The sequence below is a fragment of the Talpa europaea genome (assembly GCF_964194135.1).
Source record: "Talpa europaea genome assembly, chromosome: 15".
In the NCBI taxonomy this organism is placed as follows: domain Eukaryota; kingdom Metazoa; phylum Chordata; class Mammalia; order Eulipotyphla; family Talpidae; genus Talpa; species Talpa europaea.
In genome coordinates this window covers 50,193,043-50,481,400 of record NC_140083.1, presented here as the reverse complement: position 1 = coordinate 50,481,400, position 288,358 = coordinate 50,193,043, and the positions used below count along the sequence as shown (strand labels likewise).

The following is a 288,358-nucleotide window of genomic DNA, read 5'->3' as shown; positions in this document are numbered from 1 at the left end:
TTCAGTACATCTGCCTGTTCTGTTCCCTACTCTGTCTCTGGTGAAGCCTCTCCCCCCTCCACACCTCTGGCCTGTACGCCAGTTCTTGTATGCATAAATAAATCTTTTTCTAAAAAAGAAATTACCAAAGTCATTTTAAAATGATCAATAGTTCTAAACAAATAGGTCACTAAAGAAGATGTACAGAAGGTAAATAAATACATGTAAAGTAAAACAAAATGATGTTAGGAAATGGCAAATTAAACAATTGAGAAGCTGTTACAGGGCAAACCCCGATATAAAATGGGGTTGCCTGACTTGGGTCCTCACTGGCACGCTTAAAGAGGACTTATGAATGCTAAACTGCAGACATACACAAAAGGTTGATAAAAAGTTTATTTACAAGGGGGGCCTCCCCTGGTGGCGCAGCGGTTGAGCGCTGGGTTGCGAGGCTGCCTGCAGCCTCTGCAGCACCAGCTCTATCCCCGGCCACCGGCAAGGGTCCCACAGGAAAAAAAAAAAAAGTTTATTTACAAGGGTAGGGAAAATGGGGAAATGAATTACTCAGGGAGAAAAAGAGGAAGATGAGTTTGTAAATGCGCCCTACCGTCCGTCCCCCTGACCTGGAATCCCTATGATCCACCGAGCTGGCGAAAAACCTAGCACGCTGCGTGGCGAAGAGCATTGTTTACAACTCTTACGCTCTGCTCCTCACCTGTTCCCTCTTACCCCACTTTTGGGCATTTCAATTTAACAATCTGAGATCACTTTAACAAACTGAGATTTCAGTTTCATGGCACCTGCATGGGATGGGGATGGGGCATTCCAAAAAACAAACTTGCAGGAGGGGAGGAAAACACTAATAATTGATTCTATTTCCACGAAAAGCATGATGTCTCTAATCACCTCCATCATGAATGTGCTGTCCCTGTAGTTTAAGCAGAAATTCTGCTGTTTTGCCTTTGGTGGCCTGACATTATTAGGAGTTTAGACATGAAGGTTGGCGGTCTGGAGGGTACCCTTACTGTTCCTAAGAGTAGACTACAGAGCTTGCTAGCTTCTTCCAAACTTGCTCTTCCTTGATAGAGATTCTCTAAAATATTTTATCCAACCCACATATCCTAAACACCACTGGTTCATCAATGGGAGTCAATTTATAACATCCATGATGGTAATCAACAACTCCCTAATTATAACTATGAAAATTCTTTTATAACATTCATTTTATTGATTAGCGAAGTCTCAGGTAATGACAGCAGAAGCTCAAACCGTGGCACATTTGGGATGTAGCCTTTTTGATTAAATACCAGCTGGATACAGGTTTGTTTTTTTTTAAATTTTTGGTATGCTATAATTTTTATTTAGGTATGAAGAAATCTAGTTCAAATTGTACTTGAATAGTTGCATTCATCAGTTCAAATTCCTTTCTTTTTTCCTCTGTTTTCTTATTTATTTTTTATTTTTTTATTTTTATATTCCCCATACAATTGCACCCCCCTTATTTTGGCCCCCATCCCCCCTTTCCCCACCCCCTCTTTTTTTTTTAGCTAAAAACGTCTATGTTAAGATTTCTAGATTGTGGCAACTGACAATCAGTGGGGAAGCGCATACATTTATATTACATTGCGGAAAGTACTTTGAGGTAAAACGTAACAATAACAAATTCAAACTGACTTCAACAATATTTAACACCAGTGAGGATCAGTGGCAGAAAAACCAAACTCAGTGTCGATTTAATTTGAAGGCTCACATGACGGAACAATCCAGCATAGAAAAGGAAGGGTCCAGAAAGGCACTTACCTAACACTTCCAGTTTGTTCTTTATATCATTTGGCTTAAAGACATTGTTATAAATCTTTATTTGGTCAGGCTTCCAGCTCCTTGTCTATCTTGTTTTCTGGGTCACAAAATGAGTCTTTTCAGCAGCAAGAATTACGTTTCCTCTGTCACATCCACACCACACTATTTTGAGGCAAAATCTTATGACTGTGGCTCAGTCCTAAGCCACTTCTTGTGCCCAAGGGAACACTACAGGCTGGTATTGGGTATTGTAGAGGCAGGAATAGACACGGTGCAGGTTTTCTGATCCCATGCAGACCGGCTAAAGGAGGAGTCAGAGTCCTCAGTGGCTTTTTTGCAGGTCTTTTATTGGGGTTCACCAGGCATATGGCAGGCAGGGGTGCTGGCCGGGAGGCTGGGAGGCTGGCAGGCCTCCCAGCCCCCAGCAAGTCTTCACTCTATCTGGACTCTCTGGCGTTCGTTCTGCTGCTTCTCGGCTTCTGCTTCAGCTTCTCCTGGCATCCCCGTGACACCGCCCTTAAAAAAAAGCACAGTCTTAGCTCAGCTGAATCCCATCTACCTATGCCCACACCCTATTCCAGGTGCCCGCCATCAGGCATGCATTCAGGACAAGGATCCATCATCTATCCTGATGGTGGAAGGGCAGAAAAGCCTGATATTTTCTTTACCCTACAGGTATCCTGATTGGATTGGATTTTGGGGATACTCAAACTTCTCAGGGGTGTATGCTACATAATGTGGGAAGCATGGAATAAATGTTGGGAGGGTAAATGTTTTCACTACAGTTATTTTCAAAGCATATAAATATATAACAACTATCTGATCTTATCTGTGGGAGTTTTAAAACCCCAAGTAAACTTAAGCATATCTAATAAAGACTCCAACTCTGTTTTTGATGTTTGATTGTTGACAACTCTTAAGCCCTACGCCTCACCTCTTCCCTCTTACCCTACATCTGGGTATCTTTTTGTTTCCTCTTATCACACAATGGGGAATTCAAGTCACACAGGAATTTGCTCCGCCCCTATGTGAGCATTTTCACACTGACTCCATGCCTTAGGCACCATAAAACTTCCAAAAGTCAGTTTCCTCCTCCCACATTCTCACATCATGTTAGGCTTGTTGGGGAGGCAGGACCTACTCTTCCTAGAAAGCCTGGTTATGTGAGTAATAAACCTGCTTGTACCCTAGTGGTGCATGTGTGGCTTCGTAGGTCTTGAAATCTGAACCAAACTTTGGGGAGATGTCCATTTCATTTCTATGGTGAGTTCAACAGCACATAAACTGCAGCAGTAGTAAGTTGTAGAGCTCCATTTTTTTTTTAAAGATTTATTTATTTATTCATACAAGCACTGGGTACAGTCAGACTTGCAAGAGGGCGAGAGAATTCACCAGAGCCAGAGCAGAGAGTAGAACAGCAGAGTGAGGCAGTACACTGCTGAGGGGAGCAGCGGGCGGCAGGAGAGGTCTGCGCACCATGTGGGACCCTTACCTGGTGGCCGGGGATCGAACCGGGGTTGCAGAGGCTGCGGGCAGCTTCGCAACCCAGTGCTCAACCGCTGCGCCACCGGGGAGGCCCCACCTCCATTATTCTTATCAGCCAGTGCACCATCTTTCTTCTGAGTCTGCTGCATTGTGAGTAGCATCAGATACTTGGAATGTATCTTTAGTCCTTTCATCTTTCTTTTTTCAGCCACATGTCTTTTGAATTCTTTTGGCCAATTTAATGGCTACCAAGGCTTTCATAATTTTTCATTCTTGTTATTTTGTCAGTCTTCTAATTGGCTTCTCTGTTTTTCCAGTCTTGACTACCTCTTTCCTATCTAATAATCCATCTTCACACTGCTGCTGAAGTAATTCTCTTTTAATCCATCTTCCACACTGCTGCTGAAGTAATTTTAAGTGATTCAGTTGTTTTCCATTACCTTCAGGATGGATTTCAAATACCTTCACAGTTTACAAAACTCATCATCTTACTTTTCTCCTTTGTTCTACCACATTCCACACAGTACCACCTTACTTTCCACTATACTTACCTACACACTATACTTAACTTCCATACTTCATAAGCAAGGAAACACAGGGAAGGCACGTGATCCTTTGTCTTTAATACACTTTGTCTCTCCTCTGCTTGGCCAAATCCTACTTTTTCTTCACTACTTACCTGAGCTTCACATTTTATGAGAAGTGCTTTCTATTTTATGATAGTTGAGAGAGCTGCTACTCCTCCACATTTTTTTAAAAAAGATTTATTTATTTATTTATACAAGCACTGGGTACAGTCAGAAGCGCGGGAGGGTGAGAGAATTCATCAGAGCCAAAGCGGGGAGCAGAACAGGTAGACCGATGAAACAAACTGATGAGGGGAGCAGCGGGCGCCAGGAAAGGTCTGTCGCGCCATGTGTGACCCTTGCCGGTGACCGGCAGCGGATCGAACTGGCGCTATAGAGGCTGCGGGCAGCTTCGCAGCCCAGCGCTCAACTACTGTGCCACCAGGGGAGGCCCTCCTCCACATTTTAACAGTAAGTTTGATTTCCATGCTTCTGAGACACAGGGCAAGCTAGAAATTAGGCAGTTTTAGGGACAGTGTAGGAGGGGACCTCTGAAGAATTTAGGGAGGCTTCAGAGATAAGGACAACCAAGGGAATGTAACCAATTCCACTAGGAAAAACAAACATCTCAGGACCAAGGACAACATTGTTAATGCTGGTCCTGGTTTCCTTCAGGTGGTAAAGTGAGGCAGAGATTGGAGAAATGGAGAGTGGTTTAATTTATGGACAACTTAGAAGGGCAGCTGTTTAACTTCAATGCAGGGATGCCCATCTAGAGGACTGGGCCATAAAGATGTAACAAATGGGGAAAGAGAAAGCTATTAGATAAGGAATGTGAATATCCCTCACTCAGTAGCAAATTAAGTGAGACAGCCAAGAACTAACCAATCACAAAGAGACTGGTGGAGCTTTAGAATAATGAGGGAAAGAAGGTATATATTCCCTGAGACACAACTCCACTTTGGCTTCCTTGTCCCTCCCAGGCCTGGTTTCCTGGCCTGGGATATAAAGCCCCACTTTATTTCTGCTCTTTTTCTCCTCAATAAACTTTTTCTTTCTATAAACCAACCTGCCTCTTCTCGCTTGCTTGCCTGAGCGTCTGCGAAGTTCCTGCTGCGGTTTCGTGAGACACCAACCCGTGGGGGTCTAGCAGCTGGGCCTCAGCATTGCCCCTGCAGCCTGGGATCTGTTCCTGGCTGGGAGACTAGGCCTGACAATTCCGGTATCACTTCTGATCTAGATCTGTCTCCAAATTTGATCTTTCTCAGGGTGAATGTCATATTATCCACCTTAGAAGGTCACAATCTATGAGAATGTTGGGCCTGGAGAAAAATGCACAAAACATTTACGAACAGCACCCTAAAAAGTCATAGAGTCACATATTGTACAGGAACTCTGAAGAGGCACTGTAGAGAAGTTAAGTCCCGCAGAGCTAGCTGGTGGGAATGCGAAATGGCACAGCCACTGGGAAGAGCCTGGCAGTTTCACAAAAGGTTAAATAGTTATCATATAACCCCAAAATTGCATTCTTATGTCAATTTCCAAGAGAAATGAGAACATATCATTGACATAAAATCTTGCATATGACTGTCCATGGAGGCATAGTCATGATAGCTCAAAAGTGGAAACAACTCAAATGTCCATCAACAGATGATGGATGAACACATGTTGAAAACATAATGTGAAGAGGCAGAGCCAGTCAAGAGACTACTTATTGCATGATTCCATTCATGTGGAATGTACAATGCAGAGAAATCTGTGTGGACATGAAAATCATTGGTGTTCCTGAGGACTGAAGTGGGGAATGGATGGAGTGGGGGGGTGACAGGGGGATGAGGTTTCTTTTTAGGGTGGTGAAATGTTGTAAAATTGATTGTGGTGATGGTTGCACAGCTTATGAATAAACTAAAAGTCATCGAAAAGGGAAATTGTGTACTTAATGAGGAAAGAATAATAAGATTATTGTGGGGAGTGGAGAAAGACTTCATGGAGGTAGCAGGATTTGGGTTCCTGTAAACAAGTGATGTGAAAAGCAGAGGTACTATGAACAAGCAAATCCTTGTGTTGGGCAGACCTGGCTTTGAATCCTATTGGGCTACTTGGTCAGGGTGCCCTCCCTAAATCTGTAGCCTCATCTAAAAAGTGAATATTTTAGTGTTTTCACTCTGGACGATTCTTGTGATGGCAGATTAGGTAATGGAGTTAAAATTTCCAACCCAATGCCAGGCACATAGCCATTATTATTAGATATATAATACTTATTGGATTAGATGCGAGGGAGCCCACATATCAATGGAAACTCCCCAAAACTCTCATCTGAAGTTACCTGCAGAAAGAGGTATGAAATACAACATGATATAAAGATAATTATACTTGGTTTAGGAAACATTTATTGAATCTGTTTCTCTTATCATTGGACACTGCTAGATTGCTGAGTAGACTGAGGATATACAGACGAGAAATGGTCCTTGACTTGGTGGTCTAATAAGACAGGCCAACGTGTGTAAGAAAGCATTCTGTTTTCTCCATTAGAAATCTGTTTGCTGTGTACATGAGGAGAAAACATAGAGGTGGTGATGTGTCATTTTAACACTGAAACTGCTAACCATTTAAGCCTGCATTTACTGAAGAATGGCAGAGCAGGTACAGAGCAGAAGTCCAGATTTGAGACCATGTGGTTCACTAGAAAGATGAGACAATCATGTCAACCAAATATTAAAAAATGCCTGTTAAACAATTCTAGAGACTTATGTTCTAAGTTCCTAGGTCACTCGTCTTTCTTTCTCAGTAGATGATACACTTCTGGAGGCAGAGACCTTGGGTTGGTGCAACGTGGCCTGGTACTGGGCTGAGGGTATACACTCAAAAAATTGTTCTATGAATATTCTGCAAATCCCTCCTGTGTCAGAAATGGAAAACTCTTCAACCAACGGCCTGCTAGTTGACCGCTTCTCTGTCAACAGCTATCGACAGTCTGCAGTCAACAAGACACAGCTAGCTAACAGTCCTTCCTTTCAAATTAAATGCGCTCAGTTATGTCGTGCCCTTTTCTTTTTCTCCAGAAGCAGCCACTTGAAGACTGGACATCAGTGCGTGGCTTGGCTGCTGAAAAGCGACGGTGTTCGAAATCTAGACAACACCCGTGTATCGCTGTCACCGCAGCTGAGGTCAAGCTCCGAGGCGCGTCTGGAGCGCGACCTCTGTGGGCACACAGCAGTGGCTGTGGTGGCTCTCGCTGGGGCAGAAGAGACGCGCCAAGACCGGCAAGAGGGCGGCCAGAACCCGTGCTTCTGCAGCTGCAGCACCGGGTCAGGCCCTTGGCCAGGCCGCCGCGTGTGGACACGGAGCTCGCAGGTGGTGCAGGCGCAGGCCGGGCCCTTCCCAGGAACAGTCGCAGCCAGGCCCCGCCGGGTGTCCCTTGGGGCTGGCCTTGGTGCCGTGACTAGGGTGGGCCGCAGGGCCTAGGCCCCCCAAGACAAGGGCAGTTGTCGCGGGGGCGGCCGCGCGCAGGGGCGGGGCGGGCCACCCAGGTGGGGCCGGGGCCGCGTGACGCGCGCCGAGTGACAGCGCCGAGGGGCGGGTCCTGGCGGCATCAACTTCCGGGGGCAGAGGTGCAGCGCGGCGGGAGCGCGGGCGCCCCTCACCTGGGCGGCGGGGCGGCGGCGCCGGGGGCGCGCATGCGGGCGCGTGCGTGCGCGCGGGCGGCGGCGAGCGCGGCGAGCAGGTAAATGGCGCTCGCCTTCCGGGAGGGCCGCGGCTGGGCTGCGCAAGGTGGGCGGTGCGCCCTGAGGCGGCCGGGCCGGGCTGGGCAGAGCTGGGGCCCCGGCCGGGAGCGCGGCTTCCGCCGGGAGTTGGGGCGTGACCACCCCCCTCCCCTCCGGGGGCCGCGGCGCCGCGCGCCGACCTCGCCTCCTGGGCCTGGCCGGCTTGTGTGGGCCCCGCTCGTCCCGGCAGCCAGTGCTTCCCAGAGCCTCCGCGCGAGCCCACGTGATGGGGTGTCTCCCAAGTTCTCGCCGAGCCCGCGCGCCCGTTTTCTGGCTCCTTTTCTCCCGGGCCAAGCACGCCGGGGGGCCGGCGCCACGACTCCCCCACTCCTCGGTCACTTGTCCCTTTGCGCTGCTGCTGGCCAGCCAAGAGGCGTGCTGGGGTTCAGGCGGGAGCCAAGAACTTTGCTCAGGGGCGCGGGGTCCGCCTTTCCCGTCCTGCGCCCCTTAATCCCCCAATAAAGATGTGTCTTGTGGCGGTCCCTGTGGAGTCCTGCGGAGGCGAGCTTCGCACCGAAGCGTATTTGTGACTTCGCTTTGAGGAGTGGCACAGAGTTGCCTTAAAGGCAGCGCAGAGGCTGTGTCTGGTAGGACGCTGGTGCGCCTTCTCTCATTTCCTTCCCTGAGGAGAGCTGCGCAGAGCCTGCTTTCTTGGAGGGTGAAGTCCCGGCGCAGCTGTAGGTGACTCAGAGGCGCCTTAAGAGTGGACGCTTTCCCTGCCCTCCCCCTCTGCGCTGTGCAGATGCTCAGACCACCCTCCTCTCCACATGTTTATCTGCGTGGCCGTTGGATGATGGCTTTTGGAAATCGTTTGCATGTTGCGTGGCTCAGTGATTGGCATCATCCCACAATTTCAGGCAAAGCATTCAGTTTCTCCTCCGGTGAGGTGACAGGGACTGATAAGGAACTCACTGTACTCTGCTGCGACTCAGTTGTCTGCTGGTCTGCATCCCGTTTACCCTCTGCTATAATTTTGCAGGATGTAGGGTACCTGCCAGGGAGCAAGGGGCAAGGCAGGGACAGCGTACCTAGGCAGGTGCTGGCTAGCCAGAAAATTGTGCGGTAGAGAAATTACCCTGGTTACAAAGTTTGGTATCCTTCAGGCTGACTAGGAGGTTGCTCTGTGGGCTGGGAAATCTTATTAACTGGTTTCCTAGCAACAGTATAAGCCAAATGGAATAAACATAAAGAAAACAAAGCAAAGAAAGTTACAACTTACCTCTTAAATTTTATGAAATGGAAAAATGTATCTTCTTATTGGAGTGATCAGCTTACGGCTTCTTAGAGCTTTTTGTTTCTTTTAATCTTAATACCAGACAAAAAGAAACTGCAGAAAATCATCAGAGGGACAGCACCTTTTTTGTTTGCTTTTTTTGATGGCAGTTAAAAAAAAAAAAAAAGGTTTCCAGTTAGTGGTCTTGGGCTTAAATCGATAAATAGGAATTTACTTAGTTGGAGGTATTTTATCTTGTACATTTAGTTTTAGATGTAAGATTTGCAACATATATACACCATTGTTATGGATAAAAGAGGGTGTTTGAATGTTTATTATCTTTCTCTTGATAGCAAACATTGGGGGTGGGGGGAGTACATTGGGGTCTATGAGACCCTTTTCCATTTAGTAGATGTTAATTAAGGTATGTTCACAAACTTGAGCTCATAAATCACAGTGCTCCTTTATCAACTTGTTCCTTGTGACTTGTGTCTATCTTGGAAGCTCATCAAATTTTGTTAGTTTCTGTCCAAACAGTAAGATCTTAATTAAAAAAGGCAACTCTCTTTATATTCACTTCTTGTACCAATGTCTGTTTCTTATTTACTAATTAGAAATCAGTTTTTTAGATTTGCAATATTTCTAGGCATTTTTCATCTTTCCACTGCCCCATCTCCCCTCCCACCATAACCTAGTCAACCAGACTTAGTTCATTTAATATCATGAATATTTTTCAAAAGGCTGTTTACTCTTTCTTTTAATATTTAGGTTTATTGGGCCTCCCCGGTGGCACAGCGGTTGAGCACTGGGTTGCGAAGCTGCCCGCAGCCTCTGCAGTGCCGGTTCGATCCCCGGCTGCTCACCGGCCACCGGTGGAGGGTCCCACATGGCGTGCAGACCTCTCCTGCCTCCCGCTGCTCCCCTCAGCAGTGTACTTCGGTCCTTCTGCCTGCTCTGCTCCCCGCTCTGGTGAATTCTCTCACCCTCCCGCACTTTTGACTGTATCCAGTGCTTGTACAAATAAATAAATAAATCTTTAAAAAAAAGTTTATTGAGGTACAATTTATAAGTTAAAAGTCTTTTTTTTTCATAGCTCATTCTCTAAATTCTGGCAAACGCATGTAGGTATGTAATTACCACAGCTATCTAGACAAAGAAACATTCTGTTCTCTCGGAAAGTTGCCTCCCCTCACCTACCACTGATAATGTACTCTGCCCAATAGATTTGTGTTTTCTGGAGTGCCATATAAATGCAGTCATGTAGTATATAGAATTTGTTTTTCATTTCTTTCATTTAACATTTTTGTGATTTGTTTTGATGCGCATATCAGTATTTTGTGCTTTTTTAAAAAAATTGCTCAGTACTGTTTTGTTGAATATAATCACAATTTATTCACCTGTTGAATAAATTTCGGCATTTAGGAATGACGCTGCTATAAACAGTTATTTGTGTGTTCACGTACAAGTCTCTGTACAGACATATTTTTGTTTCTTTTAAATATTTAGAAGTGGGATCCTTGGGTCATGTGGCAGATGTTTGTTTAACTTTCTAAAAAAATTACCAAACTTTTCCCAAGTTAGCTGTTCATTTGTGTTCTTCCAACAATGTTTGATCATTCCAGTTGCCCACATCCTAGTCAGTATTTGTCATTTTGAATTTAGCTACTCTAATAGATATTCAGTGGTATTTCATGTAACATTATTTGCTATCTGTATATCTTTGGCAAGGTGTTCAAATCTTTTGTCTGTTTTTTACTTGGTTATTTTGTTACTGAGTTGTGAGAGTTTTAGATAGTTTGGATATAAATCCTTTATTATGTATATTTTTATGATTCTTCCCTTTTAGTCTGTTTTGCTCTTTTTGTTAACAGTGTCTTTTTTTTTTTTTTTTTTTTTTTTTGTGGGACCCTCGGTGGCGGCCGGGGATTGAACCGGTGCTGCAGAGGCTGCAGGCAGTCGCAGCCCAGCGCTCAACTGCTGTGCCACCAGAGGAGGCCCTACAGTGTCTTTTTTTTTTTTTAAACATTTATTTATGCATAGAAGAGCTGGGGTACAAGTCTGAAGCGTGGGGTTTGAGAGGATTCACCAGAGACAGAGTGGGGAACAGAACAGGCAGATTGACTGAAGTACACTACTGAGGGGAGCAGCAGGTGAGTCAGGAGAGGTCTGCTGTGCCATGTGGGTTGCTCCTTGGCTGGCTAGAGGACCGAACTCCTGCTGCAGTGGCTAAGGACAGCTTCATAGGTTGCATCTTAACACCTTGCACCACCAGGGAGACCCAACAATGTCTTTCAAAGAGCAAAAGTTTAAAATTTTGATGAAGTCAATTTGTCAAGTTTTTTCTTTTATGTTCTACCAAATTTTGGCTAACCCAAAGATGGCAATGGTTTTGTTTTCTTGTAGAACATTATAGTTTTAGATTTTACACATAGGTCTGTGCTTTATTTTGATCAATTTGTAATTTTTTTTTAATCTGGTACAAAACTTGGGTCAAAATTCTCAGTCCCCTCTTTGCTTCCCTCCCTCTGTATATGGATGCCCATGTCCAGCACTGTTTATTGAAAAGATTATCCTTGCTGTCCTTCAATAAATTTTCTTGGCACCTTTGTCAAAAATCAGTTGAGTGCTTATATGTGGCTCTATTTTTGGTCTTTCAGTTCTGTTCCATTATTCTGTGTGGCTCTCCTATGGCCAAACCACATTGTCTTATTACTATAGCTTTATAATAATGTCTTGAAATGTGGAAATCTGGTTCTTCCAACTTCCTTTTAAAAAAAAAAATTGTTTCAGAGCCTACCTGGTGGCGCAAGGGTTAAGACACAACACTGTGAAGCTATCGCCAGCCACTGAAGCACCAGTTCGATCCCCTGCCACGGAGCTAACCCACATGGCACAGCAGACCTCTCGTGTCTGGCCCACTGCTCCCCTCAGCAGTGTATTTCAGTCACTCTGCCTGTTCTGCTCCCCACTCTGTCTCTGATGAATCCTCTCACCCCCCCCACACCTCTGACCTACACCCCAGCTCTTGTATGCATAAATAAATAAAGTAAATCTTAAAAAAAATTGCTTCAGGTATTATAGCTCCTTTTTGTCCCCCAATGTAAATTCTTAGAATCACTTTCTCTATTTCTATAAAAAGTATTATGGGATTTTGATTGGCGATGTTATAAAGAAGAAAAAATGTCACTTAACATTGTTTTCTAATCCACTAATAAAATATCTATTATTTAGTTTTTCAATTTTTTTATTAATTTTATGAAGCTTTCAACATAAAAATCTTGCACATATTTTGTTATATTTTTGTCTAAGTGTCGTATTGTTTGCTGTTATATATGGTAATCTTTTAAAAATTTTATCTTTTGATGATTTATATAAATAAATTCATATTTTACACTGACCTTGAATTCTTGATTCTGTTAAATTCATTTTTTTTCTAGTAGCTTTTGTAGATTCATTGAGATTTTCTACATAGATAGTTTTGCTGTCTGCCAATAGAGACAGTTGTATCTCCTAGTTTTCCATCCATTTACATTAGTCTCTTGTTTCATTGCACTGGGAGGACCTCAAGTTTCATGTTGGGCAGGATAAGTTCGAGCATGCATCCTTGCTGTGTTCCTCATTTTAGCAAGGAAGCCCTGTAGTCTTTTACCATTAAGTAGTTAGCTGTAGTTTTTTTGTGTAAATAACTCAGATTGTGAAGAGTTTCTGTAGCTTTTAGTTTTCTGAGGGCTTCTTCAAATTTATGAATGAATATTGTATTGCTTTTTTTTAAAGATCTATTTATGTATACAAGAGCTGGGGTAGCCAGAGATGTGGGGGTGAGAGGATTCACCGGAAACAGAGTGGGGAACAGAACAGGCAGACTGACTGAAATACATTGCTGAGGGAAGCAGCGGGCGAGAAAGGAGAGGTCTGCTTCGCCATGTGGGTTTCTCTCTGGCCGGCCGGGGATCGAACTCGTGCTGCAGAGGCTGTGGATTGCTTCATAGTGTGGTGCTTAACCCCTTGCGCCACCAGGGAGGCCCACTTTTTTTGATTATAGAAATTATAGTTCACTTTAGTGGAATATCAGGGAACAAAGAATCTTATAAATAAAAAAGTTAACCCATTTCCATTATGAGATAACTCCGGCTAACATTTGTTGGCTCTTCTTTTTTTTTTCTCCTTTTTTTTTTTTTTTTCTGTTTGGCCAGCCTTGCTGACAGAGACTGTGAATCCTTTACCAAAAGTAGGCCTGGTAATGAGAGGCCAGCAAATGGCCTTTATGCTGCAGCCAATTTGTGGTAAAAAATGGTCTTCATGATCATTTCAAGATGCTTTACTTTTATGCTATAAGAATTGAGAGCTTCTGTAGTTGTAGGAGAGACAGTGCTGCCATGTGATGCAGGAAGTATTAATCTATGATTTGCTTCACTGATAGATGGGCTTACTTGACTATTACTGAAACTGCTTGGACATCAATAAAAGATCATGATTAAAGGTGAGATTAAGTATCATTATTTTAATTATGAATTTAATGAAGACATTATAACATGAGGTTATACCATTTACTCAAAGTTTGCCCAAATTGGGCATGAAAAATTGAAAATAAGCCTATGAGTGTTGAATGGCATCCAGTGGGCCACCCGGATTTAGAAGACAAGTTGAAATGGATACGTCTATTCTGCTGAGTGGGAAAAGTATGTATATATATATATATTAGTAATTGGTGATAGTTTTCATAAAGTATTTAGATATTTTAAGTTTTTTCCTTTTTTGTACTATATAGAAGAAAATTATTTTAGAGAATTACTGATTTTTTTTGAGGACTAGCTGCTGCTTAAGTGGGTGGCATTTTCATTTGTCACTTGCTCATTTAGAGTGTGTGATTTTTTTCAGTTGACATGTTAAGGATACTTGTACAGTTGCAAACTGAGTTGATTTCTGTATTTCCAAAGTTGGGTTCTGTTGATCTTTTTATTAACAAGAGAAGAAAAGAATGCAACAAGGTTATTATTTTCAGTGTCATAGAGATGAATATAAAAGGTGACCCTCCCTCCCCCATGCCCACATATGATTGCTGCGAAATTGTCTGGCTACTCAGAGTCTTGCAGATTGTGAAGTGTTTTGTTGTATGATTCCCACAAAATCCTTAGGAGCAGAAAATCTTATGAGCAAGTAAATTAACATATACATGATTTTTTGGATGACTTTTTTTTTCCTCACACAAAGAAGGACCATGCCCATTATTATCATAGTTACTTTCATCTCAGCAAAATAATTTAGCATGTAATTCATGATGGTGAACTGGGACTCATAAGGCTGGACCAGATTCTTTAATCAACGTGTACTCCTCCCCTATTTTACAAAGCATTCTAGAGTGTATCTCTTGATATAGTTTGTGTGTGTGTGTGCGTGTGTGCATGCTTGTATATATTTGTCTACTGTGGGGAACTTTTGGTCATATATTCTTTCAAGTATTTCAGTTTTCAAATATTCCAAATTCCTTCCTCTGTCTTCTCTGGGCCTCCCAAATACTTCATTGTTTTCTACTGTTCTCTGAGACTCTGGTTATTTTTCTTCAGTTCCTCAGTTTGATTAATATCAATTGAGGAAGTCCAGAAATTGGTAGGTTTGTTTGTGTGTGTCTTTTCCTACCTCTCATTGATATGACACCCCATATTGGACATATGGAAAATGAACAGACATTTAGAAGTGCAAAGAGCAATCAAAGGAAAATATAGAATCATAAGACAAAGACTTTGACATAGTAACAGAACTTATGGGTTAGCAAGGAGGGTTTTTGATGGCCTGAGAAAGTAAAGAGGGATTGAGAGACTACAAACTTCTTTCAGGGTGAATGAGCATTCAGTGGGAATGATAGACTAGTGTGTGCAGAAGGATATAAAGTTGTAGTAAGAAAGTGAAATTTCAGAGGTTAAGACCCTGAAATTTAAGCACATATTGTAAATATTCCAATGAGTACCTGTGTCAATCAATGATAAAGTGAATGGAAATATGGGTAGTGATGTATACCAGTGGCTGTAGTTGTAGCTGCTGCCTTTAGGTATCTGGGAATGTACTAAGCACTGCACTGGACACTCTTCAAAATTTTTTTAAAATGTGTCTTTTTTATTAAATTTTAAAAATTGAGGTGTAATTCACATTAGGTAAAATTAGAATTTAATTTATTTTTCACTGACAGCATTTTACTAATGCCTCTGATTCTATCAAAACTGGATTTGGTTGAGAGATACGATGACTGTTTTAATTATTTACTTTAATTAATTATTTTTAAATGTAGTGATTTTAAAGTGTGCAGTTAGAGGCTCTTTATACATTCACCATGTTAAGGAACTCTATTTCCTCATCTTTCATGACCTTGGAAGAAACCCTGCAGCCACTGAGTGGTGGTTCCCTCTTTCCCCTTTCCCTGGCTCCTGCCAGTCACCAGTCTGCTTTCTGTCTCTCCTGATTCACCTCTTGATATTTCACATAAATGGAATCCTACCATGTGTAACCCTGTGTCTGACCTCATTCAGACAATACTTTGTTCTTTTTTATGACTAATAGCCCATTGTGTGTTTGTGTCATACTCATCATACTTTGCCCATTCATCTTGGATGGACATTTGGGTTTTCCCATCTTTTTGCTATTGTGAATAGTGCTACTGTGAACATTTATGTACAAAGGTTTGAGTATGTGTATTCAGCTTTCTTGGGCATATATCCAGGTGTGTATTTGCTATATCATTGGGTAATTCTATGTTAACCTCTTTGAGGGGTTACCAAACTGTTTTCCAGAGTGCCTGTGCGATTTTGCACTTTTGTTAGCAATGTATGAGGGTTTCAGTTTTTCCACATTGTCACCAAATCTTGGTATTTTGCATTTATTTGAAGATAGCCAGAACTATCAAGATAGCAGGTGTGAATTGCCACTTCAGTTGTGACTTTGATTTGTATTTTTTCTAATGATGGCACAGAGCATCATTTTATGTGTTTTTAATTTTTTTTTATCTTGCTTGAAGAAATGTCTATTACAGTTTTTTGATTCCATTTTAAATTGGGATGTTTGTCTTTTTGTTGTTGAGCTCTAAGAATTTATAAACTCTGGTTACAGACTCTTATTAGATATGTGATTTGCATATACTTTCTCCTTTTTTGCCTTTCTTGATAATGTCCCATGAGGCACAAAAGATTTTAACTTTGATTGATTTCAGTTTATCTGTTATCTTTCTTTTGTTTTCTATCCATTGGGTGTCATATTTAAGAATCCATTGCCAAATCCATGTCATAAAGATTTGCTCTTATGTTTTCTTCTAGAAGTTTTATAGTTTTAGTTTCTTATAGTAGGTCTTTTCATCCATTCTGAGTTGTTTTGTTTATTGTGTGAGGTAGGGGCTTTGTGAAAATTATTAGTTGAATATTGCAGACATTTAGATAATAAATATATTTAGCACCCACTTATATAGTGCTTATATATTCCAAGTGCTTTCTAAGGGCTTTATGAATATTAACTCATTTAATTAACATACAGTGGACTTAGCGGTATTTGAAAAATAATGTTAACATTGGTCTTTGCTTTTTTTTTTTTTTAAAGATTTATTTATTTTTGTATAAGAGCTGGGGTGTAGGCCAGAGGCACAGGAGGGTGAGAGGATTCACCAGAAACAGAGTGGGGAGCAGAACAGGCAGAAGGACCGAAGACACTGCAGAGGGCTGCTGTGCCAATTGGGAATCTCCCTGGCTGGCCAGGAATCGAACCCTTGCTGAGAGGCTGCAGACAGCTTCACAGCGGGGCACTCAATCCGCTGCCCCACCAAGGAGGCCCTTCATATTTTTTTCAAAGAAATAGTCACAGTTGGTAGAATTTAAATCTTTGAACTCATCTTCCTCTTCTCCAGAGAGTAGCTCTGTTCTGAAGTGGAAGTTATTGTTTTCTGACATGTCTTTTAAACATTACTGTGGATTTGTATCCATAAACATTATGTGGTGAGGTCTTACTGCTAAAACTTCATGATAATGGTGTCATATTTTATGTATTTTGTTGCAACTTCACTTTGTTCATTCAATTATGGATACTAATGAAATGACCCATGTTGATACATAAACACTAGTTTGTTGATGTTCATTGTTTTCTTTATTTTTTTAACCTCTTTTGTTTTCTTATTTTATGTGACTTATAGTCATTACTAATCAGCTTTCTTTCTTAATGGACCTTTAGTTTATTTCTACATTTTTGCTATTTTAAATAACGTGACATTGCATTTTCTTCTTTTCTCTGATACATGAGGAAATTTCTTGAGGGCCTGCCATAGAATTTGCTCTCTTAAGGTGTGAACATCTTTAAATTACTTTTTTCTAAATTCCTATCTAATTTTACTTTCCCCACTAGTATCTGAGGGTGTGGTTCTTTGACCTTGCCAGTTCTTGGTATAATTACTTGCTAATCTGATACAGATCTCACTGTTACTAACATGTTTAATAGTGGAATTTTACATTTCCCCACATTTTATTGTTTACATGAATAACTCTGTGACTTGCCTATTCATGTATTTGTAATTTTAATGGGGTTTCAAAGAGAGTGGTAGTAAACATGGATGTTTATTACTCCATGTTTCACTGGAAGTGTCTCTTACTCATTCTTTAGATTTAAACTCAAGGCTTAAATCTGTGGAGAACCTTTCTTGACTTTCCATGGAATGTTAGATTCCTCCCCCACTCTCTCTTGATCTCTGTAACACCTCTGTGGTTGCATGTATTTTTACAGCTTTTCTTTTTCATTGCCAGACTGTAAATTCAAGGAGGACATATAATTTGTGATTATATCCTTTGCGTCTGGCAGGTACCTTGAACATCATACATGTTAGTAATCTTTATTGAATTAATGAGTAAATGGGGAAATGGATGATTTGTAAGGGGAACTGGTATAAGATATTTCAAGTAAGAAGCTAATGCATTTGAGGAAATGAGAACTTGAGAACAAGGGAACATATAAACTTTTTTTGTCGTTTACATTGTATATAGGTATTTTCTTCTCTAAGACAATGGCTTTATTGATCATTGTGTTTTCCAGTGACACATAGTTGGTTTTCGTTAAATAAAAAATAACAATTACATAAAAAATAAATTTTTGGATGAGAGAGAATCACATCTTTGACTTAAACGAAATTTTAGAAATTAATGTCTGTTGTTCATCGTAGTCTCTTATGAAATTTTTTATTTCTTGGTATCAGTTGTACTAGCTCCTCTTTCACTTGTATTTTATTTGTTAAGTCTAGCTAAAGGTTGTTGATTTGATCTTTTAAAAGAATAAGGTCTTAGTTTCATTGATATTTTCTATTGTCATTTTTGTCTCTTTTATTTTGACTTGGATATTTGTTATTCCATTCTTCTTACCAGTTTTGGGCTTTGGTTTTCTAGTTCCTTGAAGTTTAAACTTACACTGTTTATTTGGTATTTTTCTTATGCCTTGAAACAATTATTGCTATGTACTATCTTGCTCTATCTCATAATTTTTGATATGTTGTACTTATTTGTCTTAAGGTTTGATTTCTTCTGTTGATTTCTTCATAGATCCAAAGATTGTTTAGTAATAAGTTGTTTAATCTCCAAATACTTGTTAATTTTCTACAGATTGAAAAATATGCTTGAGTTTATAACTTCTTAAGTTTTCTTAAGTTTCAATCCTTAGATTTATTAAGACTTGTTTTATTGTCTAATGAGTGATCTATCCTGTAGACTGTCTCAGGTACATTTGAGAAGAATGTAGGTTCTGTTGCTTTTAGATAGGATATTCTTTATGTATCTGTTAGTATCACCTGGAGCTGAGAACTGAGATATATTGAGAAGCAAATTTTTTTTCAATAGAAATCTTTATTGAGCCCTGACTATATTTCAGCTATGTACTAGGCATTGGAGGATAGAGAAATAAATGCTACTCTCAGTCTTCAAGGACCTCATAATCAGGAGATGAGAGCAATATAAACATACGGTATAGTGGCGTCGATGTTTGGGAAGGAGTGAGGTCCTAAAAGTTGGATTAAAGGTGTATGGGAAGAACCTGATGAACTTGGGGATATTAAGCCCCTTGTTTTTTAAATGTTCTTGGCCAATCAGGGGAGAGGGGAGTCGTTTCTACCCTCAGCTGCCTTACCCTTTCTAGTGGGAATGGCGTTGCTACTCCTGTCTGAGGGAACCAACACTGCACTGTTCCCGGAAACGCTAATGGTCTTCCCTGAGGTAGCTGTTATGCAAGTCATTGCTGATCTACCAAGCCTTGTCCCCAGCACCCCTCTTTACTTCTGGACCTATAGACTCAAGCCCTACAAGTTCCTGAAGGTGAGGTGTAAAGTATGACCCATGAGGGAATGTGTTGCATTCTATAAGAACTGCTTGACGACTTTTCTAATCCCTAGAAATCTGGGGAACATGTGTGGAATGGATGCTAAGGGTACGGGATAAAAGTGTAAGGAAAATACAATTAGAGCAGGCAGAATTTATTGATATGTGCTCACAAAGCAGAGATTCTGCATTTAATATTACAGTTTGGTCTGACTGGTTAGTTGTTTTGATAGGCTGAAATATTGACCAAAACGTTGCCTAGAGTGAGCAAATTGAAGTGGGGAACTGCTTTCAGTTTAGTATACAGGAAGGGATTGAAAGGCTTAGGGAAGTTGGAATATTAGTATGGATTTGTTGTTTAAATTCTATTTGCACACATTTGGAGTGCCAGAAGGCATGCCACTTATCAGTATTATGAGAAGTATATTTGTAAGGGGAGCCCAAGCATACTTGAAAAGCTCTGCGATTGCTCGTCTCTGTAGGCTAGACCTTGCAGTGAAAACTCTAGTTACTGAATTGGGAAAACTAAATGTAGTGGGAATAATTGAATGCTAGGGGGCAGTGTCAAGAGCACTTAATTGCCAAAGGCCAGATGAGCATGGTTCAGACAGCAGAGTCAAAGCAGCAATTAGAAGTATCAGAATCACACAGACCAGTGGTGCTGGTTAGTTGATCATGGTGTTCCGATAGGCAAGATTTAGGTTCAGGAATCAAGGTGAGAATGGGAGTGGTACTCCTCACTATTATCCCTAGTGACCCACTAGCAAAATTTGATTCCTATTTCCATGATCCTGTGCTCTGCTGGCCTAGAGGTCTTAGTTCCAAAGGGAGGAATGCACTTCCACCAGGAGTCACTACAGTGATTCTCTTGAACTGAAAGTTAAGACTGCTGCTCTGTGCTGTTATCCTCTACCCACGTTGGACTCTTTTTGCCTCTGAACCAGTAGACAAAGAAGGGTTACTGTGCTCACTGGGGTGATTGATCTGAATACATAGAGAAATTGGACTACTCCTCTGCCATAGAGTTAAGTACAAGCAAGTCTGAAGTACAGGAGACCCCTTACATCTTCTCTTGCTATTAGCAGGCCCTGTGATCATTGGAAAACCATGGCAGCCCAGTCCAGGGAGAAGTGCTGATGGTTCAGACCCTTTGGAATGAAGGTTTGGGCCCCTTCCAGGTCAAGAACCATGACCCATGGGGTGTGTAAGGTCAGGAACGGGCACAGTGCAGGTTTTCTGATCCAGCAGACCGGGTAAAGGAGGAGTCAGAGTCCTCAGTGGCTTTAGTAGGTCTTTTATTGGGGTTACCAGGTACATGGCAGGCAGGGGTGCTGGGGGGCTGGGAAGCTGGCAGGCCTCCCAGCCCCCAGCAGGTCTTCACTCTGGGCTCTCAGGCCTTCTCCCGGCTTCCTCTTCTCTTGCTTCTCTCTCGGCTTCTCTTTCGGCTTCTCATGGCTTCTACTGGCGTCCCTGTGGCACCACCCTTAAAAAGCACAGTCTTAGCGCAGGTGTACCCACTTCAGGTGCCTGCCATCAGGCATGCATTCAGGATCACAGGGTTCCCTCATCTATCCTGATGGTGGGAAGGCAGAAAAGCCTGACATTTTTCCTTACCCTATAGGGTGCTTGTTGAGAGCAAAGGGAATATAGACCAGGAAGGGGGAAGGTCATTGTAACTACCAGGGACAACCATATGACCAGTTCTAGAAACAAGGACTGTAATTGCCGTGAGCATTTCCTCCTTGTTTTGTTATGTGTATTCATATGTGCCATATATATTCCATATGTATTGCCATATAGGGCAATATTTATGAAAAGTATCTTTAGTTTTAAATTTTTTTAAAGATTTATTTATTATGCATACAAGAGCTGGGGTACAGGCCAGAGGTGTGGGCGGAGGGGTGAGAGGATTCACCAGAGACAGAGTGGGGAACAGAACAGGCAGATCAACCGAAGTACACTGCTGAAGGGAGCAGTGGGCGAGTCAGGAGAGGTCTGCTGTGCCATGTGGGTAGCTGCCTGGCCGGTGATTGAACTCGTGCTGCAGAGGCTGCGACAGCTTCACAGTCTGCGTCTTAACCCTTGCGCCACCAGGGAGGCCCTAATTTAAATTTTTTTTTTTCTTATTCCCTTATCATGTAATGTAAGATGTAGTGAGTATAGATATATGGTGTTGCTAATCTTATGTCATGGTATTTCAATTACAGGATCAGGGAAACTAAACATCAGTTTAGTCCTTCTGGGGAAGGAGTTAGTATATTTCTGATTGTACACATGATGGTTGTACCATATTAGCTAGAATTATGACCCTGTTATTGTCCTCATTTTAAGATTAATGAGTTGCTTATGGGTATCAAGTTGATGAGGATTGGATGTTAATGGTTGATTTTATGTAACTAGACTGGTCCACAGAATGCCTAGATAATTGATCAGATTTTACTCTGGGTGTGTCTGTGAGGGTGTTTCCCAGTAAGAGTAACATTTGAGTTAGCAGGTTGAGCCGGGCAGATTGTTCTCTACAGTGTGAGTGGTCCTCAGCTAAAGAGTAGAATATCTGAGTAGGGCGGGGGGAAGGCTGAGGTAGAGAGATCTGTCTCTTCCTGATTGTAGGGGACAGGAATGGACACAGGGCAGGTTTGCTGATCCAGCAGACTGGGTAAAGGAGGAGTCCTGGAGCCCTCGGTGGCTTTGCAGGTTTTATTGGGATTTACGGGGTACATGGCAGGTAGGGTACATGGCAGGCCTCCCAGCCCTCAGCAAATCTTCACTCTTTCAGGGCTCTCCAGCATTCTCTCTGCTTCTCTGCTCTTGGCTTCTTTGCTTCTGCTGGCATCCTTGTGATGCCGCCTCTAAAAGCCCAGTCTTAGCCTAGGTGAATCCCATCTACCTATGCCCACACCCTACTCCAGGTGCCCGCCATCAGGCATGCATTCAGGACCTCAGGGTTCTGTCATCCATCCTAATGGTGGGAGGGCAGAAAAGCCTGATACTTTTTACCTTACCCTACACTGATTGCTTGAGCTGGAACGTTGGTCTTCTGTACCATATATGGAACTTGTACCTCCTGGTTCTCAGGCTTTTGTCTACAGACTAGAAATATACCAGTGATACTCCTGCATTTTCTACTTGCCAGCTGCAGATCTTGGGACTTTTCCATCATCTCATGAGTTAATTTCTTATAATCTAGCTTATGTCATATGTATTGATAATGCAGATCTTGTCCTAAGACTGGCCACCTGCATCTGAGCAGGCATGTCTTTTTATTTCCTTTTTTTTTAAAAAAAAAGATTTATTTATTTATTTATACAAGCACTGGGTATAGTCAGAAGCGCGGGAGGGTGAGAGAATTCACCAGAGCGGGGAGCAGAACAGGCAGACTGTAGGGTAAGGAAAAATGTCAGGCTTTTCTGCCCTCCCGCCATCAGGATAGATGATGGATCCCTGTGGTCCTGAATGCATGCCTGATGGCGGGCACCTGGAATAGGGTGTGGGCATAGGTAGATGGGATTCACCTGGGCTGAGACTGTGCTTTTTTAAGGGCGGCGTCACGGGGATGCCAGCAGAAGCCAAGAAGCAGCAGAACGAACGGAAGAGCAGAGAAGCAGAAAGATCGCCTGAGAGCCCAGATAGAGTGAAGACTTGCTGGGGGCTGGGAGGACTGCCAGCCTCCCGGCCCCCCAGCACCCTTGCTTGCTGTGTACCTGGTAATCCCAATAAAAGACCTGCTAAAGCCACTGAGGACTCTGACTCCTCCTTTACCCGGTCTGCTGGCTCCTAGAAAACCTGCTCAGTGGTCATTCCTGCCCTTACACAGACTGACGAAACACACTGCAGAGGGGAGCAGTGGGCACGGCAGGAGAGGCCTGCGCGCCATGTGGGACCCTCGCTGGTGGCTGGGGATCGAACTGGCACTGCAGAGGCTGCAGGCAGCTTTGCAGCCCACTGCTCAACTGCTGCGCCACCGGGGAGGCCCCATCTCTTTTTCTTAACTTACTGGCCCTTTCCAACTGTAGCTTTAGTGTCTGCACAGTTATCTTTTTCCTTAATAAACTCACTGCATGCCACTAGACAGGAAAATGTTGAACTCTTTCTCAGTGGGAACCCAAGAACCCCATTCATTGAACCCCATCACCTACATTACCAATTACCAATATATGTACATACCAAGTATACTGACCTTTCGTAACAGTCTGTAATGATTACTGGCAGATATCTGCTTTTGGCTTAGTTGTATTTAGCAACATTGTGGTACTATTAAAACAATTGTTTTTGCATTTTTGTTTTTACTACAGTCTCATTTTAGACAAGAGGAAATAACCATTATGCTCTTATTGTCCCTGTTGAAAGCTAAGACCTTTAATCAGATGTTCTGGGGAAAGATTTAATGAATAGAGTAAAGTGGAATCATCCTATGCTGAATGAAGTACTGCTTAAAGAAAAAAAGGAGAGAGAAACCCTTGAATAACAGTTCTCAGTACTTTGTTTTCATTTACTTTTTAAAAGTAAAGTCAGCTTAAGGAGTGGCGTAATCATGAAGACTATAGGATTTCCCCTTTTATAAAACGATTTTAGGGAAAAAGAATGATTGTTTGGATACTTCCAGCATTTAAAGCTTGTTAATTACCACACATTCTTTCCATTGTGATTGTGTAGCAATGTTGAGGTCTGGAATCATGGAAATCATTTCAGAGGTTTTTTGTTTTTTGTTTTTTTTTTCATCAACTCTCAGTAGACTTATTTCTCTGTGAATGCTGGATCATATAGCAAACTTCTTTTGCTTCTCAGACTTAGGGAAACAGTGATTTTCTAAACAGATCTACATTTCTCTGCAATTTGGTTACTTTAGCATGGTGTCAATAATTAAAATAAAATTTATATTGTGTCTCAAAAATGTTAGATAGCTCAGTTACTCTAATCAAGAAAGATATCCCATCTTTTGGGGAACTTATGTATAATGAATTGGTGGACTTTGTCAGCTCTCTAGAAAGAAGGCAACCATAACAACTCAATAAAACACTAATTAATAAACTGTGGGGAACCAGGGGCATGTGTTTGTAAATGTAGGAACTGCAGCATGATACCGAACTGAAATTTATTGACTATTTTGAGGTGCATATGTGTGTTGACAAAGTCATTGCAAGTATAGAATGCTACTTTCATTTCAAGAGATTGTGTTAGCCTTTCAGAATATCATGATGCTAGTAACCCTAAGCATCAGGGAATCTGGTATAATGATGGTGATGGAACCAGCACTTGGGCAAAATTTACTTTGCTTCTGTAGGGTAAATAAAAATTATCAGGATTTTCTCCCCTCCTGCAATTAGTATTAATGATAGATCCCTGTGGTCCTACATGTATGCCTGATAGCGGGCACCTGGAGTAGGGTGTGGGCATGCATAGGCTGAGACCAGGCTTATAAGGGTGGCGTCACGGGGACGCCAGCAGAGCAGCAGAATGAGAATGAGGAGGCAGCAAAGAATGAGAGCAGAACTAGCAGAGCAGCAAATGAGAAGCAGAGAAGCAGAGACCATGAGAGAATGCCAGATAGCCCAGAAAGAGTGAAGACTCACGGGGAACTGGGAGGCCTGCCAGCCTCCTGATCCCCTGACCCCCCTGCCTGCAGTGTACCTGGGTGCCACACTACAAATGGCTTAGAAAGCTCAATAAAAGCCTGAAAAGCCACGGAGGGCTCCAGGACTCTCCTTTACCCGTCTATTCTGTGCCTTGCATGTACCTTTCTCTCTTGAGCAGGACATATGACTAGATCACATTTGTATATATTACCAGGGCATATGCAAAAATGAGCTAGACGGTAGTGCCATACTGATAGCCGATATGCTAACAGGGAATAGAACACGTAATTAAATGTGTGTGTAAACATCTGTACATATGTATATGCTAAATTGCCTGGGAAATGTCCTAGTGGAGTAGCAGTTTTCATATAAACCAGGTTTGGTGGTGTATATTTGAATTGTATGTAGCCCTGGGAGATGTTCTAAGAAATTTTCTGAAATAGCAATTTTGAAATCAGTGAGTCAATCAAAAACAATGTATTTATTATTAATGACTTAGTGTTCTGCACAGAAAACGAATGTCACACTTTTCAGAATATCTGGAAGATACAGAAGATGAGAATGGAAGGTTAGTTTCGAGCCAAATTGTTAAGGGACTTAGGATCTATAGGGTTAGATTCCCAACAGCAGAGTGGGTAAGAAATGAAAGCTTGGGCGTGAGGAATCAACCCTGGGTAGGCTGGGGTAATGGCCATACTTGGCCATAGTTTGGGGAAAAAAATCAAAACTGTATATAATCATTATGTTATGTAATAATCTAATAAGATTTTTTTTGGGATATAGGGTAGTAGTATGATAGAACTGTAAAATGAGACAGAAACTTTTACTAAGCAGAAAGATGATGTAATTTGAATATGCCTGATATTGTCCCCAGTCTCATGTAGCCTTGCTGGGAAAGAACTGCCAATACTGGAATAATAGCATTTTCAGTTTTTTTTTTTTTTTTTTAAGGGAAACCTTAAATAGATCACTTATGAAATTTTTTTTTTTTTAAGATCATCTCTGAGTTTGTTTTGTTTTCCAATAAGCGTATGTTGTTTATGAATTTCTCTGAAAGCACTGTTATACTGAACATTCCACAAACTCTAATATGTTGTATTTTCAGTTACATTCACTTCAAAATACTCAGTTTCTCTTGTGACTTATAATGATTTATTTAGAAATGTGTTATTTGTCAGATATTTGGGGATTTTCCAGGATTTTTTTCATTGAGTTTTAGTTTATTTCTATGGTAGAACAGATACTTTGTATCACCTCATTTTAAAAATTGATATTTGTTTTATGCTTTGGAATAGCATGTATCATTAAATTTTATTTTTTCAAAGATTAATTTTTATTTATACATACAAGAACTTGGGTGTGGGCCAGATGTGCAGGGGGTGATAGGACTCACCAGAGACAGAGTGGGGAGCAGAACAGGTGGATCTACTGAAATACACTGCTGAGGGGAGCAGCGGGCAACACAGGAGAGGTCTACTGTGCCATGTGGGTTAACTCCCTGGCGGGGGATTGAACTCATGCTGTAATGGCTGGCTATAGCTTGATAGTGCTCAGACTTTAACCCTTGTGCCACCAGGGAGGCCCATATCTTTAAATTTTATACGTGCTCTTGAAAAGAAAGCCTAATCTGAACCTGACAGTTTATACCTCAGCAATTTTAATTATAGTAAGTTTGATATTTTTTTCCAAGTATATTTACTGATGCTTTTTCTACTTATCAGTTATATAGAGAGAAGTGTTGAAATTCTAGCTATGGTTATTGATTTATCTGTTTATCATTTAACTTCCATCATTCTTTGCTTTGTATATTTGAAGTTCTGTTATTAGATGCATATAAAGAATTATCATGTCTTATTGATGAATTGGCTTCATTTTCATTGTGAAGTTTTTTCTTTTTGTCTGGTTATCTTCTAATTTTTCTTGATACTATTATAGCGCTCTTCATCTTTTTTTGATTTGTGTTTGTGTATTTTAGGCATATCTCATCTTACTGCAGCATGCTTTTTGGTGCTTGGCAGATATGCAGTTTTTACAATTTGAAGGTTTGTAGCAACCCTGCATCCAGCAAGTGTAAGGCTACCAATTTTCCAACACCTTGTGCTCACTTGCTGTCTCTGTGTAACATTTATTTAAAGAATGTACATTTTTTCTTTAAGACATAATGCTATTTCATGCTTAATAGACTATTTTAGTGTGTAAGGATAACTTCTGTATGTACTGGGAAACTAAAAAATTTGTGTGACCACTTTATTGCCATTTTTGCCTTATTGGGGTGGTGTCAAAAAGAACCTGTAATATCTGTGAGGTGTGGTTATGTATTTTTTTTAGCTGTTTATTTTTGTATTTGTAGCCAAAGTGAATTTCATATATATATATATAAAAGACATCTCTCATTCATATATATATATTTGAGAGATTAGGAATTAGGAGCAGCAGAAATAGTAAATATGTATTTTATTCAGTTAGACAATCTCCTTTTTAATTTAGTTGTTTATGTGATCTATATTTAATATAATTATTAATATGGTTGAGTTTAAATATATCATTGTTGCTCTGTTTCTCTTTTCCTGTTTTATCCCCTTTCCTTCATATTCCTAACTTAGGTTGGATTAGAGAAATTTTAAAAATGATCTCATTTTATGTCCCCTATTGGCTTCTTCAGTGTATTTTGCTAGTTAATTAATTGTTCTAGAGTCTATAATATAAATCTTTAACTTAAAGTCTACTTTCAAATAATAAAATTCTATTTCATGTACAGGGTAATAACTTTGCTGCAGTATGCTTCTCTTGTCATTTGTGATATTGATATTTTTCAGTTTACTTTATAATTCCATAAGCCAACAGTGCATTTTTATTACTTTTGATTTATGTAAAGTTGTCTTTCAAATTTTTATATTTATACACATATTAACTATTTCTGCTGCTTCTAATTCATAATCCAAATTTCACTTAGGTTTCTTTTTTCTTCTCTATGAAGAACTTTAATATTTCTTTTAGTGCAGGTCTGCTGGCAAAAATATCTTTTAGCTTTTGTTTGTGTGAAAGATAAAATCTTTGTTTCCCCTTCAATTTGTAAAGATTTTTTTTTCTGGTCAAAGAAACTCTATGCTGCCGTATTTTTTTCCCCGTCAGTACTTCAAAGATATCTCTTATATGATTTCTGACAAAATTGCTTTTATTCTTATTTATCTCAAATGTAATATTTCCTTTATACTTGCTTATTTAAAAATTTGCTGTTGAAAAAAAAATTGCTGTTGCTAGATTTCTGTAATTATAATGTGACGTGTATTGGCATGATTTCTTTATGTTTATTTCCTGCATCACTGTTTAGCTTTTTGGGTATCTTGGTTTATATTTTTCATGAAATTCAGAAAATTTTCAACTGTACTTATTCAAATATTTTGTTCCACATCCATCTTTATTTTTATGGGCTTACAATTACACATGTTTTGACTACTTTATGTTACCTCATATTTTTTCTCAGTATTTTTTCTTGGGCTTCATTTTGAATAATTGCTATGGTGACGTAGTTTTAACTTCATAATCCTGTTTCTCTGCAGTATTTAACCTGCTGTTATTGTCATCCTATGCACTTTTTATTTCAGGAATTCACCTCTCTAGGTTCCATTTGAGTTTTTCCATGTCTTCCATATTTCTCTTCATCAAGATCAAGGCCATTTTTTCTTCTACAACATATGAAATATGTTTATAATAGCTGTTTTCATGTCTGTGTCTGCTAGTTCCATCATCTCTTCCATTTCTACATTTTCCTCCTGGTTATGGGTCATATTTTCCTGATTTTTTTTTTAAATGCCTGCTGATTCTTGATTGGTTTAAGACATTCTGAATTTTGTTGATTGCTGAATTTTGTTGTATTATTTCAAAGAGAGCTGTATTTTATTCTGTCTCTTATTTGTGTTGCTTGGGATCATTTGGCTTATTTTGAGGTATATCTTAAATATTTGTTGTGTGTCCAGAACAACTTGTTGTTTAGGTCTAACTCAGCCCTCGGGATATTTCACTGGAACACTGTAGGCATTGAGAGGTTTATCCACACTGTGTAGTAGACGCCTAGGAACAGACTTGTCAACTGTGTGCACTCCAAGTGTTGTTGTGTCTGCTCACTTTTGTTTTTGCTCTCCTGGTCTTGTGTAACTGTCTTTCATGGGTACGGGCGAGTATTCAGCCCAAGACTTGAGCAGGCCTTTATGTCTCTGGAATTCTTACTCTGTAGTCCTCTCCTCTCAAGGTCTTGGCCCTGCCAGTTCCCATTGCTTTGTAAACTTCTAGCTCTGTCCCCTCAACTCATTGAGAGGGGGCTTTGGTTGGAGGTTCCCCTACTATGCACTCTGGCTTGGCAGCTGACTCCAGACTGAAAGCTGGGCAATTACATTGCTTTCCATATTTGTTTCCTTTCTCTCAGGAATCATAATTCTATGCTACCTATTGTACAATAGGTTTTACATACTTCATTCAGATTTGTAATTGTTTTAGTTGGGAGATTAAATCTGGTCTCCATGTCTCCATTTTGACTGGAAGTAGAATATTCTCTGTATACAGTAGCTTAAACATTCCTCTTAGATTGGTAAGAGTGGGTTGTAGTGAAGATGATTGTGAATATACTAATGGTGATATGTAGGAAATTGTTACTTTTCATTTATTCCTTTTATCTTATTTATACTTTATGAATATATATCAATGCATACATGTACATCTATATGCACAAAATGTATATATAAATCTGTATGTTTTATAATGCATCTACCTTATAAAAAGTAAAGTTTCTACTTTTAAGCTGTTACTAAATATTTGCATGAAACTTAATATTCCTTGAATATGCAACCTATTGTTAGTAGTTTCCTGTATCCTGCACAAGCCACTTCTTACCCTCAGTCAACCTTGAGAAGCCTAACACTTCTCATTTTTCTATCTTTATAGATCATTGTACTCAGCAGCTGTTTAGAAAAGTTATTTTTCCATAATGTGGAGGATTTTGGTGTATAAATTCTGCTGTTTGCTTAATTAGAGATTCCTAGTATAGTTACACGGTTTCCCTGTTTATTCAAGAAAACTAATCTGATCCTTTTTCTGATCTGTATTTTTTCAGACGAGGTAACAGTCTCAGAGCTTTACATCCTTGACATTTTCCTTTTCATTGTGTCGAGACAATATTTTATCAGATAGATATAATTGTAGTTGATGGCTCTTAATGTTCTGATCTTTAGGATTCATGCATGTTATACCAAGTACCATCATTAACATAAACTCGGTCTCTGAAGGAGCAGGACTATAGATATGTGCAATTTAAAATGTTTCTTTTGGAAACTATCTATTTTTCCATTCTTTCTTTATTTCTTCTGGAAATTGTATGTGTTCTTCAGTGTTATGGAAGCTTTGACAAGCTGAGCTTTGCCAGTCTATCCAAGGGAAAAGTCAGCACCTTATCCAGAGCCAAAGTAGAGGGGAAAAAAGCCCCAATTTTGATGGCATTGTGTCAGGAAATTGAAAGCATGGTGAAGAATATGTATGCAGAGAAATGCAAACTTGTAGCCCTTGTATGCTGCTGGGTTTTTATTGTGTGTTTTACAAAAATGTCTTTGTAGGGACAATATAATGTAGTCCCTGACTAAAAATGAAAATGTTTTCCCCCTTACTTATTTAAAGGAATGGGAGGAGTTCTTGTGATGTGGACAGGCAAGATGAACCTTGTATTTTCTATTACTATATCTGGTCCCTATCTGATATTTCTTCCTGTACAGTCTTTACCCTAGGTGATGCTGTGTGCTACACCATGTGGGTGTTGGTGTCACTTGACTTCCTGCATTGAGGCAGCACAACCTCCAGTGTCAGCTGCTGCTACATGCCACTCATCTTATCCCGTGCTATCCTGGCTTCATTTTTATGCTTTCCTTTTTCGAAATTTACTTCTCTGGTACACCATTTTCCTAAGGTATTACTATGTAATTTGATAAGTTAATTTAGCCTTATGTATTAATGATGGTGCTACTGACAGTGGGGGGAGTTTTGACATTTAAATTGATAATTCCTGGAGTGCATTTCAATAATATTGTGGTGTTAAACTCTTTGAACTAGAGTTTTTAATTTTGAGAGTCAATTTTTAAGCTTCATCTAGATTTTTACTGTCAGTAAAGAAATGTCTTCTTAGAAAAATCAAGTAGTCTCTTAAAATTGTAAAGCTCTGCTTGAAGAAAATGATTTCTCTTGAAACTCAGGCCAGGGAGGCTGCCTCTTCTTGGCACTCCAGATCAGGTATGTTTGTGGATGGTCTTCTGGTCCCAGAAGGAGAGCCTGGAACTGGGGCCTTCACTTGGGGAGTCCTTATGTGCCTCACAAATTAGTGACCAGAACCGCTTCATTTTGTGCCTATGTGGTTTCCGCGGGTGGTTTGTTGTTTTAAAAACTGTTTCGAAGAAGTGCATTTTTTTCCTGGCAATCATGTGTATCCTGTGTAAGTATTTTTCATTATTAATAATTTTGAGAAGAACCAACTCCAGGTCATAATGCAGTTGGCTAGAGTCATGGGGTTTTATCCAGAGTCATCCCATATGATTTGTGTCTGCTTTGCCAAAATCTACTAATTTGAGGTTCCCAAAGGGCAGAGTAATGGTTTCCTCTCCTGTTTCTCACTGTCACCAACCTGTTTTTAGAAATTATTTCTATCAGTTTTGTGTGAGTCAGCAGTCTTTAAGAGAAACCCATGAAACATTTCGATTGCATTTCTTCTAGCCCTGAGTCCTGGTTTTCCTTCTAGGGTGTATTTCCCCCTCTCCTACTCTGTGTAGAAGCTGCCATTTCTGATGGATACTTGAGTTCCAAAGTTCTCCTTGTACTTTGATCCATCGTCTTCCTCATTTTAGGTTTAGTGGTTAGAACTCTTGTTTTTAATTGAATTTCAAAGTGGTGACGTTCCTGTCATTTTTCCGTGCCCTTGTCCAATGCTGAGGGTTTGCTTCTGTAGGTACACTGCAGCCTTTTAATAGTGAATTTGGGTTTAAAGAGGAATTAAATTCTTGAGTTATTTCAGAATTCTAGCTTTATGCTACTTATATTTCTGACCACATTGAAGTTTGTTGAAATGAAGTTTTTTTTTGTTTTAATTAATTTATTTTCTGAAAGTGAAGATTTGTAGGGAAGCTTCATGTGTCATCAGCTTGTAGTCTTGGAAGGTATCTTTAGGATCTTACTAGCCCAGAGTCACAACTTCATCTTGTTAACAGTGAATATAATTTACAATGAGGAGTTAACCAGAGAGAAGTCTTCCAGATCTCTGGTCTGAACTTTCTAATTTACAGAGGAGGAAACTGAAGCCTAGATAGGTGAGGGGACACTGTGATAATAGTAATTTAGTGGAAGAGGTAGAACTGGAGTCCAGTGTTCTTTCTACTGCCTTGGAAATCCCCAACAAAGGTACATTTTAAGCAGAGAATATATTAAGGTTCTGGTTTTAAAGTACCCAAAATAAATTTCATTTTTGTGATATAAATTTGAGTGATAGGAGAGAGCTTAAAAATTCATTCTGTATTTTCTCTTTTGATCCATAAGACAGTACAGGTCTTCTCTCGAGTTAGCATTTGGTTATTTGGAAATTGGTCCTTCCTTTGCTCATACCCATTCTTCATTGTATTAAAGTAATTCTAAGTTATGTCCCCAAAGCTAGGAAAGCTTGCAAACAAGAGCCTCTTCTGTTGGCTACTGTTGGTGGCCTATTAAGCATCACTAACCCATGTGATTGACCATCTGTCCTTACAGTCTCTTAATTTCTTCTTCCACCAGTGACCTAATCCCAGTGCTTTCTCTGACATGAATAACATTTTATCTGTTCGCACCCTTGTGTACTTTTTTGTTATGATCTTTAAGACATCGTTCTCTATATTTATAATCATTCTTTTTAAATTTATTTTACTATTTTTCCCCACCTGTCCCCTGAATAATAATGGTTTCCTATATAGTCTTCCTGGTCTAATTAAAACAACAACAACACTTCAATATTTAGAATAGTTCTAAGTTTACAGAACGATTGTGAATCTAATAGAGAGTTCTTTCATATCCCACACTCAGTTTTTCTTATTAGTATCTTATGTTAGTAGGGTATGTTTGCTAAGCTGTATGAACCTACATTCATACCAAACTATTGACTAGAGCCCTTGCTTTGCTCAGATTTCAGTTTTTATTGATTGTCCTTTTTCTCTTCTAGCCTCCACGGAGACCACAATATGTTTAGGGCCATTTGCCCTTAGGCCACTGGAAGTGACTTGTAGTCCTCCAGGGTGACTTTGCTTACTTGGCTGAGATGGTTCTCCCGCCCTTCCTTCCCCATTGTACTCTTTAGAAGAAAGGCTCTCGCTGCAGCCCGCATGTGGGGCTGTGAGCTCCATCCTTCTGAGTGTAGATTATCTGCATACATTATTTGGAATCTACCCATATCTTCCCCATTTGTTTATGTATACAATCATTTATTATTAGTATGGTGTGTGGTTATTTTTTTCTACTTTATTTGGCCAAATTTTTAAATTGCTATGTGTATATTGATGATTTCTAAATATGTTTATTCTAGCAAGTCTATCCCACATCTCTTTTAGAAAGGACTCTTTCTACTCACTCTCCTGTTAGACACTTTCTCTTTGGTTTTCTTTCGTTGAAACCTGGAACTAAATGTATTATAATGTCTAAGTTCAAACTAATCATGACTAATCTCCTTCATTTTATGCCTCATTTCTTCTGTCCAAACTTGCCTTTCACCTGGCTCAAGCTAGAAACCAGTGAAATCCTTTAGTTTTCCCTTTCCTTTTTCCTGCCAACTCAGTAGCTCTCATTTGGGTTACATTTGTTTGCTGCATTAATTTCCCTTTAACTAGCTTCTTTTACTTTTGCGTCATGGCCCACATTGCCATAAAGCCCTCTTTCTGAAATGCATGTCACTTCTTCAAAATATTCCTTGTCTCATATCCCTTCTCACAATCCTTCAGTGAGTTCTGTCTCTGATGTAATTTGATTTGGATTTTTGGCAAGTTGATTAGGATCTCTTGACATATGATAAGGATCTTTTCTGGGTGAAAGTGACTATACCCAAGCAGGCATCCAAGGCCGGGGCAGGCCACGCTCACAGAAAGTGCATCTCCGACTCTCCATTTTAGAACAGGGACCTTCCTTTAATAAAGACTGCTTGAAACTGGTAGAATGCTCCCTGCACAGCCAGAGGTGAACAGAAGGCCCCCACAAGCCTGGTCCCGCCTGGCAGGGGGTTGGAGCCCAGAGGGGAATCCAGTGATTTGGAGCCCAGAGTGCAATCCAGCCGCCCCACCTCCAGGGAAGTCTATGGGATTTCAAGACACACCTTTGGAATTAAACAAACACAAAAGAAGGAGATATTCTGTGACAGCGATCATTAATATACTCCAAGTACCACTGCCTTACTGGACTTCTGGCATAACAGTATTTGACTCGATTGAACCACCGGTTTCTGAAATCCCAGAAAGAGCACACCAAAAAGATGCTGGTACCAGTACCAGCGACACAGTGTCCCAACGCATAGGGCAAATTAGAAAACAGGCAGCAGGGAGAAGAAAAACTACATATAACCTAGCAACTCCTCAGGAAGAAGACATACCACAAAAAGAAAACCACCCACCAGATTGCAATGACAGTGACTTGGAAGATCTTCTGAGCCTTCCAGAAAGATAATTTAAAATTGCTGTGGACCTCCCCTGGTGGTGCAGCGGTTGAGCACTGGGCTGCGAAGCTGCCCACAGCCTCTGCAGTGCCGGTTCGATCCCCGGCTGCCAGCGAGGGTCCCTCATGGCGCAACAGACGTCTCCTGCCATGCCCACTGCTCCCCTCAGCAGTGTATCTGTTCTGTTCCCTGCTCTGCTCTCATGAATTCTCTCACCCTCCCATGCTTCTGACTGTACCCAGTGCTTGTATAAATAAATAAATAATTTTTTAAAAAAAAATAGTCATTTGCCTTGATATCAACCTTCATATCTAATCCATTAACAAAGTCTATTAATTCTATTAAAAAAATTGCCATGATGAAAAAACTGACAGAAGTCATTAAGGAAAACAATGCTCAGAAGAATGAAATTGAGTCCCTAAAGAGGGAAAGGAAGGAAATGCAGGAGATCAAAGGATTAACGGAATAGCTAAAGAATGCTGGGAAAAGCAGTGATAGCAGAATAGAAGAACGAATAAGCACTGTCGAAGACACAAAAATAAAAAGAACCAAAACAGAAAAGGAAAGAGAAGTACGAATGAAAAAGACTGAAGAAAGACTTGGGGAACTATCTGACTCCATGAGGAAAGGAAATATAAGAGTTATAGGGATCCCAGAAGGAGCGGAGAGAGACTTAGGAATAGAGAAAATATTCAAGGAAATAATTGAAGAGAACTTCCCAACCGTGAAGAAGGAGCTGAAAATAGACATACAAGAAGCAAGAAGAACACCAAACTTCAATGATGAAAGGAACAATACAGCAAGACACATAATAGTAAAGCTCCCAAGAATCCAAGACAAGGAAAAAATAATGAAGCTGACAAGAGGGAAGAAACAGATAGCATACAAAGGAAAACCAATCAGACTGATATCAGACTTCTCCGAAGAAACACTACGGGCAAGGAGAGAGTGGAGAGACATAGTCAACAGACTCCAAGACAACAAATGCCAACCAAGAATACTCTATCCTGCAAAGCTTTCCTCCCTCTCTGTGAAAGAATAAGGACCTTCCCAGACAAACAGAAACTCTGGAATTTCATTACAACTAAACCCCCACTACAAAAAACACTACAAGGAGTCCTAAAGCCAGAACCAACAGAGGGATGAATAACAGTGAAACAAGGCCAAAAAAGAGAAGTTATTGAAAGAATAAATAAATAAAATCAGAGGAAAGACAAACACAATGGCAAATACAGACGCTAGCATGTCAATATTAACTGTAAATGTAAATGTACTAAACTCTTCAATAAAAAGACAGAGTTGCAGGCTGGATTAAGAAACAAAACCCAACCTTTTGCTGTCTCCAGGAAACACATTTAACTACAAAAGACAAAAATAGACTCAAAGTTAAAGGATGAAAAACAATTCTATAAGCAAATGGACCAAAAAAGAAGGCAGGAACAGCTATACTTATATTAGATAAAACAGATTTCAAACTCAAAAATGTAAAAAGAGACCCCAAAGGTCACTACATTATGATCAAAGGGACAATACTTCAAGAATAATACTCATTAACATATACTCACCAAATGAAGGAGCACCAAAATATATCAGACAACTGTTATCATCTCTGAAAACAGACATCAGAGAAAACACATATGTAGTAGGAGACTTCAACACACCACTATCAACAATGGATAGATCAATGCGACAAAAAATAAGTAAGGACACTAAAGCTCTAAATAAGGATCTAGAGCTCTTGGGCTTAACAGACATCTATAGAACACTAAACCCCCCCAAAAATCTGAGTACACATTTTTCTCAAGCGCACATGTATCATTCTCCAGGATCGATCACATACTGAGACACAAGACAAACATCAACAGATACATCAAGATTGAAATCATTCCAACCATCTTCTCTGACCATGAAGGCATCAAACTAGAAATAAACCATAAAAAGAAACAAGGAACTCTCCTACCTCATGGAGATCGAAACCCACACTATTAGAAAACCACTGGGCTAATGAGAAGATCAAGGAAGAAATTAAAAAATACTTTGAGTTGAATGACAAGGAGGACGCCAATTTCCCAAAGGTATGGGGCGTAGCAAAAGCAGTAATAAGAGGATAATATATAGCAATAGAGGCTCACATCAAGAAACAAGTAAGAACTCAAAGAAACAACCTAATCTCAAAGCTCAACAAACTAGAAAAAGAACAACAAAAAAACCCCAAAACCAGAAGAAGAAAAGAAAGAATAAAAATCAAAGCAGAAATAAATGAAATTGAAACTAAAAAAACAATCCAAAAGATCAATGAAATAAAAAGCTGGTTCTTCGAAAAAATAAATAGACAAGCCCCTAGCCAGGCTCACAAAGGAAAAACGGGAGAAAGCACAAAAAAATAGGATCACAAATGAAAGATGAGAAATCATAACAGACACAGAAGAAATCAAAAGAATAATCAGAAACTACTATGAACAGTTATATGCAAACAAGTTCAACAATCTAGAAGAGTTAGACAAATTCCTACAACTCTACAATCACCCAAAGCTAGATAAGAAGAAATAGAACACCTAAATAGACCAATTACAAGCAGCAAAATTGAAATGGTAATCTAAAACCTCCTCCAAAACAAAAGCCCAGGACCAGATGGATTTACAGATGAATTATACCAAACATTCAGAGAAGAATTAGTGCCTATCCTTCACAAACTCTTTCAAAAATTTGAGAAGGAAGGGATAATACCAAACACATTCTATGAAGCCAACGTTACACTAATACCAAAACTGAACAAGGACTACACAAAAAGACTACAGGCCAATCTCTCTAATGAACATGGATGCAAAAATCCTCAATAAAATTTTAGCTATCAGAATCCAACAAAGTATCCATAGGATAATTCACCATGACCAAGTAGGATTTATTCCAGGAACACAAGGATGGTTCAACATCCGAAAATCAATCCATGTTATCCAACACATCAGCAAAAAGAAATATAAAGACCATATGATAATACCAATAGATGCTGAGAAAGTTTTAGACAAAGTACAACACCCATTTATGATAAAGACCCTTGAAATTCTTGGTATACAAGGAACATACCTCAACATCACAAAGGCCATATTTGACAAGCCCATAGCCAGTATCATTCTCAATGACAAAAAGCTGAAAGCATTTCCATTAAGATCTGGAACAAGAAAAGGATGTCCACTCTCACCACTGCTTTTCAATATCCTGGAAGTCTTAGCCAGAGCAATAAGACAAGAGAAAGACATACAAGGAATCCAAATAGGGAAGGAAGAAGTTAAACTATCACTATTTGTAGATGATATGATAATATACATAGATAACCCCAAAAACTCCACAGAAAAACTAATTAAACTAATAAATCAGTTTACTAAAGTGGCAAGATCCAAAATCAACACGCAAAAATCAGTAGCCTTCCTATATACAAACAATAAATCTGAAGAAGAAGAAATAAAAAAAAAAATCCCTTTTTGTTATGGAAACAAAAAAAATCAAATACTTAGGAATAAACCTAACAAAAGAGATAAAGTACCTATACAAAGAAAACTATAAAACACTGTTAAAAGAAATAGAAGAAGACAGAAAGAAAAGGAAAGACATCTCCTGCTTATGGATTGGAAGAATTAATATTATTAAAATGGCCATCCTACCAAAAGTAATTTACAGATTCAATGCTATTCCAATAAAAAATTCAATGACATTCTTCAAAGAAATAGAACATTTATTGATGAAATTCATATGGAATCAACAAAAATCCCAAATAGCCAAAGCTCTCCTGAAAAAAAAAGAAGGGAATGGAGGCATCACACTCCCAGACTTCAAACTATACTACAAAGCCATAATCATCAAAACTGCATGGTATTGGAACAAGAACAGACGGATCAATGGAACCGAATAGAAAATCCAGAAATAAACCCACAGATTTATGGTCAACTAATATTTGACAAAGGAGCAAAGAATATGCAATGGAGCAAAAAATGTTTGTTCAATAAGTGGTGCTGGGAAACCTGGTCGCTACATGCAAAAGAATGAAGCTTGACTACTACCTCACACCATGCACAAAAACCAATTCAAAATGGATTAAAGAATTAGACATGAGACCTTAAACCATGAAATATATAGAAGGAAATATAGGTGAAACACTACATGACATGCACCTCAAAGATATCTTTACAGACACATCACCCAAAGCAGTGATAGTGAAGGCAAAGATAAACAGCTGGGGCTATATCAAATTAAAGAGTTTCTGCACAGCAAAAGAGACAATAACCAAAAAGAAAGAGAAACCTCACCGACTGGGAGAACATTTTTGCACACAACACTAATGATAAAGGACTGATCACAAAAATCTACAAAGAGCTGATGAGACTCAACAAAGACAAAGAAAATAGTCCTGTCAAAAAATGGGCAGAAGAGCTAAAAAGAAACTTCTCCAAAGAGGAAATGCAAATAGCCAACAGGCATATGAAAAAATGTTCAACATCACTTGTAATCAGGGAAATGCAAATCAATACTACAATGAAATCCCATCTTACACCAGTGGGAATGGCACATATTAAAAAAACTAGCAACAACAAATGTTGGCGAGGTTGTGGAGAAAAAGGAACTCTCCTGCATTGCTGGTGGTAGTGCAAACTATTCCAACCACTATGGAGAGCTGTGTGGAGATTTCTTGACCTACTAAAAATAGAGCTTCCATATGATCCAGCCATTGCACTCCTAGGTATTTACCCAAATGACACAGAAACATTAATTCCAAAGGGCATCCCTATGTTTATAGCAACACTATTTACTATAGCTAAGCTATGGAAACAACCCAAATGCCCAAAAATAAATGACTGGATCAAGAAGATGTGGTGCATATACACAATGGAATATTACTCAGCAATCAAAAAATAAACACATGCAATTTGCAGCAACATGGAAGGAGCTAGAAGGGATCATGCTCAGCAAAATAAGTCAGAAAGAAAAAGAAAAATACCGGATGATCTCACTCTTAGCAGGAATATAGAAAACCTAAATAAGGGACCAGGAAAAAGACTATTAATACAAAGTAAAAATCAAAATCAACAAGCAACTATAAACCAGAGACACATTACGGGGTGAGGGCCAGGGTAGGGTCAGGGAGAGGAAGGACTAGGGTCAAAATAAGGGGGGGGGTGCAATTGTATGGGGAATATAACCAAAATGAAAATGCATACATTGTGCAAAAATGAAAAATGATGTAAGATTTATATAAAATATTAAAAAAAGTGACTATATCTAAAGAGTTCAAGTATTTGTCTTGACAGAGTAGGACTTGGCAAAACGTAATTTTAAATTATGACTCTTCACACTTTCCAATCTCCTTAGTGTGACCCTTCCTACTGTGGCTCCTAGCGACTTAGCCAGCAGCTTCAGTAGTGGCTGTTTCCACTGCATTGTCCAGTTATTGTCCACATTATCTATTGTATTCCATTGAGTGGGCATAATATTGACTCTTAGTTTTATTCACTATTAGGACAAAACTGGGTACTAGATTTTGATGTTTTTGAAGTGTTACTGTTATAGCACATCAGTGTTGCTGTGTGACAGTCGTTTCTTGAAGTCAGAAGGAATAAATAGCTGCCTACAAAGAAGCATGTGGCTCATTTCTATAGAGAATTGCATATGAGCTATACTGTTGATAATGGTAGTATTTGATGTTATATTCTTTTTGAGAAACTTATGCCATTATTTATTCAATTTGTAGTACCTAGGACTAGGTTAGGTTTGAATCCTAACCTAGAAAGAACTCTTACATTAGAGTTCCAAGGTGAGCCTGTGTGAGTACTTAATTTAATGTTGAAAAGTACATCATGGATACTAGGGACTTTGAAAAATTCTCAAGAATTGGAACTCTCCGGTGAACTACTTCACTTTACTAGTGTAGAAGAATTTTTTTTTTAAAGATTTATTTATTTATACAAGTACTGGGTACAGTCAGAAGCACGGGAGGGTAAGAGAATTCACCAGAGCCAGAGCGGCGAGCAGAACAGGCAGACTGACGAAGTACACTGCTGAGGGGAGCAGCGGGCGCAGCATGAGAGGTCTGTCCCACCATGTGGGACCCTTGCCGGTGGCCGGGGATCGAACTGGCTCTGCAGAGGCTGCGGGCAGCTTTGCAGCCTAGCGCTCAACTGCTGTGCCACGGGGACGCTCAGTGCAGAAGAATTTTAATAATACTTTTCTATGTCATAATTTTGGGTTTTGGACGTATGAATTGTGAGAAAGAAATCCTGTCATTGTGTATTGGAATACAGTGGGGCTTCAAAATGCAAATAAAATATTTTAGCATGTATATGCCAGGTAAAATTTTCAATGGACTTTCCATTGGGTACAAACTTGTGAGGCCAAATAATGTAATTTTATAGTTGCAGACAAGCTCCTTATGACTTACATTTGGTATAGGTAACTTAAAGTGGGAAATCAGTAGCTGATTAAACAAATAGGTAAAGAAATATTTTTGTACATCTTTAGAACAGTTTGTTCCTGTTCACCCATGACAGATTGTTTTGGGAGTAGAGTTCTAAGATGATACCAGCTTTGCTGAAAATCTAGTGGATTTTTAAAAATATATTTTTCATTGACATGTATTTCAAGATCTAGGATGTCTTCATTTTTAAAAAGATTTCCCAAGAAAAATTGAATGAGTAATTTCATATTGTTAATTGTATTTAAATACAGGTTATGTTTTCTTGTTTTTGTTCTTCTAATTAATCTGAGAATTCTGGGAAAGGAACATTACAAAACTGTTAGGGTAATCAAGTTTAGAAAGGTCTAGGTGAAGTTATTGTCTCTTTTTTTGCTTTTAGTGGTATTTTTCATATTTTTTGAATATATTATCTTTCAGCGTGCATTATTCTTATTTATATGAGTGGCTGGAAGATGTCACATGTAATTTGAGGTCTACATCTGTTTTTTTTTGTTAAGTGACTCTGATCCAGGCTCAGCTATCTTCAATGGTGATTTTCCCAGCTGTAAATTGGGAACTTGGCATTGAAAACCATGTGGTTTATGTAAGTAGAACTCAGATTGTGATGTTTTCTGTCACTTCATAATTCTAATTTTAGAGTTTTAATTTTTAAAGCAGAATAATTCACTCCAGGAAAGTGCAAAATCTGTGATTTTCCATACATTGCCAGGAATATTGATGGGCAATGGTTTGACTCAAACAGAATATTCATTAGAAGTATGTTTGGTGGAGCCTTTTACTCACCCACTCATAGAATTGTAACCATGAATTTTCTGTCATTTATAACACTACAGGAGATCCTTTCTACCTTCATTCCCAAATTTCCTGGAAAGAGATGTTTATGGAGTTTTCCTGCACTGGTAATCAAAAGGGAAGAGTGGGGGATAAGAATAAAGTATGAGCCACTTACCGCTCTCTGCCTTGAAAACGTTATTTACTTTTCAGGATGAATATTGGTCTGATTTGCACAGGCATTTCAATTTGAATTGTAGATACCAGAAGTCTTTTCTCGTATTATTTTCTTTTCCTTTTTTTTTTTTTTTTTAAAGATTGATTTATTTATTTGTACAAGCACTGGGTACAGTCAGAAGCATGGGAAGGTGAGAGAATTCACCAGAGACAGAGCGGGGAGCAGAACAGGCAGAAGGACCGAAGTACACTGCTGAGGGGAGCAGCTGGCAGCAGGAGAGGTCTGCGTGCCATGTGAGACCCTCACTGGTGGCCGGGGATCTAACTGGTGCTGCAGAGGTTGCGGGCATCTTCGCAACCCAGCGCTCAACTGCTGCGCCACCAGGGGAGGCCCTCGTATTCTTTTCTTATATAATACCATCTACAGGGTTGTAAATGCCTTGTGAGTAAAGGTCACTATATTCATCTTTGTATTTTGTTATTCTTAGCTCCTCACATTATAACGTCCATAGAGGAAGGATAATGGGTTTGTTGTATTAAATTGGCTTGACTTGAATTACACAGGAGAAATTAGGCATATGAAAGAACAGGGCTAAACTGAGAGAGGTTAAGTCTTGTGGACACTCTTAATATCTTGTTTAAGTAACTAAGAATGACAATATTTTGTTGACATTTAAAATCCTAGTCAGAAATTTTAGCATGTCCTTATTCCACTACCAGCTAGTAATTCCAGTTTCAGTAAGCTGCTCTGTGTAATAATTCTGGTTGTTAAAAAAGTACTATTATTTTGTTTCTGGGGATAACTCTCATGAATTAATCTTAGAGTAACAGTTTTTCCCTCATCATTCTGTCCCCTCAATAAAAAAATTAATGTGTAACTGCATGTGTTGTGAAATGTGCAGGTCAGAGGCACATAGCTTGTTGAGTATGATTATAACTGTATTCCAATCAAAATATAGGACTTTTCCATTCACTCCAGAAACTTTTGTAGTTCATCTTGTAGTAACTATCACTTCCTATCACCCTCCCCACCCTGATCCAAATTCTTTGATTTTTACTACACAGATTAATTTCACCTGCTTTGAACTTCCTGTAAATGGAACTATGTAGTATGCATTTTCTGTGAGTAGCTTAATTTGCCAAAAATAATGTCTTGGATTTATTATATTATTGTGGAATCTCTTTACTGAAGTCTTTTTGACACATAACATACAATTTGTACCTTTACCATGTTCAAGTATAGACTTCATGGCATGAGGGTGATGACATCATTGTGCTGCCATCACTACCAGCCACAGAACACTCTTCATCTGGCAAAACTGAAATTTCATCTTTACTTCTTAAGAAATATTTTTTAAAATGAGCTTATTTAGCAATTCAGTTGGGCCTGGTAATTGTGAAGATTATGAAAAAGTATTTGGCCAGGGTGGGTAATCATAAAATGATGTGAACATAGCTCAGGAGATAACGTGTGTTTATCAACCAGTCCTTTGGTCATGGGCTCACAATTTTTCTATGTGCCTATGTTTTCCGATTGGAACTCCTAATGGACTTCCTAAAATCCTACCTTAAGCCATTACTTTCCATTTCTGGTTTCAGTTTCTTTTTAAGTGTAGTGAAACAGTAGGAAAAGATGCACTAAGTTTTTATGAATAGTTTTGTCTCTTGAAAGTATTTTTTTTCTTAAAGATTTATTTATTTATACAAGCACTGGGTACAGTCAGAAGCGCGGGGGTGTGTGTGAGAGAATTCACCAGAGCCAGAGCAGGGAGCAGAACAGGCAGAAGGACCGAAGAACACTGCTGAGGGGAGCAGCGGGCAGAAGGAGAGGTCTGCGTGCCATGTGGGACTCTCACCCGACAGCCGGGGATCGAACCGGCACTGCAGAGGCTGCGGGCAGCTTCACAGCCCAGCGCTCAACCGCTGCGCCACCAGGGGAGGCCCTTGGTAGTGTTTTTTTTAAAGCAGCTGGTTTATCAAGTTTATATACTCAGTATATTCATGGAAATAGCTACTTTAAGCTTATACAGATTTTTAGAAATATCTCATCAAACTATTATTATATTAACACATAAAACTAAGGTAAAGATATTTGGGACCAAAAATGGCTGAAACTTGATAGTGTCCAGTTCATCACTATGCAGATGGAAGAGCAAGTGCTGGTCATGACCCATAACTTCCACTTTGTGATCCTTCCCACAGTGAGAATCAAGGTTATGAGGAGGAGATCGATATAGGGCACAGCTGGGCTCATCTCTTCTGCATCCTCACAGCTAGATTGCAGCAGAGCAGAGTGAAAATCATCTGACAGAAGAGCAGGTGACTGCAGTACACACTAGGAATAATGTCCAGAGGAGAGGGACCGTGGTGAGCAGCAGAACAGACCCAACAAATGGCCTACTTGGCTGGGTTCCAAGGCCTGGGAGGCACAGAAAGCTATAGAATCGAAATGCCCAACTTCCAGGTGCAGCACCCTTCACAGACCTGGGTGCACCCCAAGTGAAATAAATCAGAAGGAAAAAGACAAACACTGGATGGTGTCAATTCTTCGTGGAAAATATGGAGAGACCAAACTAAGGGTCACATAAACTAGTCACAAACCCTAAAATACTGACTGTAGAACTGAGGTTACCATGGGGTGTGGGGTTGGAATGGTGCTGTAGTGGACAGTGGTGGACAATGGGTGTCTTGGTGGTGGGGTGAGGTGTGGTATCAATACCTGAAAGGGGGGATCCCGTACCTCTAAAACCAATGTTATCTCAACAGCAACAATGAATTCATGGGCTTGCTGGCTTATTTCATAGTTTAACTCATCAGTTAGTTACATGGAAGGCACTTATAAGAATTGCCACAAAAATTGATGATTTGGAAGTTTTAAAGTGTTTCATTACCTTGCAGCTAAATGCAATGAGCAGGCTATTTTCTGTTGTCATATATAGTGAGTTTATTCATGCCGTAAAATGAAATAATGTATTGTTTGGGTTGTCTGTCATGTGGGTCAGGAATTGTGAAGGGCTTCTCTGGTCTTCCCTGGATATTGTCAGGTAGTGACTCTGTGCTGCAGTCCTCTTCTCTCACTTGTCTAGATCGAGGCTACCTTACTAGAGGTGTGGGCAATGTCTCAGGTGTCTGTCCAGTGGCTGCTGTTGTGTTCCTCACAGCAGCACAGTGTTCTCAGGGGAGTCGTGTTTCTTCGCTGGTCGGTGGCTTCATTCAGAGCAGATGTCCCAGAAGACCTGGAATTGGACTTTGTCAGTTTCTTAAGGCCAAGGCCAGAAAATGCCTGAGAGCGTGCCATTCCTACCACCTGACATCCATCCACACTTAAGCAATGAGATACAGATTCTGCCTTTTGGCAAGAGGTCTGCCAAAGACTTTGTGGCCATCATTAATCTAACAGATCTAATTGGTCTGTGATTAATGACTTTTTTTTTTTAATTTTAAAAAGCCTGAGAGTATTTCTGGTGGATGTCATCATTGAAGTCTATGGAAGAATATGCGGATCTGTATTTAACTGCTTTGAATTATAAACGAGTATGAAATATCTGGAGAGAGTAAAATTGATGAAGGATAGAACACCTGTGGCACCTTTGTTATCATAATGGGCACAGTAATTATCAGTGCAGTCAGCACCTGTTCTACCATTAGGTTTGACTTACAGAACCTCATAGCATTAAAAGTAAAAAGGGGAGGGAAACATTGTAACATGTATAGAGGGACTTCAGTTTTGTCCTTTGTATAGGTTGCAGGTTATTTAAGCATGGACTTATAGATGTTTACTTTGTACTTTGATTTTTATCTTCCAGTAGTACTTGGTTTTGTTGTCCAAATTAGTTTCTTTTTCACTAATGGGTGTTCTTCCAGTTTCCTCTCTTTAACTTTTTCCTCTCATGTGTGATGTGTGTGTTTTTTAGTGTGTGTGTTTTAGTGCTCACCAGACCAGAGAAGCCCTTCACAGTTCCTGACCCACATGACAGACAACCCAAACAATACATTATTTCATTTTACAGCATGAATAAACTCACTATATATGACAACAGAAAACAGCCTGCTCATTGCATTTAGCTGCAAGGTAATGAAACACTTTAAAACTTCCAAATCATCAGAAGTTGCTTACTTTCTAACACTACTTATTCCAGTCTCATCTTCATGTTTCCTGCCAAAGTCCTAGAATCAGCCATTTTCCCAAATAGGTCTAGTTCTTTTTACTGAAGAATGCTGTTAGAAAACAAGATTGGGGCCTCCCTAGTGGCACAAGGGGTTAAGCCGCAACCTATGAAGCTATCTGCAGCCACAGCAGTATAAGTTCGATCCCCGGCCTGCCAGAAAGCAACCCACATGGCGCAGCAGAGGTCTCCTGACTCGCCTGCTGCTCCCCTCAGCAGTGTACTTCAATCTGCCTGTTCTGTTCCCCACTCTGTCTCTGGTGAATCCTCTCACCACCCGCATCTCTGGCCTGTACCCCATTCTTGTATGCATAAATAAATAAATAAATAAATAATTTAGAATAGAGTTAGTACTTACCCAAGTAGATTGGATTCAGTAGTATTTGGGTATATCCTTTAACTATTAATAAATAACCTCAGCATTATAAATAATATAATTTGCAGGTAATACTTACATGGTAACATGGTGATCAGACACCATTAAGCCTAAGGAAAATACTCACTTGAACTCTGCGGATTCAACGATATTAATGAATACTAGAAAACAAAGTAATTTCCAAAAGTGCAATCAGAATAAATTTTTTAATTATTTGCTTAAATATGAAATATTTCTGTGAATAGAAGTGGTAGGAATAGAAGTGGTAGGAAATAAATGGGAGCTAAACATACACTTAGGAAGAAAATAAACTAGGTACTGCTACCAAGTAAATACAAATAAAAGGACTTATAATAAAGTTCATTCATTTTTAACAAATAGTGACTGAGCAGCCACAGTTTATCAGCCATTGGGCTTGAAGGTGGAGGCACAGCAATGCCAAGAGAAGGATGTTTGAGGAGTAGTATTGAAAATCTTTGTATTAAAATAAGTCAGACGAATAAAATCTAGGATGTTGGAATAGGGCCCCATAGATTCAAGAATGTTACATGAAAATTCAGTTGAGGAGAATAAAGGTGTAGATTATTTAATAAAAATTTCTGACACATCTAGCTGTTCATTTGCAGGAAAATAAAGTCAGTTCCCATTTTATACAATTCTAAATTAAATAAATTCTACCTGGAAAGACTTAATAATAAGATTTCTGCAACAACATTAGGTGATTACACCTACTTCCTTGTAATGAGGAAGCCCCCCTAACCACCATAGAAATCTACAAACTATGAAGAAAGAAGGAGGCACATAACTGAATGAAGCTTAGCTTTTTTTTTTTTTTTAAATTTTTTTTTTTTATAGAGGCATGCTTTTATTTATTTGTTTGTTTGTTTTTGTTTATACATGCACTGGGTACAGTCAGAAGCACAGGAGGGTGAGAGAATTCACCAGAGCCAGAGCGGGGAGCAGAGCAGGCAGAAGGACCGAAGTACACTGCTGAGGGGAGCAGCGGGCGGCAGGAGAGGTCTGCGCGCCATGTGGGACCCTCCTCCTGTGGCCGGGGAGCAGCCGGGGATCGAACCGGCGCCGCAGAGGCCGCAGGCAGCTTCGCAACCCAGCGCTCAACCGCTGCGCCACCGGGGAGGCCCGAAGCTTAGCTTTTGAAAGAAAAAATATACCATACAAACACTGGGTTTGTAGGTATTTGCAGTGTAGAGGAAGGACAAAGTTGGTATTTGTTACGTGAAATAATTGCTTAGCTATTAACAAAAAAGGAACAAGCAGCAATGCAGGTCTTCAACCATATCAACATATGTTGGTATTATTCCCAATAAACCCATCCCAAATTGAAAATTTTGTGAGTAAAAAATGTTGATTGGAAGCTGCAGCTTGCTGCTGTTGCCCAAAATTAAAACAGAGTATTTGTGGTTTCTACTGAATGCTTGTCGCTTTCACACTGTTGTATAGTTGAAAAACCTTAAATTGAGTCATTGTAAGTTGGGGACCATCTGTACGGAGAATGAGCAAAGGCTATGAAGATGTGAAATCAAATGGTCAGCAACTTGACTATATGGTGAATGATTTTTGACAGGTGTGCCAAGGCCATTCAATGAGGAAAAGACAGTCTTTTCAACAACTGTTGCTAAGGAAGTGGATATCCACATGCAAAAGAATGAAGTTGGATTCTCGCCTAATACTGCATGCAAAAGTGAACTCAAAATGGACCCATGACCTAAGTGTTAGAACTAAAACTGCAAGGTATTTAGGAGAAAACATAGATCAAAACCTGTATGACATTAGTTTGGACAATGGTATCTTGCATGAGACAGCAAACACATAAGCAACAAAAGAAAAAAAGTAGACAAATTTGACTTAATAAAAAATTAAGACATAGTCTGTCAACAGAGTGAAATGGCTTCCCAAAGAAGGGAGTAAACCATATGTCTGATAAAGAATTAATATGCAGGATATGTAGAGAGCTCCTAAAACTCAACAATAACAACAAAAAAACAGATTAAAAGTGAATTAAACACTTGAATAGACATTTCTCCAAGAAGATGTTACAAATGGCCTGGAAGCACGTGAAAAGATGCTAATCATCATTAATCATTAGGGAAATAAAGTCAAAGTTGTCATGACATGTACCTCATATCTGTTAGGATGGCTGCTATTAAGAAACCAGAATATAGTGTTAATGAGGGGAAGAAGTTGGAACCCTTTGCACTATTGTTAGGAATGCAGATAGTACAGCTGTTTTAGAAATAGTATGGTAGTTCCTTGAAAAATTAAAATTATAATCATTATATGTACCCGGCACTTCCATTTCAGGGTATATACTGAAAAGCAGGCTTGAAGAGTTATTTGTAATCCCTGGATCATAGCAGTGTTATTCATAAATAAACCAAAATAACCCTCGTGTCTATTGACAGATGGATGAATAAACAAAATGTGATACACACACACATATTGAAATATTACTCAGCCTTAAAAAGGAAGGACATTCTGAGATATAGTGCAACATGGAAGCACTTCCAGGGACATCATGAGCTATGTGAAATAAGTCAGTCACAAAAAGACAAATACTATGCTTTTCCATGTAAGTGAGGCACTTAGAGTATTCAGAATCATAGAGACAGAAAGTAGAATGGTGGTTGTCAGGTCTGGGGGAGGAAAGACTGGGGAGTTACTGTTTAATGGGTACAGAGTTGTCATTTTCATACGATGAAAATAGTTCTGGAGGTAGAGGTTTTGATTAACTGACTTCATGTCACTGAACTGAACACTTTAAAGTGGTAAAGAAAGTAAATTTTATGTAGTATATATTTTACCACAGTTTTAAAAAAAGGCAATGACAGTACTGTTAGCAACTGTGCCAGCTATTTTTTCTAAACTTTGAAGAAATATACACATTTCTAAAAAATATTACTTAGAAAAAATTGAGGTGGAAATTAAAAGTCTGAATCATCTTATGATTATAAGAAATTGAATCTTCCCATAAAGAAAGCAATAAGCCAGATGATTTGCTAAGCAGGTTTCTGCCAAAAATTTAAGAAACAGATTATTCTAATCTGATGCAATCTCTTTTAATTAATAGAAACATAGTTCGGAAAGCTCTGCAAAACCCTGACATACAAACCAGATAAAGACATTACAAAAAATAAAAATTACAGATGTATTTCACTCATGAATATAGATGTAGATATTTCAGTCAAGATATTAGCAAATTGAAATCAACATTGTCAAAGAAGATAAACACTATTACCAAGTTGGTTTATTTCAAGTATACAAGAATATAAGTTTACTATTACATGATCCTTAGATATAAAGGATGACATTACTATAAAAATAAAAATCATAGTTTCAATAGATACCAAAAAACCATTTGATAATCAGAGTAAAGTCTTGATAAGAATACCTGGTAAATTAAGAAAGGGGAAATTCCTTAACCTGTTTGAACTTTATATATTTTTTAAGATTTATATTTTTATGCATACAAGAACTGGGGTACAGGCCAGAGGTACGGGAGGGGGGTGAGAGAACTTACTAGAGACAGAGTGGGGAGCAGAACAGGCAGACTGACTGAAATATAGTACTAAAAGGAGCAATGGGAGAGACAGGAGAGGTCTGTTGTGCCATGTGGGTAAGCTCCCTGGTGGAGGATCAAACTCATGCTGAAGTGGCTGCGGATAGCTTCACAGTGCTGTGCTCAACCCCTTGAACCACCAGGGAGGCCCCTGTTGGAACTTTAAAAAAGCAACAGTCTTCAGCAGATATCCTTTTACATGGGAAGATACTGTTTTACATGGGAGGAGTGATGTGAACCGTTCTGGTATTATTGCTAAATAGCAACTCATCCCAGCTGTGTTAGCATAAAACATCTATTTGAATATGCTTTTGGATTCTCAGATCAGGTACTTGGATGGTGTGAAACTGCTCCACTCTTTCTGGGCCCTCAGTGGGATGACTTGAACACTGGGATGACTTGAGGGCCAGGGGCTGGACTCGCGTGGAGGTATCTTTATTCATCTGTCTGGTGGTTTAATTCTGGCTGTTGGCTGGGAAATCAGACTGTCAGTTGGGAAACTTACGTGTGGTTTTTCCTGGTGATAGTTCCAGTGGGCTGGTTTGGACTTTCTCACATCATGGCATCTAGGTTCCAAGTGCAGACAATACAGGAGCACGAGGCCAGTGAGTACTGCATTTTATGACCTATCTGGGGAGATCATACAGTGTTAATTATGCTGTCCTGCACTCATGGGGAAGTTGCAGAAGTTAACATTGGTCAAGGGGAGAGGGTTGTGACCCTCTCACTCCCTGAGAGTCTGTTAATTGTTAGAATATAGATAAATTATTAGATATGAGTTTAGCAAAGATGAATGTATAAAAGATTAATAAATGGAACTCAATCACATTCTTAACAGCAACAAGCAACTAGAATATATCGTTTAAAAGAAGGTACTACTTGGGCCTCCCTGGTGGCACAGTGGTTGAGCGCCATGCTGCAAAGCTGTCCGCAGCCTCTGCAGCAACGGTTCGATTCCCCGCCAGCCAGGGAGAACCCCACATGGCGCAGCAGACCTCTCCTGCCTCTCCTGCTGCTCCCCTCAGCAGTGTCTTCGCTCCGTCTGCCTGTTCTGCTCCCAGCTCTGGCTCTGGTGAATTCTCTCACCCTCCTGTGCTTCTGACCTGTACCCCAGTTCTTGTATAAAGTAAATAAATCTTTAAAAAAAAAAAGAAGATACTAAAATAGTATAGACTATCACTATATAGGAGTAAACTTAATAGAGATATGTAAGACTTCTTTAGGGAAATTTATAAGACTTTATTAATAGACATTTAAAAAAGATTTAACCATAATGTGTTGTAATCATAGATACATACCCTGATTACAGACAGGAAGACTAAATATTATAGATATTTCATTTCTAGTAAGGTAATTCTATATCTAGAAACAGACCCACACATTTATGGAAATTTGGTATATGAAAAAAAAAGGCATATAATATTAGTGAGGAAAGAAGTTGCTATTCCATAAATGAAATCAGAAAAATTATCCACATTCACAAAATAGAAAAATAAATTGGATCTCTGCATCCACATACTAAAAATTAAACTGTAGATGGGTTAAATACTTCAATATCAAAAATAAAATTTAACTTTGTAGAAAATAAAGTATCTTTTAAATCTAGATATGGAAAATGATTTTGAAACTAAGGCTAAAAATTGATAATTATAAAATAATTCATTGATATATTTGGCAAATTAATAGTATTTGTTTGCCAAAAGCTACCTTTAAAGAAAATACAAAAAAGAAAAACAGGTTATAAGCTAGTTGGTGTTTGCAGTATACACACACTGTTGATAATGATTAATATCAAGAATATTTGTAAAGTCATAACTAATGAAAAAAGCACAGAGAACATCAGAAAAGTAACAAAATATATAAACATGTATTTCATAGAAGAGGAACCATATATGAGTAGTAATCACATGAAGAGATTTCAACTTTATTAGTGATTGGGGAAATTAAATTAAGAACACAATGAGATATATTTTAAGAACATAATGAGATATATTCAAAGCCAAGTTGAATAGAATGAAGATTGGAAAGAATGAAGATTCACAGTACTTTTAAGAGTTGTCTCTACAAGTACAATTTATTCAACCATTTTGGTCATTCTATGAAGCTAAACACAGACAAACTTCACAACGCTGTAATCTTTTTTTTTCCTTGTAGGCATACATCCAAGAGAAATTTTATGAGTAGACAAAAGTTGGTATGTTGGAGAACTTTCATAGCACTGCTGTATTCAATAACAAAATACTGTAAACCAGCCAAATGTCTACTCACAGGAAAGTGATTGATTACTGGTAACTTATAGTAGTCAAAGAATGAATGATAGCTAAGATGAGGTTAGCAATATATGATGTGAAAAAGTTCATTGATTCCCCCAAGTTTATATGTCACTGGATACCTTCTAAAAATAACTAAAATTATAATTTTTTAAATAAAATTATTTTTTTAAAGATTTATTTTTTGTTTATATAAGCACAGGGTACAGTCAGAAGCGCAGGAGGGTGAGAGAATTCACCAGAGCCAGAGCGGGGAGCAGAGCAGGCAGAAGGACCGAGGTACACTGCTGAGGGGAGCAGTGGGCGGCAGGAGAGGTGTGAGCGTCATGTGGGACCCTCCTCCAGTGGCCGGGGAGCAGCTGGAGATTGAACCAGTGCTGCAGAGGCTGCAGGCAACCCAGAGCTCAACTGCTGCACCACCAGGGAGGCCCCTAAAATTATAATTTTGATCGTAGATATCAATAAGATGAAACTTCATTAATTTGAAAGCCAGGGAATGATGAAAAATAAATTCAGGGAGATACAGGGAGACTTTATGTGTAACTTATTGTCAGGATATTCAGTTTTATGCTGGGGTGATAGGCTTCTGTATGCTAATTTCATTAAAAAAAACTGAGTAGTTTTTGGGGAGGTTTTTGATTACCATTTCAATTTCGCTGCTTGTAATTGGTCTGTTTAGGTGTTCTATTTCTTCTTTATCTAGCTTTGGATGATTGTAGAGTTGTAGGAATTTGTCCATCTCCTCTAGATTGTTAAAATTGTTTCCATATAACTGTTCATAGTAGTTACTGATTATTCTTTTGATTTCTGCTGTGTCCATTGTGATTTCTCCTCTTTCATTGATGATCCTGTTTATTTGTGCTTTCTCCCTTTTTTCCTTTGTGAGCCTGGCTAGGGGTTTGTCTATTGATTTTTTCAAAGAACCAGCTCTTGGTTTCATTGATCTTTTGGATTGTTTTTTTAGTTTCAATTTCATTTATTTCTGCTTTGGTTTTTATTATTTCTTTTCTTCGACTGGTTTTGGGTTTTTTTTGTTGTTCTTTTTCTAGATCTTTGAGCTTCGAGATTAGGTTGTTTCTTTGAGTTCTTTCTTGTTTCTTGATGTGAGCTTCTATTGCTATATATTTTCCTCTTATTACTGCTTTTGCTGCATCCCATACATTTAGGATATTGGTGTCCTCCTTGTCGTTCAATTCAAAGAATTTTTTAATTTCTTCTTTGATCTCCTCATTAGTCCAGTGGTCTTCCAGTAGTGTGGTTTTTAATCTCCATGAGGTAGGAAAGTTCCTTTCCTTCTTTTTATGGTTTATTTCTAGTTTGATGCCTTCATGGTCAGAAAAGATGGTTGATATGATTTCAATCTTGGTGTATCTGTTGATGTTTGTCTTATGCCCCAGTATGTGATCGATCCTGGAGAATGATGTGTGTGCGCTTGAGAAAAATGTGTACTCCGTTTTTTTTGGGATTAGTGTTCTATAGATGTCTGTTAAGCCCAATTGCTCTAGGTCCTTATTTAGAGCTTTGGTTTCTTTACTTATTTTTTGTCTTGTTGATCTATCCATTGTTGATAGTGGTGTGTTGAAGTCTCCCACTACGTATGTGTTTTCTCTGATGTCTGTTTTCAGAGAGGACAACAGTTGTCTGATATATTTTGGTGCTCCTTCGTTTACCCAAAGGACACAGAAACATCAATTCCAAAGAACACTGGCACCCCTATGTTTATAGCAGCACTGTTTACAATAGCTAAGCTTTGGAAACAACCCAAATGCCCAAAAATAGATGACTGGATCAAGAAGATGTGGTACATATATACCATGGAATATTACTCAGCAATCAAAAGATAAACACATGCAATTTGCAGCAACATGGATGGCGCTGGAAGGGATCATGCTCAGCGAAATAAGCCAAAAAAGAAAAAGAAAAATACCGGATGGTCTCACTCATAGCAGGAATCTAGAAAACTTAAATAAGGGACCAGGAAAATGAATAACTATAAGAAAGTGAAAATCAAAATCAACAAAAAACTATGAACCAGAGACACTTTTAGGGGGGCGGGGGCGGGAGGTGAGGGATTGGGGTCAGAATGGGGGCGCTGCAATTGTATGGGGAATATAAAAATAAAATTTATTATTTAAAAAAAAAAACTGAGTAGTAAACAAGCAAATGAACAAAAAACAACCAATGCCTTGAGGCAGGAGTGTGATTGGCAGGGAGGTCATATAACTAGAACAAAGTGAACTGCCATGAGGCAGAGGGGCCTAGATCACATTTAATAGAAGAGAAGAGGAGTCTTAAGAAGGGGTTTTAAATCTGTCCAAAAATAAAGTATTTGAACTATGGGACATTGCTTTTATGATTTCATTCTTGTCTAGTCTTGTGCTGATTCTGTTAGAATATCCATGTCTCCCTGGTAGGTGATATTATTAGGTAGATCCGTCTAGAAAAATGGGACGTCACTATAAATAGAAAAAAGTATAGATAAGGACCGTGAAAGATATGACACACTTTCTTATTAGAACATTAAATTTGTGACCTACACTTTATAATGCCAACATTGATTTTACTATGTTGTTACCTCCCATTTTTCTCTTGTTTGTTATATATACTACCCTTTGTGAGCTTATATTGTAATATATTTGTACTTTTAAACAACATATTTTATTTTTAATATATTTTTCAGAACTTTGGAGAGAGCCACTTTTAAACATTGGTGTCAGTGCAGTTCATAGCATTGTCTTCACGCTTGTTTTGTTTATCTGTGAAGCACCTAAGTTCATGTCCAAGAAGTGCATGGATTTGTCTTCTTTTGAAAAATTTGGGATTGAAGTGGACATAATAGTTTTAGAGTTTAAAAGTTGGTTGCTTCAGAGGTATTCAGTGTGATGAGTGGATTGGGGAACAGAGTGACTGAAAGTAAGTTCAGTAATTTTCAGGAATTATGAGCATGGCCATTAGTGGAGAAAGAAAGGGAAGAGTGGGAAAAATAGGAGTGAATGACATGCCTAACTTCGGTGTTAGGCAAGGAGTAATAGCGTCTGCTTTGTAGATGGATGAAAGAATGCTGATGATACTGACTGAAAATAAGAGATTCAGAATAGAAAGCAGCTTATGAGGGAGAAAGGAATTTGATTTTAATCATAGAACAATGTATTTAGATGATTTTTAATGCAATATTTTAGAAGTCTTTTAATGAACTCATTTATTTTATTGATACATGGGAGGACACTGTGATTTGACCTGAATCATGTGGTTAAAATACAAATTCCTATAGAATTATAGGGTATGTTTGTGCTAGAGAGGAATATTATAGAAGAAACTATGTAACAGTGGCCTATTAGATAATGTGAAGGGGGCTTCCCGGTGGCGCAGTGGTTGAGCGCTGGGCTGCGAAGCTGCCCGCAGCCTCTGCAGCGCCTGTTCGATCCCTGGCCACCTGCGAGGGTCCCACATGGCGCACAGACCTCTCCTGCCGTGCCCGCTGCTCCCCTCAGCAGTGTACTTCGGTCCTTCTGCCTGTTCTGCTCCCCGCTCTGGCTCTGGTGAATTCTCTCACCCTTCCATGCTTCTGACTGTACCCAGTGCTTGTATAAATAAATCTTAAAAAAAAAAAATCGTGAAGGATTTTGACTTCATTGTAAAGTGACGATAAGCCACAGAAAGGTTTTAGCAAGGTGTTTAGAAGGATCACTTGGGTAGCAAGCAGAAACATTAGAGTAGAAAGGAATGGACTGGAAGCAGAGAACTATTTTGAAACTGTAAGCTAAGTGAAAGTTAATGCTGACCATAACTACTGTGAAGGAGTTGGGGAGTGAGTTGGAGCCACTAGGCTCTAACGGTATTAGGTATATAGGATTTGGTGATTGGATGAAGTGAGAGAGAGAAAAAAGAGGGAAGCTTTAGGGTAGCAGCCAATGGCTTTGTAGATAGTACTTAATAGCAATTGCTGCGAGAAGGGAGAAGGAATCCTGGATGAGGAGTTAAGTGTAAGGTTGAGGGGAGAGCTCTTGAGTTCAGTTTTGATTGTGTTGAATTTGAGGTGCTGTTTAGATTTAAAGAGAAACCCAGTTTTCTGTTGGGATCTATGGCCCAGGAGATGGAGCTGAACTAAAGATTACCTAACTCAAATTTGGTAATAACTGAAGGAATAACTGAATAACTGGAATAACTGAAGAGGCCAGGGGGTATGTTTGAAGTGAGAAAAGAAGAGCTAGACTGTTTGTTTAGGAACATCAGCCTGTAAAGGGAAGGCAGAAGATGAACCTGTAAGGGAGACTGGAAAGAAGCAAGAAATAGGAAGAAAGTGGGGAGTAGTGTGGTTATCTTGCAAACCGGGGGTGAGAGTGTTTGGAGAAGGAAAGACTGGTCAAATGCTGTTAGTGTTTAAATAAGACAAGGAATTGAAAGTGTCTCTTTGCATTTGGTGAAAAGGAGGTAATTGGTTGCAGGCATGGGTGGTAAGAATAGAGCATCTATGAAGCTGAGTTGTGAAAAAGAGAGTCCTGTGGTTGGAGAAGAATGTGTAGTTGAGGAGGGTTTTGCTTTTGTTTTTTGTTTTGTTTCATTTTTTGAAATGTAGAACTTGGAGCATGTTTCACTATTAGTAAGAAAAAAAACAAATAAGAAGGGGAAGTTAAGTCTTTAAGAGAAGGAACTATGGGGAGAGCCATATTTCTGAAAGCAAAGATGGAGGGATTAGCCTTAATTAGATGGAGAGAATTTTTTTTTTTTTTTGTGATTGGAACAAAGTGGGGGATAGCTGGATACAGATGCTAGTATCTACAGTCTTGGTGGGAAGAAGTTACAGGATTTCTCTTAAAATACCTTCTAGTTCCTCTGTTTATCTGGAGGTTCAGTCATTTGCTTTCATTACTTAAAAAGAATAGAAATGTATGAAATTGGAATGGAGTTGAGAATGTTAGTGCTTAGCTAGAGACCAAGTGGGTGTGGTCAGTGGCACTGAGAATGCAGTTGAAGATGGGAGATGAATTTTATCATGAATTCCGTCATCATTCTTCTTAAAAGAAAACAGGTAATTGGATATTGTTAGTGATTCTGGAAAGGAAGTTGTCTGGTTACCACTCCAGATTCTGAAATCAGTAGAGAAACAGCAAAGAGTGATAGAAATCAAAAAGCAACTCTCTTGTTATAAGTTTTGTGTAAATGTCGCTTGAACTAAAGCTGAAATAAAGTCTTCTATAAGTTATCTTCTGAGTTACAATTTATTTGGCCAGTCACTGACTAAAAATCCTATCTCTTTATTAGGAAAATGCAGCCCCACCCACTGTGCACCCTTCCCAAAGGAAGACTGTTTATGGGCACACAGTCCGCAGTGAGGAATAGAGCTGGTCCTGTACAGACACGCTCTCCCTGTCCACTAATCTGGACCAACAAGTTCTTGTGGATGTTCTGCTTTCACCATTACTTTCTCTTGAAGAGAAGGGAAGTGGGTAGAGAAAGGACACAGTGTTCAGTGTTCTTGTCCTTCCAAGCAGAGAAGGCCTTGTCTTCTTATGAAAGGTTGCGAAGAAGAGGTAATAGCTTTATCCCTTAACATTCATTGAGGGCCGAGATTTTGTCACAAGTATAATTTATACAATGAGAATTTTGAGATGACAGTGGGATATTGTGGAAAAAATATTCATTATTTGGTAGGGAATATATGAGTGGCCACAGTGAAGGGGTTAATTCTGAAAAATTTGGATGTCATTAGAGTGAATTATGGCACTCTTAGTAAGTGAATGCACGCTTAGAAGGAGAGGTAGGATCAGAGGGCCTCAGAGAAGGGAAAGATTGCTAATAAGGAGTGTGTGAAGGCAGAAAAATTAACCTAAGAAGTTGAAAAGTAGATGAGGGTTGGGAAGAAGACATGTGGGAACTATTCTCAGCTCATTTGCCTTTATTCCATCATTTACTCCAAAAGCACTGATTTACAAATATTCTTTGAGACTACAGAATAAAATGTTGTAAGAGACTAAGACAGATTTTTTTTCTTATCTGTTGGAATTTGAAAATTTTCTGCATAAAGTCTAGTAAAGACAAAAACTTCTAGAATTTTCGCAGAGATGAAAATTATACAAAGGAAACATTTTGGTTACTAGAATTATTAGTGCTTGGAATGCTTTCCTATCTTACTTATGGATAGAAAATTTTTCAGGGAGAGAATATATAGCTCAGTAATTTTTTTGACTTAGTGATAATATTTTACTTTTGACAAAGGTTCATTGTTAGTATTTATTGTATAGCAGTCTTTCTTTAACTCAACCTTATGTATGAAGTTTCAAAATTATCTTTAGCTCCAATAATATTGGATACTTAAGAGAGTAGAGCATGTCACAATGTAATTTTTTAAAACGTAGACCTTCAAACTCATTCCTTCATGTGGTGTATCTGTTTTAGTGCTAGCAACTTGATCTTCTGCCTAAGCTCCAAGGTATTTTTCTTGGAGAAATAAGAGGTAAAAGGAAGTCATGTGGGAACTATTAGCAACTCATTTCATTTACTCATTTGTTCCAAAAGCATTGATTCACAAATAGTCTTTGAGGCCTTACTGTGTGCTGAGAACAACTTAGTTCAAGGTGAGGGAGTAGACAGAAATGATGTAATGGCTCTACACTACCTCAGAAGGACTTAGAGAACAATAGGTAAGTAGATATAAGTAGATAATTTCCTTGCACAAATAAGTCTGAAATCGAGGTCTTTTGTGATTGTTCTTATCAGCTCAGTCTTAATGGGTTTTCATTTTTATTTATTTTTTTTTTTAAAGATTTATTTATTTATTTGTTTGTTTTGTTTATACAAGCACTGGGTACAGTCAGAAGCGTGGGAGGGTGAGAGAATTCACCAGAGCCAGAGCGGGGAGCAGAGCAGGCAGACTGACGAAGTACACTGCTGAGGGGAGCAGCGGGCGGCAGGAGAGGTCTGCGCGCCATGTGGGACCCTCCTCCTGTGGCCGGGGAGCAGCCGGGGATCGAACCGGCGCCGCAGAGGCCGCGGGCAGCTTCGCAACCCAGCGCTCAATCGCTGCACCACTGGGGAGGCCCAGGGTTTTCATTTTTAAACATCACTAAAGGGGTCTGTGTATGTGTATCTGTTTATGTATTTTCTTTGTTCTCTTTTCTTCCCATTAGTTCATGTTTGCCCAGCATTTGAAAAAGAAAATCACTGGTCTCTATTGCTTCTCAGAAACATGGCATGAAATTGGATCAAATGGAAAAATACTATTGTGATTAGGAGAATGTTGGTTAGCCAGTTGTTTTCCAGATGGGATAGAGATTCACTTCAATGCTAAGTGGACTGTATTAATTTTGTCGGGTACTTTGGGGTAATTGAATAATCTGGATCATCTCTGGAGATTGTATTTTTTGAAGTCAGTTAGCTAAAGTGTCTTTTTCCGTGTTAGGGTTGTTAGGTTTTGCTTTTTTTTTTTTTTTTTTTTTTTTGAGCAACTTTGGTGTCTAGAGAATGTTGACATTTCATTTCCATATTTGTAACATGGGAACATGTTATAAAGGAGACTAACATGAGAAATTCTAACTTACTCAACTGTGAAATGTCAATATAGAGCCTCCTCTTATAGTTAGCCTTATAAAGAAGATTTTTTCTTGAGCATTCTTTCAAAGCATGTGGATGGAAATAATAGGTAGTTGGCTTATTAGATTATAATTTAAGAGAACATCAAAGCTGTATGTACCAGCAGCTTCAAGCTGTGGAAGACTTCTTAGGAAGCATACCATGTTCCAGAGCCTTCTCTTCCACCTTCCTCATTCCTTGCTTTCTAGAGGCAAGATGTTTAGCACATCTAGCATTTTATCTCTAAATAACATGTTTATTTTGTTTCTTCTTGATTTCCCCATCTCTCACCCCTCAGCTCTCCACTATGGAGGAAGAGGTTTTCTTTAAACAATTTTTATTTATTTATTTATTTATTTATTTTTAAGGAGAGAAAGTACATTGAACTTTATTTATTTATTTTTACAAGCACTGGGTATAGTCAGAAGCGCAGGGGGGTGAGAGAATTCACCAGAGCCAGAGCAGGGAGCAGAGCAGGCAGAAGGACCGAAGTACACTGCTGAGGGGAGCAGCGGGCGCCAGAAGAGGTCTGCGCGCCATGTGGGACCCTCCTCCGGTGGCTGGGGAGCAGCCGGGGATCGAACCGGCGCTGCAGAGGCTGCGGGCAGCTTCGCAACCCAGCGCTCAACCGCTGCGCCACCGGGGAGGCCCGAGGAAGAGGTTTTCACTCCCTTTACCCCAGATTCTGCACCTCATCCTCTTCCTCCTGCTGTCCAATATTGTATGTTAGCATTTCTGTGCAATGACTAGTCATTGTTTATATTATTATAATGACTATAAACACTATTCACAGCTGAATAACAAATAATAAACTATGTATTTTATGTTTTCTGTCCAATATATTGTTTTCATTTGATTAATTTTCCAGTCATTAATTCAATCCTAAAATTTCTCCCTGTTGTTTAAAACTAGTCTGGCTATGGGAAGACACGAGGCAGTTATTAATTTCACTTACTTGAATGTGTTTCCCAGGAGCTTCCTGATCTGTCCCTGTGGAGACTCCACGCCTGCTGGGTAGACTCTATTCTTGCTGAACCCCTTCACCATTATTCTGGGAGAATTCCCTTTGTTTTTCACTTCAGTTGGCTCTCTCCATTTCCCAATTCCCTGCTCTTGTCTTATTCCTATGGTTTTCTCCATGCTTTTTAAGAAAGTGTTTGGGAAATAGTTTTTTACAGTTGTATGAATTTATTCTTCCCTCAGCTTAATTATTTGTTGGCTTGGCTGATTATAGAATTCAATGTTGTAAAGAATTTCCCCTCACAATTTTAAAAGCATTGTTTTCCATTCCAGTGATGTTGCAAATCCCAAGGCATCATATTCTTTATCCTCTTTATCAAACCAATTTCATCTCTCTGGATGCTGGTAGGGTCTTTGTCTCTTCTTTTGTTGTGCCTTGGGTGTGAGGTTTTCTATTTTCTTGGCTAGTTCTCCTATCAAATCTGGAAATCATATCCATTAGTTTTAGAACATTTTCCTGAATTATTTTGTTAATGCCTTCTCTTGTTTTTGCTGTTCTTTCTACTTTTCTAATAATTAGATCTTATAATTTTCCTATGTTCTGACTCTGATTTTTCATTTTTTTTCTTTTATATGCTTTTCTTTAAAGATTTCCTCCACTTATTTTCTACCCTGCAATTTTTCATTTATGTAATTGCTTTTATTTTTAAGTCCTTAGTCTTGTACAGTCTTCTCTCACCCTATGAGAAACCCCCTTATTCTTATTTAATGGATGCACTATTGTAACGGCAGGAAGGGCACGGAGCTGGATCTCTATGATCGGGCAGACGGGGGAAAGGAGGGTCCTGGAGCCCTCAGTGATTTTTTTCAGGCTTTTATTGAGATTACCAGGTACACGGCAGGCAGGGGTGCCAGGGGACCTGGAGGCTGGCAGACCTCCCAGCTTCCTGCGAATCTTTACTCTTCCCGGTCTCTCCAGCATTCTTGTGCTTCTATTCTGGTTACGTTCCTTCTCTTGCTTGTTCTCCTACTTGTCCTTCTCTTTCGCTCTGCTGGCGTCCCCATGACGCTGCCCTTATAAGCCCAGTCTAAGCCCAGTGTACCCACCTATGTAGGCCCACACCCTGCTCCAGTTGCCTGCCATCAGACATGCACTTAATCTAATGATGGGAGGGCGGAAAAGCCTGATACTTTACTTACCCTACAACTATCTTTTGTTAATTCTGTGAAGGTATTACTGTTTTTACCCTTTCAAAGTTTTTTCTTCTGGTGTTGTCTATTTCGTCCATCTTTTTTCTTTCTTTCCTTTTTGGTTAGGTCTCTTTTTCATTTAGATACTTGAGTCTTGTCTTTGATTGTCCTTGGCAATCTGCTACTAAGTAAAAGTAGGCACCAATAACAAAGTAGCAAGCAGAATGCCCAGAATGTTTTAGGCATTTTTCTAAGGCCTTCATTTATTTTAACTATCCTCATGACACTATTTTGAATTGGTTACATTGTTGTTGTTATCATCATTCCTATTTGACAGATGAAGAAACTACAACACAAAATGTTTAAGTAACTTGCCCAGTGTAACAGAGTTGGTGAGTGGCAGAGCTAGAATCTATAGTCTGAATCCATAGTCCCTTCTAATCTTTATAGTGTCCTGCCTTTTCTTGAAATCAGGAACAAACTGGAAATTCCGTGCTTGTGGGTGGGCTTTGTCAAAGTGGTTTTATCAGAGTGAGATGTATCTTGGTGAAGCCTCTTTATGAGCTCCTCCTGGGTTAATTACATTCTTCAGAGAAAAATCGTCTAGTACCTGGACTAAAGGTTAAGCCCAGCCACTGGCTCTTTGGTTGCTGATGGTGCAAGAGGATTCCGCACATGGGCCTCAGCCTTTAATACTCAGTCCAGCTGCTTCAGAAGCGTCCATTGTAGAAACACCCTAGTTTGCCCCTCATGGCTTAAACCTTCACACTTCTGCTGTGAGAGGAACTGTAAGTTGCCCAACCATGTAGATTCTGGAAGGGAAACTTGAGGCCCTTGTTTTGAGTCTCATCTTTACCCACCAGTGCTGCTCATTCCTGAAACTTTTGTGGATTCTGTGATGTACGCATGATAGATTCTTATTTCTTCACTGGCTGTTTAAGCTGTGTCTTCCTTGTATTTGCTTGCTTTCTTTTTTATTGCAATTTTCTCATTCTCTTTGACTCCACGTTTACGTGGAAGCGAACAATAAAAATAAATCTTGGCTACTTTTTAAGGGAAAGACTTAAATACAGTTCATGTGTCATTTAAAAGTCTGTTAGGTCTGTTGAAATGGTTTTCAGGTGTGTACTCCTTCCTGAAGCTTTTTTTTTTTTTGATGCTTCCGACTAGAATTATCACCATCTGAAAGTCTTTCCTTTATAGGGTAGGTAAAAGGTATCAGGCTTTTCTGCCCTCCTGCCATTAGGATTGATGATGGAACCCTCCGGTCCTGAGTGTATGCCTGATGGCGGGCACCTGGAGTAGGGTGTGGGCATGCATAGGTGGGTACACCTGAGCTAAGAGACTGATTTATAAGGGTGGTGCAGCAGAGTGCGGTGTGGTGGTAGTGCAGTGTCGAAGGTGGAGGAGTGGAGTATACGAAGGAGTACAGCGACTACAAACAACGGCGAAGATGATGTGGCTGCTAGAACCGTTCATAAACCTACCTGGAATGGGTTGGTTGCTTTACAACTGGCGTAGACGGCAGGACGGTTCGAAGCAGGACGGCTCTACACAGACGAAACCCTTTGGAACCTGGGGAGGGATTGCTGGGTGCCCAGCCACGAGCAGATGGTACTCGGTGGCCGACCTCCTCGCCCAGTGGGCACCTCCCCAGTTATGGCCAGAGGTAGATGGATCCCCAGGTGTAGGCTAAGGTAAAAGGTATCAGGCTTTTCTGCCCTCCCGCCATCAGGATAGATGAGGGAACCCTGTGATCCTGAATGCATGCCTGATGGCGGGCACCTGAAGTGGGTACACCTGCGCTAAGACTGTGCTTTTAAGGGCGGCGTCACAGGGACGCCAGAAGCCGAGAAAGCAGCAGCAGAGGCCGAAGAGAAGCCGAGATCGCCAGAGAGCCCAGATAGAGTGAAGATTGGCTGGGGGCGGGGAGGCTGGCAGTCCTCCCAGCCCCCCAGTGCCCCTGCCTGCCACATACCCGCTGAACCCCAATAAAAACCTGCAAAACCACTGAGGACTCTGACTCCTCCTTTACCCGGTCTGCATGGGATCAGAAAACCCACACTGTGTCCTGTTCCTGACCTTTACACCAGGACAGGACAGAGCAGCCAATGGGCTGAACTGCGAGCAGTATGGATGGTGGTGGCCCATGAGCCTTCCCCTCTAGTAATCTGTACTGACAGTTGGGCTGTGTACAGGGGTCTGACACTGTGGATTTCCACATGGAATGTAAATGACTGGACAGTTATGCATCGCCCATTGTGGGGCCAGGCCTTATGGAAAGATCTATGGGATCTGGGGCATCAGAAGCAGGTGACTGTTTATCATGTCACAGGACATGCCCCATTAGCCTTACCAGGCAATGATGAGGCAGATACCCTAGCCCGGGTTCGATGGCTTGAAACTGCTCCAGGGCGGGATGTTGCGCAGTGGCTACACAGATGCTTGCTCCACGCAGGGCAGAAGACAATGTGGGCCACTGTGCGTGCCTGGGGTCTACCTGTAACTTTAAAAGAAATTCAGACTGTTTGTGAAACATGTGTAGTATGTTCCAGGACTTACCCCTGGAGACCTTTTGCATCTACAGGCCAGGTGTTGCGGGGGCAGGTACCCCTGACATGCTGGTAGATTGAAATCATTGAACCACTACCTCGCTCCGATGGACAACAATATGCGGTCACCTGTGTGGACACTGCTACCGGGTTATTGGCAGCTTACCCTGCTCCACATGCGGACCAAAAGGCAGTTTTGGCAGCACTGGCACACCTATGTGCTGCATCTGGACATCTGCTGGTAGTGGAGAGCGACCAAGGGACTCATTTTATAGAAGCCCGGGTGAAACAGTGAGCCAAGAACATGGGTGTTGAATGGAAGTTTCACACTCCCTATAATCCCAAAGCTGCAGGGATTATAGAGAGGTATAATGGCCTGCTGAAGCAAGGACTAAGAGCCACTGCCCCCACTCAGACGCTGGCCGGGTGGAGCCGACGTCTATGGGAGGTGTTGCAGACATTGAATGAGAGGAGCAGGAGAGGCGGCCTGGCTCCAGTGGAGGCATTGCTGCATCGTGCCGCTGCTCCCATCCAATTACAAATAAAGAGTTCAGACATCTTATTAAAACCGGGACTTGGATAGCAGGGCAACATCCTATTGCCAGCCACAACTGGAGTGGACCCAGGGCAGATGTGTACTGGGAATGGCCCTGGACAGTGAAGGCTCCACACATGTGCTGGGTGGCTCTGATAGCCCCTTGGTGTTGTGGCCTGGAGGCCGATTTACAGATAATACCATGGGTGACTGCGCAGTGGCCGCCACGGGTACATGTTACCCACCCTGGTGTGGCAGGTCAGCGGGCAATCCTCAAGGGGACATTTGTAATAACTCTGTGGCCCATTATGAGCTCTCTACTCCTGCTGCATGTAGAACCCACTGATGCCTCTTCACTGGCAAAGAGAGTGTGGTACTCATGACCTGGAAGGCCACTGATGCCAGCGACAATATTGTCCTCAGATACCAAATTAGCATGTATATTGCCAGATGGGAGGGATCTCCCATTGCTGGTACCAATAACTTCTCTGTCTTTCCGCCCCTAGGAAAATTGAGTTTAGTCATTTTGTTATGTATTTCATTTGCTTTTGTGGGCCATGGTTGCAGTGTTCATAAAGACTAAAAGAACCATAAGGACTGTAGGGCAGGAAACCCTGAGGGGGTGGAATGTAGGGTAAGGTAAAAGGTATCAGACTTTTCTGCCCTCCCGCCATTAGGATGGATGACGGAACCCTGCGGTCCTGAGTGCATGCCTGATGGCGGGCACCTGGAGTAGGGTGTGGGCATGCATAGGTGGGTACACCTGAGCTAAGAGACTGATTTATAAGGGTGGTGCAGCAGAGTGCGGTGTGGTGGTAGTGCGGTGTTAAGGGTGGAGGAGTGGAGTGTATGGAGGAGTACAGCGACTACAAACAACGGCGAAGAGCATGTGGCTGCAAGAACTGTTCATAAACCTACCCGGAATGGGTTGATTGCTTTACACCTTCCACTTTGGAAATTTTTCCTAAGACTCTTTGCTATCTCATTTTTATATTTGCATGCTTTTCTTGCTCTCTGCCCTGTGCCCTCCCTCACCAGCCCATAACTCATTGAAGACCTGCTGTGATGTCTTCTACAGAGATGCTCAATGCAATTTGTTGCACTAAGTGCTTTTCTTGTGAAATGACAGCAATGTATTAAATACTGAGTATAGTAAAGGAGGGATTTAATACAATAGTGCAAAAGAAGATTAAATTCAGATATAAAGATGTCTGATAATCTTTAAGCCTGGTGTAGGGTAAGGTAAAAAGTATCAGGCTTTTCTGCCCTCCCGCCATTAGGATAGATGACGGAACCCTGCGGTCCTGAACGCATGCCTGATGGCGGGCACCTGGAGTAGGGTGTGGGCATAGGTAGATGGGATTCGACTGGACTTTTAAGCGGCGTCATGGGGATGCCAGCAGAAGCCGAGAGAAAGAGAAGCTGAGAGAAGAAGAAGAGAAGCAAACAGAATGCCAGAGAGCCCAGATAGAGTGAGGATTTGCTGGGGGCTGGGAGGACTGCCAGCCTCCCGGCCCCCCAGCCTGCCATATGCCTGGTAAATCTAAATAAAAGACCTGCAAAAGCCACTGAGGACTCTGACTCCTCCTTTACCCGGTCTGCTGGATCAGAAAACCTGCACTGTGGTTTTCCTGCCCCTACAATTGGCGTAAGTCGGCAAGATTATTCATGCAGACGGGTATTGGAGCCCTCTGAAGACCTGGAGGGACTAAGGAGTAGCAAACTGTGTTTGCCTGTGACAACACTGGACGTATCATGGCGGCACAGGAGATGGACAAGGTCCGGGAGCTGCGGGACGAGACCTCAGCTGGAGGAGGAGATGCCGGAGAGGACCAGCCAAAGACCCCTGAGGCAGCAAGAATCACCAGGGAAGATAAGACCATGATTCAGAGCTCGCCAGTGCTGATGCAGGGAGAGGCCTAATGGACTTGGACTGACAATCCCGCCAGAAGGCGGAGGAACCTTGGCAGGTTAAGTTTTGGGATCCTGGGGGAGGATGCTATCATTTGTAAAACCCAGAAGATGGGAATCTGGGGGTGGCTAGTAGGCCTCGATGGCCAAAAGCAGCCTGTGTATGCCCAGCAGCTAGGCAGAGGAAAAAAGCCAATTTTGAGAAGGCAAAAGCTGGTGCTAAGTTGGGAAGCCCTGAGCGCCTGTTAAGCAGCTGAAGACCAGTGAGTCTCTTAAAATCACCTGTGGGTGATGCCCTGCTCGTTGTAGAGAGAGGGTGAGGAGCTGAGGAACCCGTCCTTGGGGGACAGGTGGGGACCGTGGCTTGGGGTGGAGCCCAAGCCAAATGTAGAGTTTGTATCCAAGGATCCCTGATGCATGTGCTTCGTGCAATGGGTTGGCCTGAGTGCAGGGGTCTGTGAGTCCCACTAGTGGCTATGAAAGCCGAATGTTGGAATGACCGCAGACAGAAACCCTGAGGGTTGGCGATTACCCCCAACAGAATAGAATCACCAGTCTCAGTGAGTGCATCCTGGCGGTGGATGCAGTGTGTAGCTTGTGACTGAGACCACAGCCAGAGAAGGCCAGGAAGCCTGATGGCTCCTGGCATGTGACAGTAGATACTGTGAGTGGTTCCCCTCCCTTGAATGAGCAGTGCCTTCGGTGGCAGAAGTGGTAGATCATCTGCTGGTACCAATAATTGTCTTTTGCCACTAGGTTGGTGCCCTGCCTGGACTTATTTGTGTTGTATTTTGTGATGTATATTATTGGTTTTTGTGGGCCATGGCTGCAGTGTTCTATTGCCAAGAGAAACATATAGACTGTCTGGCAGAAAACCCTGAGGGGGTGGATTGTAGGGTAAGGTAAAAAGTATCAGGCTTTTTCTGTCTAGGATAGATGATGGAACCCTGCGTTCCTGAATGCATGCCTCATGGCAGGCACCTGGAGTAGGGTGTGGGCATAGGTAGATGCCCAGGGATTCACCTGGGCTAAGACTAGGCTTTTAAGGGCAGCATCATGGGGACCCCAGTAGAAGCAGCTGAGAGAAAGAGAAGCCAAGAGAAGAGAAGCAGAGAGAATCCCAGAGAGCCCAGATAGAGTGAGGCTTTGCTGGGGGCTGGGAGGACTGCCAGCCTCCCGGCCCCCAGCACCCCTGCTTGCCATATGCCTGGTAAATTTAAATAAAAGACCTGCAAAGGCCACTGAGGACTCTGACTCCTCCTTTACCCAGTCTGCTGGATCCTGCACTGTGGTCTTCCTGTCCACTACACCTGGCTATTATGAAGTCTTTGAAAGTAGATACCTAAAATAACAAAGCATACATTTCTCCTTCTGCCAGGACAGGAAAGAATCAGGAGCTGACAGTTTTCCCAACAAGCTCGTGATTCTAGAATAGAGAACACAGGAATACTTAGTGTTGCCATATTATAGTATTTGTTTTATGGAATATTAAGTGTTAGAAATAGTCTAAAATGTTAGTAAAAGCACCTGAGATAAAATAATGTTTTAAATTTTTTTTAGTAACTAAACCCATGCAGAAGTTCGTACTTACAATATTTCCTCTTAAAAACTAAATATTAGTTTTTGTATATTGTAAAATTGGTTGCAAATTTTTATTATTAATTTTTCTTCCTCCTGCTCTTTATAATTTTCAGAAGGAAACTGTTGCAGGGTTTGAAATTATTCAGAGAAAGATGATTATTTTAAAATAAGACAATTTCTCTAGCACTATTTGGTAGGAACCCCAGGTTACATTTATTTTTAAAATATATTAATATTTCTTTGAAAAATCGCTTAGAGGAAGACTCAGTCTGCATGTTAATCCATAAAAGCCGCTGCTATATGAAAATCCTCAGTGGCCACCACTATGTTCTTTTGGACCTAAGTCAGTACCCAGGAGACTGATGGTAGTTGACTCATTGCCACAGGTGGGCAAACTGCAATGATTGTGAGACATGGGTATTTATTTTATTTTCAAATTTTCGGGCATCTTACACATAATTTGTTGGGATGTGACTTATGAAAACACATAAAAGCATTACTCTAAAAATTCCATTCTTTTGAAACCATGTTTTTGGGTGTAGTGTTTATAAATGCTAAAAATATTTTTAATGGTCTCCTGAGATTCATGGGATCCATGTGGAGAAGACAAAAGTGGTGTTTACAGTTCGACTTGGTTAATTTTCCGTATCCATATCACTCTTCTTTCATAATTTCTTCAGGAAAAATATAATCACATACAGATTTCTATTCACTTGCAACACAAAATTAATGCAAATTCCATTTCAAACTAACCACTATCAAAAGTCTCTGAAAGTCTGGTTTATATTTTTTGAGTGTTGTATGTGGGTGACTCGCTTAGATTTGAATTTTTCATCAAATGGTAAAGTTATGGGTATGGGTAACAATACCAGTATCATATTCTGTTTAGTTTAATGTCTTTTCTTTTTATCATGTCTTTTCTGTCTTTTCTTGTTATTACCTGCATTTCTGTGAAACTAATTTTTCTTGACTTATTAAAAAAGCAATCCTCGATTGTTTTTTACAGCTTATTTTTCTTTGACCATTTTTAGAGTTTTATTTTTGAAGGCATTAGTATAAATTTCAGTGAGAAGGGAAAATATGGCTGTCCATCACTGTTGTTTCATCACTCAAAGCAAAATGCCTTAGAAAATGCTTCTTGAATTCTAAACCTATGCTTTAATTTGTTCCACTATTTTCCTAGACATTGTGGAAGATTGTTTTCCTGTAATCAAATTTGTCTTGTATTACTGGGTCAAGAAGGCTATACTCAATAGTTGGCTATGCTCACTTTTGAAAGTCAGAAAAGGAAATTAGTTATTATTGACCAGAGCATCACTAGATTTTTCATTTTAATATAGGTCACCTACTTATTACATGTTTCACCTTTCCAAACTTCTTAGTTCTTTCATGGCATTTTAGATAAAATCTTCTCCTTTTTAACATCTAGAAAACCAACTCATGGCATTCTTTTATTTTTGTGATACACAAAGAGGACAGAAATCAATGTATTATCCTGCTGTTTGTCTCTTACTTTAAGGGTAAAGAAGAGGGGAACTCTGGTTATTTCCTTGTGTTTTTCTCTTCCCTGCTCTCCCATGAATACATGACTTGATTTATCTTGATCAGCCTAGTAACTTGCTCCACATTTTTCCAAAAGTGCAAAGCAGTTTCAGCTAAAAATACACATATCAAAATGCTCCAGAAGTTGTGGCCGCAGCTCAAAAATGCTGATCAATTTTGAAAATCTAAATCAACCTCGGCCATGAAACCGAGGGAAGAACCTTTGTGGTGGGGGACAGATTTCCAAAAATTCACCACAGTCCTGTTCTTAGCTGGAGTTTGTGCTGATGTTGCCAGACAACTGAGGAATAGATGCAAAAAGCAGGAAGCATTATTGAATTGAGCCCTAGTGCCAATTTGGGAAAAGCAAATTAAAATGTAAAAGAATATTTTTCCACTCCTGGCGTCTCCAGATAAAATGGTCAAATACATAGTTGCTGAAAAAGTCAGAGAAATTGCTAATTTTGCCAGAATGGCTAATTTTGTCAAAAAAACTGGTCCTTTTTTTATGTTAAAAAATGCCTACACATGTAGTTAAATTTTTTTTTTCTGAACCCAGATGAAATAGTTTTAATTTACAAATCTAACCGTATATACATTTAGGTCATGGAAGTATTTTGACAAAAATTACTTGTGTGGGGTCTTGTTTCAGTGTCTTTTGATTTTTTTTTCAGGTGCTGCTAGAAGAATGGATGATGATGATTTTGGTGGATTTGAGGTAATATGCTATGATTTACCTTTTCTTGATTCCTTACTTATTTTAACATTGTAGGATTAAATTGGTGTGTACTATTTTGAAAGTTTATTATTTGCTGTTAGCATTCATATTTTTTTCTTGGTCATTTTTAATGTTACACTGGAATAAAAAATGAAATAAAGGAAAAATAAAATACATCCATTCTAAAAGTGAAAACTGATGTATTATTATGGTACTACTTGGTTCAGCCTCTGGAATGGGTCTAAATGAAGGTAGTTGAGTACTACTACTAGATACCCTGAAGAGGACGTTTTAACCCCTGACCACCAATGGGCAGTGTCTGGGAGATGAGGGATGCTTGCTGATCATCTTTCACATGTTGGTGTGTTGACACCTGTAAATAACTAATTTAGTGCACTAACTTCATGGCCTTTTGGTGGCTCAGAGAGCTAATTAATATTAGTATTGTCACATTATTCTCTCAGGTTGGATTTGGATGCTTTGTAAGTGGAACTTGTTAGCTGAAGAAGCACTGTCTTTTCCTTAATCCATTTCAATGTGTGTTCATTTTATTGCAATATTTTATAACCCAGTTATTTTTATGGAGCCAGGATAGTCTTGCAGGAAAATCTCTGGATTAGGAGTCAGGGCGCCTGAGCTCACGTCCTGGAACTAACATCAAGTGAGCATGAGTGCTGCGGGGGTGGGGATGGGTGTGTGTGTGTGTGTGCATGAGTGCTGGGTGTGTGTGTGTGTATGTGTGTGTGTAGACTTTTACCTAGTTTGGTTTGGTAAAATGAGACTGTCCAAAAGAGTGAGTGTAATATATGACATTAATAGGAGGAATAAAATATTAAGTATTATTTTCAGTGTTTTAAAAATCATGAAAGAATAATGTGCATTTTTAATGTTAGGATCATTTTCTCTTTTGTTGATCTTTATCATCTGTTTCTGTGGAGCAATTTAGAGTACAAGCCTATTTGTTTTCTGCATTTCATTTAAAACTGGATTGTGTTTGGCTCATACATATATTTTCTATGTTTTCTTTAATATGTTAGTTTTGATGGGTGGTTAAGTTTTATTTACACTACTGAAATTAACAAAATTTTGCTAAAATTCCTTACATTTGGAGGACAACATGTTTTAGGTATCATCTTAGTTTGTTTTAGGAGCTATTAGTAATTTGAAGGTTAAAACTTAGCATAGTCTCCTTTATGTAAACCATGCCTGACTTAGACTTACTATATCAGGAAAAATACAGTGGGTAACATTCCTTAGGGTAACCACTATACTTCAGTGTTAATATTCAATTGATCTATACCTTTTTAATATTACATAGATACAGTGCTAACCAACTGTTTCAATTTAGTTGTGGTTAAGTTTCTTCCTTTTAAGTATCATCTTAGTTTGTTTTAGGAGCTATTAGTAATTTGAAAGTTAAAACTTAGCATAGTGTCCTTTACTTCAACCATGCCTGACTTAGACTTATTATATCAGGAAAAATACAATGGGTAACATTCCTTAGGGTAACCACTATACTTCAGTGTTAATATTCAATTGATCTATACCTTTTTTTTTTTTTAAATATAACTGATCTATACCTTTTTAATGTTACATAGATACAATGCTAACCAACTGTTTCACTTTAGTTGTGGTTAAGTTTCGCCCTTTCCACATCCTGTTATAGATATATAGAAGGTCTCTGGCCGGACCCTATAAACCACGTTCATTGTACATAGTTTACAGAGTAGCTACTGTATCCTGTGCCGCTCAGTTCAGTGGTAGATTGCCCTAATTGGCTGACAACTCAATGTAAACTCCATATTGAAGCTGTGACTCTTATTTTCAATAGTCATTTTGCTGCAGCCTCGACACTTAAGAGACAGAAAACTCTGTTCTCTGACCTACAATCTCAGCATTCAGTAATTGACTGCCCCTTAGTTTTAGAACTGTTTAATGAGAAGGCTTATTTACTTAAAATGTCAGCTTTAGGAACTCTCTAAATATTGAATACTTTTAAGTCCATCTAGTAGATTATTTAAGGGTTGAAATTAATCCTATTTTTTTAGATTGATCTCTAGGTTAGTATTTTGCTAATTTATGGAAAAGGACTTGGTCTCTAGACTATTAGAGAAAAGAGATTTTTTTAATATACATGAGTAAATGTATATGTGTAGGAACACGAAGATAAAAAGTTTACAAGTGAAAATGATTAAGGATATAGAAAATAAAAATTTCATTGGCAGGAGATAGATTTTAGTAAAGAGGGAATTCTTCAAGATAATGGAGCTCGAGGCTTGGGGGTGCTGTGAGTATTGGGCTGTGGCAGCAGCGAGGAAGGCACTGGGAGCCTTGATTGCTTAAACAGCATTTGTGCTTTTCAGATTTTCTAAAATCATTTTGCCTTTGTTTTCTAGGCTGCAGAGATTTTTGACAGTGGGAATGGTGAAACCCAGGCTACATCTCCTGCCATTCCTTGGGCTGCCTTTCCTGCAGGTACTGCTAGACAAGATGGGGTGTTTTCCTTCTGTAACTTTTTTTTAAAGATTTATTTATTTATTTATACAAGCACTGGGTACAGTCAGAAGCGCGGGAGGGCGAGAGAATTCACCAGAGCCAGAGCGGGGAGCAGAACAGGCAGAAGGACCGAAGTACACTGCTGAGGGGAGCAGTGGGCGTGGCAGGAGAGGTCTGTGTGCCATGTGGGACCCTCGCCGTGGCCGGGGATCGAACTGGTGCTGCAGAGGCTGCCGGCAGCTTCGCAGCCCAGCGGTCAACCACTGCACCACCGGGGAGGCCCTTCTGTAACTTTTTTGGCCTTTTTACTGCGAGCCGCTCTCTTCCTATCTGACGGAGGGCGTGTTCCAGATTTCATCTAGGAGTTTTTCATAGTGAGCTAGGAATTGCATAACAAGTGCTGCAAGGTGGACTGAGGTATACTTCCCAAAATGATACCAGGAACACTGTGGAATTAAAATACAGTTTACATTTCCTAATTTGTCTTAGTTTTAGGAAGGTGAGGTGCCAAATTATCTTTTAGGTTGTCTTGTTCATTAAAGGTGTCTTTTACATTCTAAAACTAATTTATCATCTCTGCCATTATTTTGAGAAGGTTTTTTTTTTTTAAAAAACAAAGTCATTGGAGGTATTAAAATTAACGTATTCAAGAACTTAAATACAAAAATAAATTCTTTTGTGAGATATATGTATTTTGATATATGGAGCAGATTTGTGATTTGGGAAGAATGATGATCTCATCATCCACTCATTTAGCAAATGTTTTTTGCATGCCTAATAGAAAATGTTCTTGAGGCTGTGTATGTACTGTTCAGTAGACTTTGAAGGTTGCTTGTGATTTCAATAGCCAGAGATGGGAAAGTGGAGAAAGATATTGAAGGGACAAATAAAAATGGACCACTGATATAAATGAGGGAATTGGATGTCACTAGTAGGATGGTTGTTATTGTTTGGGGCCTGATAGATGTTCCTTTGCCTGGAATTTTCTTGTTACCACTGCTGTCCTCTCCCACTGCCTTATCAGGCTAACTTATGTATGCATTATGCGTTTTCTCTTGCTTTCGCATTTCTTTTTCTGAGGCACCTTCCCTCAAAACCCCTTTTTATCCCTCTCCTACCCACATACATGTATGCACTATTTGGACTTTCACGTTAGGCATTAATTTTGAGGGGAGTTAGTCTCTCTGATCTATTGTCATGTCTTAAATGCTAAATGTAGTTCTTGGCTTATAGTCTGCCCTCAGTGTTTGTAGAATGAAAAATTAAAGAAAGACAAATGAATAACTGGATGAATGACCAGACTAGGGTGTAACTGACAGGAGAGCTGGGGTAATTAATATTTATAAATGCCTTAGGCATTTCATTTGCTGTCAGAGTTGTTTGTTATAAATTAGATGGGGCAACTCTACTATTTCCATTGTACAGATGACAAAAAGATTGCCTATGAAAGTTTTATGGAATATGCAGATAAATCTGTTTAGAAATGAAATTCATCTGCAAGATTGTCTCAGTTCTTCATCAGCAGGGCTATCTGATAGGATGGAAGGGTGAAGGAGCAGTGAAATTTGTTTTGAGGTTTGAAGCCTCAGTTCTGAAAGAATGTTACTAGAAAAGAAATAGAGAATTTAGAATGAACTGGTTTGTGACAGCATGGGGTCTTAATCAACTATCTTAGGCAAGTGTATCTAGTTTAGGAGAAAGACAGGGGTTAGGATTCTTGGTTTGGGAGATTTCCCACTGATAATGACAATTGAACTGGGGGATATCCCTGCTGCTTTGTAGGTATAGGATTAAGTAGAGAAACTGACTTGTCCATATGGAGAGAGCTGGAGGAAGGAAGAAATAGAAGACTTGAGAGGTCAGTCGAGTGTGGCTAGGACTGTAGCACATAATAGGGAGAAGAAAGCTTCAGTGGAGTAGTGGCCACTGCTGTTAGAGGCTATACAGATCAGTGAGATGTGAGACAGAAAGGTCAGTCATAAGTGATTTGGAAGGAAATGGTTTCAGCCAATTGGAAGTTGAAGCCAAAGTATACTTTATTTGTATGAAAGCAGGAATAGGGTCTCTTTTTCCATAATCTTTGTCTGTGCATTAAAGAATTGTATGTTGTATATTTTATGTATATATGTGTGTATGTGTCATACAGATGTATATAATATCTATCATCTGTTATCTATTATTTGTCTGTCAATCTATTATCTGTCTGTCCATTCATCCATCCACCCATCCGTTCATCCTTTGTTTCTACTTCCTCTTCTGAGTGAATATGATATCATATCTACATGTACCTATGTAGGTTAGTTCCTCAAAGCCTAATGAAATTAGAATTAAAAAACAACCCCACTAGTGTACACACACACACACACACACACACACTCTTGCTTTTTTGTCCTCATTCTCTTAAAATAAATCAAACCTGAAGAAAGGCCTCTTTGTGGGTTTCCTCAGTGACTTGCAGAAGTGGAGGACAGCAAACCTGGCCAAGAATTGAAGTTTAAGGGGAATTGTTTAGACCAGAATGTCTAAATAACGTCATAAGCATAACAATTTAATCATTTCCACACTAAGGACCAAAAAGATGGGAACCTTTAAGAGATCTAAAGCAGACTCTTTTCTGTGTAAGAAAAGACTAATTTTCATTTTGTCTGCTTCTCTGTTTACATTCCAAATGCTTGTAATCTATAGGAAAAATGTTTTTAAAAGAGGTGACTATTAGCCAAGTTTTACCACAACTTAAAATCTAAGAAGAGTACTCAGATGTAGTTTAAGTTTGAAAGTACCTGGAGGAGAATTCTTCAGGTGAGGATGAAAGATTTTGTTAAGGACCAGAGTAGTGGGCTTAGCCTTCCTTGTGATTTTCCAGATTTCATGCTCGTGGTCCCTCAGAAGCTATTCACAGAAGCAGTGAGTACATCAGCATCTCAAAGTATCTATTTATAGCCTGCAATACTGTTCATGAATCCAGATAACTGCATACATGCATCTGACTGGAATATCAGCATCAGTTATATAGTAGGACCTTTTAAAATACTAATTTATGCAATGCAATGCTGCTGATAAAGATGCTAGTCAGTAAGTAAAGTGCACTAGTGCATTCTTTCCACAAACTATTTATAATAAAATTTCAGTAACTTTTCAAAATTAATGTGCTTTAATACACACGTGTACATTTGTACATGTAAATATGTGTATATGTATATCAGAATAGACATAGGTAGATATTTTGATTTCTTCCTATTTCCACACTTTTATCTTCCATTGCAATTTCTCATCCCTACCATGCCCTTTTGAAACTTCATTTTTACCTAAGTACATTAGGCTGTTAGTAGTAGTTTGGCTTTAGTATACCTAAAGATTGAGAATCCTTGGGACTTATTTAAATAAATTCTTTTGTTCATTCGTCCATTCAATCATCTACTCAGTTATCATATATTTGAGAATGTATACTATATATCAGACATTTATGTGCTAGTGACTATGGACCTTACTCCATTTTCAGTGACGCCTTGTGAGAATTCAGGATGTTTGGTGAAATGTGGTGTTACTGCTGGCACATGCTTCTGTCAGTAACTTCAGCTTCCCTTCTCTGATAGCACTTGTGTGGGGTGCATTATGCTGCCATTGTACACAGTGTGGGTGGCACTGTGTTAGAGGCAGTGGCTGCTCACTCTTTACTTTCAGCAGTACAAATATAAATTGTCTAGAAGGCGAGGTGGGAGGCAAAACCTTGAATACTGTCCCTTCCAATATGTTTCTCAGTTCCTTCTAGCACTGCACAGACCACATTAGAATGCATTGACCATCAAAGGGAAAAACAAGTGGTCCAGATAGATACTTTAATCCAAATTAGCTCCTTCAAAACAGCTTATAGAGAGGGCAAACTAAACTGTCTGTCACAAGCCAGCCCTGTAGAAGGAAGAATGGGAATCAGACCAGCAGATGTTGAACCAAATAACTTAGATGTGGTTTGCTTTGCATCTGGAGCTATTTGCATACAAAGCCAACAGGAAAGTTCAAACATTTTTCTCAAGACATTGGCAGAGAGAAACCTGGAAGACAGATGCCTTTTTGATTTCATGGTTCAGTTTTTCCATTCTCCATTCTTCTGGCCAGGAAAACCTAGGACAACAAATCGGTCATTTTATTAATATCCCATTACTCTCCTTGCTAACCCTGTTTTTCCAGCAGAATCTGTGTTATACATTGACAGGAGCTCAGAACCTGAGTGCACAAATTGTTGTTTGAGGAAAAAAATTGTGATTTTTCTCCCCCCAAATTAATCTGTTATTTGCACATAGTAATAATAAACCTGGACTGAATTCATTGGTTTGAACTCTCTTTGTAGTGGAATCTGAAGGTGACTTATATGGTCACATACCTGCATTTTAATAGTTGAGATGGATAACGTTTAAAAGCATTCTGTTCCTTTTATTTTCTATTCACCTTAGTTTTTTTTTTTTTTTTTTTGGTCATGACATACATAGTGGATTTCCATTGTAGCATAATCATTTTATAATATTGATATAGATTATGTGAATGGATGATTGCTAGATGAATGCTGTTTGTTTCTTCATTTATGTGTGTGTTGTGTTTGTGTGTGTGTTTTTCCTCCCGGTTACTAACTCACCTTTCATTCTGGAGATACTTTTGTTAAGTGACTACTAAAATAGCTTATAAAGCTGCAACTTGCTACTCTGTATCTGTTAGTTTTTACATGGATTTTCAATAATTTACGGCCAAGCCTGTCTTCATTCAATACATATAATAGGGAATATGTCAGTGATACTTGTTATGACTTCAGAGATTAGGTTTATAGTGTGGTTTAGAGTCGAATGTCTTTGACCTTGGCATAGGAGTTCTGGCTTTGCTTGCTGTGAACTAATACTGTAAAATCTCTGAAACAGCTTTTCTATAAGTTGAAGCGCTAAATGATAGCCAATTATGTTTCCAGCTTTTGAGTTATGAGTTAATATTTTAATTTTTTCCTGGGTATAGTGTCTGTAATAGGAGTTACCTCCACTAGGTGAGTCTTGGTGCTCAATTTTCACCTCCTGGTCCAGCCTGTACAGTGCTAATCTAATGCATTGCATTTGCTCAATTGAGAACATAGCTGTAAGCATAGAACACATGTAATGGGAACAACTTTAGTACTTAAATATGATACTTTTCTATATATTTTTGTTATTATTGGTTACCATATTTTTTTTGTCTTATATTTTATGGTACAGTATTTGTTCTATGTGGTTATGAATGCCTTTTTAAAAAGATGGTGGTTAGATTTTTAGGAATTCATAGATTACAGTAAAAATATTTAAGAATAACTCTTTATAGGGATTTTTTCTTATTACTAGAAAATAAACCTTTTTTCCGTAAGATAGAACTTGTGCTCAGACTCTATCATTATTAACCTGAATTAGAAAAAGCAACAAAAGAAGAAAAAAATAATAAATAAGTAATTATTGCTGAGACAGAGTCTCAGCAATATTAGGAATCATTGCCTAGGGTATTGATAGCAATTTGTGAATTTCTGCTAAGCTGTTTTTCTGAGTTATGTTTTCCTGGCTTAAGAAAATATACTTTTTATTGTTTCCAACAAGTAGGCAGACATACATATGTAGTGCATGGGTGAAAGAAAGAAAGGCCAATAATATTCAAGGTAGGTAGTGAAGACTTTTTTTTTGATTGAGGCACATTGGTCATAATACTGTATATGATTTAGTGGAATAGATTTGGCTTCTTTTTTATTCTTATCCCCTCATCTTTTCATTGTGTTTGCTCATTGCAAATACCCATTAAAACTATTTTTTCAGATTAAGAAGAATCTAATATGGCAGAACCACACATTAAGCTTCTCTGCATTTGTCTGTTAAAATATAGTGTATATTTTTATAAGTTAATTAAGTAATTATCGCATGTATAACTTAGAGAAATTTCAGCTTTTTGTTTTTCAAGTTTTAATCTTATAATTATGTTTTACTTACCTGCTAAGGTTTACTGGAAAATTAAATTTTAAAGATACCCTATTAGTTTTCCGAAAGGCTAATGAAACCTTGTTTCTTAAGTGCATAACTTACAGCAAGACATATGCAGGTTTGGTCAATGATATAAACATTGCCGCGTGAGGCCATGCAAAGTAGACATTAAAATTAGTAAATGTTTTGGAACTAAAAAGCCTATATTCAAACATTTTCTGTAAGGAAGAGCTTACCTTCATGTAATTTTTTCATAAAAGTAATTTCTTCTGTTAATCATGAGTTCTATAAATTTTAAAATTTATAGAATTTAAAATTCTATAAAATTTCAGATTTTTTTTAATTGGGTGTTCATCTTTGGTATGTTAGATACTCTTTCTTTTAGCTTTGTCTTGAAATGACATTTCCTTTTAGGCAGTAGAGTTATACAACTTTACTAAATGCAGAATACAATTGCATTGCTCAGTAGGATTGGCCAAATTATTCCTGTCAAGCTTCCACCCCTCCTTGTTTTCACTTGCAGTAAATTAGTTAAGGTTTACATTTCATTTCATCTAAGCTTCATAAACACCATCTTAACTGGTCTTTTGGCTTCTAATTCATGCTGTACATGGGTTCCAGAATAGTTTTTATGTAGTGGAGTCCAAAACTTCTAGGTTCTTTTGTATAACTTGCAGGATCTAGTGTTAACTGATAATGGTCTAATACTGTTGATGTTTCCCTCACTTCTGCACTGTGCTCCTGCTATGGTTCTTTGTTCTGATTCTGCTGTCCTGCTGGGCTATTTTTCCCCATCTGTGCATGTTCAAATCACATCCTTCTGTTTAAATGTCTCTTCTCCATTGAGCTTTCCTCTGCCACTTCTCCAACCTTCCCTTCCCCCCACAGTCCCTGTCAAGTCTAGAAGTGACCTTTCATTTCCATTAATATTGTTTCATTTCATGTTTTATTTTATGGCATTGACATTTCTCTTTCAGGTTGACAGTTGACACCATGGACCCATGGCTCATTCTTGCTTCCTCCAATCCTTTTTTATTATTCATTCTCTCATCCTTTTAAATAGTACTGTTTTCTAGGGCTCTGTCCATGACTCTTTTATTTTGTTCACTGATGAAATCTTTATGTTGAGGATATCTAGGTCTGTGCCTTTACTTTTGCTTTTCTTCAGAGGTTCAGATTCTTTCTACCTACCTGGTTCTGTTGGTGCCTCAGTTAGCATGTCTGGAACATAACACATCCTTTCTTTTTCTGCTTTCAGCTGCACACATATTTCTTTTCTTTCTTTTTTTTTCTTTTTTGAAGATTTTTATTTATTTATACAAGAACTGGGCTACAGGCCGGATGCACGGGAGGGTGAGAGGATTCACCAGAGACAGAGTGGGGAACAGAATAGGCAGACTGACGAAATACACTGCTGAGGGGAGCAGCGGGCGGGACAGGAGAGATCTGCTGCACCATGTGGGGCCCTCACCAGCAGGCTGGGATTGAACCTGCGCTGCAGAGGCTGCGGACAGCTTCACAGTGTGGCGCTCAACCACCTGTGCCACCAGGGAGGCCCTACACACATATTTCTTTACTTAATGAATAAAATCACAGTTCCCTCATGTGCATAAGCCAGCTAGCTCAATCACTGTTCTTCCGCTTCATTGGTGACCCTGGGACCTCTGTTCACCATGTTTCTTCATTGTAAGCACTTGTTCCCTAAGCATGTTCTGTGGCTTTTGGCTCATGTGCCTTATTATGCTTATGCTGTCCTGTTTGTCCTAAAAAGTCCTAGTAAGACTTACACCATCTTGGGAAGGAATCCCAGCTTCTCCATTAAATGCTTTGTAACCTTGGCTGAGTCATTTAGTCTTTCAAGTATGTGTTTCCTTACCTGCTGAGAGGAAGTGCTTGTGGAGTCAAGTATGAGCACACACATATAATTATATACTCTCTACAGCTATGTATTCATCTGCTTGATAGGTAGTGTACACATTAAAATGATAATATCGATGTAAAAAATCACATATCTCTGTCTGAGTTGGTACTATTTAGATATTAATTTTCCTCTTTCTCTTGTTTTTTCCTTTATCTGGCAAGGTTTGCTACATTTTAAGTCTACCTAGGGATCTTGTCCTTTGTGAAGTCTTGCATAAAGATAGTTGCCATCCCTTTCTCCTTTGTATTTAATTTTCTGTGTCTTCTATTATGAGTTATAATAATTTCTTTGTATGTTATGGGAAACCTTTTATCTTTTTTTTTAAAGCCTTCTAGATTTGACATCCAGCAGCCCCTCATGTTGTACACAGAATTCAGTATGCATTAGTATATGTACTTTGCCACCAAGAAAAATTCATAGCTGCTTTATACTTTCAGAAGAATCTGTTAGAAGGTGAAGACTCATTCACCTAGCACATATTATTCACTCTTTCTCTCTCTTTACACACACACACACACACACACACACACACACACACGTTAGTCTGAGTAGTTCGACCTGACCTAAAATAGGATGACATATCTTCCTTTGTGGGACTTGCTTTTGTGTACTTTTATTAGCCTGTTTGGGAATATAAAAAGAATATGATTTTCCAAATAAGTGCTTTTTGAATCTAGTCAACCCTCCAAACATGTTAATTTATTCCTAAAAAAAGCTTTGTCTCAAAAAGCATTCTGATATGAGCAGCTTTTTGCCTTTGGAAATTCTATGTACAAACCAGAACAGAGAGTACATAACTCTTTCTGGTTTTATCTCCATTTATGCAAATAGTCATAGTAGTACAACACTTAAGTGGGCTTTTTTCCCCATAATATTGTAAAGTTGAGTGAAAATAAAGGGTCATAATTTCAGAGAAGTCCATTATAATTTCAGATAATTATAATTTATATGTCAAAACATTTAAAATGACTATACATTACTTGCCCATTTTTCTGCTCTCCCACTTTCCTCCCTTAATATACCTCTCATGTTTGAAAGGCAGCTGTGCTCACCACAATACCATCAACACTCACTTAACCTTCATGCTTAAAATGAACTCTGGTGTTACAGTTTAATTTAGACTGAAATATTGCATTCACAACCTGAGATTGTCTGTAAAAAAATTCTGTCTGTTAGGTAATAACTGGTCTTACTATATATAGCTGTGACTTACGTTGAGTGACTAAAAGATAATACAGGGATTCTTTTAAAAATTTATATGCAGGATTATGGGTGGCCTGTTGGGTAGAAGAACAGAAAAATAAACAATTTTTACCTCTATGAATATCTTTCAAATAAAGATAATAGGCAATTAATGATCAGAGAATCACAAAAACTAGTTTCTCCTTACAGGTTAGTACATTTTTATGTTCTCTTTTCTTTCAGAGCACTACTCATTTATTTTCTCATTTCATTTTTAAAATAGAATGTAGATTCTGATATATTTAGTAAATATTCATAATACAAAATTAAGTCTCTGAAAATTCCACTGGTTGTAAGTTAAAAATTCGCATGGGGAGCATGTGCACCTATGGTGGTGTGCCCCCAAGAGATATAATTACATACAGGACTGACAAATTAATACAATGAAGGAAAAACATACGTTCTAGACATTTTAGGTTCAGCTTTCCTCAGGAATGTGTTCATGTGATTAGCAGGATGTCAGAAAGGCTAATTTTGACATCTTCTCACAAAAGAATCACCTCTTTGAATAAACTATTTGGCCCTTAGTGCTGTCTAGTTTGAGTTAGTTTTTTTCCTATCTGATTGACACAGAGCAAGTTTTGAATGGTGGGATAGTGTAGCCCCCGGGATTCGAGGACTGCAACTAGAAAGAGCACTGCAACAAGAACTCTTCAAAATTATACTTTTAAACTTGTGTGATTATTTTTTCCTCATGTTTAAAATTAAACATATGAATCCACCACTTAACTGAAGAACTAGGTCACAGCTAGTTGTTTGTACTCTGCTACTGTCCTGTCCATGTGCTTGCACCCAGAGGGAAATTTTTATTACCATTTCTTTGCTTTTGTAAAAAAGTGAGTATATGTGCACATATATGTCTAAACAGTTTGCAAATAGGCGTTAAGCATTTTTGCCATGCAGGCTCTTCTGTGATTTTCTTTTTTTCACCCAGTTTTGATTCTCTCTTTCTTGGTTTATTCACAAGTTTGTGTGTGCACTTGTTTTTACTGAGGTTACACTGGTTTACAACCCTGTATATGTGTGGGGCATAGGTTCTCTCCCTTCAGCAGCATATGTGTGTTTCTGATGTTGCTGCCCTTTCCATGGTTGTTGTGCTTTTGCTGATATGAGATGCTCTAAAGTTTAATTAGGCTCCATTGCACTTAACCTTTGGACTCTCAATGGGTGTTTAGTCTGTTCTCACTGTAACATGCAGACTGATAGGAGTGCTCAGCAATGCCAAGTCTGTACTCAGCAGTTTTGTGTAGAAAAGTCGATTGTGGAGGCCAGTTATTTTTCCCTTTAAGAGTAGTTTTTTTTGTATTTCTTGTTTCTTTTTTATTAAATATTTTCCCTTTTTGCTCTTTAACCTTATTTTGACTTAACAAAAAACCTGCAAGATATGGAAAATTAATTCCAATAAACCTTTCATTCTCTTTGTTGTTATTACCATTTTATCACATTCACTTTACCTTCTCATTCTCTTCCTATTCCTCTTCTTCCTCTTAATATTTCTTTACTGTTCTCTTTGTTCTTATGCTGAGGCCACAGCTAAGTGATTTGTATACGTTATGTAATTTAAGTTGTATCACACTGTTTGTATTTTCTCGTTTTCAGAAGAGGTCACTGTGACTTAGGAGTTTGGGTAATTTGCCAGTCTATTTGATAAATAAATTACTATTGTTGAAATTTGAATCCATTTCTGACTCCACAGCTATGGCTTTTAGTGGGGAAGTAATATTATGAGGTCACAGAGGTTTTGAAGTGTATGGCATAATCAGAGAGCGCTTAACTGGCATGACTGGAATGAAGCAGGCACATAGTGGTGTCATTTCTGATTTGGGCAAAGAGTTCATTGTGATACTGTTAACTAAAATGGACAGCTTGAAGCCAAGCAGGTTTATATAAGATGATGGGTAAGTTTGCTTTACCGATTAGACAGGTAAATGGAACTGGCTGGTACTTAGCAGAGAATGTGGACATGGAGGTCTGCAGAGCAGTTTGTGTGAGATGTGAATTTAGGTGTCTTTAGTTTATAAGTGATCACGTAAATAATGGATTTTGAAGGCAGTGAGCTTGTTCTGAACATTGGAAGACCAGAGGATGTAGGAAGCAATGAGTTTTTACTTGGAGTAGGCAAAGAGAAGTGACGATGTTAGGAAGATGTCTAAGAGAGACTGGAGGTGAGGCACCAAGGTGAGTTTCAAGGAGAGGATTACTTTGTGTGGCATGTAGTGTCTTAAAGATACAGGAGCCACACAGTGAAAGTGTATTAAGCTAATGAGATGATCCCATAGGCTACCAATCATAAAATATTATTTTTTAGTTTATTAAATCCTAATGACCTTGTAAATGTCTTTCTTCAGGGAAAAATTCCTTTTCCATTGTGAACTGCCTTCCAGAATTTATAATAGGACTTCGCTGATGTTGCTACTGATGCCAATGTGGAATAAAGGTCTTTATCATTTAGAAAGTGAATATGTGTAAATGCTAAAAATGATTTAGTTATTACTCCTCTTAAACTTTTAAGACATATCATATGGACATTTTTAGAAAGAATGTTTGAAAATAATTATAAATATAGCCTGTTTATTTTGCCCTTATCCATATTTTTGTCTGATTTCTTGCCCGGCCATTGACTTTCCTTTCATGGACTTTGTAGTTGAACCCTCATCACATTCTGATACTGTGTTATACAGAAACATATTTCACTACTATGTTTTGTATAAGCAGTTCAGCAAACTAAAATGTATTTTAACATGGAAAATCTTTTGGGTTTGTTGCAAAAGAAGTGAATGAATAGACAGCTGGATTAGTTATTCAAGGTCATTGTTCTTTCCTATTAGCTCTTACTATTGTGATAATTTTTAGTGAGTTTGTCTTGACTCCTAGGTCAACGGCCTCTGAGTGTGTGCATTCATCTGCTCACTGCTCTCCCCTTAGTGCCCGGTGCCTGTGTGTGGCTCTTGCAGGCACAAGGTGCACTTTCTCCACTGAATGAATAGATAGGAGAGATCAGATCCCTTTTCTGAGTTGGAAATGTGCTTTAAGTGGCAGTGTTAGTGTATAAGCACTAAGACATTATTAAGTTGTTTTGTTTTATAAAATTGATTTCTTTGCCTGGATGTTTCCCAGAAATGTCATGTTAAATTTAGATTTTAGGTAATGGTCCCTGAGGAATAGTCCTAGAACCTTTATTTTCAGTATTACTGTTTTTTATGTCCCTTACCCTATTCCTGTTATCTCTCTGTCTTCTCTCTCCATCAACCTGTTCTGTTTTCTCATTAACAACCCTACCCTTGTTTGTTTATTTTCCTTTAGTCTCGGGTGTCCATCTCTCCCCAGTTTCTGAGATTGTCCTGGACCATGACCACACCTCTTCTCCAGTTGGCTGCCTCTCTGAGTCCATCTCATCACCAGAGAACACACATGCAGACAACAACATTGTCAGTCAGCCTGTCCCTGCAGCACAGGTAAAGACCAGTGCACTATTACAGGAAATTGCATACTTAAAAAAGGATTGCATGGATTTAATTGAAGCTTTTCTGACTTCTTTGTTTCCTTATTTTATGAAAGAAATGTTTCTATAGGTATTCTAACTCTGAGGCTTTATCTACGGTTCCAAAGCTGATAAATGTGTTTTATGGCACAGTTGCAAGTTATTTAAGTAGCTTTAATTATAAAAAATTAGTGTGAGTGTCTCATTTGTTAAAGTTGGCTTAGCTTTGCACTTCAGATCTTTAACTTCAAAAAGAAAAATAATTACAAAAATAGTAATAATTTCTCTTTTCAGGGAAACTTAGCAGGTTTTCAGGTATTAGATCATTCATTCCAATTTTGGATTAAAGTCCAAGGAGACAGGAGTGTTGAGATCTGTTGAGGCATTTACCTAGCCAAGTGTTGTGCTTGGCAACATAGTGCAGAGGAACAGGGGGTGGGTCTGCAGTCACCTGTTACCTGTCGTGGAGTAGGATGACGAGTCACAGCTTACTGAGACATTTCAAATTCTTGTTCATGATTTACAATATGAAAAAACCATGGTGGGGTTGTGTGTGTGTAAATTAGAGAACTGGTGAGCATCTGGTATACTTTCAAACATAAGATAAAGTTTTAAGCTTTTTAGTACTTGGCTTGCAAAATAAGAGTTAGACTTCAAACTTTAGGGGAAATTTTGTTTCTTACTGCAAAGATCAGGTTGTTGTAACAGCTTGAGGTCTTCAGTTGTTTTACTTAAAGGGGGAAATAATTCCGGAACCTTTGCTACAACCTAATTCCAAATGCGGTTTCTGGTGCTCTTTGGATGTTTTCATTATTGGTACAGTGTAAACTTTCCCCTCTTGTGTATTTTTTTTTATGTGGTCTAGATGCAGCAATCAACACATACTCATCTGGATATCTCACTTTTTCCATTGGGTTTAACCGATGAGAAAAGTAATGGAACAATTGCTCTTGTGGATGATTCTGAGCCTCTGGGAGCCAATGTGTCAAATAGACAGCTTCAGCAGAAAATTTCAAGCCTGGAGATGAAGCTCAAAGTTTCTGAAGAAGAAAAACAGAGAATTAAAAAGGTATATATACATTTGTCTTTAAGAAAAATAAGTTTTTGGATTATATGTACTGGAATTTTGATATGTTCCCAAATGGAATAAAAACTCATCAGTGGAAGGAGGTACTGTGTCCTCCTTGGTTGTGGGTTCAAATTAATCATATTAGCTTATCACCTAGGAAAGCCTTTGGGTTGTTAGTAAATGAATATCCTTCAGTAGATTTTTCCCTCTAGTGCTAATGCTTCCCTTCTGGTTTATTTTTATTTGCTTTGAAAGCAGGCATATCCTCAGCAGATTGAAAGTGTTACGGCAAGACTGACTAGTCCCTGTGGGAGTGAGGCATTGTGGGGTATGTGACAAGAAAGAGTACTTAACAGTAGTTTTAGTAAATTATTTATGTCTGCCTCTCCCTTCTGTGCAAATACACCTAATAAAAAGACCCTAAGAAATGTATGGAAATTATACGTAGAGATAGACTGTGTTGATTGCACTTAGTTGAGATATTTTACTCCTTTATTGGACTCAATAATTTTAGTGTTAGCTTTTGATACTGTCTTGGAAGTGAGAATATAACAATCTGTAACACTATTGCACTTTTAAAGTCCTAAGGTTGTTGCCCTACCAGATACTTTCTAGAATTAAAGCATTTTTGTGCCATTAAATATTATAAAATTTGTGCTGGGGCTTTTCTTCTAGGATGTGGAATCATTGATGGAAAAGCATAGTGTCTTAGAAAAAGATTTCCTTAAAGAAAAAGAGCAAGAGGCCATTTCTTTTCAAGATAGATACAAAGAACTTCAGGTAAGCCCAGCCATGTTACAATTTTATATGCAGATTTTTTGTCTAAACATGTACTATAATTTCAAAAATTGCTGTCAGTGAATCATAAATAACTTCATGAGTAAAAAGTGGATGCTAGCTTGATATTTCAGACACTTGCCAGCAGGGATGCCTTTGATAAAGACCATTGAAAAGTGTGAGTCTGTGAGAAGCCAGTAACATTAGTATCAATTTGGAGAGAAGTACTATTTCTGGTAAAATTTGGAAATTGTACATTCTAACTTTTCTTATTGTGATTTCATTTGAAAAGTTTAGAATCTTCTAAACCCGGGCTGAAATATTTAGCCTCTTTCATAAATTCTTGGTAATCAATGCCTTCTCTTTTCCTGAAATCTTTTTTTAAAAGTTATATATATTTTTTACATCAATGTTCATTTTTGTGCATTGCATACTTTCTCCTCTCAGGTGTAGTCCCCATGAAATTCCCACCACCAATTCACCTGTGTACCGTCACCGTAGTCCCTCGTGCTCTTTCCTCCCCTGTTTTGATCCCTCTGCCTCCCCCTCCCTTGCAAAATATCTCTGATTTATAGTTGCCTGCTAATTTTTAAAAAATTAATGTTATTATTTTTTTCCTTATCCCATATTTGGTTCTTCTATATTCCTCCTATAAGTGAAATCATCTGATTTTTTTTTTCTTCCAGCTTATTTTGCTGAAACTAATCCCTTCTAGCTCCATCCATGTTGCTGTGAATGGCATTAGTTTATCTTTTTTGATTACTGAATAATATTCCATTGTGTGTGTGTGTATGTGTGTGTGTGTATATATGTGTGTGTGTGTGTGTGTGTGTATATACATAAAACACATCGTCTTGATCCAGTCATTCTATTTTTGGGCATCTGGCTTGTTCCCATATCTTAGCTATTGAAATAGTGCTGCAATAAACACAGAGGTGCAGGTATCTTCTTATAAGCTTGTTTCTTCTGCTGTCTTGCCCACTCCAGTAGGTGGCAACTCAATCTTGTTGCTGAGACTGACCCCCACTTATCTTCTTTTTTGTAGCTACCCCACATCTGCTGCTTAGCAAAACCCGTTTGCTTGACCTTAGAAATGCCCAGGTTTAACTGGTGGTCGTCACCATCACTGCCACCCACCTACTCTAGGCCCTCATTGCTTTTCTCTGGAATACTGAAGTAAGCGCTAACTCATTTTTTCACTTCTGTCATTGCCTGCTTACAGACCATGCTCCACCTTGCAGCCACTGTGATCTGTTTAGTACTTTAAGCTGACCATGTCATTTTTCTGCTCTGAAACCTTCAGTGGTTTCTCACCTCGCCCAAACTAAAAACCAAGTAGGTCCTTAAAATAGTTTCACAGCCCTGTGTTCTCTCATAACCCTTCTCACTGACCTTTCCCTGCCTTTCTCCTCCATCATTTTCTTTATCCCCATGTCCGTAACACTTCCCTGATTTTCTGTGTTTGCCTGCGACCAGTGCCTTGTGAGAGAGACCCACGGATGTGGACATCCCCTCCGCCTTCCTGTGTCCTGCCCTGTTTTCCTCCTGAGCACTGTTTTCATCTGACAAGCTCTGTATTCCCCATCTGTGTATCTTGGTCATTGCACTGGCCTCCTAAGTAGTCTTCTAGCTTCCACCCTTATTCTTCTCCCTCATGAGTCTATGTCAGCAGGCAGAGTTGTGTTTTAAAAAGACAAATTAGACCATGACCTAACTTTGGTTCTCTTTCTCCCTGTGCATGTTTTCAAGTTTTTTGGCATTTCTAGCTCACCTGTAGCTGTGTCCTTACACCAGATGTGGCAGCTCATGTAGAGATAATGTTGAGAGTGTATTCCTTGGTTATTGTGGTGGAAAAAGGGTGAGAATGCTCTGTCTCCAAACACCTGTGTGAAAAAAAGAGTATGTAAAGCTTGAAAATAAGGAAAAGGGTGAGCTGTGTGTCCTTTCAGTGACCTATCGGGGACATTGTGCAGTTCCACCCAAGAATTTTTATCGCAGAATGTGCTTTATTGACTCACTGTTTATTGTTGATCAAATTTCTCAGATGTGTTGACATCACATGTTAATTAATTTCTATCCTAGAAGATAAGCAAATAATTATTGTTAGAAAAGATAATCTCTAAGGATCCTACTTACTGCTCTGTCAGACAGTCACTAGTCTATAGCCTAGCACTCTTCCCTATTCTAACACTGTTATTGAAATTTTCTCTTCAGATGGTCTTTGAACCGGTGTGCCCCTGTGATTTACTCAGTGTTAACATAAATGATCCATTTATCAATGAATGAGTAGAATAAAATTTTGTGTCTCTTCAGTTTATATGAGTCACATTTTATTTATTTATTGTTAAAGATTTATTTATGCGTTTAAGAACTGGGATGTAAGCTAGAAGGCGGGGGGGGGGGTGAGAGGATTCACCAGAAACAGAGTGGGGAGCAGAACAGGTGGATCTACTGAAATGACTACTCAGGGGAGCAGTGGGTAAGACAGGAGAGGTCTGCTGCACCATGTGGGTCAGCTTCTTGACCAGGGATCGGACTCTGCTGCAGTGGCTGGCAACTCTCAAGACAGCTTGAGAGTGCTGTCTTTAACCCTTGTGCCACAGGAAGGCACATTTTAACTTTGTATAAACAACTCTCTGAACCTTCTCCCCTCAGATACCTGCTCAGACGCCACCTTCTCATGAGGGCTTTCCTTGACCACGATATACAAAAAAACTTGGTTGCAAGCTCAGCATTCATTGGACACCACCCACCCCTTGTGCTTCTCCTTCCCCCTAGTACTTGTCTCTACCTGACTCATCAAGAGTTTAGAAAATCTTGAGCTTCGCTATTTGATCGTTTTTCTATAATCCATTTTCTTCTGGGTATGGAGCCTTTTTTCAACCTACTACAAAGTTAGTTTTATCAAATCATTTCTTAGGAATAGGAGAAATGATTAAATTTCTGAATGTTATAGGAGACCATTTAATAATAAATGTAGGATGAGACATTAACAAAAGCGAGAGTTTTTTTTTTTTTTAAATGGTGATTTATCCTTCAGATAATTGAAAGTCAATATAGTTATATGTTTTCTGTAGAATATGGCTAGGCATGCATCTTATATTTTAAGGTATGTATAACACATAGGTCTTCCAGATAATTATGGAGCTTAAAAAAATGTTGTCTTTTCTGCCATTTCTGTTGACAAGAATGTTGATGTCCACCTTTCTATGTTATTCTAGAAAACAAAATTTTAGGAATATGAAAGAGTACTGATAAAACTAGATTAAAATAGTTGAGAAACTACCTTAACAATGTTAGTATGCTTATGTATTTATAAGGATACTATATATTCATTGTGGAAAACATGGACAAACAGAAAAAGAAAAAAAGTCATGCATACGCATCCCCATGAAAAATCCAAGTAATCTAGTGATCTCAAAATAAAGGACTTTGAATTTTCACTTTTATAAAGAAATCGACCTACAAATAGGCCAATACTGGGTGTGCCTCTGTCTAGATTTTAGCCTGGCCCAAGAAAGAATAATTAACAAATGGAACATTTATAAAACCTTTAAACAAACTTAAAAAAAAATAGCATTCAGTGTCAGGGAGAATGCTAGCAGTATTGTTTTATGTGATCTCATCTGATTAGCAGGATAGGTGGAGGGTGTGAATGTGCCCTTAACAGGAGGAAATAGCGAATACTGTGAACCTCTAGCACAATAGGGCCGTGCACCTCCGCTCCTTTTCCTGTTCTGGGCAGGGTGTGTGGACTACCCAGAGGAAGAGAGGTGAGTCATGCCACTTGTAAGAGAGGCAGCTGTTGAAAGGACTTTCCGCAAAACCCGAATAGAGACCCCTATCCTTATTGCTGGCTTCCAGGCTCTTTTCTCCTTTCTCTGATCCCACACCACCTGTCACCAGCACTGAAGCAGCCAGCAGGGCAGCTGAGCAGACCCCACATCTCCTACTGCTGCTGTGAAGTCAAATTTAGTGAACAGACTCAGCGGTTACTTATCGCTCTCTGCTGGTTGTCGGTGTGGGATGATGTGACTAACTGGGGGAATTTTATCTCTAAACTTTTTAAGGACTAGACCTATTCTTCTGAATGCTATTTCTGATTGAACCACCTGTGGGTTATAATGTTTGGACTATTGTGTTGAGAATTTAATACAAACACTTGTGAAAATGTGAAGGACTTTGAAGTGGATTCATATGGCTTTAGGTTACTGCCTGTGTTCTGCTGCTGGTTTCACTGTGTAGTCTCCATATATGTGTGTGCTGGCTTTTTTTCCCCCTGCTTTGATAATTTATTTTTTAATAATTTTTAAATTTTTTACATCATTGTTCATTTTTAACAATATTTGCCTCCCCCATCCCCTCAGGTGTAGTCCCCATAGAGTTTCCTTCACCAATGCACCTGTGCACCATCACCTCAATCCCCTGTGAAATAAGCCAGAAGGAAAAAGAAAAATAACAGATGGTTTCACTTATAGCAGGAATATAGGGGAACCAAATAAGACATCAGTGTAAAAAAATAATAATAGTACAAAATGCAACAAAGCAAAAACAGACAATTATAAATCAGAGACATCCTGCAGAGGAGGAGGCGGAGGAGGGATCAGAGGGATGGAGGGAAGGAGGAGCACAGTGGACTGAGGTGTGTGCTGCTTTAAAGTGAATTCCTCTCAGGTTGGGTAGTAGGGTCCTTTGCTGGGGCTGCTGTGAGAATTGTGTGTTGTGGCCTTTGGTTAAGGATAGGTGTGGTCAGTGCCTTCCTGCCCTGGCATTGGTTTGATGACCTAGCCTGGGAGGAATTGGCCAGCTCTCACATCCTGGTGGTCCAAGACGTGGCTGCAGTCCTGCTCAGAAGAGAATGTGGAAGAAAATGCATAGAGAACATAGCTTGGTGATACCCTGCTGGTGCACCTGTCTTGAAGGGTGATTGATAACATTTAGATAAGAGAACATTTAGATAAGAGAAAAAGGAGAATAAGGACAGACCCCTATCAGCTGCTGTGCTGGTGGGGGCCTCTGACCTCACCGGTGACTGTGAGCCAACTCATGTCTGTCTGATATCCTGTTGCTTTTCTCTTTCCTCTTGCAGATTCAGTAGCCCCGACCTTTGGGACTGTTTGTGGTTTCTCTTGTTCATATTTTGGCTTTCCCAAGGATGCTGTGACATTTCTTTTTGTGATAGATATTGCAAATGAGTTTGAGTTCTGCTTTTTTTTTTTTAGTACTCCATGTATTTTTGTGGGGAAGTTTTGAGAGGTCTGAAAACTATATCTCTACTCTGCCATATCCCCAGTGTCCTCACTGTTAATTATTACTAAATGGGATTAACTGTAAGAGTAAGGGTTTAAATGTATGTTTTCCCTGAGGATACTTAGCTCTTTATGGAATTAGTAGGAAATGGGAGGTCTCAGTCTTGCTTAAGGAAATTTAAGGGATGGCTCTTTCGTTTTTGTGTAGCTCAGTACCTATAGGTACCCTTTGAGATGTTTGGAGATTGAAAAAACATGGAAAAATTACTGTTTTATTTTTTGTTTTCATCTTCAATTTTATAGGAAGTCAACTATTTTACATTTACAAGAGACTCTTAATTTCTTATGCTTCATTCCATTTTATTTAAGTATCTGAAAAACTTAGGCACTAATCTGAGCAGGAGGGTATTCATAAGCCTGCCTATGGGACTCATACTCATTTGAGTTTCTGTCTTATAATGTGTAACATATATTTATGCCTTTTTATCTGTGTCTGCAGATAACAAATCCGTTAAACTGTAATTCATGGTCCTAGTAAGGACCTAAGTCATCTCTTCCCCCAGAATACTGTCTTGACAACAGACATTTCAGTTTTGTACTATTTCTCCTCATTTACCATCTTTATTACCTAATGTAGTTAGCAACTTTTTAAAATGAGGATTATTTTTATAAAACAAAAATTACTTTTTTTTCAATATGAAAACTGCATAAACTACCTTGTTATAAAAACTCTAGCTTGTTGGATACAGTTTAAGTAATAACAGAATTATAAGCATATTAAGAAAGTATGCCTCAATTTTTATTATCCAAACAGGCAACTTTTAAAAGAAACATTAACAATTTCTTTACCATTTTTCTCACTAGTGGGAAAAATGTATAACTTAAAAATTTGATTATTTTTACTAAATTATAGTAGTAATGAGAAATTGACCCTTTAATGTAAAAAAAATCAGATATTTTTGAGAACAAACAATATAGATAAAGTTTTTTAAAAATTTCATAGTGGTCCATATTTTGAGGTCATTGTGATTTTTCTCATTCTGTTCTGGTAATTGAGAAAATCAAGTGCAGAAAAAAAATCAACTCAGAAAATTGAAACTAAATCTAACAATTTGAAATCATTTAAAGATACCATTTTCAATTTTCAGGCTAATATTGGCCAATATTTTTCCTTCCTCCCATAAAACAGGAGTTTAAAGCATTTGTTACTAGCTCTCCAATCTAGGACTTTCAACACATCATTGATTATATAGTGGAATTTAAGGGGACAGAAGCGATAACATTAAGAAATCTTGAAGTTTGATGAAGTACCCATCTTGGATTTGATTCAGTATGTAAATGATTTTTGTGCTTCGGATACTTTCCAACATATCTAGAATCTGTAAGCCCTTTATTTAGAAGTGTAAAATGTCTAAAAAGCAAAAGGCCAGGTAAACTGTTTTGACTAGCTTGAACTAAACTTGTTATTCCTATTTTTAAATTTTAAGGTCGTTCCTCAATTTAGATTGGCCTCACTAAAAGGAATATGTCCCATAGAAAATAAAAATTAATACCAAACAACACATTAAGAGTCCAGCTTAAATTTAGATACATAAGTATTCATGATGTGATTCATTTGGTCTTAAATTTCTTATTCATTTTTAATTTGAGTGATTCAAGATAGATGCTGATTTTTTTTTTCTTTTTAAGGTTTATTTATACAAGAACTGGGGTACAGGTCAGAGGCATGGGAGGGTGAGAGAATTCGCCAGAGACAGAGTGAGGAGCAGAACAGGCAGATGGACCAAAGACACTGCTGAGGGGAGGGCAGGGCAGGAGGGGTCTGCTGCACTATGTAGGTTTTTCCCTGGCTGGCCAGGAATCCAATCTGTGATGCAGAGGCTGTGGACAGCTTCACAGCGGGGTTCTCAACCCGTTGTGCCACAGGGGAGGCCCTAGATACTGATTTCATAGCCAATTTTTCCTTCAACATTAGATCACACATAACCACTCATGGACAATGTTGTATAAGGCTTATGTGATCATATTTCAGAAAGCTAGAGAATTGTTTTTAGGACACTTATTCTGGGTACAGAAGGGGAGGATTTCTAGAATGTATACAGATTTTTTTTTTGTACCAACAGCGTTTTTGAGAAATGCTTAGAGATAGTTTTGTTGTTGATTTTGTTTGGCACAGATTGGTATTGCCAAAAAAATAGGGACATGGGCTTCAAATTTGGCAGTCTCATTTTTACTCAGTGCTGGGGTGAGCTTGTTTTTGAATCCTCTCATTTAGTCTCCAAGGGATGTATTTATTGTATTTCCCTACTTATCCGAGGTCAGGCTCTGACCTCAGCCATTCACCAACAAAGCCACAGACCTCAGCACTAAATGACATAACTGGTTTGAAGTGAATTCTTCTAAAATCCACTTTCTTTTCAAGTGTACTTTATTAGGTAGGTATGTCATGGCTTCATAGTTTATCTCTCAGCTGGACAGTCCAGCGTAGGGCAGAGGAGAAAGTGTACAGTTACACTCAACAGTAGCCAGAAGTGAATGTTGAGTAAGACCCAGCCAAAGCCTCACAATCAGAGAATTTCTGGGGCACTGTTATGTGGCTCCCAGCGTTTGTGTCTCCTATGTATTTGTCTGATGGGGTTTCTGTTGTAGACTTTTTCAGGTGGAGACATTGAATGCGGGTAGAGGTGGCTGAGGGATGTTTGCTACTTCCTCTTTGAATGCTCATTAGTCAAGGGTATGTCTTCATATCTTCTCTCTGAGGGAAAAAAATACTGTGATTTTGAGAAGAATCTGTATCAGAAATGCTTTAACAATACAGAAAAGAGTAGTCTAAATACAAAACTGGCAATATGACTAGAGGAAATTGTGATTGACTCAGCCTTTTCACTGCTTCATCATCTGCATGATTTAGCTAAGGTGCTTTAAGTAAAGCCTGAATCCCCCTCCCCGAAACTTCTACTTTAACTCCATTTTATTTTCTTCAGAGCAGTTAGCGGAATCCCATTTCTTCATGTATGTATCGTTTGGCTCTTACTGCCTTCTCCAGAATGTCGGTCCTGGAGGGAGACCTTTCCTGTCTCATTTAATAACTACCAGCTTCCTAAAGAGTGCCCAGCTCATAGAAAGCAGGTGTGGTTTGGCTGACTTGAGATGAATGGCCTGTGGGTGCTAGGAATCCAATGTGTCCCTTCCCAAATGCCTGTCTTGAAGCTCTAATCCTCACTGTGATGGTATTTGGAATGGGCCTATGGGAAGTAATTAGATTTTGGGAGCTCAGGAACACCAGAGAGCTTGTTGGCTGTGCCATCTCCACCCTATGTGAGGACCAGTTGCAAGGTCCTCTTATGTAAGACAGAAAGTGAGGCCTCTCCAAACACCAAACACTGGGCACTTTGAATTTGAACTTCTGACTTCCAGAACTGTGTGAAAGTATAATACGTTTCTGTTTTTTAAGTCCCCCACCCCAATATTTTGTTATGGCAACCTGAGTGGACTAAGACTGAGAATATAGATATTTTGATTTATAGCTGTAGTGTATTTCATTACCTGTTGTGATCCATCTCCAAGCTAAAATTTAGTTGGTTCTGTTTTTAAAAAAGATGTAAAATACTTTTTAGTTCCTATTATAAAGCTACTGAAGGTACTTCTATGGTTTATATGATGTTTTTGTGATAAAAGTATTAGGAAATATGGATTTTCTTTCAAGTTATTACATGTATTATCTTTGTATCCTATTAAATAACCCCAAATAAAATTTTAGATTTGCTTTCAGCTGTAGATATAGTGTAGGAGAGCATCTTAATAATAAAAAAATAGATGTAAATATGCTACCTGCTCCATCTGCTTGTGAAATTATAGACTAGCTGCTGGGACTTGCATGAATTTCAGGAGTGTCTTCCACCTGGCCTGCAGCCTGAACAGGTCAGGAAGCGGCCCTCTTCCCACTCCTCACAGTGTAGCGTCCGTGAATGTGGCAGCAGCTGCTCTGCCTCTGCCTTCTAGATCATTGACCCTCCTCTGCTTCCCTCCATTTTACCATGACTCCCACATCTTCCCCAACTTTTTTATACATTTTTTATTCAAGCAATGTGTTTCCTAGACTGTTTTTTTTTTTCCCCCAGTATGAGTGTATTTGATATGGTCTGAATAGACTTTCTCTACCTCCTTTATTTTCTCTTTCTCTCTTTTTAAGATTTATTTATTTTATACAAGAACCGGGGTACAGGCCAGATGTGTGGGAGGGTGAGAGGATTCACCAGAGACAGAGAGGGGAATAGAACAGGCAGACTGATGAAATACACTGCCGAGGGGAGTAGCGGGCGAGACAGGAGAGAACTGCCACACCATGTGGGACCCTCGCCGGCCGGCCAGGATCGAACCTGTGCTGCAGAAGCTGCAGACAGCTTCACAGCTTCACAACTGCCGGCGCCACCAGGGGAGGCTCTATTTTCTCTTTTTCTTAAGACATACATAATTTTTTTTCAACATAGTCTGGTAGGCATTTCAAATGTTGTAGGAAACTGTAACAGTGAAATTCACCCCCACCAGGTGACAGCTTTAAGGCAGACACTATCAATTTGCCCTCTAGAATAATGTGCAGATCTACACTTTTCACTAAGAAATGGGCCTGTGTATTATATATCCTTGCCTACATGAGATATTCATAGGTTTTTAAAAATTTTTTGCCAACTGGAGAAGTAAAATATGTTATTAGTATATATGATTTTTTTCATATGAATAATTTCCATTTCATCCCTGAGTTTCCTATATTTCTCTTTTGCCCATCAAAACATTCTGTTCATCTTATTTTAATAATTTAGAGAAACCTTTGTATATGAGGGTTATTTAAACTTTGCCATATATTTTGAGGATTTGTTCTGGTTTATATTTTATGTTAACGATATCTTCTACAATAGCAAATAAAGTAATTTTGAATAAATTTTGAAGTTTTGTTTCATTTCACATATAACTTTTGATGCATCTGAATTTTTTATCAATGACAATTACCAAATATCTAGTCTGTTGCCCTGACAATATTTATAGATAATCCTTCTTTTTCTCTTTCTTATGTGGAATTTGCCTTTGCCTTAGACTACATTTTCATATATATTTAGGTATAGCCTAGATATATTTCTGTTGTTTGTCTATTCCTGCAGAAGTATCAGCTCCATTCTCAAAATTACTGTTGTTTTATTGAACATTTAGCTCTTCAACACATCTGCACTTCCTTTTCCTTGGCTGATCTCAACTGCTAATCTTCCAAGTGTATTCTAAAATCGTAAAACAAATTAACTTTAAATAGAAAAAATAAAAGGAAAAACTATTGGAATTTTGATAGATATTTTGTTAGTTAAAAGTATACATACTGTATACATGCATATATAGGCACACATGTATATGTACACATGGAGATGTACACACGAACATGTGCCCACATACCTATATGTACACACACATACATATAAAATGAGGTATGGTTCACTTAATACTTTCCCCAAATGTCCATAAATACTCCCCTGACCATATTTGTAGGATAACCCCTTTCCCCATATTTGACATATTGACATTTGTCCATAATTGACATTATTTATCACATTGAATCTCTTGAGTAGGCATAGTTTCAGTTTATTTCAGACTCTTCCTGTATACCTCAGTTAAGTTTTGTGGTTTTCTTCTATAGCATATAGACTTTTATTGTTACTAAAAAACTTATTTGTTTGTATCATACATAGTATACTCATTGCTTAGAAATCAGATATCCTTATTTAAAAATCATGGTAATTTTATCCTGGTTTTCAGTCTACCGATTAAAAACCCTTTGAGTCCATATAGGGCCTATCACTTTTGTGCATATATTTAGTATAAAAAATACACTTTCAGAAATGCTATGACACATGAAGATACAAACATGTAATCTCATTGGAGAAATGAATGAAAGAATAAGTATAAGCCATTTCTATATAGTCTGATGAGGTATAGATTGGAGACGTGTATAAGATGTAGCAGATCACTTGGAAGAAAGGTCTTTGAAGTTTAGACTCAGAAGTTGGACAGGTGTTTGTCATGTTGTCAGGTGGGCAGGGTGGATCTTGTCCATGAGCAGCATGTCAAAGTGATATATTTATGAAATAGCATGATGTATTTGAAAAATTGCTGGTACAAGAGTTTCAATAGTGAGGGTATCTGGGTTGGTATATCACTTAAGGATTGAAGGGGGAAGCATATTAGTAATTGTATCTAACAAGGTTTCTGAGAGCTGTTAAAAGTTTGCACTATCTGAATAACATAGAACATGGTTGTAGTCTGGAAAGCTATTTCTTGAAGTTGATAAATAGGAGTTGGAGTCAGAGGTACTGATTTAGAGTCTGCTTCTACTTTAGAAGAGATATGATGGAGATTTTAATGAAGTTGGGAATACAAAGAAATTTAGAGAGGAGAGAGATATTGGAAAGATATTTAGGCAGAAAAGTTTAGAAAATTTAACTGTTTGCTTCTGAAATTTTTTTTAATGCATGGTTTATAAACTATGGTTTATCCTACAGCAAATTAGTCACAACAATGAAGGAACTGATGTGGTAAGAGACCTCCAAAGGGAGACACATGGTTGCTGCTTGCATTTCATCTGTTTACCTTTCTTCCTCAACCTTCTGATGCTTTTTCCTTAGCAGTGACAATGCCCTGGCCTAGGCAGCTATTGTCTTTCACTGGGATTAGTATGTGTCATTTTGCTTTGCTCTAATCCAATATCAACACTGAAGCCAAAATCATTCTTCAAATCCAATCATTTCATCCTCTTCAAACTCTTCAGTGGCTGGCTGTATTCCTTGGGATTAAGGCCAATATTTCAAAATGTCTTATTTTTCTTGCTCAAAAAGTCTCATTCTCCTTACTCATAAAATAGGTGTAATGATAATAAGACTCTCAAATTCCTACAAATCTACAATCACCCAAAGCTAGATAAAGAGAAATAGAACACCTGAACAAACCAATTACAAGCAGTGAAATTGAAATGGTAATCAAAACCCTCCCCAAAAACAAAAGCCCAGGACCAGGTGGATTTACGAATGAATTCTACCAAACATTCAGAAAGGACTAATGCCTTATCCTTCACAAATTCTTTCAAAAAATTAAGAAGGAAGGAAAAATACTAAACACGTTCTATGAAGCCAACGTTACACTAATACCAAGACCGAACAAGGACAACACACAAAAAGAAAACTACAGGCCAATCTCTCTAATGAACATGGATGCAAAAATCCTCAATAAAATTTTAGCTATCAGAATCCAACAATGTATCCATAGGATAATTCACCACGACCAAGTAGGATTTATTCCAGGGACACTAGGATGGTTCAACATCCAAAAATCAATCAATGTAATCCAACATATCAACAAAAAGAAACATAAAAACCATATGATAATATCAATAGATGCTGAGAAAGCTTTCGACAAAGTACAACACCCATTTGTGATAAAGGCCCTTGAAATTCTCGGGATACAAGGAACATACCTCAACATCATAAAGGCCATATATGATAAGACAACAGCCAGTATCATTCTCAATGGTGAAAAGCTGAAAGCATTTCCATTAAGATCTGGAACAAGACAAGGATGTCCACTTTCACCACTGCTTTTTCAATATAATACTGGAAGTGCCAGCCAGAGCAGTAAGTCCTAGCCAGAGCAATATGACATACAAGGAATCTAAATAGGCATGGAAGAATTCAAACTATCACTATTCGCAGATGATATGATAATATACAGCGAACCCCAAAAACTCCACAGAGAAACTAATTAAACTAATCAGTTTAGTAAAGTGGCAGGATACAAAATCAAAACAAAAAAGTCAGTAGCCTTCCAATACACAAACATTAAATCTGAAGAAGAAGAAATAAAAAAAATCCCTTTTATTATCAAAACAAAAAAAAATCAAATACTTGGGAATAAATCTAACAAAAGAGGTAAAGGACCTATACAAAGAAAACTATAAAACACTGTTAAAAGAAATAGACGAAGACACAAAGAAATGGAAAGACATCCCCTGCTCGTGGATTAGAAGAATTAACATTATCAAAATGGCCATCCTATCTCTGGGTTTTTGGAAAGACTAGGTGAATTCACATTCTGAAGCATAGTAAGAACAGGGTCTGGCACCTATACCACAACATAAATGTGCAGTCAAATTACTTTCATGACTTTTTAGTATCTACTCATCTAGACAGTAAGAACCACTAGGTGATAAGTGTTTGTCTTTGGAATTAAGGTCTGTGTTTAGCACAGACTGTAGTAAAGTATCTGCTAGGTAGTTGTTCTACATATGAATGAATGAATGTCATCTGGAAACATAATGAAGCTTTTGAAAACATTAAAGCTGAGGTAGAGTTGTGCTATTTATTATAATGATAAAAGAATGAATGTTCTTTGTGTCCTATCTTGCTCAGGTAAGTACCAATTGCATTTATTTATTTATTTTATTTATTTTTTATTTATTTTTTTTAGAGGCATGTTTTTCTTTATTTGTTTGCTTGTTTTTGTTTTGTTTATACATGCACTGGGTACAGTCAGAGGGGCGGGAGGGTGAGAGAATTCACCAGAGCCAGAGCGGGGAGCAGAGCAGGCAGAAGGACCGAAGTACACTGCTGAGGGGAGCAGCGGGCGGCAGGAGAGGTCTGCGCACCATGTGGGACCCTCCTCCGGTGGCCGGGGAGCAGCCGGGGATCGAACCGGCGCCGCAGAGGCCGCGGGCAGCTTCGCAACCCAGCGCTCTACCGCTGCGCCACCGGGGAGGCCCAGTACCAATTGCATTTAATTCTGCTGTTACAAGATGGAAGCTTGGAATGCCTTTTTTTTTTTTTTTTTTTTTTTTTTAATTTGCTCAGGTGCCCACAGGAAAGGGGAAAAATAACAAACACTGGGTTACTAACTAAGATTAATTAAGTATATTAACATGGTTTTCATTATGTAAGAAAAAGTGGATTTATTGCAAAGTTTGAATATGCTTTTCTCCAGAAATGGTTTAGGAGGAAATTTGTTCTGGGTACATTTATCGAAGAGACATTAGTATGGTGCCTCCTTTGGGCCAGGTGTAATTTTGGATGTTTGGAGTACATTAATGCAAAAACAACAAAAGTAGCAAATTGCTGCTCATGGAACTTATATTTCAGTATGTGAGAGAGTATTTAATAAACATAAAAATAAGTTAATTGTGAAGTAGTACATATGAAAGTGCATAAGTGATGAAAAGAACAGATAAAAGGGGGGTGGGAGGACTAGGTCTGGGGACAGGTAGGTGACAATTTCAAATGCGGTCTTTGGGTTGCATTTAAAAAGTGGCTTTTAAGCTCTTTGAAGATAGAGATGGAGAAGATTTTATGCTCAGCAAATAGTCACTGAAAAGACTTGCCTGGAGGAAGATGCCAAAAGGCCAGTGTGGTAGAAGCAGGATGAGTGGTGGGCAATGCAAGCGATGAGATCACTTAATGGAGCAGAGCAGGGACAGAGCCGAATGGCTTCAGCTTTTTCCTAGGGAAAATTGCTGTCTTTTTATAATGGTGTGTTCAGTTTCACATTTAAAAATACACCGATGCAAGTTGTATTTAAAAGTGTACCTCTGTAAGAAGTAACACGCTCTGTTCTGCAGGGCTGGACCTCTGCTGGCCTTTGATGACGTGTATTCTTCCTTGCTGCTCAGCAGCGTGTAGTGACATGCTTGATTGTGTGCTGGGTGATGCAAACATGGCTCAGCATACTCTATTTCTGCTCACTCTGTCTAGAATTTTTTTTCTGTCAGTGTGTTTTTCCCACAGTCTGAGAGTCTGTGGATCTCTCATTTTTTTTTTTTCTCCATGCCATTAGGAACAAAATGTTTATATTCTGCTCAGAAGTAAAATTCAAGCATATCTTTGCCCCTCTGCCATTGTGAATCATGGTTACAGCTCTGGCTGGGATTCATTTTTTTTTTTTGAAGATTTATTTATTCATGTATACAAGAACTGGGGCACAGGCCAGATGTGCGGGAGGGTGAGAGGATTCACCAGAGACAGAGAGGGGAACAGAAAAGGCAGACCAACTGAAATACATTGATGAGGGGAGCAGCAGGGGAGACAGGAGAGATCTGCCACACCATGTGGGTATCTCCCTAGCCATGTGGGTATCTCCCCAACTGGCCAGGATCAAACTCATGCTGCAGAGGATGTGGACAGCTTCACAGCACTGCACTCAACCGCCTGCACCATTCGGGAGGCCCTAGGATTCATTTTTTAAGCTAAATTAAACCTGATGGACCATTTGGGCTGTTGCTCCTGTTATCCATGTCTTGAAGACTTTTAGCTGATTTAATATTATGATTTTTTTTATTTTACATAATTTTTACATAATTTTTCATTTTTGCACAATATATACATTTTCATCTTGGTTATATTCCCCATGCAATTCCCACCCCCCTTATTTTGACCCTAATCCTTCCTCCCCCCTCCCTCCCATAGTGTGTCTCTGTTTTATAGTTGCTTGTTGATTTTAATTTTCACTTTATTATAATTAGTCTTTTTTCCTGGTTCCTTATTTAGGTTTTCTAAATTCCTGCTATGAATGAGACCATCCGGTATTTTTCTTTTACTTTCTTAAAGCCATTTTAAGACCATTTAAAAATCTTCATTCTTTTACAGGGCAACCCTATACAAAACGGATTGCCTGACTGGGTCCTCACCTGCACGCTTAAAAGGGACTCAACTGCAGGCACACACAAAAGGTTAATAAAAGGTTTATTTACAAAAAAAAAGGGAAAATGAAGAAATGAATAACTCAGGGAGAAAAAGAGGGAGATAAACTCATGAATGCATCCTACCAGTTCCGCTGACATGGAATCCCAATGGCACGCCCAGAGCCGTGAGGTCAAGAGAGTGACCCAAGGCCCATCTGTCTGGTTTTATACCAAACCTGGCTGCTTAACCCCACCCTCAGGTCCCAGTGACCCTCCCTTTGGTGATGATGGGCTTTGTCATTCCCATTGTCTTGATAGCTTTGGTCTGGAGTGGGGGTGGAGTCCACAAAACCTGTATGGAGTTTGTTCAGGACATCCTTTCCCCCTAACAATTCTATTTATATTAGAAAATTTTACAACTAGTTGTTCCAAAAACAATCGAGGGTTGGTAAATGAAACAGATTTTATTGCATGTAGAATTCAAAGGATGTCTATTATACATCTTTAATAACAATCATCTGCTAATTTTAACACTACTGCAATTTTACTTTTAAATTTGTATGTCTTTCAAAGACACCACAAATTCAATGTCAGAATATGGGATAAATGAATCTTACAGGTATTTCCATCTATCTTACATCTTTATCTAGAGAAAGTTATCTTGATGAGATCTCAACTCAGATTTCCATTTCAGCTCTTTGCAGCTTTGGTTATTTGTATTCTGTGAGCATAGGATTTTTTACACTTATTTGCAACTTCTTTAAAAACTTTGAATGTCTTTTATGATTTTAAACATCAAAGTAGAAAACTATGAATTTTATAGTTCAGGGAACTTACAGATAGAATGGACTATTAAGGTCAAGAGAAATATTAGGATATATAGAGAGGGTTATTTGTAAACATTGAAAACAATGGAGCTATAAGTTTTATTTTCAGATTACTGATTTTACTAAGCAAAAAGGGCAACATGCTAATTTGTTAAGAGAAACTTACCACTTCCATAGTGTAGTTGTTTAGAAGTTGAGTAGAATTTGCAGCAGTGAGACCATAGGGTTTGGGTGAAGGACTGATACTTAAAGCAGTACAGTTATACTGAGTGAAAGGTATAGTGAGAGAATTAGGTCATCTGCTCTACCCAGAATGATGTCCTATTGTTCACTTGATGGATGAGGCATCACTTTTTTCACATGCCAGAGACTAACAAGAATTTCTGCTTTTGTTTTCATGAAGATACTAGATGTGAAGTAAACAGATGTCAAATTGTGTTTTTTTTTTTTTAACTTCCCCTTCTTTGTTAAATCAGGTATTGGAATTCTTGATGCAGAGTATCATAATAAACATATTCTTCATCTTCTTCTCTAAACCACTTAGCTGTGGGATTATTTAATTGAAAATAGATGCTCAAAATAGGAATCCCTTGGTGGCCTGAAGATATTGGAAAATGATAAACCTCAGACGTGGGAAAAGAAACAAAAGGTGATGATATTTAGGGGAAAATCTGTAATCCGTTTACTTTCCACTCACCTCATAAAATTGAGGTGAGTTTTTTTTTTCGAAAATAAAAATGCATTTTCATACCTGGACTCTACATATAGTTTTGAATGGAAAATGAAGAAATCTTCCTGAAATAATACTGAAGAAAGCAAGTTGAAATGTGAACCAGTTCCCTGTTATGCAAACAGTGATTCAGTTCAATGTTGGATTTCAAGGGCCAATAATTTTTATGAAAGTATTACTAAAGCAAGGTGTTTGAGTTGGATTTTAAAGTCCATGTCCTTTGGTTGACTTTCTTTCATTTTATCCATTTTAGAGTATGTGTTTATAGTATTGTGGCATTTCTTTTATTCCCTCTGAATTCTTCCTTTTGCATCCCTGGCACAAAGGTGGACACACAGCATCTAAAACCTTGATATAGTACATAGGCTAAGCTGGTTTACTGCATTATATCAACCCCTCTGCATATGCGTAAATAATTGTATTTTGTATCGTTGAGTTCACATATGCTTGTCATACTCTTTATCTGTATTGGAACTGAATCAGTAATTCATGACCAAGTGACAGAGGTAGTGTACATAGATAGTGTGGGGATGCAACGTAATTAAGAACATTTTGCCCAATGCTGCTGTAGTTGCTGAGACGTGACAGTGCGAGGGCAGGTGCTGCAGCTGGACTGGACTAGACAACCAGGGCTGTGGCTCTGGCGGTGCATGCTTTGTTTGAATGCTGCATATGTATTAAGTGGCGACCATGGCTTATGCCTCAAGACTTTTCCCTTAAAAAAAAAATAAATAAAACAGCGTGCTCATGAGAGAAAGTCTTGAAAAAAGATTATTAGTCAACACTAGTAAGGATCGTAAAATTGATTTTAGCCTGTTCTTTTTCATTTTGTTTTATTTCTGCTCATGTGTCCAGAATAGAACTTACTTTTGTCATTGCAATTAAGTATCCAAGTCAAAGGCATCTGTCAGAGTGGTGATCTGGTGGTTTTTAAATTTATTAAAAAGATCAGGAAATATTCTGAGGCAAAGACAGCCATTTGTAGATTTCTCCGTATATTTCTTTCCCCTTGGTCATATAAAAACTGAGGAACTACAGGCTAAATACTACTTTCTAACCCCAAAGGCATGTTTAAATACTATCTTAACTCCATGCTTGTGGCTTCTGAGTTGTCAGTAATCTCCAGGAGGAATGCTGTGGACGGCTTGTTTGCAGCCAGCACAGCTGTCCTCCTGACAGAGGTTCATGTGAGGAAAGCAGTCAGACTGGGCTAAAATACCAGGACAAAAGTGAAGCAGGAGTGTTGTGTCCTATGAAAATGGTGATGGCATTGTAGTTTCTGCCATATCCCCTTTTGGAATACCATTTTGAGAAAACGCCACAGGTTTTGATATATAATTTTTCCCCCTTGTTTTGAAGTCTAGGACGTTATGGAGATGATAGTCATAACAAATTAGTCTATTTCTGGAAAGATTACTCTCTGTGCTACAGTTCTTTACCCTGAGGTAGGAGACAGTTCACTGTTTTTATACAATTACATTCCCCCTTGATACATTTATTTAGTGCGTGTAAGAGAGGCAAAAATAGCACTAAATGTTCATTCTATTAAATCAGACACTAAATATTGTTCATTAATGTAATGTCTTCCAGGTCATTATTAAAAACCCTTTGAAGGAAGTTGTACATTTTTAGATTCTATAAAATCTGACTTTGGATATAAGACAAGCTGATAGTTGATACATTTTCTAACATGGGGTAGCATTTAGTAACTATGTGAATTGGAAATGGTTCCCATCCTTAATCATTAAAAGAATTATTTTTCTTGTAATCAGAAAACACTTTATGAAATTGAGTGTTTTATTTCACTTGTGCGCAATATTATATCAATTTATATCCATTCAGGAAGGATTCAGGGAGGCTAGTTATTCATATTAGGAAAATGTAGATACATGACATATAATTAACCGTGCAGATATTTTAAGTAAAATATTGACAGAGATATAGTCAAGAGCCAGATTAAGACTTATTCCTTCAGTAATGGCAAAACCGATGGGTAGATGAAAACTCTGGATTGCAACATGATCGTACATTACCTTGAGATATGATATATTTGACATCTCTGAACCATAGTCAGGGTGACTGCTAGTTTTCACAGGTCATATTTTGAGAAAGGCATTGCCAACTCTAGAATGGATTCAGAAAAGGGCTTCCTAAATACTGAAGAAGAAATTGTGACTTCAACACATGGCGAACTTTATCTTAAATTTTTTAGAATCTTTCTTTTTAATAATGATTTTTAAAGTACTGCTTTTGTATACCAGCATGTTTTCTTTCATAGGAATACATTAACAAATGTGGGAAGTCCTAGTTTAGCCTGTTTTTTCTTGATTTTTTTTTCATTTGGGAAATGTGTCCCATCACTTGTGAATGTTAATCGAGATTGGGGTATTAGTTGATGCCCGTTTCTCCCCTCTGCCCTTTTCAAGTGGTAGCTCCTCACATGGAATGGGAAGAGGTGGAAGGGTGATGACACTTTGGTACTTAATTGTTGGCTGTGTGATGCACGCCTGTTCTCCCTTAGGTTAGCTCAGATTTCCTGGGCTGGTGGAGGCATCTATGCATTTCTTGGTCCCCATGGTTGGGCTGATTTTCCTTAGGCAGTGCACTGTCCTCGGCAGTAGCATCACAGAGCACTTGGGTAGCTTGGCCCTCTGTTGGCTGTGCCAGGCTTGTGTCTAGGTGATTGACCAGTGCCCTTGGTGAGGCTGCTGCCCATGTGAGACTTAACTCCTTATGTGCTCCTAACACCAGTCAAGAGAATCCGCATCAGGAGAACCCCCTACGATGAAGAAAATGGTTGATTCCATCTGTTTCCCAAACACATTGCAAGGTAGCCATCTCCTGTCCTGTTGGCATGATCTCTTTGAGACTTCATGCCTTCGGATCATGAAGCTCCAGATCAAAACTGGGCGCTGGCTGTTGCCTCATGGGGTGTGCCTCTGCATCAACAAGGCAGAGGTAACTCTGCATATCTTAGAGCTCACCTAGAATGGGGAAGACCAGGATGCCAGTCTCTTTCTTCATATGCTTGTCCCTGTGAGTGATTCTCTTGTGGGCCCCACTGTGTCCCAACTTGAATTCAGAGAGGAGGAAACACACATAAAGAGAAGGGGAAGGAGGAGAACTGTCCTTTCCGGAGACTGAAAACTCCATATCCTGGCTTCCTCCTTTTCTATACCTAGACGCCTGGTGGCGGTGCTGGTGGCGTAGGTATTTGAAGGTGGCAAGGGCCAGTTCTGCCACCTTTTAGTAAGCTCTGGGAGTAAGAGACCACATCATGACTTGTCTCTTTTTTTAGTACTTACATGCAATTTGGAGAGAGTAGAAAAAGTCCTTAAAGGCTTGGCTCATTTCTGTGCTTGGTGTCCCTGTGTGCAGTGGAGGGAAGGGGTGGGCGTGTTGGCCAAGTTGCCACTTTTTTTTTGTTGCTCATGTTGGCTGGCTTCTGCCAGAGGCTTTATTTGCTATGATACAGACATTTGGTGGGTAACATCTTGATTGTCTTCCCACTGTATATGAGATCAGCTTCCTTTCCTCCATGAGGTACAATTTCCAGTCTGTTCACATTTCTGTCCCATGAGGTGATAATTTAAATCCAGGAGAGTTCAGGGAAGGAAGTGTTTAGATTTACTAGAATGCCAGGGCTCTCTCCTCTTGATGGATTTCATTAAGTGTTTTCTGTCAGGACACAGTGAACCTTGTTTCTTTCCTCTGGGTCTCATTTCCTTTTTTTTTTTTTTGGTCTAATTTCTTTTCCTCGTGATGGCAGGCTGTTCTGAAGACTATTTGCATCTACTTCATCTAGCAGATACTTTGTATTCAGATGAAGAAAGGAGTGCTGACTGCCAGGGACAGGCATCCAGAGACACTGGGAAGCAGAAGCCGGGACACTAGCGCTGTCTCCATTTGTTCACTCCATCCCCACCCCTTTGTGGCTTCCGTGAGTGAGTTCAGTTTAGGAATTCCAAGACTCTAGTGCTTGTAAACATTCTCTTAGATGGAAGCACACACATCATTAATGTACTTTCTTCCAGAATGGTAGCAAATAGCCTTGGATGTTCTCTCAGATCTGCCAGGACCTGGGACCTGGAGTAAGGGGACACTGTGATGCAACTGCTCCTCCTTTGACTGCTTTCCTCCCTGAATCAGACAGGTTTTCTTGAGTTATTGGGTCAGGAAATTGAAGTGGGCCTTCGCTTCTGGCCAGGCTATAATTGGCTGGAAATATTGTGAATAGTTGCCTGGGCTTTTTCCTCAAGAATATTAGTGAGAATTCTCAGGAATCCCCAGATGGGCTTAGGGGTAGGAGTTGTGCCACAGCTGTTGCTCCATGTGGAGTTTCTGTTCTGCTTATTTCTAAGCTGTTTTACACTATGTGGAAAGTAATCTCACTCGATGTTGGGAGAGGAAGGTCATGTGCTGTAGTTCCATCTAACTGGCTGTTCCATTTCATTTGCATCTGTAGCAGTTTGGTTTTGCTGAGAAACCAGGTACCTCATAACTTTGTGGAGAAGCAGTGATCAATGTTGTGTGAGCCCCTGGATCTGCTTGGTGGCTCTGTGGGTCTAGGCCCAATCCGCAGCTCTCTGGCCCACCAATTGGTCCTTTGGCCTCTCTGACATGTGTGGTGGTTCCCTGGCTGTTCACAGGGTAAAAGGGTTACAGGCCACATGTGTCTCATTTTCTAGTAACCTGGTGTGACTGTGTTCTTGTGGTGACGAAGGAAGTTTCCAAGAATAGCTCCAGTGTGCAAACTCTCTGAACTTCTGTTTGTACCATGTTTGCTAACAACCTCTGGCTCAAGTACATCTCTGGCTGTGTCTGGAGCCAGCGTGGACAGGCATTACCAAAGAAGCTTGGCTCCTAGGAGGCAGGAGCAGTTGAGACTGGTGCAAAAGCACATAACTGAATGTGTTATGAAACTCTGCATTAGTGAGTACTGAGTTAATGAAGCACTGTTGCTTTAAGGGGACATGCAGGGTTAGTTTCCTGAGGGCCGCTGGTCATATTTTCATCAACAAATTGACACATAACCTTGTTCTGTGTGCATTTCTGTTGCATTCACCTTATTTAATACATATTGTTCATTCAGTGGCATTGTCATCACAGCCAATGGAAGTATTTTCCCCATAAGTCATGTCAGTGTCATGAAACAGTGCTTGGGAACCCTTTAAACAGTGAAATCACCAACAATAAGCAGGAAGACACAAAACCGTGTCAATAAATAGACTGAGAAAAGGCCACTTGATTATACAGTGAAGACTGGAACAAGAAGGTCCAGCGCAATGCATGTGTCTTGCGACTTAAACACTCGCTCCACTCTGTCTGGCAATGATGAAGAGCTGAGAGTATTGATTTCAGGGTTTCAAGTAGACTAGTTAGTAGATGAATTCATGTAAATGGAATCTGCAAATTATGCATTTGACTGTATTTGGGTCTAGATGACTCTCAGTGTTTCAACCTCTGCTTGTCACTTTTAACTCTATTTCTGGAGGCATTCTTCAGGGAATATAAAATTTCACTTTTATTTCTCACATATTAGTCTTCATTGCCTCTGTTGCACCTATAAATTTGGGAATTGTTGGGGTGACTTTTATACAGCCTTTCCTTACCTAACAGTGCACAGTATAGTCATAAAATGCATGTATATTTCCCCCTTTCAAGTATTAACGAGAATGAGACATATTTTCCAGTTTTGATAGTATCATTTCTATAAAAGACATTTTCTTTAATTATTTTTTTTATAAAAATATACCTGAGGATTTACTTTCTTTGCCTTTTTTTTTTTTTTTTAAAGATGGGTTCCTATGCTTGTCTTTTATTTGGAGTTGAAATAGTTTCTGGTAGAATGTGTGTGTGCGCACACATTGGAAAGTCAGAACTCAGTCTGAAGAAAGTGAGGTGCTGAAGGTGGCAGGGAAGTTTTCTTGTCTATGGAGCTTTTCTATATTCAGCATGGTACTGAGTTTATTGGCATAGCTCTTTCTTTTAATAGCTTCAACTGCCTCAGGCAATTTAAATGATTGCTTTTTGAAGAGGAAAACAATTTTGATTTTAAGTACCTATAGCTCATCATTTTCTTGGCATTATAAACTAATAGTTCCTTATCTCTGAAGAGGTCAGTTGGCTTAAAATCCTCTTGTTCTTTCTTCCCTGTCCCTTGCCTCTTAATCTGCTAAAGACCAAGAAGGCAGGTAACTGGTAAAATAGCTAGAAGAGAGGTAGTGGCTTCTGTACTAGGATTTGGGGATGTTCTCCTTTATGAAAGGCACAACATTCTGAATTACAGATTTTTAACACCTGTATTTGCTACTTTGCATGCATGCATTTTGTTTTACCTAACAAGGTAAGGAAATCCAGTGGAGTGGCATTATATATATTTAGCATGTCAGAAATTTAACTCTGTATGTTAGTCACTTGGACTCTAAAGCAAGCAAACATAAAAACAAGCTGTCTCTCCAAGTAGACAAATAAAATGGGATGTTAACAGCATGGCTGCGCTTTCCCCTCAGTGGGGCTGTTGTTCGTGACTCCGTTGTCCTGTTAACATTCCACTGGAGTATGCAATTCTAAGGTTGAAGCGTTTTCTTAAGTGCAGGTCAGTTAGTTCATGTGATACTAGCAGAGATGGTGATGTGCTCTCAGTGTCTTGGACTCAGAGAACAGACACAGTATGCTGGGCTGCCCGGTGCCTTTGCACATGTTGATGGTGACCTGGTTGCCATATAAGGTATCTCTTCATTTCAGTATTTGATTGTCTAACAAATATTACTCATCTGATTTCCATCTAAGACAGTAGGATTGGCATTATTCATTCCATTTTCACAGTTGATGTAAGTGAAGGTGATATTAAATTGTTTGTGGTAGGTAACTTAGCCAGTAAAAATTGCATGCCTCAGATTTTAAGTTGGGTTGGTCTGACCATATGTGGCTCCATTGGGCTAGCAGGTGAAATTTTACTGTGATTATTTACTTAGAGGAGATTTCAAATATTAGTTACTGTTTGTTTCAGGGTTTAATTATTCAAGTATTTTTGGGAGATACTGGAATCATTGACTAGAACATAGGCAACTCCTTCCCCACCCCCATCTATTCCTCGTTGTGTTTGTTTATTTTTAGAAACTGACCATTTGATTGGTGGAGGATCACTTTACCAACCCCAGGCCCTAAATTTTGAGATACAAAGTGTTGCCCTCACGACCTGGAGATGAGTCAGGGCTATTTGTCCTGATGAGAAAACTAAGAGGAATCTGGCATAGATTTTAAAAAAATTTTCTCAGAAATGATTATTGGTTTATTTTCAGACAGTAAAATTTGAGCTACCTTGAGGGATCGATTAAAAACAAAAAGCAGTTCCCTTGCTTTTTTTCTTAGTCCAGGCCCCTTCCCAAAGAAACACAAAGAGATCATTTTATCTAATTTCTTAGTAATAAATGGAAAAAATAAACAGGCACCTCCCAAGCACTGGGGCCCTAATTCAAAAAAGCAGGATACTCCGAGGGTAGAATGGTTGGAATATTTTATTCTCGTCTAGTCTAGTTAGCTGTGAGCAGAAAATAATTAGTAAGTGATGGCAGGGCAGGAAGAGAAACCGATTCATAGATACACTAATCAGAGTAATAATTGTTGGAAAAATGGGATTTATCCATATTATGCTGCTAAATGTGATTTTTGAAAATCATTCTTAAGTCATATTGGAACAAACAAGATTCACAATGTATATTACACATATTGGAAATTTTAGCAGTGGTTACAATGTGGTGAATTTGGGAGTTGTGGTTGCAGTATCTCTTAAAGAAAACATGTAAAGGGATTAGTAATTCAACTTCAACTTTTTGTTTTATGCTAACAATTGGCATTGTCAGGTTTAGTCCATTGGTGACTAATTTAGTTTTTAAAGTTTGGAAGATTTTGTTCAAATCCCAATGAATTATTATTTCTATCATATATGCTATTTTTTATTCCTAGAAAATAAAGTTTTTGGTGGAAATGATTATAAAAAATATAAAAAGTTGACAGGAGACTGGGAAGTTGTACCATGTTTATCCTTTTGTTGAATCACCTCAGGAAAAAAAAAAAAAAACAGTAGAAGTTCTAATAAGAATACCCTGTGGGGATTTTTATTCCGTTAAACTAAAATTTATTCTACCATTGCCAATTTATGTGGATCATTGCATGTAAGTTTCAACTTTTTAAAAAAGATTGCTACTTACTGAAGATATTTTCTATTTTCAGTGTATTTATCAAAATTAATTCCTCTGTAAGTAAATCCATGTTTTAATAGTGCTGTGTTTTATCTGGATGATAAGCAAAATACTTTTCCAGCATCTTTGTTGGTTCTAATTTCTGAGTGCCAATTAAAGCCTCAGTATCAAGTAGCTTTTCCAGGCCAGTGGTCTCAATTTGAAATGGTTAATTTTATTCTGTTCCTTTCAATTTGTGACATAGTTTTGAAGGTAATTATTGTTTCTTGGAGATAAGTGTCTCTCATGCCAAGAATCAGTCATACAATTATCCATAATACTTCCATCAAATAACAACATGCATTAGATATGTTTTTCTTTTTAATGAGTATTTTGAATGTGGTCAAATCATGCTATTGATCTACCATTATATCCATCTAATATAACTTAAACATTTCCCATATTCTTCTAATCTCATTACAAATATAATCCCATAATATTCTATCTTGTGAATAACCATAATTTTCAAAATACCTCATTGTTTTACATCTACCTAGTTATAATTTTGTTCTCTTTACTATTTTGAAAACACATTACCCTAGGCTATCTTTAGTAAATCCTGCCATGATTTATGGCTTTCATTTTAGTGTTAATTATTACAGGAGGATCAGAGGATGAAAATGTAAAGAAAGTAAAATTGGTTTCCTGAAAGCTTGGGCCAGGTTACATTCCGACTGCTTATGTAGTCCTTACCTCATTGGTTAAGTTACATTTAAAAAGTATTTTGTTTTCTGAAAGTCAAAATAATAACATCTATAAATTTGAATTTTTTAAATTATTCATTGCGTTGGATTTAAAAATATTTCATCAAGTACTCTTTTGCTTGCTTTTTAACTTATTATCTGTTTTGAACATTTCCTTTTTTGGGTTTGCAATATTTCTTATAAACTTCTGTAGATTCTTTTTATGTTAGGGATATTGACTGTTTTTCATATGGTGAATTTCCTTTAGCTGTGTCGCTTAATGAATGGCCAATAAACAGTGAGCACCAATTCACCGTACATTGCTTGGAGAGAAAGTTTTTGCCCCCAAGAGGGAACATCCTGAATTTGTGGCACCCCCCTCAGTGGTGGTGATATAGATGTGGGGCAGATCCACTTGTAGTTGGTCAGGCTATGTTAAGGAATGTGAAGAAAAGTGGCACAGAATAGAGGAACTGGAAATGATAGGATAAGCTGTTTTTCAGAGTATGGAAGAGGAAATCCTCCCTGAAAAGAGACCCTTTAGAAGGAAAGCCAGGGGCCTTAAAGGTGTTCGGTGGTGGGACAGGGAAAGAGACGTTGTGTTTGGTTGATTTTAGAAAGACCAAGAGAGTCAGGTTGCTAGATAGAGGTATAATCATAGCAAATGAGATAGGGAGTTATTCAGAGCCAGATAGGAAGCTTTGTAGGCTAGGTTGTGACTTTTAGTTTTACTCTGTCATGGGAAGCTATTTTGATCAAAAGACTAATAGACCCTAATTTGAAAAAAAATACTACTCTGACTACTCTGGAGAAAATAGCATGTTGGTGAAAGAAAACCAGTAGGAGCTCTCACTGTTCTGGGAGAGAAGATGGCTTGCGGGTGGCAGTCTGGAATTGCTGAGTGGTTAAATTCTGGGAGATTTCTAAGGCAGAGCAGGGGGGGTTTCTGGTTACTAATGCAAAGCCTGAGGGAGAGTGTCCCTTTGCATCTTTAGTCCAAGAGGCTTGAATAGTGTCCCCATTTACTGACATGGAAATTCTAAGGAAGAAAAAAATGGGGAGGAGAGAGAATTAGTTCAGCTTGGGGAAGGCTTACTTTGAGTCATGCAGTTAGATGTGTTAAATAGGCAATTAGTAGGTGAGTCTGGAGTTAAGGGCTTGGAACTGAAACATTTGTTTTTTGTTTTTTAAATACTTATTTTGTAGAAGAACTGGTGTATAGGTCCAGGGTGGTGAGAGGATTCACCAGAGACAGAGTGGGGAGCAGAATACACTTACTGAAACACACTGTTAAGGGGAGCGAGACAGGAGAGGTCTGTTGCGTTCTATTATGGGTTAGCTCCCTGGCTGGGATTGAACTCAGGCTTTAGCGGTGGTGATAGTGCTGAGACTTAACCCCTAGGCCACCTGGGAGGCCTGGAGCTGAAACATTTGGACCCATGGCTGGGTGAGGTCTCCTTCAGAATCCATGTAAATAGAGAAGTCTGAATGCTGTGAGCCCCGTATACAACCACAACCTGAGTCAGGGGTTGAAATTTGAGTTTCACCTCATCACCTCATCCATTTAGTGTGGCTGTGGGTCATGTTGATGACTGCTAGTGCCCTTCAATTTTCTCATCTGTAAGATAAGGATAAACATTCAGTACTTGTCTCTCAGGATTATTGTGAGGATTACAGCTCTGCATTAATATATGTACTATTTAGAGCTATGTCTGGTACATAGTAAACTTTTTATTAGTGATTCTTAAACTTTTTTGGAATTAAGACCATTTTACACTCAATAATTATTATAGATCTCATGGAGCTTTTACTTGTGTGGGTTCTATTTATATATTAGAATATATAACAGAATTTTTTAATTCACTAATTTAAGAAATAGTAGTAATTCTATCACATTAAGTGACATTTTTAATGAAAACAGTATATTTCCTAAAATAACAAGTTTATGGAGAAGAATAGCATTATTATTTTTTGCCAGTCTCATTAATGTGTGGCTTTTTGGTGATATCACAGATCCTGTAACCTCTGGAAAAGTATATTAATGGTATCTTAATGTTCTAATGAGGCCTCTGAAGGGTCTGCAGGATCAGTCAATGAAGTAGTTCTTCTTCACTCATGGCCCCCTCCCATCTGCACAGCAGAGGGGTGGATTGTGGCTGTGACTTGTTCCTGCTCCATCTCCGTGACACTGGCCCTTCTGCCTCCCTCTCCATAGTCAAGGACCTTGGATGCAGGCTGATTAGCAGGGTGCTTCCATTTACTTCCTTCCTCCCCCTGTGCCCAATGATCTGGTATGTCCATGGGTTCCAGGATTCGGACTGTGGATGCCCTTGGGAGGCCATACCCTGACCATGGCACTGAGGGGTCCTTGACCACATGTTGGATACTACAGTTCTCTGTGGGTATTTCTTATTATTTCATCACCCTCACCTTATTGCTTTGAAATGTGAGGCACACCAATATTTAGAATAGGAGGAGGGACCCATCAAAGGATATTTGAGAATACATGGCCAGTGGGTAGGAGGACAGCTAAAACTCGGAAGACTGAGAAAGGAGAGAATGGCCAGCAGTGACGCGTGCTGCCAAAAGGGTACCAGAATGAGGACTGGGGAATGACGGTTGCATGGTGGTGTGGTCCCACCCCCACCCCAAGATGTCCACACCAATCCCTGGGACCTGTGGATGTGCTACCTGACATGACAAAAGGGAATTCACACACATGATTCAGGTTCTGGATTTTGAGGATGGAGTCCTGTATTATCCCACTGGGATAATCACACACATCCTTAAAAGCGGAAAAGCCTCTGCTCTGCTGGCTGTGTGTGTAAGAGAAGGACAGAAAGCATGAAGTGAGCTGACCCCTGTTGATGGTTCTCAGTTGGAGGAACTATGTGCAAGGACCTAAACTCTGCCCACAGCCTGAATGAGCCAGGGGAAGGGTCTCACCTGCCCCAGAGCCTCAGAAAGAGTACAATCCTGCCAGTACTTGGCTCCTTACCCAGTGAAACCTGTGTTGACAGCTCACTGCAGAGCTGAAAGCAAGTTTGTGTTGCTCAGAGCCATAAGGGAATCAACACAGTATGCCAGTCATTATCTCAATGGGCTGCTTTGGCACAGTGGTGGGGACAAAAACTTGTTAGAACTGATGTAAGAGAATAGGAGGAGAGGAAGGGAAACACACGGAGTAGAGATCACTATTCAGTGAATACAAATGTGGGGAAAGGAGATTGGTTGGTTGGTTTTTCTGAATGGAAAATATTGTAGTGGGTTTATAACACTACTGATGGATTTAGGTGAATTACAGAATTGATAAGCTGAGAGAGGTGCCTGTGGAGAGGAAAGACCCTGAGTGGATGAGAAGGTGTGGGATCCTGCAGTGGGGAGACCACACCTGTGGGTGCATGTGGGTTCCTAGAACTGGCTACTGGTTGGCCACTCATGGGCAACTGTGACCTATTTGCTATCTGGAAATCACAGAAGAACATTTCTTGACTACCTATGGAGTATAGCTCATATCACGAGGCAGGCCCAGGGATTCCTGGGCCGCTGCTGACCTGATTATGTGACTGTCTCCCTGGTGGTCTTGGGATAGTTCTGCCTGTGATTTCTTGACATTGGTCACAATGTCCCTCATAAAACTTTGGCCCCCATTCCTGTCCCACCCTCTGGACCTTATTCCTTATAACATTGTTACATAATCAGCTTTTTCTAGCCTGTATGATTTCAATAAGTGGCACAAGAACTGCTTCAGTAGCAGAGTCTTGCCTTGCAAACCTGCTCCATGACTGCTGTGTCCTTCATTGGCAGCAATGAAGTTCCTGCTGCAACAGGTACAGATACAGGCTGACATTTTATGAGAAAAGAGGCAGGAAGTTTGAGAAGAGACCAGAGCTTTGGGAGTAAAGATAAAGTGAAACAAAAGGCTTAGGACTGTGGACAGACAGGATCAATAAAACATTTTGACACGCTCAAAATTTTGACTTTTTTTTTTGCCTTTTGATTTAGTGTACTCGAAGACCCTTAGATGTTCCACTAGGAGCCTGGCACTGTAAATTTAAGGCACTGAAGAAAAGAAAATATGTGTCTCATATAGCCAGTTTAGCGAGAGAAAGGGACAAGACAGACAGAGATGGGCTGCACACATGCATAGACATATATGCAAAGCATATATCCCCCTCCTAAATCCTTATCAATGTCTCATATATAAGGTATAGCACATGGGTATATATATGTTCAGGTATGTCTGCTCCCATACACACTGACCTATCCATGGAGGTGGGGAAGGGAGAGATTGAAGGAAAGAGATTAAGAGGGGCGAGAGTTGGAGAGGATGCTGAGCCCAGCTCTTCTTTTCTTGCAAACTCGAGGATGTGGAAACTACTTCATCTGTGGAGGGAGGTTGGGAGGTGGCAGGGAGGAAACCATCATAGTTACTGACTTTCCTATCACGTGTTTGATTTCTTTATATCATTACCTATAGTTTCATCATTTGTAAAATAGAAAGGAGGATAAGGTATAGTTCTTTTTCATCTAGATTGTGTTTTCTGGGTTTGTAATATTAAAACTAAATAATTCCCTAAAAGCTAATAGGTACCAGTTTTTACAATATAGCAAAATTTTGTGGAACATTTTTCTCTTTATCAAGATTTTCTAGAAATGTGTTATTTGACCTTGTAATGCTTTGATTATTTCATAGTCCTGTCAAAACCGATGTCTCTGCTTTGTGACAGTATGCATTATTTTAACATTAATTAACATGACTTTTCTCGGTGAGGTAATGTTTTTGCTGGCTTGCCAGCTACTTTTGCAGAAAAGGAGAGAAAGAAAAACCATTTAGTGTCTAAGAGATGATGCACATTTTATAAGTCACAAATAATTTCTGGTATTTTAAGTTCATTTGTAAATTAATTATTGTTCTTTATTTCTTGAAGCCTGTAGATATTTAGACAAAAAGAAGTACTGTGAAACCTTATCAGTACAAATGCAGTAAGGTAGCATGTAAAAATTAAGTTTAGTGACTTTTGTAAATCTTAATGTCTTAATTTGGAGTTAATTAAAACACATGATAATCAGTACATGACTATTTTTATAAGAAAATGAGTTTTGGTGGTTGTGCCAGCAGCTATATTTATCTTTTTTATTTCCTCTTTGGTATTGAATGCCAATAAATGGATATGTATTAGAAGAATATCATCTTCATAGAGGCATAATATAGTGATAAATAGAGAGTAGAAGATAATTCCTGACAGTATAATCTTTCTCCCTATTCCTGAGTATTTTCTTCCTTCATTTGTGAAAAAATAGGTTTCTTTCATAGGCTCTCCTTATCAGTGTTCAATGTCAAACTTTGTAGATATTTATCATTTTCAATGTGAGACAGAAACTTTAAAATAAAATCTCTCTGATTTACCTTCCTCCCAGTTTTAAGGAAAGTGAAGGGAAGACCAGGACTGGCTGCAGTGTGTTTATGTGGATTATTTACTTCTCTTCTCATCCTGTGAGGCTATTGTCTCCTTTCTTTTTTTTTTTTAATTTAAATTTTATTTTATATTCCCCATACAATTACAACCCCCTTATTTTGACCCCAATTCCTCCTTTCCCCGCCCCCCCACTTCCCATAGAGGGTTTCTAGTTCATAGTTATTTGTTGATTTTGATATTTTCTTTCTTACAGTTATTCTTTTTCCTGGTCCCTTATTTAAGTTTTCTAGATTCCTGCTATAAGTGAGACCATCCGGTATTTTTCTTTTTCTTTCTGGCTTATTTTGCTGAGCATGATCCCTTCCAGATCCATCCATGTTGCTGCAAATTGCATGTGTTTATCTTTTTTGAATGCTAAGTAATAAATATTCCATGGTGTATATGTACCATATCTTCTTGATCCAGTCATCTATTTTTGGGCATTTGGGTTATTTCCAAAGCTTAGCTATTGTAAATAGTGCTGCTATAAACATGGGGGTTATTGTCTCCTTTCTACACATGAGCTGTTGTCATTTGAATGAGGTCTTTATTGCAGGCCTGTGTTCCTCCCATTCTTCTTTGCCACAAATGTTTAATAAATACTTGTTTCTCTACGTCCTTCGTTAATGCCAGCCAAATGTCCACAGACAGGGACAGTGGAGTTGTAGGGAGACTCGGTTTATTGTTTCCTCCCTCGGCTTTGGTATGAGAAATTGTATCTTCAGTAATTTATTTCACTGGGTTGGATTTTTTTTTTTTTAAGAGAAGACACTTCATGTTTTACTATTTTAAAGGTTAATAAATAACAATATATTCATATTAAAATTTTAAAAAGAACAAAAGGGTAGATATTATATGTCTCCTTTCCCAGTATCTTCTGCCCCATTCCCCTCCCTGGTGTCAGCCCACATGAGCTGTTTCTCATCTAGCTCTCTGAAGATATTTTGAGTCTATACAGATATATTGCATATGTTATTCTTCTGTATAAGCAAGCAAATATATACACGTGTGTGTGTACATGTATATACTTAAGTAATTTCTGACCTTTTACTTCTGTTGCCTTGCACATATATCCTCTTACAGTTAGATACTCTTACTAAATATGATGGTCTAGTTTTTTACAATAATTTATTCATTTACCATCTACAGTTATTGCAGAGCAGTGATATCTAAGCACAGGTAAGAATTTTTAAAATTCTTGTGAACATTGTAAGCAAACATAGTTTAAAGAGTCATCTGGTTCTGACAGGCTTATTAAATGAAAAATAACATCAACTGGCTCCTTCCTTGGTCCCGCCTCTTTTTTGCACCCCATACAGCAATCACTTTCAACTTGTTAAATTAATATTTGTGACCCTATTTCTGAATAACATACTGAGACTATCGCTGCTTCTTGATTTTTCAGATTATGGAAATTCCTATCCCCCACCCATACTTGCAGTCTGTCATTCCCCCAGTATAGTCATGCCATTAAACTGAAGAGTGTTAGTGTTTGCATCATAATACTGTGTGAACTCTGTCAACACCTGAATCACATAATGTATTATGATTATTTATCCTCTTCTGGGTGATGTTTTCTTCATCTTTAAGTGAATGTTGTATTTTGTGTGTTCTTTTTTTTTTAAAGATTTATTTTTTTATTTATACAATACCTGGGGTACAGGCCAGAGGGCATGGGAGGGTGAGAGGATTCACCAAAGGCAGAGTGGGGAGCAGAACAGGCAGATAGACCTAAAGCACTGCTGAGGGGAGCAGCGGGCAAGGCAGGAGAGGTCTGCTGCCCATGCGGGAATTTCCCTGGATGGCCAGGAATCGAACCCACGCTGCAGAGGCTGCAGACAGCTTCACAGTGCTGTGCTCAACCCGCTGTGCCACTGGGAGGCCCTTTTGTGTGTTCTTATTGAACTCCACACACTTTTTTTTTGGTTAATTTTTGTTGGAGACTCACGTGTGTGATCTTCAATTAAATTCTTGGGCTACAATTGAGAGTTGCCCCTCCTACACGTGTTCTGAGCTGCCTCTGGGAGTTGGGGTGTTGGTGGTTCTGCCACTGACCTGGTACACTTTCAGGATATCTGTTGTTACATAGTTGTTCAATGATAATCTGCATTTGTTGCCTCACCAGGGCTTGCTTTTTTGATTGAAAACCTATATAGTGTTCTTTAGATGATCTTGACTTTTCAGAATGCTTTACATATAAAAATCAGCTTCCAGTTCAGTTTACCTTCTCTTTTTCTTTTGAAATTTCCTTCCAAATCTTAGAGCAATACTGTAGACATAAGCTGTGTGAGTATGATCTTGTGTTTTAAGTACCATTTTTTAAGTGCCCTTTTAAATAGAGTATCACTGGAAATGAAGTCCTTGGTCCTGTATTTGTCTCCACTGTGGGAACCCAGGAATCCGTTCTGTGTTCAGTATTTAGATCTGGATTGTCTTTGAGTTATTATCATAATTTGGACAGTAGTGCCTGTTTTCTTCTCTCTGTGACACCTGTTATTTGCATCCTGAATGCACAAGTTTCCTTGTCTTATTGTATCTATTTCCTGTTGTTCCCCCCACCCATGCTGTTTGATTTTCTGTACTTCCCACCTCTTCTTTTGATCTTCTCAGATCTATTACTAGGTTTTGAACACCCAACAACAGCCTTCTGTTTGTTCTTTAAGTAATTTCTTTTTTATAATGTTTCTTTCTTGCTTTAGGGATGTTACATTTTATGTCTTTGATAATGTTAACATTGCTACCTTATGAAAATCCTTATATAGTTTAATTTTTACAGGTTCTGGACTTTACCTTCCATTTTGAGGCTCTCTTTAAATGTCTGGCACCATTATGCTCTTATTTAGGTGTGGGTTGGGAGTCCTGTGTGAGTGAATAGACTGGGTTGTGGGATTTTCTGACAAGGTGTTGATTGTCCATCCTTTCCACTGCCAGGTCTTTAGGCAGGACTGGGCATGGGAGTGCAGCTGTGTATTTGAATTAAGTCTGGTGATCATAATGAAGGCTTTGTTTTATGGTCTTTTCTTACATCTTGGACTTTTTAATTGTTTGAGCAATCACCCCACATTTTCATTTTTTACCAGGACCCACTGTGTATAATTTTCCAACACTTTTCAAGAGCTGTTGTTACCATGGTGATGATGATGAAGGTGATGATACTATGTGGATGACTGACACATGTGGAGAGAAACCTATTAGATTAATAAGTTATTAAGCAATTAAGTGAGAAAAAGTCAGAAAAAGGCTAGATTTATGATATCATTAGGAGAGAGAACTTGTGTTACTCAGTGGTGCTTGTGGGCAAAGTTAGAAGTTGAACTTGGAGATTTATCCATGGGTAAAGGAAGAAGTTCTTTCACAGAAGGACATTGGATAGGCACTGTCTGACAGTCTTTGGGCTAACATAAATTGCCACAGCCTTGCTTGGCTAAATAATAGAACTTGATTTTCTCACAGTCCTGACATCGATGTCATTAGCCAGGGCTTGCTCCCTCTGACAGTTTCAGTGAAGAGCTTCCTAGGGCCCACTGCAACTGCTGAGGGTGTTCCTGCTTGACTTGAGTTAGTTTTAAGTATCAGCTGCTCCAGGCATGTTGCCTTTGAAGACCTGAACAAAATTGAAGATAAGTAATAATTTCTTTTAGTTCTGGTGCAGAGTAGAGTATCTGCCTTTCCTATAGGAGTGAATTAGTGGCACTGAAGTAGCAGTCAGACCAGGGCCCGTCTGCTCAACACATCAGCCAGGAATTTAGCCCTAGTTAGGCAAGAAACCTTTTCTCAGTGGGACAGGATGTGGCCTTTATTCTTTAACAGGTTGTAGTTGGTAGACCAGATGAGCTAATGAAGAAATGAAGATGACAAACAATAATGGCAATGATGTAAACATATCATCTCCTCAGAAATCTCACTGGAGTCGTCATTGTTTTAAGAGTGGAGAATTCCTTTCCCTACAGCTTTGGTGTAGACCTGATATGTCATTGTCGCATCGGGGTTGTGTAAGTTACCATAGAGGCAAATCAGTTACTTCCATCCCATTGTGAACCAACTGTGGGGTTCTTTGCATACCTTCATCACTGTATCTGTTAGGAAGCTCCCTGGGTTTGTTTTGTAATCTTGAGTTTTTCATTGAAAGGATTCAGCAAACCTGATGGTTTTGCATTCTGTGTGCTGATGAAATCTCTGCAGCGTGTTAAGGCAGCCGTTAATGGGAAAAGGACATAGATGAAAATTAATCCTTTGAAACATTTGAGAAATCTTACGCTAAAGGGACAGACTTATTAAGGGCATCTGTTTCAGTAGTGGGTGCAGTTATTATGGCAAAAATGCTTTTATTTCCGTATGTGATATTACTTTATACTTTTAGACTGATTATTCCATGCTTGTGTTTTTCCCCCCTCCCATTTTATATTTGGCTAAATATTTGAATTAGTCTGGGGCACTTAGTAAGATTTTTGAAGTATTCTGTCATGTGTTGTTTGTCACTACATATATAGAAAATGAGAGAGGATGAGGAGGTAGAGAATAAAAGGTGTTCAATGGAAAAGTCTTGCTGTTGCAAAATCTTGCATCTTGCCAGTGAGTCCTAATTTCCTTTAGAAACCAACTAAGCTTGCTGCAGCTGTCAGATGTGGGGTCAGTGAGAGGTGGAGCAAAGTCTCCTGTTATGTTCCTGTTCTGTTTTGATAAGTAGTTTCATTTGGGATAATCTAATCTCTGTGCTTCTCTGACATTCTCTGTTGAAGTCTTCAGATTTTAATGGTAGTATCGTATACCATTTCTTTGTCAAGATCCTTTCATTGCATTGGTTGGATGTTACTCCACTATCTTTATTTTGATTTCTTGCCCTGAAAATTACTTCCTTTTCAATTATCTAGATATGTTTAGGGCTGCCTTACTCAATATAGTTGATTTTCTGTGAAAGAGATGTAATCTTGTGGCATCAGAGAAAGTGGTTATGAAGCCTGAATTGGAAGACTTTTTTCAATCAGACAATATTAGCTAATTCTGTTCTGCTAATTCTGTTCAGTCTAATTATAGACTGGCTCTTGGTGAAAGAATTTGGAACATGAAAAGCAACAGCTTTTCACTAAATGGAATATAATGATTAGTATTTGTGGGATCTTCCCCTCTCCCTTTGTATCTGCTTCTCTCACTTCATCTCTCTTTGTTCTTGATTTTTTTTGAGTACTGTAATAATTCATTCCAAAAGTGTCGGTCATATGTTGGCTTTTAACCATTTGTGTCACAGAGTATCCTGTTACTGTGGGTGGATTAATTTATTAGAGGTGATTAGTATGGTGGTACGTGGTTTGGTAGTGATTAACAATAATACAGCATGAACTAAGAAATGATCATCAGGGGCCTCCCCGGTGGCGCAGCGGTTGAGCGCTGGGTTGCAAGCTGCCCGCGGCCTTTGCGGCGCCGGTTCGATCCCCGGCTGCTCCCCGGCCACCGGAGGAGGGTCCCACATGGCGCGCAGACCTCTCCTGCCGCCCGCTGCTCCCCTCAGCAGTGTACTTCGGTCCTTCTGCCTGCTCTGCTCTCCGCTCTGGCTCTGGTGAATTCTCTCACCCTCCCGCGCTTCTGACTGTACACAGTGCATGTATAAACAAAAACAAACAAATAAAGAAAGAAAGAAAAAAAACATGCCTCTATATAAAAAAAAAAAAAAAGAAAAGAAATGATCATCAGTTTGTGCCATAAGACTGGGCCTGAAGTACTTGTTTTGCATAAATATCGATTCAGATATTTGAATTCAGGTAAATGTTTTGTCATAATATACCAATGTTGATTACCTTAAAATATTTTTGTTGGGCCTCCCTGGTGGTGCAGTGGGTTGAGCACAGTGCTATGGAGCTGTCTCCAGCCTCTACAGCATGGGTTTGATTCCCTGCTGACCAGGGAGATACCCACATGGCACGGCAGACCTCTCCTGCCTCACCTGCTGCTCCCTTCAGCAGTTCTTTCAGTTTGTCTGCCTGTTCTGCTCCCTGCTCTGTCTCTGGTGAATCCTCTCACCATTCTGTGCCTCTGGCCTGTACCCCAGCTCTTGTAAAAATAAAATAAAATAAAATGAGATGAAAGGAAATGAAATAGTTAATGTCTCATTTTTCTGGGACGCAACAATATTTGTTAATTACATACTTCTTGTGTACATATGTATTCAACCAATAACTTCAACACCAGTTCTGTCAGTCCTGTTAATGTCATAAGACTGACCTGCTTGTATTTAGCAATGCTGGCATGGAGTTGTGAGTGGGGTAGTCCTGGGTAATGGAAAACTGGTGGGAATGTGTTCCCAATAACATTCGAAAGGCATTTTCCTTCATTTTTGGCAGACCCAAATTCTAGGTTGGCAGCAGTGAATTGAAGATTTACTTCTTCATAATTCACTAAGAGTGACCATGTCTTCCTCTGATCAGAAGGTGTGACTCATGGTGTGTGATTTATGTACTATTGAGTCTTATGAAGAAAGCAAATCTGTTAATAACGAATTAGGAATATACTCAGATTGTTCAGCCGAGCAGAATATTTTTCAGTAGCACTAGGCTGGCCATCAGGAGGTCTGACACAGGTTCTGCTTGGTTCCTGTGGAACTCCTGCTTGATCTCTGTGGAGAGGTTTCTTCATTTATGGAGAGAGTACATTGGAATATCATACCTTTGATGTCTCCTTTTGTTTTAAACATTCTGTGGTTTTATTTAAAGTGAGGATACTATACATAGAGAACCCCAAAAACTCCACAGAAAAGCTAATTCAACTCATCAATCAGTTCAGTAAAGTGGCAGGATACAAAATCAACACGCAAAAGTCAGTAGCCTTCCTATACACAAACAATAAATCTGAAGAAGAAGAAATCAAAAAAACCATCCCTTTTGTTATTAAAACAAAAAAAATCAAATATTTGGGAATAAATCTAACAAAAGAGGTAAAGGACCTATACAAAGAAAACTATAAAACACTGTTAAAAGAAATAGAAGAAGACACAAAGAAATGGAGAGACATCCCCTGCTCATGGATTGGAAGAATAAACATTATTAAAATGGCCATCCTTCCAAAAGCAATATACAGATTCAATGCTATTCCAATCAAAATTTCAATGTCATTCTTCAAAGAAATAGAACAATTATTGATGAAATTCATATGCAATCACAAAAAACCCCGAATAGCCAAAGCTCTCCTGAAAAAAAAAAAGAAGGGAATGGAGGCATCACACTCCCAGACTTCAACCTATACTACAAAGCCATAATCATCAAAACTGCATGGTATTGGAACAAGAACAGACATACAGACCAATGGAATCGAATAGAAAATCCAGAAATAAACCCACAGATTTATGGTCAACTAATCTTTGACAAAGGAGCAAAGAATATGCATTGGAGCAAAGAAAGTTTGTTCAATAAATGGTGCTGGGAAAACTGGGTCGCTACATGCAAAAGAATGAAGCTTGACCACTACCTCACACCATACACAAAAATCAACTCAAAATGGATTAAAGAACTAGACATAAGACCTGAAACCATAAAATATATAGAAGGAAATATAGGCAAAACACTACGTGATTTGCACATCAAAGACATCTTTACAGACACATCACCCAAAACAGTGATAGTGAAGGCAAAGATAAACAGCTGGGACTACATCAAATTAAAGAGCTTTTGCACAGCAAAAGAGACAATAACAAAAACAAAGAGAAACCCCACCGACTGGGAGAACATTTTTGCACCCAACACTAATGATAAAGGACTGATCACAAAAATCTGCAAAGAGCTGATGAGACTCAACAACAACAAAGAAAATAATCCAGTCAAAAAATGGGCAGAAGAGCTAAAAAGAAACTTCTCTGAAGAGGAAATGCAAATGGCCAACAGGCATATGAAAAAATGTTCAACATCACTTGTCATCAGGGAAATGCAAATCAAAACTACCATGAGATACCATCTTACACCAGTGAGAATGGCACATATTAAAAAAACTAGCAACAACAAATGTTGGCGAGGGTGTGGAGAAAAAGGAACTCTTCTGCACTGTTGGTGGGAGTGCAAACTGGTCCAACCACTGTGGAAAGCTGTGTGGAGATTTCTGGACCTACTAAACAGAGCTTCCATATGATCCAGCAATTCCACTCCTAGGTATTTACCCAAAGGACACAGAAACATCAATTCCAAAGAACACCTGCACCCCTATGTTTATAGCAGCACTGTTTAAAATAGCTAAGCTTTGGAAACAACCCAAATGCCCAAAAATAGATGACTGGATCAAGAAGATGTGGTACATATATACCATGGAATATTACTCAGCATTCAAAAAAGATAAACACATGCAATTTGCAGCAACATGGATGGCGCTGGAAGGGATCATGCTCAGCGAAATAAGCCAAAAAGAAAAAGAAAAATACCGGATGGTCTCACTCATAGCAGGAATCTAGAAAACTTAAATAAGGGACCAGGAAAATGAATATAAGAAAGTGAAAATCAAAATCAACAAACAACTATGAACCAGAGACACTTTTAGGGGGGCGGGGGTGGGAGGGGAGGGATTGGGGTCAGAATGGGGGGGCTGCAATTGTATGGGGAATATAACAATAAAATTTATAAAAAAAAAAAATGAGGATACTTTTCCTAAATCTTTTCTTCCTAATGATACTTTTGGATTTGACATTTTGAAAAAAAGTTATGACTGTGGTCAAATTTAGTTTGACTACTTTGAAGACAGTTTGTAAAATTTGGCTCTATATTCTTGAAATAAATATTTCAAGCTATATGTGACTATTTCGTTATTCCTGGTTTTTCTTTTGGTAACTGGACAGCCTGTGATGTTAACACGCTTGGGTAATTGCCATCAGTGGCTCTGCAGTAAGCGACGTGGGCTTTGGCTGATTTTGTGTTAGCACACTATATCATGGAATACCACTAAGAAAGTTGAAAGGATATTTTAGAAATTATTTAATCTATCTCCCTCATTTAGTAGCTAGGGAATATACCCCAAAATATTTGCTAATTTATGGACTTAATGTGTATCAGAAAAAGAACATTGATCATAATCTCATCTGTTTTTTTTTTTTTTTCAATATGTGAACCTAGTAAGTAGCCTCCTTTTTAAAGGTCAGGTTTTAAATACAGTTTAAACAGTCTCTTCAATGATGTACAAAATACTCCGATGAAGAATGAAATGGCACTTGAATGGCACTTGTCTTGCCAAATATATTTGGCCTTCTAATCCTGTCCTTTCTAGTTCTTTATTTCCTTATTTGTTTGGTTTACATTATAATATAAGGCACTGTTTGAGATAAATATGTTCAATGGTAAATACAATTTTTTTAAAGATTTATTTATTTATGCATATAAGAACTGGGGTACAGGCAAGAGATGTGGGGGTGAGAGGATCCACCAGAGACAGAGTGGGGAACAGAACAGGCAGATTGAGTGAAATACATTGCTGAGGGGTGCAGCGGGCAAGACAGGAGAGGTCTGCCTCACCAGGTGGGTTTCTTCCTGGCCAGGGATTGAATATGTGCTGCAGAGGCTGTGGATTGCTTCATAGTGCGGTGCTTAACCCCTTGCGCCACCAGGGAGACCCGTAAATACAATTTTACTTTCCCAAATTGAACTACTGCAATTAGAGAGATAGCAAAACCTCTCCACTGTTTTTTTTTTCCTTACCTTCTCGTGTATATTAGTGTTGGAAAATACTATCATTATTTCCCCAATAGACTAGGGGAAGACAGGCAGTGAACAGTAAATACAAAACTAAGCAGTGATAGATGCTTGGAATAAAAATAAAGCATGATCAGTGGCCACTGATGAGTTTGTGCTGTTATTGGTCCATCCATCCTTCCTTCCTTCCTTCCATCAATCCATCCATCCATCCATTCATCCGTGTATCATGGGCAGGGGAAGGACTATGCACTATTGAGCTATGATCCTGGAGCAATATTTAGAAGTAATGGGTGTTTTATATCTGGAGCAACATGACATCATGGGTGTTTATCACTTTTGTGTGGAATGTAAAGGGGGTTTAGGATGGCCCCAAGAGTCTAGAGGCAAATCCAGACACACTAGTATCTAATGTCAGACATTTGCCCATTTGCATTAAGCAGCTACTTTTTGTTCCCCTCTCCTCAGTGCCTCTCAACTGTTCATCTACTTTCTGTCTCTGGATTTGCCTCTGTTGAGCATGTCATATAAATTGGATCAGGTCCTATGTGACCTTCGTGTCTGGCTTCTTTTACTTGGTTTATTGTTTCAAAGTTCATGCATGTTGTGGCTTGGATTAGCACTTCATGACTGCCAAGGATAAATAACGTCCACTGTGTGGATGCTGCTGCCTTTTGTTTACCCATTCGTCATGACCATTTGTCTTGTTTTTGCTTTTGGCTATTGATAGTGCTGGTGTGATTGACATGGTTTGGCAGCACATATACAAAGAATTGGCATGATGCGGAGGTTAGCATGGCTCTTGCATGAGGATGACATTCAGATTTGTAAAGTGTTCCGTATCTGTAAAAAATATGCTGATACATTCTCATAAAAACTTGTATAATTGTTTGTTTCTACTCAATGCTTTGAGTATAAACTAGGAGTGAAATACTTGGGTCATTTGGTAACTGTATTTAATTTTTTGAGGACTGCTCAACGGTTTTGCACAGTGCTGCACCATTTTACATTCTCATAAGCAGTACCGAGAGTTTCTGTTTCTCTATATCTTTGCCGACACTTACTACTTTCTGTGTTTATTAAAGCCATCCCAGTGCATGTGAGTGATCTTGACTTGGATTTTCATAACAGCGAATCCTGTTGAGCATCTGTGCATCTTTAGAGAAATGTCTATTTGAATTTTCTGTTTAAAATTTTAGTTGTTTATCTTTTTTCTTTATATTCTAGATAATGGTCCTTTATCGGAAATAATTGTTTGCAAATATTTGGTGGGATGTCTTTTTGCTTTCTTGACAGTGTCCTTTATGGACAAAAATTTTAAAATTTGTTGAAGCCCAATTTTTGTATTTTTTTACATTGTTAGTGGTTGTAGTGTCATGTTTTTAGTCCAAGGTTACAAAGAGCTGCATATATTTTTCTTTCACCAGTTTCAAAGTTTGAGCTTTCACATTCAGGTATTTGATACATTTGGAGCTAATTTTTCTGTGTCATGTAAGATAAGGTTCCAGATTCATTCTTTTGCATGTGGGTCCTCTTGTCCCACCACCATTAGCTGATCACCATTTGTTCAGTTGCTATTGAGTTGCCTTGTCACTGTTGTCAAAAGTCATTTGATTATAGATATATGGGTTTATTTTTGGACTGACATTTTCTATTTTCCATTGAAATAAATATATGTCTCTATGCCAATATCACACTGTTTTGATTACTGCAGCTTTGTGTACTAAGTTTCGAAATTGGGAAGTATATAAGTTCCAGTTCTCTGATGAAAACCTCCATCCTGTCCATTTCTCCCCACCTGTATTTTCTTGAACATTCTTGAACATTTAAATCACACATATTTTAAACTCATTGAAAACTAATATTTGTATGATATGTGGGTATTTTTCTCTTATTTTCTCATTTTTAAAAATTAGTTATCTCTGATAATTTTGTATCAAAAGCCCATCATTGGGTCTGAAAATTGGATAGGCTTTATAGAACATTAGCATTCTCCAAAGATAATTCTTCTGTTCTTTACCATGATGGTAGTAGATTTGTTGGTTGTCCACCTTAATCCAGCATGTCTCAGACTTTGTTAGGCAGTACATAGTATGTATGTATTACTGCAGAAGTAATACAAAATAAGAGGTCCGGGGTAGTAGAATAAAGCATTGCCTCTATGTCTTAATTTAGGTTCACAATAGCTAAATGCCCTGAGGGATAACACCAGACCCCACCTCTCAGTATGGTTTCCCTTTCATTTCTTTTTGACACAGCCCTCCCCAGTGCTTTTTAAACAGAACAATTTTTGTTTTTAAATAGCTTTTCTCTTTGTTTTTAGTTGCAAGATTGGTGTGCCACAAACCACGGAATCATTCACTGGTGCACAAGTCAATGGCTTTATTATTCTGTAAACAAAGGAACAGATCATGATTTAGTTTCTTTTTTCTTTCAGGAAAAACATAAACAAGAATTGGAAGACATGAGGAAAGCTGGTCACGAAGCCCTCAGCATTATTGTGGATGAATATAAGGTAGCTTTGACAGTCTGTTTCCTTTATTCTTCCCCATTTTGGCACACTTTAGGAAATCTACATATGTAGGCCCGTGCAAACATGCACAAAGTAGAATTGTGGTATAGTCTGATTTTGGTGATAGAATTCTTTCAGGTGGTTAGTGGGTGCTTATTGAAGTTGTACTTGGCAGATCAAAAGGGTGTTGCTAGATGGAGCTCTGTGTTTGAGAAGTTATAAAGAAGAAATACTACTATAGAATTAATTGCTAGCTTAGCTTTTTTGGTCTCTACTGTGGTTCCACCTCTTATAGTGAGGAAAAAAAAAAAAGTTTAGCATGATATGAATCTGAAAGACGCTGTATGCTTTATTTCCCTCAAACAGATTTATATTAACAGAATCATGGTGGATATATCAGGATACACACAGTATTATTCCTCTGATTCTGTGCCTGCATAAGCTTAATCGAACTTAATCATTTTAGCAAATTGGGAGTTTAATGACAAAATCTATTTTCTCTGTAAATTCATGTTAGATCATTTCTCTCCAAAACTAATAGAGGAATACATTCTTATTGATATTGAAGGCAAACACTATTTCCCTAGAGGTAACCACTGTTAGTTTGGTATGCATCCTTCTAGAGGTTTTTCTCCATATTTCCATGAGAGAGAGTGTCTGTATAGAGACACACACACACACACACTCAATAAAAATTATACATATGTGCTAAATAGTTTTGATTTCCTTTTATAGATATATTACTCTGTTTTATTGTGTCATTTACTTAGTATGACTTAGAGATATTTTCATGTCAGTACATACAAATATATCCTATTTTTGTCACTGTTCTATTGTAGTCCACTCTGTGTGTGTGTGTGTGTGTGTGTTTATGTAAGTAGGCATTTAGTTTGATTTTGATTGTTCATTATTACACTGCATGTTTAAGAAATATTCTGTCACATATGGAATAGAGATTTTTTTGTTGATTAAACTTCATCCTTATACTTGATAGCAGGTGATGTCATTTTAGTTAGCTGTTAATTTAGATGTAACAAGTTATTTGAATAAAAAGTAGATAAAGAAACAGATCCAGAGTTAATTTAAGTAAAAGTCTTTTTTTAATACCAAAGTAGCTTCATGGAAGTGTCTTGGGACATGAGAGATCATTTTGTGACAACACCATATACAGAAACTTCTGTCATTGATGGCGAGGTCATTACGAGTGTCTGGTTTTTACAGCTGTGATTATTGGCTCTTTTTATAATGGGAATTTTTATTTCTACTAATATAAACCAGCTTTGCAGTTACTGAGTTTGAGAAAAGTAGAGGGATTTTTTAAAATCTTTTTTTTTCTGTGAGATTAAGCATGGGAAGGATTAATTCTCCTGACTAAGCGATTTGATTTTGAATGAATTTAAATTTTACTTAATTTATTCATGAATTCTACATTGAATGTTATGGAGGTATTAACATTGTGTTCCTATTTTTTTTAAATAACTCAATATTTGATGTTTTAGGACCTTTTTGGGTTCTAATTCTGTGTTTCTTTTGCTGAAAACATGTTTATTATATATTACTTTCAGTACTGGGAATTAATGAGGTTAAAAGCATATGTAAAAACTTTGCAAATGTTATTTTGCAAATTTTATTTTGAAGAGACTTGGTTGAGAATTGTTCCAAACCTCTTTGTCTAGTATCATTATTGGACATTCATTTGGAAAAGAGGATTTCAAAGCTACAGACATTAGATATTCTGATTTGCTAAAAAGAATTAGGAACCAAATTAAGTCACTTAAAAAGTTATATTTAACCTGTCATGATAATTATAGTGGATTAACAGTTAGACTATAAAAGTTCTTTTATAGCAGGGATCTTCAGTGTGAAGAGATTTCATTCAGCTCTCTATGTTGATTGAGTTTCACATTTGCATGATGATAATAGAGTACTGTGAGGAGGAATAACATCTTATATATGGATTACCATGTAAGATTTTACTATGCAGGTGTTTGGGAAACATACTGAAAATCTACTCCATAGAAGTAAAGTAATCCAGAGAGGAAAAGAGGAGGTGCTATTTGTGTGGTAGGTTAGATATGTTTATAACAGAAGTGTTGATTTGTGGCACACTAGAGAACAATAAAATAATATTTTTTTTTCCATTCTAAAATCAAGCATGAGTAGTTCATGTGATAATTATTTTAATGTGTGTCTCTTTTCTCTAGAGAGCAACTTTTTCATTGATCTCTTTTTAGGCTTTATTCTGTTGAAATATATAAACATTTTCATGGATGATTTGTTAATTATTAGATAACTCAAAATGAACCAATTCCAACCTCAAGTTACTGTGGACACAAAAGTAGTGTGAACATGCTCTTTGCATATATTACTAATTGAACAATTATTATCAGCTTCCCTGTGTTTGCGAGGGACTGTTGTAGATATGACCTTGAGCAAATCAACAGATTGTTGCTCCAATGGAATATCTGTTCCACAGCCACCCACCCTTGGTGTGCACATGCTCTAAATAGGAGGTGTGGGACCCCCCAAAACCATAGCTTTCTTGGATTTTGACTTGATTTTCATGGCTTCACATTTCTTCTCTCTTACCTCAGCAGATCTTTATTCAGAGACGCAGTTAGACTAGAGAAGTCTGCTGCCATCCTATCACTCACTAGTCTAGATTTTTAGGGAGCTTACATTCTCCTGTTTCTCTTGGATTAGAAGTGATTGGTCACTTTTTTTTTCTTCAACTTCAGTTAAGATATTGTCAAGGAGTTTGAAAAACATTTTGTTAGAAAAGATAGTAGAAAATACCAAGTAAAGTAAAAACAAAAATGACAGAACCCTGAAAACATAAACTATAGGAAGGTATGCATTATTAATGTATATTAGAACATATTTTCCCCTATTGCTACTGATTAAAAAAAAAAACTGGGCATTTATATAAAACAGACATTAGACCTTGAAAGTTAGTAAGAGGAGGCATCTGACAAGGAACCCTGGGGTCCCGGTGACTATTTGACACCCAGTTCCTGGACTTTCTTTTTTCCTTCATTTTCCCAAGAGGGCCTGGTGGTGAAGTAAGCAATCTAGAAGTACCAGTGAACATGGACAGTAGACTTTAAAAAAACCCTGCTCTCACCCAAAACCCAGGACATCTCCACCTCTCAAGACAGAATATTGTTAGGTAATGACCACTCTCCTTCCACCAAACCACACGGAAACTGCAGTCCCGTCTACTCTTCCTGACAAAGGCTAGTTATAGCTGTATCAAGGCACCTTCCTCATCCCTTAGCAGGTATCAGGGAAGGCTGAGTGGGAACCAGAACCATCAGTGTCACTGGGAAGCAAGACCCCTCTAGGATTCAGGGTCAAGGTAGATGTCGTAGAAGCTTAGGTGCTCACCCAGCTCGGTGGTCATGAGACCCTCGTCTCCTTCCCTGTTGTCCAGGTGTCCAGGGAGGTTTAATGGAGATACAGGATATTCACTTCTACTCAGTGTAGCAAGACTTTCCTCTGCAGAGTCAGTGGAGCCACGTGCAAGTGATGAGGTGGCTCCTGCCAGCCAGAATGATGTCATTTGAGGGCCTGTGGGAAGCTCAGCTCTCAAACATGTCCAGCAAGAATGAGATCACCTCAAGAGTATATAATAGTAATAATGCTATTACATGGACCTTGGGTGCCTTGGTGGTGGTGTAGTAACAACACCTGAAGAGGAGATCCTGTACCTCAAAAACACAAACATTTTAAGCCAAAATTACTTCAAAAAAATAAATCTGAGCATTCCCACTCTCAAAAATAACCTACCAAATCATACCTAGTAGGCAGACTCTACTTTTGAATAGCAGGGGAAAGGAAACCTATATGAACATGCTTGAAACAAATAAACAAAATTTAAAAATTTCAGTAAAGGAAGGCACACTCAGCAGAGTGATTACCTTGAGAGGAACCAATGGAAATTTTAAAACTGAAAAAAAAAATAGCCAAACTTAAAAACTTAGTGGATGTGCTCAATGTCAGAATGGAGAAACAGAGGAAGTAGTTAGTAAACTCGAAATGAGTAAACACAGCCCTTTTGAGCAATAGAAAATAGATGAAAACAAATGAACAGGGACTTAGTGATACATGGGAATGTAACAAAAGATCTAAAATTTTATCAGAGTCCAGGGAGGAGAGGAGAAAAGAGGGTGGAAAAATTATTCAAAGAAATAATGGCCAAAATTCCCCTAAATTTGGCGAGACATAAAATTATATATTCAAGAAGCTGAATGAACTCCAAACATAAAAAGCCTACATCATAGCACACTTATTATTTATTGTTAATTTTTATATATCAATAGGGTTGATTCATAGTACCTACATTTTGAATCCCAATGTTTCTGTGAGGCTGAATTTTGAATAAGACTGACGTTTAAATGGGTGGACTTTTTAAAAAATGGAGACATAATTGACAGGATAGTTTCAGGTACTACCTAATGATTGTATATATTCATTGTGAAATGATCACCACAATAATGTACTTAACTCTTGTCACCATACATAGTTACAAAAGTTTTTCTTGCAATGAGAACTTCAAATATTTACTCTCTTAGCACCTTTCAAATATGCAGTGCATAATTAACTGTAGTCATCATGGTGACTGACTTATTTTATAACTGGAAGGTTGTACATATTGACCCTCTGACCCATTCCACCACACCCCCCCCGGAACTCCATCTTCAGCTTCTGCACCTACCACTATATTGTCTGTCTCTATAATCTTTTTGGATTGAGATTTCACATATCCGGTAACATGTAGGTGAGGTCATATGGTGTTTGTTTTACTCAGTCTAATATATTTCACTTAGCATAATGCCCTCAAGGTTCATCATGTTGTTGGAAATGGCAAGACTTCAATCTTTTTAATAGTTGAAGAAGATTCCACTTTACACCATACACACACACACACACTTTTTTTTTTTAAAGATTTATTTATTTTATGGTTTATTTCTAGTTTGATGCCTTCATGGTCAGAAAAGATGGTTGATATGATTTCAATCTTGGTGTATCTGTTGATGTTTGTCTTGTGCCCCAGTATGTGATCGATCCTGGAGAATGATCCGTGTGCGCTTGAGAAAAATGTGTACTCCGTTTTTTTTGGGTTTAGTGTTCTATAGATGTCTGTTAAGCCCAATTGCTCTAGGCCCTTATTTAGAGCTTTAGTTTCTTTACTTATTTTTTGTCTTGTTGATCTATCCATTGTTGATAGTGGTGTGTTGAAGTCTCCCACTACGTATGTGTTTTCTCTGATGTCTGTTTTCAGAGAAGACAACAGTTGTCTGATATATTTTGGTGCTCCTTCGTTTGGTGAGTATATGTTAATGATATTTATTTATAAAAGCACTGGGTACAGTCAGATGTGCGGGAGGGTGAGAGGATTCACCAGAGCCAGAGCAGGGAACAGGACAGGCAGATTGACGAAATACACTGCTGAGGGGAGCAGCGGGTGGCAGGAGAGGTCTGCGTGCCTTGTGGGACCTTCACTGGTGGCTGGGGATCGAACCTGTGCTGCAGAAGCTGCGGGCAGCCTTGCAACCCAGCGCTCAACTCTGTGCCACCGGGGAGGCCCCACACATTTTTTTAAAATCCATTTTGCATCAGTGGATACTTAGGTTGTTCCCATGTCTTGGCTGTTGTAAATAATGCTGCCATGAACACGGGCGTTCATATATCTTTTCAAGTTAGTGTTTTTGTTTTCTTTGGATAAATGCTGGATCATATGGTAAGCTCTATTTTTAACATTTTGCAGAACCTTAATGCTTTTTTCCATAGTGGCTGTACCAATTTGCATTCTTCCCACCAGTGCAGAGGAAGGGCTTCCTTTTCTCCACTTCCTCACCAGCACTTGTTACTGCCTGTCTTTCTGATGATAACAGTACTAAAATGTGTGAAGTGATGTCTCCTTCTGGTTGTGATTTGCGTTTCCCTGATGATTAATGATGTTGCACATCTTTTCAAGTACCTGTTAGCCATCAGTTGGGTTAGTGACTATCAGAGTCTCTTCCCATTTTTTAAGTGGAATTGTTTCTTTATTTGCAGTTGAGTTGGATGCGTTCTTTATATATTTTGGATATATATTTGGGTACATGCATGTGCTTGACTGGTTTAAAGTCAGGCTCTCTCTGCCATCTCTCTTCCCTGGTTACCCCTTTGCACTTCTGGTTTGTCTGTGTTTTACCATATCTAGCTGTTAGTTTCCGTTAATTTCTACCTTAATGCTCTGTTGGTTGGGCAGTGTTGTGGAATATCCATTCATTGGCCTTCTGCTCCAAGTGTAGTTGCCCCTTTTCCGGGGTAGTTTGTGTGGCAGAGCCCCTTCCCTACCATGCACTGCACTGTGGACAGGCACTGAAAGGGTGGGTGTCTCTCTGTCATTCACTGTCTTCTTCACCCAGATGCACCTTTTGGAGTCAGAACTGTGTTTGACGGGGAGTAAGGTGGGTCCTATATCCACCACTGTCTGCTGCCACTGCTCCATTCAGAATTTCAAATTTGGATTCACCTTGAATTAGTCCTGTATTTAAAGGATTAGCTGACCTCATCAAGTTGGAATTGAGTTTATGTGAATGGGATTGTCCAGTGTTTACAGCTGTTGAATATCCCTGTAATAATTCTGCTTCAGGAATCTAGGGGAGATGGGAACTACCTTTCACTTTTGAGTTCAACAGAGCAGCTGTCTAGCCATTCAGAGCTTTGCAGAAATGGAAGAATGCTTTCTTTTCCCTTTGCCCTGTCCAGATGATACAAACCTCCTGTGGCATGGAGCTAATGATGTTCACTAGCTGCCCAAGCTACCGGGAAGATCTTTTACACTGTAAGTTTGGGGAAATGCTGACACAGTTCTGCAAAGCTCAGCTGTGAAGTATCTAGGTCTTGTGTCCCAGCCTCCCACTGTCCTTTCCAACTTTCTGTACATTTGTTAAATAAATCCTCTTCAATTTGCTGGGATCATCAAACTTTTTTCAGTCCTGACATTTCTTCATCTCACTTTATTGACAGAACTCAGTGGTTTGTTTACATCATCTTGTCCTAGAAGAGTACCTCAGACCTTGGATCCTTGCTGATAATTTTGTTTTTCAAAAACGTCCTGTTCTTTTGCATGAACACATTCTATTATTGTACTTTGTATGAGTTATAGAAAATGGTGCTGGATTTTATTTAATTATAGTACCATGGCTTCAAATATTAATTTAAACCTTAACAATCTAAATGCCAGTCTTATCTTTTTATGTTGAGAATCAGATTTAAATAAAGCACACCTCAATTCCTAGTACATTTTGGTTTGCATATGGTGTTGTGAACTTAACACCATTCAACTGAAGTAGCACTTTTAAAGTTCCCAAATGATGTGATTAGCAGTTTCCTATTAAAAATAGAAATAAACTGTTAAGATTTAAACTCTTCACAAAAAAATAAATTCGAATTCACCCGAATCAGTCCTGTTTTTAAGGTATTAGTTGACCTCATTAAGTTGGAATTGAGTTTTTGGTTTTGTTTTTTGTTCTTTTGTTTGTACAACTTCAAATCACTCACTGCGGAACTAGGTAAAGAAAATCTGTAGTTCAATCCTATAGCTATGTAAGAGTTATTTTGTACTATTTTTTTTAAGATTTTATTTTTTATGCATACAAGAGCTGGGGTATAGGCCAGAGAGGATTCACCAGAGACAGAGTGGGGAGCAGAACAGGCGGATCTACTGAAATACACTGCTGAGGGAAGCAACGGGAGAGACAGGAGAGGTCTGCTGTGCCATGTTGGTTAGCTTCCTGGCCGGGGATCAAACTCGTGCTATGGTGGCTGCAGATAGCTTCATGGTGCTGAGACTTAACACCTTGCACCATCGAAGCCCCTACAAAATAGGTGGTGCAGGGTTTACCTCGGGACTGCTTAAGTGTTTCTATCAGTAGAGTTGGTGCAGTATTTTGAAAGCACACTGATCTGGATCGACCCTGATGCTTAACAGTGTGAGTTTGGACAGTTTCTTGTATGTGGATTAGAATTTCCTATCTGGAAATGAGGGGGTAAACCATAAAACTTCTTCATAGCATTGTCATGAGGGTCTAGAGAAAATAATTTGCATGACTAATGATAATAAATATTATAAATGTTAGCAAATATTATTGTTATCATTCTACTTATCAGCCTTCTCTTAGCACTTTCAGTGCTTTGTCATTATCTCACAGCTGATTACTTTTGAAATATCATAGTGCAGATTCTTGTTTCAGCCTTTTTAGAAATACCCACTTAAGGGAAAGAGATGGCAGCCCAGCCCTCCCTATTCCAGGCTCTTGCTAAAATGCCAGCATTCTTTTGTTCATTTAGAAAATAAATAGCTTGCTGCAGATTGATGAAAAGGACATGCGAAATTCTGTTCAAGTACAGAGGAAAACAAAGCTAAGCCTAACCTAATGTGCTCCATGTGCCAGCTTTCCCCAGGAGGTTTACTTAATTTTGTTTATTTTGTTTTCTTTCATGTCATGATTTTTTTGAATCTCTTATCCCGATAATTAGCAACAGTAAAGTAAATGTAGATCTTGGCCGACGTTACCACGGGAGCACGCCACAGCCAAGACTGCTGACTACAACAGCAGCGGCAGAGTTATCCTTTATTGCTTTGGTCCTTCTGCAGTGTGTATGTAGACTCAGACGTCACACTTCTTTATGTCTGTAGTGCTCTCAATCGGAAATTTCTATTCATGGTGTAGACTATCTCTCCATTAAAAAAGATAACAAGTGATTATATAGTGTGATGCTTTGCTTGTTTGTTTCAAATGCCCTTCACTGGCCATTGAGCAGGGTGCCCTAACCTTGCTTCTCTTCTTTTGTAACATATACTGTGTTACTTGTGTTGCTTTTAAAAAGACATGTGGGAGATATTGTCTATTCCATTCATTGTCATTCTTCCTACTGCATTTTGGTTGTCTAATGTTGGAGCTATCAAGGGTGCATATGTGTGAGATTTCCTATTGAAGCCACTGAGTGACTTTTTCATACTCGAAAAGGAGACACTTAACAGAAACTGTGGGATGGACAGCTCTCTGGAAATTGCAAAGGAATGAAGAGTTTTGGCTGTAATTAAGAAACTAGAATTGATGCTACATTGAAGTTTTTCAAAAACCTTATGTCTTGTTTTCCTGGATGTGGGAAAAATGATCAAAGGAAATCAAATCTCTTTATAGTGGAGGGTTGGCATAACAGGTGAACTGTCAATGTTAGACTTGGAAAAAAATGCAGGTTTATTTGCAAAAATAGGTTGATTCCTGTAACTTAAGAACTAAGATCACTTCTCTTATAAAGAGAAAGTACTGTTTCCACCTCTTGCACAGATGTGTTTACTTCTTGTTTTTTTTTTTTTTTTTTTGGTTTTGTTTGGTTTTCGAAAGTATCTTTGTACACATATGTTCAATTCATCTTCTGTATATAAGCTTGGGGTAAAGTCATTTCTTAAGGAACTTAAAATGACTTTTTCTCCTTAATAACTTTGGGAAGAATTTTCTTGAGGAAGTTAGTCTTTGACTCACTGTGGAAGTTTGCAGCTGGAGCTCTTGCTAATGTGCTGTAACAGGGGCTGTTGCAGGGAGTGGGGATGTGCAGAAACTGACTTCAACATGCTGTTTTTATTTTCTCATACTCAGAGTGCCCAGTTCATTAACAATTCCAATTTGATGCAAATAAGAGGTAAACAGTTTCTGGTGAACATTTTTGTTTTGCTACTGTATGCAGAAATTTTCTTTTTCAAGACAATGACAATAGACTCCGCCCCCTCCCTTTTTTAAAAAGGTAGTCCTATTTGCTTTTAAGACAGCAGTTAGACAAAAGAGCTTTCCCTTTTGAAATCATTTGACACTAAATTGTAAATTTCTTATTGAGGTGTTACAAGTTATTATTTTGGTTCTGCCTCCACTTGTTTACTTTTTGAATTAAATTACACTCTGTTTTCATTGTTGTTTCAATTTAGGGGATTTGGACATTTTCAAATCATAGCAGATAGGAAGAGTGTTGACAGGGTAAAGTAAATTCTGAGGTAGTTGACAGTTACAAAACTGGTGATTAGAAAAATAGCCTGAGAAAGTCAAAAAAGAAATTACAGTTTGTCTTAAGGTTTATATCCTGACACCAAATAAGTTATAACTGTATTTTTCAGCCCTCCTTTGGGTCCCTAACAGAAGCATGATCTACCTCAGGTTTTTGGTGATGTGAAAATTAGTTCCTGGTCATCACATTTATATTGAAACTAGAAGGGTTTTATGTGCCCTCTGCTCAAACTTCAGGGCTTTCTCTTCTTACCCTGTGGTTCTGTGTAGACACATGATGCTCAGCTGAACTTAGAGATAACTACAAAGGTCATACTATCTCCACTGACCAGGACATACAGACACAAACACCCCCATTTTTCTTTTTCAGTCTTTGTTTCTGAAATGACTGAGTTGACGATCTCTCATTTTGTTACAAACCATGCCCCAAAGCCATGAATAGTACGTATAAATACTTCTTGTTTTAGCAAGAGTGAGGAAGTACAGAATGGGAAGAGTATTTTCAAAAGTCCTAGAGCATTTTATGAAGAGGATTCTCTGTGATAACAGTTTTTACAATACCAGCATACTGAATCAGATGCACCTGAGTATTAGGCACACAAATTTTCTGCTACTTACGGTGGAAATAATGCAACATTGCTTCATGAAGCCTAAGTTGTTCTGAAACTACCTTACCATCCTTACCATCCTTGCTTTGTTTATTTCCCATGTTAAGCAACCTTGGCTTTATGGAGAGTGTCAACCCCTGTGCATTTTCTGTGACGGTTGAGCATTTCAAGTCCTTTGGTACAGACCACCTGTGTCTTAACATTATACCATATGCGAGAAGCCAGCGTGGAGGATCACATGCCTGCTGTATTCCATTTTTCAAAAGCATCCACTTGCTAGTATTTTATTTGAACTCTTGAATTGTTTATACTGTTTTATAAGGGAGAACATATTACATTTAGGAGACCAGTTTTTCCCAGGGTGTAGAATTACTTGTATTGTATAAAGTTCTCCTCCGAGGAGGGGGAAACAACTTTGTTTTCTCTTCCTTTGATATTTTTATTTGATTAGAGATTGCTAACATTTTGTGCAGAGAAGTAAAAATTAAGATATGTGAGACTTGTCATTTTTTTTTTTATTTCCACCATTTTGTTAACCCAAAGGTATGAAATAAATTTACAGTTTTGGCTATTTGATTGAACAAGGATTCTCATAAATTCCAGCTTTTATCATATGATCAGATTTTTCCTGGACAAATAAAGATGTTTGCAGTTGCCAACAGAGTTGGCCTAACAGCATGCTAGATACTAGTGATTGGTTTGGAACTAACAACTTGGCTTGTCCATTCTTATCCCTCCCACCAAACTCAACCTCAACAGAGGATTGAGAAAGGTTTGGTAGTTGAGAATAGCTCTTGTGTGCCTCTGAGTTCCCCAGGCTCAGCCAGATTTTTGCATGCAAGGCTATTCTTGTGGTCTTTCCAGCCAGGCCAAAACCAAAAGTCATTGGAAACCTTGCAAGAAAACTTGTTCTAATATAGATTTAAGACTTGCCTTTATATTGCAACTGTATTATCAGCCTGATAGCCAAAGGAAGGGAAAGATTTCATTCTCTACTGAGGCTAACAATTGCCAATTTCAATGCAGAGCAGACCTTGAAAATACCTTCAAAGTTTAAAAAAAAAAGTGGATATGATTTATTTAGTTACTTGTTTCTTACGACATGTAAAACCTGATTTTCTCCTCAGTTATTTTTGGCTTACCCTCTAAAATGCACCTTAAATGTTATGATTTCCTTTTTATATCACATCAGTTCAATATTTTGTGTCTAATGTTTATCAGGCTTGAGACTCTTATCAATATCAGTCATATTTCACCTGGATTTTTTTTAAAGGTTTTATTTATTTTTGTGTAGAAGAACTGGGGTGTAGTCCAGAAGTGCAGAGGGAGAGGGGTTAGAGGATTCACCAGAGATGGAGTGGGAGCTGAACAGGCAGATCTACTGAAATAAACTGCTAAGGGGAGCAGCAGACAAGACAGGAGAGGTCTTCTAAGCCATATGTGGGTTAGCTTCCTGGCTGAGGATGGAACTCAGGCCTTAGCAGTGATAGGGCTGAGACTTAACCCCTAGGCCATCAGGGAGCCCCCTGGATATTGTTGAGTACTTGTTAGCATAAAATTTCAGGCTATTATATCAGAAGTATGTTTCCTCCATAATAATAATATCTTTTCATGATGACCTGAATGAGGCTTATCTTGTTCTGCTGGTAATGAGAAAGTTTTCAGTCTTTGTTTTATTTAAATTTGTTTTGATAGGTTTCTACCTCTAGTAATAAGACTAGAAGAATCATTATATATAGTTTAGATATTATAGAGTATAATGATATATGGTAGCATTTGTAAAGAATATAGTTCCAGTTACCACATCAATCTTATGTTTCTTAGTATTCATTATTCTGATAAGCTGAATTATCAGCAAGGACTGTCTTGATTCCAATATTTTCAATTTTATTTGAGAGCTGAAAAGCATAACGTAACTGGGCGTAGAAAAAAGTAATTGATGTATGCTAGTTGTAGATTATTTTTTTCATTGACTATCAATATTAAAATTAGTGAAAGGCTGTGTACCATAGGTTTTGGGGTAGAAAAGGTAAGCTGATGACCCTTAGATGTTCTACTTGGACCTTTAGATGTTCTACTTGATTTCCTATGTTCAAATGAGGATATTATACAAAAACCTTTCATTTTTAAAAAATCTTGCCTCTTTTTTTTCTTATATATATATTTTATTACATTGCCTTCATTTTTATAGTTTGTGATTTCCCTGTGAAATTCCCACCACCAATTCACATGTGCATCATCACCATATTCCCTTGCACTCTTCCCATCCCTGCCCTGATCCTTCTCCTTCCTTCTCCCTACAGAATGTCTCTGGTTTGTGGTTGCCTGTTGATTTTGATTTTTACTTCATTATAGTTATTTTTTTCCTGATCCCTTATTTAATTTCTCTGCCTTCCTCCTATAAGTGAAACCATCCTATATTTTTCTTTTTCATTCTGACTTATTTCAATGAGCATACTCCCTTCCAGCTCCATCCATGTTGCTGCAAATGGCATGAATTTATCCTTTTTGATTGCTGAATAATATTCCATTGTGTATATATACCACATCTTCTTGATCCAGTCATATATTTTTGGGCATTTGGGTTGTTTCCATAGCATACCTATTGTAAATAGTGCTGCGATAAACATAGGAGAGCAGGTGTCCTTTTGAATTAATGTTTTTGTGTCCTTTGGGTAGATACCTAGCAGTGGAATTGCTGGATCATATGAAAACTCCAGTTTTAGTAGTTTGAGGAACTTTCCACACAACTTCCCATAGTGATTGGACCAGTTTGCAGTCCCACCAACAGTGTAGGAGGGTTCCTTTTTCTCCACATCCTCGCCAACATTTGTTGTTGCTAGTTTTTTTTTTTTTTTAAATATGTGCCATGTTACTGGTGTATGATAGTACTTCATTGTGGTTTTGATTTGCCTCTTTGAAAGGATTTAAGAGGAGTAGTTAACTTTATTCTCTGTTCTGAATTATAAAACACAATACTCTGAGGAGGAAAAACAAATGTGAAATCTGGTGACATTTGGGAGAAAAGCATCTTAAGATGTCCATCCCATTTCTGATTGGTGTTAAACTTGATTTCAGAATAGACTGCTGATTTTTATTTTCCCCTTAAGTTCTAGCTAAACTCCTTTGGGGAAACTTGGTACATGAGATTATAGGTTTAATGCAAATGATAAATTATTAGCAAATATAATGATTTGCCTGATTATTTTCAAGATATCTTATTGTTTTGACAAGGTGGCATATGCGTGCAGTAAACATTTCAGCTGGTCCAGTCACCAGTCACTTTGAAAAGTTGTATGGTGGGTTTTCAGAACACTGAAAATGGATCTACCATATGATCCAGCAGTTCCACTCCTAGGAATCTACCCAAAGCAAACAAAACCACCAATTTCAAAGGAAACCAGCATTCCTATGTTTATTGCAGCATTATTTAGAGTAGCCAAGATATAAAAACAACTCAGATGCCCTCCAAAAGACAAATGGATCAAAAAATTGTAGTATATTTACACAATGGACTATTACTCAGTGATCAAAAAAAGACAAACTCATGCCATTTGTGACAAAATCGATGAGGCTGGAAGGGATTAGTCAGAAGGAAAAATAAATATTGGATGGTTTCACTTATGTGGAATATAGAGAAACCAAAGAAAAGGTCAACAAAATGACAAAATTAGTAAGTTGACCATAGATCTGAGGCATACAGTCAGGGAAGGGGGGAGGGAATGGAGTCAAAACAGGTGCGGGAAGAGCATAGGGAATATGGTGATGGCTCACAGGTGATATGGTGGTGGGAAAGCTATCTGTACTACACCTGAGGGGAGAAACCAATTATTGTACAAAAATGAACAATGATGTAAGAAAAAAAAAAAAAGTCAGAAACTCTGGGTGAATCTCATGGTGGGTTAAAAAAAATTCAGCAGACACAAAAGTATGCATCCTGTAAATTCATTTTTATTCCCACTGCTCTCTGGGTATCAGTGCTCTTTATTCCCCCAGCCTTATTTTTTCTAGAGGTGGCATCATTTACTTAAAATAGTGAGGTCTGATTTGCATGCATACAATTCACTAATTGATTCTCAAATTGCCTTAGAGCAATGAGAAAAGAATCCCACAGAAGGAACAATCCACAAATACAGTCTGATTTAGTCCACGTAGTCAGAAGCTCAATCAAGTTCAAAGATCATCCCATTTTGGTGTTTTAGCAGGGGCTTCATATAGCTTTTTTTTTTTTTTTTTTGGTAATTAATCCATTGTAACCTATTTTTCAGCCAGCAAGCATTACTTTTTTTCTTTTTTAAGATTTTTATTTATTTATTTACTTATTTACTTATTTACTTATTTATTTATTTATACAAGCACTGGGTACAGTCAGAAGCACGGGAGGGTGAGAGAATTCACCAGAGCCAGAACGGGAAGCAGAATAGGCAGAAGGACCAAAATACACTGCTGAGGGGAGCAGTGGGCATGCCAGGAGTGGTCTGCATGCCATGTGGGACCCTCGCTGGCAGCCGGGGATCGAACTGGTGTTGCAGAGGCTGCAGGCAACTTCGCAGCCCAGTGCTCAACCGCTGTGCCACCAGGGGAGACCCAGCATTACTTTTTTCTATCTTTATAACAGAGAAATGTTTTTATACCAATTATTATATTAACAAGCCCTCTGAACCTCTTTGGTGGCTTTATCCCTCCCTCTCACCCCCATACCAAGTCATCAGCAGAGCTTGGCACTGCAGGAGGATGCTGACACCTGCTCCACAGGTGGGGACACATTTCTGATTATTTGGTGTCCAACCCAATGTAGTACTCTGCCTGTCACCAAATATAACCACTTCTGTAACATGGGGTCACCTTTTCCGGAAAGTAACACAGTGGAAATATTTTCCATTGTCACCTGAGTTCACAACTTTATTCTCTTTAAAATCAAAATGAAAACATAAAGAAAAAAATTAACCTTTATCAATGTGTCTTCTAATAAAATTAATTTTAATGAAACTTATTTTCTCAATATGAGAAAGGCTTTTGAATGTGAAAAAACTATTTTTTGAGATATATTTTAGGAATGGATCGCCATTAATTTGGAGGAAAATTCACTTTAATGATCTTAATGTTAGTAATTAAAAAAAATGTTTATCCTAACTTAAGTGCACACAGCATGAGTCTCATTTATCATGAGTGAGTTTAATTCTCAAAATTTAGCAAATGATTAGAATAATCCTATCTTGAAATAGCAGTATAACAAATTAACTGTCATAATTTCACAGAATTGCTCCATCACTGGCAGAGAATAAATTGAATTATTCTCCCCACTTATTACATAAGCAATTCAAGACAGAGAAAGCCAATACATTGGTCAGGCATATATAAGACTTGATACACGGCTATATTTAACAAATTATGCTGCCTCCTGGGAATATTAGTGTATGTATTTTTCCGCCAAATAAGCAAATTCTCAGCCTCTAGATGGGGTTCTTTCTTTCTGTGGTCTATGATATATCAGAAAATGAGATGTATAGATTTTAGTGTTTAATAACCAGGTGTTTCATGTAATCCAGTGTAAGATGCTAAAGAGATTATTTTAGTGAGATTTATTTCCTTCCCACCCTCCTTCCCTACTCTCTCTCCTGCTTCCTTCCTCCCATCTATCCACTTTTTTCCTTCTATATTTTTTAACTGAAATTGTATGTAGCTCCTTTTCAAGTCACAAGGAACAATATTGTGCCATCTGACGGGGAGGCGTATCGATATGGCAGCTTCTCAGACGTTTAAAGTGTCTGGAAGGCAGACATGCAGAGCCTCTGTGCTATACTTAATTTTAGAAACTTCTTAATTTTAATGTGTTGTCCATGGCACAAAAGAAATTTTCACTGGGAGACTTGTGTGGTGTTTGAGGCAGCAGCTCTTGTGTTTCTAGAATCCCTCAGCAGCAAGGCCCACAGGAACCATCCCTCTGTCCAGCAGGTTTGCTTTGGCGCTCACAGCCTCCAGAACACTTCATGGTGTGGCTAGGCGGTCCTGAATTTCCATGTTTAGATCTACACCCATAATTTAACATTTTTCTTTTTAAAACATGTAGTAGCACTGCGCTGTAATTCGAATACCTAGAAAAACCTGAGGATCCCTGCAATTTCAAATGCTTATACTCTAACAAGGTTAATCTTCAGCAGCCCCAACATGACCTTGTTATTTTTTCCTTTTTTTTTAATTAAAAAAGGGAGAAATACTTTATTTTTTAATCCACCCCCCCCCTCCCCAAATCCATCACTATCACTGCTCAGACATCTGAAGTTCTCTCTTGAGAAACACTGAACTCCATTCTGCTCACACGTGTGATGCCCCGGCTCTGAAGGTGTCTGACTTCTGCCTGCCTGGCTCCAGGGACACCATGAATATGCACATGAATCTTGAGTGCATGAAAACCTCAAGTCCAGGTGGAGGTCTTTGTCTAGAGGATTACACTTTTTACATACTGTACTTTTCAACCACCTCTCAAGGATAGGTTGTAATCCCATTATTTCTGTTTATGTCCCTGCAAAATTTCTAAAATGATAAATATTGTTTTCAGAAATAATCTAGTATTTCTATTTAATACAACCACATCTGTACCTCCATTGGATTACCAGCTCATTAGTCAGATGCTTGAATGGGTTATTGGAAAAGTCATGATGTATTTTTCTCTTTCTTTTTTCCTTCTTTTTTTTTTTTTTTAAGGTTTATTTATTTCTGACTGGGTATAGTCAGAAGTGCAGGAGGGTGAGAGAATTCACCAGAGCCAGAACAGAGAGCAGAACAGGCAGACTGACGAAGTACACTGCTGAGAGGAGCAGCGGGTGGCAGGAGAGGTCTGTGCGCCATGTGGGACCCTCGCCCAGCGGCTGGGGATCGAACCGGCACTGCAGAGGCTGCGGGCAGCTTCACAACCCAGTGCTCAACCACTGAGCCACCGGGGAGGCCCCATATTTTTTCTATGCAAAAATGCCTCATGACTTTTCTACAATCCAATATATAATACCTACCTTTCTACCTCTCTCTCTCTCTCTCTATATATATATATATATATATATATATATATATATGTATGTATGTATGTATGTATGTATGTTTGTTTGTATGAAACTATTAGTTTCTCCTTCTGAACTGCAAGCCAAGAAAACTACAGATTGACGTTTTAGACCCCAGAATGGCAAAGGGTACCCTTGATTAGCCAAGAGTCAGTGAACGTTATGACAAGTTGAAGCCCTGTCCAGTCCGCAATTTGGCTGCGTTCTCTTCATGTTCATACTCTTTGTTACTCGTCTTTTCACTGTGAAGTGGAAAATGTTAAATGTGTAAAAGAATTGCATGTTTAGTGTCCAGATGAAGTTCAAGTATCATTTGACAGATATGCTTCCAGTGTATCTCTAGCACTCTTGTGAGAAGTGAGATTCATCTAGTTCTTACTAGGATTAACTCCTTCATTATCGGAGACTATAATTGCTTTTTTCTTAATTCTACTGAATAGAAAAATGTTCATGCATGATACATTAAATGTGAGTTTCAAATTTGTGTCTGTAGCCACAGAAATGAGTACTATTGATTTTCATTCTCAAAAATTCTCCATTGATGGAGAATGTTTTGATAGCATTTGAGTGCTTACAGCAATGTTTGGACATATTAAAAGTCTATCAGATTATAGAAACCTTGATTAAAGCCTTTTGGGCTTACTCATTGCAATTGGAATGGAATTCAAATGTCTTGCTTTGGTTCTATACAATATAATCCTTTACCTACTCTTCTGATCCCTGATTCACATTTTAGGCATAAGATTCAGTAAGACCCAGTCCTTAAGATAAGAAGTTTGATCTGTTTTAGGACCAGACTCTGGAGTTGCTCTAGCGTTTAATGCAATTCCCTGGTTCCCATGATCTACTCTACTCTTTTTCTGGTTCTTGAACTCACGGACCTGATTCCCATTTAGAACTTTGCATCTTTTCCTTTGATGGAAATGTTTTTCGCCCAGACTTTATATATGGCCAAGATTGTTTCACTTGTGATTTCTAAATCCTGCCTGCTCTACTCCAAAGAGCCTTTTCTTGACAATTCTCTCTGCAGTTTTTCTCCTCCATTATTCTCCATTTCATCCCTTTTCCTTTTCACCATAGCATGGAATGCCATCAGAAATGGTATCCTCTTGCCAATTTGCAAATTCAGAAGACCCAGAATCATTTCTTTTTGTTCACTCTGTATCCCCAGTACCTAGAACAGTGTCTGGAACGAAGTATGCTTTCAGTAAATGGTAATTAAATGAAGAATGAATACATAATTATGTGGTTGATAAAAATAGGATAAGCCCCTGGGCCTCCCCTGGTGGCACAGGTGATTGAGCGCTGCGCACAGCCTCTGCAGCACTGGTTTGATCCCTGGCCACCGGCGAGGGTCCCACATGGCGCGACAGACCTGTCCTGTCTCGCCCACTGCTCCCCTCGGCAGTGTTTTCGTCAGTCTGCCTGTTCTGCTCCCCGCTTTGTCTCTGGTGGATCCTCTCACCAGGATTGGTGCCTCTGGCCTATACCTCGGTTCTTGTATAGAATAAATAAATCTTAAAAAGAAAATAGGATAAGCCCCTTAGTTAATGGAGAGAAATTTGCCTTAGCAGGTTAAAACAGCTAAGACATACAGGAGGCAGACAGGTGGAAGCAGAATTCAGTTCTGGGTTCCACAGTGTCTTTTGGGTCTCTTGGGAGTGTATTTCTTAACTACAGCATGTTTGTGCATCCATCAAGCTTGAGTAAGATGATCTCAACCCCCATGGGATGATACAGAGACTCTCTGTAAAACCTGAGGTTAAAACATAAATATGCTGAAAATCAATCCATTCCCGGCCTGTGGTAGTGTACTTTTCATTACAGAGTGCTTGTAGACACCTTTGCTTTCTGCTGTTATATACTGTGAGCATCATAATGCTTTATATGTGCTGAAAATAGTTTAGTTTATAAATGAAATAGTTCTTTCATATAACCTTTTATAGTCTTTTATAAGCCCCAGAGAAGGCTTTTGTATGTCTCTGGTATCTGTAAAGAAAATTACAGAGGAAAAATAAATACATTTCAGGGGCATATTAAGAGTAACGTTTATTGCTATGCTTACAATATCTGAGAAATTTAAAGGCAGTTACTATGGTATATTACATTGGAAAAGAAAATACCCAGTTCAATAAAGATCAAGTCATAAAAGCAGGTGATTCGTACCGTTGTGTGTTCCTGTGTCCATAATGGTTAGTATTCTAGTTGTTAGGATAGGTTGTGGAAATCACTTTTGTGGGCCTGTTTTTTGATCAACTTTGTTATGGTATACAAGGTCTTTATCTGGCACCTGCCTGCTTTTCTTATTTTCTGAGTTACTATTTGCCCTCCTCCCATAACTCCTGGTATTCTTACCTGTTCACTGTTTTAGTGGAGAGTGTTGAGTCTTTTTAACAGCAGCCTTGCACACCTTATTTTAGTGTGATAGATACTTGTATAGAACTATGGTGTGTGGGGCTTCCCCAGTGGTGCAGTGGGTTGAGCACAGCGCTGTGAAGATGTCTGCAGCCTCTGCAGCACGAGTTCAATTCCAGGCTGGCCAGGGAGTTTCCCACATGGCACAGCAGACCTCTCCTGTCTCGCCCGCTGCTCCCCTCAGCAGTGTCTTCGGTCCTTCTGCTGATTCTGCTCCCCGCTCTGTCTGGCGAAGTCTTTCACCTTCCCGCACCTCTGGCCTGTACTCCAGTGGTTGTATAAATTAATATATCTTTTTTTAAAAAAGAACTATGGTGTGTGGTTATGTAGAAAAGTTTTCACCTCAACAGTTAACTGAACTCTATATGGACACTTAAAAAAATATTCAGTTCCTGGAACCCACCTACATTTCCTTTCTGTAGATCTGTGAATTTAAATAATCACACAGGACTAAGATGAGGGGTTGAGCATTATGAAAGGCTCCTTCCCCAATGTTTGGGGTCTTAGTTGATTCACTGTGTTCTATACTCACCTTCATGAAGTTTGGGGAAAACTGAGATTTGTGATATGTAAAGCAATCACTGGAAGACAAAATGACTAAGAATTAAATGATTCTTAATTATGGTGACAAAATATTCTTTTCTTTCATTAACCTACCTGTCCGTCCAAAAAACTGAATCTGTTAGAAGTCACAGTTGGGTATTTAAATTATGGGATTCTTTGGATCATGGCATGGGAGGCAAGTGAACATAGCTCATTCCACTAAGTACACTGATTTGGTTGTATCCCAGAAAGTTGCATTTCTCTCCCTACAAAAGACGCTGGAAATATACCCATGGGAACTGTCTATAACTATACCATTCTTTACACTCCTGAAGTCCTACAATTAGTATATTTTTCTAGAACTTTACATTATCTAGTTAGAGTATGAGAGGCTAAATTGTTCAGCCTTATATGAACGAATCATTTGAGAAGATGGTGAAGGGCTGAAGCAGTTCTTTACATTGGGGTTAAACCTCAGTCAGAGCTTTTTGTTTCCCTTTGCCAACTTACTAGTCACTCTGCAGCCTCAGTGACAACTGTTGAATTGCAGGAGTGGTAGTATCACCAGATAGGCTAACATTTGCAAAAGAAAGGTAATTATCTAAAAATTTGAGATGGATCCAGAGGTTTCAAAAATATTTTTGTCTCAATTTTTTAAAATAGATGCATATTTATTTAGCTTCTTAATACATGTTGTTTCCAACCAAGTAAATCTATTTTCAAAACAAAGATTATTTAAGAGATCTGGCTTACTTTTCTCTTGGCAAATGTGCCAAAGGTCTGTTTTCTATAAGACGTGTCTGTTTCAACTTACCATTTTGATTATGAGTAGTTTATTATCCAGATAAAGCTTCAAAAATAGAATATCTGCTAAAGAGCTCTTATGTGTATGGTTGAGTGCATATTTTTAAATGATTTAGGCTTTATAAATAGCATGTAAGATAATATTGGGAGCATGTAAGTATAGCACAGAATGCTTTAAAAAAGGGTGGGGGAGGGAAAAAGATGTTAATATTCTCAGCATCTCCTGTAGGGAAGTGGGGGGTGGGAGGTCCTCTGCTGCCCCTCCACTAGCCCTCAGAGCCAGTGAGCAGTCTTTGGGGTTTTTGACTGAAGCTCCCACATTTACACTCTGCCCATTAGTGTGTCCTGTCTCCCAAGTTTGATGAGTTTTAAGGGTACTGCCTTGTGATTTGAACTTGCACACTTGGACTCACACCTCTTCACAGCAGGGGCGTGAACTTCCTGGGGGGGCAGTTATTTTATGTTGGAAATTGCTCAGAGTTTCCATCTGCTTTTACTTGACTTGTGGTCTTGACGGTCATGCTTGGCCCGTGGGATGTGACAGTGCGCCGAGAGGATGTGGAGTTTTGTCAGCCAGTGAAATATGTCTGGGTTTTTTTTTTTTTCTTTTTATTTTTCAGCAGCTTTCATACGCTCCTCATCCTGTGTGGTCTTCACTAAATTGAATTTATATTTAACAGAACTGCTCACCCTCTTTATCATCTTCTTTTCTGTGGCTTTACTGAGGAAGGTGTGTGGAAGGAACAGCTGAGCCCCAAACCTGTAGCCTTGGGTGTAGGAAAGAAAACCCAGAAGTGAAAGCTTTGCATGACAGATGTGTGTACTTGATGTGCACAACTGTGTGTTTTGTAGCTAGAAGCATATCATGTTTCAGATATGTGTGACTGTCAAGAAAAATATGCATGCCCACAGTAGACGCTGAGTGTTGTCTGTGATCCAAACGACTGTTTTTCTGCTTGTTTTTAGGCACTACTGCAGTCTTCAGTCAAGCAACAAGTAGAAGCAATTGAAAAGCAGTACATTTCTGCAATTGAGAAACAAGCACACAAGTGTGAGGAGTTGTTGAATTCTCAGGTAATAGAACTGCACAGCCATCATATATTTACCCTTTTCTTTCTGACTCCCCTCCCCCGAGAGTTCTAAAACTGTTTATTCAGTTTCATGCCATTTACTTTCCTTGGTTATTTTGGAGGGAAAAATATGCTTATGTAAACTCTGTGTTAAAGTTGGGAATTTTATGATAGGCTAAAAATAGGACCCAAGACCTAAAATATGTGGGTCTCCCCCACATTAATGATAATTCTTTTGTGGATATCTGGGTTATAATATTATTAATCAAAAAACAGAAACAGAGAGTAAGTGTAAATGTATTATGGCATGTGAAAGGATTTGTAGTGGCATAAGATTTCTAAATAATATTTGAGTCTTTTCAAGTCCTTATATATGTTTGCGCTAGCTTTGGTTGCATGTAGACGCTAGTTTCTATTTGAATTTTCTTTTCCTGATTTAATGTGTTAGAGGGCATGAAAGACATGATTAGTGATTCATATTAAACAATCTGTTGAGGAACATTTACCCATGTAGCACAGTATCAATAATATATGCAAGAGGCCATGGCAACAATTTTGAATAACATAAAATGTGGTAGGTGAAAATAAAATCAAGTTTTATAATTGATCTATTTTATATCACTGAGAGAAAATATGCTAAGAGGAAAACAAGATTAGGTAGAATTTCAATGGAGGGCCTCCCCTGTGGCACAGCGGTTGAGCACCGGGTTGTGAGGCTGCCAGCAGCCTCTGCAGCGCTGGTTCGATTCCCAGCTGCTCCCCGGCCACTGGAGGAGGGTCCCACATGGCACGCAGACCTCTCCTGCCACCCTGTTCCCCTCAGCAGTGTACCTCGGTCCTTCTGCCTGCTCTGCTCCCCGCTCTGGTCTGGTGAATTCTCTCACCCTCCCACGCTCCTGACTATACCCAGTGCTTGTATAAATAAATAAATAAAAAATATATATATTAAAAAAAAAAGAATTTCAATGGAGATTTTACCACCACACCCCCAAGATTGGATTCAGTTAAATATTTTTCAATGTCATTTTAATTAGTGGCTTGGGGTAGGAGATCCATAGATTATTTCATGAATTTGATGGAACAATTATACTCTTGGATGGTGAAATACGAGGTTGTCAGAGGTATGATGGATATGATTTTGCAAATGGATAGAAAAATCACAGGAAACAGTTAATGTCATAGAACTGTGAAACAACATAAGCTGATATTAGCCAGGCAGGCTGGGTCATGCCCTGAACATGGCATCTGCCTTAAGGATGGTCTTGGGATTTGGTCTCACATGGTCCTCACCATAGGAAGGAGTCGGCTGGTGTAGTTCCTCAGCATGACTACTGGCATTGCAGTGTGAGGGAGAGTCACATGTCTTCCCAGTCACTCAGTAGTCTGGCCTGGAAATGATCCTTCTACTTCCTGTTTATTTCTGTGTGTCACCAAATCATAATGGGGCCAGGTGGTGAGATTCTACCTGAGAACTAAAGGAGAAAAACAGGAAACATTTGACATTTGATTAATAACACTAATAATATATCATAGTCTGTACTTTTGGTCACCACGTGTTCAGTCTCCATCCTGTCCCCGTGGGAGAAAATCCAAAAGTTCTGTCCAGGTGTGGCCTCAAGTTTGGAAGTCCAAGATCTCTGGGTGATGAGTGGGGAATGATGTGCTAGTCTGTACATCTCAGGTCCAGATTTACAGTCCTTTTTGACACTAAAAACCTAAGTTTTACTCGTAGTATGTCGGGCACACTGTGACAAGACACAGGCAGGGTCACTTGCCATCAGCACGTCAGCTGGGAAGGTGAAGAAACGGGGTGCACAGCTGTCACTCAAATGTAGCAATTCTGACATCTCACTGGATAGATTAAAGAAGAACACCTCTGCCATGGAGGGGGCCTGCTCTTTAATTTACTGTGGCTCTCTTTAGGGTTGAGGGACAGGGCGTCTGGTTCAGTGTTCTTTGATCTTGTAGGTTTTAAATTCCTCACGTCTTTGTGGCTCTATCTGATGTCATTATTAGAGATCAGACCATTTCTCACTTTGCTTCCTGTCTAGGAAATTGGAAGCCATGGGTCATTTTAGGTAGCAAATACTCACAGTTCGGGTTATTGGTTCTTTTGTCTTCTCTTTTTGATAACTCTCAGCTCCATTTCTCAAAGGCAACTCCAGTTATTTTAGAGATCTACTTCATAGATTTAATGTTTGTTGTGCTTTCCATCCTCATGGTTACCTGTCTTATCTGTGTCTCTCTAATTAAAGATAAGTTCAGTTGTCAAACCTGATTGAAGAAATCCTGGTGGTTTCTTTTTCCCGAACCTTTTGATCCAGGTCACAGCCAGGATGGTAACAGCCTCTTGAGATAGTTTGCACCATTGGCTCTTGAGTAGATGTGTCTAATATATGCTCAGCTTAATGCTTGCTGGGAGGATGAATTCAGTTGGTCTTTGTTATTTTATTTTATTTTTTTAGTTTATTTATTTATGCATACAAACCGGGGTACAGGCCAGAGGTGTGGGGGTATGGTAAGAGGATTCACCACACAGAGAGTGGGGAATAGATCAGGCAGACTGACTGAAATACACTGCTGAGGGGAGCAGTGGATGAGTCAGGAGAGGTCTGCTGTGCCATGTGGGCATCTCCCTGGTTGGGAATCGAACTCGTGCTGCAGTGGCTGTGGATAGCTTCGTAGGTTGCCTCTTAACCCCTTGCGCCACCAGGGAGGCCCTGGTCTTTGTTATTAAATGTTGCCTCTTGGGACGACAGCTTTGGGAACAGTGTGGGACTGAGGAAAGACAACTTAAACTCCAAGTAGAGAAAGAGAGACCTAGAGGGGCTCACACCTCAGGATGTGCAGCCCCTCTGCAAGGGTAGTCTTACATTTACTGAGTGTCAGGTTCAGGGAGGTGGGCAAGTCTGGAGGAATGCACATGATGGGGTGTGTATTGGGACACATAGTAGTCTGTATGTGGTGGGGATTTATACAGGGAATGCATAATTATCTGGCACAAGCTGGGGGGCCCTGAATAGGGACTGTTGCCTGGGGGGCTCCATTGTTCCTGCTGATCAAAGCATCCTATCTCTTGTTCCTGTTCTCACTTAACTTTCTGTCAAGGTAGGGTAGATGGTTTTGCTAATCTGGCCATAAAGTCTACCTGCTGTTTTCAGTAGATACTGGTTTCCTAGTATGTTCCTCAGACCCAAAACTGTTGCCCTGGTGAGAGATTCCCTGCCTGACTCTACATTTTAGCTTGACCAGCAGGAACTCTGGGCACCAAGATAATACCCCTGAGAATAAGGGGGACTGGGGATCCCACAGTTAAAGGCCTTCTCAATTGTTTCATTTATAAGTTGAGACTGAGAAGGTGGTTATTCTGACAAGTCTCCAAATTTCTAACCATTTTTATCATCTATAATTTGTTGTCTGTGAATAATTTTTTTTTAAGATTTATTTATTTTTATTCATACAAACACTGGGTACAGTCAGAAGTGTGGGAGGGTGAGAGAATTCACCAGAGCCAGAGCGGGGAGCAGAGCAGGCAGAAGGACCAAAGTACACTGCTGAGGGGAGCAGCGGGCAGCAGGAGAGGTCTGTGCGCCATGTGGGACACTCCTCCAGTGGCCGGGGAGCAGCCAGGGATTGAACCGGCGCTGCAAAGGCTGAGGGCAGCTTCGCAACCCAGCGCTCAACCGCTGCGCCACCAGGGAGGCCCTGTGAATAATTTTTTTATGAAATCATTGTTGAGCATGTGTCCTTTTCTCATAATGCCTTCTCAAAAATAGCCAATAGCTTAAAAGAGCAGCACAAAAACTCATGTGTTTCTATACATCAGCAATGAACAATAAAACATAAAGTTATTAATTACAATAGCACCTTAATGAAAGAAATATGTAGGGATAATTTAACCAAGGAGGTGAAAGATTTGTATACTGAAAACTACAAAATGCTGCTGAAAGAGATAAAAAATTCCTTAAATAAACAAAAGAACACTTCTTGCTCATCATGTGAAATGGTAGGTGAAAAGCACACCCACTGCCCCAGGACATTTGAAAGATAATTAGCTGTTCAGAGTGATGTATGAAAACCTGGGAATCTGCGGGGAGATTTGATGAGTAAGTGAAGCCATGTAAAGTAGAAGTGGTGACCCCACACTTTTTTTTTCAATTCAAATCATATTTCTTGAGATACCATTTGAAATTTGAAATAAGTACATTTAACAAAAATAAGTATATTTAAGTAGTTGCATGGGGCCTTAGGAATGATTTAGTTCATCCTCATGTATGTGTGCATGTATTCTTTTTCCAAAATAAGAATTTAAGGGAAAGGCAAATCAACACAGAGAAGCTATCAGCTTGTGCACTAGAGTCACTGTCTAACTGATTCCTGGCATTGTACTTAACTAGGTACACCTAGGGAATGTCCCTTTACTTCTCCGTCATTTTTCTCAACTACAAAATGTATACTCAGATAATATCTACCTCGTAAGATTGTTGTGTGTGTTATAAAACATCAGGTTGCATAGAACTCAGACGTGGTATATCTAAGGTGTTTAGTTGATATTGGCTGCATTACCATCTTTGTTATTCTTGGTCCAGGTCATTTGGATCCTCTCAGAACCAGTACTGGGACTCAGGTTTTCCAGTCTGTAGAAGAAAGGCCATTTATTTGCAGTGCATATTTTCTCCTGAAAAATATTTGTGTCTGATATTTATAAAGTCAACCTTAATTTTAAAATTTTTACCTTGGCCCACATCTGTTACATAAGTCCCTCCCTCCCCTTCTTTTTAAATAAAGGTCTCCTATACATGCACTCTGCTGGGATGTGTAGTTACAACAGTGAGTTAGATATAGTCCTTCTAAGCAGGGGGGACTGATGATGTTTAATAGCAAAATCTTAAAGAAAGAGCAAGGTAAGTCATGATGTTATACTGAGTTTGTGAGCATACACTAAGCAAGTTTATAAACACTCCATATTGGGTGAGGGAAGTCTTACTGAACTGATAATGGATTCTCGGGATTCATGGATCTGCAGAATGTAGCATGAGAGGCAGATGGAATAGCACATTCAAAACCTTAACAGGATAGCATATAGATGTTTGGCAGGATGGCGAGGCAATTGAGACTGCCAAGTAATAGATCATTTATGTCACAGAAAAGATCATAAAGGCCACTTTGCTGGACATTAGCTAGGGAGGTGACATCAGTCAGATTTGCATTATAGAAATGTTACTCTGGCTACAATTAAAAAAAAAATGATGGGCATTACAGAAATTTTAGGTCAGTTAAGCAACTCTTCTAGTTATCTAAGTGAGAATGGTGACCCAAAATGAAGTGGGTGGGAATGAAAGATTTTTGATGTCTTATGTGATATTAAGGGGAACAGAAGCCAGAGGATGTTTGGGAATAGAAGAGAAGTAAATGTGAGTTGATAAACTGTGTATATGTACATACATGTTTCATGTACACATATAAGTTGATTCATACATGGATATTTGCTTGTGGATGGTGACCAGGTTTCTGGTTTTGGGAATTAGTAAAACAGGAAACTTAAGACATGGAGCACGTCTGCTTATGTGATGAAAATAAGATAGCACTGTGGATGGAGAAAGCCATGAAGGGGAAATCTCCCTTGCAATAGATCATTTAGACACTCATATGCAACACACAATGTAGAAAGACTAAAGGTTTGAAAAAGAAAAACTGGTGGACTTGAGTCCCCAAGAAGGTGGAGACTAACTTTTATTAGTAAGCACATGTTCATGTGCATCTGTATATAATATATTATTTATAACTTTGAATTAGAACACTCATGAAAATTTATTCCTGTGTTCCTTTCCATTAGTATTTGTAAAATCCTAATTTTTGTGAAAAATATGTAAGATACGGCATTTATAATCTCAAGTGCTATTAACAGATGCAGGTGGCATGTTATCCAAGCACACAAGCTAAGCTATTTTATTACTTGCCCTTAATCTTTTTAAAAAGAAAACTGACCTTTTTCTTTTCTTGTAATGTCTTGTCAAAAACAACCAATAGCAACCACCAATATTTTATTTATTTATTTATCTATTTATTTATTTGAAGATTTATTTATTTATTTATACAAGCACTGGGTACAGTCAGAGACACGGGAGGGTGAGAGAATTCACCAGAGCCAGAGCGGAGAGTAGAACAGGCAGAGTGACGAAGTACACTGCTGAGGGGAGCAGCGGGCGGCAGGAGAGGTCTGCGCACCATGTAGGACCCTCACCCAGTGGCCGGGGATCGAACCGGTGCTGCAGAGGCTGCGGGCAGCTTCGCAACCCAGCGCTCAACTGCTGCGCCACTGGGGAGGCCCAGCAACCACCAATATTTTAAATAGTTTACCTTCCAGTGTCTTCCCATTATAGTTACAGGTCCTCATTTGAATTGGACTAGCATGTAAGTTCCAGGAGAGCTAGGGTATGCCTTTATTCTGTATTATGCCGTATCTGAAAGCCTATCAACTTTCTGGTGTATGCTATCTATACAGTAAAGGCACCCATTGTTGCGGAGTGTATGCACCCATATATCCACAGTCACAATCAAGATACAGGACATTTCTATCAATCCCAGAAATTCTCTCATGCCCCTTTATGTCTATCCCCTTCATCAACCTCTGGCCCCAAGTAGCCACTAACCTACATCTCTTATTATTGATTAGTTTAATATTTTCTGTATTTTCACGTTCATTGAATTAAGCACTATGCATTTTTTTGGTGTCTAGCTGCTTTGGTTCAGTGTAATGTTTCTGGAGATTCATCGTGTGGTTGGTTACCTGTATTACTAATTTATACCTTTGATTGCTGAGTGATATTCTATTGTATGGATGTGCAACATATTTTTTAATCTCTTCACTTGTTCTTGGACATTTTGATTGCTTAAAGTTTGGGGATGTTGTGAACATTTACAGAAAATGTTTTTATTTTGTGTTTTTTATTTGTAAATATTTGCATATGGAATTGCTGGATCATATGATAAATGTATGTTTAACTTTATAACCAACTACCTATTTTCAAGAGTCTGCCTACATATCTTACATTATCATAGTGGGAGCAGATGTGTGAAGTATGTGTCCTCTGAGTACTCTGTATTGTCAGTCTTTTTATTTTAGCTCTTTTTTAAAAATGGGGAATGGTATCTAGTTTTATTGCATTTATCTGAATAGTATTAATCACAAGAATTTTTTTCTTGTGTTTATGTGCTATTTGTATGTTTCCTCTTGTGAAGTATATTTTTAAATTTTTTACTTTATTGCCTCTGTTTTTTAGTTGTAAGAAGTAGGGCCTCCCCGGTGGCGCAGAGGTTGAGCGCTGAGTTGCGAAGCTGCCCGCAGCTTCTGCAGTGCTGGTTTGGTCCCCGGCCGCTGGGTGAGGGTCCCACATGGTGTGCAGACCTCTCCTGCCGCCCGCTACTCCCCTCAGCAGTGTATTTCGGTCCTTCTGCCTGTTCTGCTTCCCGCTCTGGTGAATTCTTTCGCCCTCCTGCACTTCTGACTGTACCCAGTGCTTGTACAAATAAATAAATAAATCTTTAAAAAAAAAGTTGTAAGAAGTAGTCATAATTCTAGGTGTAAGTCCTTTTCCAGATATAAGCATCATGAAATATTTTCTCACAGTATCTAGTTTCCTTGCACTTTCTTGATAATGTTTTTAGATTAAAGAAATTTAATTTAATATATTAAAATTTATCATTTTTTTCTTTCTATGGATCATGCTTTTGATGTTGTATCCAAGAAATCTTTGGCTAATTTTAAGTCACAGATTTTCCTCCCATATTTTCTCTTAAGCAGTTTTTATGTTTGTGATCTATTTTTCTTTTTTTTTTTTAACGAGGGTAAAATGTGAGGAAGAGAGAGTCGATTTCTTCCCCTTCCAATACAGATACCCATTCATTTCAGCACAGGTTGTAAACAAAGAGTATCCTTTTCGTCATTGTGTAACACCTCTTGGAAATCATTTAGCCATATGAGTGCAGTTTCTTTACTCTTCCTTTTGTTCTATTGATCGGTTGTTTTTTACCCTTGGCACTACTGACATAGGGAGGTGAGAGTTCTTTTTTGTGGAGAATTATCCTGTGTGCTGTAGATATTTTGCAGCCTCCTACACTTTTACCTACTAGATTTTGATAACCAGATATATCTCCAGATATTTCCAGGTATCTCTGGAAGTATAGGGGTGGCATATCACTCCTGACTGGGAATCAGTCTGTACACTGATACCACTGTCTCTTGGTTAGTCTAGCTTTTATAGTAAGTCTTGAGTTATGTAGTATAAGAACCTCAACTTCATTGGACTTGAAAATTGAATAGGTAATATTCATTTCTCTATACAATTTAGAATCAACTTAACAATTTCCATTAAAAAAGTCTTATGTGATTTTTGATTGGAATTGCATTCATAGACAAATTCATAGAAAATTGCCATCTTACAATACGGAGTCTTCTGATATCTATGCACATAGTATTTGTCCTCCTCTTATTTGGTCATATTTTTCTCAGTAATGTCATAATTTAATAGTTTTTTTCCATAACATTTATTTATTTAGTTTACTTATAGTTTTAATATGGAAACTCAAACATGTAATTTTGGTTCTGTAGGTTTCATGCTAATCACTGATTTGACCACATTTCACACACTGTCATGTATCATCTTTTCATTTGCATTGAGCTCAAGATGTTGTAGACATGTCTAGAAGATTTTTTGTTTGATCTGTGAGAGACTTGAATGTATGCTATTTACATTTCTGATATTTTAGGATTTTTCTAGCTTTATTACTGAGTTCCAGCTTAAAACTTTGTTTATTAAGAACATATTCTATATCAGATAGTGAACTATATCTGAAAAAAACTGTGTATTCTACTGTGTTTGGGTGGAATGCTGTGTAAATGTCATTTAGGTCTCTATGGTTGATAGTATTCTTCATTTCTTCAAAATTTTTACTCATTATTTTATTTCCTTAGTTACTGAGAAAGGAGTGTTGATATCTCCAACTATAACTCGCTTTTCTATTCCCATTTTCCCTGAGTTTTGATTCCTGTATTTTGGAACTTTGTTGTTGACTGCAAATGGATTTGTAAATGCTATGTCTTCCTATTGTATTCCCTGTCTAAAAGTCTATTTCATGAGATTAACATAGTTAATTTAGCTCTATTATGTTTGTTATTTCTATGACTTGTCATTTTCCATTATTTAAGTATTTGTCTTTCCATCAAAATCTTTTTAGGTACCATATATATAACTCACTCAATCTTGTGATTTATCCACCCTCACACCCTATGCCTTTTGGTTGGAGTGTTTAATTCTTTTTGTCTAAGTAATTCTTTATCCCTGGATTTTTGGTCTGTCACTTTATCCACAAATGACAACTTCATAGTGAATAGTGAATAGTGAATAGTGAATCTTTTTACTTATGAACGTGGTATATCACTATACTTATTCTTTTTAAATTTCCTCCAGCAATATTTTAAAGTTTTCAGTGTTTAGGTCTAGCACACTTTTTGTCAAATATTCAATGTATTTTGTATGTTTTAATGCTAGTTTGACTTTTATATATGTTTTTTTCAGTTTCAGTTACCTGGTTGCTGTTAGTACATAGAAATACAACTGATCATTGTGTATGGTCTTGTATTCTGTAATGGTGCTAGTTTTGGTCCCTTTTTGGTAGAGTTCATAGAATCGTCTACATAAGTCATCATCTTAGATAAAAGATCATTGCTGCGTATTCCTTTTAGGATGGATGCCTTTTGTTTCTTTTTCTTGATGTACTCTCTAGGTCTCCAGTATTATGATAAAATAGAAGGGTAAGAAATGGGTAACTTTGCGTTGTCAAGCACAAGGCAAAATGGTAAGAAAGCATTCAGCATCATAACGTGAGTTATAGATATCCTCGTGAAAGCCCTAGTTGTTTAATTCTACAAATAGATTTTGTTGATTTTTCTTTTTGATTCTATGTCACTGATTTCTACTCTGACCCTTACTATTTTATTTGTGTATTTTTTTTAAAGATTTATTTATTTATTTATACAAGCACTGGGTACAGTCAGAAGTGCAGGAGGGCAAGAGAATTCACCAGAGCGGGAAGCAGAACAGGCAGAAGGACCGAAATACACTGCTGAGGGGAGCAGCGGGTGGCAGGAGAGGTCTGCACACCATGTGGGACCCTCGCCTGGCGGCCAGGGATTGAACCGGCGCTGCAGAGGCTGCAGGCAGCTTCGCAGCCCAGCGCTCAACCGCTGTGCCACCAGGAGAGGCCCCCAACCCTTATTCTTAAAGTTTTGCAAAAGTTAGGGGAGACGATCTCATGCCCCCACCTTAGTTAGGTGTTTTTAGCATTTAAGTCAATTAAAGGGATTGAGATACCATCTTACACCAGTGAGAATGGCACATATTAAAAAAATTAGCAACAACAAATGTTGGCGAGGGTGTGGAGAAAAAGGAACTCTTCTGCACTGTTGGTGGGAGTGCAAACTGGTCCAACCACTATGGAGAGCTGTGTGGAAATTTCTGGTCCTACTAAACATAGAGCTTCCATATGATCCAGCAATTCCACTCCTAGGTATTTACCCAAAGGACACAGAAACATCAATTCCAAAGAACACCTGCACCCCTATGTTTATAGCAGCACTGTTTACAATAGCTAAGCTTTGGAAACAACCCAAATGCCCAAAAATAGATGACTGGATCAAGAAGATGTGGTACATATACACCATGGAATATTACTCAGCATTCAAAAAAGATAAACACATGCAATTTGCAGCAACATGGATGGCGCTGGAAGGGATCATGCTCATCGGAATAAGCCAGAAAGAAAAAGAAAAATACCGGATGGTCTCACTCCTAGCAGGAATCTAGAAAACTTAAATAAGGGACCAGGAAAATGAATAACTATAAGAAAGTGAAAATCAGAATCAACAAAAAACTATGAAACAGAGACACTTTTGGGGGGGTGGGGGGCGGGAGGGGAGTGATTGGGATCAGAATGGGGGGGTTGCAATTTTATGGGGAATATAAAAATAAAATTTATTATTTAAAAAAAGAACACTTTCAAAAATCATTATTCTTAATATTTTTAAATATTTCTATAGTTGTGATTATTTTATCCCATTTTGTTATACAGTGCTATGAAATAAGCGTATTTACACAATTAAAGTATTTCATAAACAGTAAAAAAAAAAAATTAAAGGGAAAGGTTGCTGGAAAGTACATGTCAACATTTTATCTTTATGAACTAGAAGCCAGCACAAATGAGTTTTTTTTTTTAAGATTTATTTGTTTATGCATACAACAGCTGGGGAATAGGCCAGAGATGCAGGGGGTGATAGGATCCGCCAGAGACAGAGTGGGGAGCAGAACTGGCAGAATCACTGAAATACACTGCTGAGGAGAGCAGCGGCAAGACAGGAGAGATTTGCTGCGCTATGTGGGTGAGCTCCCTGGCTGGGGATCAAACTTGTACTGCAGTGGCTGTGGATAGCTTCATAGTGCTGTGTCTAACTCCTTGCGCCACCAGAGAGGCCCTTGAGAACAGACTTTATCTCAGAAGTATGTCTTTGCAATAGATACCTGCAAAATTTAAAAAGTTGAAAAATGCTATAATAAATTTAGGCAAGAAGTTAGTTTGGGTCCTAGATAGGCAGAAAGCCTTATTGGAAAGAAGATTTAAATAGTGTATGAAGTTATCTAAAAATATAATTGAAAAGAAGCACCCTAGTGTTTAAAGAGTTGGTTTCATTTTTTAAATTTACTTTGAACTGAAGTAATATGAAAGAAATGCTATCTAGGTTTAGTTGGGATTAGTGGGTAGTGTGCCCAGCCTCCTACACATCATGTGGCACCCTGGCACACACGTGCTCGATACACAGTGTCTGATCACACTTGGCTCCTGATCGGAGTAGCATTGTGTTACTTGTCCAAATCACAGGGACACTCTCATATATTTCCTGCATTCATCTATAGGAAAATTGGTAATGATAGATTGTTGCGAGACACCCACTCATTCTGCTTGGGCAGAACAGAAAAATACTGTGGTCTTGGCACCTTAAATGTAGTAAAAGGAAACAGGAAAGTGTGTGGAGCTAAGGGCAAGAAAATAGGAATAGAGAGAGTGGCATATCGTTAAACCACACAAGTGAGCTGTGTCACGCATGGAACCCTTAGAAACAATGTGAGAACCGCTTTTTCTGTTGAGGTTACACTGTAAAACTGAAAACCAAACCTTTTTTTTGGAGAGGAAGGTTAATTTTTTTTTTTTTTTTTTTTTTTTTTACTGGCCAGATAGTATGGAAAACAACTACAAGTCTGTAACCCAAGGGCTTAACATATGATTAGCTAGCATTTTGGTGATATTATGGGCTGAAAAAAAAAATGGTCATAAAAACTAAAAACTTTAAGCTTAAAACACAAAAACTGAAAACTTAACTGATAATGTTATAAGCATCTTTCCATGTGCTTATTTACCATCTGCTTATCTTCTTTAGTTTTTATAGTCTATTTTAAGATTTTATCTCCTTTAAGCACTTTTCTCTGATTTCCTTCAAGGCTCATCTCTTTAGATCCAGTTTAGGAACTGGCTTAAAATGTTATTTATGAAGTGCATCCTAAAATGAGTATTTAAGAGCATGTTTTACTGTCACCGAGAATGTATTAGGGAGAGAGGTGTGAACTGACCTCCTCTTCTGTTAGTTTTGATCTTTATATCTGGTTGTCTTGCTTTGATGGCCCGTTGTCTCATCTTGTTCTGTGCTTGTGTCTCTAGGTATCTCTGCTCCTCTTCCCATATTCACGAACATTTGCTCTGTGGACTATTAGTCCCTTGAATAATGACAGTTAGGAACCTATAGTAGCTTCCAGTTATTTGCCCTGTACTTCAGGATATTTGCTTTCACACAGTTCTTTACATTCGAAGTGAGTAGTTATTGGCATTTTTCCCATTTTTTCATTTTTAAAAAGGTATAATTTGTATACTCTAAAATTCATCTTTTTGAAAGTTTAGTAGTTTTGTTAGTTATGTAAGTTCGACCACAATCAAAATGCAAAAGTTACATCACTCCAAAATGTCCATGTGCTGTTTGTAACCAGCATTATGCCCAGCAAACACTCACTATGATACTCTATGTAATGTCCTTATGGTTTCACCTCTTATATAGTTTCATAAAAATGTAACCCCGCAGAATATTCCCTTGAGCCTACACTTAGTATATACACTTGGATGCATCCATGATGTACCTTTACCACCCGAGTCATCACTCCATTGTGTGAATATGCCACTGTCGTCTTACTCACCACATGCAGGAGACTTGGGCTCTTTTCAATTCTTAGTGATTATGAATCAATCTGCTATAAAACATTTATATGTCAGTTTGGAATAAAAAACATGTTTTCATTTCCTTTGAATAAATAATTAGGAGTGAGACTGGCAGGTATTAGGTAAGTTCATGCTTAACTTGATGCACTGTGAAGCTGTTTTCCAAAGTGGTCCTTCAGTTAAACATTTTCACCAGAGATATATGGGAGTTCCAGTGCTTGCCACTCCCAGCAGCTCTTGGAACAGTATGTTTATTGTTTTAATGGGAGCCATCCCTCTAGCTGTGTAGTGGCAGCTCCTGTGGTTTGCATTTGCATTTAAGTTGTATTCAGTTTGCAATTGACTAATAATATAAGCATCTTTTCATGTGCTTATTTACCATCTGTTTATCTTCTTTAATAAAGTGCTTATTCTCTTACTTTGGGGTGGGGTGTTATTTTGTTTTTAAGTTTCTTTACATTCAAGACCTTCATCTGAATCAGATACATGATTTACCAGTTTATAACTGGACTTTTATGTCTTTGGAGGAGCACAAGTTTTTAATATTAAGTCTGGCGTATGATTTTGCTTTCTCAGGAACTGTATTTTTGATGTTGTATAGACCATCACCTTACCTAAGATGATCAAAAATGTTGTTCTCCTCTGATATTTCTAGATTTTACATTTGCATCCTTTTTGTTTATGGCATGAGATACAAAGTTTGTTTTGTTCTGTTTTGCATATGGTATCCAATTGATTCATCACATTATATAACCATTTTTCTTCATTGAATTGCATTTGCACCTTTGATAAAAATTAATACATGTGTGGGTTGTTTTCTGGTCACCTACTCATTTTACTTTTATTTATTTATTTTTTTTTTGCAGAAAGAAGTACATAGCGGTTTTTATTTATTTATTTATTTATTTATTTATTTTTTAATTAATAAATTTTATTTTTATATTCCCCATACAATTGCAATCCCCACATTCTGACCCCAATCCTTCCCCTCCCGCCCTCCACCCCCCAAAAAGTGTCTCTGGTTCATAGTTTTTGTTGATTTTGATTTTCACTTTCTTATAGTTAATTCATTTTCCTGGTCCCTTATTTAAGTATTCTAGATCCCTGCTATGAGTGAGACCATCCGGTATTTTTCTTTTTCTTTTTGGCTTATTTCACTGAGCATGATCCCTTCCAGCGCCATCCATGTTGCTGCAAATTGCATGTGTTTATCTTTTTTGAATGCTGAGTAATATTCCATGGTATATATGTACCACATCTTCTTGATCCAGTCATCTATTTTTGGGCATTTGGGCTGTTTCCAAAGCTTAGCTATTTTAAAGAGTGCTACTATAAACATAGGGGTGCAGGTGTTCTTTGGAATTGATGTTTCTGTGTCCTTTGGGTAAATACCTAGGAGTGGAATTGCTGGATCATATGGAAGCTCTATGTTTAGTAGGTCCAGAAATCTCCACACAGCTCTCCATAGTGGTTGGACCAGTTTGCACTCCCACCAACAGTGCAGAAGAGTTCCTTTTTCTCCACACCCTCGCCAACATTTGTTGTTGCTAGTTTTTTTAATATGTGCCATTCTCACTGGTGTAAGATGGTATCTCATGGTAGTTTTGATTTGCATTTCCCTGATTGCAAGTTATAGCTCTGTTTCAGTGACAACATGGTCTTGAGAATGTGGAACTTGAATTTGGTAGTGTGATTCTGCCAACTTTTTTTTTTTACAAATGCTTTTTGACTCAATTCTGTTTTTCAGTATAAATTTCAGAATTACCTTGTCAATTTCTACAAAAATATTGATGTGTTTTGACATGAATTGTATTGAATCAACAAATCTATAGATCTGCTGAAACTTCCACTGAGTGAATAATGACCTCTTTATTTTTGTCCTCTTTGATATCATTTATTAGTGTTGTTTTGGTGTTTCGATCATGTACATACTTATTTTTGTTTTCCAGTTGTCAACCTTACAAGCAATCAGTTATTCAGGCAACAGGCAGGGTTTATTTGGAAACACAATAACAGAAGAAAGGGCAGAGTAGAGAGTTCAAGGGGAGATGGTGCACTCCCCCAAATCCAAGGCTAAGAACCCCCAAATAACCTTAGAGGACTTCCCCCAGTTACACTGGAGGTGGAAACAGCAGGTTTCTTGTGGGAGATGTACAGAGCGTGAATCCTGGAGCAGAGTACGCCCATTTATGTGAGCGGGTACGCTCTTCCTAGCCTCTTGAATAATGCACTTAACTGGGATTCCAAATATTTACGTTTGCACGACCTTTTCATGTTTTTAGTATGATAGTAAATGGTACTAATCTTTGTCAATTTTCAATTTCCTGCTAGTGGAAGTAAGATTTGTTTAAAACGTAAACCTTGTATCATGTTACCTTGATAAAATCACGTTATAAATGAGATAAAGGTTTTAGGAACATTTTTATTTTGGAGATTTTTTTGGCCGTTTTCTTCATTGGAATAGAAAAAGTATATTTCTTTCTAATCTGCTTGCTTTTCATGTATCTTTGCCTAATTTCACTGACCAGTGTCTCCAGGGGATTATTAAATACAGATGGTAAGAGTAGATATTCTTCCATTGTTCCAAATATTGGCTGAAAACAGTCTTTCACCTTAAATATTCTCTTCTACATTACTTGATCTACTGTTAATCTGATACAGTATATTCTTCATCTCAGAGATTTCATTTTTCACTTCTAGAAACTTGATTTCCATCTACTTTTCTATTTTCCAAGTCCCTCACTTAGGGTTTTGTTTTCCCTTCTTGAACACATGCAATATGATTGTACTAACTGTTTTAATATCCTTGTTTATTAATTCTATCATCTTTGTCATTTCTCACTAATCTCACCCTCACTGGGGCTTGTCTTTTCTAACTTCTTTTCATGTTTGCTAATTTTTGGTAGGATGACAGTCATTTCTAATTTTATTTTATTAGATGCTAGGTTCATATATTTTCTTTAAAAATTTTCTTGTCTTTAGCTTTTCCCCTATGCTGTAACTGTTACTTTGATCATTCAAGGTTTGTTTTCATATTTGGTTAGGACCAGAGCAGCCTGCAGCCCAGGCTGACGTTGCCTCAGTCCTGTGGTGCAGTGCCTGCCATCTGTAGTCCTCTGGCAATGCCCCATCTGAGGTTTCCTCACTGGCTACTAGGAACACTGGCTAGTTCTGGACTTACGTGAACAGTGGGTCTTGCTTCTTCACCTTTTTGAGGTTTTTTTTTTTTTTACCATGAATTTGTATGGTTTCCTCATGCACACCTGCTCCATTTGCAGGTGGGGACCCAGCAGGAAGGACTTGTTGCAGATAGCCCAGGCTCTTGCCAGCAGCAGTCTCCTTGCAAGTACTAGATTACTACTATCCCACCTCTGTCTTGCCTTGATGACTCTGGATTTGCCCATAAACTCAAGGGTATTGCCAGGATATGCCTTGCTTTTCCCCTACCTCCAGTAACCCCGTTGCACAATAAAGTGAGTTATTTGTAGAATTTACCTCATTTATTTCCCCTCTCTTATTTCTACCTTTTGTTTTATGTCTGAGAGAGTTGTTTCACTCCCCTTCCCCATTTTTTAAGTTGTTTAAGGCAAGTAGAAAAATTCCTGTTAATTAATTGCGATTATAAATAAAAGCAGGTGGTGCTGGCTCTTAAACTGGAATGGAATGGCAAAGATTAACAAATAAAGCCTACATACTGTAAACAGAAAATTAAAACAAAACCCAAGAAAGTATGAAAACAAGTCCAGAATACAAAACAAATGGATTTTTTTTTTACATTTTTAAATTTTAATATTTTAAACACATCATTTCCGTGAAATAGACTTTACAAAGCAAATAAGAGCTTAGGAAAACTCATGCTATTAATGATAGCAAAAGGTCAGATATTAAAGTGGGCAAAAGAACATGGATTTAATAATCAGTGGCCAAAACAAAGGATCTTTTGGATCCTGTGACAAATGAGCTTAATATAGAAAAATGACTTGCTCACAGAGGAATAAATATGAGAAAGCTGCCTATAGAGAAAAATCCTAAAGAGGTGGGTGGGAAAGGAAAGAACACAAGAGAGTTGTGTCACCTCGTCACTGAACTCTAGCAGAGAAATGATGTTGCTTGCCCTGGCAGCAGAGAGGATTGAACTAAGACCAACATTTAATACATTACAAAAAAAAAAACTTCAGTTAATATGGGGAGAGTACCAACAATGTGTGCAGTTAGCCAAGAAAGCAGCAGGGCTGCTTTTTGGTAGAATGAACAGGTCGAAGTGTACATATGCATATGAGGATAATCTCCCTGCAAACTGTCCAGCTGATCTAGCATGAGGTCATAAAAGTTAAGAACCGGAAATATTCAAAACCACCACTAGATGAGATTGCAACAAAAGAGCAGGGACCTTCACATATTCATTCTTATCTCCCTTCTCCTCAACCGAAAAAAAAAAAAAAAGTGGTGTTTTAAACTCAGAAGTAAATAAAAATACCAGTCAATAAATAAAACATACCAAAAATGTAATTTGTAGTAAAAGGAACTGCCAGTGATCATCAAAGCTAGATAAAAATATTCTCATAAATGCAATAAGATAGTCACCAATAAACTGACAGAAAGGGAAAGTCATAGAGTCCTAAGCCCAAACTCTGTAGCTCATGATAACATCTGCTCGGTCACTGTTTCTTCATTGAGTAGAATGTGCCTTCGGAGGGATTTAACTGCTTTGGGGTAGCGTCTGTGTTTTAGAAAAAGCTGAAGAGCAGCTATTGAAATTATTGTGTTTATGGCAGATTGATACTATAAAACAGATTGAAAAAGTTTTTTAAATGTTGCTTTTTAAAAAATCAGATTAAAACACTGATTTCCTGGAAAAGGGAGTAAAAGATTTAGCACAAAACACCTGAGTTTTTCTCCCATAGAATAAAATAAAAGTATAGAGAAATTTAGTAAAGGACATCCAGAATGTTTCCTGAAAGCTTTTAGAGGATGCAAAGTAGACTAGCTGCCTCCCCAATAAGTGGGGAAGGCAAGGGCAGATTAAAGTCCGATAATAAAATAGGAAGTTACAGTCACTAATTATTTAATGAGAAGTAGTCATGTTCTAGGTGTTTATGGAGGTGCTTAATTGTCCAGGAACTCCTTCAGTCTGTGTTCATTTGTCAGGTATTCTACAACAACAAACACTATGGCACATTTCACCAAGCCTTAAAGTGGGTTCTGGGGCTGGAACAACACAAACGTCCATGTCCCAAAAAGTTTCCCACCCCAGTGAAAGCCTAGCTAGCACCAGGCAATGGAAGCACAGTGAGAGACACTGACTGGCAAGGAAAGGGGAGCCAGAGAGCCGAGCCATCAACTCCGAAGAACCCACTGACTCCACTTCTCCCACTGCATCTCTGTAGAAGCGGCAGCAGTCAGGCCAACAGACTCCAACAGACCATGAAATAAGAACACAGAGGCTAACAGTGTAGACAGTTCTTTTGTCTAAAATGTTTTAATTTTATTTTTCCTATTTTACAAGTGTAATATGAATTAGGCAAATACTCTTGACATCTGTATGCGTGAGACACTGCTAAGCGCTAGAGGTATACCAGCTCACAAGTCCCAGGCTTCCCTGCATGGAACTTCCAGTTTGTTGCTGTCAGAGGTTCCTTGTTGCTTAGAAAATTAGAAACAAAGAAAGAAAGGAAAAGTCAGTAATTAAGCTTTATTTTTTTAATTGTTTCCCACCAATTTGCTCCTTTCTCATACTTGTGAAAGTAGATTACATAATATCTTCCTGTTTTCACTTAAAAACACACCTATAAAATTGTTAAGTCTTTCTCAGTACTCTGAAAACTCACTGAAGATAATATTTTTATTAAATATTCTTTATTCATAATGCTTATCATTTTAGAGTTACTCATTAAAAATTTTAAATGTACAAGTATATCTTTAGGCCTCAGTAACTTTGTACTCCCTATTGGCAGAAGTTCAGGTCCCACCTGCTTTTCAGTATGCAGTATAGTGGAGTGAGTAATTTTGCCCACATGTCACTTTCCTTTTTTGCTTTCTTTCCTTACCATAAATGTCTAGTAGTGAAATTAATTACATGGCAAGAACTTTTGTCGCTACTATCGACAATTTATGACCTTGTGATATATGTTGAAATTGTGTGTGCCAATTTATAAATAACCAGCAGTACAAGAAGTTGCTTGTTCATTGAGCTTTTACCAACAAATCTTTACATTGTTAATTTGATAAGTGAAAACCTGTTAGGTTTGTGTGATGGTTAATTTTATGTCTCAGCTTAACTAGGCAATGCTGTCCAATTGTTTGTTCAAAAACTAGTCTATCTGTGCTTATAAAGATATTTTATAGATTGCTCAACAAGTATAACAAGTTGGCTTTGAAGGACATTGCCCTTGACATGGTGGGTAGGCCTCACCAATCTGTTGAAGGACTTAATTTGGGAAACCTTAGTAATATTTTCTCTTAAAAAGAAATTCTTCAACAATGTAACACAGAAATCCTACCTGTGTGTGCAGCCTGCCTACTTGTCTGCACTAAAGGGTCTGAACTTGCTAGTCCTCTGATAACAGGAGCCAGTTCTTCAAAATTCTACCCTAACATGTTCCATACCTTCCCGGCGCCCCATACCAATATCTCAGAGTTTCTGTGGAGAATGCTGACTAATGTATTTATTTGTTTTACTTTGAGTTTGCCATGGCTTTTTAAGGATGCTTAAGTGCTATGCTATACTTTCCTGAACCTGCTCTGTATCTGTATTTATTACATAGTCTCTGAAAGTACCAGAAGCCTGCGTTTACATCTGTCATTCCCACTGCACTTGAGTACATGCCAAATGCTTTCAGCAAATCACATGATATATTTAGGTAGATATCGAGGAATTCTGGTTGTTATATTTTCTGTATATTTCAAAAGTACTCTAATTACATCAAAACAGTCCAAGTTCAGCTTTCTCATAAGTTTAAGCAGAGTTTAAGCAATTAATTCATTGCTTTTTTTCATGCTGTTATTTATACAGGCAATAAGTAAAATGAAAGGTATCAATATCCAAATTTCTAAGAATTAATGATAGATATTACTAGTTCTTTTTAAACTTAATTTCATATGTGATTATAAAATAGTAACAACACTAATTTTATTACTTTTAGAAGAGTCATGGTGTTATTATTCTAATCCATTCTTAGCATGCCATCAGGATCACCTGAGTCTTATTTTCATAAAATAAGCAGAAAAATTGTGTCTTGAGACCATTTGCCTGCCAGGAAAAACACACTTTATTACCTGCTAATTATTGTCCCAAATGTATATAGTGACATGTTGGCAGATTGTGGGTAGCCATAAATTGTTTTTCTCTCTTACCACATACTTCAGTTTTCTTTATTCTCCATGTACTTTATTGTAAATTTAAAAGAGTCATGAAATTTTCAGTTGACATCTACAAGAAAGTAGAAAGATGCTTTCTATTTCTCTTGAAATAATTCTTTGAGACAATAAGCAAATCATCAGCCTCATTGAATATAGTACTGGTAATGTTCTCATTTAGAAGAAAGTCATAGAACAGTTCTACTCACTGCTTGGGGGAAAATTTGTAATGATACTGGGGAGAGTGGAGAACTTAAGTCCTGCTTAATTTTTTGGTCTTCTAATTCCTGTGTTGTCCCTTCAATGTTCTCCCTCAGTATTAAGTTCACTCTTTGACCAGGGTACAGAAACTCCAGAGTAAAGGGGGCAGTAGTGCCCCAGCCTGCTGGTCCTTGCACATCATGCCATCCCTGGTGGGCTGTGATCAAGAGCCAGCAGATGAACACTGAAACTTTGACTGCCTTTTTTCTGGCGTTTTCAAAAAATGAGCTAAGTACCCTAGACTGCAAATGGAAAAGTACTCTTAACTTTCATAGACTATTACACAAACTGATGATTATAATGATGGTTCCTGGCATGATTCCCAAGTGGATTGTTAAAGAGGAATAGTCACTTCTGGAGCCAACACAGACTGCTAAGAAAATATTGCCAGGCCAACAGCTGGCCAGCCTGGCCACTGCCCCCTGATGATGCCAACTTCCAGAGACTTGGCAATATTCAGAGTCTTCCCCATTCACGTGCTCCTACCTCCCACTGTTCACCCCTTGGATGAGATAATGCTCTGTGCTGAATCTTTGCTGCAGTCTACCTGGCCCCAGGATGCAGCCACTCCAGCCTGATTGAGCTCAGCCCCCATTGGTGCCTCCAGGCCAGGCCACCCAGATGGAGTGATGGAGGAAATAGGACACATTTCACTGTGGAGCCTCATGAGTCTCTTTAGATAAAAATGAATTTGGCAAATTGCAAAACCTTCCAGAGACCAAAGTAAAAAATTTGCATGCGATACTTACCTTATGGGGGTTGTATTTGCAAGCAGGATAGGATAGTGTGTGAAATAAATGAACGGAAGATTCTCACAAGATCCTTGTGAATGAAAATATAAAATCTGAGGGGAAGGGCTTTCAATAAATAGTTTTGCTAAATGACCTTATCGAGTATATAAACACATGCTCTAAAGCTTGCTTCCTGGAAGTTTTGGAGTGGAGGTAAACAGCATATTGTCTTCAATCTTATTTTGCTCAATATCATCAGTGAATTGGATGAAAATACTGAAAATCAGTTTTCACATGTGTATGTGATATGTGCATAGATGTCTTTTTATCTCCTATATTTCTCTAGATGGGTGTATATTCTTTTTTTTTTTTTTTAATAGAGGCATGCTTTTATTTATTTATTTATTATATTTGTTTGTTTTGTTTATACATGCACTGGGTACAGTCAGAAGCGTGGGAGGGTGGGGTGAGAGAATTCACCAGAGCCAGAGTGGGGAGCAGAGCAGGCAGAAGGACTGAAGTACACTGCTGAGGGGAGCAGCGGGTGGCAGGAGAGGTCTGCGCACCATGTGGGATCCTCCTCCGGTGGCCGGGGAGCAGCCGGGGATCGAACCGGCGCCGCAGAGGCCGCGGGCAGCTTCGCAACCCAGCGCTCAACCGCTGCGCCACCGGGGAGGCCCGATGGGTGTATATTCTTTTAAGAAAATATGTCAGGGCCTCCCTGGTAGCGCAGGTGGTTGAATGCTACACTGTGAAGCTGTCCGCAGCCTCTGCAGCACGGGTTTGATCCCGACTGGCTGGGGAGAATCCCACATGGCACAGCAGACCTCTCCTGTCTCACTTGCTGCGCCCCTCAGCAGTGTATTTCTTCAGTCTTCCTGTTCTGTTCCTTCCTCTGTCTCTGGTGAATCCTCTGACCCTCCCGCGCCTCTGACTATACCCTGGTTCTTGTATAAATAAATAAATAAATAAATCTTAAAAAAAAAAGAAGAAAATATGTCAGAGGTGTTTGGCATGATTACTTGATCTCCTATCTATGAGATAACAAAGATGTGATACTCTTCAAGCTGTCATTCACAAATCAGCATTTCATGATAATTATGAGGTTTGAACCTCGCCAGACCTTCCTGAAATCTTCCAACAACTTCAAAGTCTTAAAACTCTCAGTTTAATTTTGAGGAGTGGGGCTGGGAGTCTGATATATAATTCTTATATTGACTTTACAATTTCTGTCATGTTATATATGCTTCTGACCTGTTTTTCAACTGAACCAGTAATTTAGTCCATTACTGCTCTGTGTAAATCTCAGCCACAGCTATTTCCCAAGGTGGTTTTGGGCCTAACGAGTGGTTGGTGTTGATGTCCAGCAGGAAATCTTGCAAACCAGATGATTGGTGTGGTTCCGACTGTAACCTTGTTAAAGCGTTGGTCAGATTGCACTTAGGAGAGTTATTTAATTAGTTTCCCAGTAATATTTGTGTACAATTTTTAGGTGACCACTACTTTTTTTCTTTCGTAGCTAAGAAAAAGACAGTTGCTTGTTATTATCAGAGTCAGATATTAATCCAATAGTCCTTTTTTTCTTTAAGTTATCTTTACACAGTCGTTTTAATAACTGTGTGACTTGAACACTAATGCAATAAACTGAGAATTCCTATGTACCAGGCACCATCGTAGAAAAGTGCTTTTAAAATATAAAACATTCTGTGCCTCATGAAGCTAGAAATCTTACGGAAATACTGAAAATATATTCTAATACAATAAAAAAGACACTAGATAAAGAAATAAGATATTCTGGGATTATAGATAATAGCAGTTGATACATCCTAAGTTTTCAAGAAGTGATAGGATAGGAAAAGTGATAGGAACTTGAAAGACTGACTTTTGACTGGAAGAGAAAGTACTGTTTGTGGACAGAAATAGAATAAGTATTAAAATCAGTTTAGATGTGTGTGTATTTCTTCAGTTTTACTGAAGAATAGTTCACATAAAATAAAACTAACCTACTTAGATCAAGATAAAAAAATCATTTCCACTACTAAAAATTCCATCATGCCCCTAAATAGTCAGTGCATGTGTTTTTAAGAGATTACAAGTAGAATTTTTGAGTGAAAAATCTTATTTTACATTTCTGATATTGAATAATTTCATCCCATATAGTATGTTTTACCAGGGTTTTTCTCCTAGTCTTCCACATTTGGGCTATTTAGATGAATATCTTGCTAAGTTACTTAAGGAAGGATTATTATAAAAATAAATCATTAAATAATTTACAAACAGGCATTTTTAATCTTAAGTTAGAGTAGATACATTGGGATGTGGGATGATGTGATTAAAAATTATAATAATAATATATGGCTTTGTTTTGTGAGTTTATGAAGCCTAGGCTTGAGGGTACCATAAACAGATGATTTTAAAAAGGAAAGGGTAAAAGTGAACAATGGGAGGGGGCCTCCCTGGTGGCGCAGAGGTTGAGCGCTGGATTGCACCGGTTTGATCCCCAGCTGCTCCCCTGCCAGCAGAGGAGGGTCCCAAAAGGCACACAGACCTCTCCTGCCACCCGCTGCTCCCCTCAGCAGTGTACTTAGCTCCTTCTGCCTGCTCTGCTCCCCGCTCTGGTGAATTCTCTCACCCTCCCATGCTTCCGACTGTACCCAGTGCTTGTATAAATAAATAAATAAATCTTTAAGGAAAAAAAAAAAGTTATAATTAAAAAAAAAAAAGAAAAAGTGAACAGTGGGAGGAATTAGTTAAAATGAGTGTTTTGACATACACACTCAAGCTTTTGACATACACACTCAACAAAAACAGAGCCCTAAATATGTAGAATTGTCTCTAGATGTGTGAAGTCATTCTCAGCACATCTCTGCATAGTTTTCAAAAGCATATATTTTATTCACTACCCTTAAAAACTCGTAGTCTAGAATAGGAATCTGATTTCTGACATTGTTTATTTACATAAAACATTAGAAAAGTAGACATTCCATTGAATTTGCTATGAAGAAACTGTGTGTACATTGGAAAGAAACCTAAGAAGTTGTATGTAGATTCAATTAAACTTTTCTATATAAAAATGCTGTTAGAGTTCATACTTAAGGGATAATGAACCCCATTACAGGATGGATACGCCATTAGTAAATTCCTCTGTAATGAAGTACATACTTACGTGTTGTGGTCAAAATTATTTCATTGCCCTCTTTTTTTCCCTGTGAAAGAGAAATGTACTGCCTGTGCCAGGGGTGGCATGGAGTAGCTCAATCCTGTATTTTACTGTGGCTGATAACTGGGCCTAATTCAGTATAAAACTATTTAGAATTTTAAAAAATTCCTAGGATGACATTTTTAAGTATTTATTATTGATTGCTAATTATTACATTGTGGTCAGGGTTTAATATTTGTATAACACTAAGTCTTTGAAATATAATAATTACCCACTGTTTGGTAGATTTTTGTAATTGTTCACCATGTGTACCTGAAATGTTTATTCTCCTACTGTTGGTGTAGCGTTACATATATGTCCATTAATCTAGGCTATTAGTTTTGTTCAAATTTCATGTTACCATACTGATTTTCTGCTGTGTGATCTGATTGAGAGAAATGTTAGTTTAATAGTACGACTCTCAGTTTGTCTTTGCTTTTCTGTCAGTTTTTGGTTTATGTATTATGAAGCATGTTACTATTTAACATTTAAATTTGTTCTGTCTTCCTGGTGTCATTTTGCAGTGATGCCTTCCTTTATTCTAGGAATGCCCTTTGCCTAACTATTACTGATTATGATTCAGTGTTGGTTGAATGTGTCTAAAGTTCATCATCATTCATTAATTATCTCTTATAAGCAGCATGTAACTAGAATTTTATTTTTTAAATTGGCCTGACAATGTATTTTAAATACTGTCTTTTCTTTAAGAGCAGTTTACACTCAATTTTCCTGAGAGTTTAAAGTACAGAGTGTGCCCATATACTCCGTGCCTCCCCATCCCCACAGTCTCTCCTACCATCAGCATTCCACTCCATGATGGCCCCTATATTGAGTCATCATCATCTTCAAAAATCTATAATCTATTTTAGGATTGCTCCTGGTGTCATACATTTTATGGTTTAAACAAATGTAGATAGTGGCAACTCTCAACTATTGTAGTATTCAGAATAGTTTTGCTGCCCTAAACATCCTCTAAGCTCCAACCATTTATTCCTTCTTGCTCCCCAATCCCTGGCAACCACTTGTCTTTTTTCTGTCTCCTGAGCTTTGTTTTTTCAAGAATGTGACATCCTTGGAATTACACAGTGCTTAGCAAATATTCGCTGTTTGCTTCTCTCTGAAAGGGACTATAGAGAATTGGTATATATTTGCATATTTTGCTTAAATGCTTGGTAGAATTTACCAGTGAACCAGTCAGGGCTTGCTTCTTTGTATTTTGGAAGGTTTTTACTTACTTATGCTATTTCTTTACTAAATATAAAATGATTCAGATTGTCTTTTCCTGGAGTTTTAGGAAGAATGTGTCCTTCAAAGAATTAGTGTATTTCATCTAGATTATCAAACCGATTGAGAAATAATTTAGAGTACTGTAAGATAGTGCTGAGTAGGTCTTTAGTGAGGTGTATTGTTGGTAAACTGTGTAAAGTTTTTGTTTTTACACTGTTTTTGTTTTGAACTATCTAAAGTTTTTGTTTTGTTTTTGTTTGTTATTCTCATAAAGTGGTTTTGCTATGCATATAGTCCTGAGTTAATACAAGTTACTTTTTATTAGGAGTGATCAGTCTTACCTCGGTGACTAATGATACATAATCATTTTACTTCCAGTTCTGCTACTTCACCATAATGTTTCTTGGTGTGGATTGTTTAAAAAATTCTTTGTTTTATACTGGGATTTAAGTGAATGTGTGTGTGTGTGTCTTTATTTTTCTTCATTCTGGATAATGCCTCTACTTCTTTCTCTATTATTTCTAGAATACGTCAGACCTTCTTGATCTAGCCTCAGTGTCTCCCAGACTTCCATTGATCTATTTTTAAATTTTCTGTTCTCTGCATTTTGTAGGTTCTCAAGACTGTATTCCTATGTATACTTTCCTGTTCTGCCTCTTCTGAGGCTTAAGCCAAATACTGAAAATTTGTTTTCAGTTAATATATGTACATTATTTCCATGTTCCATTTTTCCCCAGGTATGCATGTTCACTTTCACGCTAAAGCTACGCAGTGTCTTGCCATTGTTGTCTGCTGTTTGTAGCCCCCGGCTCTACATACTTACTGCCTCCTCTTCTCGGGAGTTTGTTTCCTCAAGAACTGTGCCCATGAGATCCTCTTCATGGGAATTTTAATTGTGACCATTCATTGATGGTTTGCTTCAAGGTCTATTTTTCAATGATCTTGAAGAATATTTTGGTTCTGATAGTACATGACTGAGGGAATTTGGGCCCCAAATATGCAACGGAGATAACACATGATTAAGAATTGACAAGGAACTTTCCCTACCCACCAGCCAAACTGCAACCAGAAAACCTAATTTAACAGATTTCCTTCTGGTAGTGTGGCTTCATGCAAGTGTCTCTTTGCCTTTTTCAACCCCAAGCTTTTTTTCCATTTTTGCAAGCTCGGCCTGTTAATTCCAGAACTCTAGTCATTCAGCATTTGAAGGGACAATTAGTGTTCTCTATCTAACAGTTTTGTGTTGGGTTCTTCATGACAAATTTTGTGATGTAACCAGAAAAATTAAAATTAAGTAAATGTAAACTTTGTTTTATTTTTAGCAAGATTCTTCATAATTATTTTAAAATTGCTAAAATCATTTAATAGTGAGACAATAGAGTAATGGTTTAAACCATCACTTCTCAATCCACATACCTCAGAGTAAAAATCTTGATGCTATTCTGTAGAAAAACATGATAATGAAACACTTTTTTGAGAAACATCTATACTGTATTCCTGTCTGGTGGTTACACATGCTCCCCAGCTTATTAAAGGTTCTAGCTAAACACTCTCTTCTTTAATTCACAAAATCTTTTTTGACAGTTATTCTATGAAATATCTAGAGACTGTGGATATATGTTAGATTTTTGAAAGGGTATTTAGGGTTAGACTTTGAAAGGTCTTGAGTTCTAAATGACACAGTTTATGTTAGGTCAACAGGGTGAAATTTTTAGGGATAACCCTGAAAAAAAACACATAATCCAGACTTTCCTGTATGCCTGTTTCCCTCTATCTTTTTTTTTAAAGACTTATTTATTTATGCATACAAGAGCTGGGGTGCAAGCCCGAAATGCGGTGGGTGAAAGGATTCACCAGAGGCGGAGTGGGGAGCGGAACAGGCAGATGTACTGAAATATACTGCTGAGGGGAGCAGCCGGGGAGGCAGGAGAGGTCTGCTGTGCCAAGTGGGTAGCTCCCTGAGCAGGGATCGAACTCTTGATGCAGTGGCTGCAGAGGCTGCAGATAGCCTCATAGTGCGTGTCTTAACCTCTTGCACCACCAGGGAGGCCCTGTTGCCCTGTATCTTATAAAACTTATCAAAAAGAATACAACCGCTGGAAGGGATCATGCTCAGCGAAATAAGCCAAAAAGAAAAAGAAAAATACCGGATGGTCTCACTCATAGCAGGAATCTAGAAAACTTAAATAAGGGACCAGGAAAATGAATAACTATAAGAAAGTGAAAATCAAAATCAACAAAAAACTATGAACCGGAGACACTATTAGGGGGGCGGGGGCGGGAGGGGAGGGATTGGGGTCAGAATGGGGGGGCTGCAATTGTATGGGGAATATAACAATAAAATTTATTAAAAAAATAAAAAATAAAAGGGCAGGAGCACAGCAAAAAAAAAAAGAATACAACTGCTACTGCGACTTCCTTCACTTGAGCCCTTTTAGTTCTTTATTTTTCAGTTACTACCAAGTATTTTAAATTCACCTTAGTCCAGGTCACCTTTCTCTCCTATAGGTCAGTTTTGATGTGCCTGTTCCTAATATTGATTTTCTGTACTTTGTCTTATGAATTTTTAAAGAATAGTGCATCACTTCCTCACTTGTGAATCCCTTTCAATATTTATTTAGATATACACAGTATCTCATAATAAGTCAGTGATGATAGCTTTGAAATGAATTTGACCTTTCTTCAAGTAATTGTATCTTACAAACAAGTTTAAAACTATGTATCAATATACTTGCTTTAACTGACCACAATATTCCTCTCAGTTGACATAATAGGTTATTGTGCTGTTGGCCCCTTATTGGACATTTTGAATGTTTGCAGTTTCATATTTTTATAAAGACTATTGCTGTAAACATCTTTATGCAAATAAGCGTAATGTTGACTAATAAGCTTATAATAGTTCTCATTTCCTAGATGCTAAAATAACATCAATAATCGTACCTTACTTTTATGTAGATAGAAGCTTCAATTATACTATTTACAGTATTTCAGAATAAAAGACCTAATGTAGACTGACCTGAATTCAGTGAGTACTCAATTAAAGCTGACCATTTATTTCTTTCCTATGTTTCTTGGTTTATAGCAATACTTTTTCCACTTTATATGTACTATATATGTATTTTATATATGGAAATGTGTGTGTTTTCTATCTGAATTTTCTGACAAAGAACACGCAATGCACAGAGTAAAAGCTATGCTACTGAAACTTCTTGTCTGGAAGACCCTCACCCTGCAATAATTTAGAACATCCCTTTGTCAACTGATTTTTCAATCTATTCTAGTTAATTTTGGATTAGGAATATTACTATGATAACTGTCAAAGGAGAGGTTACAAAATAGAGAAGCATGAAAAAAAGAGAGTAAATTACATAGTATTTTTTGTGATAAATTCTTAGAAGCAGTAAGCACAGATTCAGAAGCATTTTCATGACAGTTACATAGAATATCAAACTGTTTCCAGTTGTGTTACACTTTTTTTGAAATGTGCATAAATGTGGGTTTTTTGCTTGCTAAAGGGGATGATTTCAAATGCCCACTTGAAGGTTACAGTTATGTTGAAATAGTGTCAAGCTTAGGCAGTGGAGGTAATAGCAATTAAGATGAACTCAAAAACCTCACAGTGGTTCATGTGGAAAGTCAAAACTGTCATATCTTTTGTATTTAATAAAACGTATACTATCCAGGGCCTCCCCTGGTGGCGCAGGTGGTTGAGCACAGTGCTCTGAAGCTGTCCACAGCCTCTGCAGCACTGGTTCCATCTCGGTCGGCTGGCGAGGGTTCCACATGGCGCGGCAGACCTCTCCTGTCGTGCCCACTGCTCCCCTCAGCAGTGTATTTCGTCAAGTCTGCCTGTTCTGTTACCCACTCTGTCTCTGGTGAATCCTATCACCCTCCCGCACATCTGGCCTGTACCCCAGTTCTTGTATAAATAAATAAATAAATCTTTAAAAAATGGATACTATTCAACTATAGAGACCTTGTTATGGAAATAGAAACTTGTCCTGCCTTTTGAATGCTATTATCTCCCAATTTTTCCTTCATGCCTTTAAATCACTCCTTTAAGTCAAAGACCTATTTAAACAGGGAGAATAATTTACTTCCCTACATTTTTTTTCATGTCTATTAGAAATATGTGTATTTAGGTAAAGTAAATCTACCAGTACAACTTGTAGTTTCATTTTATCCACTTTAAGAAGTTTATTGATATTATTGGGCTTGTGGTAACTGCTTTAAGTAGATTTAATCTCATAGTTTATCTTTTTTAGTTTTCTTTCCAAATAGTATTTAATGTGTTGACCCATGAATGAGTGAAATGTCTGAGACTTACTTTATACTGGCATTTATTAAATTTATTTAGTGTCTTTCTAGGCATGTTAAACTGAGGCCTATATGAGCATATGGTTGAAAACTATCCTATCAAGTCACCTGATCTTGTTCAATGTTTGCGCTTTATAGAAGGTAAAAGAACACACACACATAATCACATGAAGTTTGTAGACCTGTGATAAGTAGATAACTGTATACCTGAACAGGACCGCTTAGTCTAAAATTTAGTAAAGAAAAAACTGTGATTGTGATTGAATCTGTTTACAATATCTCTTGTGACTCACATTCCAGAAAAGAAGAGTGTTTTATTTTTTTTTTTAATTTCTCTTATTTTTTTACAGGACTCAAGTAGAAACCACAGAATCTCTATATTTATATTTCAATCTGCATCAAACATTTTTCACTTGGAAGAAATTTTTCCAAAGGGGAAAAAAGGGAAAATATAGCCTATTTCTGAGTGCCTTTTTTTTTGAAGGCTAAATTTCAAAGGACCATCCTTAACACTCTTTCTTTATGCATCTAATATGTGAGATAGGTGGGACTGTATTTTGCATTTATTTGTTCAATGTGCTGAAAAAGTTACTAAAATTTTAAGAAGCAATCAAAATATTTTAGGTAAGCGAGATGTAATAAGTAATAAACTCTTCACTTGTACTTAGATGTTATTTCCTGGCATAGATTCATTTTCATAATGCCTTTAAAATGCTGTAAAATGCAGTAAGACTATGTCTTGCAAATTCTGTTGAAGAGTATAATGATCACATGCCACTGGTTCAATGTTGGCTCTGAGGTATGTCACAAAAGGTGTTGAGAATCCACCCTGGAACAGTCACCTAGTGAGACACAGCAGAAAGTACTAACCACCCCTTATGCCATCAGAAGCCATGTGAGCCTTTACCTAGGGGGCTGGAACTTTTGGACAGCTAAGGAATTCTATATGGAGGGAGAAAGCAGGAGTATCTCCAAATATACTTTAGTTTGGATAGAATAAGGGAGGCTGAAATCTTTTTCGCCAAGCTCTCTTGATACATCATCATTTCTAACATATTGTGAAGAAGTAATTAACCTGTTGCCCAAAGAGGAAAATGATCCTTTTGTCCTTTACCTGCCTTTGTATGTGGATAACACTATAATCACTGGAAAAAAAAAAAAAAAACAAACCAGCATAGATTGTCCTATAAGGAGAAGTAGCTTTTATGAAGATGTTAAGCATATTTAGTGATTAGGAAAATGCAAATAACCACCATAAAGAGGTGCCATTTCACAAATGCTTAACACAACTACAATAATTAAACTGGGAAATAACCAATGTCAGAGATCATAGGGCGAATTTGGAACCTTGTGCATTACTGGTGGGAACGTAAAATGATGATGACAGCTGTAGAAGATAGTTTGGCAGTTCCTCAGAAATTTAAACATAGAATTATTGGAGCACCCACCAGTTCTGCTCCTAGGTGTACACAACAAAATTAATAACGGATCCAGCTGTTTCTACCAACTATTCACAGCAGCATTATTCTTGAGAGCCGGTTGGTGGGAACCCAAGGTTTGGGAAAGTTTTAAGTGATAAAGCTGAGACTGGGACCCAGGAAGGATCCTGTGACTGAGGCCATGTCTGCCTATTTCACATGGCCAGGTTAATTCTTGTGAAATGTACTCCCTCCCACAAAGATGCTTCCCAAATGTAAATTGAACTAAAAACACACTTTTTTTTTCATTTGACAAAAGTATATGACACCATTATAAAAAGCAAATTATATATTTGTCAATTCTTTCAGAGAAGTCTCTTTCCTGGAAAGTATATCTTTGAGAAAAAGCAACATGGGGGCTGATCGAGGGCTTGGTTACTGAATAAAGTTTTTAGTTTACTCGGTATTTCTTCATATTCTAATGGAAGAGACTTGGCTATCTAAGTGCCTTATTATTGCTAAAAATAATAATGCAAAGAAAGAAAAGATGTCAGGGTTGTGTGTTTTCCCTTTCCCTACTAGTTCTTGTTCTTCCTACCTGTTCCCTTACATTAAGGGGCTAGATGTGGGAGTGAGGCAGAGAGGAATACCATGACATCATAATTATGAGGCTACCTGTTATTGTTATGGATTGTTAGACTAGGAGAATGGTATTACTACATAACCAAACCCCAAAATCTCAAAAATTTTACAGCCTTTGGAAATGGAGCAGAGAGAGTCATTACTTGCATTTTAAATCTGTTAAGTCCATCCATGGATTTTGTATTCAGCATTTCCTGTGCTACTTCGTGGTCCTGTGAACCCAGGGAATTGATAGTACCTCTCTGGGACTCAGTTTTTAAATCTATCAAATGTAAGTAATAACACATGTCTGGGTTGTGAGGATTATTGATAATATTTGTGAAATTTCTAACATGGTGCCTGTCACATAATGTATGGTCATAAAATTAAACTGAATACACACATACCCTTTTAATTTACAGTAAATTAAACACACAAGTGTGTTAAACACTCTTGTGTGTTTAATTCACTTAACAAACATTTCAACTTTATCTTGGCCCCACCCCCAAAAAACTTACCAAATCACACTAAATGGGGCAAAACATATCAGAAAGTTAAACCTGACCAAAAGGTTAAAGAAATGAGAGGAGATGATAGATAGGCAAAAATCAAAGGATACAGGAGAGGCAAGAAAGTAGTCATCTTAGCCCTCTGGCTTGAGGCCCATAAAGCAAGCTGATTCTAGTTTTGCAAAACCTGGAAAGTCTCAGAGTTGCCCTAGGTATTACAGAGCTCTGGAAATGGGAGGAGTGGGCCATTCTGGCCACTGTTCTCTATTCAGGACGCCCTGTATATACTAGCAGAACATACACATACATCCTAACAGAACAACAGACAGCACTCAAACCTACTCAACTCTGACCTTGGGAAGGGCAGGAAAAAGGCTGGGGAATGAAAGCAAGCCAAGTCCACAGCTGCAGGGTGAGTTTGCTGCCCCTCCCCCAGCCCAGGTGGCCCCTGGGATGGTGGAGGTGGACTCAGAAAACCAGTCAGGCTTTTTTTGCCTCTAGCAAAATAGCAAAAGCAAAAGTTCAAGCATAGGTTTGGAGACCAGCTTACCACCACCAAGAAATAGCCAGGTTTTTGCAGCTCCTATGTAGCTCACCTATGGAACACAGGATTTCCTCCCAGTGCCTGAGAATGTGTTATGAATAGAGAGGAAAAGATCAAACGAAGGGAGGATGGGCGGAGCAAAATGGCGGCAAGGAGACGCTGCGAGTAAGATCTCCCATTAAAAAAAGTTAATAGGGAGGAAAAGCGGCAGGTCCCAGTGAGAACTGGGACACGGAAGATAAACGGGTGACTCCAGCAAACTGCCCGAAGAAGAAAGTTGCCATAAAAGAGGACCAGAAGGGAGGAAAGTGCCAAACCCTGCTCCCCTCCCCCGCCCACAAAGTCGGCACTCTCTGACCAGCAGAGAGGAGGAAGGAAAAAAAAAAAAAAACAAACAAACAAACTAAAACCACCAACAAGAACAAACTACGCAGCAAGCGGGACTGTGAGTGGAAAGGAACTATTTCAGCCACCACACCCCGTGAACGGGAGCTGTGGAGAATCCTGCAGGATCCACCACGGAGGTGAGCTCCAGGCGTCATTAAACAGAGACCCCGCCCCCCAGGAGGAGGCCGGGACCAGCACACAGCCCGGACCGCCCAGTAAGCTTTTGCACTGAAAAGCCGCGCGCTGGAAAAGCAGACACGGATCGGGATCTGGATTGCGCGGAAAAGCGGCGCGGACCGGAATCGGGATCACGCGGAAAAGCAGTGCGGTTGAAAAGCAAGCTCAGGTCCCCGCGCCTGCGACCTAGGCTTGCGGGGAGACACGCGGAGGCCCTCACTGAGTGAGCAGGAACCAGGCGCCCAGGCACGGGAGCGGGAATCAAAAGGCGCCATTCCCGCGCCACTGAACTGGGCTACAGCCAAGTCCTGGAACTGAGGGCTTTGGAACTGAGACCCGGGGCACGAAATTAGGGGCGTGGGTTTCCCACGACGGTGGGGCACAAGGCAGACACAGCACCCCAAAGCCGTTGAGGTTTACCCTACCATTCCCGCTCTGTTCCCTGTCCCACGGGGTGGAAAATCAGCTCCACAAGGGCTCTAGGAGAGATCTCTGGCGCCAACTAGCGACTTGAAGCCAGCAGAGGCTCCTGGAGGAGCCAGTGGCCAGCTGGGGAGTTAGCCCACGCCGGGCCCCTTCCAACCAGTAGTCTGAGCCCACAGGGGGAGCGAGCACCCACAGCCGGGGCAGACCAGGTGCGCAGAAGAGTGTGCCTGAGACCGGACGCACAGGGAGTGTGTCCCACATCACCATTTTAGAACAGGGACATTTCTTCAGTAAAGACTACATTTCTTCAGTAAAGAAGGCTTCCTCAGGAGCCAGAGGTGAGCAGGGGAAGTTCGCCCACACCAGACCCCCTCTGGCCTGCAGTCCAAGCCCAGAGGGGGAGCAGGAACCCACCGCCGGGGCAGACCAGGCGCACAGGGGAGTGTGTCCCTACATCGGCATTTTAGAACAGGGACCTTTCTGCAGTAAAGACTGCTTGAAACTGACATATGGCTCCTGGAGGAACCAGAGGGGAGCAGAGAAGCTCACCCAAGATGCCGGCCAGTCCCAACAACACAGTGTCCCAACGCATACGGCAAATTAGAAAACAGACAGTAGGGAGTAGAAGAACCACACGCAACCTAGCAACTCTCCAGGGAAAAAGCACACCACAAAAAGAAATCCAGCCCCCAGATTGCAACGACAGTAACTTGGAAGAACTTCTGAGCCTTCCAGAAAGAGAATTTAAAATTGCCATGATTAAAAAACTGACAGAAGTCATAAAGGAAAACAATGATAAGGGAAAAATAATCAACGATCAGAAGAATGCAATTGAGTCCCTAGAGAGGGAAAACAATGGTCAGAAGAATAAAATTGAGTCCCTAAAGAGGGAAGTAAAAGAAATGCAGGAGATCAAAGAATTAATGGAAGAACTAAAGAATTCTGGGAAAAGCAATGAAAGCAGAATAGATGAAATGGAAGAACGAATAAGTACTCTTGAAGACAAAGAAATAAAAAGAACCAAAACAGAAAAGGAAAGAGAAGTACGAAGGAAAAAGAATGAAGAAAGACTTAGGGAACTATCTGACTACATGAGGAAAGGAAATATAAGAGTTACAGGAATACCAGAAGGAGAGGAGAGAGATGTAGGAACAGAGAAAATATTCAAAGAGATAATTGAAGAGAACTTCCCAAATGGGAAGAAGGAGCTGAAAATTGATATACAAGAAGCAAGAAGAACACCAAACTTCCATGACGAAAGGAAAAACACAGCAAGACACATAATAGTAAAGCTCCCAAGAATCCAGGACAAGGAAAAAATAATTAAGCTGGCAAGAGGTAAGAAACAGATAACATTCAAAGGAAAACCAATCAGGCTGACATCAGACTTCTCCGAAGAAACACTACGGGCAAGGAGAGAGTGGAGGGACATAGTCAACAGACTCCAAGAAAACAGATGCCAACCAAGAATACTCTATCCCGCAAAGCTCTCCTTCCTCTTTGAAGAAAGAATATGGACCTTCCCAGACAAACAGAAACTCAGGAATTTCATTACAACTAAACCCCCACTCCAAAAAATACTACAAGGAGTGCTAAAGCCAGAACCTCAGAGGGACGAATAACAATGAAAGAAGGCCAAAAAAAAAAAGTTATTAAAAGAATAAATAAATAAAATCAAAGGAAAGACAGTCACAATGGCAAATACAGATGCTAACATATCAATATTAACTCTAAATGTAAATGGACTAAACTCTTCAATAAAAAGACACAGAGTTGCAGCCTGGATTAAGAAACAAAAACCCAACCTTTTGCTGTCTCCAGGTAACACATTTAGCTACAAAAGATAAAAATAGGCTCAAAGTTAAATGATGGAAAACAATCCTACAAGCAAATGGACCAAAAAAGAAAGCAGGAACAGCTATACTTATATCAGATAAAACAGATTTCAAACTCAAAAAGATAAAAAGAGACCCCAATGGTCACTACATTATGATCAAGGGGACAATACTTCAAGAAGAAATAACACTCATTAACATATACTCACCAAATGAAGGAGCACCAAAATATATCAGACAACTGTTGTCCTCTCTGAAAACAGACATCAGAGAAAACACATACGTAGTGGGAGACTTCAACACACCACTATCAACAATGGATAGATCAACAAGACAAAAAATAAGTAAAGAAACCAAAGCTCTAAATAAGGACCTAGAGCAATTGGGCTTAACAGACATCTATAGAACACTAAACCCCAAAAAAACGGAGTACACATTTTTCTCAAGCGCACACGGATCATTCTCCAGGATCGATCACATACTGGGGCACAAGACAAACATCAACAGATACACCAAGATTGAAATCATATCAACCATCTTTTCTGACCATGAAGGCATCAAGGTAGAAATAAACCATAAAAAGAAGGCAAGGAACTTTCCTACCTCATGGAGATTAAAAACCACACTACTGGAAGACCACTGGACTAATGAGGAGATTAAAGAAGAAATTAAAAAATTCTGTGAATTGAATGACAAGGAGGACACCGATATCCTAAATGTATGGGATGCACAAAAGCAGTAATAAGAGGAAAATATATAGCAATAGAAACTCACATCAAGAAACAAGAAAGAACTCAAAGAAACAACCTAATCTCGAAGCTTAAAGATCTAGAAAAAGAACAACAAAAAAACCCCAAAACCAGTCGAAGAAAAGAAATAATAAAAACCAAAGCAGAAATAAATGAAATTGAAACTAAAAAAACAATCCAAAAGATCAATGAAACCAAGAGCTGGTTCTTTGAAAAAATCAATAAAATAGACAAACCCCTAGCCAGGCTCACAAAGGAAAAAAGGGAGAAAGCACAAATGAACAGGATCATCAATGAAAGAGGAGAAATCACAACGGACACAGCAGAAATCAAAAGAATAATCAGTATCTACTATGAACAGTTATATGGAAATAAGTTTAACAATCTAGAGGAGTTGGACAAATTCCTACAACTCTACAATCACCCAAAGCTAGATAAAGAAGAAATAGAACACCTAAACAGACCAATTACAAGCAGCGAAATTGAAATGGTAATCAAAAACCTCCCAAAAAACAAAAGCCCAGGACCTGATGGATTTACAAATGAATTCTACCAAAGATTCAGAGACGAATTAGTGCCTATCCTTCACAAACTCTTCCAAAAAATTGAGAAGGAAGGGACAATACCAAACACGTTCTATGAAGCCAACATTACACTAATACCAAAACCGAAAAAGGACAACACAAAAAAGGAAAACTACAGGCCAATCTCCCTAATGAACACTGATGCAAAAATCCTCAATAAAATTTTAGCTATCAGAATCCAACAATGTATCCATAAGATAATTCACCACGACCAAGTAGGATTCATTCCAGGGACACAAGGATGGTTTAACATCCGAAAATCAATCAACGTTATCCAACACATCAACAAAAAGAAATATAAAAACCATATGATAATATCAATAGATGCTGAGAAAGCTTTCGACAAAGTGCAACACCCATTCATGATAAAAGCCCTTGAAATTCTTGGGATACAAGGAACATACCTCAACATCATAAAGGCCATCTATGACAAGCCAACAGCCAGTATCATTCTCAATGGTGAAAAGCTGAAAGCAATTCCATTAAGATCGGGAACAAGACAAGCATGTCCACTCTCACCACTGCTTTTCAATATAATACTGGAAGTCCTAGCCAGAGCAATAAGACAAGAGAAAGACATACAAGGAATCCAAATAGGAAAAGAAGAAGTCAAGCTATCACTATTTGCAGATGATATGATAATATACATAGAGAACCCCAAAAACTCCACAGAAAAACTAATTCAACTCATCAATCAGTTCAGTAAAGTGGCAGGATACAAAATCAACACGCAAAAGTCAGTAGCCTTCCTATACTCAAACAATAAATCTGAAGAAGAAGAAATCAAAAAAACCATCCCTTTTTTTATTGAAACAAAAAAAATCAAATATTTGGGAATAAATCTAACAAAAGAGGTAAAGGACCTATACAAAGAAAACTATAAAACACTGTTAAAAGAAATAGAAAAAGACACAAAGAAATGGAAAGACATCCCCTGCTCATGGATTGGAAGAATAAACATTATTAAAATGGCCATCCTTCCAAAAGCAATATACAGATTCAATGCTATTCCAATCAAAATTTTAATGTCTTTCTTCAAAGAAATAGAACAATTATTGATGAAATTCATATGGAATCACCAAAAACCCCGAATAGCCAAAGCTCTCCAGAAAAAAAAAGAAGGGAATTGAGGCATCACACTCCCAGACTTCAAATTCTACTACAAAGCCATAATCATCAAAACTGCATGGTATTGGAACAAGAACAGACATACAGACCAATGGAATCGAATAGAAAATCCAGAAATAAACCCACAGATTTATGGTCAACTAATCTTTGACAAAGGAGCAAAGACTATGCATTGGAGCAAAGAAAGTTTGTTCAATAAATGGTGCTGGGAAAACTGGGTCGCTACATACAAAAGAATGAAGCTTGACCACTACCTCACACCATACACAAAAATCAACTCAAAATGGATTAAAAAACTAGACATAAGACCTGAAACCATAAAATATATAGAAGGAAATATAGGCGGAACACTACGTGATTTGCACATCAAAGACATCTTTACAGACACATCACCCAAAGCAGTGATAGTGAAGGCAAAGATAAACAGCTGGGACTACATCAAATTAAAGAGCTTCTGCACAGCAAAAGAGACAATAACAAAAACAAAGAGAAACCCCACCAACTGGGAGAACATTTTTGCACACAACACTAATGATAAAGGACTGATCACAAAAATCTGCAAAGAGCTGATGAGACTCAACAACAACAAAGAAAATTATCCAGTCAAAAAATGGGCAGAAGAGCTAAAAAGAAGCTTCTCTGAAGAGGAAATGCAAATGGCCAACAGACATATGAAAAAATGTTCAACATCACTTGTCATCAGGGAAATGCAAATCAAAACTACCATGAGATACCATCTTATACCAGTGAGAATGGCACATATTAAAAAAACTAGCAACAACAAATGTTGGCGAGGGTGTGGAGAAAAAGGAACTCTTCGGCACTTTTGGTGGGAGTGCAAACTGGTCCAACCACTATGGAGAGCTGTGTGGAGATTTCTGGACCTACTAAACATAGAGCTTCCATATGATCCAGCAATTCCACCCCTAGGTATTTACCCAAAGGACACAGAAACATCAATTCCAAAGAACACCTGCACCCCTATGTTTATAGCAGCACTGTTTCCAATAGCTAAGCTTTGGAAACAGCCCAAATGCCCAAAAATAGATGACTGGATCAAGAAGATGTGGTACATATATACCATGGAATATTACCCAGCATTCAAAAAAGATAAACACATGCAATTTGCAGCAACATGGATGGCGCTGGAAGGGATCATGCTCAGCGAAATAAGCCAGAAAGAAAAAGAAAAATACCGGATTGTCTCACTCATAGCAGGAATCTAGAAAACTTAAATAAGGGACCAGGAAAATGAATAACTATAAGAAAGTGAAAATCAAAATCAACAAAAAACTATGAACCAGAGACACTTTTAGGGGGGCGGGGGTGGGAGGGGAGGGATTGCGGTCAGAATGGGGGGGCTGCAATTGTATGGGGAATATAAAAATAAAATTTATTATTTAAAAAAAAAGATCAAACGAAGGAGGAACATCTCCAGTGAGATAATTCCTGACTCAAACAAAAGGAACTCTGAAAAAAACAGATAGTGACATAGAAGTACCCTCACTTTCAGAGCGCTATCATCATCATGGTACTAGAAATATCATTGCAATGTTCCAACATTACAGAACTATTTTTGTAAGTTTATATGATATGTTGCATTTATCTATGTATTAACTTACCCCGAAAGCTATCCAGAAGGGCTTTTGCCTAAATGTTGTCAGTGATCCTCTGGGTCATGGAAATCAGAGTGATTTGCATGCCTTGACATTTTTCATAATGACCGTATGCTACTTGTACAGAAAGTGCATTTTTGCAAACTTATATGGTTCCTGATTAGCACCTTGTGGATTATTCACAAATTAACTGTTTAAGATCTAAACTCTCCTCACGTCTGTAAGCATATTTCTGAATCATCTTTCCTGGTAACAATTGATTTTTACTTAAAAAATTGTGTTTTTTTTAATATTACTCTGAAAAGAACAAAGTCAGAAGCATACATTCGTCAATCATGTAAAGATAAATGGAAGTGAGACCTTATTGGCCATGTAACTCATATGAAGTACTTTTTAATTAATAAGTAATAATTAAGTAATGCTGGGGCTGCTTTTACCCATTAGATAATTGTTAATACTAGTGACAAGTAGACAGATCTGATTATTGCAGAAATGATGCCTTGGAGACCTGTCAAGTTACTTAGCCCCTCTCAGTCTCAGGAGAAGTACTGCCTGAGTTAGCACTTGCTGTGAGGGTTTTGTGTGAGCCGACTACATGTGAAACATACCTTTAGTTTCACCTAAAGTGTTTCTAAAACGTAACTTGTACTTAGCTGTATGTGACAGTCACTTAATTGCTTTCTCTCAAGGTGATCTATGACTTTACATAGGGTATGTTTTACTTATATCCTAAATATACCCTCACGGTTTTACATTAGGGCATATCTGTAGGTTGCTTCTGCTTTATTCCTGAATAAGGTTCAGAAATATTTCCCTACTATATAGTTATTCTGTCAGCACTGCAAAATGATGTTCAGGAATAGATTTCCTACTGCATTGTCATTTTAGGTGATTTGGACCGGTAGAGGAACTTGGCCTGCTTAGAATTACTGAATGACTTCCATTAGTGTGACTCAGGAACATAACAATTCTTTTCAGGAGAAATCAGTTTCAAACTCTCATGACTCTGAAATGCTTATTGTATATTTTAATTCTGATTTTTGTTAAGTTTAACCCCACCCCACAGCCTAAATTGGATACTTTTAATATTATATGAACACTTTATTATTTTTAAGTCTCATTATTTGCCTGGTATAACATTTTTAAAAATTTTCTGTGTATTTAAATAGGATTAGATAGTTTCTGATTGTGTGAAATTTTGTGTGCATCTAGACTTACACAGAAAGCCTCAGTTATTATTATAATCATATGGTAAGTCTACTGCTTTGGTAGTCAGCAGCCTTCACAAATTCATATGCTGCCAGTAATTTCTTATAATCATAACATGGTTTGTATCACAGTTTGGATTTTGGATTTGTTATTTTTTTACAAATTCATCTTGTGATTTTTCTTATGTTTTTGAAAACTAAGATAAAAAGTAACATTATAATTAAAAACAGGAATCATAGATTATCCGAAGCAGACATGAAAGTTTTGGTAACTTACTCTCAAGGTAGCCCACTTGGTGAAAAACATTTAAAGTCAGAGCAACTTTGAAAGACATGAATGTGTTTTAAAACATCAGGTTAACTTCGTATTTGAAGGAGGCTTTTCTATAAACGGCATCTAAGTGTGAGAAAGTATCTTATTTGCCTGAGAAATAAGAAATTAACTGAGAAATCTATGTGTATAGGAACATGAACCCTTAAGAACATTATTCCAGAATAAGTATTTGGTTCTATATTGAAGATATTATGGCCACACATGTTGAATTTCCTTAGAAATCTGCAAACTCCGAGCACATGGTCCATGATAACTGGCTGATGCAATAAAACTAAGTAAGGAACTCTGTATTTGAACATTAGCTGTCACGTCAAGAATTTTTTTCATGGACGCTTTCTTTGAGTTTCTGGTAAAATCTTGGGGAGGGACAATAAATCCTTCAATAAATTCTTTAATTGTGACTTGCTGGAAACAATTTGTTATAATTGCTCATCAAACTATCAGTTATCTATTGCCTCATTGCTTCTTTTGCTGCAAGCTAGTAATAATCATTTTAGTAAGTAATTTTTCCCATTTGGAATAGTTGTTGTTAAATCTCACCTCCTGTATGTTGAGTTTGGGGGCCAAAGACATACATCGTGGCTGACTGGAGAAAGGTGAATTCTATGTCCTCTTGACTTCTAATATTGGAGCAACATTCCCTTTGCCTCCTTTAGTAACTACCTCAGTACTTCTGGGAAAATTAATTATACCAACTGATCTCCTTGTAGACAGGTTATCTGTCTCAGAGTCATAATTATGACCCCATTTTCTTTTCTTATAGCATCAGAGGCTCCTTGAAATGCTGGATACAGAGAAAGAACTGTTAAAAGAAAAAATAAAGGAAGCTTTGATTCAGCAATCTCAAGAACAAAAGGTAATACTTTGTTTGCTCTGAGTGTGAAAAGAATGCATTGTTATCTCATGTAATATAGTTAGTGTCTACCTAACTGTCATACCATTTACAGGAAATACTGGAAAAATGTTTGGAGGAAGAAAGACAGAGAAATAAAGAGGCATTAGTATCTGCTGCAGAGGTATGTCCATCTATCATAATGTGCTTCTTTGTAAGTAAGTGAAATTAAATCCAGTCTATTAGTGGCACTGTCCACTTACTTTGTAGAGTATGACAGTATTTTATGCCAGAAAAGTAAAAAGAGTTGTCATATTCTTGTTAAATTCATATTGTGCAAGACTATGATGACTTTGAAATGTTTTACCTTTATATTACCTGTGGAAAATGAATATATACTTGGGGCACTAACATGCAATTAATATTTAATCAATATCACAAGTTGTATGCTATGTATTCATTTATTTATCAAGATTTTTAAAGCCAACTTTGAAATTACTCATTTAAACAGTGTATTCATAGATGTTAAATATACATATTCCAACAAATACATATCAGACACTAACTTTCAGATTTGGATTTAAATTTAGTAAATATTAAAAGCCTTGTATGTGTGGGTCACTATTCCAGGGTTCCAGGATTACTATGATTTTGTCTTTTTATTAAAAGCATTTATAATCAGGTTAGAAAAGTATTATATACTTATAAGACAGGAAGGAATGTAGTATATACTATTATGAGTAAATAATAGTTCCATGTAATGGGAGTTTTTAACAAGTTACTTTTAAAATGAATTTTGAAGGATGGGAAGCATTCTACATTTTAAGTTTGAATTTTATTCAATAGATATAGATACACTGAAAATTTTCAGTTTAAGACATAATAGTAATTAATAAACTTTAGGGGAATTGGAAGCAACAATGGTTAGAGAGAGGGAGATTTACTAGAAATCCATTCAAATTATGGATAAGGGATTATTAATGGCAGGAAAAGAGTAGTTACTGCAGTAACAGTCAAAGTAGTTCCTTGGAAAGGAAAGAAATAGATTGATTCCATCTCCTAAGCATTTTCAGAATTCATCTATAGGTTTGGTGTGGATGATACAGAAGGGCCAAGTTGTTAACTCCCAGAGCTATGTTCTCCCAGTGTTATATTCAAGTGACAGAGGCAAGAAGGTGACTAAATTTACCTGATATTTACAAAGAAATAATCTCAAGATGCTACTTTTTTTTTTTTTTTTTTAAAGTAGGTAGATGGTAATGGTAGCCCTGGGTGTGACTGTCATGTATCATCTGTCACCTCATGGGAGAATATAAAGTAACAAGTAGTCCAAGGTCTGGGCCTTTAAGTAACTCTAAAATTTAAATGCCAGAGAAAAGAGGAAGTTGTAAAGAACTGCAGAGACCCAGCTAGAGAAATAGGAGATGTATGAGCAGCATGATGTGGTGCAAACCAAGAAAAGAGAGGGCTTTAAGGAAACAGATATAGTCAGCTGCGTGAAGTGACTCTTTGAAGAAAAGAAATTGGATTAAAACATAAAATATCATGGAGGGCAAAGGAGAACACAATAAGAACAGTTTAAGAGAGGAATTGTGGAATAAAACAGGGGTTCAGAAAATGGAAACTGTCAGCTTTGATAACTTTTGTCCAATTTGGCTGTTAACTGGAAGCAGGAGAAAAACTAGTAACTCTGCAGGGACCAGGGCTGGGAGGTCAGTGGCCCTGACTGCTTACTGAAGCACGATGGGCTTTTTGAGGGAAAAGTCTGTGTAGTTGTTTGAGTTGCAACTGAAGTAGGCACTTTTTTCATAGAACACCATTTTACTGAATAACTGGGGTTGTACAGACTTTAGTGTTTGGCAGACACAGTATCCAAAGTAAACACAGTGAGTCCAGCACCTTACAAAAACTGAGTTTTTGTTGCCAATGATAAAATTCAAGATTTAGAGTAAAAATTAGAATTTTCAAAAATTGTTTCTGCTTTTCTAATACTTCAAGACTTTTCTGATGAGATTGTGATATTAGACATTTTTTTTATTATGTTACAATGATTCAGTATTTTCCAAATTAAAAAAAGTTTTAAAAATTCATACACAGATAAAGGATTCATTCAAAGTACGAGAAAGGATCGTAATGTGACCGCACAAATTTCATTAATGTGCTATGCTTTTCTTAATTGCAACTAACCTTTAAGAATGATTCTGTTTTAGGTTTTGTTGTGGAACCATCCAGTGATCTAAACTGGCCAGTAAATATACCTCGCTTCTGTTCCATAAATACGAGAGTGTGTTTTCTTTATATACTACTGCCATAAAACATATCACCTCAGTTTTAACATAGAAGGCAGATACAGGAGTGTTGCTATCTTCTTTTATCCGATGTTAATACCATTTTCATACTTTGTTATAAAAATAATATTTTCCAAAAATAAAGTATGTGTTAATATACAATGTACTTAATGTTATCAATTTAACATAATGTAAGTTTCTGGTGTGCAGCATTATAAATCAATATCTGCATATAGTACGTTAAGTTCACCACTAAAAGTTCAACCATTTATCATTATACAATGGACCCATTTTACCCAATTTATCTACCCCTCTTCCCTTCTGGTAAATAATTTGATCTTATAATCCAAAAAGTTCATGTGTGTTTTATTTAGGTTGGTTGGTTTCTATATTTACCACATATATGTGAAATCAGTGTTTCTTTAAGTATAATTCTAAGACCATCCATGTATTACATACATACAATGACAGCAACACAACAGGTGAAATGATGTATTTATTATATCTGTTGTGTTGCTGTCAGTATTTCTCTCTTTAAATCTGTTAATATTTGAACAAAAGCAATTAAATTCAATGGATTTATAAATATAACCTCACAAATAATCCTATGGTCTCATAAAAGACACATATCAATAAGTATGACTGATATACGAAGTGTTTATTAAGTAAAGTCCATCATACTTTAAAAGTACAAATGATCCCAAGAGGAAATAGCCTATGAACTATGACAGAACTAAACTATAGAATTACAGTTTTCTATCTTCTAGGTTACCCATATCTGACTTTTTCAGGGAATTGGTTCTCAAATAATTTGTTTTTTTCCCCAAATATGTATGTTTTGGTCATTATTTGTTTTTAAGCTCGAGAAAGAAGCAGTGAAAGATGCAATTTTAAAAGCCATAGAAGAAGAGAGGAAAACTTTGGAAAAAGCCCATGCTGAAGAAAGGGAGTTATGGAAGGCCGAACATGCAAAAGATCAAGAAAAAGTATCTCAGGCAATTCAGAAAGCTATACAAGAACAAAGAAAAATAAGTCAGGTTAGTAAAATTACTCTTTGTAATGATTTTCTTCTTATATTTCTCAAAAATGAAGTCTCCCTATCATTTTGTCTTATTTAAAATCACCTTAGTAGATATATTTATTTTCCCTTTGATATTAATATTTAAATTACTTTTTAATATATAAATGTACTCTTTCTGATACTGGAAACAGTAAATTATAGTTTTACGTTTTTGTTTAGTCATTGGAACTATATTAAGCTGCTTCTGTACATACACAAAATCAATAGAAATAGTGTATGAGTAGGAAGCAATTCAATTCAATGGATTTATAAATATAGTTTGCATATCTATATACCTGTAGTTGGTATTAATAATTAATAAAACCTCACAATAATCCCTATGGTCTCATAAAAGACACATATCAATAAGTATGACTGACATACAAAGTGTTTAAGTGAAGTAATATTGCATTATAATACTGCATTATAGAGTTAAATGTTTCAGGTGTTCAGTTTTGAAAATCTGCATGTGTATATCTGATCTGTCTGAACAATTTAAAACTATATTAATTTTTCCAGAATTGACTTTGCCAGGGTCTATTTTAATTGTATTTAAAAGTTCTGTTTTTGTATTAGAATGAGGTACCTGAATAAGTCTCCCCTCAACAAGTATGAAAAGCAAAAAGTAACATTCAGAGCATTATGTACACTACCACTATTCATTCAATTGTGTATTACAAATGTAGAGAGAAAGAAAACCAGGAGATTTTCTTATGACTCATTAACTAATCTTAATGAAGCCCGAAAAGGTGAAATGCTTTACTTTCCAGGATGAATGTTTTGAAAGGTATCATTTAAGTCTTTTCTCAAGAACACCTTAGCTATCCATTTTTCATACATATTTGGAAGTATCTATATTAAAATAACAGTAGTATAGTAACATGTGCTTTTATTCTTGCTTTTTTGTTCATTAGTTTTTTATTCTTTCTGTAATGTATTAGAACAACAAATACATATTCAGTGTTTATTGTATAGAAGGGTTTGTCTTTCAGTTCAGTCAGTGGAATTCAATGGTTAAGTCTTGATTTGGAGTTACTTGAGACTTTTGTAAACACAGACTACTCCTTTAGCATCATAAAGATGTGATCTATTATTCACTGTGACATTGGGTAAAAGGGTGTGAATCAATCAGCAAGTAATCACTATCCAAATGGAAAAGTGCATATATATTTAAGAGCACACTACTCTGCTGAATTTTCAGGAGCATTCTTGTTTATAGGAAACATTATAGTATTTGATACATTTTGAGAGAGACAGACTGTATCTGTGTATTTAATTGCCTCTCTGGTCTAGAGAACACCTATAGCAGAGACAATATTGCCAGGTCACGCTCAGGTTTTTGAGCTTGAGGTTACCTTGTAGACTGTATTCGGGTCATCCTTAAACAGCTCACTGCTTTCACTTACACATCCCCTGTTACCATTCCATTTAGCCCCCTGAAAGCTTAACAATTTTGTTCTAGAAAACTGATGAATTGAGATGAACTCAGATGTCACAAATTGCCATGGTCAGACATGTTCTGTGGTGTTTCTAACCATTGAAAAGACTCCCTGCTCTGCATTGGGGACTGCAGTTATTTCTGGGATACAATTGCAGGGGAGAAAATAGTCCTGCCTTGTGAAGCAGACTGATAGGAAATGATTAAAGGTATAATGAAATCTGAAATAGTGATCAGTGTCGTGAAGGAAAATGAAGCTATGGCATGGGCTGGAGACTGAGGGAACCAACATATAAACAGGGTTGCCAGGGAAGGGCGCCCTGAAGAGCTGGATGGTGTAGCTAACATGTGTGACACTGATATGGATACAAATGGACCTACAGAACATAGACCAAAAAATGTCTGTAATTTACAAATCTGTAAAGATGAAGGTACAAGTCACCTCAGCAAATCAGGGTTCCATAGAAGGGGGCATTAGATAGTCGTGAATTTATTAAAATTCTGCAAAACTACATATACTTTTTTTTTTTTTTGCAGAAATAGTCCTTAGCTTTTATTAGATTCCCAAAAGTATCTTACTAACCCAGAAAAGATCAAAAATAATTACAAGTGACTGCCCATTTCCTTCTGGATTTTGTATGCTAAAATGAAGTTCAGATAGAGAAATTGCACAAATATTGATAGTCTTTGATAAACTTTTGGAATGGCAGACTGAGGGCCTCTGTAAATCAACTTCTCCATAACCACAATGAGCATACTAGAAAAATGGCCAAAATCATTTTTTTTTTGAGCATTCTGAATACTAACAAAGGCTTCTTCCCAAGGAGTATTTATTCCAGAGTAATAGTGCAGGCTCAATAGAGCTGCAAGTCTCGTAGAGCATTCACTGCCTCATTCCCACCCCTTCTCTGCAGCACCACCATAGCTCTAAGAGCTAGCAGCCTCAGAGCCAGAGTAACTGTGAAAGGCAGCCACATGGAGGCCTGGGAGAGCATGCCAGCCTCGGGGCGCCACAGAAAGCCCTCTTCACACACATACTCCATTTTGGCTTGGGTGGCAGCTCTCTGGAAAGTCCCCATTTGCAGAGCTTGACTTCTGACCTAACTGACCATTTGACAAACATTCCAACATATTTGTCAGAAGCAGTAGTGGTAATAGTCTAGCCTCTCAGCTGCCAGGGACATAAATACCAATTGGGGCAAAAAAGTGACAGGCCAAAACCTAATGAGACATCTGGCTTTGAAGCTCTCACTTTCAAAAATATTCCTGGGGTTGCTGAAGATCACATACCTGCACAGGGCTGTGCACAGGCCCCTTAAAGACTGAGAAGGCCTACAAGGCCTTCTTCCCTCACCTCTGGTAGATGCTGTTACTACGCAGACAAGAAAGTGAAAGCCCTGGTCAAGCTATGTGCACTGTCAGCATTGGTGTGCTCCAACAAGCCGACACCTCCACAAAGGATGGAACACTCCCTGGCCAGAGGTGGTTAAGGAAACAGTCTAGTCGTGAGCTGACCACTGAGATAACCTAGCAGAGACCCCAGTGGCCGCATATGACAAGGAATACAGACTTGGGTTAGTCTAGAAAAGTTCCCCAACAAACTAAGAGTAATAAGTATTCCTGGAGAAGAGAGGAGAATTGATTTCTAGAGTTGCTACTGTGTCATTTTATTTTATTTTATTTTTTTAAGATTTATTTATTTATATAAGAACTGAGTATAGACCAGAGGTGCAGGGGGGTGAGAGAATTTACCAGAGACAGAGTGGGGAGCAAAACAGGGAGACTGACCAAAATGTACTGCTGAGGGGAGCAGCGGGTGAGGCAGGAGAGGTCTGCTGTGCCATGTGGGTTTCTCCCTGGCTGGCCAGGAATCAAACCCACACTGCAGAGGCTATGGACAGCTTCACAAATAGGCACTCAACCCGCTGTGCCACCAGGTAGGCCCTGTGTCACTTTATTTTAAATGTCCAGTTTTATCAATAAAAATTATGAGCCAGAAAGTATGTTCATATGCAGGAAAAACAAAGCTGTCAATAGAATCTATGCTCTTAGATTTAACGGGCAGAGACTTTAATCTGCTACTATAGATGGAAGAACAGAGACCATTTCTCCAGATGTACAAGGCTTCATCTTATATATTCTATGCTGTTCAGAAACTAGCAGTTGAATGCCTAAGGAGCTACCTGTTCCTGTCCTAGCCTCACTGCAGTAAGGGCTGCAGATGCCTGGTGCACATGGGCTTCCCTCCCTGCTGTGGGGAAGAAAACCCCACCCTGATCTCAGAGTTTATACTTCTCCGGCAGAGTATGTCTGATTCAAGTGTCTCAATCATACTTATTTTCTTAGAAGGTACTACTAGAATGTCGAGTATCATGGAGAGGCCTTGGTGTGGACATTTTCCTATGTCTTCTGTAACACAGTCATCAACACAAATTCTCAGTCTATGTAATGTGGCAGTTCTTTTATTAGGCACTGTCACAACAGATGGACTTGCCCAGTATAGACATAAATATAAAAATTCCTCACTAGGTACTGGATCAAGTAGTGTGTGTGTGTGTTTTAAACTAGTGAAGAAGGATGTTAATTATAGACATATCATTTCTATGCCTTCATACTATAAAGTAATGAATTCATTACTTATAATGAATACTATAAAGTAGAATTCAGATTGGTATCCATGTCGCCCTTCACAGAGTAAGCAGACTACTAGTGCCTTTCCCATCAGTACAGGCTGTAGCACCACATACAACATGACGTGTCACCGTAAGTGCCTGATGACTCTCATCGGTCTCTGTGTGTTTCTTCTTGTTTTCTGTTTTGCTAAAAATCCTATGTTACCCAGTGGAACAAAAATGAAACTGGTATGTAAATGATGTAACATTACTTTTTGATTAATGCATGAGATTGTAACAAACAATCATCTTAAAAGTAATATATCTGCAAGGAGAGATCATATTTAGTTTTTTTTTTTTTAAATTCCCAAGGTAAGAAAAAAGCAAATTAATCAAGCCTCTGATTAAAGTAATTCATAAAAATAAAGATTATGCTAGATGTTGTAAGAAACAGACATCAAGAAAACAGTAGACAGTAAGTACAGCTGACGAGAACTCTTTCAGAAAGACGAATTTGTAAAACCTTATTGTATTCATCCCAAATTCTCATTTTATAGATATTACTTCATTAATTAATCACATTATTTCCCTAAAAAAGCAAACTGGAAAGAGCAATGAAGTTTTACACATTTGTTAAAAAAAAAATCTATGAGGCTAATTATCCTAAATTAAGGTACAAGATCAGATATATAATTTATAAACTTTCCCCCCGGTCACTAGTAATAGGAATCTGAACTCTTACCTCTTCAGCATGCTCATAGTCTTGAGAATTTTAACTGTTGAGTTTCAGATTTATAATTAATGTCCTTTTAGTAAAATCCCTGAAATACTAGACATTAGAAAGTTTGCCTGATTATCATTGCTTACAACAATAAGGAAAACAATAATAGTTCTCTGTGTTTCATTTAGTTAGCTTTAATATAAACAAATTTTAGGCTATTACTAAAACTTTTTGTGGAAGTTTTTCTTCAGGTTTGCTATAGATAATAGTAAATAATAGCACTGGTGGTGGAGGTAATGGCAATAATTATAAAAGGATTGTCTCACTAATTCAGTCCTAAGGACCAGAGGCACTTTTTGTAATTGTTTTACATATTTGATCACATTGACTCCTCAGAGCCACCTTATGAAGCAGATACAGTCTCTATTTCAGAGAGAGATTTGCTGAAGGCCATACAACCTTTTAGCAGGGGCAGGCAGACTCATGAAGAGAGACTACAATGAAGAAAAGCAAAATTAAAACATTACTGGAATACAAAAGATTGTAAGTGAACACTGTGAACATATTTATGCCAACAAGTGGGACAATCTTGAAGAAATGGACACATTCTTGGAAACCTATCACATTCCAAGAATCAGGAAACAATAGAAATTCTTAGACCCATCATGAGTAAGGAAATTGAAACAGTACTTAAAAGTCTACCATAACAAAAAGTCCAGATACAGATGTTTTCACTAGTGAATTCTAGCAAACATTCAAGGAAGAATCAATACCTATACTTTTCAAACTTTTCCCAAAAATATGACAAGGAGGGGAACATTATAAACACACTTTGTCAAATCAACATTACATAGGTTGCAAAGCAACCCAAGGATATCACAAAAAAGGACTTTAATCACTATCTCTCCTGATATAAAACAGTGTTGAACAAGATACTAGCAGACTGAATTCAACAGTGCATTACAAGAATCACACACCGTGGTCTATTAGGATTTATTACTGAGGTGCAAATATGGTTCAGCATAGACAGAACAATCAATGTGATAAACCACATTAACAAATGGAAGGATGAAGACGACCTAAATAGACATGCAGATGGCCACATGAAAAAATGCTCAACATGTGCCTCCCCTGGTGGTGCAACGGTTGAGTGCTGGGCTGCGAGGCTGCCCACAGCCTCTGCAGTGCCAGTTCGTTCCCCGGCCACCAGCGAGGGTCCCACAAAAAAAAAAATAAAATAAAATAAAATAAAATAAAAAAAAATATATATATATATATATATACTCTCAACATCAGTTATTAGGGAAATGCAAATCAAAATCACAGTATCACCTCACATTGCGAGAATGGCCTATATCCAGAAGCCTGGAAGCAAATGTTGGCAAGCATGTAGAGGAAAAGGAACTCTCAAACCTTGCTGGGAATGTAAATTGCCACTGCCTCTGGAAAACAGTATGGAGAGTCCTCAAAAACTTAAAAAATATAAATACCATATGATCCAGCAATTCTACTGCTAGGTATTTGCCAAAGACCATGAAAACACTAATTCCAAAAGGTATACACTTTGCTATGTTCACTGAAGCGTTATTCACACTATCCAAGACCTTTCCATGGTATTTCTCAGAAGTTACTTGAGAGATGATTTTGTTTGGCCTTGGCCATAAGTGAAGACGAAGTTAATAGTGCTGACTGGAGATCTGTACTTTTTTTTCTCAGCTATTAAGAAGAAAGTGTATGACTGGTTTATTTTATTTCCACATTAAATCCTCTGTCCCTTGAAAATCTTTGTTAAAGAAAGGAAAGTACATTTGTTATTGACACCAAAGTGGGCAAAAAAAAAAGCATCATTAATTTTGCTGTTGTAGCAAAGTCCTGTAAAAGGACTCCAGTGCACACCGACAAACTATGCCTGACGTTGGAAGCCATTCGTTATAGTTTATAACCACAGCTGCCGTAATTTGGGGTTATGTTTTCCCCAGAAGCCACAGACATTACAATCAGTGGTTATATTTTCTTTAAGAAATTTAGCATAGCCACCTGACCCTTCTTTATAAAAGGAAATGGCATTTCTATTTTAGCTTAGCAAGCCAGATAATTTCACAACACTGAAATCATTTTTCCATATTAACTTATTTCATTTTGATTTATTAGTTCAAGTTTTCTTTACAGTATTTCGCTAGTGACCTAGTTAGACAGAGGTGAAATGTGACGTATCTTTTTGTGAGAGTACGGTACTCGGGCATGTGAACACAGAATCATCAGCTCACATTCTCATCTCTCGAAATATTCCCTTCTAGTCTGATACCTACCTTCGTCTGTGAGATAAGCATCTACCAAGTTACCAGTCCAGAAAACTAATTTCTCCTAAATATGTCCTCTCTCCCCGTTTTCATACCTTTTCCATTAAAACCTTCTTTGTTAAATGAATACTTCCTGCCTGCCTGCTACCGTTGTCTTAATTAGGATTCTCCTTGTTCACCTTGACCTCTTACATAGATTTCTTTGCTTCCACTTTTGTCCTCTTTCAACTTGGAATGAAAGAGAAGTATCATTCTCTGACTTTAATTCTTTGGTACCTCACAACCTGTAAGGGAACATTCAAGCTACAAGGCATGAACTGACGTCTTTCTGTGACTGGTCCCTGCCTTGCCAACTCATCTTCTGCCACTCTGCTTCACATGCCAGGTGTTTAGCCCCAACTGCTGGTGTGCAGGCCATATTACTTTATGGGAGTGGGCTTTTTCTCATTCTGGGCCTGCATTGCTTTCCTGACTTGCAAAATTCACTCTCATTTAATAATTCAGCATTTTTAAGCCTAGGAAACGTCCTTTCTACTGCTCAGATTATCTAACTATTGATATACCATTACCCAGTCAGGTTCTATTGAAAGGATTTGCTTTTCTGTCTTCTCCATTACATTATAAGCAATTTGAAACAAAGAGCTATGTTGTGAACAACTGCAATTGATTACAAGAAAGTCTAGGAACAGCATTGTTTTAAGAAAACATATTAATCTTTAAAAAATGGACTTAGGCTCCACCACCACAATTTGGATTTTTTAAGCAATTTTCGTTGCGTTTAAATGAAACATTTTATGAAAAGAAGGGTAACCAAAAATCCTTCTTTGGATGTTATGATTCCTTTTAATAAACAGTATCAGATTGTCTGTTGGGTGCCAAACTGAGATGATTCTTACTGTTGTTCAGCGAAATCTTTACAAAGTAATCTGGGAGAAACAGGATAATCTATTGACTTGAGCTAAGTATTTATTTCGAACAGGTAGCTAGATAGGCTGTAAGGTGATGAGTGCGGGTGTGCAGGGACCAATGACAGTGTGCGGATCAGAGGAAGCCTCCTGCTCAGTTGCATGTGCTGGCTGTTAGTCCTCTCCAATCAAAGTGGGACCATCTTACCTGTTGTTGTGACTCCTCAGCACCTATTCCTCTGTTCCACAAAGTGATACTGTGAGCCCTATGCTTTGGGGAGATTGAACCTAGTTTCTGCTCTTTGTCTAAAGTCTTTACTGACTTAGGCTAATGACTTGCCTCTCCTCCCATGTTAGTTAGCAGGTTCCAAAAATTCATACATATCCAGAATCAAGCCCGTAAAGACTTTATTTGGGGACTTGGCACCTCAGGTATACAAACTCCTCATGCATAGAAAGAAATGAGAAGGTGCTGGGACATCTGTGTAACATGGAGCAATGCCCAGGCAGAGAAGACCTGAGAGGGAGAAATGTATGCCCTGGGCCCCTCGCTTTTTCAAGTTGTTTGTTCAGAATTTTTTGTTACCTGCGATCAAAACAATTTTCACTGCCAAATAAATGTGCCCCGAAGTAAGTGGGAGTCCTTGCTTGTGACCCCTGTAACTGTGATCAAGGTCTTAATATGTGTGAGGCTCCCATTCCAGATCTATAAAGTGGGATTAATAACACCTGTATTACAGAGTTGCGAGGCTCCTGGAAACATATTTTTGAAAAATGAAAACTGAGCTAAATTTGCAATGCAGTTTTAAAGATTGTAAAATACCACATGAATTCTAGGTGGGGTGCAGTCAAGCCAGTGACGGAACAGGAAATCTTGGCCTGTGCTCTGCAAGGAACAGAGAGAAAGGAAGGTGAGCCCCAGTCTTCACCTATCTGAAGGGCTTCCACGAAAGGATATTGCCTCTTATTTGGCTGAAGGGAAACAGATTAGAAATATATTTTAAAACATTAGCTTTATACATTGTAAAGCTATCAAGTCACTATTAACTTTCCAGGACTGCGGAGAATGGACTGGGGTGGGAGAGGAAAGGATTTGTGTATTGAGAAAAGTATTTTTACTGCTCTCTGCTCTCAGGGTCCCTATTGTGATTTTGTGTCACGGAGCTACAAGACAATTTCCTATTCCACATATGCCTGCTCAGCTACTGACGTTGCAAAAATCTACCTTTCTTATAATTGTTGAGAGTTCACAATAAGTACTATTAAAATCTCCTGCCAGACATTTAAACTATCAACACTGCCAGTTTAATACCTGTAACATTAGTTAAATGATTTCCTGAAACCCTAGGGTGTATCAGCCTCTCAAATGGTTCTGAGGACTTAAAGGAAATACATGTAACTATCCTGTAACTCTACACTCTGAATATCACTGTTTTTTTAAATACTTTTTTTATATAATTTTTTAATTTTTTTTTATTTTTATATTCCCCATACAATTGCGACCCCCTTATTTTGACCCCAATCCCTCCCTTCTCTGCCCCCCCACACCCCATAGAGTGTCTCTGGTTCATAGTTGTTTGTTGATTTTGATTTTCACTTTCTTATAGTTATTCATTTTCCTGGTCCCTTATTTAAGTTTTCTAGATTCCTGCTATGAGTGAGACCATCGGTATTTTTCTTTTTCTTTCTGGCTTATTTTGCTGAGCATGATCCCTTCCAGCGCCATCCATGTTGCTGCAAATTGCATTTGTTTATCTTTTTTGAATGCTGAGTAATATTCCATGGTGTATATGTACCACATCTTCTTAAATACTTTTTTTATATTACATTTTGCTTGATTCTGCTGTCTTTCACACAGATCTCTGTCAGGTCATAGACTCTTTAGTTGTAAGTACCACTAATGAGCTTTAACCCAGCACACACTCATGAAACTAACTTGGTGGAGTGATTGCTAAGAGGCTGTTGCTGTTCTTAGCCCTTATTATTTCCATCACCTTAATCACCTGTATAGTTTTTTTTTTGTTTTGTTTTGTTTTGTTTTGTTTTTTTGGTGGGACCCTCACCGATGGCTGGGGAACGAACCGGTGCTGCAGGCAGCCTTGCAGCCCAACGCTCAACTGTTGCGCCACCAGGGGAGGCCCTCACCTGTATAGTTTTAACTCCTAGCATCATGTCTTTCACAGTGACATCAGTGAGTAATGTTGACTGTGATTACCAGAGTCTGGAGTTCCCACACTGAATCAAGGTGTGAGGTTATCTTGGGGTGTGGCAGTAGCCCCATAAAGGTGCTATGGGTATTTTAAGTATTAGAAGACTACACAGATACTCGAGGTCTCCTGGGAGCCTGGGAAACTGCTAGCTGATCAATACTAAATTGTCTTACATTCCTGCAGGAAAGCTGTTGGAGGTTGCTCTGATTTAAAAAAAAATAAAATAAAAGTGCCATGGAAATACCAATGTGGAACAGGAAATGAGAGTGTTGCTTAATCTTATGCCTGGATTTGAGAAGTTACATGCCTTGTGTGTACAAAATTTCATCAGTACATAACTGTAGTGAAGGATGCAGTAAAAGATCTTCCATTTCTGTGTATCTTTTTCATATGGCTGCTAAGTTATGACCCAATTAATCAACAAATGGAACAAGCAGGTATTTTTTTTGGAGATGCTGCAAAAAAAAATTATTGAGACAGCAAGAGAGTCATTAACTGAGAAAGCTGGGGTATACCCACCAGATCAGGTGAGAAACTAAGAATCTGGGATCACAAGAAACTAAGTTCCAGTCCCTATGCTTAAATGATTTTTCTTTGAATTGGGGAAACAAATTCATTCATTCATTGAAGCTTAATTCCAGTATGTGTACAGAATACTATAAAGTTTTAGTCATAAAAAAATATATGAACTGTAGTAAATGTGATCCTTGATTTCAAAGGGATCTCTGTTGGTAAGACAAACCAGTAAAGCATTTACTACAATGCTGAGCTGCGGAGGGCAGTGAGGATAAAATCCAGGTGCTATGTGAGCACACAGGAGGGGCAAGGGTTCTCCCACACTGCGAGGAAGATCCAGAGCAAGTCAGGGAATGCTCCCAGAGATAGAGACACTTAAACTGAGTCATGCAGGTAGAAGAGTAGGCTTGGTTATCAGAGAAGGACATGGGTGGGAAGTCATGCCAAATAGAGAGCATGGCACAACCAAGCAACTGCAAACTGCAAACCAACTGTGTGTGACAAATTTCTACAGAGATTACGAAACATGAATCCTGTGTCTTCAAAGATTTTATGATGACCTAGAGGGGGAATATGTCACATCCACAAATTGCTGAGTGCAGAGTGATATATGACGGAGCACAGATAGTTGAGACATTTAAAAACAGGGAAGAGAATATGCATATTGAATGGTGGGTAGACGGAAATTGAAAATATTTCTTGGGAAAGGAATATAAAATAAATGGTAATGATATACTTAAGCAAATTATGAGAATGCTGAAGTTAAATAGGTGAATTCACATTTAATATTATCAGGAGAGAATGTCAGACTCTGCTGGCACAGGGTGACATGGGCTAAGGATCCCTCATAGAAGATCAAATTGGCAGCCTTCACTGTGAGGCACAGAAGTTGCCAGAATATGTGACATGAAATGAGAAGGCAGTTTAGCCCCAATGACAACAGTTGGAATGGTGAAGAACAGACATTTTGGAGAGAAGAGACTAAACCTCGGTACTGGAAGGAAATAGGATATGACTTCAAACATGTCTTAAAACCTTAACATTTTTGTAACTGATAAAATTACATTCTAAAAAGTATAATTTGTTAACATGTATCTGGAACAACCAACCAAAAAAGTACCATTTTCATGTAACCATTTTTAGTGTTCTGAGTAACATGAGTAAGCAAAAGAAATTTTACCAAATTGGCAAGTTTTGTGTGCTTAATCACTTTTTGCTAATAATTTTCAGTCAACACATTCTATCCACATTTTTGCAAAGCAGAATATTTTTGTTTTTTCTCTGTTTGCACCTTACTTATCTAACTAATCCAGGTGTGGGTGAGGACCAGCAGGTAGACAGACAAACATCTGTTCGCAAGTTTCAGTATCAGTTGTTCTACCGCATGACTGCAAATTTTTACTAAATCCTTTGTGCAATTATTCCTATACGCAAAACAGTTTCCAGTGAAAGGAAACCAAAATACCACAATGATAAAAGGCACAAACATACCAGAATCTACCTAATTTGAAGATTAATATTTCGTAGTGAGTAAGGATTAAGATGAGATATGAAAAAATGACCAGACACATTTTTTACAGAACCAAAGAATTTTAGAAATCGAATAGATAATTCAAAACTTAATAAATGGCACGTTTGCTCTGCTGTCATAGTACAGCGAGTAAGGGAGTCATCTTTTCACCAAAAACAACTATGTGACAGTGAACGCCTAGGAAAGAGCTCTTTTGGAGGTACTGCAGGGCAACTAATGCAGATGGGATTGAGAAAACGAAAACATTCAGGTGATTTTTAAACTTTTAAAAACATTTTCTATAGGGCCTCCCCTGGTGGCGCAGCTGTTGAGCGCTGGGCTGTGAAGCTGCCCGCAGCCTCTGCAGCGCTGGTTCAACCCCCGGCCGCCGGCAAGGGTCCCACATGGCACGCAGACCTCTCCTGCCACGTCTGCTTCTCCCCTCAGTCTGCCTGTTCTGCTCCCCACTCTGGCTCTGGTGAATTCTCTCACCCTCCCACACTTCAGACTGTACCCAGTGCTTGTATAAATAAATCTTAAAAAAAAAAAAAAACAAACATTTTCTATAGGGCAGCATGAGAAGTCAAAGCTCAAGCAGTGAATGTCAGTCTTAAGGGCGAAAAGGCCAAAGGCAGAGTCCTGGCCTGTTAAAGGGCAGATGTTCAGAACATTTAGCAACAAAAATCAGTGTTCAGAGTCTCCCCACGATATTGGTCAAGTCCTAAACTGCATATGCAGAAGGAACACTCACCAAATTCAAAACCAAAAATGAACAGCTGAACAGACAATTTGGGGAAGTAGAGGTTAGAGGTTAGTTCCTGCCAAGGTGAAGGGCTGTAATAAATTAAGGCTTTCACAGAGAACCCTGAAGTGCTTACTGCTTTAATAAACACCACAACTAGCAGGAAGGGCAAAGCAACATGTTCAAATGGTCAGCAGTCTGTGTTCATCACCGCAGGAAGTGTGAATTAAAATCACAGCGAGCTGCAAGTATGCCCACCCTGAAAATGTTATTTTAATTGACTTAACATTGATTTACAAGACTGTATATAATTTAAAGATACTCTCTTCGGGTATTTGTTACCACAGCCACCATCGGGGAGGAGTTCTTGGTAGGAGAGAATTTGTGACTCACTCACTAGAAGGCGGTGAAAGTATCTCCGAAGCAGCCTAACACATCATAAATACACTGATACACTATTTCCATGTTATGTGTGCATTCAACAGAAATTAGTGCTTCTGTTCACTAAAAGATGTGTAGAAGAATGACTAAAAGATACTTATTTCATAATAATGCCAAATGGAAACACTCCAAATATCTGTCAGCAGTGGAATGAATGGATAAGTCATTTTATATTCACACAATGAAACATTATACCAAAGTACAAAAAGACAAACTAACAATATATGCTATAATATGGATGCATCTTGAAGATGATGTTGAACAAAAAATTAGCCACAAAAGCATAAATACTGTGTAATTCCACCTTTATGATCTTTAAGAGCAGACAGAACTAATCTACAGTGATAGAAACCATAATAGAGGTTATCACCTGAGAGAATAGGAGCTTTTAGCTGCACGTTGAGCTGTTCAGTTAAAGTGCATTTTAGGCACAAAGGAAAATATAATGTAGTCATTGTTAAAATATTTGCTATAAAAATGAAAAAAAAAGGTTATCTTTGAAATTCATTCAATCCTATAATCATTTATTGCCCTAATACTGGAAAGATGAGCAAAGACACAGAGTGTCATTTGTATAAAATAAAATTCCAAACAACTTCTCATTTTACTATTAGAAAAAATTATTGTGGAGGAATTCTTTGACGCTGGGGTAGGTATAATTTCAAAATATTTTAAATATTAATATTAAAATTTCAGGAAATTTCTTGAGTTTGTTTTTTCACTATTTTTCCCCTCTGGAACTCATGTTCCCTGAATGGTATTAATCATAATCCTGGGGATTATGACCGGGATTAATCTATCCATGGGAGATGTGCCCTGGTCCCCCGGGGAAGTCTTACAGTAACTGAAGAGGTGAACCTATACCTGAGTCATATAACACTGAGATGCATCATTTTTGCTATGAATAAGTCTTCCCAGATATGAAAAGCTAAAATAACCTTCATTTACTCAGAGCTAAGAGAATATTTTGCATGAACAAGAAGATTCTTTTTTTAAAGTCAAACAAAAATATTTGAAAAAATTTATTTTTAAGATTTATTTATTTATACAAGCACTGGGTACAGTCAGAAGCACATGAGGGTGAGAGGATTCACCAGAGCCAGAGCGGGGAGCAGAACAGGCAAACTGACCAAATACACTGCTGAGGGGAGCAGCGGGCACGTGGCAGAAGAGGTCTGCGCGCTATGTGGAACCCTCACAGGCCACTGGGGATCGAACCGGTGCTGCAGAGGCTGCGGGCAGCTTCGCAGCCCAGTGCTCAACTGGTGCGCCACCAGGGAGGCCCGAAAATTTTTTTTTTTTTTTTAAAGAATACCCTTCCAAAGTGTCAGTGTGTCATAATAAGGAGTGATAAACATTACATATTGGGGGAGACTAATGAGAGTGATGTGTAAATACAGTTTTAGCCTGGATTAGGACTGGGACAGAAGAAAAATACATTAGTAGAAAAACTGGTGAAATACTAATGAAATCTTAATATTTTTTAATGATGTTAATTTGTTAACTAACAGATGTGCCATATTCTAGAAGATGTTAACATTATGGGAGGCCATACTAAGGCTAATAGGAGTACTTGTGCAAGAATCCTGTGAATCTAAATTTTTTTCAAAACACAAATTTATTTTTCTAACACGTATAGTTTAGAAAGAGTAGATAGAATTTACCTACTCCCTGCTAAAACCCCTTGCAAATAAAACTCTAGTGAAACAGAACTCTACTCTAAAGGGGAGACAACCATAAAGACCAGTATACCCTGCAGAAGCTGTAGAAGGCTTGCTAGTGATGGCACAAGACACCTTAGAAGTGGGAATGAGGACCCTAGGCAGTTAGCTCCCTACTCATCTTTTCCAATTCTGGCAGGAAATTGGGATTTTTTTTTTTTCTGGAAAAGAAAACAGAGTATCTCTGGACCAGAACTCACCATGCACACTGGAAGGGGTGAGGTGCTATAGGAAATGTGGTTGGGAGGAGGCCAGGGTGAAAAGGTTTATGTGGTTTATTGAGAACCTTCGCCATTTTCCCCACCCCAGCTCTCTGAATGCTGACAGCCAAATAGGAAACTGAAAGATTCCTTTGGGAGGAATCTAGGCAACCCACGATAAAAGGTCAAGTATAATGGTATCAGAAATTGCCCTGAGGAAAAGACCCAGCCAGGTTACTCTGCTGTTAAGATTACGGTCCATAAGCCACAACTGCAAGCTCAGATATGTTACTCAGCATTTCCGTGCTCTACTCTGTACACAGGCAAGTATGGACCCATCACCTCTCCTGACAGCAGAGAATAAAACAGTCTCCCCAGATATAAAACACTAAAATATCCTTCATTTATTCAGAGTTAAGAGAACATTTTGCATGAACAGAAAGAGGATGCTATTTTTTAAGTCAAAAAGATTAGAAATTTAAAATATAGTAAAAATTACCCCAAAAAAGCAGGTGTCAGAAGATGAAGTTGTAGAAGTCTTCCAGAGAAAAGGGTATAAAAATACAAGGAACTAAAAAGTAGGAATGAAAAGACCAGAGAAGCAGACAGTAGCTCCTGAGGTTCATTAACTATGTCATAGGATTTTGAGAAATAAACAGTAAATAGAAGGTAGGGTTTAATTCATTATTGTTATAATGAAAGTGAACCTCTCAGAATTGAAGAACATAAGTTACTTGATTGTAGGGCATGGATTTCTGGATAGGCCTATAGTTAGGATTGTCATGGAATCACTGAACACAAGGATAAAGAAAATGTATAAACTTACCACAGAGGGAAAGAAAATAAGCAAATGACTAAGAATCAGAATAAAATCAGACTTCTAATCTAGAAATCCATTCCTAGCCAAACTGAATTAAATATGAAGTAGAATAAAGGCACTTTTCAGATAAAAGGGGATATTAGAAATTTTATTTCCTCTGTAAATTTTCTCAGGGATCTGGAGGAGGAGGTTGCTGTCGCAAAACAAAGGTGTAAATCAGGAAAAAAGAATCCACCAATATCTAAAAAGCTTTAGAAAGGATTCAAGGGAGATGTAACGAATCCCCATAAGCACAACTGAGGGAAAGCCCACAATAGACAGTTAAGTAACAGGTTAAGGGAGTGACCCATCTGGCTTGGATACACCTCCAAGGAGATATACAACAGAATGCCTGATACTTTTGAACATACCGAGAGGAAATTTCAACAACTGAAAAAGAGTTTGAGAATTTTTATTATGTCATATCATTTATGAGTCCATGTCTTAAAAGGTCATCATTTTTCCTTTCTAAACTCCATATGAAAACTCCTGAATGAAGCTGCAGGAGAATGGAAGACCATGGTCAGGAGAAATGTGCTGTCCTCCCTGAGACCATTCTAGTCAGAATGGTCTGACTAGACCAGCAGCTGCTCACAGATGCATGGGAGAACCCTGCCAACTTGCAGACCCATGACCTAAATCGGGTTGGCAAGACAATCATATTGATAGATGCTTAGAAAGCATTTGATAAAGTCCATTTCCATTTATGGTGAATGCCATAAAAAAACTTGGGATAAAGGATTTTATGCTCAGTGAAATAAGCCAGAAGGAAAAAGAAAAATATCAGATGGTTTCACTTGTAAGAGGAATATAGGAGAACCAAATAAGGGATCAGGAAAAAAAAACTAATAATAAAAAGAAAAACAAAATTAGTAGGAAGCTATCAATCAGACACATTCTGCAAGGGAGGAGAAATAGAAGAATCAAAACAGGGGACAAAGAGCACAAGGGACTATGGTGATGGTCCACTGATGAATTAGTGGTGGGAATATTATGGGGATTACACCTGAAAGGAGAAACCATATGTTGTACAAAATTGAACAATGATGTAATATACATACATATATATATATATATATATATATATATATAAAATACTTGGGATAAAAGAGACATATCTTAACATAATAGAAGCCATATATGACAAGTGCACAGCTAACATCATTCATTTTTTTTTAAAGATTTATTTATACAAGAACTGAGATACAGGCCAGATGTGCAGGAGGGTGAGAGGATTCGCCAGAGACAAAGTGGGGAACAGAATAGGCAGAATGACTGAAATACACTGCTGAGGAGAGCAGCAGGTGAGACAGGAGAGGTCTGCTGTGCCATGTGGGTTGCTCCACAGCTGGCGGGGATCAACCGGCACTGCAGAGGTTGCTGACAGCTTCACAGCGCTGCGATCAATAGCCTGTGCCACCAGGGAGGCCCACTAACATATTCTTTTTAAGCTTTATTTATTTATTTATACAAGAACTGGGGTACAGACCAGATGCATGGGAGGGTGAGGGGATTCACCAGAGACAGAGCAGGGAACAGAACAGGCAGATTGACGAAATACACTGCTGAGGGGAGGCAGTGGGCGTGACAGGAGAGGTCTGCCGCACCATGTAGGACCCTCACTGGCCGGCAGGGATCGAACTGTGCTGCAGAGGCTGTGGACAGCTCCACAGCGGGGCACTCAACCACTTGTGCCACCAGGGGAGACCCTAACATCATTCTTTTTTTTTTTTTTAAGATTTATTTATATAAGCACTAGGTACAGTCAGAAGCGCGGGAGGGTGAGAGAATTCACCAGAGCCAGAGCGGGGAACAGAACAGGCAGACTGACAAAGTACATTGCTGAGAGGAGAAGAGGGTGTGGCAGGAGAGGTCTGCACACCACCTAACATCATTCTTAATGGTGAAAAACTGAAAGCCTTCCCATTAAGATGTGAAACAAGACAAGGCTATCTACTCTCACCACTGCTTTTCAATATATTACTAGAAGTCCTACTTTGGGCAATTAAGAGAAAAACATAAAAGGAATCCAGATAGGGAAAGAAGAAGTGAAACTATCATTATATATAGATGATATGATAATATGTAGAGAGAATCCTAAAAAATCCACAGAGAAACTAATTAAAATAGTAAACCAGCAGCTGCTCAATAAAGTAGCAGATTACAAAATCAATACACAAAAATCAATAGCCTTTCTATATGCACTCTCTAGAGGAAAAAATTAAGAAAATCATCCCATTTACAATTGTACCCCCAAACACTAAACACCTGGGAATAAACCTAACAAAGGACATGAAAGATCTCTATAAGAAAAACTACAACATACTATTAAAAGAAATAGAAAATACAGATATTCCCTGTTAATGGATCAGAAGAATTAACATAAAAATGGCCATGCTACCAAAAGCAGTTTACAGATTCAATGCTATTCCAGTAAAAATCTCATTGACATTCTTCAAAGAAATAGAACAAATATTGATGAAAATCATATGAAACCACAAAAAAAAAAAATAGCAAAAGAAGAATGGAGGCATTACAGTGCCAGACTTCAAACAATACTATAAAGCCATTATAATAAAAATGCATGGTATTGGAACAAAAACAGACACACAGACCAATGGAATCACATTGAAAGCTCAGAAATAAAACCACATATATATGGTAGACTAATCTGTGACAAAGGAGCAAAGAATATACACTGGAACATGGAAAGCCTCTTCACTAAATGGTGTTGGGAAAACTGGACTGTAATATGCAAGAAAATGAAACTAGACTATTATCTCACACGATATACAAAAATCAACCCAAAATGGATAAAAGACTTGAATGTAAGTTCTGACACCACAAAATATATAGAAGAAAACAGGCAAAACACTCCATGACATAAACCTCAGAAACATCTTTGAGGATTCTTCTCCAGAAGCAAGGAAAACAAAGAAGATAAACAGCTGGGATTATATCAAACTAAAAAACTTCTGTACAGCAAAAGAGGAAAATAATCAAAATAAGGGGCATCCTACTGGATGGGAGAAAATATTTACACACCATAGACAGATAAGGGACTGATACCAAAGTTCTACAAATAACTTAGACAACTCAACAAAAACAGCCAACTCAATCAAAAAAAAAAAGGGGCAAAAGAACTAAAAAGACACTTCTCTAAAGAAGAAGGGTAAATGGCCAGTGGCATATGAAGAAATGGTCAACTTTACTAGTTATCAAGGAAATGCAAATCAAAACCACAATGAGATACCGCCTCATTCCATGAGAATGCCCATATTAAAAAAAACAGAAACAACAAATGGTGGCAAGAACATGGAGATAAAGGAACCTTCTTACAACTGCTGGCCCAGCCACTATGGAAAGCTGTGTGGAGGTTCTTCAGAACACTAAAAATGGATCTGCCATATGATCAAGCAATTCCACTCGTAGGAATCTACCCAAAGGATAAAAAAACACTAATTCGAAAGGAAACGTGCACCCCTATGTTTATTGCAGCACTATTTACAGTAGCCGAGATGGAAACAACCTAAATGCCCCAAAACAGATGAGTGGATCAAAATTTTAATAAAAAATAGAAAACTGACACAAACGCATTTTCTGAGGTGCATTTCCATAGTCATATGCTACTCTGTCTACAGTAGGTAATTCAATAATGTGCATAGACCAGGCAGAGGAACCAAAAAAAAAAAAAAATAAGGCATACAGTTGCTCCAGAAAAATTTGGATATGCTGGTATATAACCCACAGACCAGAACTGAGTTGCTTGCTGAGATTTATTCCCTGTAAATTATCTGTAGTTACAATCCTTAATTTAATTATAGGAACTAACCATAAACCATTATTAATTCATGATTCTGTGATTACTGTATGGGATATTTAATGGATATTAAAGCATAATAGTACATTTAATAAGAGAAAATTTTAAAATTTCACACTTGATCTTAGCCAAAAGGCCGAGAAGCGATGAAAATTTTAAAATTTCAAAGAAAATGTTCTGCAAGCTTTCAGCCCCATAGTCCACCATCATAATCTACTTAATTGTAATAAAACAGTGATTTCAGTTGTTGTTTAAAAATACATATATATATATATATATATCTTCCACATCTAAAAATCTAGTGATAAATCATTTAGTTATGATTTCTTACATATATTCTTAGAGGATAAAAATGCTTAGGACATGATGAAAAATGTTACTGATATTTTAACAAACAAGCAAAACATAAAATAGATGCTTTTCTCTCTAAACTGTTTATCTCAGTGAGTGGTGTGGCCATTATTAAGCATTCTGGAAAATACCCTTTTAAGTTTTCCTATTTGAATACACTCATTGGTGCCAGATCTTCATTGCTTGTGAGGTATATGTTCTATTTTAATTCTTCTGACTCATAGGACAATGCCGTTCTTTCATGCAAGTCAACAAAACATCAGGCAGATTTCACAGCACTTGCCTACAAGCACATAAAAGCCATTAATGGTCTCCAGTTAGTTCAGAATTTGGTCAGGTTTGAAAGGGAAGACTTAAAGTTTACTTTTATATCACAGTCAAAAGGATTTGTTTATTGACAAGGAGTTCAGGATGATTTCACAACCCTCACTGTCACCCAACCAAGGAGGAGAAAACTAAAGGAAAGTTTTTGTTTGTAAATGGTTCTTTGTCAGCTCAAAAGAGAGGGAAGCAGGATCCTAAAAGTTAGGGACTGAGCAGGTAAAATAAACACTCAACCTTCCCCAAAATGTTAACCAAAGAACATAGTAGTAAATTCTACATGTGTTTTTTTTTTTTTGTGTGTGTGTGTGTATTGTTTTACTCTCATACTTTTCTGTACTTATTTAAAAAATAAACTAGATATATTCAGAATAGAAAACTAATTTCGTATTTTCTGGTTTGCATAAACACATCTAAAATTAATGGGGAAAAGCTAAATGAAAACATACTACAGAGACTCCTCAAGAATAAGAAAATGAAGGAAATACTCCTCTAAGAAATGTGAAGATATTTGCTTACTAGACAGATGAAGTTAAAGAAGCATGGCATGCATTCCACCCTGAGAGAGGCTGCGTTAGAAGAAAATAGTACTACTTTTTGAGAAGTTTTACATTCTTCAGAATTCTAACCTCCTTTCTCTTTATCTTAAATTCTGAAATCTCTTGAATACCTAAGTTACTATTTCAGAACTCCCCCTACATTTCTCCCCCTACATTTTTCATTTCAAATATTAGCACACAGGGCGGAATTTTCACTTTACTTAGTCTTGGTGTCCAGCTCTCAACATCTTAACCTGGCAGAAGGACCAAACTAGCTGTAAATCTTACCACTCAGACCACACTTGATTATTGTATGATGGGAAAATTAAATGTGAATAAAACAGCTAGAGTGTTAGGGTGTTCTTGGAAGAATAAACACAAGTTGGAAGTTGCATGTGGCTAGTCAGAGTACAGGAAGGCAATCAGTCAAGTAAACATCACTTGCTAAGGAAGCCATTGCCGTCTTCCAGGCGCTCCCTGCAGTGAATGGCTTATTCCATCTGTTTTCCCTTTCACTCAGTCTAGAAAAGAATTCTCAAATCTCTGACAGATCCCCAAAGATTTTGTAAGCCCGTATTCCATACATTGTGCAAAAATGAAAAATGATGTAAAAAATATATAAAATTAAAAAATAATAAATAAAATAAAGGTACACTTTGGACAGATGGCCCAGGCCACTGAAGAGGATTTTTAGTTTCTAGAAGATGGACAGAAATATGTTATAATGCATACTCCTTCACTTTTCTCCTCCTTCCACGACAGGAAACTGTTAAGGCAGCAATAATAGAAGAACAGAAGCGAAGTGAAAAGGCTGTGGAAGAGGCAGTGAAAAGAACAAGAGACGAACTGATAGAGTATGTAAAAGAACAGAAAAGGGTGAGTGTCCCCAGGAGGGCTTTCATTTGTGCTCTCAGACAGTCACATGGCATTTTCAAATATTTAAATGTCCCTTGTCATCTAATTTAGGAATCTCCACCTAAGATTTCTCTATCTTACATATTGTAATAGATATGTCTATAAACATAAATCCCATGCCAACAAAAAAGCACATGAATAATTTCTTACCAGATTCTTAGCATTTTCCACTTTACACTCATGAAAAAAGTAGACAGTTCTAGATTTTTTTTTTTTGGCATTTATTAATTTTTTGTATGTGCCCTTTAGATTTGGTGTTACCACTGTGATTCTCATGGAATTCATTTCAGAAATTTATTCCAGAATATTCTTGTCAGAGTTTGGGTTGCATATTTTTTAGACTTTACAGAATAAATGTCATCTCAGTACAATGTGGTTTTATTAATTGTGAACAATGACTGGATTAATGAGTCAAACTTGATTTATAGTGTTTTCAGCAAAACATGTTTTCTTAAGTACAATCCCAAAAAAGAAGCATTTGAGATGTTTAATGTAATCTCTAGAATAGATTGTGTTATATAATAAATTATAGAGCAAATTTTTTCAGTGTTTTATATTTAATGTAGCATCTCAGAATCATAATATTTTCATATTATATAAAAATATTGTATGTACTAGTATTATATAAATTTGATAAGATATAAACATTAAATGTTTTGCCATATATGTTATGATGGAGCATATAATAAAAATATAAGCATAATGGGGCCTCCCTGGTGGCACAAGGGGTTAAGATGCAGCACTATGAAGCTATCCACAGCTACTGCAGCATGAGTTCGATCCCTAGCCAGGTTGCTGACCCACATGGCACAGCAGACCTCTCCTGTCTCACCTGCTACTCCCCTCAGCAGTGATTTCAGTAGATCTGCCTGTTCTGCTCCCCACTCTGTCTCTGGTGAATCCTCTCAGCCCCCACATTTCTGGCTTACACCCCAGCTCTTGTATGCATAAATAAATCTTTAAAACATATATGTATAAGCATAAGGCTAGATATGGAGCAAAAGCTCATCACACCACTTTAGTCTTATACTTTTTTTTTTAAGATTTATTTTATTTATTTATACAAGCATTGGGTATAGTCAGAAGTGCGGGAGGGTGAGAGAATTCACCAGAGCCAGAGCAGAGAACAGAACAGGCAGACTGACAAAATACACTGCTGAGGGGAGCAGCGGGCTAGACAGAAGAGGTCTGTCGCTTCATGGGGGACCCTCGCCGGCAGCCTGGGATTGAACCTGCACTGCAGAGGCTGCAGGCAGCTTCGCAGCCCAGCGCTCAACTGCTGTGCCACCAGGGGAGGCCCTAGTCTTACACTCTTAAAAGTTGAAATCAAGTTTGGTATGATAAAAAGAAAATGCTCTTTACTCAATAGTTATCACTAGGTTTTGACAAAGGAAAATTTTACCAGCAGAGTAAAATATTGCTAAGTAGGCTTTTCTGATGAATTAACTACTCACAGAAGCATTCTGAGTGAGCTTTAATTTTTTGTACATCTTATCTCAACCTGCTTTTATATTTATTTACTTATTTTTAATTATTTTACATATTTTTTACATCATGTTTCATTTTTTACAATGTACGCATTTTCATCTTGGTTATAGTCCCTGTAAAATTCCCACCACCCATTCACCATGAACTATCACCAGGGTCCCTTGTGCTCTTCCCACCCTTGTTTTGATCCTACTCCCTTCTCCTCCCCCCCCCCATAGTATGTCTCTGAATTGCTACTTTTAAACAGTTTTTCCCAAATTCCTGATAGGTACCTCATCTTCTAAAGAGATAATTCAGAGCCCAAAATAGTTGACTTTTCAGGAAGTGATATAGTCTCAGAAAACTCCCATTTCCCTATGTAGACCCAAAAAGCTTATTTTTAAACATACTGGTTTGAAAGTAGTCATGGCAAGGGTATCACAAGGCTTTCACTTATATTCAGGAATTGCAGTAGATAAAACCACAGACTTGAAGTAAATTTACCATGTTTCCTGGGTTTGCCTTTTGTATCTAGTTTTCTTAAGAAAAATGGGCAATCCTTATTTGAGCTCAAATCTAGACAAGAGGTTATATAATAAAGAAAACCCATTCAGTGTATTATCTTTGATCAAAATGGAAGATTTTTCTTTAAAAAACATGAAATCATATTGCTTTTCCATAATGAAGAGTCACATAGCCACTATAAGAAATGTGTAAAGTGGATTGACTGGCAAGCTGGATTGACACACGGGCCATCATTTTCAACCTCCTATCTAGAATTTATAATGACTGAGATGATTATAGAGATGTTAGGAAGGAAGGAAATTTAATACCTAGCTTATTAGAGCTGTGGTGAGGTCACACGTGCACTAACTCAGAACCCTTAGATGAGGACTCAAACATCTGCTGTGATCACTGTCACTTTTCACTGTATTATTAGAAAACCCCTCAATTCCTAGTAGCATTATTTTTGCTAATTGAAACTGTGCTGTTCAGACTAATATTTGGCCTTCTATTTCTTTTGAAGTTCACAGTGTGATATGAAAGGTTACACACTTGTTACTAGATGCACAGAAAATTACAACTGATTCGATCTTTATACTAATTGGAATTTCACTGCTTCCCCATTGGGATTTGGGAATTTTTTAAACAACACATATTAACAGATACTTTTAATATTTGATTCTCTTTCCCCAAACAGAAAAAAACATTAAGATGTCAAATGGTTGAAATATCTGAAATAAAAGTATCAACTAATAGATTTTTTAATATAACTTTAAAAATCAAGATTCACAATAATCTCTTCTGAATTTCAGTGTTTCATATTAGTTTTTATGAATATCTTTGAGCTTCAAAATTTTTTACAAAAACTTAAGCTACCTCATAGCTTTTAAGTACAATATTTAGAAAAGAAAACGATTTTTTAAAGAAATTCATAATCTTCTTGTTTCCTTCCAAAAGACTAAATTAGGACAGCTCATCTCCTTCCTTTGTGAAATGGGTTTCTATTTGCATCAGACAAGAACACTTTTCCAGAACAAAAATTTTCCTTTCTCCTCTCCAGCTTTTTTAACTAGAGAGTCAACTTGAGATTTTCAACATCAGACACCTCAACAGCCCAACAGACCTTGGTTCCAAATTCCAGTCTGTGAGGAAACCTTCCCTCTTGAAGTTTTAAAAAATCTTTGTAAGAAGTGTAATGTGTTAGTTCCTGTCTTACGTCTTTTGTCCTAATCAGTCTTTCCTTTGACATCATCTTACCCTTACTAATCACTAAGGGACTGAAATGAGGACTGTGTTCCCCCTACTTCTTCTCTTTCAGTTTATTTTTAAAAAGGAAACACATAAATGAAAAATAATTTACAATTTATCCTGTAATATAAAATACAATGGAATCATAAGTCACCTCTCTGCATCTACAAGTTTTTTAGTAAGTTATCTAATCCTTTTCAGTGCTAGAAGTATACACATAATTAGAATTAGGATTATACTAGAATTAAAATTAAAATATACTGAGAAAGGGGCCTCCCTGATGGTGTAAGGGGTTAAACACTGCACTATGAAGAAATCTGAAGCCTCTGCAGCAAGAGAGATCCCCGGCCAGCCAGGGAGCCACCACATGGCGAAGCAGACCTCTCCTGTCTCTCCCGCTGCTCCCCTCAGCAGTGTATTTCAGTCAGTCTGCCTGTTCTGTTCCCCACTCTGTCTCTGACCTGTACCCCCAACCCCCACATCTGGCCTGTACCCCAGCTATTGTATGCATAACTAAATCTTTTATATATATATATATATATATATATATATATATATATATATATACTGAGAAAAATTTTACTTTTAAATGTCATTTACCAGTCCTTTTGCATCAAATCAATAGAATGTCACTAAATTTTCTAAATACCCTCTGTTCATCTGATCATGAAAAAGATGTGCTAATAAGTGAATCATAATTCACACTCATTTTGCATCCTAAATTATTTACTAAGTTGGATACATAGTACTCATACCATTAGGCTAAGTCATAATAATATCCAAATATGAAAATACTCAAATAAGACCAGAAAAAAAGTTCAAATTAATAATGGGTCTTCTATGTTTCATAAATGATAATATATCTCTTTAAGCTCAGATAAAATACATTGAATTCACAAATGTAGTGTTTAACTGAAATGCTAATATTTTGCAGCTTCATGTCTCAAAGTTTCCGAATTTATGATTTTTTAATTTAAAAACCTCCACAATAATGTGTGTAATAGAGACTAATATGTCAAATAAAGTGTACTGTGTACAAGAGAAGTAACAGTAAGTCCTAAAAAGATTTTAAACTATATTTAAGTTTGCTTGAGAACCAGCTAGGTACCTGCAAGTATAGTGATTTTACATTGGGAAGCCATACCATTTTTTTAATAAAAAATTAAAATTTTATTGTCAAATTACCTTGAATGATAATAAATTCTAGACAATGTGTTGCAAGCTATGGACCAAGGGGTCAAATCCAGCTGGCTGTTTGCTTCTGTAAATAAGCTTTATTGAAACATACAACCATATCCAATCTCTTTTTTTTTTTTTAAATCTTTTTTTTTTTAATAGAGGCATGGTTTATTTATTTATTTGTTTGTTTGTTTGTTTTGTTTATACATGCACTGGGTACAGTCAGAAGCGCGGGAGGTTGAGAGAATTCACCAGAGCCAGAGCGGGGAGCAGAGCAGGCAGAAGGACCGAAGTACACTGCTGAGGGGAGCAGAGAATTCACCAGAGCCAGAGCGGGGAGCAGAGCAGGCAGAAGGACCGAAGCACACTGCTGAGGGGAGCAGCGGGCGGCAGGAGAGGTCTGCGCGCCATGTGGGACCCTCCTCTGGTGGCTGGGAAGCAGCCGGGGATCGAACTCGCGCCGCAGAGGCCGCGGGCAGCTTCGCAACCCAGCGCTCAACCGCTGCGCCACCGGGGAGGCCCCACATCCAATCTCTTATGGATTGTTATTTGGCTGATTTCATGTGCACCAGCAGAATTGAGTAGCTGGGAGAGACCGGTGGGTCCACATAACCTAAAATGTTTCTATCTGGCCCTTCACAGAAAAGTGTCACCCCCTGTTCTAGGTCATCAAAATCATCTCGTGGGGAAATCTTCTTGCTGTCAGTCCTTCAAAATATTTATTGTTTGGTTATACCTCACTAACTAGACAATTGAAATGTCTCCCAGTGCTATTCCAGAAAAGATTACTCTTTTGATAGTAATTGCCAGATAAGGTATTATAATATATCTGGTCATTAATGCCATAAACTCTATTTTAGATTAATGGAGATTATTAAAAAACAAGAAGAGAAAGATCACATCCCTTTACACTTCCCTAGGGAGGAAGAATTTGTGGTTTATAATGACCTTTGGCCCTTGGATTAGAATGAAGTGTTCCAACCCATCCCACAAGTTAAGCCTGTTACACATGAGTTTGCTATGAGGGAGGAAGTGTGAATAACAGCGAGCAACAACAACTCACAGCCAAGCAGTGATTCCTAAAAAATAAAATCTCATCCAAATGTAATAAAAGATTATTTTTTTTTCCTCTTAAGTACCAGAATTATGGCCTGTGTTTTCTAAATCACCTCCAGGAAAATAATCTTCACTTTAGAGGATCCTTTTAATTTAGATCTTTAAAGAGGAGTAAGGAGCAATTATCTTTATTTCAAAGCTTTTGTGGTTAAGCATTGTCAGCATTTCTTAATTATAAAAGGACACATCTAATCCAGTTTTGCTCCAATATCACTGAATGCTTGCATCTCAAAATATTTATTAAAAGGCACTATTTGACCAAATGAACTCTAGTTTCCCATCAGTTCTACAGTTACTTAAATTAAACACAAATTCAAGACAAGTAATTTAATGCCTTGTGGTGCCTTACTTGTCTCATCTTGATAATGTGAACATTGGACTAGTTGAGCTCTACTGTCTTAGGATTTTAAGATCCTTTAGGACTTTGAGTGACATTTACCTTGAAAATTGATGAATCTTGTGAGGGGCTCTTGGTATAAATCAGTCCCATCTCATCAGTTATTTTACACATAAGGTACACATTTGTGTAGAGAGGTGGCACTTTCCTGGTGTCCCCAGCTCCTGCCCCGTTCTGTTCCACTCAGTGAGCTTTGCTCCTGCTCATCCTGGGCGGGCTGCAGAGTGGCCCAAGTAGGAAGCAGCTCAGTGGCAACTGGGCATCTGCCCTTGTCATTTTGATTTGGATGTCATATTAGAATGTTTTATCTCCCCAAGGCATAGTAAAAGGAGTAACACACCCTGCTGTTTGTCATCTGTGCTTTCTTTTTCAGTTGTACATCATTAAGTGTGCCAAAGTGCATTTAATTTGCTTCCCCCAACCTTATTTTCATTCAAACCACCAAAAATTTACCTTTCAAATTTGTAAAATTTCACCCATTTTAAGTGGCACACAGAATGATATTTGAATATCATTTAAGTGGCACACAGAATGATAATAACACACAGAATGATATTTGGATTTAGAAATAACTAGTACAAGTCATTTTGGCAAATGATTTTTCACTAGGTAATAAATTTGTCATCCTCTCTAAATTTAAGAAATAAAAAATATGTTTCCGAAGGGGCTAGTGAAGACTCTGAGGTGACTAGGTTTTAGTTTTTTTAAGTTTATATAGGTGTGATCTAAAAATTCACTATTTGTCTCTTATATTCTTCTTTGAAAACTTCAATTACATGCTGCATTTGTGAATTCAATATATTTTATCTGAGCTTAACGAGATACACTATCATTTATGAAACACAGAAGACGCATTATTTGAAATCAAACTTTTTGCTGTCTTCCACTTCATATTTTAACAGTCCACTTGATCCTCTTTCTTATTTTGCTGAATTCATCTGTATAAGAATAAGCTGGAGAGAACTTACTAACACATAACCAGTCACAGACTATTGATCAGCATCTATTGATCATTTCTATTTCAACAGAGGGATATTTAAGAAACTGTAGACAGAGCTTACTGCTTAGATTAAATCCCATTATTCCTGGTTTCAGGGAATACAACACATGTTCCAATTTAAAATGAAAATGAAACTTTGTGCACATGCACACAAAAACTAGTTTGGTACAGCAACAAATGTACCTTTGAAACTTGTTTATGGGGTAGCATTTTTGTTTACATCTAAACAAAATTTTTAAAAGTAAAGTAAGTGTAAATACTTCCTTTGGGATCATTTGGTATCTTAAGAGTGTTTATTCTGTTTTTATGTAATAATTGAAAACATTCATCTAAGTAACTGTTCAGTCACTTCTTGAATCATACGGTGCAAGATTTATTTGTTGGTAAATATTCAGATAACTTTTCTCCACTAGTACATTACATGTCCTTAAAATTGAGCTGTGATAAGAACTGATTCAAATGAAAACCAAGTCATCAAAGTCAAATTATCAGTTTTGATCATTGGCCATGGTCACTAGGACATCACCACCCTAGTCTTCACTTTAACTATACTGTATCAAAAGATGTTGATATTTTCATGGAAATCAGAGTTTCCAGAGTGAACCACTGATGATATGACGAGAAGAGTTTGAAAGATCTGAGCTGGTTCAATTCAAGAAAAGTTACTTACCGTGCGAATTTAGCAATATAGGAACCCAAAAAACATCTAAATATGACCTTGATGCTAAAAGAATACTGAGAAATGTTTAATTTGTTAATGTTTAAGTGTAATCTACCTTACAGAAATGTTCTATATCAGAAAAGAACACAACTATTTATTGAGTGTCAAGTCTATCTCAGAGATAATGGAGACGGCCTTATTTATACTGTCTCACTGAAACCTCACACATGATTTTCCATGTTAGGGTTATTGGTGTCCTATCAGTCTTTTAATATACCTTTCATACGAATAGGCTCCAATCTAGTTAAGTCGGGTCAATTAGCTCCATCCAGATTAATAGAAAAATCAGAAGACATGGATCACATGTGCACACACATGCCCCCCCCCACACACACACACACACTCCTCAGTTGGGTTCTGAAATTATGTATCAAATGCAATTTAAAAATTATTTTAATTAGCCTTTCACCTACTATGCACCTTAGAATACCCTAACAGACTATTCATTTAGAGGATTCAAATAGTATTTCATTCTTGCAGAGTTTGAAGGTTTGGTGTTTTCCTAGTTGTCCCGACCATATTACATGGTGGCAAAAGAGTGACAAAATCTTAAAATAAGGTTTCTACAAAAACTGAAACATAAGTTGAGGCTATGAAGTTAAAACTGCCTCAAGCTCACTGGTGTCAGTGACAAGTGAACCATAGTTTGTTTTTGAACCCAGTCTAGTTACTGTCCTCAGTAGTGTTATCTGTCCTTTGTCTAGACTAACCCATTAACACCAGTGTTTAAAACCACAGCCCCTTAGCCTGTTCTCTCCATTCTCACATAAATTGGCGAGGTGTGTCCTTGGAATTTGTGCACATTTCTAATGACAGACAGGCTAATGCCAAATTCCCTTAAAACACTTCCTCTAGGAATTAAAAACACAAAATAGAACAAAAGTAATATGTCAGAGTTACTTTAGTCCTTCAAAATGTATTGTCACTATTATAAAGTTTTTCAGGTAGCAAATTAAGAAAACTGAGTCATGCTCCCAACATACTGTTTGAAAACCACCCATTTTGTTAAATTTGAAGGTATGTTGGCTTGGAGATTGTTTCTCCTGAAAACTTATTTTTTAAAGATTTATTTATTTATGCCTACAAGAACAGGGGTACAGGCCAGAAGATGCAGGGGATGGGATAGGAGGGTGGGAGGATTCACCAGAAACAGAGTGGGGAATAGAACAGGCAGACCTACTGAAATACACTGCTGAGGGGAGCAGCGGGTGAGACAGGAGAGGTCTGCTTCGCCATGTGGGAATCTCCCTGGCAGGCCGGGGATCGAACTCGTGCTTCTGAGGCTGCGGACTGCTTCATAGTGCTGTGCTTAACCCCTTGCACCACCAGGGAGGCCCCCAAAAACTTATTTTTATTCTCTTTAGCCTGAAGCTAAGCAGTATAACCCCAGTATTCCAGTCTGTTACTTCTCTTTAGTGTTTAATTCCATCTTGCTAGATAAAGAAGAAATCATCATCATTTATAAGAAAGAGGCAACAATTAAACTATGATATTTCAGGTTCTTCACTGATTATTACAAGTTTCTTGTAAACCGCTTAGAAATATAACGTCCTGTTGTGTATTTTAAACTATAGAAACTACATATAGGCTGATGTCATAAGAGCTTGAGGGTCTTTAAAGCATCGAATATTTATGCTATCTGTTGTTCCCCACTTGACATGTTTTAATACATAGTTAGGAAACAAGTAATTTTCCCTGTGCTATATTTTAAAAATGACTATTTCTTTTCACTATCAAAATCTCTAACTTTTAGTAGAAAAGAGATGGTATTATTACTAAAAGACACTTGGTAGTTTTAAAACCTAATCTTCTTGACTTATTGTATAGCTGTTGTCCTTCACATGTATCTCCTCGGCCATCAATTCTTTCAATAGCAAAAATAACAATTTGGTTTGAAACTAATAGTGCCTTGGAAACATCATGAAAAAATCATTTTCTAAGAGATGCGGTATTTTTCTTTTCATACGAAAACAGAGAAAACCTCTTGACATTCTGTTCACTGCTGATTCATGTGCACTGACATGACCTCTCAGTGCTCCCGCCTTGCCCTGGAAGCTCTGTGCTCACTCCCTAAAGGAGGACCAGGTGTTTAACATGTGCAGACTCACATTTATGACAGACCAAAGGATATGTCATTTATTATCCTATCATTGTTGAATGAAATCCACAAGATTATGGCTGCTTCACATGCCTGACTCAGCCATGCACTGAGTTGTTAGGCTACTTTTGTTAGTTTTTTAAACAAAAATTACTAAGTGGATGATCAAGGCAATCATTTTGCCAGCACTTCCTCTCCTTCTCTGGAATTGATGTGCCACTGTACATGTCTTCTTTCTCTCTTTAAAAATACTTATTGTCATGCTGTATTCTTTTCCTAGTGACTTTTCATTCATTTCCCTCCTCACTGGAGTTCATACTCCATGCTTGCAATTCCATAGTCCTCAGTTTTATACACAGTCTGAATGGTCACATCAACTTAACCATTAAGAACTAATGTGTATCACTGTATCCTTTTTACCAATGAATATGAGATTAATCTAAGATTAAGATCCTATAAACATTTGGCAGATTGTTGGTCCATTTGACACTATATATTCTTCAGATTGAGTTCCTACTTTTATATTGTGTTGATTGAGGTAACTGTTCACAACACCTCGTGATTTAGGGATTTTTAATTCCTCACTTCTCTAAATGCATGCTCTCACCCTAGGTATGCCGCCTAATTTTAAGCAAGAAAAGCTGACTCTGACTTGCTAATAAGCACAAAAGGCATTTATTAAGAGGTTATTTGGATGGGAAAAACAGGCTTTGAGGCTTACCTTCCAGAAACAAAGTTTAACACCAAGACATGGAACTGGCCTAGTAAGGAAGTCCCATTGCCACCTCCTCCCTGTCAAGTACTCTGAAGAACACGGTATACTTCCCCTTCCCATGATGGCCACTTGTGTTATCTCTGACCGGTCTCTCAACCTCCTGCCCCCACACTCCCTAGCAAACAAGGTCCCTCATAGCTTTCCCTCCTCAGAGTGCTTATTTATCTCCTATGTTATTATTAAACCTGATGATCTGTACTCTGATCAGATGCCTGTATCCTGGGCACCAAGTCAGCTAAGACGACACTCTGTGTACCCCACCTTGCAGAGCCAGAACTCAAATGCAGAGTGCCCCAGGTGTGTTCAGGTGTGTGGAGGGTTTGCACAATGTGCCAAAACAAGAAAACCTGACACACATATGCTACCCTGCACTCCTTGGCTATGCACCAATACATGACCCTGGCTGATACTTCAGTCTGACCTTCCACCCTTGACCCTACCAGTAACATCCAACTAAAATAATAATGCAATACTGCATCTCTCCACTATGAAAACAGAATGTGCTCACAAAAGGAAATGGCCCGAGGTCTCTGTGGCCTTGACCACAGACTGGTACTGCTGAGCGTGTGAGTGATGACCCTGCAGCTTATGTATGTGTCACCATCACATGTCACAGCCACACTGTATGGCCACTCTTGTGCATGCCTGACTGAGCAGTCCGGTGAATCAGCACAAGCAAGTTCATTTTGGTCAGATCAGGTCACATTTGTTGATTCACATGCAAATATAGACTCTAATAGCTCTTTTTAGTGAGCTAGATGCCACTTTTCATAAGACAGAGTTCCCTGCCTGTGATTTTTTTCTGAAACCTGAGCCATCTTAGCGGGTCTATTAGAACTTGCCCAAGAGCATCCCGATGAGCTGCAGGCAGCTGGCGCCTCTGCTGAACCTGTTCATTCGGGCAAGGCACTTGCACTGGGGCTGAGGCTAGCCAAGAAGCCTCCCTCTTCCTCTGGCACCCATGTTCAGGGGGCCTCATCCATAGGTTGAGGTGGGATAATGAGTGGCAGCTATTGCCATCAAACTACCAGCAATGTGCCTCTTTCTGCATGGCAGGAGATGCAGGTACTTTGTGATGGCCATGCAGGTGCACTCAAGGTTTGAAGTTTCTGGGGGTCTGGTGACCTTGAGTGCACCAGCATGGCCATCACAAAGTCTCCACCTCTGCCCTCAGCATGGATTTGGGTGTGTTCTGTGTATTCTGTGTGTCCCTTCCTGCTCTCCAGGTCCCCGAGGCACGTCATCAGTGTAGTTGTCCTGTATGATGGTGACACGCCAGCCACGGGGTCTTTGGGAAAGATACTGTGGCACAGAGCCAGATAACCCATAAACCCTAAAGTGACTTGTTGCTCCACCTGTCACATTGCAAGTGTTCTCTATTGGGGGAGAGAAAACAACACACTTGCCAGATTAACAGATTCTTGGTGCTAAGAGCTCATTTAAACACTGCATACCTATGATGGGAGCTGCGTTTGAAATCACTACGTGATGAAGCCTCTCGCGATCCACACTCTTCCTCCAAATCCAGCTCTGTGCTCTGGAGATAAATAAGGTGTGTGTGTGTGTGTTGAGGGCCCTACTGGCTTGGACGTGAAGCAGTTTTGGTTTAAAACTGCACCATTGGGGCCTGCCTGGTTGCCGAAGGGGTTAAGACGCAACCTATGAAGCTGTCCGCAGATACTGCAGCACGAGTTCGATCCCGGGCCAGGGAGCTACCCACATGGCACAGGAGACCTCTCCTGCCTCACCCGCTGCTCCCCTCTGCAGTGTATTTCAATACATCTGCCAGCATCTCCACTGTGCACACAAGCGCACACTGCCTTACGCAGCATCACCGTGCCCGATAGTCCAGCCCTTCCCTGCTTGTGAGCAAAATGGCCATGAGGCAGAGCCTGACTGCGCCAATGGCTCACTCCTCATCCCACCTCTCACAGTTGGGTGTGATTAGTGGAGCCTTAAGCACTTGCAGGCGGGATGACTGAGTTTCACCTAGGGAGTCATGCCCCATCAGGCTAGAAATCCATCAAGCATAGGAAGATATCAAGTCCAAGCACATTGCAAATGGCTACTACATGCTTTGGGAATTTCTTCCAAGTTGCTATGGTTATTGCAGAAATATTTTTCCAGCTTTTCAGTCTCTTGAATTATTCTAAAGCCGATCCTTTGAAGTCAAACTAGGTGGGTTTCATTCTTACTAAAACTGGACTTAGCGAATATCCAAGTTCACCAGAAATCTTGCAGAACATTTGCCACTTGGCCACCACAATTACATTCTTTTTCAAGTAATCTAAGGTTTTCTAAGTCATGACTAAATTATGTGACACTGTTCAGAGGATATGCAATATTTTGGATAAGTTTGTTGCCATGTACTTGTACTAAAAATAGATACATTTAGAAAGTATACTTTAAGAAACTATAAATAGGTTTATGTGGAGTTTTTAAGGTTTTAGTGATTGAATTAGTCCTCGAGTTAACCGATAGTTTCCCCCCTGGAAATTCAGGGACACCTTACATATATTAGTTATATAGCATGTTTTCATAAAATGATGGCTACAGAAATGATGTCCAGAAGGAGCCCGATTAACTTGTCTTTCTTTCTGAATTCATGCAGGTTAAATTTTAGTAGCCACTTGTATCCTTGACACCCTCTTTGTGCTCTATTTGCTTCTCCACCTTTCCATCAAGGGGTCTTCTACACTCCCATTTTCTTGTTCTCAAACCTGTTATCCATGGCCTCTGCTGTTTTTTCAACTCTAATTCCAAGTACATAACTGAAGAAAATGATGGAAAACAGCAAAGTACTGTTTACCAAATCAGGTCACAGGTTCTAAGTCTGCCCTGCAGTAGGTCCTCAAATAGGTAACAAGGATATAGATTGTTGTGATTGTTTTCATTTTGTCCTTGAAATGCTGGGTTGTCAGAGGAGACTGTGGCTGCTCAAAACCTGCCTGCTAGTCAGGACATGATCATATAAGCAGCTTTCAAAGTCCTTCAGTCCACCTGAGTCTTTTCCCAACGGCATTTTCCATGTAAGGAATTGATGAGTATTTGACTAAAGCTGTGGTGTTTTAGGGTAAAGCCTATATCTGACATTCAGGGTGCCCTGGGGTTAATTGATTAATATCACTATTCTAGTCACTATGGCTTTTGGTTTTGTTTTGCCCCCCCCCCATATAAAAATGTGACCATTACCTTGTAGCAGAATATATTAATCACAGTTTCTTTGCCATTTACAAGAATTTTATTGTCTGCTTTATACTCAGCTGTGGAGACGTTTGGCATATAAAATAACTTTGTTGCTTAGTTTTTCCTTTATAGCTTAGAGAGCGTATTTATTTAAGCCTTAGTGTGACTATAATACATTCAACACTTTGCTTTTGTCCTCAGCATTTATTCCATTCCTGTGGTTCACATTTTCCTTTTCTATGTATCATGTGTTGAAAATGAAAATATCTTGTCTGGGGTGGAGCTTAGCCACTGGACTAAACAAACATGCTCTCCTCCTGTTCTTAGTTGATTTTAGTAGTTAAATTACTAAAAAATCCTACTAATAAGAAAAAAGTTTCACCACTACCTTTTTATTGTGTGCTTTCATAGTAAGAATCCCTTCCTTTTACCTCTCCCACAAAAATGCAGCTTGTTTACTTATATTTCTTTTGATATTTAACCCCCGCCCCCAATCAGAAGTCAACAGATTAGTGAAAGTGGCATAGACATACAAGGATCAAAGTCCTTGAATTTTGTGAAATGAAGCCATTTGAACACAGTATCCAAAGCTCAGGAACCCATGCGAGGCTGTGTGTGGCACGATCGTATGTCAGTGACAGCCGCACAGAGGGAAAGAAAGCCCAACACATAAATGCTGCAAGTTTCTGACTGTACCCGATCTCCGACATCTTGGTTGGCCAAAGCAAGCCATTTGGCGAAGCCCAAGGTGAAAAGGCAGAGAAATACATCCTCCACAAGGCCAAATCAGGTTTACATGGTTGAATTCAACATCAATGGAATGCAAAAGTTTATTTCCTTCCACAGAGATGGGGAGAAAAAAATGAGTGAATATTTGCCAAACAATAATTTAATCTATCATGCCACCCTATCTAGGTTAGCTACCCTCTCTACTACTGACCTTACTTTATCTTGTCACACCCCCTTCTTCTTAGCACATATCATTTTCTGAAACTATGTTAATAGTTTATATTACATTATTCCTTCAGTCAGCAGGCAGCATCAAATACCTAATTATGTGTCAGGCAGTAGGCATGTACTAGGGCTACATCAGTAAATAAAACACAAAAGTCCATGTTAATTGTCTGTTTTGTTCACCACTGATCACCCAGGATCTAGGGGAAGCTGGCACAATGCAGATTTCAATAAAGTTGGGTTCCGTGAAGGGAGGAAGACATGAAACATTTCTCTACCCACAGCTGTTCAGATCCCACGCTCACTAAGCGTCCTTCTAATCATGATCTGTCTACAGTGTAGGGAAGGTTTTGTAGTCAGTTCTGTGAAGCTGAGCAATTCCAAAACTTCTCTTGACAGGAAGATCTATGCTTAGTATTCTGGCAATTTAGGATCTGTGACTGCACAAAAGAAAAGCAACCCTTCCATGTAGTAAGTCGCCAAGGTAAAAGTACCCTGAGAAATGTAGAGCGATAGACACCGCCAACTAACAACACTTTCAGTTCCCTTCCAAACAGAGACGACATTAAAGAGAATGCCAGTGGGTTTTTATGTTTACTGTGACACCCTGGGGGGTTCAGGAGGGTTCGTTCACTGTACATGTGCCGCCTTCTTTGCTTCAGGTTTCTGAGGCAAAATGGCTATAATGATAGTGTTTTGTGAAGCTTACACATAGCAACCACAGATGACATGGTGAAGAACAAATTAATTGATACCATTACCAAGAAAAAAATACCCGACCGTACTTTCAGCTTTTTAAGCTGTTTCAGTGGGTATTTCATGCATATGTGTTCACTGCACACCACCAAGCAAAAACTTAACAGAAGCCTTCACAACAAATCAAGGAATGAACCAAGCCAACACAGGAATAGCCCACCCCATCTCTGAAGCTCTAGCTGTTTTCTTCTCATACCCAACCTGTCAGTGTCTGATGATAATGGTCTACACAGTCACAGATTTCATAAGCCAATCAGAGCAGTTCTTACAGATACACAGAGTTCTTAAAACTTTTTCATGTGTTAGATGATATTTTCATTCAAGAGCTACCACCATTTGCTGACGAGAAGACTACAACTTGCCTCTTAATAAAATATAAGTGGTGATGAACTATTGGGTTGTTGGAAAGTGTTTTTTCTAAATATGTCATGACCTTTCCGACAGCCCAATATTTGGCAGAGTGGTGAAGCAGCACTACTAAAGTCATCATGGGCTTGTGCTGTCCTGCTCTGTGAGCATCTGCCCATAGTCCTGTTGCCAGCAGTGCTGCCTACTACTGGCAGATTTCACTTGGTCCATGCATGCACTGATGGGACATATTCGTGTCTCTGTAATATACATGCATATATCAGACATGATACACAGGACCCAACTCTCTCAAGGCCTACAGTCTAATTAGAATTTGGGAGAAAGCTGGGCATAGCACTTTGAGAGAAGAAAGGAACATGTGGAACAGGACTCGTGAAGTCTATTGAGTCATAAACCCCTCCCCAGCATGACAATGTCTCAGTTAAAACCTATGAAATGGTTTCTCCTCTCTGCATATCAAGTAAAATCTGTCTTCAAGAGCTGTCCAGATTTGACTGCCTCTCTTTTCAGTCAGCACTGTCCAAGGTGCTGTGACCTCCTGCCTGGGCATCTGCAGAAGCTTCGCATCAAAGAATTGTGGCAGATGGTGCTAACTACCCTCCTAATAGCAAGTCCCCCTCCTGCCCTACTAATGGGATCCCAGGGCTAGTGGAGGTGCACATTTACCAACACAACTCCTTAAACTCCACTGCAGCCTGCACGCCATGTTGCCTGGTTCCAGTCACCAAGGATGTGTACTGAGGGAGGCATCTGAGGAGGCTCTCTTCCTGCTGGCATAAAGGGACAGACGCCTTTGCAGGAATGTCACCTGCGCCTTCCTCCTCTTCCTTATCTGGAGCACAGACCAAGGCCGAGAAGTGCACCTGCCCTCCCTATGACTAAAGGAGAAAATCTTCTAAAGACTCTCAGGTAGAAGAGTCTGGACATCTAACTACCCAGCTGGGACCCCAGACTGTGTGCATTTGATATTAATCCCGTGTTTAAGCCACTGTGAGTCAGATTTCTGCTACACACAGCTGAATGCTCTTCAGACTGATAAGGAGGGTAGGGATGTGGTAAGTGAAAGTGCAAGAAAAAAGCAGCAAGTCAATACTGTGAGATCAATACTGTGAGCCTCACAGGGAGGTGCCACTTGTCTGGAGAGAGACTGAGCTCCTGGGGTGTAGTTCACAGTGCTCAGCTGCTTGAATACAGATGGAGGCCCTCAGGCATTCTGAGAAGTGTTCTCAGTTCTTTGCCATCATCTCTGAATTATCTCACAGACATGGCACTGTTCTGGCCATCTTTTCTTAGCCAGGGCACAAGTCCACGCACTGCAATGTATTCACCAGCCTGTCAGCCAGTTGTAGATGTGGTCATGCTCACCCCATTACTTGAAGAACTTCACCTCTTTTTTTTTTAAAAGATTTATTTATTTATACAAGCACTGGGTACAGTCAGAAGCGCGGGAGGGTGAGAGCTACTAGTGGACTTTTTTTTTTTTTTTTTTAAAGAGCTGGGGTCTAGGCCAGAGGTGGGGCAGGGGTGAGAAGATTCACCAGAGTCAGAGGGGGCAGAAGAGGAAGACTGATTGAAGCACACTGTTGAGGGCAGCAGTGGGCGAGACAGGACAGGTCTGAACCATATGATTCGGCTCCCTGGCTGGGGATCGAACTCATGATGCATTGGCTGCCGATAGCTTGACAGTGCTGAGACTTTAACCTCCTGTGCAACCTCCTGTGCCACCAGGGAGGCCCCAGGACTTCTTTTATTTTCAACAAAAATCTGGAGTCTGGCATAATTATTCAGCAACAACCAAGCAGTCTTTGACCTTCTTAAATAAATGTTTAGTATTTTCCCAATCTCTGTGCTCAAAGAATCGTTAGAACTTGCCTTTGCAATCACCTAATCTAGAATGTGGGGAAACTGAGGGAGCACAGAATTCCACAGGCCAATTCTTTTGCCCTGCATGGAATGCATCCGACTGGCTTCTGCACAGCCCAGCTGACAAGGCCTCGAAAGAGTTGTTCTGGGACATGAATGCCAAAGCAACCCAGAGAATCGCCATTCTATCTTACCAGTGAAGAATGAAGTGGATCAAAGCATCTCTAATGCAAAAACCAAAGAGATTATTCATGTCTTTGTTGAAGAAATACAGTTGCTGTACTGTCGCCCTCCTCCCCAACCCAATGCAGCCACTACAGAGTAAGACGCGTAACTGTGCAGCGGCTGACCACAGCCGTCCCCCAAGAGCAGCCACATCCAAGACCAGAAGCAAAGCCAAGAATCATGAAAGTCTCCATATCTGAAAAGATTCTTATTTAAGAGCTCAGGTGAGCCTATAGAATTGTGGACTCAGGCACTTGGACATCCACCATTCAGATTATTTTCATGTGTTCGTGGTTCTTGAAGTCCTACGGGTAGGTCTCCAGCAGAGAGCAAACAGAGGGGACGGCTTCAGCAGCTCTCTCCTGGCTCACAGGAAGAGTCCTTTAGGTCAACACTTATCCCACATAGATTTCACCGTGTGGATGTGCATCAGGGTGAAAACAAAAGGGCAAGTCAATGATTAGACATATTTTTGAAAGTGGAGAGAAGCCATCCCATCTTATCAATGATTGGAGTTGGAGTAAATGACTGATACTAACGTGGAATATCACTGCTTTGTATCTGTGGGTTCCTTGGTTACGAGTAGTAGGACGTGGATCAAACTTTAGGAAAAGAGATTTTGTGGCAAAAATTTTGGAAGTTTGTAGACTTGATGGGAAAAAACAGCAGACTTGGAAGTGGGCAGAGCAGCAAGTCATCTTTGCAGATTCTGAGGCTGTCACCCAGCAGTGGCGTTAGATGATAGACACACGGCTGGGGCGCCATGATGAGGATGGACAGGGTTAACCCATTTTCTGCTGCTTTGTAGCTCAGCTTAGTATGTACATTCTAGGGAGGAAACATCTGATTTGAATCATTTGGCTTCTTTGCCCTTTGACTAGGAGAGGACCAGACTCCTCATTAAAGTTCAGCAAACAATATCCAAAGGGGAAGAATTTATTCCCCAAATAGAGCTTGAGGTGTCATTAAGGAAGGCAAGCAGCATGGCATGTTGGTCCAGCTGCCACTTATTTTGTGAGTTCCATGTGCTTGATCTTGCTCGAGCCTTACAACAGGTCTCATGGTCAGTGCCGTCTTCACAGGTACAAAGCCTTAAGCTTCCTGTCCAGGGTCACTCCGCTGGGAAGTGGCAGCCCCAGGCTGGAGAAAACAGGCCTACCCGCGAGCCTCGGGTCCTCCAGAAGATCCAAGCACCAGCACACCCGGTACTCATCCTGAGCCTGCCTCTTAGGAGTGAAAGGTGAAATGAGACAGATGTTTTAATGCCATCTGTAAATATATTAAATCTACCAGTAGTCCTGGATAACGTGGATTTTTTTTCATAAAAAAATAAATGTATATAAACATGGAATAAATGTATATAAACATGGAATTCGTAAGTTTGCAAGCCATTTTCTCTCTGATGCAAAATCCGCCTTTAGTTTCTTAATCTACTGAAGGTTCGAGTTATCCATGAATGACAATCTTGAGCCTGCAGATCAAGCTTTATAAATAGCCTTGTAGCCTCCTGGTCTGTAGGGAAACATGAAGAGGAGTAAAACCTCCAGGGTTCTCCAGTTAAAGTGTGAGGGGACACTGCCTGGACCAGAAATACACATTAAGTGGCGGTTTTCTTTTTGACCTTTGGCATGTCCATCCCTTTCTCTGAGCTTGATTTCCCCTCCATAGTATGCACATGCTAATAATGCCGAGTGAAATGGCATGATAAGCATACTTAAGTGACCTAAGTGACCTCAAAAGCAGGGTTTCTCAGTGTTGGCGCTGATGACATTTGGGGCCAGATAAGTCTTTGTGGGGGCAGTACAGTCACCCTGATCTCTACCCACTAGAAGTCACTGATATCCACCCCCCTGTGACGCCAGAACAGCTTAGTACAAAAGCAGTATTAATTTTCTCAATGATATTCTTACTAAAATAACTGACTGTATACATTATAATGATGTTTTTCCAACAGACTCAGAACTGTTTCTCAGTTATCTTCCGACCCTCTCATCATTGGTTTGAGTTCATCTTTCAAGCAGGGAGAATTGTTTACCACTGGACAGGATGTCTTCCTGGTGTCTTCCAAATATAAGAGTTGATGAAGGTCTTTATGCCATGTCCAGAGCAAATAATCAGCTGATAGTAGTGCATTCTTGCCAGGTTTTCTCAAGTCATGTGCTGAGAGACTCTGAGATGGAGATTTTTGTCCAGGAAATTAAGATCAAGAACTAAAGGGGGGAGGAGGGGTAGAAGGAAGGAAGACTGGCAGAGGGAGGAGGTGCAGTAAGAGGGCCTCTGTCCCCCCCCAGACAGAATCCCCCTGGAGCTAGGCTGGCTCTTCAGAGGCATGGCGGCTGGGGCATCATGGCCTATCAATGCCCCGTTATGAAATGTGGGAGGCTCTTATGAGGGAGGGCATGAAGGTATAACTCCAGCCAAGGCAGCAATTGCTGTAAAGGGACTGAGCTGAGAACCACCAGCCACCAACAGCAATAGGGGAACCTGTTTATTAGTCCTGAAGGTAGACTCTGGTTGGTATGTCATGCTCCATCCCTCACACCCCTCGTTTCTACTTCCTTTAGGTAATGTTTTGAAACAGTTTCTCTAGGCTTCTGACTGGCCTTGTGTCTTTTCCAGGGGAGCTTGGAAGAGCAAAGTGGCAGGCTGAGTTGTACCTCTTACTGCTCTAGCTACTCTATCAAGGCCACAACCTGTTCTCATCTCTTCTGCTTTTTTTCCTAGATTCTTACTCTTGGCTGAACTCTGCTGTTCCAGGGACTTACCCAGACCCATATCCTATGTCCTCTAAGGCTATTGCCATATCTTTCTCATACTACAGCTTCTGAACTTGTCTACAGTCAAAAACAGGCTTTTCCAAGTTAGGCTTGATCCATCTCTTGAGTTCCAAGAGACACCCTAGAGGATCACCTGGGTCCAAACCTAGCTTTACCTGACAACATTGCTCAGGATCAGCTCTTGGCATGAGGAGCCTGTAAAGTCCAGGGGGTGGGGGTGGGGGAGTGATGAAGTAATGGTACTGATATTGTGTCCTTTGGTGCAATGTCACCCTTACAGAGGTCAGAGCCTTTCGGGCAGGAGCAGGACATGTAATTCTCCAAGCTGGTTATTAAGGATAACGAGGGTCACTCTGATTGCCCAGTCTTGGTTCCCAGAGCTGTGAATTCCCATTCTGAGAACACAGCCCCTTGCACTAGTGTTGACATAAGGGTGTATTCTCTGTCCTGGAAAATGGGCTGCAGGAGATCATCTCCCAGGTGGAGTCTCCGATGGCTCGCTGTGCCCTCCGTCCCACTGGTAGGCAGCAGCTTCTGGGAGGTGTGGGCTAGGACAGGACCTGGGCTGTCAGGCATAGCAGGCACAGCGTTCCTACTGCATGCTCTGTGGACAGTTTCCATCTGCTTCCAAGAGCTGCCAGAATGCATGCCAGCATCCACTCATATAGTCTTGCTAGGGTATTAAATCCTGAGAGAGAATCCTTCCATATCAATACTCTCCATTATCTAAACTTACATCCTATCTCCCCTCATTGCAGCACTGTCTCATACAAAGTCCCCTCTTCTGATGGTTCATGTTGGTTCCTTACTACAGTTCCTCCAAGGTGCAGTCCTCCCTTAGCTGACTCAGCGCTTCCTAGGCTGGAGTATGACTCAGTCCATGGCTTTTGTCGGGGGCCAGGTCTTGAAGGTGTCAGTCTTAGTGGCAGGGATGAGGGAGGTGATGATGTGTCATATTACAGGGCAGAGAAGGCTGTGGAGTCAAGCAACAAGGGAGCACTAGTTTGAGGAAGAAGTGTGGCATACACAACTGCTGAATAAAGTTTACTTCTGGAAGATGACATGAGTGACTTAAAGTGTTTTATGTCAATTTTTTTTTTTGAGTTCTCTTTTTTTTTTTTTTGTGGGACCCTTGCCGGTGGCCGGGGAACGAACCGGCGCTGTAGAAGCTGCAGGCAGCCTCGCAGCCCAGCGCTCAACTGCTGCACCACCAGGGGAGGCCCTTTTTTTGAGTTCTCTTTAAAAATCGTTCTTCATAGGGCCTCCCCTGGTGGCACAGTGGTTGAGCGCTGGGCTGCGAAGCTGTCCATAGCCTCTGCAGTGCCAGTTCGATCCCTGGCTGCCAGCGAGGGTCCCACATGGCGTGACAGACCTCTACTGCTGCGCCCACTGCTCCTCTCAGCAGTGTATTTCGTCTGCCTGTTCTGTTCCCCGCTCTGGCTCTGGTGAATCCTCTCACCCTCCTGTGCTTCTGACTGTACCTAGTGCTTGTATAAATAAATTAATTTAAAAAATAGTTCTTCATAGATAGTATAAGCATACTTGGTATCTGTGGGTTATGTTATCACTAAGTACTGTCCGAAGAAAAATCTTTGGATTATTTTTTAATACTGATTATTAAGGGACAGGGTGGTAGTGTGGGAGAGGTGTCCCTGGTGCACCAAATTACGGAATTTGTATCTCTTATAAGTAGGCATTCATATAGTATTCTCATTGTTTCAAGGCTCATTCTAGTCTAAAATGTTAGTTGAAGGAGTATTTCTTGTATATAGTTAGAAATCCTGCATGTCTTGATTCAAAAACTCGTCTTCTCTTTCTAGACTCATAATAGTTTTGTGAGCTCTAGCCATGAACCAGCACTCTTCCTGCACCCTTCTCCCCAGCATGCCAACATAGTGATACGGGCAGGGAAGCAGGCCAGTGCAGAAGGGAATATGGGATTGAATCCTGAAGCTGCAAAGGAGGGGGAAGCTGGTGTTTCTGAGTTAGAAATAAAAAGGTTCCCTGAAAGCCTTTCATGTTTCTTACCCAGCTGGCCACACTTCTCGCTTAATGAGAATTTGAAAAATAGTTGGATGATGATTTGTTTCATAAATTCATTTATCCTATATTTATTGAACCTCTGTTATGTACTTAATCTCTTTCATAGACATACATACACACACAAATATGAGATACTTATTTTTTTCCCAAAGGAATATGACATCCAGACTTCCTCTCATGTGAAGTCTACATTAGGACATTGATGAGAAGAAAGACTGACTATGCTTAGATCATAAATCTTGATTCCCAGCACTCATCCCCTGCAGATTTTCTCCTTCAAAAGTCTTATGACAGGTGGTGCAGGCAGTTGAGCGCCGCACTGTGAAGCTGTCCTGAGCCTCTGTAGCGCGGGTTTGATCTGGCCATCCGGCGAGGGTCTCACATGGCAAGCAGCCCTCTCCTGTCTCACCCGCTGCTCCCCTCAGCAGTGTATTTCATCAGTCTGCCTGTTCTGCTCCCCGCTCTGCCTCTGGTGAATCCTCTCACCCTCCTGTGAATCTGGCCTGTACCCTGGTTCTTGTGTAAATAAATAAATCTTTAAAAAAAAAAAAAAAGACTTATGACAGTAAATGGCACCACTCAACCAAACTCTTAGATGTCATCCTCTTCCCATAACTCACATAGACACGAGACTGACAGATATACTCCAGGATAATACTGGTTATCCAGGATAATACTGGTTATCTCTGTCTCCTGGTGTCTCCTTTAGCCCAGGCCAACAGCTCTCAGCAGGTCAAGTTGGCTGTGTGAGCAACCATCTCCACTTGTAGTCTTGTGACTACAAGACTAAGTCACCGTCATCCTCACCCACTGGCGAAGCTCTTCCCTCCTGTCTTCTTTTCTAGCACTTGTCAGTAACTGAAATGATTTTATTTACTCTCTTACATGGCTGATGACTGTTTCCCCATGACTGACATGCTTTAAAATAAAACAAATCATGTGTTCCCAATACATACACCAGTGCCTGATACTCCGTGGCACTCAGTGAATATCTGCTGCATAAATCAGAGTAGGTCATGGCCATGCCTGAGTCTGGGAGAGCGACTCCTCTTACTGAAATAGTCTCCTCAGTAGACTCAGAAAAAGCTGGACTTACTTTGTTTTAGGAAGGACCCCCCTGCATTGTGTCTGCATCTCATATGTCAATTTTATGCTGAGAAAAAAAAAAATGTGTTGGTGTTTTCCCTTGCTGTCATTTTAAGCTCCTATCAGGCTTCTGTCCCCACTATACCCGTGAGTGTTGCTACTGGCAGATGGACATGATTTTCAACCATGAGAAATTAATAAAAAGTTCTTAGTTCTAGGATACTCTAGGACTTTTCATAATGTTTTCAATGAAATAAATTAACCTCTGCTCTTTTGTTTTATGGAAATGGCTCTGAATGTCATTAAACACACACGTGCTTGCCACTAGCGTCAATCTTATTTTCTAGTCCCATTGCCGACCACTTTTGCCTGGCTGGACCACCCATGTGTGGGTTTCTGTGTTGTATTCTTTTATGAGTAGGTTCTTTCTTGCACTGGATTTTCCTACCTTCCCCTGTTTGTACTTGCAAGGAAAAAAATACCACGCTGAGTACCAAGTTTATGCTCCCCCATCAACTAGAATTTCTTGTCAATTTTTTTCCCTTTTCCTAATGTGGGTAAACTTCAGACCAATTGAAGCAGAATTCCCTATAGCCCTCGAATCTGACTTGGAGGAAAAGGCATGTTTAGGTAGCAAGAAGAGGGGATACAGATGTCCCCTAAAGAACTCAAAGGTGATGCCCCACCTCAATGTTGCTGGCTTTGTTAGCAAGATACAATTATTGAGGCCAGTTTTCTCTGTCACAGGTGTCACAGGATCACGGGATGATGCAAGGCGTGCTGCCTTTTTCTTTTCTTTTGTTATAGTTTTAAGACACAGCTACATTCATTTGTTTACATAATATCTAGGAACATGTTCTACAAGGCTGAGGTGGGTGATGGTTACAGAGACCACATGGTCCAAAAAGTTTAAGATATTTACTACCAAGTCTTCTGTAAAAGTTTGCCAATCTCTGCCACATAAACATGACCCACATTCTCACAGTTTATGAATGAACTGGGTTGGCTGATAAAACATAGACTAACATGAATTAGTAAATCCAAAGTGTCTGATACTGCAGGAATAGATGCCATAGAATGGTTATTGGCTGGGAAGTACATGTTACCCGCTGAGGAGCTGATTATTTAAGTGATGATGTGTGGAAAGGTTCCTTGTACTGTATTTTCCCTCCCCACCTTCTGTGCTTTTCTTTGCAAAAATCTTATGCAGGCAACAAAATTACAAAATACTTACAACTTTGTTAGCAATGGTTTTGTTAGTATTTGTCCTTTCTAGCTTCCCCAAAGGGATGTTGTAGAGAACTGGAGAGAATGCTAAGATGGCAGCATTGTCAGCACCATGGCTGTTCAGTCATGCGTCCTCAGCTATTGGTGAAAAAGTAAAGAACAGGTCCTCTATTAAAGGAAATTCTGTGCAATTAACAGCTAAGATTATTATGTGCTCATAATGTGCCATTTTAGAATGGCGTCTATTTCTCAGCAGCAGAGATCCTGGTTCTTTGTGGATTCATGGTAGCGAGCGTCAGTGGCACATTATGAGTACCCAATAAGTCTGTCCTGTCCTTATCTAGAGGACACTGTCATTTTCCTTTCAGACATAATGCCCATATACTGACGTGCGTTAAAGTATAAAAGCTTGTAACTTCATCAGTATTTCATTATTCTCAAATATAAAGTGAATATTTTTGTATCCAGGAAATACCTAACAGACTGATTTCACAACAGTGTAAAACTAACTGTTGTTTCATCAATGTAAAGACTCCACTTTCAAAAAATAATTTGGTTGTGCTGATTATCAGTAATAAACCATTAATATCTTGTAAATCTCAGAAGAAATTCATACACGGCTATATCTACTACTCAGCTGCTTCCTTTTATAAAACAATTACAATTTAGTTTAAAACTTGGTTCTAATACTAGCACATGCGTTTTCACACAGGAAGCCCACCTGGTGACCAGCATTGGGGTCAGGTGGAATGTCACCCACCACCCAGACCCCCTCCCCTGGGCCTCCTTCCATCCTACTACACCCTCAAAGAAGTGTACCTCATGGAGACTAACGAGAAATCAGCATCTCCTTTTACTAAGTGCACAGGATCCTTTAGCCTTTGAGAACAATCTGGCATTTTAAGAAGAAAATAGTCTTCTGACACTGAAGCATTTCATGTTCAATGTGTCATAGTGCTTTTTATATCATTAGTGATGTGCTCCGACACGATGAATAGGAAAGTCTTCAGGCTCAGACCATCAAGTTTCTCTTTTCAAAGTAGAGAGGGAGGAAGGATTTACTTAAAAGAAAATGTGCATGATTAAAACCACCACCAGCATCAGTCTGCTGAGGTTCCACTTGCACCCCTTAGTTAGATGTGGAGACATGGAAAGTGATTTGAACGAGCCTTTGTCCTGTCAGGTATCCTGTGTGTTAAAGGAAATTTTTGTATTTTTCACTAATGCCTATGATATAATTCATATTGCCCTTCTCTGCTCCGAAGACATGCTGATCCAGCTGACTGCTACTTGTGTACTCTGAAAATAATGTATGAATATCCGAGAAAATGCTCTAAAAGACATCAAATTTCCTATTTCTTAGCATTATTTCCCCATCCTAATTTTTCTTTATTTTATATTATGTGTTTTTGAATCCAACAACTGAAAAAGGAAGCCATGCCCATCCTTGCTCTTGAATGTTTAGCTTGGCATCTGATGCAAGGCTGCCATGGCAGGCCAAGCGCCAGAAGCCAAGCTGGAAACAGGAACGTGGCGTGGCAAACTTGGGACTGAGCTTGGCAGATGCTATTTTCCCACCCTCCTGGCCCTCACCTAGCAGGTGGACTCCGCCCCTGGGAGCATCTAGCAGGTGGGCTTCACCCCCTTCATCCTGACACATGCACTTCCTTCAGCCACCAAAGGAGGTGCCATAGTAAATCCTCATTAAACGTGAACCTTTGTTCACTATCTCATGGCCTATATGCCCACAGAGTTATGTTTTTGCCATTTGTCAAAATCAGAAACAACTCCCATGTCTATAATTGGCACTGGTTAAATGAGTTACATTACTGCGGCACGCATAGCATCTGTTAAAAGAGTATGTCATTTGTTGATGTGGTTGCAAAACCTCTGCATCATATGGTCCTACACACTTACATATATTTTGCTATACCTCTTTCTGTGCATATATTGCAAAAATATACCAAAGGAAGCAAAAGACAAAGGTGACAACAATCTTCTCTGAGAGGTGGGATTGGAAGAGACTTTGCTTCCTGCTTTATACTTTACATTCCTTTGTTTAGGTAGATGATAGATTGTTTTAACAGGAGAAAACCAATGTTGTATTTTGTGTCCACTTTCTGTATGCCCAGTATCTCAACACTTTTTGACATTTTGAAAGTGTATCCAGAATCATCTCCAGGGCTAGGCAGAAAAGTATGCAGGCTTCATTTGCATGCACTAGGCAGGCGGAGGCTGGAGTTTAGTTTCCTAGGGGAGCCTTATCATGCCCAGGGGAAGGCTGACCAGTGAAGGAAGGCACAGGCTGACAGCCAGATCCACTCAGGGAGACTCACTTTCCTACTCATTCATCTGCATCTGTTTTGCAGCTTTAATAGAACTAAAGAAGCATCTACATTCAGGCTCTAAGAGCATTTTCACACTGCTGAGCTCACAGAGCCCTAAAAACCCACCAGATCAAGAATGGGATGGTATAGAGTTGTTTGGGTGAGACACATGCATGCCCAGGGCTCCTTGCTGTCTGCTTGCTGAGCAAGCAGTCTGAGCTGGGCAACAGTGCATGTCTAAGGCAAGGGCATATTTTTCAGAAAGACATACCTTTTTAAGAAGAAAACAAGTCTAACTACAAGGAGTTTACTGAATATAATACAGAAAATGATGTGTCTCTTAAATATTCTGTCTCCATTTTTGACTTAGTCTTCCACATGGGCTAATTCTCAACCTGCTTGCATTTTCCTACATGTTGAGGTCTCCCATGAAGACTGAAGTCACACTCCTGACTACAATCAGAGACCCAAGTGCCTCTTTTAACATAAATGAAACTGAATACATTTATTATTCAGAATGTCCCCAACAGCCATGTGATCTGGACGTGAGGAGACACGTTCAAAAAAGTGGTGGCCACCTCCACGGCCGACACTGCCTGGCTTCAAGGCCAGATCTCAGAAAACTCCACCTCCTCATCTCTCTCTCCCAGTGCTCACTCATGAGACTGAGTCACACTCTGGGAAGAAGGTCAAACTAACCTCTGTGAGGGAACCATATGGGGAGGCCCCAGCCTCCAGCTGGCATTCACCCCCAAACATAAGAGCAAAAGGGCTTCCAGGTGTTGTGACCTCCTAGCCTTTGTGTCTTCCAGACAAGGTTCCATACATGTAGGGTAGAGATCAGCTGCATCAAATTCAAATTCCTAACCACAGAATTCATGAAATTCCTAAGGGTTGTTCTGCAGCACTGAGTTTGGGGGTCATTTGTTTGGCAGCCATCTGACCTTGTCCAGGGCCACTTCTCCACTGTGAGATGAAGAGGAAGTGCTGGCAGACAAAAGCAAGATTCTTTCCAAGAAATAATTTAAATCTCCATGGAGTATTTTTTGAAAAGCACATTAACTAATATTTTGTTTGAAATGAACAGTCAGGACTGACAGAGGGCTGGTTAGGAAAAGCTGTCACATTAAGCAGAGCTTCTGCCTCCAGAGACCCCTCAGAAGTTTCCTCAGGCTCTGCTCAGCCCTCCTCCAGATTCCAGGCTGTTTCAGAACTTGGAATGTTATCCAGACTATGGAGCAATCCATCCTGTTGTCTTTACACAAAGATTTCAACATGTCATTAATGAATCCCCCTTTCAGAAGAAAGATTGGCAAAGCCATAAAGAAATTAGACTGGACCACTTACTCACAGCATTAAATAGCTGTCACAGCATATAGAAACTGATTGTTAGTAATGGTAATTTTCCATGATGGAAATGAAGAAACTTGACAGATTTTTAATCTATCTTGTTTTGTGAAAAATTTCAAAATGTATACAATTTTCAAATCAATTAATTATTGTTACTAATTTGTTTATCCCATTTGTGCTGATTCTATTCATGTGCCATATAAAGGCCATCTGCTGTCCTTTATTTACTGATGCAAACTTCTATTCCGTGATATGTATTAAGAGACAATGTAAAATTAAAGACTGCTGTACTAGTATACTGAGTACTTTATAAAATAATTTGTAGTTTCTTTATATCATTTAAAATCTTTGCTACTCATTATTTTTGAAGGCAGTGATACAGCTTTACTCCAGAAAATTTTGAAAATTACAGAATTGCTAAAATAAATGTAGTAATGATCTGTTCTATTTTTCTTTATTCAGTAAATTCAGCAAGCCTTTAGCCATTCTCTGTATGACCCAGACTGCTCTGACCTTGGAGCTAATCAGATTTCCCATTTTCCTAGAGTTCCTGAGTGAATTTACATTTTAGTGGGGCTGAGACTGATCCAGTCCTGCAGCTTTGAGAAGAAAGAGAGAGAATACCCAGTGCAAAGGCTTGATGTGGGAGAGGGCATGGTTCTATTTGAGCAAGAGCAAGAAGACAGGCTGCCTTGAGCAAAATGGCCAGACTGTTAGGAAATGACATCAGAAAGGTGGTGGCCCAGGGGAAAGTGGAAAGACTGACTAAGATGGAGGTAGGCGTCTATCAAATGCTGCTGAAGCATCTAGTCAAATGTGGACTTACCATGGAGACCCCTTATTTAATGTAATATCTGATGACCTCACCTTGAAGGAAATTCTAAAGTTATAATTTAATCTCAAGAAGGGATCAGTGGATTTATGATCATAGTAGTTTTTAAATTTTTAAAAATATATACACTTCAGAGAAATAAGAGAATGATCAGTATAAATTTTAAACATAAGACATATTACTAGGATAAAAATGGGAGGAAATAATGGATGAATATAAATGTTTGAGGAGTGAGAATTATCAATGTAAAATTTTCTATTTTAAAAGTTTGTTCAGGGGGCCTCCCCAGTGGCACAGCGGTTGAGCGCTGGGTTGTGAAGCTGCCCGCAGCCTCTGCAGCGCCTGTTCGATCCCCGACTGCTCCCCGGCCTCCGGAGGAGGGTCCCACATGGTGCGCAGACCTCTCCTGCCGCCCGCTGCTCCCTTCAGCAGTGTACCTCGGTCCTTCTGCCTGCTCTGCTCCCCGCTCTGGTTCCGGTGAATTCTCTCACCCTCCCGCGCTTCTGACTATACCCAGTGCTTGTATAAATAAATAAATCTTTAAAAATAAATAGAAAAATAAAAAGTTTGTTCATTAAATAAGTGGTGGGTATATATATAAAATGTAATGAAAAAAATTAATTGTTCAGTATAGGATATATGTATGTAGTCAACCATACACTGGAAATGTCATCCTTTGTGACTATGTAACGTAATAAATTTTAATTGTAACTTAGTGATGTGTAAGGGGAACTACAAGATCAAAATACCAAAATACACCAACTTGACAACAGTGTCATGAATTTGGAACGCGCTGATGTGTTGTGGGTTCTATTTTGTGTGGCGCATTGTACCCTGACGTCCTTTATTGGTCATTAAGAAAATGGGAGTCATTGGCATGGGCAGGTTCAGAGAAATAATGTTGGTGTGGGTCAGTACATTCATTCATTCAATTAACTATTAAATACTGACCAAAGAGATCTAAGTATTGTTCCCTAAAGCTTGTCATATTTAGACACTATTGATTAGTTATGGTAGCCCCTATGCTATATTTGACCTGGGGGTTATATCAGTGCATTGCTTAAATATATAATGTGCTTAGTTTATCAGCAAAAAATGTCTACATAAATTTTAATCAAGTTACTTGCTATTAATTATAGCATAATTATATTTCAAAATATTTCATTGAGTTCCTTTTCTGTTTTTTAAGACTTGAAGGATTGCACCTATATCTTAATTAGAAGCAAATTTCCAAATCAGTCCTTTTTTTACATTAAACTTGCGCATTTCATTTTCTACCAATAATTTTCTTGCCAATAAAATAGACACTATCTCTGAAATATTTTCTTCCAGATTAATTTTTGTGTGGTTTTATCCATTTATTGAGAAACTTGTGATTAAGTTAATTTTCCAGAAAGTCATAGTGAAAGTATTTGTTATTGATAACTATGTTTTGCTATTTTGATTCTGATAAATGTTTCTCAAGTCTACCTTTTTTGCATTGCCAAAGATTATTTTGAGATGTATGTTTTAAAACTTGTGTGGTTCCCTTTATAAGAACTCAGAATACAGAAAATAAGCCACAAAAAGGATCCTTATTATTTATTTATTGTGCTCCTCCTCCCCCTTGCCTTCTTTTTGGATTAAATAGCAGAGTAATGAGAACCAGATTTTGAAATGTTTTGCTGCAATTTTTTTTCAGACTTTACTTGAAAGGTGTTTCCTTAGCCTTTCCTTCAAATAGCTTCACTGTTTGATTTGGACAACAGCAGTACTTTATAGTCTTTATCACATATGCACATTTTGGAGTAATTTTCTAATCAAATGTTTTTGTTCACTCTTTCCTGTACTTTTATATATTTTAGTCTTTGAACAGTCTTTTACAGTATTATTCATTCTTCCTACACAAATACTAAAGTTTATTTAAAAAGATAACCTCCCCATAAATATTATTTTCATTAAATCTTCATCTTCTGTCATAAAGCCTTGTACACTAATTCAGTATGACAGCACGAGTTTAAACTCTGGAGCCAGGAACTTACATGTTCTAATATGACTTTACTGCAACTCTAAAATATAGAATTTTTGATGCTTTAATTTCCTCTTCTGTAAAATAAGAGTGAGTGATGGTCATAATTTACTTGGTGCTTATGTAACATTCTGCTGTTGAGACTCTCTTTGAAAATATTAACTTGAGGAAGTGAAGGCAAGCTGTCTTCCTGATATCAATACTTCACACTAATTTTTGTGACAAGGTGTGTGTGCACCAGCAACCACTACATTCACCGGTGTTTCAGTGATCTTGTTACTGTCTCACAGTTTTACCTTTTCTAGAATGGCATGTAGTTGGAATCGTATCCTGTGTTGCCTCTGTAGATAAGGTTCTTTCACTTACTAATATGCATCTATTCATGGTTTTATAGTTTATTTCTTTTGGATACTAATCTGTTCCACTGTGGAGATGGATCACAGTCTATGTATCCAATTACCTGCTGAAAGACATCTTGTTGCTTCCAAGTTTTGTTGAGAGTTTCAGTTTCCCTCAGATAGGTAAGAATATCCATATTTATTTGATTTATAACTAAGCATTAATCTGGGGGGTGTTACTCTAACTGGCATTGTGTTTTCAATTTCAGTTTCTACTTGTTCACTGTTGGTACACAGGAAAGAAACTGACTTTTGTATATTACCTATACCCTGCAACCTTAACTTGCTTATTAGTCCCAGGAATTTGTCAATTTCTCAGATTTTCTACATAGTTTTTATCATGGCATCTTTATCATAAAGCAGAGGTACTTTTCTGTTTTCTTTCCCAATTGTATATCTACCCTTTACTTCCTTTTCTTTTCTATTGTATTAGATTAGCAAGGACATCTAGTATAATGTGGAAAAGGAATGGCTGAAAGGACAGTCTTGTATCTACCTTATTTTAGTGGGGAATCTTTTAGTTTGCCAATCTATATCTGATCTTAGCTCCAGATTTTTTGTGTCAAGTCTTGATCAGTCCGAGAAAGTTCCCCTTTATTCTAGTTTGCTGAGAGTTTTAATCATATATTGAGTGCTGGGTTTTGTGGGTTTCTTTTTTCTATTGATACAATCTTGATTTTGCTTTAGCGTGCTATGTTAATAAACATTAATTGATTTTTGTTTGTTGAGCCAGGTGTAAACCCCCAAGATAAATTGCATTTGGTCATTCTGTATAATTATTTTTATACTTTTTTGGTTTCAATTTGTTAACATTTTGTTGAGGAATTTTTACATATATGTTCCTTTGAGATCATGGTCTGCAGTATTCTACTGTCTTTGAGTTTTGTATTTTATACATATTTATGTGTAAATATTATATATAATTATATGTTTTTAAATATATGTGTGCGCATACATATATATATAAATATAGATATAGATATATATGCCTCATAGAGTAAGTTAGGGAAGTATTATTCTCTCTACTTCTATCCCCTGAATCCATATGGCTTTGGATTACCAGCTTTTCTCAGAAAAGTAGGGAGAACCTTCAAGTGTTTAGAAAATATGATTCGATTTTTAGTTTGGCATGTTTACTTTTAACAGATTTTTAACGTATACAGTTACATTCAGCATCACTATCTTGGTATTTCCTGAAGACTTAAATTTCACAGTGTCTTTTACTTAGAGAAACCTGGATACATGTCAGCAAAGCTACATTTTTCATCCAAGTGTAGTGATACCTATATAGTAAATGAGGTGGCAAATCATTTGAATAGGTCATACCCATGAAATTTCTATATAATAGTCTGCATTTGATTTACCACACACCATTTAGATTACTTGATCCTTCCATTCCTGTGGATAATGTCATTTGTTTATATTAAGACATGAGAAGGAAAGGTTTCGATGACTGGCTGCAATGCCTTGATTAATCAGGTCCTGTAGTCATACACTATGCCACAGAGAACAGGTCTCGGGCTGAGTTGCTACTTTATATGGTATTTTAAGGGCATCTCAACTGCCCTGTGTACTTATGAATGACTTTCTTCTTTTTAAGAAATGTCTCTCCCTACCTTCATTAATCTTACTTCCCACTTCCAATGCATTAGTAATGATGCTTGATAAAAGACTGCTTAACATTTTTTAATTTAATTATTTATTTATTTTTAGTTTTATACATATTTTACATCATTTTTCATTTTTGCACAGTGTATGCATTTTCATCTTGGTTATAGTCCCCGTACAATTCATTTTAAGTAGCCTTGTTAGATTTTCTTCTGAGCTTTTCTGATCTACGAATATAGGTGAGAAATGGGATTTTTTGTCAACTGAGATAGCTATTTCTGTAAGAATTTTAGTTTACAAACCTTTGCTTATTTTGGATGCATAAGAAGCAAGTAGAGTACTTCAGTGTTAGCTGACAAGAAAAGTAAACAACTAAAATAGAAACAAAAGTTATATAAGAGCTTTCCTACCAGTTTAACAATGTCTCCAGGCTATGAACCATCAATTAATGAAGTTTCTACCCAAATGTCACCAAATCTGGCTTACAAATTCCCTGCAGATTTTTTTTGAAAGGGAGAGGAATACTGCTGGCTTTTTCTTGGTTTTGTTTGTTGACTATTACTGAATTGTTTAATTTTATTGAGAAGCCTTTTTACAAAAACACGGCCGCATCATATAGGGATACCTTTTATCCTAGAGGAGTGCACGATTTAGGAGCATGAGGTTTTTAATAACAGATTTCCTAGATTAAAACTGAGCTTCTGTTTATCAGATGCATAAATTTAGGCAAGCACTCAGGCTGCATTTGTTCATGTGTAAAATGAAGAAAAAATAGTTCTCACTTCAGAGGTTGTCAGAATTTACATGGGTCACCACAGGAAAGTGCTCACAACATTGCCCCTCAGTTTTAGTTTTTACTGCTAGTGTTTCATTGTTGAAGTGGCCTCCTGACAGGAAGGTTTAGAGTGTCACTGGTTCTAGCTACAGTCTTGAGGTATGCAGTAGTTTAAATACCTTTTTCCAGAAATGATTTGTGGCAGCTTAAATAATTTATGTTCTGTTAAGAATCATGATGGATAGAAAATGAGCATCAAATAATGACAGTAAAACTGTCATTTACACAGTTTATGTGGTCCTATTATCAGACTTAATCTGCAGAATTAGTTCAGGGTTTCCTATGGGGAAAACTACCATATTTTATCCAAAATAGGCATAATTTTAAATTGATTGGTAACTTTGTATTTCTTTGCAGATAAGTTGATTGGTTAGGCAAAGTTATATTGGTATAGTTTTAAATCCATCCCATTATATATTTTTAAAAACATTTTGGGTGTGTTTTTCTTTTTAATTGTTCCAGTTTGTGTTTGCAAATACTCCCTGTAGCAGAGAAAAGAGGGGGAAAGAGGCAAATGTCAATACAATTTGCACACACACATGTTCCGGTGATTGGCATAACCTGATTGTTACTGATTATTTTATTTTTGTTATTCTTATTCTCTTAAGCTGACTGGAAATTTCAGTCTCATTCACTTGACATTTTGAGCTTTTCCAGAAGTAAATTTCTGTTTCTGTTGTCACAGGTAGACTCACATAGTGTAAAGTTGATACCTTTATCACTGGGATTTGTATTTTCCTCCCAGTGACAGAAACTAGAAATAACAATAACATAAGCAACCCCACAGGTAAGCAGTTTAGAGCTGGCACAGAAACTGTAACTGGAGTTACAGAAAAACTGGTGATGGAGAAAAGGGAAAAAGCAAAAATGGGAGAAAAACCTGGGAGAGGTGTCTGCCTCACTTGGACAGAGCTCTCTGGCGACCCTGCCCCACATCTCCCACTGAGCTGCCCTCGTGGGGAGCCTTGGGCATGGTCACTTGAGGACGTTGACATCATTCCTAGAACTAAAGTAGAACTTTCTTGGTAAGGAAGAAAAAAGTGGCTATTGGAGGCAACTAGCAGGCTTTGCTGGGATCCTTCACTCCTGTCGCTCTGTCTGGTAATGTTAATTATTTTTCAGCATCTCTATTTGAGCAGGTGCCATTGCCATTTTTAGGCAATAATATCCCAGTTTAGCTTTCTTAGTGGAAAGCAAACCTCCTTTTCTTCTTTACAAAAAGAAAGATGTTTAGGGTTTTCTTCTATTCCTAGATCCAGCAGGAGGCTGCAAGGGATTTTAAGAGAACTGACAGAGTTCTCCCACTTGGGTGCCTCAGTAGGATAAATCTTTTAAAATGTGCCATGCAGCTGGTATTGGTTTTCTTTAAGACATCAGTAATCAAGTACACACCATACAATCCTGAATGACGAGGAAGAGCAGTATTATTTAAAAAGAGAAAAAAGTCTGCTCCATCTGATTCAATGATGCTTTGTTCCATTGGCTCAATTTTGGAAACTGAGGATCTCCTAATGGGAATCAGGCCTGGCTTGCAGGTGTGGGCAGCGTGCACTGTGTGCTGGCCTGTTGCAGTGGTGGTAGAAGCATGACGGTGAGTGAGAAAAGATGCCTCAAAGGCATCCCAGGGCCAGCCTGGTTGTGTGGACACAACCTGTATGACTGCCTTCCCTTTCATTACCACCCCAGGAGCATGTGGGCTGTGGTTTTATATATTGGTGTGGAGGCTACAGTTTTGCTTTAATATGATACATTGAATATACCAGTTTTTCTTTAAATGATTCTGTTGCATTTTCAGGGAGCCATTTGTATGGTAATATTGTAGAAACCTTCCCGAATGCACTGTTTAGGAAGAGGAGATAATTACATGTTTCAGTCACTGCATCTACAGGGCTTTTTGGCATCTTGACAGCTTTTTGTCCTAGTACATGCAATGCAAGAACCCCCTACTTATTATAACAGAACAGATACCTTGCCAAGGCCCCCAGCCATAACCAAAGTCTGTATCTGAAAAGGAGCATACTACTGCGGTTCAGAGAACGGATCTGGTACCACACATGCCTGTATCTGAAGCCTGTCCCTGCCACGGGCAAGTCATAACCTCTCAAGGCCCCAGTGACCTCAAATCAGCAATGCAAAGGAACAGAAATGTGATCCTACCAACTCCATGCTTCCCAGGATGCCCCACCCTATGCAGTCTCCTTCCCTTGAGTTTGGGCCGGACCCAGTAAAGTCAGGTTATTAAAAGATTGTGTCTTCTGCCTTACGTTCACTCATGTTCTGGGTGCTCTCGGGCTTTCTCTCATGCTCTCTTGAATTGCTTGCTCTGGGGGAAGTCAGCTGCCACCTTCAGCATCAGCTGAAAAGGAACATCCACACATGAGCTGGAAGGAGACCCTGTCCCTGTTCAACTTTGAGGTCACTGTGGCCCCAGACCACATCTTGGTTGGAAACTCGGTAGACACCAAGAGCCAGAGGCACCCAGTTTCTTGACTCACAGAATCTATGATATAAATACTTGGGTTTTGTCTCTGTATGTTTTAAACCATTGGGTTTGGGTGACTTTTTACAAAGTAACAGATATTACAGTGCACAGGGTGTTGCCTGTACAGAGCAGGTCATGAGCACTGCCAGCCTAGAAGCTGTACCACTACTGTGGAAACAAGGAGCGATTGGACTTCCTCCTGCATTACAGGTTATTCAGCACACGCTGCCAGTCAGTTTCAACAGATGTGCACAGGAGCACTTAATAAACCTTGTGGACAGACCCTGGCTAGTTTTCGTAGATTGAAACATATAAGGCAAAGTATATCAGTCATTTGAGAATTTTAAGATAGCAAAGGAAGACAAGAACCTAAAGTCATGTGATTCTTTCTACTTCAAAATAAGATGAAATATAGATTGTTGAGGGTCAAAATAAAAGAGGAGCTAGGTAAACTGGCAGATAATGTTTCTAGGATTGACACAAAATAATTGCTAAAAATTTAAAAGTTCAGCTGAAAAGTATAAAAAAGTTTGTGTTTGTTACTTGAACAATTTGTTACTTAACAGTATTTGTTTGGGATTTTTACATTCATTTAACTTAAGAAAAGGCCATTCTATACATTACAATATTTACACTAACCAAGATCTTGAAAAAACAATGTAGAAAAAGGTTGTTCATGGTTTGGAAGCATGCAACAAATTATATTTAAAACATTATGTGGAATGTTGTACAAAACTCAGTTAGTCTGCCTTGCCAGAATCAATCTAGCTGGTATTTGAGATAAATTCTTTATTTGCTATTGTGCTCTATAAAGTAGGACACAGAACTTATTACTAGCTAAACAGAAACTTAAGGACCAGGGCCCTAAGATACGATTTCTGTGCCACTACAGTAAAAGTGTGTGTGTATGTGTGTGTGTGTGTGTATTTAAATTTACCTAAACATCTGGAGTGTTGTTGTTTTTTTATTTAGAAAATTTTTTTTTAAATGTTTGGCTTTTCCTTGGAATTTGTCATAATTAGGAGTAAAAGAGTAATGATCAGAATTCATTTCAAACTCACTAACCTTACTAGCGATGCTTATACTGTGCAGTGCCCGGTCTGGCAAGTGGCAGTGAAATCTTCCCTCCCTATGGCAGCATCTCCTTTTCTAGTCAACTGCTGTTGTTTGACTTGTTAGGAGGAGGAAGACTGTTTTCCAGGGTAGCGTGTCTGCACATCAGAGCCTGGAATACACACTGGTTTACTCTGCCCGGATGATTCAGTGAAGGGCAATAATGAGTATTCTCATTTCCCAGTGGCTTCTATGGTAGTGTGGGATAAAAAGGCAGAACTGCCCAAATATGCAGAACTGTTCCTTTAGATGGCTCAAAAACAGAGCAATAACTTACCCTAAGACATCTTCAAATGAAAAAAGGAAAAGAAAATAAAGGCAGTCTTTTACTTGTGACCAGCAGAGTTTGTCTCTTACGCCCGCTTCTTATTTACTCGGAAAGATCATCTGTAATTCATCTCGTGCATGCTAGAAAGTTACACAACTTCTTTATATGTTGACAGTTTTTAACTATATAAATAGTCACACAGACTTGAAATATACTTTCAAGTTAAAAAGCATTCTCGGAAAATAAAGGAGATGTGAACTTCAGATTGCAAGTGTTCGGGGAATGTTGAGTGATGGCCTATGAATGTTCTGGTAAAGGGGTCAGGCACACACTTTCTGAAGTTCAAGGTTAAGGTGAGCGCTGCCTTGATTCAAGCCACAGCCCTGACTATGCTGAATCTTCTAGAGTCAGAAGTTTTCAGTCTATGTGTTTTATGTAACCTTATTATCCTGATGCCATTTCTAAGTTACGATAATGACACAGTTGTGTTCCCAGGGAGGGGATTTTGTGTCTAAACTTCAGCTTTGTATACAACATATCCCTCTTGCAATCAAATTTACTTACCTGAAAATAGAAAGAAAAGTCTATTGTAAAAGAGAGACTGTTCCTGGTTACCGTACTAATGAAAAATATACTATAGAACCTCTGTTAGCACAACCAGCAATATCAGAGATAAGTCTGTTTTCCTGGGCTGAAGTGAGGAGAGGCAGAATGTGCAGAGACAGGAGAAAGTTAAGGATGGTGATATTTACAACAAAAAATGTTTAAGTGTCACAATGAAAACAGTCACCACTCAAGAATAACTTGACCTTCAAGTTTCAACTCATAATGTGATGACTTCATAAAACAAACCAGGCCTTACAATTACATTTGCATTTGAAGTTTTAAAATCCATCTATAGTCTACTTCCTTCAGGTCCACATCAAGATGAAGGGTAGTCACAGCATCCCACAGATAGTTCCCAGCACTCTCTGGCCTTGTCACTAACCCCCTAGAGGAGAATCCCGTCTCTACATTGTCCAAAAGTCAGTGAGGCTATAGGATTGACTTGAAATACACAGCAGTGTTCTTAAGGTCAATGCATTTTTAAAAAGATGTGTTTTTAAGTGTCAGAAGGTATGTCAGCCTGGTGAAATCCTAGTCACTGAGAGTGTCAGCTTTACATGCCGTCAGGTGTGGATGTTAGACTAAGCAGATTCAGCCTCACTTACCATTAAAAGTTCATGGTTACTTATCATCGAGGGCAAAAATAATCAATGTCATTTTCTCCCTCTTTGAGTCTAGAGGATTTCTCAAGATAAGCTGTTTGTGAAGTATTTTCCAAAATATTCTTTACACACATGTACACACACACGTCTGCTCGACTCCAAGGTGTGAAAAGTTGAAGAAATGTAACCTAGACTTGAACCATTCTGGCAACTCACAAGCTCTAAGATTTTTTTCTATGGAAAATAGTCTTTTTAGCACCCAGCATTTCCCCAGCTCCCTTTACTAAAAAAGCCTTTTACTTATTTTTAAACAGACACTAGAAATGGTGTCTTGTAGAGCACGTGGTGAAAAACAATTCTCTCCTTTGTAAAAACCTCAAGGATCTGGAAAAATCATTGAGAAGTTTCCCAGGGCGGCTATAAAAAAGTTCTACCAATTGGGTGGCTTTAAGCAACAAAATGTTTTCTCTCCCATTTCTAGAGGTTAGAAAGTCTAGAGCAAGGGGCTCTCCTGTTCATCCCTGCCTCTCCCCCAGCATCTGTATGTTACATCTTAATTATATCTTAACGTGACCAGATAAGGTCACATTTACAGGTGCAGGGGTAAGACCTGAATAGGTATTTCAGGGGCCAGAGCCATTACCTGGCACACCTCCCATGCAGCACTCCTTGCCAGATCATGCGGTAGAGAGCGCCCCTCAACACAGCTTTGCAGCTTTCTCTTATTCCTTTTCTGGGTGACTCAACTATGCTTTCTATATGCCGATGATTTCCAAGTTTGTGTCTTATATATGTGTATCTTGTTTATTTGTAGTCCTGACCTCCCCCCTGAATTTCAGACTCATATCCAACATCTCTGATATATCTGATTGGAGCAGAGAAACCAAACATACTCCCATTTTCCTCTGGTCAACTCCCTTCAGATCCAATCCATTGCATCTCAGTAAGACACCATCAGTGATTCTAAGAATCACCTTATGTTTCTCCTTCCTTTGCATCCACACTTCTGGCCCATCAGCAGCTCAAGTTGGTCCTTGTTTAAAATATTCCCAAGCCTGACCTGCTGCTAAGCCTCCACTGCATTCTAACTGACTCCAACTGTCCTAATGGATTTTCTTCTTGTCTCCCGCCCCCTCCCACCACCAGTCTGCTGTCCCTACAGAAGTCAGCCTGGTATTTTGCGAGCACAGAGCATGTCACACTCTTGCTCAAAACTCTCCAGCATCTCTTCCCAGGACATACCTTTCCCTCCAACCACCACCTACTTCTCTGATGCTCTCCCCTTCTTTTCTCCCCGACTCCTTATGGCCAGTCCTCTTGTCCAACCAAGTCCGAACCCTCATTTTGAACTCTTCCCTTGCTGTTTCACCTGCCTTGAAGTTCTCTTTACCAAAATGTTTGCATGGTTCCTTCCCCCCCACTCCTCATTCTTCCTAGTCTCTTAACTATACCTTCTCCAGGTGGTCATCTCCAATTATCACACCCAAAAGATCTCCCCTTATCTAATCCTTTAGGCTATTTTGTTATTTTTTCAAAGCATTGGTCTCCACCTTTGTCTCCTCAGACTAAAATATAGTAAGAGCAGAGAACTGACTTACTCACCGTAACATTTCTAGTGCCTAAAGAATGCCTGGCACATAGTAGGTGCTAAATAACACTGACTACACAGGCAAATGAACGAATGGATCTAGCACTCCTAAGCAGATTTTTTCAAGCCTCCTTCCTCCATGTTTCCAAACAGTATGTCTGTCTGTCTGCTAATCTGCTCACTCTCCACTATGGTCTTCACTCGACTCGACTCAGTCTTGACTATGTATGTCAACATCTGTACTTATTTCCTGTTTGTCTCTAGTCTCTTAAGAACAAGGACACTATTGTATCTTTTCTTTTCTTTTTTTTCCTTTTTTTTTTTTTTTTTTTTTTTTTTTGCCCAGGACTGAGAGTGGTAAGGTTCAAATACTGGGCAGTCTTGACTTTTTTCCTCATCACTGATTGGCTCATTGATTAAATGACTTGGTTTAAGCACAGCTCAATCTCAAACATGGACATGGAAAGGCAGTTGAGGATTTGTGGGGGGCATATAACAGTCAGAAAAGAGGCATTCCAATCCACGAAAAAATGTTATCGAGGTAGCAGTAAACAAATCAGAGACTAAGTAATCATTTCATTTCTTATCAGAAGGCAAACAACCCTTCTTACCCAACAGCATGATGTTAACTGGAAAATGTGCCTGGTTATTATAGTTGCAGCACATTCTTGACCTTTCTTCACTGCCCATGAAACAACGTGTTAGTGAATGAAAACTGAACCCAAAAAACATCATTACTAAACTAATACCATTTGTGTATGAGTCATTTCCCATCAGTGTACTTGCTAAATACCCTTTCTAGCTTTACTGAAAAATTAGATCAATTTTTAAGCATATGTTTGAAATATAGGGGAGGGTAGGTGGGAAAGGCACATTGATCAAGGCACACCTAGTATTTTCACATTTCTTGACATATGTTACTGGGAGGAGCCTAAAGGTATTGAAGAAATTACTACTAAGGGTATTAAATATTTATTATTATAATTATTATATGTAAGACATATATTTGATGTATTGTATAACATTGTTATATGTATATGTCTATATATTCAAAAACAATACATCACTTCTGGTTTTCTAAAACTTTACTTATTTTAACTATTTGCTTATTTTACTTGTTTTAATATGGTCTATTAAAATAAGCCATATCTGTTTGTAATTGACTTTGGATTTTCTTCTTTAAACCAGTGTAAGTTCACCATCCTTTGTATTATTGTGTATGTGGTCACTGGAAAATAACAGCTAAGGTCCAGAGATGCTTTTGTGTTTCTTTTGCTATGGTGTGAGACACTAAGGAAAGATAAATCTAAACATATCTTCTCCCCTCTTACCTTATTAAGATCGACTTTTACAAAGTAGAATGATTTCTAAATGATTCTCAGCAATAATCCAGCAAACTGAAGAGATGACAAAGAATTGGGGGGCAGAGAGGAATAGAAAGCCCAGGTGTCTATTTCAGACGCCTTAGAATTTCCAGGTTTTTTTTCTTCAGGAATCTGTAAAAAGCTGACTAGCAGCCGAAGCAACAGAAAATGGAAGGGGAATCAAAGCAAATAGAAGGGAAAACTCTTAAGAGGAGATGGCAAACCCCACATCCCAAACAGTTTGCCACTACTGCACTCTGGACATAATACTGTCAGCCTAAGTCACAGCACACTAACATTTGATTCACTTTGAAACAAAAGCCGCAAACAATAAGCCGCCCCGCTCTTCCAGGAGCAGGAGGAGTAGAGTTTTCTGCCAGAATTCCTCTTGCCTCAATAAAGGATAATAAGGTCATGCCTAATAAAACAGAAACTGTTGAAATTCAGGAATTTGCCAAGAACATTAGTTTGATGTACATGTTTCAGAAAGAGGAATTCAACGTCTTTCTATGAGAAAGGTCCCAAATGTTCAGGGAGGAGCTACAAAGCCCAGGTCTTTGATGGCCCTGTGTAGCGTCCTCCATGCTGTGCCGGTGTCCCTGGCTGCACCCTGGAGTGTGCAGTTGTATTTATTTAGTGGGGCCTTTGGAAGGCCCGAGGAGGTGTGCTGAATGCTGTGAAGGGAGCCTGGCAGTGTGTCCATCACCTCATGGTCTCCCATTCCACAGTGACTGCACACAGAAAGAGGAGAGAAGTGCTTGGGGTGTCCAGACGAAAATTGTCACTCTTCTGCCTTGAGATGTATCCTCATTTAGAAAAATAGTACTGCTGGGCCTCCCTGGTGGCGCAAGGGGTTAAGACACTGTCCACAGCCACTATAGCACAAGTTCAATCCCAGGCCAGGGAGGTGGCCCTCATGGCTCAGTAGACCTCTCCTGACTCACAGGCTGCACCCCTCAGCAGTGTATTTCAGTCAGTTCTGTCCTCCACTCTGTCTCTGGTAAATCCTCTCGCCCTCTGCACCTCTGGCCTGTACCCAAGTTCTTGATGCATAAATAAATCTTTAAAAAATAAATAAAAAATGAAAATAGATTATGGCTGCTTCTGATGCACAGCCCAGTCATTATTGCCACCAAGCAACAATCACAGGTCAAATGCTGGTGACACACTGTGAGTTTATGCTGCACATCCCCAAAAGATACACTTTCTCCTTTACCTTGAGTCCATAAATTCGAAGCTAGTAAGTCAAGTTTGTTTCTAATTAGTAATGTGTGGGGCTTGTAAATGACTGAGGTCTGAAGCTAATGCATGACACCTCTACAGAAGTTACAATGCATACTAGTAACACAAACAGCCATGATGCCCCCTCCAAGATGAAGGTGTATCTAGGTGTTTACCTAACTAAACATAATTATCCTCCATTTTGGCTGCATAATTTCCTTACCTTAAAAATAAATCTCCTGGTGGCGCAAGGGGTTAAGATGCAACACTATGAAGCTATCCACAGCCACTGCAGCATTAGTTCAATCCCTGGCCAGGGAGGTGACCCACATGGCGTAGCAGATCTCTCCTGACTCACCCGCTGGTCCCCTCAGCAGTGTATTTCAGTCAGTCTGCCTGTTCTGTTCCCCGCTCTGTCTCTGGTGAATCCTCACCCCTCATCTCTGGCCTTCACCCCAAATCTTGTATGCATAAATAAATAAATCTTTAAAAAAAGAGAAAAATGTTTTACTGCCCATTTGATGTAACTCAAAATATACTTTTGTTGATTTTTGCTTAGTTTTTGCACTTTATGAGAAAGGGGCATTAGACTATCTGTAGTATCATGACTTCCTTTTAAAATTTGCTGTATTAGGGCCTCCCCAGTGGCGCAGCAAGATATACTAGCACAGGTATACAGAACAATGTGCTGACCGATGTGCATTCCAGCATTAATTGTAATAACAGAAGACTATCAATAGAATAATTATTAAATAAAATATTCTTTTGTACTAACATATAACTATATATGGAAAACAAGCAACTGTTTAAAAGAAGAAATGGGTGCCAGACCTCTTCGAGATGTTGGGACACAGGAGTTAGCAAGACAGACCCTTGTCTAGCCACCTAGGGTTTACACTGTAACAGACTGCTTGTTTGAAACAGACTCGACCTGTTTCTGTAAGAATTCCCAGAATGCTGTAATTGAAGGGAGTCTAGGATAATTCGATCTTTTGCTGTGAAATTTACAAATATCATGTATTCCTTACTGATTAATTCTTAGGATGCTTAAAAATTTTAGTCTTCCATCTTTTTGGTCATTTTTAATATAGGTGGATCATATAAGTGTAATTTTATAAAAAGAATTATTGCATCATTTGCTTTTTTTTCTTTTTACAGTGGAGGGAAGCATATGGAAAGGATTTGTCACCTTTTACATAAATATGGCATAGAATATGAAATTCAATTTATTTGGCTTTGAGTTCCTCCATTGTTCTACCATCTGTAGACAATGTGTTGTGATAAGTTATTTTTACTTTGTGTAAAAATAACTTTAGGGCTTTAGGGCCGAAGAGAATAACTTTTCTTGATGTAATCAATAATCAATTTCCAGGAAGTTCTTTATCACATGACTTATATTACTAAAGTTTCCCTTAGTGTTTCATGCCACAGCAAAAGAAAAACAAAAACATCTCTGGACCTCAGCTTTTATTTTCCAGTGACCAAAAACCACAATAATATAAAGGATGGTGAACTTATACTGGTGTAAAGAAAATCCAAAATCAATTGCAAACAAATATGGCTTATTTTAACCGGACTGTTAAAAATATTGTTTTCTTCTCAGAAGTGAAGTATTGTTTTTGAATAGATATACATATACACATATATACATACACATACATAACAATGTGTATATCTATTCAAACACAATGTATCAAATTTATGTTACATATATTAATTATAATATTTAATACCCTTTGTATGAAATATACATGTTTTGTTCATTATATTAATTATCAACATTAATACAACCCTAATTAACAAAATCTCTAACTTAGCAGGATGACCAAATCAGTTAAGTTCCAACAAAACAAGTATTGGCAAAAGTGTGGAGAAGGAACTCTCAGATACTTGGTAAAAAGGTAGATTAGTCCAGCCTCTGTAGGAACAATTTGGATGTTTTTCAAAATACTAAAAATAGATCTACCATATGATTCAGCAATATTATTCCTAGGTATTGTCCAAAGAGTATAAAAACATGAAATCAAAAAGATAGTCACTACTATGTTCACTGAAGCACTATTTATAATAGCCAAATTATAGAAGCAGCCTAAGTGTCAAAGGACAGATGAGTGGATTAAGAAGATATTTATGCACACATAGGACTACTATGCAGCTATAAAAACAGATGAAATCTTGCCATTTGTGACAACATAGATGGAACTGTAGGAAATGATACTAAGTGAAATAAGTGGAAAAGCTAAAGACAGCACCTCCCTGGTGGCGCAGGTGGTTGAGCACAGCGCTATGAAGCTGTCTGCAGCCTCTGCAGTGCCGGTTCCATCACTGCCGGCCGCGAAGCAACCCACGTGGTACAGCAGACCTCTCCTGTCTCGCCCACTGCTCCCCTCAGCAGTGTATTTCAGTCAGTCTGCTGTTCTGCTCCCCAATCTGTCTCTGGTGAATCCTCTCACCCCCCACACCTCTGGCCTGTACCCCGGTTCTTGTATGCATAAATAAGTAAATCTTTAAAAAAAGAGAGCGAGAGAGAGAGAAAGACAAATGCTGGTTATTTCACTCATATGTGGGCTATAGAGAAATAAAGCAAAGGAACTGGCAACCTGAGTAAGCCCTTGAAATCTTACTGCAAAACTGAGGTTACCAGAAAAGCAGGGGGTGGGAGCAAAGGGTAGAGGGGCCCAGTGAACAGTGGTGAGGATTATTGGTGCTTTAGTGGTGGATGTGGTGTGGTTATATACATTTGAACAGTGTAAATCAATACTCCTAAGATATATACCATGTTGAGAAATAGTATTACCTTAATGAAATAAATTTTAAAAAAGAAGGGATATCTTGTCAATACTTAAATTTTACAATTCTGTTGGAAGCCAAGGTCTCCCAGCTATTAAGTGTCAAAGACAAGATTCTAAACCAAATATTTTGATGATTTTAATGCCTTGTGCTTTTCATAATTTATGATCATAATGTTCAATACTGACTTGAAGTATGGGCTTTATTTTTTAAAAGAGAATGCAATAGTTATTACATCTCATTTTTCTAATTAGCTAATAAGGTACTATAACAAATATGATTTACTTAATGCTTACTATGTTTAACAAATGTATATTTCCTGTGATCTAGTAAACATCAGTGTGTGCAAGGCCCTGGGCTCTCAGGAATTCAACAGAAGCCTAGCACAGTTTTTAGGAGTTCATGATCTATCAGAAAAGACTATATGTGTGTGTGTGTGTGTGTGTGTGTGTGTGTGTGTGTATGCATGCATATGTATCATGTATATATACATATATATCATGTATATATAAGTTATAAGATAAATCTATAAAATATAAACACAAAGTGCCGCATTAATATTTCTATGAAAAATAATAATGCTAAATGTGTAATTTAAAATTTCAAGCAACAAAAAAAATCAACATCAAGTATTTCTTAGACACCTTTCAAGAATTTTTTTCTAAATTCTAGAACTTGTTTATCTCATTTAGACTTTGTTCCAATAAACTCCTATGCATGATGTACTTAAGCTGTTTCCCTGTCGTATGTTTTTCTTTTGTTTTTGCATCTGCAATATTTATATGATTTTTGTGGACATTTGGGCTGTACATTCACTAAGAAACAACATTCTAATACCATTTTATATTTTCAAGAATCACCGTGATCAAATATATGATATCTCTCCAATAACTGAATACCAGCATCAACTATGAAATTATAACGACTATCATGCCATGTTAAATGATAAGCCAGAAACAGTGACTACATTGTTACTACATTCAGTTTTCCTTGACTTTCTAAATTATCACCTGAAAAAGTTTTTCTAATGGGTTTAATGGCATAATTTTCTTTATCCCTCAACTAAATATATATATATTTTTTTTTTTCTCCTTTTTTCCTCTCTTGCTCTCAAAAAAATTCAACAGCTTGATCAAGTCATCCGCCAAAGAAGCCTGTCCAGTTTGGAACTGTTCCTCTCCTGTGCTCAGAAACAGTTAAGTGCTTTAATAGCTACGGAACCGGCTGACATTGAATAAAGAGAACATGATAAGCTAACCCACACTGGCAATGGATAAATCATTAGACCTAAAATACATGCTGTGAACTATAAAGATGCTTTTGTTTTCTTTCCAAATCTTGGAGAATTGATTTTTACTTCAAGGATAAACCAAAACAATATTTAGATGAACTATCAAGAAATTAATTTATTTTCTTTTGTTTTTTTCCTTTGCATTGACTATTATGTTAGTAGTGGTAGTAATAGCAACAGAAAGTATGCTGTGACCCAAAAGCCACTGAAAATTGCCACACTGTACAAGTTCAACAAGCTTTAGAGCCTCTGATAGCCTGATATACTGTATTTGGCAAAAGCAGTGTGACTATCTATACTCTTTGCTTCACCAAGACTCTCATGCCTGAATGTAATCATACCTGGATTTGATTTGAGGATAGAAAGGGCATGGATTTCAACATCACCTGCTTATCTGCCTAACGGGTACAGAAAGAACACTGACATGGTAGAGACTCATACTGGTATTACCAAACCTCTATTGTTGGATCTGTTATTTTCACTGGTTACAAAGATACTGAACTTATTATGTTAATTCAACTTTGATCTAATGTACACTTAAATTAAAGGGGAATGTAAGTGATATATGCTTGTTTCCTATTTCTGTGTTCAGAGCCACTATGAATCAATAAAATCATTTTTCTTATGAATCATAATGTCAGCTTAATCTAGAAAGAGACTATAACTTTGTCATTTATAGGAAGCAATTCAGGTTCAAATACAGGAGAGATGAAGTCTTTTTCTTGTACTACTGAATGTATCTTGTCATGAGCAGTGTGCACCAATAATACAAATCATGTATTTTTTTTAACATAGAAACTAAAATGTTGTCATTAAAATGTATGCAAACATGCAAATGTTTTGTTTGGTTTTCTGAAATGCTTCTACTTTCATGGACTTTGTACTTTTCTTGGATTTCTCAGTTTATTAAAAGGACTCCAAAAACATATTTGATTATTTTTCTTTTTTAAATTTGCTTCAGATTCTCTAAAAAAAAATTATGTTCAAATCTTTATATTCAAGTGTGATATTTTTAATACATACTTTCACACCTAAATATTTATATTTAGGTTATATTTACCAAGAATCTTTAACTGTCAGTAACTACTTAGTTTTTCTCTTATACATTTAAATAAGAATAAAAACAAACAGGCCACTGACTTGAAAATGCAGCATGGTAAAGAGAGAAGAGCTTTTAATTCAGGAACAAGTCAATATCACAATATTATATATATATATGTGTGTAGAAATATATAAAATCACTTGACTGTCGTTAAATTGAAAGTGATGGGCTATTTTACAAGCTCCTCAGATATTTAGATGAAAATGAAGCACAGAAGTTCATTGATTCTAAGGTCCAGAGAGAGAGTGAGATCTAAGACAGTGGACATGTCTAGAGAATACAACAGTCTATTTCCCTTTGTACCACGGAATGACTTTTCCTTCGCTGTTGAGGTAGACTGCCTACTGCAGTAAATTGAGATGATTCGGTAGTGATCCCCCTTGGGGAATTTCAGAACATCTGCCATGTGCAATATGAAAGCACTATGACTCAGAGCTGTCATTCAAGAGAACTGAGATTAATCTAAGCTCAGAACTGATTATTTGAACTCATTAATCCTTCCAGACAGAATTAGCTAGTAATGTGCTTCAGTGATGTTCAAGTAAAAGATTTCCAAATCAAAATTCTATTCTGTTTTTGCTCCGGTTCTCCCAAGCTCACAGACTCTCTTGGTAGTATTCACTAAGAGGTATGACCAAATATTGTGCTACAGCAGAAGAAAGTTTTCCCCTGAAATGTAAGCCCAGAATCTCAAAGAGAAGGAGTCAAATACCCTGTTATCTAAAACTTCATCCACTGTAAGATTTCCTTAATTCTTTTTACTTAGTTTTCCCTGGCCATTGTGTTTAGGTGAGTAAGGCACCATTTTGATAGGCTGGAAGTGAAAAAGGAGTTAGCTTTTTTGAATGAGAAAGCCGCTATCAAACTGTGACTCCATTTTGAACACCCTGATTAAAAGTCCATTTGTACAAAATTCTTTTCCTTCCAAAAATAAGTATCTGCTGCCAGGTGTTTGCACAGGTGATCCCAACAGCCCCGTGAAGGAGATGCTCCATCTCTGTTTACCAGTGGAGAACTGGGTGTTTACCTGCTCGTGATGACAGGGTGGAGCTGAGATTCTATGCCAGTGCTTTCAACACATGGTTTTACTCTTTCCAGTACCTGTCCACGCCTGTCATTCTTGCCATGAGAAACTACCTGGAAGTTTCTATTCCATGTAGGCTTATCACATTATTTGAATCTTTTAAGAAGGAAACTAGCCCTCCTTATAATCTACTTGGATTTATAGCTCTGCTACATTCTAACCAGCAGAAGGTCCCTAAACCAATTGTGTGTTAGTTTGCTGGTCTGTGAGGTGCAACAGTGATTGTGTAGGCTTATATGTGAAAGCTAAATTAGGCTGTGAAAAGCCCCATATAGCAGACCTTGTTGGTGTGACCACTGATGCACGGTAAGGCCCCCTTCCCTGGGAACTGCCCACAAAATACGGGTGAAGTTGCCCACAAACAGTGGGGTGAGCAATATTATTCTCCCTTTGGACATTGATTGACTGATCCACAGGGGAAGACCTGACCCCGATGGGCCACCTGTGGACAGTCATGTGACGAGAAGCATCAGTCACTTTCCCTTGGGAGGACAGACTTCAACTCCTCAGGTCACAAGTCCCCTGGCCCCTGCCTTCCCTGATTTTTGGGTTCTATGAGTTACCCAAGTATTCCTCCAATATGCCAGTGCCACTTACTTTTTTCCCTTTAGCTAACCAGAGGAAGTTTCTATTACACGCAATCAAAAAAAAAAAAAAATTTCCAGAGACAGCCCAGCACGGAGCTCAGCGCGTCACCCAGGTACTCAGCACTTGTCAGCCCTTCATTTCCTGCGCTGTACTCGCTCCCATCCCAAGTGGGAACACTGATTTATTTTAGAGAATGTTAAAAATATAACTGAACCAAAGCTCCTGTTGTCTAGCAAAGCCAAGTAAATCACAAATACCTAAAACTATGAACAGAGCCCTCTTTAGAGTCTCCCTGTCACTCAGCGTTTGGAGCAGAGGTTTCAGCTCCTCTTTGCCAAATGCTGATTCATGTTCCAACCCCAGGAGGCTTACTCAGTTGATTGCTTTGAAATCAAAACCAGAACAATGTCGCTGTGATGGCCACTGTTCTGTACTGAGTCAGGTATCTATAAATACAGATTTTTGGTTTGGGTGGTTTTGTTTTTTTTTTTTAAATCTGACAGTTACACTGAATGGAATCAGGAAATGCTATGTAGGCTTTAAAAAAAAAACAATAAAAACAAAAGAACTATTAATTCACTGAAAACTAGAGTCTTTGCATAATGGATCCTGAAAAGGAAAATAAAGAGCCATAGGTAAAAACCCGGAAAATACTCCGGAAACTCCAAGAGGAAAAGGAAAGTTGGATCAAAGCACTCAGGCTCCAGTCTTCATTTACACACCAGGAGCCAGCTCTGCTGTGTCTCTTAAGCCCTACTCACCAAGAAGAAGAAAAAACATGTTCTGAAGCCCAGGCCACTTTCTGGAGGGCACCGCCACCAGCTCACATCAGTGGGCAGATAACAGAAGAGCATTTACTTCTGCAACTGTCAGAAACTGATTTTAAGCCAGGCAAAACCAAAACTGTTCCCTTGATTTAATTAAAAACACACTTTCAGACACCCAATCTGCACTAATGCAGGGGCTACTTGGGCTTGACCATCAGCATACATAAATAAAGGAATAAAGGCCTGGTTAAAAAAACTTTGCTTGCATTTGGTTTCCTGTTTTCTTTTACCCAGAGGCTTCCATTTTCAGCAGATTGGCCCATTTAATTCACCCTCCTACTAGCTGCCCCTGGCATTACATGGTGGACTTCTGCTTTGTAGAACTGACAGGGTTCAATGACATGTGGCGATGACAGTCATCATTTCCTATATGTGTTCTCATTTACTGAAGGAAGAGCTGGCAGCTGCTTTCTTTACTGCATCCTGGAGGTGGTGACACCACCTAGTCCCTGTATAGAATTATGAGTTCATCAATAACTGAATCCACCAATCATTGCCCCTGCAGTGCAATAAGCCAACTGGTGCTGGTAGAGTCCCACCATAATGTAAAGGATTAGCTAAGAGCTAAGACAATAGCCAGCCTCGTGTGAAAAAAAGCAGAACTGAGTTCTACAACGAACTCTGCATTTCTGAATGTTAGTAGAATGACTGAATCACACTGATAGGACTGTGCTACCCAAATTTAGAAGATCCTCTAAGAGCGGAAATAAGAACATATGGGAAATGATGTGTGAAATATACACTTGAATGTGAAATATACACTTGGCCACCGAGAGCGAGACAGCCTCCTGTCGTGTGGACTGCAAGGGAGGCGCTGTGCTCCATCAGGCTTCAGGACGAAAGTCTGGGGAAGAGATCGCACGCACAGGGCCAGAGGCTGAACACAGAAGACCAGAGGGTGGGGGAGCGTGGGGGGGAAGAGTGTCCGGTGAAGGATGAACGTGACGAGACCCCTAAGTGACAAGGATGCCACGGGACCCCTGGGAGTATGATTCCACCTCTGACTCCAACTTGTGATGCAAACAATTTGTAGTTTTGGGGAAGAGAGAAATCAAGAAACAAACTGATTCAAAAGGGGGGAAAACCTGACTCAGCCCTGGCAAACATTCAGTTCTCAGAAGTCTGGGAGCTGATTTAAAAAGGGGAGGAAAAAAAGAAGCCACAGAATGTACAAATCACAGACTTCTACACAGCTCGCAGAAACAAATTATAGAAAAGACCTTGTGGCAAGGTACCTGTGCAGTGGATTTCAAGTTTCTGCCGGGTTTGGAGGTATTCTTTGCAGAAACGTTTGTAACGCTGACACTGTACACACTACCTTTCATGAAAGTGTTCTATGGTCTCCACCCACAAAGTGGTGGAAAAGAGGCTGGAATCACTCGCTCCCATGAAAACAACTATAAAAAAAAGAATTGATATGAGCTCTTAGCAAAATCCAGATGCTTTCAGTGAGCTACACAGTCCCAGGACTTCCCCGGGGAGTTGAGAACTAAGGTTGGTGCTGCTGAGAGAGAACAGAAGGCAACAAGGGGGGAGTGTGGCTGGGCTGGGGGCCACTTACAAAGCCATGACAGGGGAGCCCAGGATATGAAGAAATTCCATGGAGGAATTTTTATTTCGCCAGGATGGGCCGTGGCCCAACCTGGGGTGGGGGAAGCTGGGCAGACTCAACTCTGACCAGGGAAATTGGGAGTCCGCACAAATCGGGGCAGCATGGCCCCTGAAAGCTCCCTCCCTACTCCACCCCTCTCCAAGAAGAGATCGGAGAAAAGCCAGGACTAGCCTGCCGGACTCCAAAGAAAAAAATCTCAAGAGCAGAAAGGACTTTGGAGCAAACTCAGAAATCCCCCAGGAAGGCACCCCTAGGGCATATATATTTCCAGCCCTGCAGATGCAGCATCAGAGGCTGGGGCGGAACAGCGATGGCCATTGTGGGTGCCATAGTGTTACAGTGGGCCACGTGCACCCATCACACACACAGCACCACCTCTGAGGCAAGTGCAAACTATTCCTGAAGTGCGAGCCTGGCGATCCAGAAATTGTCTTTCCCACTGGGAGGCCCAGGCTTCATAGACCAAGACCCTCAGAATAAAGGAACAAACAGCAGGGAGGTATGGAGGGAAGTGAAGACAACAATGCACAGAATATACACAGAATGTATGTATTCTAAGCACAGAACACAGCATACCGAGGAACAAAACAAGAGGTAGAGGTGACTAGCATCAGTCAACAAACCACGATCAAGTATTAAAGTCCTGGACCCCTCTCCTACCTTCACGACATAGGAGTGGTGAAAACAAAGATAAATCCCCAGCACCCCAACCACACAGGCATAAATAGCTACATGTATAAGGCAATACACATGTTAGGAAGCAAGAAACATCTCAACACAAAATGGAAAAGCAAAATGAGCCAGGACAAATAAAAAGGAGACAGAAGAAGAAACTATCTGACAATGACTTCAGAACAATATTAAAAATGTTAAACGAGATACTGGAATGTCAGCCAAAGGCAGATAGGCAGACACAGGATCTCAGAAAGAAGATGCATAAACAGAGTTTTTCACAAGAGATTAAATATATAAAAGGTCACAAAAAGAGAATCTGAATGAAATGCAGACAAACTTCATGCTTTAAATAGAATCAGAAAGGCACAAGAAAGAATTTCAGTGGTAGAAGACTCAAATTACACATTTAGAAGAAAAGAGATCATCAAGACCAAGGGAAAATGAAGAAACACTAAAAAGAAATATCAGACTTGATTAGAAGAGAAAACCTTAAGAATGACCGGGCATCCAGAGGGGGAAGAAAAAGAAATGAGTAGAAACAGTATTCAAAAAAATAATGAGAACTTCCCAATCCTACAGAATGAGTTAAATATGGAGAACCAGCAAGCGGAAAGAAAACCTAAATTCTAAAATGCAGAAAGATCTAGACCCAGACACATCATTGTTAAACTATCAAAAAATCAAAGATAAAGAAAAAAAAATTGCAGGAAGCAGGAAAAAAACTTACTTGAATTTCCCCGAATTTCAGCCCAGATACTCTCTAAGCAAGAAGAGAGTGGAAGGAAATATTCACAATTCTAAAAGGCAAGAGCTGTCAGCCAAGATTATCTTCCTGCTAAATGATCACCTACGTATGAAGGGGGTAATAAAGTTTTCTCAGATAAACTGGGTAGTTCAATGTCACAGAGCAGACGCCAGTTCATAAAGAACCCAAACACAGGATTTCAAGTAAAATCCCCATGGTAACCACTAACCAAAAATCCAGAATAGACATCCACAAAGAAGCACAGAAACTGATAGAAATACTAAGGAAAGCCATCCAGAAAGAGTAAAGCAAAGGGAAAAAGAAACCATAAAAATAAAGCAATCAAAAATTTAAAACAAAGTGACTGAAAATAAAGAGTTCACATCAATCATCCTAAATGTGAATGGCCAAAATTCACCGATAAAAAGACTACCAGGCTAACAACGTGAGTGAAAAAATTCCATCCCTCAATATTTTTTTTTTAAACAAGAGACCCATTTAAAACCAAAAGATAAAAACAAACTAAAAATAACATGCTGGGATAAGGTCATATACGCTAATAACTCAGTAAGTCAGAACTGCTATTCTCATATCCAAAGAGATAGAATGTCAGCTAAATAAAGATAATTAGGAACAAGATGGACACTATATAATGATCAAGGACCAGATGGCTTCACCAGTGACTTTTACCAAACAGATAAAGAAGATCAAGTACCTATCCTACTCACGCTCAAAAAAAAAAAAAAAAGAGGGAGGAAATCTCCCTAATACATTCTATGAGACCAAAATTACCCTGATCCCAAACCAAAGATTAAAAAAATATATTATAGCCCAATCTCTCTGATGAATGTAGGTGCAAAAATTCTCAGCAAAATCCTAGCAAACTGAATACAGCGACACACCCACAGAATCATCCACAACAATCAAGTAGGCTTCATCCCACGGATGCAAGGCCAGCTTAATATATGTAAATCAATCAATGCCATCCATCAGGTCAACAAAAGAAAGATAAAAATCACATGATTATCTCAATATATGCCCAAAAAGCATTTGACAAGCTCAGACATCCATTTACAATAAAAACCCTCCAAACAATTGGAATAAGTGGAACCTCCCTAAATATTATAAAAGCTGACGTGACAAACCCTCAGCCAATACCACAGTGAATGGTAAAGTCAAAAGTGTGTCCAGTGAGATGAGGAACGAGACAGAGATGCCCGCTATCCCCGCTGTCACTCAACACCTTGAAGTCCAAGTGAAGTAATCAATTAGGGAAGAAAAAGACATTAACAGAATCCAAACTGGAAAAGAAAAAGTGAAATTGTCACTATTCGCAGATGACATGCTCAGTTACTTAGAGAAATGAAGATTCTACAAAAAAAGCTTCTAGAAATAATAAATGAATACAGTAGGGTGACAGAATATGTAATACACAAAAGTCTGCCATTTCTATATGGAAACAATGTATCAGTGTATCAGAAGAAAGAGAAATGAAGCAGTTTTCCTACAGTTTTTATCTTTTTGCAGCTTTCCATAATTGCCAAATGTAAATGTTTAAACTGAAAATTTTAAACAGTGGGTGATTTAACTAGTAAATCCTTCTTTATTGTTTCAGGGAACTATTCTTTAAATTTCATTCTACAACTTTACAGGCAAACCAATTCATATTATGTTCTTGGGCTTTTAGATAGCTATAATTAAGTAGCACATTTTCTCACAATTTCCTCTTTTTTCCTCATAAAGCAGAGAAAAGACTTATACACTTGAAAAAAACAAACTCACAGAATATACAAATCACTGACTTCAACATAGCTCAACTACTGAAGCAAATGATAAAAAAGTCCTTGTAGCAAGGTACGTATATAGTAGATTTCAAGTTTCTGTTGTCTTTTTCGAGGTATCAAATCAAAACTGGCATGTTAGTAGTAGCAATTATAGAAAAAGAAATAAACTAGGTACAAAAATCAAATGAACTATTTTTAGCAAACTCTAGTCACTTTGTTCCAAGCAAGATGTGTTCACTTTTATGTGACTGAACTCTTCAAAATGGTCCCAGTCATTGGCCTCCCTGGTGGTGCAGGCGGTTGAGCACAGCGCCTTGAAGCTGTCCACAGCTTCTGCAGTGCCAGTTCAATCCCCGCCAGCCTGGAGCAACCTGCATGGTGAGCAGGCCTCTCCTGTCGTGCCCGCTGCTCCCCTCAGCAGTGTATTTCGTCAGTCTGCCTGTTCTGTTCCCCGCTCTGGCTCTGGTGAGTCCTCTCACCCTCCCATGTGCAGGGCTCAGGGGTGGAATTACCTGTACCCTGGCTCTTGTATAAGTAAAAATAAATCTTTAAAAAAAAATGGTCCCTGCCATTCTACCTAATCCAACCTCTTTGTTACGTGGGGAGTTTCCCATGTGGAGAATTCTTATATTCAGAAATGTATTCTCTCTATTCCTTAGGATGTGAGATCCATATTCTCTATTACAAATGTTAAGTAGTCCAGGGGGAAGCCTAAAACGCCTATTTAACCTGCAAAGCAGAGACCTCAGCCTCAATGTAATGGGAACAGTGCCCTCATTATTTTTTTACTTTCTCTCTGTGAGCTCATCTGACTCAGTACTCTCCCTATGCTCAAAACCACCACTCATCTCTGCAGCCAGCTCTCCTCTGAAGCCCAGAGATCCACCTCTGTCTGCTTTACTTAATATTTCCACTTAGATGTGGAACTTGCATAAAAAAACACAATGGTCTTCATCGCACCCACCCTATTTCTGCCACCCAGAGGCTTTCTCCATGTCTTTTCTAGCATCTCCCATCTCAGCAAATGTGGTAATTCCACCCCTGAGCCCTGCACTCCCTACTTCACATCAGCGCCGTCGGCTTTTACTCAGGTTTTCCTGATTGCAGTCTCACGATCACCTCCCTAACCAAAGCCGTTACCATTCTCATCCAGAGTTTGGCAAAAGTCTTCCAAGTGAGCATTCGTGTCCATTTTTGCTGCCAAATAGCCAGCTCTTCACATTACAGTCTGTGATCTCCCAAGACCTAAGGCAGCTGCGTCTCTGTGCCGCTGGGAACACGCAGAGTGTTGGTGGAACAGGGCTGAGTCACTGATGTAGCCTCTGTCACTGCAGTAGGGATCCAAGCAGGAACAAGGGCAGGTGGGAAAGGCTGACTGGGTTGACAAAACAGTCAAAGTAGGAAAACAAATGGCCAAGGAGCCTGCAAACCTCCAAGGGGATATCCAACCTTTGGGGATTCACTAGGTTCCTTTTTCTCCCCCGTTCTTTTTCTGTTACAGGCTGGAAAGACCCACCTGCTCCTCTTTCCTCTACTATTACTTGCTTTTCAAAGCAGACTGTCTCTTCTTAAAGCCTTCTGTGGGACAGAATTTAGCCTTATACATATCCACAGCTCTTAAAGGATTAGTTAGGAACTTTATTCACAGAAAACTGGAAGTCAAAACAAAACAGGGCCTCTCTAGTGGCGCAAGGGGTTAAGCACCACACTATGAAGCAATCCACAGCCTCTGCAGCACAAGTTCGATCCCCGTCCAGCCAGGGAGCAACCCACATGGTGTGGCAGACCTCTCCTGTCTCGCCCGCTGCTCCCCTCAGTCTGCCTGTTCTGTTCCCCACTCTGTCTCTGGTGAATCCTCACACCTCCCACATCTCTGGCCTGTACTCATGTTCTTGTATGCATAAATAACTAAATCTTAAAAAAAAAAAACCAAAAAAAACCAGACAAACAAAATCTCATCCCCAGTCCCAGCCCTGGAACTATCAATAATAGTGTTACCTTCTCATACTGAATTGTATGTGCTACCTAAAGAATGCATATATTCATGCTCTAATGGACATCTTAGTATATGTGCTGCCGAAGCGAGCACTCTAATGGACATCTTATGGGTTAGAGTGTAAATAGGTGGTAGGTACCAGGTAGTGAAGCTGTGCCCTGTCTTGGGGTCAGAGGGACCAACATCTCCCCAGCCTGCCCCAGCCTCCCTCTTGGGAGGAAAGACAATATTTCTTAGCCCCCATGAAAAGTTTATTCTCTCATTCTTCTCTTAGCCGCATGGCACCACTGATCCTGCCATCATGATGGACATTGACAAATAACAAGGCAGTTAGAGCAAATGAGACGGGGCCAGGCTGCAATCCCCAAAAAGGAGAAGCAGAAGAAAAGTGCCTTCCCATTGCCTAGAATGAGCTAATAGGGACCATGTGTCCTTTCCTGAACAGCTGTTCCATTATTATGTACTCAGTTGACCAATACAAGTATTTGATAAGTGGAATGAACCAAGGAGTCCTTGGAGAATCATTCTGCGAGGTGTGAGGTCAGCATCAGGCAGCCATCCTTCTCTCCTCTAGGATGCGCGAGAACTGGACAGCGAGGGCACGCAGGGTCACACAACTGGAGAAATGCCGTTCCCTTGAGATCATTTAAGGCAGTCAAAACAAGAAGAGGGAATGAAAGCATGACATGGTTTTGGGGTTGACATTTGTACTATATTTTTTCATGTACTTCTCCTAAAGGATAAGACAGAAGAAGGAGAAGACTAATGTAGTAGGCTCAATGAGAAAGAAAAATTAAAATTAAATGCCTTTGTTGTCACTCCTTTAGCAAAACTTCCTAACAAAAGCTTTCTATGTATATGCTGTCTAATAGCAGCCATGGCTACATGTGGTAACTGGATTCCAGAAATAAATTTGTAAAAGGAAATAAATTTTTAAATTTGAACTAATCTGAGTATTCACTGTATATCTATATGTAGCCACATGGAATGAGTAGCTATCAGCGAGGGAGAGTAGGCAGGCTGCAGTGTGGGAGTCTAGAAACTCCCTAGGGAAGAGAGAAGAGAAGCTTCCCTAGAAGTTACCAGGCTATTCCCTGACCTTTAATACAAATTAGGACTGGTGAGAAAGCAGACACAGCATGAGTACCAACACATGTGAGACACTTTGAGGAAAATGTCTCACCAGCAGAAGACTGAGACGAGCCAGTGCTGTTGAACGTACTGGAAAAACCTTTCTATTGAATGTTTGATTTTGGACATTCGGAATATTTCCAGCTAAGTGAATGCAAAGAGAAGGGATTCTCTGACCTTTGGCAAAAATTATCCTAAATTTCAGAAACTCATATACTATTTGAGGAAATATTATGGCTTCATTATGAGTTTGCTTTTTAAAGTGACCTGGAGAATCAAAATGTTAATTTTGTTGTTTAAAGCAAGCAGAAATTGAACAATCTCATTATTCAATTAATTTAGAACAATTCAAATGATGTATTATTCAGAAATTGAATACTAAGGATACAGGCTTCCAAAGCGGGTTTTCATTTATGACTAGTTATGCCTAATCAGTCATGAGTCATCGAAAATATTTATTTACAGCCCCTTGCCTAGTAATTGAATTTATTGAGTAGTTTTTCATTAAAAAATGTTTAAATTCCTATTATTGACTTCCTGCATTATACTAGACATGTTACAACTACTTAATGCTTTGAACAGTTGTTTTCAAGAAGAGGAAATAAAGATTCAGAGAGGTTCAGTAACTCACCAGTGATGGCTACTGTGGCATGAAACTGGCCCAGTTCAGGCCAGCATGATGCCAAAGCCGAGGCTTTTCAGAGGGGAGGTGGGTCCAGCTGCGTTCACCTGTCTCATTGAACCTGGCCACTCACTCTGTTTGGATTCACTTGTGTAATACATCTCCCACCAAAGGACACCGGGGGACTTTCCCAGCACAACCTCTAGGCAGGCCCTTTGGCACCCAGATTACCCTGGTGTTGAACCCCCAAAGCCTGCTATAAGCTCCGGCCCTCTGGGAATGTCAGGGCTTATGTTCATGGAGCAAAGCTGTGGGGCAATCATCTCCCTTGGAAGCCAAATTCCACTTAATTGTTGTTGTTTGCCCATTTGGACTCACTGTTGTAACAGACCTCCCACCAAAGCATGTTCCACACAAATATTTGTGCTCCACAGCTCAAGCACATCAATACTATTAATACTGCGTTTCACCTGGAGTGGTTGCCCAAGCTACAAAAGACAACAAGGCCCAGCTGGGTGGGAAAGCCAAACCTGTAACATACGATACCCATAGATTTTTCCACAAGACTCAACCTCTCCCAACCACTGAGCAAGTCTTAAGGAAAATCATCAGTTCAGATCGCTGACTCGATGGGGTGACGAGCATTATAAACTTAACATTTTCAGAGAAAAAAGCAGAAATGGCTATTCTAAAGCTTGGTCACAGAGCACAGCACAGCATCAAAACTACAATCTCTTCAATTTCCTGTGTTAATTGAAGCTCACGCAGTCCGCCAGTGCTACTGATGTCAGAAATTACATCACATACCTGGGAAGGAAGGACCCTGGAAACGAAGGATGGTTGTATTTACAAAACCTGACATGCAAAGGAGCTCTGTGCTCTTCCTTTTCATTTCCTATCACAACTTGTGCAAGAGACAATCAGGCTGTCTGGAGTCAAGCCTTAGGCCCATCATTTCCCAGCTTGGAATTTAACTTCCCTGTTTCCTCAGCTTCCGAAACCCATAGAACTTGCTTGATTAGGTTGTTGCCAGACCAACACACAGAGAGCAATTAAAATAATGCCTGGCCCAGAGCTTAGAGTTTATGTTCTGTATTCACAATGAAAAGTTTGTTACATCATTTTCACACTGAAATTTTCCATTATTTTTGTTACTATTTTTAGCATTAATAGAAATTTATTTTTTGACTTTGAAAAAATATTTGGATTTGTTAAATGTTATGTCTTCATTTATTTGAAAATTGTTTATAAACACTTTCTACCACATTAGCTGATCATTTGGAAGCTGAGGACTTGGGGGTTCGAGATGCTGGGGTAAGTAGATTCTGAACTCCCCTCCTTGCCCAGGTACAACAACTCTTAACCGTGTATGGAACAATGGTCTCCCAAAGAGACCTGAAGCTGCCTGAACCGACCTGCACAAGACTGGGTGGAGAAGGAGGGAGAGCCGGGGAGGGCCTGCATTACAAGCCCCCCAAGCCCCTATAATTGAGTGCTTCTCCCTGAAGGGCAAGCAGTTTCTGCAACATATCAGGCACCCCATCCCTGGGGGCTGGCGGTAGAGAGACGAGCCCCCCAAATCTCTAGCTTTAAAAGCCAAGGCCTGCCTTCCACCAGAAACCCAGGGCTCTACTCTAGGTTTCCCTGGTAAAGAGCAGACCCCAGGCACTGGTCTCGGAAGAGCAACGTCGCAGCAGCGTCTTGGGAGCACCCGGACCAAACTTGAAGAAAACTCATTCACTGACTGTAAGGGCAGGACTGGACACAGAGCAGGTTTTCTGATCCCATGCAGACCGGGTAATCTCGGCTTCTCTTCGGCTTCTGCTGCTGCTTTCTCGGCTTCTGGCGTCCCTGTGATGCCGCCCTTAAAAGCACAGTCTCAGCTCAGCTGAATCCCATCTACCTATGACCACACCCTATTCCAGGTGCCCGCCATCAGGCATGCATTCAGGACAAGGATCCATCATCTATCCTGATGGTGGAAGGGCAGAAAAGCCTGATATTTTCTTTACCCTACACTGACCTTGAAAGGGCAGCGGGCAAGCAGGAACCGGGGATTTCTGCGGAGTTCCCGACCTAGCCAGGTCAGCGTGGGCCCAGGGTGTCCCCTGCGCAGGTGGAAACCCTGTTCTTCCCCCTTTCTGCGCCAACACCGGAGGGGCGGGAGCACTGGGCAAAAGCCCGCAGAGCACACCTGAGCCTCACACCTGCACCCATACCAGGCTCCGCCCGAGTGGCTCCATCAGGGGCTGAGCGCTGCTAGTTACAGGCACCACCACCCCCCCACCCCGCCCACTGCAGTCACGTGACTCAGGGCCCTCTGCAGGCTCTCTACGCCCTGCCAGCTCAGAGATGCCAGGATCAAAGCCCCTGCCCACAGACCTGCACTGCACTCCCAGGTGGTGGCCATGCAAATGCTTGGTGTCCTAGGGCCATCTGCAAACGCGATACACCACATTAACTAAATGAAGGGTAAAAATCTGATCGCTAGCTTACACATGCAGTAAAGCACTGGACAGCACTCATATTCCTTTATAATAAATGACACAATAAAATGGGTGATAAATGAGACAATAAAATGGGCATAGAATGAATACACCTCAACATAATAAAGGCCATATCCACAAATGCACAGCCAAAATCCTACTCAATGTTGAAGAATTGCAAGTTTTTCCGATGAGATCAGAAATAAGCCAAGGATGTCCACTGCTGCCATTTTTGTTCAACATTGTATGGGAAATTTGAGCCAGAGAAATTAGGCAAAGAAAAGAAATAAAAATCATCCAAATGGAAAAGGAAGAAAAACTGTTAGTTAGTACTTGCAAATATATATATGGTCACACACACACACACCTCACTAGAAAACTGTTAGCAATAATAAAAAGTACAGAAAAGTTTCAGGTTACAAAGTCAATGTATCTGTTGCATTTCCGTACACTAACAACGAATAATCACAAATAACAATACATTTGCAACTGCACCAGAAAGAATAAAACATCTAGGAATAAATTTAACCATGGAGATGAAAAGCCTGCACACTAAAAACTATGACACCGTTGAAAGAAACTGAAAAAGACACAAAGAAATGGGAAGATATTATGTGTTTGTGAACTGGGAGAAGTAACACTGTTAAAATGTCCACATTACCTAAAGCAATCTAAGGATTCAATACAATTCCTGTCAACTGTAATGGAATTTTTCACAGAAATTGAAGGAAAAAATACTAAAATTTGTATAAAATCACAAAAACTCCAAATAGTCAAAGCATCCTGAGGAAAAAGAACAAAGCCGGAGGTATCATGTTCCCTGATTTCAAACTATATTACAAAAATAGATTAATTAAAACACTGTCAACTTGGCAGAAAAACAAACACACAGCTCAATGGTATAGAATTGAGAGCACAGAAATAAACATACACATACATGGGCAAATAATTTATGAGAAATTAACCAAAAACATACATTGGAGAAAGGAAAGTCTCTTCAATAAATGGTGTTGGGAAAATTGGACAGCCACATGCTAAAGAATAAAACTAAAGCTGTTATCACAAAATTACAGCATACACAAAATTCCTTCCACATGGATTAAAGACTTGAACGTAAGTCCTGAAACTATAAAAAACATAGAAAAAAAAATACAGGCAGCAGACACCCTGACATAAGGCTCAGTGATGTTTTTGTGAAATGGCAAGGGAAATAAAATCAAATATAAGCAAATGGAGACACATCAATCTAAAAATCTCTGCACAGTGAAGGAAACCATCATTAAAACAAAGAGGCAACCAACTGAATGGGAGAAGATATTTGCAAATAATTCATCTGACAAGGGCTTAATATCCAAAATAAATAAGTGATACAACTCAAAGGCAAAAACACCAAAAAAATCCACTTAAAAAAATGGGCAACAAGTCTGAATAGACACTTCTCCAAAGAAGATAGGCAGATGACCAACAAGCACAATTTTCATTTTCAAGACCACAAATTAGTATGGAAATTCAGATCAAAATCACAATGAGGTATCACCTCACACCTTTTAGAATGACTTAAAAAACACAGTAAGTGTTGGAGAGGATGTGGAGAGAAGGGAACACTGTTGATGGGAATATAAATTGGTACAACTACCATGGAAAACAGTGTGGAGAAATCTCCAAAAATTTAAGAATGGAACAGCCATCCACTTTTGGATATTTATCTTAAAAATATGAAAACACCAACTTGAAATCATATGGACCACTGTGTTCACTGTAGCATTATTTACAATAACCAAGTTATGGAGACAACCTAAGTGGCTATCAACAGATAAATGGATAAAGAAAATGTGATCAAATATTTCTCTACATCAAAAAAAAAAAAAAAAAACGATTCCAGGTCTCTCTGGTGATGCAGGGGTTAAAGTCTCAGTGCTACCAAGCTATAGCTAGCCACTACAGCATGAGTTCGATCCCTGCCAGGGAGCTAACCCACATGGGACAGCAGACCTCTCCTGTCTCACCCGCTGCTCCCCTCAGCAGTGTATTTTAGTAGATCCCTCTGTTCTGCTTCCCACGGTGTCTCTGGTGAATCTTCTTGCTGACTACACCCCAGTTCTTGTATGCATAAATAAATAAAAATAAATCTTTAAAAAAAAGATCCCATATCATTTGTAACATGAATGGACCTCAGGGTATTGTGCTTACTGAAATAAATCAGATGGAGAAAAACAAATACTATATGATTTCACTCACATATGGAATTTAAAAAGCCAAACCAAACAAAACCAAAAACAAACCCTAACATAAAATACTTTAAAAACCAGTGGACATCAATAAGTACCAAAAGGGCTCTGGGGTTAAGATGAGGTGGGGGGGACAGGGGATGTAAGGAACAGTGGTGGGGGAAATCCACAACACCCCGATACAGAAAAGATCAGTGGTTAGCAGTGAGGAAGGGGGTTGAGGGTAGGCCAAATGAGCAAAAGAGATCAAGTGTAAGGCGATGGATAGAAACTAGACCTGGCTGGTGAATATGCCCTAGTGTCTACAGGGATCAACCATAAGGTTCACCTGAAACTTACAGAATGTTATAAAACAATATTACTTTAATACACATACATATTAATTATTAAAATGAAATCACGAAATCATACCCAAGAAAAAGTTTAGAATTCTGTAAAAATCTTCAGAATGCATGTATAATAATGCTTCACTGAATGAAGTTATTTACCTGTTGGCAGAAAATATGAGAATTCTAAAATTTGTTCTAAATAAATAAATACCCTTTCCTTCAACTCACCTAAAATTCATTAAGCTTTGAGAATCTGACCTCCATGCCACCTCCATATTTTGTTTGAATACCTACAACAGACTTAGTCCTTAAGTTCTTCCTCCCCCTCCCCTGTCTGCTGCATTCTGTCTGCTGTCAAGAGTGGTGACAAAAACCAATTGGAACTAGACCACAGTCACATGAAGTCAGATGGAGGACTTGGCCTTGTATCCAGCCTAAAGCAGAGGGGAAGGGTGGAAACTTCTGTCTTGTAAATAGCAAGCCACCCAGGGCGTCAGCCCTGAAAACATGTAAATAACACCAGGTCCCATATGCTTTATTTCTCAATTTTGTCATGCTACCTCTGCCAGCAAGTTTAACTGAGTATGATTTGCAATGTTATTTTATTGAATATTTTTTGACAATTTGAGTACAGCTCTGAATGTAATATTAAATCCTCTTCTGGCTTGGCAGATTGCAAAATTGCATGCTCTGTCTACACATCAAATCCTAGGTCTGCAGGGGAATTCAGACTTTACCTACTCAGCCCAGCCAGAAAGTATCGCCTTTGAGCTCCTCTCCCACAGCAGATGGTATTTCTGACTATCCAAAATGACATCAAAACAAAATTAATTACATGATTAAAGACTCCCTCGAAAAAGGTTAAAATTAAACTGGGTTTCCATTTCTTATAAACTCAGTTAATTTTTTCATCTT

The 288,358-nt window shown here is 38.8% G+C and overlaps 1 protein-coding gene across 6 annotated transcripts; it reads left to right on the top strand.

The window, feature by feature from the left end:
* Nucleotides 1–70,722: 70,722 nt before the first annotated feature.
* CCDC91 (coiled-coil domain containing 91) lies at nucleotides 70,723–270,181 on the top strand (the record flags this gene model as incomplete). 6 transcript variants are annotated; one of them, XM_084255107.1, is made up of 12 exons in its annotated part: nucleotides 70,723–70,752; nucleotides 73,149–73,227; nucleotides 85,687–85,811; nucleotides 86,730–86,933; nucleotides 87,609–87,713; nucleotides 131,691–131,768; nucleotides 154,212–154,319; nucleotides 197,023–197,115; nucleotides 197,207–197,275; nucleotides 200,240–200,416; nucleotides 222,408–222,521; nucleotides 270,071–270,181. In XM_084255107.1, 12 exons carry the CDS (start codon nucleotides 70,723–70,725, stop codon nucleotides 270,179–270,181), a joined length of 1,293 nt encoding a protein of 430 aa, XP_084111233.1. The 6 variants fall into 6 exon arrangements, with proteins under 6 accessions (XP_084111233.1, XP_084111232.1, XP_084111231.1 ...); XM_084255106.1 differs by having other exon boundaries at nucleotides 85,687–85,838; nucleotides 86,736–86,933; XM_084255105.1 differs by having other exon boundaries at nucleotides 85,687–85,838.
* Nucleotides 270,182–288,358: the final 18,177 nt, after the last annotated feature.